Below are 246727 nucleotides of genomic sequence, written 5' to 3'. Positions count from 1 at the left end.
CTCTGCAACAGAGTCGTTGAGGTCCCTACTATGTGCCAGGTTCCAAGCTACTATGCATTGCAGTCATTGCTCAGCCTCCAAGTGACAGGTTCTCTTTGGCTCTGGTTTCTTCTCCCTATCTCCTTGTCCCAGGGATATTTTATAAAACCATAGACTTATAACCACTACTTGATGACTCCTGATGTTGTATCTCTGGGTCCAAGTCCTATATCCCTGCATCCAACTGCCCACTTTCCATTTGGATCTCATTGAGATCCCAAATTGTATGCCCCAAACAAAACTCTTGGCTCTCCCACCTGCCATTCCTCTGGTCTTCCATATTCTTGTGGCCTGCCCAGTCATTCAACCACTGTCAGGAGTCACCCATGAATCCTCTCTTCTCCCACGTTCTATATCCTGTCCATCAGTAAATCATGCTTGCTCTGTCTTCCCAAAGTCGTTTCAAGTTCCTTTCTCACAACCTCCATCTAAGGCTGCCCACCTCTGACTTACCTCTTTTTCTATTTCAGCAGCCACCTAACTGGTCTTGTTTTTATTCTTCCTCCTCAAAGTCCATTCTCTGCACAGCAGCCAGAGTAATACTGAAAGATATATATTAAGTTTCCAGTTGCAAACCTCCAGTGGTTGCCCACTGAATAGAATTAACTCCTTATGTAGCCTCCTAGACCCTATATAGTCCAGGTTTGTACCTTCTCTGGTTTCAGTCAATAGGCTCCAGTAGGGCGCCCCTCTGTCCTGGCATTAAGGACAGATTGTAGCATAGAGGAAGCTCAGTCAATAGTTTACTTTGCCTACACCAACCTTCTTTCTGTCCCACAAGTATACCAGCGCCTTTGCACCAGGACCAGTGTCTGTAATGTCTGCAAAGCCCCATTCCCCTGGATTCAGATGGTTCGCTCTTTCTTATAGTTCACCTTTTGGCCCAAATACCATCCCCTAGAAGGGTCTTCCTAGACCCCTCTCAGCACCAAGAACACCAGCATGTGCTTAAGAGGCACCTGACAGGTGAATCAGTGGAAGGAATTGCTTGTGCTCTCACTTTGGATGTTTTGAGCCATCCTATCTCCTCTCTGGTTTCATGGATTTCATGACACAGCTTCTCCTAAAAGAGTCCATGGCATTTCTTTTCTTTCTTTCTTTTTTTTTTTTTTCATTGCATTTCTTATAAGTGAAAAACGAAATCATCTTTAATTACTCTTTGGAAATTCCTCAAGTGCTTTTTACATTAGTGAATGGTCTTTAGGCCTTGCAAGTCCAGGGTGGAGGCCTATAGTGGCTGTGATCCTTCAGGGAGAAACCTGTGTCCTCGATCATTTCCAAAACTCATTCCAGAAACCAGCACAGTGTGGCTTTACATGTAAGTGATGTGATTGCTGAACAGTTATAAATAAAAATTTATTAAACTCAATCATATTGCAAACATACTGAAAAAGTTCATATTTAAAAGGAGCGCATAGCAAATTTTTATAAAGGGTAAAATTGTTAAACCTAATGATCACCCTTTAATTTACTGGTGCTATAAATATGTATTTGCATAGGTTATATTTTCTTAAAGCAGGCTACATTGATGTCATGCACCTGGAAATTAACTCCCTTTGAGAACATATCATGGCTTTCCAGAGGGTGATAAACTGCCTATAGAGAAAATTTAATTAGCTGTAAATAATTGACAGATCATTTCTTCTGACAGATGTATCTGTAAACATGGCTCCCTTTTCTGGGTAGAAGAAGCAGTGAAAAATTTTCCTCCATTCGTTCCTAAACAGTGACATGTTATAGAGAATGGGGTTCAGGGCCGAGTTGGCAAACGTGAATGCCACCACCCAGAAGAAGAGGGATGGCCAGATGACCAAGTCTTGCTTGAAGTTCTGGATCAAGATGAGGAGGATGGTGATGATGATGGGGCTCCACATAATGAAGAAGGAGATCATGAGCAGGAAGAGCGTGCGGAAGAGCCGGAAGTCCTGCTGGGACACGCGGATATGGTGGCTCTCTGAGTAAGCTAGGTTCACCGTGAGCCTTTTCCTTGACGCCTTTGTGATCTGCAGGAACACAAAACAGAGCCACAGCCATGATTTACTGCAGGATGTTGGGGGTTTTGACTTTGGAGGAGCAAAGCAGCTAGCATTGGAAGCTGTCATCCCTGCTGCCCTGAGACAATTTGGCTTTGGAAATTTGTGTGGAGAGCACCTGTCTCAGAGCCTGGCAGCTGCCTGCACTTAGGATGTTCTGGGGAAAAGGGGCATCTGGCTGACTCCAAGGAAATAAGGCAGAAAATCACCCGTATTATAAAGAGAGTTGATGCAGAGAAGTGAAAAGGCTGCGCTGGATGGTCTAGAAGAGAAATATGCGAGCAGAAACACATTGCTATGGTCCGACGCATCACCCCCGAGGTTATGGCATTAGGAGGTGATCAGGTTATGGGATCCAAGCCCTCACAAATAGTGCCCTCAGGAAAGAATCCCGGGACAGCTCCCTCAGCCCTCTACCACAGACAAGGGGGCAGGCTGCAGCCTGGGGGAGGGCACCCTCCTCTTCACCTCCCAGCCTCCATGACTCTGACAAATTCACTTCTGTTGTTTACAAGCCACCCAGTCTGTGGTATTTTGTGATGGCAGCCCGAACAGACTAAGACGCGCATTTTCCCTATTATTTCTTGAGAAGTAAGTCATTGTGTAAGAGCGGTATGTGTTCAAGCTACAAACTCAAAACATTGTGGTACTGAAGCAGATCAAGTTAAAAATACAAGGCCTGTAGCTTCCCGTACTCTCTGTTTCCACTCCCTGGCAGTTTGGTGGCAGGGGAGATGGCATGAGGGTGTGGCAAATCTGGGCAGAAAGGGAGCACTGAGCCCCTGTATTTGGTTCCTTTCCTTTACAGGAGCAATTGAGTTGGATCCTAGTCTTGCCACAGGCCCCTGAAGTGGAGGACTAGAGGCTGCTCATTTGCTGAGACAGCTGCTGCCAGGAGTCAGCCTGTGGCATGGGCCATTTGGGAATGATCCCCTGATCAGTAGGATCTGTTGGCACCACCACCAGCTACATGGAGATCAGGCACCATGACCAACAGGTGAGGACAGTCACCTCACAGTGGTGGGTGCGTAAGGGATGATTCCAACAGCAACCTCATCGCTTGTGCTGCCCACATTGCCCTGCCAAGAAGGCTAGAGTCCCTCATATATTTGAATGATTTCAATATAAATTCATATTTATTGAGCACTTACTATGTGCCAGGCTCTATACATATCACTTGGCTTATCTCTTTACATTCTCCCAACAATTCTGTGACATACGTACTTTGATGACCCCCATTTTACAGATGAGAAAACTGAGGCTCAAAGAGGTTAAGGAACTTGCCCAACAGCACCCAGCTAAGCAGTCGAAAAGCTGAACTTCAAACCTGGGGAGTCTGACTCCAGCCCATGCTCTTAATGTTAAACTAGTTCCTTCCTACCATCTACTACTTCTGCCACTGGAAATCCTTCTGCCTGGACTATCACTTCAAGCTCTAATGCCAGAAACACCAAGAAAGCCTCTTGGTTCATCTCCCACGTGGCATGCTGCAGTGCTTTGTTTTGGGGACTCACATGGCCTGTGCTACATGTGCCATGTGGTAGGTGCTGAAGCATCATTGTCACCTCTGACCACCACCAGTCTGCAGGCTCCCGGAGGGCTGGGCAGCCCTGTGGCTTCTGTGGCCCGGAGCTCTACCAAGTGGCTGACAGTGACTGTGAGCCAGCAGACAGAGAAATGGGCTGACTCATGGTCCGAGTGGATAAGTGGTTGGGTCTGTTTTTAGCACTGACTGGTGCCTCCATTTCCTCTGCCCATGATTTCCACGACTTTCAGGGAGTGAGAAGAAAATGGGCTCATTATAATCAAATGTGGCTCCCTGCTGCTCCCCACCCCATGTTAGACAATAAGACTAGTTAACGTTTTTTTTCCGGGCTTTAAAGGGCTTTAAAATGTCTCTGTCGGGGCACTGGGGTGGCTCAGTGGTTGAGCATCTGCCTTCCGCTCAGGTCATGATCCCGGGGTCCTGGGATCGAGTCCCGCATCGGGCATCCAGCATGAAGCCTGCTTCTCCCTCTGCCTGTGTCTCTGCCTCTCTCTCTCTCTGTGTCTTTCATGAATAAATAAATACAATCTTAAAAAGGTAGGGGGGCACTTCTCAGGCACATACATGGAAACTGAGTCAGAGGCAGTGCTGACAGGTAACAGGAGAGAAAGAGGTAGAGGGTGGAGGGATGTGTCTTATGGCTTCAGATGATTTGCTAGTTGTGTCTCTATGAAAAGAGTTGATTAACATTGATGGTCATTTCATTTTACCGAGTTATGCTCTTGATGGAAGAATCTCAGTTGAAAAGCTGATCCAGTGACTTTAAGTTATGAGTATCTTCAGTGGGAGAGAGACACGAGCTATGAGGGGCTGTCCAGACACTCCAACCGCCTGGAAGCTTTCCTGCTCCCAAGTTACCTGCCTGGCAAACCCACAGGTCCAAAGTGAGGACAAATGTCATAGCCCTCCCAGGAAATGGGTGATAGTAAGTTTGGCTAGTGGCTTAGAAAGTAATTTTTTAAAAGTCTTATGTTTGCATTAGTGTGATTTTCAAAATCACAAGGTTAGATCTCTTTCAAATTAAAGTCTAGCAGCCTGTTTGAAATATTATCATATCTACATTATCTTCTTAATGTGTTAAACAATCCCCTGGGGCCTATCCAGCTCCAGACAAAACCAAGGCCCACAGTAGTCAAATGATTTGTCTAAGGTCACACAGTAATAAAGTTTGGAGTAGATCTGGGTCTTAGGACTTTTTGTTCAGTGATTTCCCCACTGCCCAAAAGGAAGAGGTACTGTAGGCTCTTTCAATGTGACCCAAAGTTTGTCTTACTCATTCAGTGAGTATTTACTGAGCATCTACGATGAATAGGCTAGGCTCTGGACTCAGCATAGAGCTATAGCAGTAAACAAAACAAAGTCTCAGCCCTCCCTCATGGAGCTTGCATTCTAGTGGGCAGAACAGATGCTGCACAAATAAACGCACACAAATGGAACATGACAGAGATTGTAAGTGCACTGAAGAGAAATAAATCAGGGAAATAAAGGACAAGAGAGTGATGAGGAGGGTCTCTGGGGAAAAGCCTTTTGAACAGAGACCTTATGGAGTTGGGGGAGTGGCCCACACAGAAACTGGGGGAATAGAGATCCAGGAGAGGAAATCATCCGTGCAAAGGCCCTGAGGCAACTGTGAGTTGGCATGTGTGAGGAACAGCCCCACAGCCAATATGGATACAAGAGAGGACTAGAAGATGAGGTGAGGTGGCAGGCAGGGGCCAGATCATACGGGGTTTTAAGGTGAGGGCTTTGAGTTTTGCTCTAAGCGTGAGGGAAGTGATGGGATCTAAATTATATCTTTGAGGGGCACCTGGGTAGCTTAGTCAGTTAAGTATCTGCCTTTGGCTCAGGTCATGATCTAGGGTCCTGGGATCGAGCCCCAAGCCCCGCATCCAGCTCCCTGCTCCCCGGGGACCCTGCTCCTCCCTTTCCCTCAGCCTGCAGCTTCCCCCACTTGTGCTCACACATGCGCGCTCTCTCTGTCAAATAAATAAATAAAATATTTTTAAAAATTAATTATAACTTGGAGTCACTACCCAGAGCACTGTTTCCTATGAGTCATGATAGATACTCTGTTTTAGCCCGGAGCTGTGCTGGGGTCTGTGGTGGGAAGAACTGAAGGCTGCCCTTGGGTTTAGACCAAAGTATCCAGAAAGCAATGAACTGCAGTTCAGAGGCAGATCAGGGGCCTAGTGGGCTCTGAGAATGTTTCCACATGGGCCCTGGCCTGAGAAAAAAGATTGAAGAGGATGGGAAATCTGTCTGTGGAATAAGTCAATCTTCCCTCAGAAGGTGGCTGAGGAGTCTGAGGTGAGGTGCCAAGGGACAGACCCGAGCCTCCCGGCCTCCAGGGGACGCCCACAAAGGAGCCCTGCTCCAGCTGGCTGGCCCTGCTCTAGCCCTGGCCTCTTGCTCCTGTCATGCTCCCAATCTGGACCTGTGGTTTATTCACTCAAAAAACTCAACAGTACCTTTTCCCAGCATGCTCTGAGACAAGGGTCAGAGGGACAGTCTTGCCTAACACATAACAGCAGAAGTGGTTCACTCAGCCCCTGTGGCAGGCAGGCCATATCTCCGACAGTATCTCCCAACAATCCTACGCTGTCAGAGTCATCGCCATTTCACAGATGAGGGAGCTGAGGTTCAGACCAGTAACTTGCCAAAGGCCACACAGCAAGGACTGAAAAAGCAGATTATTAAAAGAGCCCTTTCTTGTCTCCGTGTCTGCCTTCCATGGCCCTTTGTTCTTCCCTCTCCTTCCCCTCCTTTACTTCTTACATCCATGAAACACTCAACAGTTTGCCAAAGTTTCACACTGAGCCCCGGCACCAATGCATCTGGCCTATCAGGGATTTCTACCTGGGGCAGTGGTGCTGCTGTCTGTCTCCTCTTCCCTTTCCTGGACAAAAGCTCCTTCTAGATAAAGAAGGTGGCCTGCTCACTCTTGACCTATCTCTACTCTCCAACACTTTGCATAGAGCAGTTCCTTAACAAATGTCTGAGGAATCAAAATGTTGGGACTCTGGGGCCAGATTGCCTGAGTTTAAAACCTGATACTGCTCTTGTGAGCTGTGTGATCTCTGGCAACTTACTTAGCCTCTCTGTGCATTGGTTTTCTCATCTGTTAATTCTTAATAGGATTAAATCCTTAATAGGACACATTGTAAATACTACATAAATATTTGTTAAATAACTTTTAAAGAATTCATTCTACATTTATCTTCCTTTTTCCCTTACTCCTTTTTTTTAAGGTATTAATGGCTAGTACTTACATAGCATTTACAAATGCCAGGCCCCCATTGCAAGCACTTTACAGACCTTAACTCCAGGCCTGAATCTGCCTCATGCCTTGAACAAGCCCCAGGGTGGGTGTCACTTAAGTGGGCCACAAGTCAACTGGTGGGGAAGAGTCTAGAGAAGAACATGGCTGGCCCTCTCCCAAAGGATCCAGGATTAGCAGACCCAGAGAGAAGTTGCCCTAGTTTTGGGTTCTGAGCATCTCAGAAGGTTACAGATCCTCAGCTGCCAAGAAAGGGCCATTAAAGTAGCCAGCTAGCAAGCAAGACCTACAGGGCCCCACTTCACGAAGTTTGTTTGCCAGATGACTTATAATATGTAATAAAAACCAAGATTCAACAGCTATAAACCTCTAAGAGGACTCAAGGTTTTGCATTAAACCTGAGATGAGGGATCCCTGGGTGGCGCAGCGGTTTGGCGCCTGCCTTTGGCCCAGGGCGTGATCCTGGAGACCCGGGATCGAATCCCACGTCGGGCTCCCAGTGCATGGAGCCTGCTTCTCCCTCTGCCTGTGTCTCTGCCTCTCTCTCTCTCTGTGACTATCATAAATAAATTAAAAAATTAAAAAAAAATTTAAACCTGAGATGAGCATGAACACATGCCATCTGCCTGTGCCTCTAAGAATGGGCTGCCTCAAGAGGTAGGAGAAAGGCTGGCAGGGTCCTTTCTATGGCCCTGGACACATTCTCACTTCAAGGTAGAGGTCAGGGCAGCCCCGGTGGCACAGCAGTTTAGTGCTGCCTGCAGCCCAGGGTGTGATCCTGGAGACCCTGGATCGAGTCCCACGTCAGGCTCCCTGCATGGAGCCTGCTTCTCCCTCTGCCTCTCTCTCTCTGTCTCTCATGAATAAATACATAAAATCTTAAAAAAAAAAAAAAGGTAGAGATCATTTCCTGGTTCAGTGCACTTTCGAAAAGCACCTTCTCCCTGCATGGAGCCTGCTTCTCCCTCTGCCTCTCTCTCTCTGTCTCTCATGAATAAATAAATAAAATCTTAAAAAAAAAAAAAAGGTAGAGATCATTTCCTGGTTCAGTGCACTTTCGAAAAGCACCTTCTCTGGGAGTGATGGGAAGGTCACATGAGTGGGCTTCTGGCAATGTTCTGTTTCCCATTTTTTTTCTTGGACTGCTTCTAGCAGTGTGGTCAGCTTGTGAGGTGTGCATGTATGCTGGGTATGCTTTTCTGGATGTATATTATACTTCAATAAAAAGTTTTTAGAAGTGTACATTCTCCATCACTATATTGCTGTTTGTTATGGGGTGACAATGGACCCAACCCAAAAGCCCATAAAATACATTATGTCATATCCGTATGATGGAAGACCAAGAAACCATTAAAAATAAAGAGGCAGAGATATAAAAACAAATATGGAAAGATATTACAATATAGTGTTAAGACAAAAAAGGAAATTACAAATAGTGTTATCTCAAATCTGAAACAAACAAGCATTGGGTTGAATGCATAGCGTATAGTTGATATTTGACCATTTTATATGGTGTATTTTATATACATATAACATATATACATACACACAGCTAAAAGCATGTATACAGGTAAATTTATAAAAAAAAATAACCCGAAAAATGTACTTTGAACTGTTAACAGCAGGAGTAGATGTTTAGTTTCTGTGATACATTTCTATATGTCTTTAATTTTTTTATAATGAGCTTTGTATTACTTTAGTGATCAGCTAAATAATAAAATAACAATCATAAAGACATAACTTAAAAAAAAAAAACAACTCTTTCCCCTCACTGTTGCAGAGTGGACCTAGACAGAAAGCCAGGATTGGACTGGCATGAACTCTAAGGTAACTTTTGACCTGGAAGGCTGATTCCAAGCCTAAGTGGAGTTCAGCTGTGGCACTCGAAGCACACATACCTGTAAAATTTTGGAGTAGCTGATCACAATGAGCAATCCTGGTACCAAGAAGTTCAAAGTAACAAACGACACGTCCCAGGAGATTTCTCCGGCAACACTGGGCCAAGCCAGTGTGCAAATCAGAATTTCCTAGTTACAAGAAGGAAGAGAAGAACGTCATTTAAATGGTGGCTGCTTGTTTGGCTCTGGCTCAGTCCCAGTAGGAGGGTGGTCGACACTGTTACACTGTGCTGTTACCATTACACAACTAGGATGACAAGAAATCTCAGCATCTAGGATGCGTGGGTGGCTCAGCATCTGCCTTCAGCATGATCTCCAGGTCCTGGGATCGAGCCCTGCATCAGGCTTCCTACTCTTCTGGGGAGTGGGGAGTCTGCTTCTCTCTCCCTCCCTCTTTCCTCCCTACCACTTGTTCTCTCTCTCACAGTCATAAACCAATCAATCAATCTATCTCAGCATCCCTCCCCCTGCCCACACAAACACACCTACAAACCATTTCTCTCTGACCCTCAGAATAACCAGTTATTTTTCCCATTCTCCAGGAGATGCAACGGAGTCTCAGGAGCACTGGTAATAGTTGGAGTTAGTTCCCAAGCCCAGCGCTCTGTCTGCTTCCCTGGACTTAGCTGCCTGAGAGCCCCTGAGCCTTCTTCTTTTGCAAGTTCCTCATTTTACAGGAGACAACCTGAGCCCTAAGAGGTTACATAGATTGGAAGTGCATGTTGTACTCAAGCATGTAAAAACAGGAAAAGTTTCAGTGCTCTCCCACTGGTACTGCTGAAAGCACCAGGAACCATGTCAAGGCACTAAGTGTTTGTTGGGGGGCCGTGCAAATGTCTAAAATGTGTCCAGCTGTATCAAAGAAACCCACTGGCTTATTCCAAGCTGTAATTGTGCCTAGACTTGAAAGCTCTATCCTCCTGTGTCTCTCCTCCAGAAGAGCACGCTACAACCCCACAGAATCCCGCATCGTTTGAGATATAAAACCACTGGAATGGGGTGGAAAAGCCTGGTTTGTGACCTTGCTGGTATCAGTATGTTGTGCTGGATTCCAATGTTTGACACTAATTACAAACCTCAAAACACGGTGGGGACCTTATTACATAGTTACTAGTAGCTGCTGCAACAACTTCCTCCAAGGAATAAACAGGTCAATGAAAATTTTGAGATCTGTCTGTCTCCCCTCCCAAACACAAATTTCCCCTGACTGCTTGACTGTAGGAACAAAACTGTTTAGAAACCAAGTTGCCCTGGGGCACCTGGGTGGCTCAGTAGTTGAACATCTGCCCTTGGCTCAGGTCGTGATCTTGGGGTCCTGGGATCGAGTCCTGCATCAGGTTCCCTACAGGGAGCCTGCTTCTCCCTCTGCCTATGTCTCTGCCTCTCTCTCTGTGTAAATACTCATGAGTAAATACATAAAATCTTTACAAAATAAAAAAATAAAAAATAAACCAAGTTGCCCTAAACCCTTCTGGACGCGTAGAACAGACTTTTTTATTATTATTATTATTTATTTATTTATTTTTAACATTTTTATTTATTTTATTTTATTTTATTTTTTCTTTTTATCTTTTTTTTTAATTTATTTTTTATTGGTGTTCAATTCACTAACATACAGAATAACCCCCAGTGCCCGTCACCCATTCACTCCCACCCCCCGCCCTCCTCCCCTTCCACCACCCCTAGTTCGTTTCCCAGAGTTAGCAGTCTTTACGTAGAACAGACTTTTAAGAGCACATTCTGTGTAAAACATTATTGCCTTTTGGTGGACAAGGCATCATAACCAATTGTAGTAGAATGATAGAATGATTTCTAGCATCATTCATTCATTCATTCAGCCAGTACTTGTTGAATGCTACACTAAGCCAGAGCAAATAACTTTTATCACATATATCATAATCGTGTGCTCAAACCCAAAATGCAAACAGTTACTTCTTTTCCTATTCAGTATTAACAGAAAATAGTAAATCTGATAGTCACTGAGCAATTTTTCTATTCCGGGAAGCACTTTACATACATTATCTCATTGAATGTTCCCAACAGCCATATTGAAATGCATATTATTATTTTTCCCATTACACAGAGGATAAAACTAAGGCTTAGAAACATCCTCCTAAAACAAGTCTAAGACACTAAGACTGTAGGTTTTTTTTTTAATTTAAATCCAATTATTTAACATATAATGTATTATTAGTTTCAGAGGCAGAGGTCAGTGATTCATCAGTCTTATATAACACCCAGTGCTCATCACATCACGTGCCCTCCTTTAATGTCCATCACCCAGTTACCCCATTCCCCCACTCCCTTCCACTTGAGCAAACCTCAGTTTGTTTCCTATGATTAAGAGTCTCTTATGGTTTGTCTCCTCTCAGATTTCATCTTGTTTTATTTTTCCCTATCTTCCTCTATGATCCTCTGTTTTGATTCTTAAATTCCACATGAGTGAAATAATATAACTGTGTTTCTCTGATTAATCTTTTTTCACTTAGCATAATACCCTCTAGTTCCATCCATGTCAAATGGCAAGATTTCATTTTTCTGATGGCTGAGCAGTGTTCCATTGTATATATACACCACACCTTCTTTATCCATTCATTTGCTGATGGACATCTGGGCTCTTTCCATAGTTTGGCTATTGTGGACATTGTCGCTATAAACATTGGGGTGCTGGTGCCCCTTTGGATCATGACATTTGTACCTCATAGTGCAATTGCTGGGTCATAGGGTAGCTCTATTTTCAACTTTCTGAAGAATCTCCATACTGTTGTCCAAACTGACTGAAGGTGTAGGTCTTTTTAATCATATAATATCTTCCCCACAGAGCTAAGTGGTTATAAAAGAAATACAGGGACTTGCTAAGAAAACTCAAAGGCAAATCAAGCAGGGAAGAATGCTTTAATCATATTTGTACCTTGAAAGGGGCGGTGAGAATGTTGCTTCCCTTTCCTATCTTGTTTAGATGGTTCACAAATGTACTAGTAATTCTTTTTTAAAAAACATTTTATCTATTTATTTATGAGATACACACAGAAAGAGGCAGAGATATAGGCAGAGAGAGAAGCAGGCTCTCTGAGGGGAGCCTGATGCAGGACTCAATCCCAGGACCACGGGATCACGACCTGAGCCAAAGGCAGATGCTCAACCACTGAGCCAAAGTAATTCCAAAAACTTGTTCTTCCATCCCCATCCCTACTGTCCACACCTGAGGGGGGAAAGTTCATTAGATCTTTATACATCATGGTGATTGGAAAGAAATTGGTGTCTCTCAAGGATCTTCTGAATCTTGGCAGTGAGGTAATGGACTTTAGATAATCATTGCAGCTTCACTGGTACCCAGATCTCTACCCACCATGCTCTCATTCAACAATACTGGTGGGCAACACATACCAGCAAATATGCTGAAGCAGTGATCAGAAGAGACAGACTCCATCCCTGAGTGTGCCTTGATCTCTGAGTCCTATATTTGAGATAGGAAAATGTATAGGGAGGGCAGAAAAACAGATCCCAGAACCATTTCAGAAGCCCCCCAAGGGACCCAACTCTTTCAAAAGCCTTTTACAGAATATCTGCCAAAATCTCTCCATGCTTACCACGATTTTGTAGAAGAATGTGTAATGATAGAGCCAGATATTCTCCCTACAATTGGAGCAAAAAAGTAGATCCCTAAACAATCTGCCTGCATTAGCCCCATGCTGTTGAAGAAAATGTGTAGGTGTGAACTAACAGATATACACCAGTGCACACTACCCCTCACATATGTGTAGAAAAAAGACTGGAAGGATACATTCCAGAAAACTGTCTGTTCTCGGTGGGACTCCCCTGGGACTCAAGTTATTTTTGCTCTTTTGGCTTATCTGATTTTTCTAGAATGTGCCTATATTATTTTATAAGAGCAAAAAAAAATGGCGATACAAGTTAATTTTTAAAAGAAGTGCTGATCAAACATGAAACATAGATTACTGTGATAGTTCAGCTATTTTTTTCAACAAAAGCAATGAACTCATCCAGGAAGTTCCTCCCATTCATGACTCTGGTGAAGACGTTCCTTTACCTTTTGATTTGTGGCACTCACTCCTGGCACTAGGTGTGATAAGGAAGTCAGGTGAGCACTTTGCACAGCGCCCCCAGGCCTGACAGAAGAGACCGTGGCTGGTCGGTGTGGACTGGATGACGGATTTATGTGCTCTTTCGAAAGCTTTCTGTGGTATCACAGGTTGAGTGCAGTGTTTATTTGCATTAAAAAATGTAACAACAGGCACCAGGCCCACAGGCAGAGAGCTGGTCTAGTATTATAATAGTGTTTTTGTGGGAAAATCCAACTGACTTACATTATTTTGATTCTAGCATTCTCTCCTGGGCTGTGACTCAGGGGGGGGACCGCGTGGCTGTGAGTCAGCTCTGGAAGGTGAAGACATGAGTCTTATTCTCTGTATTTTTCTGCATGTTTGAAGTGCTTCCTGGTTTTAAAAAGGAAATTTGAGGGCAGCCTGGGTGCTTCAGTGGTTTAGTGCTGCCTTCAGCCCAGGGCCTGATCCTGGAGACCCTGGATCGAGTCCCACGTCGGGCTCCCTGCATGGAGCCTGCTTCTCCCTCTGCCTGTGTCTCTACCTCTCTCTCTCTCTCTTTCTCTCTCATGAATAAATAAATAAAATCTAAAAAAATAAAAAAAAAAGGAAATTTGAAAAGCCAAAGCGCTAGGCCTGCTTTGTTACTGAGCTCCAGAAGCAGAGCTGGCCAAGTCAAAGACTGTCCTTCAATTGCTGTGTTCAACCACTCACTGACTCACACCCTGGTGGCTGCACCACCATGAGGCCACAGTGGGAAGGCGCAAGGTGAGCCTGCCCTCAAGAAGGCTCTGATGTGCTCAGGGAGAGAGAGAAGCACTAAGAAACTTCACCGCAGGGCAGTGAGCCGGTGGTGCCCAGAGCGAGAGGGGACAGGAGAGCACGTCACAGAGGAAGTAGCATCCCGGAGGGGTGGTGTTCACTATGCCTGGAGGGATGAGGCCGCTGGAGCTCGGCATCAGGACCAGCAGGCATGAAGGCAGGAGGCCACAAACAAGGCCACATACAAGGGTATGTGTGGCTAAGGGTGACTTGTATCCCCATCCCAACCACCACCTCTCCCTGGCAACCTCATCCATTTCCATGGCTTCTTTTCAAGATGCCACTGCTTTTTCCAGCCCTGTCTTCTCCTGAACCCCAGACTGGCCCCTGCACCCTGAGGACATCTCTGAAGGATGCCTCACAGGCATATCAAGCTCCAATGTCCCATCCCGGAAGGCTCTACCTCCTGCCATCACTGGCTCAGGGCATGGAGTCACCATTCCCTGTGCTGCTGGCGACCTGAGTAAGGGCCTTCTGCCTTCTTCTCCCTCCCTCCCTCCCTACTCAGAGTGGACCTTTAAGTTCTGCCCTAATAACTATCCAACACATCCACGTATCTCATTCTCACAGGCCCACCCTCCGAGGCCAAGCCATCTCTCTCCTTCCAAGTCCAGACTCCCTAAAGGGGCACACCCGGCCCTCCTCCAGCTGGCCCCACCAACCCTGCCCACACCGTGTCTTGCCAACACGTGGGCTATTTCCTCTGCCTGTAACATCCCTCCAGGTTCCCACAACCATGTCTAGCTCGCTGCCTTTCATCTTCACCCTCAGCTGAGATACCACTCATTCTCTTCTGAGAAGACTCCCCTGTGGATGGGACATCTATCTACAGGCACTGCTCAAAAGCTGACCCCTCTCCACCCTGGCTGACTTATCTGCAAATGCCACCTGATTCCAGCTGGTTCCTGTCAGCTTCTCTAATGATGTCTCTTGGAGTACCCCTGAGGATTCTTTTGGTTTTTGTTTATTTGTTTGTTTTGAGATGTACTTCGTTATTTATTGCTATTTTTGATCTTTTCCCAAGCCAGTTCTTTGTTTATTTTTTAAAAGATTTTCTTTATTTATTTGAGAGAGAGAGAGAGAGAGAGCGCACAGAGGAAGAAATAGACTCCCTGCTAAGCAGAGAGCCCCATGTGGGGCTCAATCCCAGGACCCAGAGATAAGATGCTTAACAGACCGAGCCACCCAGGGGCTCCTGAGGATCCCTTTGTAAACCATTCTCCCTCTTCCAACTCTTCAAGCAAAATGGAAGACTTCAAGATCACTTTAAGGCAGTGGGAATCCCAGTGGATATACCCTTGTCTCCCCACTTCCTAAAAGAAAAGAAAGAACACATCAGTGCAAGAGATGAACTTTCTTCTATCTTAAAGATATCCTCTAGGGATGCTCTAAGTGGCTCAGTGGTTGAGTGTCTGCCTTCAGCTCATGGCATGATCCCCAGGGCCCCGGCATCGAGTCGAGTCCCACATCTGGCTCCCCACAGGGAGCCTCCTTCTCCATCTGCCTGTGTCTCTGCCTCTCTCTCTGTGTCCCTCATGAATAAATAAATAAAATCTTTAAAAACATAAAGATATCCTCTAATAGTAGCAAAGGCAAGCAAACTTGTGTTTATCACGTCAGCCAGTTTACACTCAGCAGAGACACGACGGCATTCTGGTCTGGTATTAAACGAGGGCAGGCCGAGTGGGGAGGTCGGGGGCTCCTAAGGAAGTGTGAATTCATGGGAAACACCACGGGGAGGAGCATAGACTCGGGCTATATTCTGTTCCATCCCCTGACTGCTCTGTGACTTTAGGCACATCCCCCTTCGGAAAATGAACACACAGACACTTATTTGTAGGGTTTCTGTGAGAACCGCACTGTGCCACGGTTTCAGGCCATCTGCATTGTCGATACATGCACCTCTTTGCACAGGACGGTGTCTCGGTCGTGTGACTCGTGGTGAGGGCAGCGTGGAGGGGTGCTCAGTAAATGTTTGTGGAATGAACGGGCAGCAGCACATTCTGGCCGGGGTGGACAGTACCCCGCAACCTGCCGATGAGGGTCAGTGTCCTGCCATGGCCACAGCACACACAGGCAGGAATCCTGTTGGAACAGGCTGAATTGACCTGGCTGAGATGTCTGTGTTGCTGCCATGTGCCCACCTTCTTAAAACGACAGTCTCTTATTTTACAGCAATCAGAAGAATCACACTATTTAAGGAATATTTAAAATACTTATAACCGAAGATAAGGAAACTAATAATAGCTGGCAATTCTTGAGTGCTTAACTGTGTATGTGCCAGGTGTTGGCTCACGTACTGAGCATTAGTCCCCACGGCAATCCTATAAGGTTACAGTGTTCCCATGCCCATTCTGGAGATGAGGAAAGGAGGGCATAGAGGTGGGGACCACTTGCCTCTGTCACATGGCCCCTAAGTGGCAGAGATGGGATTCAGACTCAGAATGCTGGACCCCAAAGCCCATACTCCTAAAACCAAATTGTTTAGCATTTTCAGCACGTCAATCATTTCATCCTCCCTTCAGAGAAGTTTTAGAGAGGTGGTCACCTGGACTGCTGGGCACCCAAGTGTCCAAATGGACAAGGCTACTCATGCTCCTGGTTTGGGGACCTGGGGGTGCACCCTAATTGGTAGGAAGCTCTGAGAGGCCCTGTTTCCCTGGCCAGCGCTTCTTCAGCAGAGGCAGCCAGCGCGTGTTCAGGGTTAGTGAGCTCCCTCAGCTGGTGGTTTGGGTAGGAAAGTATCCCTCACCTAAAACCGCCGTATTCAGTGGCCAAGTGGGAAGGGGCAGGCACAGTCTACAGACAGGAAGCTGGGAACAGAGGATTAAGAAAACAAGCTTTTGCTAATTTTAAATGTGAGACTCTGTTCAGTCTAGCCTAGATCCTTCTCTGTCTCTTTTTTAAAATGGCCACACTCCTTTTTCTCCCCATTTTCTCCTTCTTTTTAACTTATTTCTTCAATCCCTAAGCCTCAGCTTGCTCACCTATAAAATGAGTTGTTTCCCGTGGGCTCCGGTCACAGCCCTTGAGGAAGAGGAGAGTTTTTCTGTTCCTTGGCTTATTGGCAGAGGCATGTGGCAGGAGTGCAGGTGGGGAAAAGACAAAGGGGTTGGAGAGTTCGAAAGGACCATCTGGCTTTTCATTACAGGCTCCCTGGCCCCACTTCTACTAATTTCAGGGAAGAGGGCTCCTGCAGCCACCTCACCTAACCCCCAATTTTCTGAAGTGTTCTCCCAATGGCTTTGTCCAATTCCTCTCCAAAGGCTCTTAGAACCAAGGAGGTGTTTTTGCTTTAGGACAAGAGGGGGTCTGCATGCCCGGCCCCAAGGGACACTGAGGAAAAGCCACAACACAAGTCTCTATGGAAGCACCTTGCAGTACAGCTCTGGTCATCCCAGAAGTGCTGTAGGGGGCTCCGACACAGACACCCTACCAGAGGTGAAATACAGAGTGACAAAACAAGAGGAGCCCCCATCTGCATGAAGGCCTTCTTGCTCAAACAGCCACCTGTGTCCAAGCAGGCGAGCAGTTTTAGTCTGGGCTTTTGGCCAGGAGGGGACAAGAGCCTCGCTTCTTTTAGTGTTATTTGTCAGTCAAGTATAAATGTACCTAAAACAACTGTAAAAGGGAGGGGCACACGTTTGGGAACATAAGATACCCTAAAGACATATTCTATTTGATCTTTAATTTCCCAAGTGTCATTTTTTTCTGTAAGAAAAAAAAATGAGGAAACGTCCCTCAAGGTCTATGAAAAAAGAAACACCGTGATTCAGTGAGATAGTAACTTAAGAGATCAAAGACTGGTAGGAGAACCTGGCCTCCGGCTGGTCCAGCGGCTCTGCGGTGAGGCCTGGTCTTTCGCTTATTTTAGAAGTATCTGGGTGACCCACCTTGATTCTCAGGTATATCTGGGCTGAGGAGGACAGGCTTGCCCACTAGGTTGGGGTCCTTGGCTGCTATGCCAGTGGCACCCCACCAACTCAGCTGAGCTCAGCTGTCCTGGCCCCGGTGCGGGGGGCATGGCCATAGGCTTACATTTTCTTTGATCAAGTGCCACATGCCGGACATAATTCCTGCTTATTAGTCATTCAAGGCCTTCAAACAAAACAAAACCATCAAACAAAAACCTCACAACGTATTCCATGCAAAAAGTAAACTATTAGGAAAGAGACTTTTAGGTCTGACTTGTGTTAAAAGGAAAAAAAAAAAAAAGATACTGCTTACACAGGATGCAGACGTCTCCCCTCACCCCTGGAAAAGACCTGTGTGGGACACTGATCTGGGGAAACCCCCAGAGAAGCCCACCTCTGCTTCCCTGCTCAAGAGGACTATCCAAGAGGGCAATCTCTGGCCAGACTTCTCTAGCAGAAAGCCTTCCCCAGGTCACATCTTATTCTCGTGCCCTTCCATCTTCTCATTCCCTTCTGGTCACTGAGCAGACCTCTCTTTGGGGCTGTGGTTTGTGACAGTGTTGCTCAGGCCAGGAAACCAGTGAGTTGTAGAGAAAGGGAAACCAGCTTAGGGCAGACGCCCCCACAGCCCCACCCTCACCCCAGAGGCTGTCCCCAAGACAGGATGTGTGCCTTCCTTTGGGGCGCACAGACGTCTGTCCTTTCTCTGTCCCTTCCCATGAGGTGCAGAAAACCTAACACACTGGGATGACAGCCAGAACCACCGGCCACCGTCCTCGACCAGGCCCACATCCAGGCTCCCGGTCCTGAACTGAATCTTGGTGTGCAAACTCTGCAAGAGCGCAGCAGGGCAGCAACAGGGACAGCCCTGGACTGCGATGCCGGACCTCAGAACTGGGAGTGGACCCGAGCCAGTGTCATGAACTGTCCACAGAACCCTTTTTTTTTTTTTAACGTCATGGATCCCCCACAAAGCTCCTAATGACAACTGAACACACTGCTCAGAATAAAGCTCATCTGCCAGCTTCTGGAATCTGCCAAACATTTCCGGCACCCAGGATACTCTGAAGCCACCCATCATCCAAGGCTCCCAAGGTAGAGAAGATCCTGTGTTCTAGTCTAATCCTTCTGTCTTGCAGTTGGAAAAACTGAGGCTCCGGGGAAGGATCCCAACACCCCTAAGTGGCAGCATTGGGCTTAGGTCCCTGGGTCTCTGATGTCTGTTCTCCCTGGCTCTGCCCGCAGGTTCTCAGAGCACCGGGACCCTCAAGAATGTGCTGAGCACGATCTCAGCTCCTCCTCGCACTGAGGGTGAGATGCCCTGAGCAAGTCATTCCCCTGCGTGCCTCAGCTTCCTCACTGGAAAAGTGGACGTGCGCCAGTAAGAGTGCTGCAGCAGCAGCAGAGAGAATCCTGCGAGAAAGCAGAATTCAGTCCGCAGCAAAGCGATTAGCCACCCCGGATCCTGGAAGTTCCACCTGGCTGGCTCCCGCCTTCCCGTTATTGCACTAACCTCAAAATAAAGAGTGCACTTTGCAGGCATTTGGAGGACTCCACGTGAAAAGGTTTTGGAGGGCCTTCAGGGGACCTGCGTCGCTGCAGTGACATTTAAGTGCCAACACTTCAAAGCACCGGGCACAGCGACACAGCGGGCAGATACAGCGAATGGCCTGTGACTGTTCTGCTGGTTTCGTTGCCCTTTATCCCGGGCCACCGTTTCCTCGGGATCTCGCCCGCCAGCCCGCCCCAGACGCCTGCCGGCGCGCACAGCCGGGCGCTCACCTGGTCGCGACCGGGCAGCCGCTGGGGGACGACGTGGAAGAAGACGCAGAGCGGCAGCGCGGCGAGCGCCGAGTAGCCCCAGACGAGCGCCAGCAGCGCGGCCCTCGCCCGCCGCCCCAGGCCCCGCGCGCCCCGCTGCAGGCGGACGATGCACACCACGCGCTCCAGGCTGACGGCCGCCAGCGTGAGGATGGTGACGCTGCCGCTCAGGCTCATCACGTAGAAGAGCAGGTGGCAGGCGACCGGGCCCAGCAGCCAGGCCTCGGTCCACCGCACGGCCAGCACCGGCGGGATGGCGCTGGTGAAGAGCAGGTCGGCGCAGAAGAGGTTGAGCACCAGGCAGGCGGTGGTGCCGCGGCGCCGTCGGCGCGCCACCAGCACCAAGGCGCACACGTTGCCCAACAGCGACACCGCGAAGATGAGCGCCAGCACGACCGTCTCCACGGCGGTCAGCACCAGCCGGTGGTCGCCCTTGACGTCGGAGAAGAAGGGGAAGCGGGTGCGGTTGGCCCGCTCCAGGCTGCGCGGGGACCCGGCGCCCGGCGCCTGCGCGCACTCAGGGGACATGCCCGGCGCCCGGCGGCCCGCAGCCGAGTGGGGCGCGCCTCGGGGAGGTGACCGAGCGCCAAGGCGGGGAAGGGGGAGGGAGGCGGTTGCGACACCTCCCCGCCCCCCGCCCCCCGGGAGCGCCGGCGCCGGGCGTTACGGGCCGAGGCCGGGCGCGCGGGAACGAGGAAGTGCCGGGCTCGGCGGCGGCCGGGGCGGGGGCTTGAGAGCCCACCCGGGGGCCCCGCACCCCTGCAGTGCGCCCCAGGTTCCACCGACCTCCGGGGGCCAAGTGTGTGCGAAGCCCTTAATCCACCGATTCAAGAAAAATGGATTTCGGAGCGTCAGAGCCGGACTTTGGAGATCCGTGTGGTTCAGGCTTTATCCAAGAAGCCCCACGCGTCCAGGCGCACACTCCAGAGCCCTCGGCGATGGGCGCGGGCCTCCTTCGGGGGAGAAGGGACCCGTTGTTTTATCTTTGCTTAGCAGCAGGTGACCTTAGCTGGATTCTTTTCTTTCTCCGTTTCCCAGGTTTTCTTTCACCTGTAGAATGCGAATAAGATATCTCCCGGGGTAATCGTGAGGCTCATATCGAGAGATTAACACTTGGCATATAGCAATTGCCCCTGAAATGTCATCAATTATTAGTCACTGTACAAAATGTATGTGAACTTTGCATTCTGAGCAACGATACAAAAATGCTTTCATGTAAAAAGAGTGGGGTCCCAAAAATCTTGAAGAAGCTTGACACCCCAGAAAGACAGACACGCCAAGATTTTCAGGTATAGCTACAGGCTGTGAATGTGTCTCTGACACCACAATTTGAAAAGCACTGGGCAATCCAGTCCCCATATAGGTAAGGAAACTGAGGCATAGCAATGAGTGGCTTATGCAAGGCGGCTCCTGGTTAATAATAATAGCCAGATCCCCTGCCCCACATCTTTCCACCAAGCTCAGTGTCTAGTTTTCTGTTACACTAACAGAGGCAGTTAGAGAATGAAAAATGTGCTTGTGGCCCTAGACCCAGTGACTACTTCCCTGGCCAGCCACCCTCCCCTGCCACCACCCCCCCTTTGCCATACTACCAGGCCTCTCCCAGTGGTGCATTCTGTCTGTGTATTTATTAAGGATTTGGCTACACCAGCCTGAGGTGCTATCTGGGGAGGAGTCTGCTTATCACTGTGTCATGTGTATCTCAGTTGAGTGTGACCTCTGACCTGAGGAGCAGATTACATGTCAGTGGGAGATGTTCAACTAGAAGCCTGAGGAAATTCAAGTTGTAGGGGCACCTGGGTGGGTCAGTGGTTGAGCATCTGCCTTTGGCTCACAGCGGATCCCGGGATCCTGGGATTGAGTCCCCCTCCCCCACAGGGAACCTGCTTCTCCCTCTGCCTATGTCTCTGCCTCTTTCTGTGTCTCTCATGAATAAATAAATAAGATCTTTAAAAAAGAAAAAGAAATTCAAGTTGTAAAACAGAACCAGTTAGCTTCCTGACACTGTTGTAAAGAGATTGGGATAAAGGGAACTCATATGGGATTTGGCAACTCCCTGGGGTCAGGGTATATTGGTTTGTTGTGCGAGGGAAAAGAGAGCTGTGTGAGTGTGAAGGAGAGAGAGGGTTGGTGAAAGTAGAAGGGTGGATTCCATTATCACAGGCTAGTGTACCGTGGGGATGGATAGGTTTCCTCAGAGTGGGCGACCAGGATGGGCTTTCAGGGCTAGAAGGCCTTCTCCATCATTACCCTCTGGGGTTCTTCCAATGGCAAAGTTTCCCACATTTTCTACTTTTACATTGCCTTCATGGCACACCCAGGCCAAAAGACATACCTAACAGTTTCATTTATTAAGCATCAGGGTCCAAATGACTTACTAAGACTATATGTCCTAAAAGCTTAGTAGCCATCTGGGGGAACGATAAACCTGAATGAAAAAATAGACATAGTGACTTCGTAATGGGATGGGTGTACCTGTTGAGCTCTAAAAAACTGGGAATCAGATTGAACAATGCTACTCTCATTTCCTACTCCACATTGATTGATTTTTCAGATGTTTGCTTTTTATCACAGTAACCCCTGAAAACTGAGTTAGTGAGCTTAAGGTTGAAACTGTGAACAACCTAGAGCTAGTAGTTTATGTGGAGTCCAGTGGATGTTGAGTAGTCCTGTGTTTCCCTGGGCACCCAAGCACACGTGAGCATATGGCTAAGAACACAGGCTTGGAAACTCCCCTGCCAAGATCAGAATCTTGACTGGGATGCCTGGGTGACTCAGACTGTTAAGCCTCTGCCTTTGGCTCAGGTCCTGATCTCAGGGTCCTGGGGTCAGGCTCCCTACTCCCTACTCAGCGGGGAGTCTGCTTCTCTCTCTCTCTCTCTCCCTCTGCCCCTCCCCCTACTCATGCACAATGCGCACGCGTGCGCTCTCTCTCTCTCTCTCATTTTCCCAAATAAATGAATAAAATCTTTTTTTTCCAAAAAAAAAAAAAAAAAGATCCTGACTATATAACTCACTAGCTTCTAGTGTCTCAGTCTTCCCATATAGAAAAGGGATATAATAGTACTGATCTCTTAAGGTCTTGTGGGGATTAAATGACGTTCCTACATGTGAAGAACTAGGTACATTAAGTCATCTAGTGCTCAACACTGTTTATGGACTTAAGGACTGACCACACATCCCTATTTGCTGAGGTAGTCTCCAGTTATAAAATTATCATTAGAACCCTCTTTCCCTCTCAAATCGCCCTGGTTTGGAGGATAAATTCTGTGGTCATCCTACTTTTATGTTTGACATTGGGTGACCATCAAGTCACCACAGGCACTGAGATTTAAATTTAAGTGGTCTGATTCCAGGGCCTCTACTCTTAACCACAAAAGCAGTGCTTCTTAACTGAGGGAGATTTGAAACACACACACACACTGTGGCCGCAGAGACATCTGGAGACATTTTTGGTTGTCACGACTTGGGGGTTGCCACTGGCATTCAATGGGTAGGGGAGAGGCCAGGGCTGCTGCTTGTAATTGTATAATGCACAGGACAGCCCCATGACAAAGAATTGTCCAGCCCTCAAATGCCAATAGTGTTGAAGTTAAAGATCCCTGTAATAGAAGCTGTTGCCTCCCCAAACTTTACCTCCTACTGTTGATATCTGTTGTAAACTCCCACCTAGTGGCAAAAGCCAGAAATGGTACTATTTTCCTGGTAGGGGTTTCACAGAAAATTCTGTTATCCCTTTAACCAAACCACAGGTGAGACTCAAATTTGTGCTCTGGTCCCAGATGTGTACAGCTATAAAATATCCTTGGTCCACGGGACAGGATATGAAGTCGTCAGGGTGAATTGACCTCACTAGTTCCTCAGAATCAAGATGGCCGGAAACTACAGGCTGAGCCCTCATTATAAGAGCTGATTTATTGCTCATGGTCATTAATTACTAATATTACTATAACTTTGTAATATAGTTTGAAATCATGATGCCTCCAGTTTTGTTCTTTTTTTTTCGAAAGATTGCTTTAACTACTTGGATCTTTTGTGGTTCCACACAAATTTTAGGATTGTTTGTTCTATTTCTCTGAAAAATGCCATTGAAATTTTGTTAGGGTTTATATTGAATCTGTAGATTCCTTTGAGGAATATGGACATTTTATCAATATTAATTCTTCTAATTCATGAACATGGACTATCTTTCCATTTATTTCTGTCTTTTTCAATTTATTTAATGTCTTATAGTTTTCAGTGTATATGGGTTTTGCACTTCCTTGGTTCAATTTATTCCTAGATATTTGATTCTTTTTCATGCAATTGTTGATGGGATGGTTTTCTTAATTTCTCTTTCTGATATTTCATCATTAGTGCATACAAACTCAAGAGATTATTATTATTATTTTTAATATTTTATTTATTTATTCATGAGAGACACAGAGAGAGAGGACAGAGACACAGGCAGAGAGAGAAGCAGGCTCCATGCGGGGAGCCCGATGTGGGACTCGATCCTGGGACTCCAGGATCATGCCCTGGGCCAAAGGCAGGCGCTCAACCGCTGAGCCACCCAGGCGTCCCTCAAGAAATTATTTTACATTGATTTTGAACCCTGTAACTTTACTTTGTTTATTAATTCTATCACTTATTTTTTGTGAAATCTTCAGGGTGTGCTATATATAAAATACTGTCATCTGCAAATAGTGACAGTTTTACTTCTACCTTTTCAACTTGGATGCCTTTTATTCTTTTTTCTGGCTAGGGCTTCCAATACCATGTTAAATAAAAGTGGCAAGAGACCATCTCTGTCTTGTTCCTGATATTACAGGAAAAGCTTTCAGCTCTTCACCATTGAGGATGATGTTAGCTGTAGGCTTGTTATATATGGCCTTTATTACTTTGAGGTACATTCCCTCTGTATCTGCTTTGTTGACAGTTTTTATTATAAATGGATGTTGAATTTTGTCAAGTGCTTTTTCTGCATCTATTGAGATGATCATATAATTTTTATCCTTCATTTTGTTAATGTGGTATATCATATTGATTGATTGATGGATATTAACCCATCTTTGCATCCCTAGAGTAAATCCCACTTGATCATGTTAAATGATCCTTTTAATTTATTGTTGAATTTGGTTTGCTAATATTTTGTTGAGGATTTTTGCATCTATGTTCATAGGAATAATGTTCTGCAATTTTCTTTTTTTGTGGTAAAAATGGAATAATTGTGGATAATCCTGGCCTCATAAAATGAATTTGGAAGCTTTCCCCTCTCTTCAACTTTTTGAGAAGTTTGAGTAGGATAGGTATCGAATCTTTGAATGTTTGGTAGAATTCACCAGTGAAGTTTTCTGCTCCTGGACTTTTGTTTGTTAGGTGGTTTTTGATTACTGATTCAATCTCCTTACTAGTAATTGGTCTGTTCAGACTTTCTATTCCTTCATGATTCAGTCTTAGACAATTGTGTATTTCTAGGAATTTTATCCATTTCTAGGAATTTTATCCATTTCTTCTAGGTTGTCCAATACCATTGACATATAATTGTTTATAGTAATCTCCTATGATCCTTTGTAATTTTTGATATCAGTTGTAACTTCTCTTTCATTTCTGATTTTATTTCTTTGAGCCCTCTCTCTTTTTTTCTTAGTGAGTCTAGCGACTATGTAATCTGGCAATTCCAATTCTGGGTATCTATCTGAAGAAAATGAAAATGCTAATTTGAAAAGACATATGCACCCCTATGTTCATTGCAGCATTATTTACAATAGCCAAGATATGAAAACAATTTAAGTGTCCATTAATGGATGGATTGATAAAGAAGATGTGAGATACACACACACACACACACACACACACACACACACACAATGAAAAACTTTTCAGCCATAAACAATGAAATCTTACCATTTGCAATAATATGGGTGGAACTTGAGGGTGTTATGCTAAGTGAATTAGTGAGAGAAAGAGAGAAATATCATGTGAGTTCACTTATAAGTGGAAGCTAATAAATGAGCAAATCAAAACAAAACTCACAGAGAATAGATTGGTGGTTGCCAGAGGGGAGGGAGTTTGGGGAGTGGGTAAAATGAGTGAAGGAAATCAAAAGGTACAAACTTCCAGTTATAAAATAAGTAAGTCATGTACATCGGATATCGTGTACAACATGGTAACTGTAGTCATCTCATCATACGAAAAAAAATTGAAACTGTATGGTTATGGATGTTAACTAGACTTATAGTGGTGATCATTTTGCCAAATACACAAATAAATCATTCTGTTGTATACCTGAAACGAAATCACATTATAAGTCAATGTTACTTTAATCAAAAAATAAAATGAGTATTAGGCTAAAAAAATACTATTATCATCATGCTCCTTTGCCTCTTCCCCTCTAGATAAAATGATAGAAATGGAGACAAGGATCCACTAAGTGTAAATATGAACAGTCTAGGTTTTGAGCTAAAGGGAAGACCGCATTGAGGGATGACTTCTGTGCCTGTTTATTTTGTATTTTTAACCAGACAGGAGGAGAGGACTTTTTCTGCATGTGGTTTTTAAAATTTTCCTTTGGAAAAATTTTATAAAGTTTGTATAAAAATGCTTACTGGCCCATCACTTCCTCTGCAAACCTCTCTGTGAGTAGTCTACCCACCATCTGTCATCTACCTATTTACCTGTCTCTATATCCAGTTTGAGACACAAGTCTTTGCAGTGATCAGGGCATATCCTGCAAAATTAGGATCTACTCTAGAGCAGAATGTGAAGGGCACTTATCCCCATGTAAAGATTATGAGTCTTCCTCCAGCCTCCATTGTTCCCATCGCACCAAGGAGGGTCTCCACCACACTCCAGACCCAATTGCCCTGAACATTCAGCAATGAGTAACCAGGAGGCTGGGAGTGAAGACCACATAGTGCTCTGAGAAAGGCTCCTCATGCTCCTTTTTCCAGGAGGCCCAAGCGTTCCCAGGTAGACAAGGCACGGAGCAAATGGGAAGGTGGTGTGAGAGATCAAACCACACCTGGGAATGGGCAGAGCCTTCTGTGCACCTCCAGCCTGTAGTCCTCTCCAGTCTGCATTGTACCTATCAGACAAAAGAAGGAAGTCCAAGGAAAGATTGGAAAACGAAAACACTAAAGTCAAGACGGACAAGTCATCATCAGCCCCTGGTGGTGAAGCCTGTCTTCACCTATCAGAGCTCAGGGCAGGGATCTTTAAATGAGATCTGGTGGCCTGGATGCAACTAGCACATGCAGTGCTTCCTATCAATTAGACAAAGTGCCTGCTCTGAGCAGACAGTGACGAAAGGGCATCTCTTCCTCAGGGCTGATGCAGCCACGGCTCCAGGCTTGGCAAGCAGGGCCTGGCTGGGTTTCAGCCCTTGCACGCACCCCTCAGGGGGGCATCCTTTGCAGGGAACCACCTGCATGTTGATTCGCAATGGCTCTGCCTCCTAGTCAGTGGGCTTGGAGCAGTGGTCCCTCTCACTGGCTCTTCCTGCTCACTTGTCAGTGGTTTCTGTCCAAGCCCTCAGAGACCACCCCTTATCCTATCACCAACTGCACAAGGCCCCCTGTGTGTGTCTCACCGAGCCAATCATTTGCCTGGGGAATTTCCACAATCTCCCTACTGCTATGCCTCCCCTGAGGAACTGAAGAGCTGAAAGCAAGAGGTTAGCCTTGTAGTAACTGTGAGGACTTCGATGTACAAAGAGACTGATGTCCCTGTGCTGACCAGCCAAGCTTGACCCCTGTTGTTGGAGTCCCCGGTGTGACTGTTCCTTGAGACAGGTAAGGAGGGTGGGGCCCATCCTAAAGCTGGCCCTGCTTCCCTGATGGGGAGTTATGAGCCAATAAGATGAGGAGGATCACCTCCACTTCTGAGGTAACTTTGAAGGGCAGTGAGGAACTGGTGGACTGGCCGGGTGGATAGGAGAGAATACTAATAATACTACTGCTACTAGCAATCAAACACCTATGTGGTAATTACCATCTTCCAGGCACTATTTAAAACACTAGCATTAGCTCATTTAATCTTTATAACAATCCTATGAAGTACTGTGGTGGCTATAAAATATGGCTACAGATTTTTTTCATACACTTCCCTTCAAAAAGTGGGGCCTAACTTTCTTCCCCCCACACACTGGCTGGACTTCCTTTCTTCTAATGAGTGACTATAGCAAAAGTGATGTGACGTGATATCACAGGTTAGGTCATACGAAGGACGGACCGTCTGTCCAGCTCTCTCTCTCCAGTACCACCTGCTCTGAGGGGAGGCACCTCCTGTGTTGTGAGGAACCTCTAGAAGTCCAGTTGGGGAGAAAGTAAAGCCTCCTGCCAACAGCTAGCCCCAACTTGCCAGCTGTGTGAGCGAACCACCTTGGAAACAGACCTTCTAGCCCCAGTTGAGCCTTCAGGTACGATAGCCCCACCCTACGTGTGACTGAACCTCATGAGAATCCATGAGAGTCACCCAGCTAAGCTGCTCCAGAATACCTGACCCACGGAAACTGAGGTAATAAATGTTTATAGTTGTTATAAGCCACTAGGTTTGGGGGTAATTTGTTTCACAGCAAAAGATAACGAATGCCAGCTGGTTCTTTTATTATCTCTATTTTACAGACGTGGAAACGGAAGCACAGAAAAGTCATGGAATTTGCCTTAGGTCCTGGTCAATGTGATCTGAGACCAGGCAGTCTGGCTCCAGGGCCTGTGCTGTGACCCCCCACAGTGAGCCTGTCTGGATTCTGAGGCCTGTATAAGAGACAGGGCTCAGGGGACCCAGCAGTAGTCCTGAAGGCATGGGTCCTGCCCATTTTATCAGTGGGCTCTAGCCTTCCTGTCCAAACTGGGAGTTACCAGAAGCCTTTCCAATGCATTTCTTGCTTAAGTTAGCCAGAATTAACTCCTGTCTCTTGTCAGTAAGAAGCTTAGTCAAGGGGAAGAGACCCATCCTCCCCAAACCCTGTCTTTAATGGCAGCCAGATTGCCTCTAAGGAGCTTAAACTCATAAAAGGAATGTTGGTGGTTACCTTGTTCCAGCCTTCCGAGGAGAGATGCAATCAAAGGCTTCAAACACAAATTTTAAGCTCAGAAAGAATAGCCCCTCTCCACCTAAGTGGCAACTTTTCTCTGTGGCCCCTGTGGCCAGCAGCCGCACTGGCCAGCCTGGTAAGGAAAGCGGTCCGTCCACTCAGCACACACAGACCCGGCACTTAACCGCATCCCAGACACCAGGCCCGGCCCAAGGAAAGCAGAGACAGGAGGTGAGCCATGCCAGCAACAAGCCCCGAAGAGCCTCCTTCACTGCAATTCCCCAGGTCCCGAGAGGGCCAGTGTCTCACACAACATGTGGCATAATTCATCTTGCACCACTTTTCCCCCTTTGGCTACTTGATTAGTTCTGCTTCTGATTACAAAACAGTAGGGTTTGGAAAATGCAAGGAATAACTCAGAGAAAGTAAACCCAGCCATCATTCTTCCGTGCAGAAGTAAGTAAATCCATGGGATTTTGGTGTATAGCCTTCTGGTGTTTTGTTTGTTTGTTTTCCTGTGCGGTTGAGGCCGCGGGTAGACACACAGGTACTTTACAAATTGGGGGTCCTGCTGCACGTGCTATTTTGTAATATGCATTAAAAACATTTCCTGGAACATTATTTTTCTATTCTACCCTTCGGTTCCCCAATGCACATGACTGCCCCATGACGTGATTCCTGAGCCTCTCGCCGCCCAGGGAAGGCTCGGCTGTGAGGTTGAAGGACACCCTCATCACCTACACTCGCTGTCCGGCAACGGCTCCCACAGGCCAGCCCTTGCTTCTGTTCCCATTGATCTAAAGTGAAATGAGAAAAATAGAGACCATGTAGGTTTTTTTTTTTTTGTGAGGCTAAATACATCCACTTTTTTTGGGAAGTTATATCCTACTTACCTTTTTGTTAAACTTTTTTATTGGAACAGAGTGTTTGTGGTAGTCATTTTTAAAAAGAAACAGCTCTATGGGGGGCACCTGGGTAGCTCAGTGGTTGAGCGTCTGCCTTTGGCTCAGGTCGTGATCCTGGGGTGCTGGGATAGAGTACCACATGTGGCTCCCTGCATGGAGCCTGCTTCTCCGTCTGCCTGTGTTTCTGCCTGTCTCTGTGTCTCTCATGAATAAATAGATAAAATCTTAAAAAAAAAGAGAGAAAGAAGAAAGAAAGAAGAAAGAAAGAAAGAAAGAAAGAAAGAAAGAGAAAGAAAGAAAGAAAGAAAGAAAGAAAGAAAGAAAGAAAGAAAGAAAGAAAGAAAGGAAGGAAGGAAGGAAAGAACTCTATGCGACTCATGGAGATTTACAACAACAACAAAAAATCCTGACCTATGCGGTCCCCAAGGCGGGAACTACTGTCTAGGCATCTGGGGGACCCAGTTGAAGCCCAGCAGCCCAGCTAGTGGTGATAATAAGGACACGCAGATTATACAAGAAAAAACCTCCTTTCACACGCATGCTCTTATCTCATCTTGAGGACAGTTCTCCGGGGCACACAGCATAGATTACATGGGGTAGCACAAACTCCCATTTTACAAATGAAGCTGCAGAAGGGCCCAGTGTAGCACCAGGAGAGGGTCCGGCTCACATGGCTTATTAGGCCTCAGTCAAGCAGACCCACATTTCTGGCTCCCATCCCAGTGACCCTGGAGGGGCTCTTCTCTGAGCCACAGCTTTGAAGTGGTCCTGGATCCCACACAGAATAATAATATATCCAATTGCAGAATTGAACTTGATGGAATATTCTGGAATTCCACTCTGGGAGCCAGAAAGCTATAATATACTTAAGTGAACAGAGAGCCAAGCCTGGGCTCCTCCCTTGGGGCTCCGTGCTTAACCACCCCACAGCTGCCTACAGAGGTGCAGCCTCCAGGAGAGTCCTGGGCATGAGCAACCACAAGCCCAACAGTGACTCCAATGAAATGCCTGACCATTTGGGTGGCAACCTCTAAGGCTTGACTCCTGGTTCTGTAGCTCACTTGGGCAAGTGATATCATTTCTCTTGAGCTCTGTTTCCTCACCTGTGAAATGGGAATAATGCTGATCTCTCTCACAGGCTTGTGTAAAGACAGTGAATGTCAGGTCTTTAGCACAGTGCCTGGCACATAAGTGCCTAAGAGCGTAATAAGTGTAACTACATGAATTACGTGAATTTCTCTTCAGCCCCTGACACATAGCAGATGCTTGAAGATATTTCTAATAATTGGATAATGAAACAGATGAACGAATGAGTGAACGGAAAGGGGGCTTGAGGTTAGCTGTGCACCTGGACATCCCCTCCGCCATCTAAGGCACCGGCTCACGGGCTCGCCCTGACAGCGCGGCAGCTGGCGGGGGCGCCGGGCTAGGGCCCCTCGAGCCTTCTCCCCAGTCCCTGCCCTCGGGCCAGGGCGCTCATACACCAAAGGAGCCCGTTTTGAGAGAAGCGAGGTGCAGGACGTGCTCCGAGCACGGAGACCTTCCTTTCTCGGGAAAGAAATACAAGCCCAGACGATGTAGGTCCAAAAGGACAGAAGAGACGAGCGGAGGAGAGAGTCTCGCGCGGGCCCGAGGCACCAAAGCTGCGGCCGCGCTGAGGGCCCTCCCGGCACGGCCCGCGCAGCTTCACCCGCGGCGTCCGGGCGTCTGGCGCACGCGCGGTTCCAGCGAGGGCTCCGCGGAGCTGCAGGGGCTGCGCGCACGGGCCCCTGTAGGGAAAGACGCGGATCCACGCCGGAGGCCCGCTGCGGAACCACGTGTCCCTGGGCACAGCCTTCGCCCTCTCTGGCCTCACCTCCTTCTCTCGCAAATGAAAATGTTGAACCGCATGAGCTCTAGAAACCTCCCCAGCTAGGGGCCGGTGGAAGCCTGGGGAGACTGGGCAAGCTGCTCCACACCGCCCCCTCGTGGCATTTGGCTCCAGCAACCATCATTCCTCCTGGATCCATCCATCCGTCCATCCGTCCGTCCGTCCGTCCGTCCATCCATCCATCCATCCATCCGTCTATCCATTTTTCCTTCTTTCTACTCAAAAACACTCTCCTGGTTGTTGGGGACCCCACAACAATTGATATGTTGCCTTTGTCCTAAAAGGAAACTCACAAAACATTGATATTAAATATAAAATCACCGAGGGGCACCTGGGTGGCTCAGTGGTTGAGGGTCTGCCTTTGGCTCAGGTCATGATCCTGGGGTTCTGGGATCGATCCCCGCATAAGGCTCTTCGCTGGGAGCCTCTTCCTCTCTCTCTCTGTGTCTCTCATGAATAAATAAATAAAATCTTTTTTAAAAAAAACCCCACTGAGTAACTTGCAGGGTTCTTAGATTGTTGTGGGCGATGGCTGGGTTAGTAGCTGGCTCTCCTGGGGGCTCAAGCAGAATTCACAGAGGAGCTAGTGGGTCATTCAGCAGACAAGCACTGAGTGACAGAAGTACCCCAGGGCAGAGCAGGGCAAGCCAAACAGAGGCAGCATATGACCATCACCAGAAGGTGGGAGCAGACCTAGGAAAGCCAAAGAAGAAGAGAATCATTCTCCACCCGTAGTTTGGCTCCCCTTGTCATGCCCGTGGGGCTTCTGACAGGCACAGTCACTGGGAAGTGTGAGGCAGGGACCACTCTGGAGCCTTGCCCTTAAGTGGCTTTCTAGGCTTTTCTAAAGGAGAAACCAATTAGAGCAGTTTCTCAACTCTGTCCCCCCAAATGGGGTCTCATTTGGAACATACTAAAACCCGGTGTTTAAAAAACATTGTTTCTGTCCTTGCATTTTAGGTTTGGTGGCTGAATTCATTTTTGAGGTCACTTTAAAAGGCCTTTTAAATTAAAAAAATTTTTTTTATTTCTTTATTCATGAGACACACAGAGAGAGAGGCAGAGACATAGGCAGAGGGAGAAGGAGGCTCCCTGCAGGAAACTGATGCAGGACTCGATCCCAGGACCCCAGAACCCCAGGATCACGACCTGAGCCAAAATCAGATGCTCAACCACTGAGCCACCCACGTGCCCTGAAAATGTCTTTATTTCTGCAGAGGGAAAGCCAGAGATGAGTCCTAAGGCGGAAGGATGTGACAAATCAGAGCCAACCGCTCTGTTGCATTAGGGGAATTACCCTCCCCAAGGGCCTGAGATGTCTCTGAAAATTGTTTCAGCTTTCCATATCAGAGGGTAAGAGTAGAAAGAGGCCTGGGTTTATGTCAGGTAGGCAATAATGACTTCAAGGAGCAGGACCACAGGAGGAAGGGTGACTAGGTGGTCCTTGGAGCTGCATGTGGAACTCAGAGGTGCTGAGTGACACCCAAGTGAGCAGACTGGGCTTCTGTGGATGGTGGTGGCTTCAATGAGTTTTTAAGGATGAGAGCACATTGGAAAGGGATGTGGAGGCACACATCATGTGCACACCCACGCACTGTAGAAATGCTGCAGGATGATGTACACTTCCTTTCGAGCCCCATCTTGTGACTGGGAAATTTCTCACATGGTGAGTCCCATCTCCCCAAGGTCAAAAGCTAATGTTGGCTTTCCTAACCCACTTGCAACAAGGCATCAACACCCAGGACAGATTTGGCTCCAGAAGAGGACACGAGGAACTTGAGGCTGCATGGATTCCATTTTGGGATAAGGGTTTAGGGCACAGTCATGGGTTCCTAGCATTCGGTGGCCATTCCCAACAGTGCGAGCCATGCAAGGTGTCTATGCCTCAGGGAAGCCCCCAACATGAGGACATCATTCTGGACTGGAAGTCTCTGAGACCTGTTCTCTGGCCCTCCCCTCAGAGACCCTGCGAGCTGTTCATAATACCTTTGCTGCTTAACCCAGCAGACTGGCTTCGTGTGGGAATGTTGCTCCTCTTGTGCTAACATTTTGCTCAGCCTCAGAGCCCTCTGGTCTGGCTTCATCAGAATCCCGACTGCTTGGAAAAACAAGAAGCCTTAACTGAGCATTTTCTGAGTGCAGGCATCATGCCCTTTCTTCCCACAACCAACTCAGGAATGAGGCTAGGAGGCCTGGCTAACTTTCTCCCAGTTTGCTTTCTCTCTCTCCAAACTGCATTGCAAAACCAGCCGTTTCTGTCTTGCCAACTACTTCATCTCCCCTTTCTCCTCCTCTCTGGCAACCCTTGCTACTTCTAGCAACTGCCAACAGAATGGGGCCCAGCATCACCTGGCATGGAAGCAGGGACCTGTGAGAGGGAGGTGGGCAGTGTGTGCGGGATGTGTGAGGGAGTGGGGTCGCTGGTTCCCACCCAAGGAGATGGGCACAGGCCCTGCTGCTGGCGCAGCCTCTGCCCGACCAGAAGTGAGGAAAGAGCAGCTCCCTGGAGGAAGTTGCCGACACAGAGTTTCTCTTTTCTCAACTTGTTTTCTGTATAGATTTATGCATGGGGCATCTTGTCTCACATTCGGGTTTGGGACAGAGGGATGAGATTTTCTGGATTCAGTTTTTCTAACTCCTGAAAAATAATAGGTAGCATTTGCTGACGCTCATTGGTACCATTAGTATCTTCATTTTACAGGTGAGAAAACTGACATAGGGGAGTACACTGGTCAGGAAGTCTTTCCGTTACAACTAAAACTTGAATTGAGGAATTCAACCCAATTTGAACCAAAAGTAGAAGAAGGATAATGGGGGTGGGGAGAGAGGGAAGAGGAGGAGGGAAAGAAAGAGAGGAAAAAGAAATGTACTGGCTCAGGTAAGCAAAAGTCCAGTAGGTAGAACTAGCCTTAGGCACCCCAGGATCCGGGTACCCAATAGACTTGTTTGGACATCTGTGTGCCTCCCGACTCTTTTTTTCTGCTTGGCTTTGTTTCAGGCAGCCTGCCAGTCTCCTAGCAGGAGCACAGAGGCCCCAGCAGCTCTTCCTACTTCCTAGCAACTCAGCAAAGTCTTTTCTTGCACGGTGGGCAGAATGCCCGAGTATGGCTGTCCTGGGCTGGGTTGGAGTGGCTTGCCCATCCCTGCGATCTGGACTGCGACTGGTGGCAGGTTCCACAGAGAAAAGTCAGAGACCTGAGACCAAAGACAGAGGAAGCGATGCTGGGGAGGCTAAAAATAGGGGTCCACAGCAGGGGACAGAGTGTGAGTGGGCATCCATTGCTCTGACATCATGAAGCCCATGAATGGCCTGGGAGAGCTGGACTCTAGTTGTGCTTCTGCCACTAACTAGCTGCGTTACCTTACGACCTCACCATTGACAGCCTCACTTTTCCCGTTTGCAAATAAAAATAGTAATACGTCAGGGCTCTTGGGTGGCTCAGTCGGTTAAGCGTCTGCCTTCAGCTCAGGTGATGATCACGGGGTTCTGGGATCAAGTCCCGCATCCGGCTCCCTGCTCAGCAGGAAATGGGCTTCTCCCTCTGCCCTTCCCCACTGCTCATGATCTCTCTCTCTCTCATTCAATTAAATAAATAAAATCTACATCTCCAACTTCCCTCACTGGATTGTTGTACATATTAAGTCAGACCTTGAATTAAAAAGCATTTCAAAGAGTTAAGCAGAAGGTATCATATTATTCCTGTGTATATCTTCCAATTGGTATGTTGGAATTAACTTACAACTCTCTATATTTTCCTAACTCCCTTTTTTATTTTCCTTTTTAAAAACATATTGCAAAAGTAACATATACTATAAGCAGTTTTAAAATATAGAGAAGAAAAAATAAGATTTTTTTATTTTTTTCATGTATTCATGATAGACAGAGAGAGAGAGAGAGAGAGAGAGAGAGGCAGAGACACAGGCAGAGGGAGAAGCAGGCTCCATGCACCGGGAGCCCGACGTGGGATTCGATCCCGAGTCTCCAGGATCGCGCCCTGGGCCAAAGGCAGGTGCCAAACAGCTGAGCCACCCAGGGATCCCCCAAGAGAAGAAAAAAAAAGGTAAAATGATTTATGATCCCACTGTCCTTAAATAACATTTTGGTATTATATATATATTTTTTCCATGTGCTTGGACACATGTATGTTTTATTAAAATAAAAGTGGCATACTACTCTTTTAAAATCTGCTTTTCACCATAAATATGTTGCACACATTTTATGTAGCATTAAATATTTTCCTACAACATCAGTTTAATGGCAAAATGGCCTTCCATTGTTTAATAAAACCCCTCTGATTAGACATTTGGATTATTTCTAATTGTTCCCTATTAGCAAAAATACTATAGGACACGTCCTAATAACAAAATACTTATCCAAATATTCATGATTATTTCCTAAGAAATTTTTCTAGATGTGGAATTTCTGGGTCAAAGATTTTGCAGCATTCTAAGGCTTTTGGTATCTATTGTATGTTCAGAAATATTGCACCAAATTATGCTCCCGTGAATAGGAGATATGTGTCCATTCCTGCATCAGCTATTATCATGTTGTCAGGTTTTAAAACTCTCATAACTTTGAGGGGTGCCTGAGTGGCTCAGTCTGTTAAGTGTCTGCCTTCAGCACAGGTCATGATCCCAGGGTCCTGGAAGGGAACCCCACGTCTGCTTCTCCCTCTCTCTTTGCCTCTCCCCTTGCTTGTGTCTTCTATCTCTCAAATAAATAAATAAAATCTTAAAAAGAAAAACCTCTTACACCTTTGATATCTTTTCTTGTTTTGGATTTAGATCCATGATTACTTCCCCTTGATTGCTTTGTGCCGATGAAACTTCAGAAGACCAAAGTTCACACCCACACTTAGAAGCTGTGTGACCTCTGGTAAGTTAATTTCACTAAGCAACAGTGTCCACGTCTATAAGATAGAGATCTAGTCCTGCCCCTGGCCTGCTTGCCTTATAGGCTATGAAAGATCAAACAAGAAATGGATGTGAAAGTCCTTTCTAAGAATTCAGCTCCTGCACAGCTGCCCAGGATGCTTCACATTTGTTCACTATGGTGGTCAGTCTGCCAGGTGGCCCCAGTGAAGGATGCTTCCTGACACTCACTCCCTAGTGTGTAGGCCTTTCCCCTTGAAGCTAGGCTGGTCCTATGCCCCATTTCTAAGTAGTAGATGCACTAGAAGTGACACTGTGTGACTTCTGAAGCTGGCCACAGGATTATCTGAAATCATAAAAGAGATTCCAAGAGAAAACCTCCCATCTGGCCCTGAATCTACAAAACCAGGAAAGGGAGTAATACATTTTTGTTTTAAGCCACTAGGTTTGGGGCTGTGTTGTCACACAATAATGGATGAGCAAAACACCTGCCAAATTTTCTTCTAGTACCTTGATTCTGGAGCGAGTCTAAAGTTTAATTGCTAAAAGGTATTGTCTTTGGAACCAGACAACCTGGTTCTCAATCTTTGTCACCAGATGATGCATCTACATCATCTCAAGGAAATTATTAAACTCTCTCAGCCTTACTATACCAATCAGCAAAACGGGCACAATAACAGTACCTGCATCATGACACTGTTGAGATGATCAGATCAGATAATGCACATAAAGTCCTTAGCCCAATAAGTCCTGACACACATTCCTCATACATTTCAACCATAGTGATGGTGATAATCCCTGCTAATGAAGCACCTGCCTTATTTAGCTTCCTTAATTAAATTTCTTAAATTGTATATATCAAACTACCTAATATTTTTAGCCCCTCCTCAACCAATATCCCTGTGACGTCTTCTCCAAGCATGCAAGGGATTTTCAACACTTCCAACCTTGGAGATGTAGTGCGGGTTCAAGTGCCCAGGCCAGACTGAAGGTATTCTAAAAGTCAGTTTCCTTAAAGAAATGTTTTATGTTCGTTGATGTCATTGATCAAATATTTACTTGATTTATAGCCACATTCTTGAAGTCGGCTATATAGTCTCTTTCGCGCCCATGTTTGTTTAAAGGGCTGAATCATACTGCTTGTTCCTCAGTGATTCTCCTGGAAATTCTAAAGCTTAGGTATTTAGGTATAAACCAAGTGCTTCTTAAAGACACTCAAATGGTTGCTATCATTGTTTCTAAAAGACCCTCATTCACTTGTTCTAAAGACATCTATTGAGTATCTACTATGTGCCAGACCTTAGTCTGGGCATGAGCAATGGGGAGGGAAGACCATCCAACCTCTGAACTTAAGAAGCTTACAGTTGGTTGGGGGTGGAATGGATGGAGGAAGAGAGTAACAGGCCAAGTAGAAGGTTATCATAATACTGAGAGAAAAAGGCAATGGAAGAGAGAAGCATAAGAATCATGGAAGCCCAGAGAATATTCCCTGTTGTGTCTTTAACCAGACCTCCCAGCTTGGGGACAGAGCATTTGGACATAAGACCTGGTGGCAGATTCCAACCCAACAGGTATTCCCAAGCCCCTCCTTCTCTGACATCTGGGATGGCCTTCAGTGGAACACAGTGCTCTGTGTTCTTCACAGTGTTTCTTTTGTCCTTCCCAGCCACCTTGCAGGAGGTGGGCCACCTCACCGAGTTCAACCAATAGAGATGTGAACAGAGTCAGTTACAGTTTTATGCAATCAGGAGCCATTACCTTCTCCTTCCTCCTTCTTTCCCTGCTGCGGTGACCTTAGAGGTCTCATGGTCCCAGGGAGATAGCTACAAGATAAAGGAGGGCCACCAGCTCACAAAAATCATGAAGAGAAAAAGAAATAAACCTATATTGTGTTAAGCCGCTGAGATTTCTGCAGGGTTATTTAAAAACACCAAAGCTTAGCCCAGCCCATTCTAATACACTATGTAATTCCATGCTAGTTAATGCAAGGTAGGAAAGTGTCCTATGCAGTTTCTGGATGGATATTTTCCTAAAACATTTCATTTTATTGGAAAAAGGGGATAGGCATATAGGAATTCTCATTCATTATCCAGGCTAGCTAGTTGTCTGCTTCTTGGTTTTTGAAAAAATGTCTCATTAGATTCATTAGACACACTAAACACACATTAGATAGTGATGTTTGGAACTGCAGCAGCCATTTTGTGAGCATGAGGATGAGAGACCAAAGGGATTACAGAGATGACAGGCTAGAGCCTTAATATCATGAAACTGGGATTGTCTGATTCTATACTTCTTTTTAACAAACCAGAAATGTCCCCATGGTGTCAGCCTTTTCTATTATAAATATCCCCCACTTTTTGAAAGTTCATGTTACAGCCTCTGTGCTTTCATAAAAGACCAACATTAGTACCTGTTTTCGATGACTGAATGAAAGCCCTTATAGCGGCAGTGCACCCCCTGAGCAGTGAGAGGTGGCACTGCCAAGCTCCTTCCTCAGAAACTACACTCAACATCTCAGCATCAGCTTGTCAAAACGTTGTGTCTGGGAACCATCTGTGCTTTGTCTCAATTTATTTAGTGTATCAATTAGCAAGAGGTGTCCTAAGGTATCAGAAAAGTCTAAGAAAGGTTACTTTTGGGGTCTAAGAACCCTCAAAAATTTTTTTTCCCACGTAAGTTAATAGTAATTGCTTCTTCACTTTACACCATTTCGGCTTAGGAAAGGTTACATAGGACCACTCTACTTTTGGACACTGGGGGGAGATTTGTGTTTGCATCTGAGAGTATCTGTACTGTTACGAGTTGCAAATGAAGATGAGGAGTTGGTTATAATGGACGAGTAAAAGGAACGGAGGTTCTGGTGGGAGGGGTGGGTAGGGAATGTCACTTTCATCTCCTGTCTTCTCTTTCTCTCTGTCCACACTACAATCATTGCTAAAAGATAAAAAATAATCCTGGATGGTCTTTCTCCATCTGTAATGTGCTTTTGTGTACATTTTCTAGCTTTAAGATGATAGAGTGGCAGCATTACGTCAAGGGTAAGAGCACAGTCTCTAGAGATAGACACACTCAGGTTTCAGTACTGGCCCTGCCACTCTTGTTGCTGTGTGGTCTTGAACAAGTGACTTAAGCTCTCTAGACCACAGCTCCCCGTCTGAAGCGATTATAGAAACTCCCATGTATATAGTGTTACTGTGAGGACAAAATGACAGGATGCATATGCAGTTTTTAGCATATTGCTTGGGAGACTAAACACACTTAGTGTACAGGATTCCCTAAAATAAATCGAACTCTGGTTTCGATGACATCCTAGGAAGATAGCCGGGGCAGGCACTGACATTCCTAATGCAGTGCTCAGGAAGCTAGTAAGGAGGAGGGAGGTTAAGGACTTGCCCCAAGTCAGAGCCAGATTTTCATCCCAGGTCTGGTGGTTCCCATGTTAGGGCTCTTTCCAGATTAATAGGCTTCCTTGAAATTGCCAAGGAAGTAAAACAAAATAGTTTACATTTTGAGATGCTTCATTTTTCATTTCCATAAAATTCACTCTTTCAAGGGAAGGGAATTTTTACTGTAGTGTATGTGCAAATGTGATTATTAAATGTATTTTGAGAATAATAGGGGCACCTGGATGGCCCAGTGGTTAAGTGTCTGCCTTCGGCTCAGGTCATGATCCCAGGGTCCTGGGATTGAGTCCCCCATCGGGGTCCCCACAGGGAACCTGCTTCTCCCTCTGCCTGTGTCTCTGCCTCTCTCTGTGTGTCTCTCATGAATAAATAAATAAACTCTTAAAAAAAAGAATATACTCTGGAAGCTATTTTTCATCCTCTAGTATCAGCTTCCCCACCACTTACCTCCACCTTATAAAAATCCAGTGAAAATGCACACCTTCATAGTCTATGCAAGGTGGCCTGGATGCTGTCTGCAGTATCTGTGAATCAACCAGCAAAGCTGACCTTTTTCTAAGCCCTTTTCTTCTCCTTCATGAAAACCTCTATTGATTACATCTCCTTCGGTCTTTTAGCATTCAAAACCGTCTGCTTTCTGTGTCTTTGCGGCTATGTGACTCTCTACAGCAGTTTAGGAGGATACGCAGAACCCCTTTCACGGTGTCAGGATCTGGATCCACACTACTGCCCTTCCTCTACCCCCTCACCCTTTGTCATCACAAAGTGACCCATATAACCCAGGCCATTTTCTTTAAGTTCTGTTTAATGATTCACTTTCAACATAAGTCCCAGAACAAACACTATTAAAACTTGGATATTATTTGCTATCTTAGACCTAGCTCAGTCAGCCCCTCCTTGAGAAAGCCTGTCCTCTCTCAGCAGTGGGGTGGTGACCTCACTGTGCTGCCCTTGATCTGCATTACTGTCCACCTCGCCTTGGCTCTGCTGGCAGTGGGCCCCGCCACACTCCTCTCTCCCTCTAGTGTCTTGTGTGCCACCTCATCCATTGCATATGGGCTAAATGTTTGCTGAGTCCAGTAAGGAGGTCAGTGCCTGGTATGTCCTCTGAAATGGGTGAGTCTGCCAGAGATTCACCTGTAAATACCTGTTAAAACATCGTGGTGGAAGATGTGCTGATCTCATTCTGGGATTAAATCAGTATACTGAGTCTGGTTGGCAAGAAGGTGAAGGTTATGATCAGATGGTAATTCCTTCCCTAGGCGGACATGCCATTCCTTCTTTCACTGTTTTTTTTTTTTGGTTTGGGAGACACATTAATTGGACGCTCTCTGAGAGCTCCTGCCTACTTCTGGACCTCAGGATGCTCCAGGGCTATCTTCTTTGATCCTTTCTTCATCTCTTCAGACTCTATGCACATTCCTGACTTTAACCCTCGTTTGGGTGCCCCCACAAAATTGTCCACTTGGGTGTCTTGTTAGTATTTCCCACTCAACTCTCCAAAGCCAACATGTCATTAGATTCAAGGCAGAGAGCACAGCACAGAGGATAAGGAGAAATAAAGACACGCAGGCCAACAAACCACTGGATTTGCCTCAGGAAGATGAAGCATTGAGGAGGACTTGAAAAGGGAAAATTACCCTTTTGGAAAATTACCCTGCTGGAATCATGGCACACAAGCCAAAGTGGTAGGGACTCTCGTGACTATTGCCTTTGAAATCCTGCGCCTCCCTCGCTTTCTTGCCAACCCATTATGTGACCTTGTATAAGTCACTCCCCTCTCTGGGACTCCGTTTCATCAGAAAGTCAAGGTTGGCCTAGATGAGCAGCTCAACCTTTAGTAAAACACCAGAATGCCCTGGAGAGCTTAATAATGTATATTCCATGCTCTTCACCCCCAAACATTCTGATTTAGGAGATCTAGGGGAAGCCAAGAAATCAACATTTTTAACACGATCCAAGGGTGAGGTGATTTCCCGGACCAAAACCACACAAGTTGATGATCTCATTGTTCCCCACCAGCCCACAGATACCCTCAGTTGTCCGAGTTAGGAAGCAGAGGGAAGCAAGAAAGTGCTGGCAGCCAGCCAGTTCTGTTTGGTAAGTGTAGCCACATAAAAAAAACAAACAAAAAAAAAACAGATGGCAGGTGGAAGGGAATGGTCAGGGAGGGCCATATTCACTGTGTCCCTCGGATAATGCCTATTTGGTTGAACTGGACTTGGGGGGAGACCTCGGTCCCAAGATGGCAGGCTGGATCAAGAGTCTGCCTTCACTTCCTGCCACCCCTGCAGGCTAAGCTCGCCACCACTGCTTTTGCCCCACCTGGATGTTCTACACAAAGGCTACAAATGGGCAGTGTGGCCCCACATAGTGTTGTTTTTAATTTTCCAATTTAAAAATTGGAGGATTTCACATTTAAGTATTCCAGATTTCTCTTGGGAAATCTGAAAGGTCAGCCACACGAGACTCATGTGCATAGGACCTACCTCGGCTGGAGCTGAGCAGGTGCAGCCCCCCTTAATTAAGGGCACCATTTTCCAGCCTCACATCACCCAGCTCCTGTTGGAGGGGGCTTTTCGGTTGGCTCCCTTGACTCATAAAATTTGCTCTGGGATAAGCAAGAGCATCAGAAAGCCACGTGTTGAGAGAGTATTGCCTGCCCTCCTGGATCATGGAATCGTCTCTGGACTGAAATTATTCACCTACATGGAAGAACATTGGTAAGAAACCAGCAGAGTGGGACCACCTGCTGTGCTCATGGCAAGGCTATGCTAAGGCCGCGGGGCCCTGTATTCTACGGTTTCCTGTGAAGGCACTCAGAAGTCTCTCTCCAGCCTCAGCACCAGGATCACTGTGGTGGTGTTCCTCCTGAAGAGCCGCTGTACATGTGAACCATGTCACTGGTGTACAGGACTGTCCCTGTGCTCAGTGCCAGGCTCACCTCTCTGAAGCGCATGACCTGCCCTGGGGCTACCTGAGGTTGGCTCTATTTTACTTCTTAGGCTACTTTACTTCTTACTCCCCCCACTTTTTAAAAATCTTAGGATAAGATTTATATCTTTCAAGAGTAAGACCTCCAGTCTTTATTAGAATAAGGCAGTTTCTGTACCCTCCATATACCTTGATTATAGCACCTCCTACGATGTGTTATACTTATCTGTTAGATATTGGCCTCCTCTGCTAGATGGTGAAGATGGGGCTGCATCTTATTATCACCGTATCACTAATACCTAGCCCAGGGACTTGCATGTAGTTGGCATTTAATAGGTGTTTGGAGAATGAGATCAGAGATGCTGGAGAACTCGCATAGCAGGGATCCACAGAACAGGTGGAGCAGAGGTTCGACAAGACACAACAACTTCTCAGACCAGAGGGATGGGAACATCAGTTGGCTCCTCTCTGACTCAAGGAACATTCCACTACTCTGGTTATATTATCACTTAAGTATATTGAGTTTGGAGAATTCACAAGGGTTTTCTGGCAGGGTAGAGAGAATGGCTTTGGAGTTGACTTGGGAGTTTGAAACCCCCAAGAATGTATATGCTTCTTTTTTAAATGATTGTGGGGATTCTGCTAAACCTTTCACAGCCTCATGTGGTTTGGGGTTCCAATGGATCCTTAACTACCTTATTGTTTTACACTATAAGTGAATCCATTGTTTTGCACACCTCTCAGGAGAGAAATCTGAGAATACTTACCTATGTACATATACACTAGGCATATTAAAACTTATTAAATAATTTTATTCTTTTCTCCTTTATATTACTAACAGTAGCCCAGTGTTCAGCATTTTAGAAAACTTGAAGAAATAAAAAAAAAATTGGGGGTTTACACACACATGTATAAAAATATATATTCGGATAAGCAAATATCTGCTCATTACACTGCCCAACTTAAAGAGTGCCAAAAATAAATAAATAAAATGCCTGCCAATCAAATGAGAGGGCTAGATGGTTTTGCTAAAATTCATTATAACACCTTTAAATGACCAACATGTGGTAACAAAATTCAAGTTAAAGTTACAGTCAGTTAGTATGAAAGAGAACATTATGTGGCCACTGAGTATTCCTTAAGCAGAATCTGCTTTGTGCTTAGAACACAGCTAGGTTTCAACAGTAAGCAGCAAAAAAGGTCAAGAAAATTTCCAACTTTTCTAATAACCGCCTTGTAATAGAAAGGAAAAAATATAGAAAGTATAACAATGGCCATGAAAATCGGAATTGTATGTTTATGAGGCTTGGGGTAACAAAAGCCAACATAGTTAAGATCCTTGGTTAGTTATCTCTGGTTTTTAAAAACCTACAAAACATAAAATATTTGCTTGTTGGTGCAACAGATTTAATCCACGAGCAATAACCTGAACTATCTTTTCTTCATCAAGTACTTTAACAGTGCAAAATGTCAGCTGTCTCAGCTCACACATTCCATCACTGAAGCCTGAAGATGAACCATCTCAGGGAGGTAAAGCTGTCAAGGAAAATGCAAAGCAGCCAAAAAAATACAATGATTCACTCCTATACCAGAGTCTCTGAAGGTAGAGAGGCAGTTTCTTATGTAAGAGGTGAAATAAGTAATTCAAAATATCCATAAGCTAACATAAGATACAGTATTGAATCTTTTGACACAAAAACAAAGAATACTTATATTGCTATTTGGAACAGTATTCAACGTGGACAAGCAGATCTCGATGTTCTGTGGCGGGGTACTGTATATTGCACTTGGGACATTCCACCAGGCTTTCATTCAGTGCAGCAGTGGGAGTTTTTGGTGAGGCAACTTTTACTCTGTTTTCAGACTCTCCTTGGAAAGTGACTAATGGCTCTGTGAAGGCAAGCTCACGAAGCTGCTTCTGAAAAATAAATATATATGAGGTGGTTATAAATTACCCAAATTACCCAAAAATTACTAGGCTTGGGGGTTTACATGGATAGGTTCTATTAAAATACTTAGAGCCAAATGTAAAGGTAGACTTGTGTGCAAGCCTGGCCAAATTTGCTAGTTTTGTAAAAAAGCAGTAAGTTCAGCAATAAAAACAATATAGAATCAATAATAGCAAAAAATGTTAATGTTGATCAAACAGGTTACACACAGAAATGATGAAAATACTGCATAAAATGTTTGTGACTTTCCTTTTTCATGTTTTTCCCCCTAAGGAACTCAGAATAGTCGATAAAGCTTAAAAATGAATATTTTATAGCACAGTCTAAAAATGACGGACAGCAGGGACACAAAGAAAAAAGCACAGGAAAATTATGGGCTCTTTTGTATACCCTCCAGCTTCCTATACTTTGCAAAATAGTAACAGAATGAGTTATAAATTTCAATTTCAAATATTATAAATCCTCAAAACCAATGACTTACTAGAGTCAAAGCATATTGTCTTTTACTCATAAAGAAGCTACAAATGATTTTAACAATTGCTTTTTTCTCTTTCAAAAACTGAGGAAGTCTATTTGTAACATTTCACCATCTGCGTTATTCTGTAGTACTACGATCATGTATAAAATACGGGCCAATGGGACATAACACGCAAACACAGATCCCAAAAGCTTATTAGTAAGATACAAATAATAAGTCAAAAATCACTTCTTCATAGAAGAAATCATTTAAAAGGCTTATGTTTTAAAAGATTATGTGTTCAAAGGTAACCCACAAAATGTGCTTAATTTAATATGCTTAAAACAGTGTATTAACAGGAACAGTCTATTATCACTAAAAATGGCATTTTTCTTTTTAAATAGAAAAACACAGTTTCCGTTGAGGATTTATAAGTGCGCTCCCTTCCCCCACGCCCCCCAGGGCAGCTCCTGTGTAGTGCCTCTAGAATCCCGTGCTGGGGCAGAGAAGATCCGGGCACCACTCAGCGGGCATGATGCTGAGGCCCATCATGTCCCTCTTCCTAGCGCTCTGGGTTGATGCTAAAAGGCAGCTGCTTCAGATGAAGCAGGGGTTCTTTTGCCTACTGATTTGAGAAACAGCCATTCTTAAGCTGTATCCTCCTGGTTTGGGAACTGGTTTGATAAATGGAAAAACAGCAGCAAGAGAAAGAAGAAAAGAAGTTTTAGTTGAACCATTCCAAACTCACCAAGGATTCCAACTGTGTTATTTGATTTCTTGCTTTTCGGAGCTCCTTAAGAATTACATGCAGTTGGTGCTGCATATTCTGACGGTCAAGTTTTTCATTTTCAAAGTCTAAAGTACATGCATGCATCTGGAACAAATGCCCAGGACAAGACAATTACGGCTTAATAGACACTGTCTGGTTCTCCGGACTAGATGTATAAATGTTTTTCATGGCACAAGAGGCAAGCATTTGTGCCTCTCAGCAAGAATTCATCTGAGTACAATGAGATGTTGATAAATGAAGCTTACGGTTGAGGCTGTGGTTTATCCAAGGAGCAAAGCAAATGCTGGAGGTATAGGTGAGTGAGGAGGAGCTCAGGAAGTTGACTGGAATTTCTCCTCCCCATCCCCCTCCCCTGTTTGTGGGGAAGGGGAAGAAGGGAAAGAGATGGCTATTCCTCAGTTTGGAATACACTAAAAATCTCTGGTCTCTGTTCTGAGAATAAATGGTACCTCTCTGGGTTCTGCTTGAAGTTATACAGTAGCCCTCATGCGGAGACCCTGCTAGGCTAGAATAGGGACTATGGAAGCCATGTGGGGAAGAATAAAATTTGCTAAGGCCAACATCACCCTGTCAAAACAATTGCCATCCCAGTTCAGAGAATCTGGTTTAGCTTAAAGACAGAAATATATAGCAAGATAAGTCAGATAGTCACTTAATTTTTTTGGTTGTTAAAGTTTATTAAAAACATTTTTCAGGGGTGCCTGGGTGGGCTCAGTCGCTTAAGCGTCTGACTCTTGACTTTGACTCAGGTCATGATCTCAGTTTGTGAGATTGAGCCCCACAATGGGCTCCATACTGGGCATGGAGTCTGCTTAGTAAGATATTCTCTCTCTCTCTCTCTCTCACTGCCCCTCCCCACCCACCCCATGCTCTCTGTCTCTAAAAAAAAAAAAATTCTTTTCATGACTTTCAAATGGTTCTTCACAGAACAAACATGAGGAAATATTCCATTTCCTAACAAGTTAAGGTGAATTTAGAAGCAACCTCAATAAGTACCTGTTGTTCCAGCAGAGCTATCCTTGTTTGTTCTTCTTGATGCTTTAACAGAGACGTGTAAAGGAACTGGACCTGTCAGATGTAAACAGAGCCAACACCGTCATAGCTGATCTTTTGTTGCGTGACCTGGGGTGCATGAGAAGCTCACCAGTCTCACATCTCTATCTGGGACAACACCTGCTTGTCGTGCTGAGTCACTGCAGCTGCTTGTTTGATGGCAAACTATAAAGCAGCTGAGCAGAACCACCCTGGCTGAGAGTTCCCTGGGGCACAGACTGCATGGCGATGAACAGCACCAAACTCTACAGCACACACACCTACTTTCTTGAAGTACTGACATCTGCTAATATTTCTGAGTTGGATAACAAAGCTGGCAATGCCTTGCCCTCCTGGTCCGCAGAGATGTGCAATAGAATTCTCAACCATTTTTGCTTAATCTTTTGTAAATATCACTGTGTGCACCTGTAGGCAGAAGCTAGGTGGTAAAGACTAAGAAGGCAAATGTTACAGACTTTTTTTTAATACCTCTCTCAACTTTTGGATGATTTTAAAAAATTACTTCGTATTCTAATAATAGCAATAACTAACTTCTACCCAGCCCTTGACTTTACAAAGACCTTTCACATTCTCTCAGCTGACCTTCACAAAAGCCTTTATGAAGCAAAAAGAGATTGTTGTGATTAATTTGACACATCAATGACCTGCAAGTCTGGGAAGGCAGCTGATTTTCCTAAGGCGGCACATCCTGAACTAGAGACCAGGTATGGATCTCAGATCATGTTTTTTCCATTACTCCATGCTGCCGAGTAAGATTTAAATGAATGGTTTCTGCCAAAGTACTATTCAATTCTAACCATCCTAACTTAGTAACTCTAATGTCACCGACACAGACATCCTGGCAGAAGGTGGGGAGTAGAACGAGAACATGGAAGATTTGTGTGAATTAACTTGAGCACAGCATCACCATGATCAAGGTGCCAGACTGGGAACCAGCATCAATTCCCCTCTTTGCTTCACACCTTCTGACTTCTGGCACACACCAGCCTCCCTCTCACCAACTGCCTTGTACACCTGAGTTCCTCCACAAGGAATTCCCCATTCCTCGCCTTACTGGTTCCTTCTTACCCAAAGACCTTTGTCTCAGTACCATCTCAGGCCTCCAGTCTCTCTGCATCATATTGCCCTGCTTTTTTTTACTTGGTTATGTAAGTACTTGTTTAGGGTCTGTTTCCACTCTAAAGAATCCCATAGTAGGGCAGGAACTTGCAGGAACTTGTTTTGTTCCTTGCTGGTTCCCTAGTAGTTAAAATAGTCCCTGACACTGGATGAGTACAATGACAATTTCGAATTCTGGATCATGGATAGTCTTACTGGTTAGGCTCACCTGAGATAAGAGCTCTTCAGATCTCTTCTTCTCCTCTTCAAGTTTTTCCCTAGCAATATCATTCTCTTCCTTGAGCCTTTGTATTTTCTCTGTTTTATGTCTATCGTCTTCCAGATGTTGTACATCTGCCTTTCTTTGTGAAGACAACAGTTGATTTAAATCTTGAACTTCTTTTTGGGTTTCTTCATATTTTCTTCGAAATTCACTAAGTTCAAAATTCAACTGAGTTATGGTCTGTCGTTCAACCTCGAGATCTTTTTTTGCATTTGCCAAGAGATGGTTGTAATATTTTTGCTTTTCTTCTTGAAGAAAATCTATGACAAACACATTGTGGCACAACACACTTTTTATATAATAGATAATATCCCTGAGAAGTTAAAACTAAACACATTTCTATAAATAAGATCTTATGAAATGAAGAGTCAAGAGATAGCGTTGATATTTGACAGAATGAGAAAAAGAAGTTCAGGTACATTTTTTGAAGTTAAACTAACAAATAGAAGAAGTGGAAACAGTAACATAGCTGTTCTATGGGAAGATAAAGTAATAATGTAAAGAAGATAAATCAACAAGTAGAGATATAAACTCATTGTTCATATATATATAATTACCAAAATTAAAAAAAAATGCTGAAAGCAATTGCTCTCATAGGAGGAAGAAAGAGCGATTGGGATGGGAAGGGAAGGGTGGGCAGACCTTTCTATACTTCTATTAAATTACTTTAACAAGAGTTCATATCACTTTGATAAAACACATACAGACAGAGAGAAAAACCTATATTGCCAAAGAAAGAAATTAGACTTAGCCCACCACTAAAATATTACTTTTATGTGTAATAAACTTATAAAAGCATTATAGTAAAGTAACTTTGCCCCCAATTCTTTTATATTTTCCTTTTTAAAAAAATTTTATTTATTTATTTGATAAGAGAGAGAATGAACGAACACAAGCAAGGGGAGCAGCTGAGGGAGAAGCAGGCTGCCCCCTGAGCAGGGGCTTGATCCCAGGACCCCGGGATCATGACCTGAGCCAAAGGCAGACACTTAACCACTGAGCCACAGAGGCTCCTATATTTTCTTTTTTAGCATTAGCTTCATTTAAAATTTTCAAACGTGAAGCTCCAAGATTATGAGCCTTGCCTGCCTTTCTTTAGCCTTTTCTTTATATAATTCAAAGCTTCAGTCCCGTTAGGGCTATCAGTTTTTAACAAGTGCTTTGCATGGGAGGTTTCTCTTCTTTTCTTAGTTTATAAGCTAGAACTGCTGGACCTATTTCCCCATCTGTAAAATGAGAATAATGACCCCTCTTGCCCCACCTCTTAGGGTTCTTGTGAAACTCAAAGCCAGGGAAGCTGCAAAGCCCTTGGAAAAAAGGTTGCATACTCCCTAGGAGCCTTCATTTCAATTCTGTGGGAGATTCAAAGGACTGAAGAATCATCTATAAGATGTATTCTTTCTTCTGGGACTGACCAATACATGAAAGGAAGCAAAGTAAAAACATGATCAGTGAGGAGGCCAACTCTGGGGGAAATGAAGTTGGAGAAGATCTGTGAAAGTGGGGAAGGACACATAGGAAGGAGAAAATTTAATGTGCCTTTAGAACTGTCAGAGATCCATCACCCTGTGCCTCTGGTCCCTTTGATCAGAAAACAATGAGAAAACAAACTTGCTAACATAGTCTTTCTTACTTCAGAGTTATAAGACTTGCTTAATTCACTTTCTAACATATTTATAAAAATCTAAATTTGACAAATCTCTCCTTTTGGAAAATGGCAGGCAAGCCTACCCCAAAAGAACATTTTTATACCAGTACCTTCTGATTCAGCCTTTTTTGTCTGCTGTGGGCGTGAATGAGCAGCTGTTTCTGGTTTCTGTTCCAACTCAAAGATCTTGGCTAAAAGTCCTTTTACATAGACCTCCCGCTGTTGATCATACACAAGCCACTGCTGATTTTTCTCCAGAGCCTCAAAAAGAAAATGAAAGCAAATCATTAATAAAATAAAAAAAAAACAAAATCTTCAAAAGGGTAAGGGACCCCCAGTGATGTAGCCTTTCCTAGTACAAAGAAATTCTTGTGGGTCAAATAGAACTCTAGACCACCACCACATGGTTTGAAACCCGGAGATCCATTCTGACATCAAGGTCCTTCAGAGCACCTAACACCATGGTGAAGTCATGTTTCCAGGGGGTCAAGTTCATTTGTTCTATACACAACTTGCTTTGTGTCTGTCCATGTAAATTAGAACACCTCCGTGGCAGAGGTAGAGGTCCTGCTCCAGAGATTTCCACCCAACACACAACTCTGCTCAGGAGCTCCCAATGTGGAGAGAGACGTGGACTTGCGGCCTGGTCGGCTGGTGCTCCCGCCCAGTCCAGCCACTTTCCTTCTCCGTTACAGATGCTGTTGCCCAATAACCTGAACTCCAAACTCCACCTTGTGGCTGCCTCTCAGAGAATCACACCTAAGGAGTCCGCTCCCTCTTTATCACCAATTTTCATCCTCTTACGACTCAAGTAAAAATCCCACGCTGGGATCACTCACTTGATTTGCAAAGGGGCTTATGAACTCAGTTGTTATATATATATGTCTACATATTTTTCAAAGTCATTTTACCAAACAAATAATAAATAAATAAAATAAAAATTATTTTGCCAAACATCTTCAGCTTTTTAATCTGTGGTTACTTTGTCTTTTAAATAGTAAGTTTCTTGAAGTGGCAGACCATGCTCTTCTGGAAGTATTCCTGGCTTTGTGTATAATATGTACTCCAGAAATCATCTGGATGATGGCATAATATTAATAAAGTAGGCAGTGTTTATCTAAGTTAGCAGATAACAGAGAAACTGATTCACTTTACTTTTACTGCTAACATTAGTTTACTGTTACTGCTAACAGTTTTTCATTTTGTTTCTTTCCTTCAAGAAACTAGACATGCTCTGATAGCCTTACTTGGTTGGCCACCTAGCCTAAGTCTAAAAACCTGATACCGGGATCCCTGGGTGGCACAGCGGTTTGGCGCCTGCCTTTGGCCCAGGGCGCGATCCTGGAGACCTGGGATCCAATCCCACATCGGGCTCCCGGTGCATGGAGCCTGCTTCTCCCTCTGCCTGTGTCTCTGCCTCTCTCTCTCTCTCTCTCTCTCTCTCTCTCTGTGACTATCATAAATAAATAAAAATTAAAAAAAAAAAACCTGATACCACCTGATCTGTGGTAAGACACTGGCAAATCCTCACATAAGAAGCTACATTAACTTTAGTGGATAAAGCAAGGTGGCATATATGGACAAAGGTGTGTAGATTTATGAGGTGGTGTATTATTATCAACCAGGACAAATTCATATATCCTCTGATTCTAACTCTCATTGTTCTTAACCAGTTGATCCCTGGAAATTCAGTGAAAGGCAAAGCCAAAGGAGTCTGCCAGGACAGCCCTGTATCCCCAGCAATTGCACACTACCCTCCCCACCTTCCCCTAGTTTTGTTACTGAAAGTGGGGCACAGATTCAAGTTAAAGCTAGCAAAATAGACAATTCATCTGCTGATTCTGGGCAGAAAAGCCTAGAAATTCTTATACTGCACCACCATGCAATGAGATTATAAGTCTTCTTTCTAACCCAGAAGTTCAATCTAAGAAGATGAGACTGTTCTTTTCTTGTTCTTTGTTTCTGAGAGGCTGGGCAAGTAAATCTCAACGGTTATTTGTGTAGAGCGTCCATATACATCTAAACCTCATGTCACATATGTAAAGTATGGATGAAACATCCCAGAAGGAGGCCTACATAGTGACATGAATACCCCTTCATGATAGCCATGCTCATCTGTACTGAGTCCTCTGCCCCTGGCACCCATGCTATGATTTGTCTTGAGCAACGATTGACCGTTGGATCTTGGTAAACCCTGCTTTTGGATTAAAAGAAAAAAGAAAAAGATGTGTCCATTTTTTGCTCAACAATGCAGACCCTCGGTTGGAAGGTGATTCCCCCATTAAGAGAGTGAGAGGAGACACAGACTATCAAACTTTAGGTTAATTAATACAATGATCATTCTACTTTGGGAGGAAAAACAACTCTTAATAAGTTCAGTTCAACCTCTCCCTTGGTTCCCCTAAGTGCTAAATCATTTAATTAGTAACAGAATTTTTGAGAGCTTCGTGACACCACTTGCTAAAACTGAAGCTATGTTCCCTTAGGCTAACATTAAAATGGCCCATAAACTGCCTCTTCCTATCTCTTCAGGTTACAGCCTAGCCATTTCTGGCCTCCACTGCCACCTTGCTGTCCACATAGCTATACACACCCTCTTGCCCAGAATGCCCTAGAACTCCTCCCTGTATCACGTGCCCACTTAAATCCCACCTTTTCATCAAGTTCCAGTGCATCCAGGGTTGTCTTTCAGGCCTCCTTGCCATAAGTGCCCTCACCAAGCTCCCTCTCCTTTGTAAGCCAACAGTGATTTTAATGTCCATTCAATTTATTTGGCATCTTATACTAATGACCTTGATTGTGTTCTGATGATAGTTCTTATCTGAACTAGATCATGGCCCCTGGACAGCTGGCCCAGGCTTGTTTAGATTTTGTATACTTCCATTTATATGTTCGATGCTTCCATGGCAAGTAGCTGCCTAATGAATGTGAACGATGGTAACAACATGGAGCAGAGAAACAATGGTTGCCAGAATCGGCAAGCACCCACACAAGCCTTTTAGCCCCAAACTGAAGTTTGGGTATTCAGGGGAGGAAACGTCATGAAAAAAATCTAGTAGTTCCTTATACATACTAGAATAATCCATTCAAAATGATTTAAAAAGAATCAAACACTCTCAAAAAGCTATTTCTCATTAACTAAGGAATATATGAAAATGAATTTCAAACCCCTTTATAATGGAACTACCATAGCTATTTCTATGATTTTAATAAGTGTATACTATGCAGCCTTTGTGTCATAATTCACTCAGACCTGTTGAAATCTATTATTAACAGTGGTTGAAGTGGCAGCCAGGACGTATAATTTTATACCCTTCAGGGGTGCCAAAAAAGATGGCACAAAGTTCTTGACAAAAAAGTTGCATGATCAAAGCAGACTGAAGTAAAACACACATACTGAAACACTTTCAAAAATGTTCAATTCTTTTTCAATCACCCTGCATTTGTTGTAAATACACTGAAAAAGGAGTAGCTCCTCTCTCCTATGACCTGGCATCTCACCCCAGGGGGTGAGATGGGAAAAGCAGTAAGGAACACACTGGATATTTTCAGTTGTATACCAAGGCGTCTTCTTTCAGAGTAAGAATTTCTATCTTTTAAAGATATAAAACAGCTGAGCTTCAAGTCTGAAAAGATCTTTCTATATAAAAACTCCTCAGTCTAGAGAGTTATTCTAACCTTTACTAGGCTCTTTCCATGAGCATCCTACAAACTCATGAGCATGTAGGCATGGGGCTTAAAGAATTTCAGTGTCTGCTCTCTGCAGAACTAAGAAATGGATTAGGATGACAGAGGCAGCTTCTGGAATCAAAGACTTAGTCCAAGGTCCTCCAGTCACTTGACCACACACTTTTCTCTTGGTACCTGTCAGGCAGTTATAACATGAGTCCTCCTCACAGAGTTTAAGAGTAGATTTGGAAAGTGGAGATAATGTACATTCACTCTGTATTAAATACTCAAATTTAGCTGCCAAAAGAGGTAGTGTTGTAGGATTCAAAAAGCATGCATATAGCCAAATCTTTATAAATCGTGTCTGATGCTAAAGATACCTAATTGTATATCAAATTTTAAATCTGTCCAACTTTAAGAAACAGTTTTTTAAAGACTTCATTTATTCATAAGAGACACAGGAGAGAGGCAGAAACATAGGCAGATGGAGAAACAGTCTCCCTGTGGGGAGCCTGATATAGGACTTGATCCCAGGACCTAGGGATCACAACCTGAGCCAAAGGCAGATACTCAACCACTGAGCCACCCAGGTGCCCCAAGAAACATTTCAATATAAATAATTCAAGTCCACGTTGGATGGTGCTGAAAATTTTCTCCTTTTTTAAGATTTATTTATTTGAGAGAGAGCACAAGAGCAAGAGGGAGAGCAGGAGCAGGGAAAAGGGGCAAAGGGAAGGGGAGTAGCAGACTCCCTGCTGAGCAGGGAGTTCAATGCAGGGCTGGATCTGATGATCCTGAGATCAAGACCAGAGCTGAAGCCAGATGCTTAATGGACTGAGCCACCCAGGTGCCCCGAAAATTTTCTTTTAAAGGAACCTGTCCATACATCACTTAAGTATGAGAAACAGAACTGTTGGTTGAAGATTTGAGGGGCAATATTCTAAAAGACCAGGTGATGGCGATGTTACATTAGTAAAGTAGTCCATGTTTCTTTCCTCCAGGCCTCACTGTCTTCTGCATTTGCTTTCTTCTCTAAATAGTATCAATAATAAATGGACTTGATGGCTATCAATAAATGTTTATATTAGTTTTGCATCTTTAGAGTCATCATTGCATTATCATCTCTTCCAGCTTTGTGCCCTCTATACATTTATAAGGCATGCATTTAACATTTCCACTCAAATTATCAATAAAAATATGGAACAGAAAAAAATATGGAACACAAGTAGGCAAAAGTGAATGCTACTAAAGCTCTTCCTCAGGCTTCACAGGGATCCATTTTATGTTTCCTGAGCAAAAACTCTAACATAGGTTAAAATGTTAGTCTATACTGGAGGAATAAAAAAAGCGAGTCAACTGACAAAGCTGGAATATGTGCCTGCTTTCGGCTCAGGTCATGATCCCAGGGTCCTGGGACTGAGCGCTGAGTAGGGCTCCTCACTCAGTGGGGAATCTGCTTCTCCCTCTGCTCCTACCCCCACCCCCACTTGTTTGCTCTCTCTCCCTCTATCAAATAATTAAATAAAATCTTAAAAAAAAATTAAATTGCTATCTGTACTGTAGACATGTAAGAAGACATCCTTGTTCTGAGGAATATATATTGAAGAAGACATCCTTGTTCTGAGGAATATATATTGAAGTATATAGGTTTAAGGGGCTGTAATACATGCGACTCACTCTTAAAAGGTTCGGAAAAAAAATTTATGTTCTGGGGGGTCTGGGTGGGGATTGAAGAGATATATAAAATGAAGCAAAATGTTAACAATGTTTGAATTTTGGTAAAGAGTATATGGGTGTTCTACTTACCATTTTTATTCTTGTAACTTTTCTGTAAATTTGAAATTTTTTTTTTTTTCCCCAAGAGTAAACTCATTTAATGCTTACAACAGACACTGGCTCCTCTGGCAAGGAAAGGAAACCTAAGCTTGCACAGAGGTCAGAGGTCGCGGACCATCCTGTCTCGGGGCTGCAGAGGGTGGGGCCGACCCGCAGCCTTCTCAGATCAGGTCCAGCAAATAATTGTTATTTACCTTCCTTAAATTGTTTAAAAATCAGATTTTTAAAATTCAGAGCAAGAAATGCCTACTTCAGCTTCCTCTTAGCTATTTGGTTTGCAAGTCAATGACACTACAATGTTTACAGTATGAACTCCATGTAATTATTTCAAATGACATCTAAAAATGTCAACCTAAATGGTCACTGAGGAATGATACAGTTAGGCATTAAGAAGGGTGAACATGGGTTTTTAGGGCTTTTTTCAGCATAACGAATACTGATTCTTAAAATAGGTGGGCAAAGTGATCCAAGAAGCTTTGTGGGAACCTGGAGGAAGGGCAAAGGACTGGAACTACTGAGCTCTCAAAGCAGAATAATGTGAGCCCTGTGCTCAGAGGAGTGACAGATTGCTTTCCCTGCTTCCTAGTCTCCCCCTGGGCTCAGAGACAACCACAGCTAAATCATCTCTTGCTCCTCAACTGTGTAAGTTAATACCGCAGAGCTGAGAGCTTATTGGAAACGTGGGATCTCGGACCCTACCCTAACCAATGAAATCAGAATTTGTGTTTTATGAAGATCCCCTAGTCTCATATGCACAGGAGAGTCTGGGAGGCCTTGCTCAGTCTAGACCATTGGATGGTGAGTTGGGTTAAATTTTACTCCACTTATCTGAAATCCTTTCTAAGGTAAACAGAGCAGAGGAGCACAATATGATCCTTAAGTAAGCCAGGAAGATAAAACAGAACAAAAAGGTTGGGTATCCATGTATAACATTTCAAAGTTATTTTCATACAAAGAATTGTCATTATCTAAAAATAACTTTAACTGATATTTGAAGCAATTGATACCAAGAAGCCTAAAAGTTACATGTATGTTTAAGACAATAGCATATATTTTCAGGTACTAATAAAATTCAAATGTTCTAGACACTGGGCATATAGCAGTGAAAAAAACATGGAAATCCTCCCCTCGTAAAACATATACCACTGTAAGACTTACATAATAAACACAATACGTGAGTGAAATATATTGTAAGTTTAACAGTAATATGCGATGAGAGGAAAAGTTACAGAAGCAGGGAAAGGTAATAGGAATTGTCTGGGAGCTATAATTTTAGAAAAGGTGGCTAGGTAACCCTCTGGCCCTGGCCCCACCCCTACCCCTCCCACCCAAGAAAGTGACAATTGAATATTATCTGATAAGGTAAGGAAGGTCATGAAGATATCTGGGGAAACGGTGTGCCAGGCAGAGCAGAGAGAAAAGGTAGTGTATTGAAGGAGTAGTTAGAAAGCCAGCATGGCTGGAGCAAGTAAAGGGGAAGTAGGAGGTGTGCACATAAATCATTCATACATCTGTACATCTGTGCAGCTGGTAGGTATTGACATACATGGAACAATAAAGGTCGTATAACATATGACACAAGGAACTTATTTTGATAGATCTTTAAAAAGTATGTTTCTTCTTTATCTTAGTTACCTGTAGGTGAGTTACTTTGATAAGGTACTATAGGACCCTGCGATCCAGACACTCAGATTTAAATTCTTTGGAAGATCAAATAGACCTCAAGGTACACTTGCTAGATGAAAGAAAACAGGAATCTTAAGAGAAACTTAGAGAAGAGTAGACTTGCCAGTAATATTTCTGGAATCAAAATACCTACCTACTGGCCTAATAATTAACTCAAGAATTTTCTACATTGTGTATCTGAGACTAAAACTTGAAAAAATACAGTGAATAATAATCCTATGTCCTCAATTAATTCAATTCACAATGAAACACACCAATCTATTTAACACATAAGTTTGAAGTAATATAGCCTTACCATATATCTAGAAAACCTCATCTCAAATTCTACAGAAAAGTACTGAGTATACAGATAATGTGTTTCCTTTGCAAACTACAAAAGCAAATCCTGATTCCAAGAGAAGAGTTTCAAATGAATAAATACATCTTGCATGGATAAATAAAAAGAAAAAATTATAAGTGAAATTACAACATAATATAATAACTGGGCAAACTAGATTTAGGTGAAGAAGGAAAATTGTTGAGGTATTTGGGTGAGTTCTAGGGCTTTCTTGCCTAAAGAGACTAGGACTAGAGGAACTGGCCCTCTTGAATGCCTAGAAAGAGACCTAAAGGTAGTAACGTAGGGAGATGATCTCAAACCATTCAGTTCTTTTCTCCTCAACAGACTATTTTCAAGTCACAGCACCAATGCTGTCAATTTCCATGAAATTTAAGAACGAATTAATTAATCCTCTCTTCCCATAACTTAATAGAAGGAAAATGAGGGGCGCCTCAATGGCTCAATCAGTTAAGCATCTGACTCTTGAGTTCAGCTCAGGTCATGATCTCAGTCATGAGATCAAGCCCCGCACTGGGCTCTGCACTGAGCATGGCGTCTTCTGGTCTCTCTCTCTCTGCTCCTCCTCGTGCTCTCTCTCTTAAATAAATAAAAGCCTTAAAAAGTAAATAAATAAAAATAAATAAAAGGAAAATGAGCTTACATCTTTCAGTTGTATTTCCATTTCATGAATATCATTCATTGATGAGTTGAAGCAGCTTGTAGCCATAGTCTGAAATAAACCAATATTAGTTAATATAAAAAATTTAACAAGTTTCCTCACCATATTTGGTTCTATAATAACAGAGAATACCTCACAAGGACATCTCAAAATCCACATCTAGTACATGCTGATGAACCATCATGCCAGGTGACAGGTACCAGAGGAGAAGGAAGATCTGGAAGCTTCCTCAGCAGAGTGGAAGCCCTGAGATTTCATACCTAATTTGATTTCTGAGGTCATCTGGATCACAGCATACCTCAGTGCCTAAGAATTGCCCAGTGGTTTTCACCACAATGAGACAAAACTAAACAAGTAGGCTGTTTAAATGAAATCTGGAAAATATTAAATTGTCAAATAAAAGTTGTTTTCTAGAATTATATTTGTATTAGTATTAATTAGTATTAGTCCATACAGATTATATGGAACTCAAGACAAAATTTCTTTCCTTTTTTTTTTTTTTTTTTAATTTTCACACAGAGGGGAAAAAAGTGGTTGGATGGTTGGATGGATAGGTATCCAGGCTAACCAACAAAACTCCTAACAAGCTATATTTCAGTCTTTTAACACCTTTAAGGAAGCAGACTTGTGTGAACACTGGCAATAAATCACAAAATATTTTTCTCCAAAGGTTCTTAGCTCATCCCAGTAGCCCTTTCTCCCCCTCAATTTAGTTGTCCTGGTAAAAACTAGGACAGAGGCAGTTCACCAAAGCCTCTTCCTTTTCCTCTGGGTACACTGTGGACTATATTTCCCAGCCTTCCCTGCAGTTAGTGAGGCCATGAGACCAAATTCTGTCTGATGGAATGGGGGCAGAAGTGACATATGCCAATGCCAGGCCTGGTCCCCAAACCCTCCCTTCATGCTCCACACGTTCCCTCTAGCTTACAGCTGTACACAGAGGATCTGGTGCAAGGCCGGGGGAGCCACTAAAAGGAAGGAACCTGGATCTGAGTGACTCTGCAGAGCAAAGCCTCTTCCACTCCCACCTGCACAAGGCCGTGACATGGGGGGAAAATGAACATCTGTTTTATGAGACCCTGAGATTCATAGGTTGTTACAGAATCAAAGCAGGCCGACTAACATAGAAATCAATAATAACCTTATAATATGATTGTTATAAGAATACATTTTTTAGAGTTATCATTTCTACCAGAATTCATATTTAAAAGTGGAGAAACTAATTCTTGAGCTTTAAGGAAAAGTTTTAGGTGATCACTTTGGATCTATAATTTTTATGAATTTTAGCTGTGTGAAAATTCTCTACAAAAACATATCCTCTTTGTTTTTGTTTTGTTTTTTTTTAAACCTTTTGTTTTAATAAATAAGACATATTCACCGCTTAGGTTTTAAATCACATTTACAGATGAGGAACACTTCTAGGCCCAAACAGGTTAGCAGTGAAGCGACTAATGCTGGGAGGTATGCATGGCCCCCATGCACTTTAAGCCTAAGAGCAAAGACTTCATGTCAGAGAACACTGTACACATCACCTCTAGGCTCAAGAACTAGAAGCAGAGGACTGGAGGAAGAGCAGAGACTTGGTGAAGCTCCTGTGACCACCATCTGATACCCTCACCTTCACACTACAGAAGCCGATGAAAGTTGTGCTACTTTTAGATAAGCTAAGAAGGAGCTTTCCTGATTATATGAAGTCAAACTTTCTATTGTTAACAATTAGGATAAGGGCATTAGCTACACAGAGTATCCACTGACAAATACAGACTATGAGAACAGAGAAGAGGAAGCCACACAGATATCTCGTTTCTTCAAATATCAGAAACTTCCACGCCACAGCAGGAGAACAGTGGATGAACTCTACCCCTCCCAAAGGTTTAGTTCAAAAACTTCCTGTTGCCATTTGCACCAAATAAGGCTCCCAGTACTTCTGGCATCATCTGCTGGGCTATAAGGTCCAGTCAGCTTTCTAGAGTATTGGAAACCTTTATTTTACAATCCCCATTATAGATCTCCACTTCACCAGCTATTTCCTCAAGCAGGTAGGATTCCTGATCAATTTGGACATCAACATCTTTTTTGGTGGCAATTTTGTACATAGGAATCACTTTTTGCACTGCAGCCTTTACCAGAGGGAAAGGCTCTGTTTCCTGCAACGAACAATCATTTGGGGCTCCAACAATTGGTACAAACCCTGGAGGACCAGTCCATCCAGCACACTTGGACTCTGGTTGTATCTTTTACCACTTTGCTGAGTCTGTTTTGCTTCATTTAGCAGGTCTGTAATAAGGTCATCTCTTGCTCTGAGGACCTTGAGCCTTGCTTGATTCATCAAATTAGACATCTGAATTTTCTTCTGCTGCTCAATCTGTTTTTCTTTCTTATCATAGTATTCCATAATCTTCAGTCTTTGGGTTTGCACAAGACGACCTTTCTCAATGTTGAACTCTTCCTCTGCCTTTGCATCTATTTCCTCTGCTTTCTCGTTGGCTTCTTGTTCAATAAAAGCCATCATATGCTTAATCTGCTTCTGCACATCGGCATCGCTGAGGGCCATGGGGAAAGCTGTGCTAGGCCGGCAGGCCACTGGCTCAAGCTTAGCCTGGAAGGTGGCGGTAGAAAGCAGGAAAAGAAAATCCGGCAGAGGTATCGGCTTCCTTTGGTTTATCAACATATCCTCTTTGAATTCACCTGTAAAAGTACTCAATTGCCCATCTATGACAGTACATGTAAATGGTATAGGCCCTATCACTCTGACTATTCTGAATAGGAGAAAAAGTGCAAAGACCCTTATTAACTTTGAGGTATATCTGAAAGCTACAGATTTTCTTCTATAGGTGGTAATAATACTATTAATATTATCTAAATGTTCAAATTTGCAAAAGAATCAAAGATCTAATCAATAAGAAATCATTTCTTGAGCACTTACTATATGCCAAGCACCATGCTAGGGGATTTACATATATCACCACATTTAATCTCCAGGATTATTTCTCTATTTTTTTATACCTCTCTACCTCCTTCACCTATTTTAATCTCCAATATTCTTATCTTGATTTTAACAGTGTGGAAACTGAGGTTTAGAAGAAGGGTCTGGTGAATTCTAGCATTGTCTCTAAAGCTAGAAAGGTTAAGGAATTTGTTCACTCAACTAGCAAGTGGTAGAACCAAAATCTGAACTCAGATCTGCCTACCTACAAAGCCTTGTTCTCACTAGTAACTTTAAAACAGAGGAGGAGGGAGCAAAAGCACTTGTAGCTCGAAAAAGCAAACCGGATATTATAATTGTGTATCTCAAATCTGAAAATAACAAAATGAAGGCTATTGTCTTTATGATAGAAACTACAGGAAAAAAAAACCCTAGAAAACCTTGGATGTTGTAGATACACAGTATATTCTGTATTCTGAATATTCCTTTGCACAAAAAAATGATCTGGGGAGTGGAGGGAGCCATATTAACTATTTTTGCTTATAGAGAGGGTACCAGGCTATAAATAAAAAATAACTTGTTAGTAAACTCTATTGTTTCATCATTTGACAAGTGTGTTTTAACAAACCCATTCTTCACAAGAATTAAAAAAAATTGTACCAGAAAGGGAAAAAATCTGAGTTTAAAGAAATGATGAAAAAAAAAAAAAGAAATGATGAGTACCTGTGATAAGCGGAGTGTACTGGCTTTGCTTTCAAGTTCAGCAAGCCTCGCAGTTGTAGCAGACAACTGTTTTTTCAATACATCTGTCTCTTCAGACAAGGATTTCAACAGCTGTTCCCTCCTTTCGCCTTCCTTTGTCTTCTCCTCCAGCTGTTCAAGCAATGTAGTATTATTATACTTGGCTTTCAGCTGCTCTCTGAGTCTTTGTATTTCTTTGTCTTTCTCTGTGAGGTGATATGCATTCTTCTCCCTCTCAGCTTCTAGGACTTGAATTTTCTAGATATAAACTAAGAAGAATCTTAGAACAAAGCCAGGTCAAACATGAAAATAAGCAACATACAACAAGCATTTATGAAGAGTTTATTATACATCAAGTCAGCATTATACTAGATACCAGGGCCAAAAAGAAAATGAAGCCGAGGTCCTATGCTCAGAGAGCTCATAGAGAGGTAAACTGATAAATTACTGCGATACACTAAGTGCCGTACTTAAGATATATATAAAATGAATGGGACACATACACAGAAAAGAGAAACCGACTCTGTCAAGAATGGTAAGAGAAAGCTAAAGAAAAGCTGGCTCTCACATCAGTATCTGATAATCATCCTTCTATAATACCAGTTCTAATCATCTTAAAGGCTAAAAGCAAGCCATACAAGAGATAGATACACGTTCATTAATGAACTTGAAGCAACAGAACTTAAAAATTACAGAATGTTACAACTGGATAAAAATGCATTCGTTAACTTGTTTTTTGTTAATAAATGATTTGGTATCAACTCTAAAAGATGATCTTCAAAGGAGTGTTCACTTTTTCAAGGATTTAAAAGATAAAGAAGGCATGCTTGTTAAACTGCTACTGACATAAGGCAGAGAGCAACTCTGGGGAGCCCAAAAACGTTAAGAGACTGACTTTACATGCTAAGACGGTAAAACCACCATAAAACTACAAACTTGCATGGAGGTGGAGGGGAGAAGCAATTGTTCAAATATAAAATGGGGAAACTGAGTTAGTTGACCCTGTGAAAATGATGTGGGGACTTTAGTTGCCTCAAGCCTAAGATAAGGCAGTAGTATGATACAGTTAAAAAAAAAAAAAAAAAAGCCCATATAATTTTAGGCTTTTGGAGGGTACAGCATCCAGATTAGCGGAAATAATAGTGCCATTTCAACTCATGTTTGCCACAGTGCACAGCACACACACCAATATTGTTCAAGGAATGTGAAAACATCACAAGCATCACAAGGTGCTCAGGAAAGTAACCAGGATTATAAGATGCTAGAAAAGCTAAAGAGTATGGGGTTGGTCTACAGAAAAGTAAAAGGAAGGAAGATTCCGTCAAATATCTGAGAAGTTTTCATATGGATAAAAAATGACTTGTTCTATGCCTGTAATACATACAATTAGAACAAATGGGGAGAAGTTACAGGAGGTTTAATTTCAATTGATTATAAAGGAACAAAGTTTTGACAACCAGTGCTTGTCAAAGATGGAAAGAACTGGAAAGAGATCTCTCAGGGAAGCTATTAGATTCCATCACCAGACTGCAAAATAATTTTTATGTCTAAGAATTAGTGATAGATCATTTCTCAATGCTTGAATAAGTATGTGTTGTTAAAAGAATAATAAATCATTTGGTTTTATGATGTGCCTATAAAATAAAATTTAAAGAAATCCAATGATACTATTTAATATAGGTCATTTATTTTCTAACTATGAATAATAAGAGAACTGTTGTAAAATAAAATTAAATTAACGATTAAAAATTTAAAATCTCGGGATCCCTGGGTGGCGCAGCGGTTTAGCGCCTGCCTTTGGCCCAGGGCGCGATCCTGGAGACCCGGGATCGAATCCCACGTCGGGCTCCCGGTGCATGGAGCCTGCTTCTCCCTCTGCCTGTGTCTCTGCCTCTCTCTCTCTCTCTCTGTGACTATCATAAAAAAAAAAAAAAAAAAAATTAAAAAAAAATTTAAAATCTCCCAGTTCTAATATGTTCCTAGCTGCTTTATTGACTATGCCATAACAAACTGTAAATTAGAGAACCTGAAATATAGTTTAACAGAATGCAAAATGCCAATACATGTAATGATTTTACCTCAAAAAATCTGAAACAAAGATTACTTGGAAAGCAGCCAATATACATGATAAAATGGATTTTTAAACACTCATGTTAAAATCTGAACTCTGTTGAACACTTTGAAATTATTAGATTTGATTTTTTACATTTAGTGAATAAACAGAAAAACTAAATTATATCATTATTGGGAAAATACTTTATCTCCAACAGCAAAGTTTATTACAATTGAAAAACATTTATAAGGCCACTCACCTCCAAAAGTCTGTGTCTGTCTTTATCAGTCAACTTTCCTTTTCCACTTGTGATTTCATCCACTGATGTTTTTAAGGCTGAAATTTCTCCCCTAAATTTTTCTAATGCAGTTTCTGATTTGGAGTTACTAGACTTTGATCCCCATTTACCTTTAATTAAACCTTTGGGACTTCTGGAAGACATTTCTGAAACTATCTGTAAAAATGAAAATACAATTATATTTTATGAGTCTAAGTTTAAAAGGACAAATCTCAGGCTTGTAACCTTTTGCTAAATAGAAGAACATTTCCATCTCAATAGAAGTGACACAGCCAAACCAGTGGGGTATGAGAAAGGGACTGGGAAAGGCTTCTGGCTTGGTGGTATCAATATTTATTTTTTAATCTGTGTGGTAGATACATGGGGAGAATTCACCTTTTAAAAACATGTCAACTTAATCTTGACATACACAGTAATGCACAGAATTAGTGAATTACCATATTGTACACCTGAAACTAATATAACACTGTATGTTAATCATACTGGTATTAAAATAAAAAAATTTAAAAATATGTCAACTTGCATGCTTATGTTTTGGGGAGGATTCTGTATGTATGTCATGCTTCAATGAGAAAGTTTCATTTAAAAAAAAAAAGGGATCAATAATTAAACCATTAAATGAAGGCTGAATGAAACAGATCACAAAGACATATCTTACCCTGGAATAAAATGCTTGTGGTAAATGATATTCTGAGAACATAGGCACTGAAATGTCATTACCTAACTTAATGATATGTCCTGTTTTAAATCTTTTTTTTTTTTTAATTATTTTATTTATTTATTTATTTATGATAGGCACACAGTGAGAGAGAGAGAGGCAGAGACACAGGCAGAGGGAGAAGCAGGCTCCATGCACCGGGAGCCCGACGTGGGACTCGATCCCGGATCTCCAGGATCGCGCCCTGGGCCAAAGGCAGGCGCCAAACCGCTGCGCCACCCAGGGATCCCTATGTCCTGTTTTAGAAGATAGGTCTAGTTCAAATCTGTGTAAACAGGCAGCTACCTGAGAGACTACAGTAAGCAGAAGCGAGAAGAATCCAAGACAGGATATTTATAGGAAAAAGAGACACAATATTCAAGAATTAAGGATAAGAGGCCAAATTAAGTAAGAGAAGCTTAGAATCTGCTAAGAATATTAGGTAACAGTTTAGAAGAAGTGTATAGTATTAACTCCAGGGGCAAAATATATAGTGAAACATACTGTGCATGTAATGAAAGTAGCTTTAATTAGAGAGATTAAAAACCATTTTCCACCTTATGGATCCCAAGATAAAATAATGGTGGTAACTGAGGAAGTTAAAGGAATATAAGACCATTCATGCACTCAAAAAATATTAGAAAATCTAATTTACGAGGTAGCATAATAGGAGCTGGTATAAACTGGCAAGAAAGAAAAAAGAAAAGAAAAGAAAAGAAAAGAAAAGAAAAGAAAAGAAAAGAAAAGAAAAGAAAAGAAAAGAGAAGAGACATGTCCCCTTAATGGGATGCTTAATCTAGTAAAGGAGGCAAGAAATAACAAGGACACAAATTCTTAAGTTGTAAAGACTCTCAAGGTGTAAAGTTAACACTAAATAGAAAATGAAAAGTAGTGCTAAGTGATTCCAGTAAAAACTGGGAAGACCTACTTTGATAAGGTGGCAGGGAAGGCCTCTCTGTAGAAGTGACTTTTAAGGTCACCCTGTATGAAATCAGAGAGCCTGAAAACACTCGAGCTGTGTAAACTGAGGTGAACGGACCATCTAGCAAAAGGTTAGTCCTGGATTTTTGCCCATTTGACAGACTAAAATAACCAGTAAATAAATTAAGGTTCATGTAAGGTTATGGTACCTTGAGAACCCGCCACCACAGGAGGTTCTTCCCTATAGAGTTCTGGTAATAACACTTGCTGACTCGGTATACTGGGTTGATAAGACAGAACGCTGCAATCCAGCCACCTGCACAAGGCATCTATTCCTCGGTTCCCAACTGCAGGCAAATCTTACAAAGACAGGCGCTCGGGGGGCACAGTCGGTTAAGCCTCTGACTCGATTTCGGCTCAGGCGGTGACCTCAGGGTCCTGAGATGGAGCTGGCGGTGTCTGTTCAAGATTCTCTCTCCTTCTCTCTCGGCCCCTCCCTCTGTGCACGGGCTCTCCCCCTCTCTCACAATCAATCAATCAATCTTAAAAAAAAAAAAAAAATCGTGCAAAACCCCTCACATAAGAGCTATGTGGGCAGGGGATCCCTGGGTGGCGCAGCGGTTTGGCGCCTGCCTTTGGCCCAGGGCGCGATCCTGGAGACCCGGTCGGGCTCCCGGTGCATGGAGCCTGCTTCTCCCTCTGCCTGTGTCTCTGCCTCTCTCTCTCTCTCTCTGTGTGACTATCATAAATAAATAAAAATTAAAAAAAAAAGACCTACGTGGGCAGAGAGGCAAAGAAAATCCGCAAAAGAAGGCACTTTCTCACTTCTAAAATGAAGATGTTTGTAGAACAGACACGATCGTGCTTGCTAATCCGCACGATGCCCTCACGAAAGTCCCTGGCCAAGTCACTTGGCCTCTCCGCGCCAAAAAAAGAAAAAGGGGGGGGGGGGAGGATGATAATACGCACCTACGCACCGCAAAGCTGAAAGGAAGGATGGACACGCCCACGGCGGTGAGGCTCCCAACTCGGTGCCAGGCAAGAAGCGAGCGCCCGGGAAGGGGGCATATACCTGGGCGGGCAGAGATGGAGTCCAAGCAGACGCTGTCGGCCCGCGGCCGCGTCCCTCGCCGTCCGGCCCTGGCCGCCCTCGTCACCCACGGCTGTCGCCTCCCTGCCGCCAGCCAGCACCTGAGGCGAAGCCGGGTCCTCGCGTCCGCGGGGTCACACCCTGCGGCACCCGCGCCGCTTCCGGGAGTTTGAATCCCGCGGCTGCGGGGCGGGGCACGTCACTGCCGGCGGGGGCGTGGCCGGCAGGAAGGGGGCGCGGCACGCGCGGCGGGCTCGCGGCCCTCCGATTGGCTGCGGCCTCCGAGGGGGCGGGGCTGGAACCTGGAGGCGAGGTGGAACGGAGGTGGGCCCGAGGGGGCGGGAGCAGAGGCGGGACTCAGGCGGGGAACTCCTGCCCTCCGGTTGGTGGTCCTCTTCTGGGGCTGTCTCTGGGCGCTTCTGAGCGCTCAGACCTCGGGCTACGTGTTTCCTTATAAGGAGCCGAGAGTTGTGTTTGTCTGCTTTGGGGATCAAGCACAGTACTATGTTCAGTGAGCTAAATCCAGTAACTGAACTGGGACTAACTCGTCCTGTGTCCCGGAGCATGATTTGCCTTTCTAGAAACCAATTTTGCCCATTATGGAATAGGAGAACTGCATTCCCTGAGGCAGGACAGCCTGTCTTCCCACTGTGCTGAATCTTTCTCTTGCCAAAAGTCAGGGGTGGAGTACTGCGGAGTGTAGCAGGTGGCAGAACTGATAGGCACGCCAGACTGAACTCGTAGATTATGAGCCCTAGAGGAGACTAGGCAGGCGTTTGCTCCAGATTGCTGCCCTCTGGCTTGATGTAAGTCAAGTCTGTGTCATGGTTAGCCACCCTAGGGGCTATATTGCTAAAACGAGGAGGCACAAGGAATGTTTGACAGAGCCTCACCTTTCTTATTTATTTATTCAGAGAGAGACGGAGACACAGGCACAGGGAGAAGCAGGCTCCATGCAGGGAGCCCAACGTGGGACTCGATCCCAGGTCTACAGGATCACACCCGGGCTGCAGGCAGCGCTAAACCGCTGCACCACCGGGGCTGCCCAAGCCTAACCTTTCTCTTTTAGACCAAGCATAATCTCACCAGAGACTTAATAAAAGGATACAGTAGCAAAACATCCTAGAAAAGCAGGGTCGCATACCAGTTAACCCCAGATTAGGGCTGCGTTTAGCTCCTGACTGCCTCTTACCGGATGTGTGATGTTAAATAAGTTCTTTAACCTCTCTGAGCCTCGGTTTCCTGACCTGTAAAATAAGGCAAATAATATTTACCCTACAGAATGGATATAAGAATTAAACTGGAGAATTTATGTTAAGTGCTTGCCATTTAGTAAATGCTCAGTTGGAGTTAGCCATTCTTACACAAAAAGCAACAAACTCCTATGTAGCTACATATAATGGATGAGAAACCCTGAAGAGAACTTTAAGGAATTTTTTTCAACATACAAAGATAACGTTTGCTCCCTGCTTCCAAGGAGCTCACATTTCTGATAGAAAAGTGAATAGAATTGGGCTCTTTCACATCTGCTGTGTTTAAAGTATCAGATGGGGTTGGGTGGGAAGAAGTCATGGCAAAACATAACGGGGTTTGTGAAAGTTATACATTGCCCACAGTTGAGAGCAAGAGCAAAATTGGTTTCCATCGAAATTTGCAAAAATCCTTAGAGTGACAGAGAAAGAAATCTCCCTGCTCAGCTTTGAGCCAAATGGGGAGTAAAGAAGAGAAGGAGTTGGGGGAATTATGTAAAGAGGGGTGACACCTGGCAGACTGGCAGCTTGAGGCCTGGTGTCTGGGCCTGCTGGGCCAGACACCTCAATTGTACACATCTGCTTCCAGGTCCCTCTCTTCTGGTGGGAGCTACCACTGTGACTGGGGACCCCTGAGGATGAAGAGCAGGCAGAGGGTCATTGGCTCCGTGGCTTGTTGAATTTTGTAATTGTCATTATTAGACTTGAAAATCAATGTTTGCTCTTTGCAGATAGGTGCTGCCAGGCGCAAAGTGTGAGGAGCTGTAGTTTGCATAAGGCCTCACAAAGGTGCTAGTACTTTGATGTTGACAGCTTATTCTGAGAATCCTAGGGCAAGGATTCAAACAGAAAAGTAACAGCCGTAACAGCCTAGCATACTGGATATTTATTTCAGCAGGTTAGCTCATTTTCCTCCCAGTAGGAAAATCTTCCTGAGAAACCAAAACAGTACCAAAGCCTGCTGAATGTGTTCAGCCTTAGTAAAACGAGATAGTGGGGCTGTTATAGATAAATATGATCAATATCTTTGAAAGATTAAATCTTCCAAAAGGATGCTGATGAATGCCCAAGGCCTCACCAGCAGGTACATCTGTGTTTTCCAATACAACTTTCTGCAGTGATGGAAAAGTTCCTTCTGCTCTATCTAATATATGGCACTAGCCACATATGGCTGGTGAGTGCTTAAAATGTGGCTACTGTGATTGAGGAACTGAATTCTTAATTTTACTTATTTTTTAATTTAAAAACTGGTAGCTAATTTGGTTATTGGAAAACTTTTAAGTATATTTGGAACAATTTGGCTATGCAAACCTATTTTTTCAACTGTAAATTTTATGAAATCTAAATACAGATGTATTTCCAGTGAAAATTTTGTTTCTGAATTGAAGTGTGTGAAACACACAGCAGATTTCAAAGACTATGAAAAAATGTGAAATACTTCACTAGTACTACTTTTTTATATTACTACATGCTGAGATGGTAATATTATAGATACGTTGGGCAAAATAAAATATATTAAAATTAATCCTGCTATTACTGTTTTTTACTTTCTTTACTGCGACTTTTAGAAAATTCAAAATGATAAATGTGGCTTATGTTACATTTCTATTGAACAGTGTCAGTAAACACACAATAAATGTTCTTTAGATGCAGGTAAAGAAGAACCAAGTAAACTCTTGCCTCCTTCCAATGCAATTTTCTTTCAGTAGAGATATTTTTGGAATAATGCAGATCTAATCATGCCACACATTCCCCAATACAAACACTGAAAACATTTTATTGACCCACCTTTGTTCTTGTCATAAAATAACAAATCCCCAATTTGTTCTCTCGGGCTTAGCAGGGCTAAACTGACCTCCCCAGCCTAGTCTCAAACCAGCCACATTTGACACCTTGCATTCCTTGACCAGGCACCATTCTTCCTGCCTCAGGGTCTTTTCACTGGAGGTTCCCCAATCAGTAATGCTCCCACTATTATCTCTTTTCCCTTTCAGACCTTTACTCAATCTTCACTGCCTCAGGGAAGACTTTCCAGCCTCCTAGAGAAGGAGATTTCCTCTCTTTACTGCCTACTCCTTCAAAGCATTCACTATAGTTACAATTGCACATTTGTTAGTAATTCTTTGACTTGTGTCCTTTACCCTCACTAGACTGCAAACTCCTTGAGGAATTTGTCTGATTTTGCTTACCACCATATCCTTCGCACCAATCATCACAGTGCTTAAACCAATTAGGAAGTTAATAAATATTTGCTCGATGAACCAATGGATAAATAAATGATCTAGGCATCCTCTGCCCTAGACTATTGTGGAGAAATAGACAAATTCTTTACTCTCCTCCTTTCTTTACTCTCCTCTCTTCCTAATGAATATTGATCAAATATTCATTAACTCGCACAAAAAGCATCATTTTAGAACCCAGCACCTTCTCAGGGTTGACCCACTGCTCTTTCCTGGGTTAGAAAAGTTCATCATGGTCAGCCAGGAAGGGCTACGTTCTAAATCGGTAAATAGGGAGACACCCTTAGCATTTAGCTGAGATCAAAGCAGCCCTATCAGTAAGTAACACGTTGGGAAGCCATTTCCGGGCCAGGTTGGGCAGATTTTCCCTGCTGACTAATCTCATTTAGGAGAGTTGGTTCTCAGTTCACAGTGCATTCTGTTTGAAGAGAGCAAGCTCCTTGGGCACTGACTGCTCTACCTGTTTTAGCTCATTTTAAACTAATTTTCAGTCTGTGGAGTTATTAAAATGTTTCATTTGTATCCAGAGTATTGGGATGTAATTCGATTATTTTGCTTCCCAGCTGAAAAATGCATCTCTAGTTAAAACCTCCACTGCCACTGAGGCATGGTGCAAGTAGGTAAGAGCATGGAGTCTAAAGGCAGACTGCCTCTGTTCACACCCTGACTCCACTTGCTGTGAGAACTTGGACACTATTTAACCAAACTAGGCCTCAGTTTCCTCATCTGTGAAGTGGGGGGTGATAAATAGTACCTACCTCATAGAATAGGGCAGCAGAAGGATTAAATGAGATTAATAAAATGCTTAGGGTAGCATCTGGCACAGAGTGAGCACTCATTAGATGTTAATTGTTCTTAACAGAGCAATAAGTCTCTCTAAGCGGCTGCCCACCCAACTGCCTATGTTCACAGTGTGATGATTTCACCTCACATGTGATGTTTCACCAACATTGAATGCCCTGAAGTTTCTAATGCCTACTATATGTATTTGTTTAATTCAATTTCAGATCATACATATGTCAATTCAACCATTAATATAGATATCCCTGACTTAACAATTTTTTGACTTTATGGTGGTGCAAAAGTGATATGCATTCAGTAAAAACCATTCTTTGAATTTTGATCTTTTCCTCAGCTGGCACCATCTGGTAGAATCCTCTTTCATGTCACTGGGCAGTGACAGGCAGCAAGCCACAACTCCCAGACAGCCGCACCATCACAAGGGCTATACAACTTACAACCATCCTGCTCCTATATAACCGTTCTATTTTTCATTTTCAGTACCGTATCCAATAAATTTCATGAGATAGCCAACACTTCGGTTAAATGGTTTTGCCCAACTATAGGCTCATGTAGGTATTCAGAGCATGGTTAATGTGAGCAAAGCTAAGCTATGATGTCTGGTAGGCTAAGTGTATTAAATGCATTTAAGATATTTAATGCATTAAATATATGTATCAATTTACGATATTTTCAACTTATGATGGATTTATTGAGATGTAACTGCATTGTAATTTGAGGAAGGTTTGCACTCAATCCAGCTGACACCTCCTCCAGGAGCCTACCCTGCTCGCCCTCACTTGCCATGTTAGACGCCTGTCTTCTCTGTCTCCCTCTATCATTGCACTCCATTAGGCTATGATTATCTGTGAGCTTTCTTGCAGAGAAGACATGTATCTTCTTTATCTTTGTAGTTAGCATGTGCTTGGCACCAAATAGACTTCCACTAGCTGTTAGCTGAATACACGCACGTGTGCATGAATGAAGACTCTTCCAGAAGGTTGATTGGGAAGCATTTGTCTATTAAATATTTGGATGAGGAATTCTTTCCATAGGTAAGCACAAGGCTTACTTGATTCCACTTTTCTCTGGTCTTTTTTTCTAGATATATTTTAGAATATGTTCATAGTGAGTTGGAGAAGTTTGGATTCATTCCTATTTTGTATTTAGCTCCTCAATTGCCTTAAATAATGACAATATAATGGTGCCAAGTGTTATAAAATACTTTGTCCCCTCCTGCCCTCCATTTAGATTTAGTCACTACCGGTGCCTTTTTAAAGAAGCAAAATTTAAATATACCGCATATTAAATTTTTAAAAAATAACATCTACTGCTATGTAAAGCCCTGTAATTAAACTACCAAAAATAGTACTTTTGTTCTAAAAATCCTTTTAGTTATCAACTGAAATAATTCTTAACAAAGTACTTCAGCAAAGAGATCTTAAACAATGGACCCTCTGTGCATGCCAGTTTGAAAACTACTGTTAGGTAATATCTAAGATTCTGCAAAAATGGAATAGGAATAAGATATTATGAATTTATCTTCTTTTCTCTTCCACTAACCCCTCTTTGCTACCCCTGTTACTTTGTTCTTCATATCTAGATTTTTTGCTAAGACTCTCCTCTCTTCTATTTCTTTTTCTCTGCCAAGAGCAGTAAATGATAGACACATGAGACCTGTCATGTGGTCCCCACTAGCTGTGGAGCCCCATCAGGTCAGACTTTGGTTTATTTTCCACTGACGCCCCAGTACAGACCCCCACTCCCACCCTCCAGAAACATAGAAACAGACTTGCTCACATCTACACATCTCATAATATGACCTACATTTGGGGAAAGGTCAAACTTTTCAATAAATGGTACTAGAGCAATTGAATATCCATATTTTTAAAAAATGAAATGTGACCTCTGACTTTACGTGACATATACTCAATTATAAGTGGAATATAAATCTAAATGTGCATGATGAGGGGCACCTGGGTGGCACAGTCATTAAGTGTATGACTCTTGGTTTTGGCTCAGGTCGTGATCTCAGGGTCATGAGATTGGGCCCTACATTGGGCCCTACAATAGACTCTGCACTCAAGGGAGAGTCTGCTTAAGGAGTCTCTCTCCCTCTCCTCTGCCCCTTCCCTCCCCCATCTGTCTCAAAATAAATAAATAAATCTTAAAAAAAAATAAATGTGCAAGATTAAACAAAATGCTTCTACCAGATAATATTGTAGAATATCTTCATGATCCCAGATAGGAAAAGTTTTTGTTTTGTTTTGTTTTAAAGATTTTATTTATTTATTCATGAGAGACAGAGAGAGAGAGAGAGAGAGAGAGAGAAGCAGAGACACAGGCAGAGGGAGAAGCAGGCTCCATGCAGGGAGCTGGACGTGGGATTCAATCCTGGGTCTCCAGGATCAGGCCCTGGGATGAAGGTGACATTAAACCGCTGAGCCACCCGGGCTGCTCAAAAGGTTTTCTTAATATGGAAAATGTACTAATCATAAAAGAAAATATTGATAAATTCAATTGTATTAAAATTACAACCCACAAAGGACTAGTATTCAGAGTACATAAAACAGCTCTTACAAAAACAGTAAGAAAAACAGAGAACTCAATAGGAAAAATGGCAAAAGATTTGAACAAGCACTTCACAAATCAAGAAAGGTAAATATGAAAAGGTATTCAACCATGTTAGTAATCTGAAAAATGCAAATTAAAACTCCAGTGAGGGGATCCCTGGGTGGCACAGCGGTTTGGCGCCTGCCTTTGGCCCAGGGCACGATCCTGGAGACCCGGGATCGAGTCCCACATCGGGCTCCCGGTGCATGGAGCCTGCTTCTCCCTCTGCCTATGTCTCTGCCTCTCTCTCTCTCTCTGTGTGACTTCATAAATAAATAAATAAATAAATAAAAAATTAAAAAAAATAAAATATATATTTAAAAAAAAAATAAAATAAAACTCCAGTGAAATACTATTACAAGGTCACCGGATGGGCAAGCATGGAAAAATCTAACATTACCACCTAGATGAGCAGGAGTTTTCACATGCTGCCCATGAAACTTTAAATAGTATGACCATTGGGGAAAACAATTTTAAATACCCACTAATTCTGTAGAAATGCATGCACCCTTTGATACAATTCCAATTGTATCAACAATTCCACTCCTAGGTTAGATCCTAAATGTGCTCATGCACATTTGTAGCAGGAAACATACACAAGCAGTAGCCCTCTTTGTAATAGCTCCAAACTGTGGATAATCCAATGTTCATCAAAAGCAGAGTGGATTAATAAAATGTGGCATATTCACACAATGAAATGGTAGATAGCAAAGAGTAAACAAAGTAGTTACATGGATGGATGTCAAAATGTAATGTTGAGAAAGAGAAGCCAAGCACAAAACAATTCATACTGATTCCATTTCTACAAAAGTCATAATATAGCAAAGAATTCATTCTGTATGAATATAGGTATATGTGTATTATATACATAGGTTTGTATATGTCTGTATACAAAAGTCATGTAATATATAAAATAATTCATGTTGTCATATGAAGGTCATAATCAAGGGGGTTAACCCTATAAAGAAAAGAACAGAACAGAAATTATTACCATAAAAATCAAGATAGTGGTTATCTCTGGGAGAAGGAGGTGGAGATACATATGGGAGGGTCTTCTGAAGTGGTGGCCATGTTCTCTATATTGACCTAGATGTTCATTTGTTAAACTGTCACATTTATGTTCTAAGAATTTTTCTGTAATATATTTCACAATGAAAAGAAGAGATGAAAACCAGCCAAACAAAATAAACATAATTTTGCTTATATCCTACCAAAATATAGACTATTTAATCTGTGTCTAAATACGTTTAATCTAATATAGTCTATTTAGTCAATGATCTATATAGTATTGTCCATTTGTTGATTACATAAGCAGTTGAGAAGCTCACAGAATTCCCGTAGATAAACAATGCCTTTTCAATGCACTTGAAGTGTTTGCTTACAAGTGCTCTTTTCCGTCGTGTGTTCAAAAGTGGAAGGAAACACTGTGCTCCTTCACCCTAAGTTTTTAGCTTTTCTTCTGAAACACAGTGAGATCCTGATTTAAAGCCAACTTGCATTACAGGAAATGCTATGAAATCACGTACCAGCATGAACTTCTGGTTGCGTACGTGTGTGCCTTAGTGTGCATGCTCTGTGCCAAGGACCCACGCTAAGACCTTTATCTTATGACACCTTTACCTTTAACTTTAGTTCATAGATTAGATAACTATAGATGGGGGGGAGTTGGTTAGAAACTTGTAAGGTGACATAGCTCAGAAGTGGTGAAGCAGGGATCCATACTCAGGTCTGGCTGGCTACTAACCCCAGGCATCCTCTTGCGAACTTACTCATCAGGCTACACTGCTTAATACACTCTCCAGGTCACAGAGATTCTTTGTTTGAGCAAACTGTAGTCAGGCTTCCCCCTGGGCCCATCTGTGCACTTCTTTGTAAAAGTCTATTAAACCAAAACCACTCCCCCACCCTCCATATCTGATCACTCTTAATACCTGATGGGTTTCTCATCCTTCCCGGTCTCCCAACTGATGTCTGGTCATCCTGATCTACCTTCAACAAGAATCCTGTTAGGTCTGTTGAACCAGAACCCCCTGACCCCTATGTTTCTTCCTAGTAATTCTGCATCCACTGGCCCCCACCCTGACTATAAATTCCCACTTACCTATGCTGCACTCGGAGATGAGCCCAATCTCTCTCCTCCACTACATTGCAGGGGTCCCTATACCTGTTGCAATGGTCCCCTTCCCTTGAATAAAGCCTTATTGTGCTTTAATAAGTGTCACTGAATTTTTTTTTTTTTCTTTAGCAAAGGAAAGGAAGACACTGCTGGGGGTTAGCTCTGAAAAAAAAAAGTGGAGAACCATTCTCCATTTCCATTGAAGACTTAGCAGCTTTTGATGGACCGGGAAAACGTAAGTTCCCAGCTGTCATTCCTTAAGGATTTTTTAAGAAATCCAACGCTGAATCCTTTCATAAAGCAAAAGATCAGCTCCCAATACACCAATTTTGCAAATACCGCCTCCGGATGGGTTTACAATAAACTCAGTTATCCCTCTGTCATGCAACAGGGGGCACCCTTTAACTGATTTTTTATTTTCTTAAAACCCTTTTCTAAGTGGTTGCTGAGTGGAGGTGTTCAACAGCATGAGAAGACACAGCAAAAGTAAAATTAAAAAAAAAAAAAAAAAACCCACAACGAAGTAAAGTTTCTAAACTCCGTGAAGCTCAGAAGAGAACGAAGGGGGTGGTGGAACGCCACATCCATTCGGCTTCTCGATCTGGGGCTGAAAGGCGGCCGCGTCGGGGTGGTCTCCGGACCTGGCCGCAGGTACTGGCGCCCATCCAGGCCGGCTGCGTTTGTCGCACATGATTGTTGCGAATTGAGGCTGGGCCCTTGACACTCCACCCTTCCCAGCTGCTGAGTGCGGGGGCCCGGGACTTCGGGCATCCGTTCACACGTCGCCTTCAGGCCGCGACCGGTCGGAGACCCACCCCTTCCCCGCCCCGCGCGGCCCTCCCGGGCAGCAGCGCAGACTCCGCGGCTCCTCGGCTCGGCTCCGCGGCTCGGCTCCTCGGCTCGGCTCCTCGGCTCGGCTCCGCGGCTCGGCTCCGCGGCTCCTCCGCCCCGCTCTGCCCCGCGCCGCCGGCTGGGACTTGCTCTCGGCGCGCAGGAAGAGCCATGCTGCGGGTGATCGTGGAGTCCGCCAGCAATATCCCGAAAACGAAATTTGGGAAACCGGATCCTATCGTTTCTGTCATTTTTAAGGGTAAGGAAACGTGTTCTTCTTTTTTCTCGGGTCCTGGCGTGGCATGCTAGGTTCTCGTGGGTCCCACTGGTTTGACAGTCGGCGCTTAGTCCACGGAGAAGGCAGAGCCTCTCTGGCTTTAGCCGGCTCGTTACCTGGGCAGGTGAGGGGAGAGACCGGTTTTCTACGGGAGGCATTTCAGCTTCCCCGGGGTTTTGAGACGCAGACGATGACCGGATGTGTGAACTCTAAAAATGTGATTTCTGTAAACCCGGGTAGGGATTTGTTGATTTGTGGATGGGACCTCAAATTAGAAGTCTCAAGGAGGCCTGCGTGGGATCAAAGTTAGTGTCGGCCGTCTGGTGTGCAATTTTACCGTCTCTGCGTTTGAAAAGTCGGTGACAGAGGGAAAAGTACCAGTTAAGTTTTTCCAAGCACCGGTTCTCCCCACAACAGCCCACTCACCGCCGCTTGGTCCCCGGGCTTCTGGAAGCTGCAGTGAAGTTATTATTTCGGATTCGTCTGTTTTCACATTGTTTTGTGCCGTTTTGTAACTGCGCTTCATCTTTCCAGACTTGGAGAGCGTGTGTTCCGTAGCTTCTAAAGTGCTCACGGAGGAAGGAGCTCTGGACGAAACTAGTCTGTAGTTTGCGCATCTACTTTGGTTTTGCTGAAAAACCTTGGGCAGATGACCTCGTTTCTCCGAATGTCAGTCCTCTTTTCTGTAAAAACTGTGAGCAGGGTTTAGACTGAATTATCTGTAAAAGGCCTACTGTAATTCCAAAAGTTTATTCTTTTACGAGGCTGAATTGCAGCGGAGGGGGCAGGAGTGGCTCGTGTGAGGGCTCGCGCGCAAGCATTGTAAGTGATTCCAGTTTGGGCCTGGGTGATGTGTCAATATCTGAGTTTAGGAGCTTTATCATTTTCTGTTTGTTCAGGGTCACTGGTAAGATTGCCAGCTCACTTCTTGGCAGGAGGGATGAGAGCCGTGGGGGAAGACAGAGAAAGTAGGAGCCTTGATGGGCACCGAGTTCCTGACCACGCCTCTGACCACACCTCAAACATTTCTCGATTCCTCAGGAACCAAGCAACTACTCCCTTCCAGTTTCTGGTTTATCTCTGCCTTTTTCCTTTCTTTTGTCTATTTTATCTATTTCTCTTCTCCAACCTTTCTTTATAAGGATGAGCAAGATGAAAGAAAGGAAACCCAAAGCTGTCAAATGATTGTTTAGTTAAAAAAAGAAAAAAAAAAAAAACAAATTTAGAAGGCAAAAGTTCAATTCTTAAAGGACACCGTGGTTTGAGAATCTGGTTAGTGAATGTCATGTAGTCATGTTATGACAATGTTCCCTTACCTGTATTAGTTGCTTTCAAGTCTTTTGTTTTTCCCTGAAGTAATTGCGTAATAGGGACATAACGTAAAAAGTTTGTACCCTCACCACTGACACATAAAGACATGTAAAAGTATATCAGATTCAACTTGGTAACGTCATTATGGGATACAAGTCATACAGATCATAGAGGAATTAGAATTTAACACTGAATTGAAATCTGACTTAAAATTTTTTGGAACGAATATGCATTGGTCAAAACTTTTATTTTTTTATTTTTAAAAGATTTATTTGTTTATTTATTCAAAGAGAGAGAGAGAGGCAGAGAGAGAGGCAGGCTCCATGCAGGGAGCCCTATGTGGGACTCGATCCCAGGTCTCCAGGATCATACCCCGGGCTGCAGGCAGTGCTAAACCGCTGCACCACCGGGGCTGCCCCTGGTCAAAACTTTTAAATGACTAAAAATATGCCTGAAGCTATCAACATAAGTTGTCAGCTGAAAGTGGAAAACCAGTTAGACTGGGCAAATGCAGTCTCTCCAAACAATTATAGTTATTAGATCATTTAAACTTTAGTCTCTTTTCTAGTCTGCTTTGGTTGTGCAAACTGGGGAGTGAGGTCAGTCATTCATTCACCTAACAAGCAACTTGACAGCAGAATCAACTCTGAGCTCAGAGTAGGAACACCCATACTCTAGCTGATATTTCCTAAATGACCTAAAGTTACCACCCAGGGCTCTAGTTTCTCAGCTGTGGAATGATGGGAACTGATCTCCTTGAGGTTCCTTCTGGCTATAAACTTCTATCATTTTATAGTTCCATGTATCACTCTCACCAAGATGTGGAAGGCAGAGCCTTAGGGACAGGAGCAGACACAGTAACAGAAGTGGCCTATTTCTTCCCCTCAATCTCTTTCCTAGTTTTAAACACTGGTGATGGCAGATCCTTTCCAGGTGTGCCTCCCGGTCTTGAGCACTGTATATAACTAAGTAACATTAAGTGTGGACAGAACTCAGCATACTTATTACAGTGAAGCTAAATGCACTTCACAGTGCAGTGTTGAGAAGTAGAGTGTGGAGAGTGAGATGTCAAAGATGAGGTGAGAAGATGAAGGAAAGCCCCTATGTTTACTGAAATGTGTAAAAGTCCAACCTTTAAGTACATAAAATGGTAAAGTTGGGCCAAAGCCAATTCTCCTCTAACTCCAAGGTGGTAAGAAGAATGTCCAAGTGATGGGCATTAGGGGTGATGGCTGTATAGACCCCAAGGTCCTTGAAACTGAAATTACTCTGTAGTAGAGGAGCTGCTGTGCTGCCAACCAACTGGTTTCAGGTTGACCTCAGTCTTTTGTGTTCCAGCCTCTCCTGAGGTTGACTACAGAACTTCATAGGACCTGGTAGGAACCAGGAGGAATTGGGAGTTGAGTCCCTGTTGAGAGAATGTCATGGATGTTTCACAGTGCAGGAGTAGATTATGATGACCATTAAGCTTATTTGATTTTTTGCATCATTGTGGTGCACTAGCTCTGACTCTTCAGGCCAGAGCACCTGCAAGCCTGAGGTGGCCATTCTTTCTTGAGTTCCATGCAGAAAGCCAGGCCATGAAGCTGAATCTGGCTGAGATTAGTTTCAAAATAATATTTAAGACATTTATTAATTAAAAAATGCAATATAATATAATAGAAGATCACGTTCCTCCTATTCTTTCTTTCTAGCCACTCTTTTTTATTTTTTTTATTTTTTTATTTTTTTATTTTTTTTTATTTTTTTTTTTTTAATATTTTATTTATTTATTCATCAGGGACACAGAGAGAGAGAGAGAGAGGCAGAGTCACAGGCAGAGGGAGAAGCAGGCTCCATGCAGGGAACCCGATGTGGGACTTGATCCCGGGACTCCAGGATCACACCCTGGGCCAAAGGCAGGCGCCAAACCGCTGAGCCACCCAGGGATCCCCAGCCACTCTTTTTTTAATTTATTTTTTATTTTTTATTTTTTTCTAGCCACTCTTATTACCTAGGAATAACTACTCAGAACAGTTTGATTTGAATCCTTCTTGACTTTTAGCTATAAATATGAAAGTTGTTGCAACAACTCCCTGTTAGTGCCCTGAAGTGCACATTCTTACAGTGTGTATCTTTTAAAAAAACTAAAGTTTATTTATTTATTTGAGTGAGAGAGAAAGAGCACAAGCAGGGGGAGCAGGCAAGGAGCCTGCTAAGCAGGGAGCCCAGTGCAGGGCTCCATCCCAGGACCCTGGATTACAGTCCCAGCCGAAGTCAGATCCTTAGCTGACTGAGCCACCCAGGCGCCCCTTATAGTGCATGTCTTTGTGAACATGTGTGTTTCTGAAGGACAGTTTCTCTTTTTTGTTGTTATTGCCTTTTTGGGTTGTGGTGATTTTTTTTCCCTTTTTTGCTTAAAGATGATTTGCTGGCAATTGCCAAGGATTTCCATTTTCCCTTTAGCTCATCTCTTGCTTTGGTGTCAAATCTCTTAGCATTAGATTGATTGAGAGGGAATTTTCTTGCAGTCCTTAATATTTCTGTGCTTTTATAATGTGGCAACATTGCATTCATATGAAACGTCCAGCTCCTAGGGTGCATAATTGTTGCAGTAATGACATTTTTCTCCTTCTATCCTTATGCTATCGCCCATTCCATCAGCCAGAATTTTCCCTTCTGGTCTTGTGTAGATCATTGCCTTGTGAAATGACTATTACTCAGATGGTCACCAAATAATTGTCATATATTATTACCTGTTTTTACAGATGCCTGTTATTTCATTTGAACATGTTTTTGGAGTGAAATCCTAGATATTTCTGGGACCTCCTTTCAAAGAGCTTATCAACTTTGTAATCTTAAGAAACCACTTGACCTCTCTAAGAATGCTTTCTTTTTCATCTTTTGAAAAATGGAGTTTTAATGGCTTATCTGAAGGGGAGTAGATCTGTAGAGATCCCTTGAGGCTGGGGTTTATGCAACAGAGAATTTTCTGACTTTTTTTAGCAAAATTTAATTTGCTCTTTGACAATTTATAGTTAAATACTTTAAAATGACCTTTTAAATAAGCAGAAAAGCTATGAAATTCTATTTAAGTAGGATGAAGCATGATGGGGGGAAGAGCCAATGGGTCTTATTCACTGTCATCTATGAAGGCACCTGGGGAGCAGCCCACGTGGTGACTTGGTTTACCCAGATGCATCATAGGACTAACAGGAAGATTCCCACAGGCTCAACTGACAATCATGCTATGATGCTGGTACTCTCATAGAACCACTGTCTTGCATTTATTAAACACTCAGGAAAGCAGAACTGTTTGATCTACTGAGTCATTTCCCTCACTTCCGGGAGTACAGAGCTTAGAGAATCACCACCTAGGGAAAGTGGCCCCACTCTATGGAATGAAGCATGGGAACTCTCAGAGGTATACTTCCCAAAGGCACATTTTACAGGCTCTCAGTCATTTACAAAACCACAAATGCCTTTTAAAAATGAATTAACATGGTTTGTTTTTCTTCCCCTCTTCTACAACATCTCTTACTTACATGCATGCCCTCCAGTCATGCCCAAAGTTGCTGGTGTTTTTCTGGTTTGGGTTTACTGGTGGGTTTCTCCATCCCAGGGGGATTCAGCTCTGCCAAAAAGGAATGAGATTTTATATCCTCTGCAACCCCTAGCATATCATTGATGTTGAATAACATTTCAGATGTTAACCATGGAGGCAAGAGCTGGCAGGAGATTTGAGACAGCTTAGTACAATAAAATAATTGATTCTTGGTCCTGAAAGGGATCACCAGAAGTCTGCCAATCTCCCTTCTTTCAGGAAGAATTAAACTGAATATTCTCTAAGGTAGTTTGTGAGTGAAGCTTGGCAAAGAAAAGGTCACTTTACACATTCCTTTTTTTTTTTTAAGTTTATTTATTTAAGTAATCTCTACACCCAACGTGGGGCTCAAACTCATTACCCTGAGGTCAGGAGTCACATGTTCTTCTGACTGAACCAGCCAGGCACCCCTGCACATTCCTGAATGCGGAGCATAGCCAGTTCCTAGCATGTGCTACCCAAATCGATGTTGTAGTACTTTTTTGCATTCTTGATACTGCAAAGAAAATGTGAAGCTTTTATGTTGAAAATTCATACATAAACTGTGCAGTGGTCTATAAGGCATAATAATGCATGTACCACGAAATGTCAATGATCGCCTATTCTTGGTGTAATTTCTATTGAACAACTGTCCTGTTGAGTAGGAGTGTGCTTTGAGCGGCTCTGAGCCACAACTGCTTGGATGGCGGGCACCTTAAGCTTTCTCAGCTAACTTAGCATTAGGTGATAGGTTGCAACGCCTATTGGGCATTCCAGTGCAAAGGCCCTGGGCTTTGGGGTCAGGGGGTCCTAAATAAGAATCCCATTTCCCATTCTTTGCTTGCTCTGTGCTCATGGGCAAATGAATTAAAATTTTTGGCTTAGTGTTCTTAATAACATTTACCTTGCAGGGTTTTTTGAGGATTAAATGAATATACATAGGAAATTGCACATGGGAACTCCTAACTTACTTCCTCCATTTGATAACATTTGCTTTTATGGAGATCTCCAAGCACCAGAGAGCACATGAGGAATAAGTCTAGAAAAATATACTAGCACAGTTTGGTCTCGTAGGCCTAGGAAATCAGCTAGTAAGAACACAAGAATGAGATATGAACCAGAAAAGATGTATAGATTTATAGTGTAAGAGCAGACGGAGGAGAAATATGCTTGGTGGGGAAGTATCAGTGCCTTGGTCTTAAAGGATGAGGAAATTTCACAGAAATGCCAGGAGGAGGATGACATGCCAGGCTTTGAAACAGCACAGGAAGGCCAGGGAGCCATGAGCTTGTGTTGTGAGGCTGACAGAGGGTAATCCAGTGTGGCTAGGGATTGCACTTTACTCACAAACTAGTGGGGAGACACTAGGCAGCATTGTGAAGGCCGGATTAGTACTAGTCAGGGTGACAAAACAGAAGGTTTACTGGTTGAGACAAAGCTTTGCAGGACAGAGGGAGTTCATCCCAGGGCTAGAATGAGAAGGAAGAAGCTAACATAAAAGATACTGAGAAAGCAACCTGGCTCATTGGGTCACCCTTCCTCACACTCCTCTATAAAAATGGGGACATCAGACTGCCTTCCTTCCAGCTGGGGGGGTGGGTGGTGGTACTCTGTAGGTGAGTTCAGGGTTGAGTTGGGGTTTTTCTCTGCAGGAGGCCAGTATGAGAACATGAGCTACCTGGATAGGAGGGTAGATGCCCACTAAGAGGGCAAAGAAAGGCAGAGAAATAGAAAGTGACCGGGAAGACAAATTCTGCTGTTTTCCCAAAGGCCAATGGGGAGCATTTCTAACCAAGCTGAGCTGTGATCTCATTCATATAAAGTCCTTCTCGCCCTACCCGGTTGTCCCACCTGGAAGGTGATGTGTCATGGCCAGCAATTGCTTAATTGCAAGGAACACATACCCACAAGCTTACTTAAATAAAGTGTGGTTTTTTTCTTTTTCTTCTTCTTCTTCTTTTTTTTTTTACCCCCAAAGCTAGAGAGAAATCTCCCAGAATCTAAATCATGGGTCCCACAGGAGTCAGAATCATGTCAAGCAGGGTGGCATTCGCTCTCTCTCCCCTAGGAACGATGGGGCCTCATGCCTCTCTTCTTCCCTGCACAGTGACTGCCTTCATGGAGTCTCTTACTCCTGCTTCCCCACAGTTGGCAGCATGCATGGGGCTTTGGGTTACTTTAGCGGTGACTTGGTCCAGATCTTATATCTCCTATAATCCCAGTGTCTCTTAGTAGGGCTCTTTGAGAGAAAAATACCAGTTGGCTCAGTTTGGGTCAGGTGTTCACCCCTGGTCCAATTAGCTGTGCCAAGAGATACAGATGCATAAGGCAGGTATCCCAGATGCCTCTACTACACAGGATAAGCTTTGAGGACCTAGACCATCAACTCTCTGGCCCACCTCCCTCCAGCTGGGGCATTTGACCTGCTTTGCCATCTTTAAGTTACTCTCTGAACAACCTTACTCTATCCCCTAAAAGAGCTGCCCTCTTTTAGTAAACAACACAATACATGTAAAGTGATGAGCTTTGGATTGGGCAGACTAAGTTTCACTCTTGAATTTGTCATTGGGAACTAAATTTTTTTTTTCTGAGTCTTTATTAGTCTATAAAATGAGGAGAATGATACATACCTCATAGGGACATTGTAAGGATCAACAATGATAAAATATCTAAAACACTATCATAGTGTCTGGCAGATAATACAGATCTTCCTTGACTTATGGTAGGGTTACATCCCAATAAACCCATCATAAGTTGAGAATATCATAAGTTGAAAATACATTTAATACACCTCACCTATGGAACATGATAGCTTAGCTGAACCTACCTTAAATATACCTAGAATACTTACATTAGCTGACATCATCTGGACAAGCCAGATGATGGCTTTGATCAAACAGCCAAAGCCTGTTTTATAATAAAGAATATATATATATATATATATATATGTAATAAAGAATAAAGGTACTTACTACAGGAATATCTTATGTAATGTATTGAATACTATACGGAAAGTGAAAAACCAAATGGCTGTACGGTGCAGAATGGTTGTAAGTGTATCAGTTGTGATTGTGTGGATGACTGGCAACTGTGGCTCACTGCCCCTGCCCAGCACCATGCATGAGTGTATCATACTGCATAGCGCTAGCCCAGGAAATCCCAATTCAAACTACAAAGTTCATTTCTATTGAATGCATGTTGCTTTTGGGCCATCATAAAGTTGAAAAATTAAATTGTATCATCCCAAATCAGAGACCATCTGTAGTTGTATGGCAAACACCCACTTCCTCTCCTCTTTGTGCCCCCACTCCTTCCCCCCACTGCTGGGGTGGGGCATCAAAATCCTGGGGGACATCTAAGGGGTGGTCCAGGCTTAGATCAGGAAATCGGATGCCTGGTAGCTGTGGTGCACAAGCAGGTCAAGGCAGAGCCAATGCCTGATTCATTTGTGACAGTGCATTGTAACTTCTCCACCAGGCACATGATAGGTTCTTTGTTGCTATTGTTTTACTTGTGGTTAAATGTGGTTAAATGTATATGGTATAAACATTACCATTGCAACCATTTTTAAGTGTACAGGTTAGTAGCATTAAGCACATTCATGGTACTATCATCACCACCTTCAGTCCCAGAACTTTTTCTCCGACTTCTCAAACTGAAACTCTGTACTCTATTCAATAATAATTCTTCATCCCCCACCTCCACTCCCAGCCCCCAGCAACAATCATTCTATTTTCTCTCTGTGAATTTGACTGTGTACCTCATATGATTGTTATCTGTTTGTGACTGGCTTATTTCACTTGGCATAATATCCTCAGGGTTCATCCACATTGTAGCAGGTGTCAGAATTTTTTCTCCTCTTACAGTGGCTGTATGTACCTGCCACATTTTGTTTATCCATTCACCCGTCAATGGGCACTTGGATTGCTTCACCTTTTGGCTGTTATGGGTAATGTAGCTTTGAACATGGGCGTTCAAATAGTCTTCTTGAGTTCTCAATTCTTTTGGGTGTAAAGCCCGAAGTGGAATTTCTGGGTCATGTGGCAATTCTATGTTTAATGTTTTGAGCCACCACCTCACTGTTTTCCATACTGACTGCATGATTTTACAAACATTCCCACCAGCCGCATACAGGATTGCAATTTCTCCACATCCTTGCCAAACACTTATTTTCTGGTGTGGTTTTGTTTTCATAATCATCATCCTGCTGGATGTGAACATAGTAGATTCCTAGTAACTCTCTGTTGATTTGGATTTTCAGCTCACACCTCAGTAACTCAGAGTGAAGCTGTCTGCGGTGTAGTCTTCAACCTCAGTGGCCGGCAGCAAGGCAGCCCTTTTGTGGTGAGAAGCCTGCCTGGCGGAGGCCCAGCAGCAGCCTGAGAGAGGCAGATGGCCAGCTAGCCAGTGGAGCCTGGCTCTCTGATGTCTGTGTGGCCAAGGTCATGCCAAGAGCTATGGCAGAGCTGAAGGCAGATGGAAAATTGGTCTTCTGCAGTGCTAGGTCTTCCGGTTGGTCTGGGCTCCCCAGGGCAGGGCTGGAACCAGAAGTCCTAACCCTCTGTATATGTCTCTTCTAACATTGTGTACTCCTTCATGGCTCCTACTGGAATACACAGTTATATATTTGCTGACTTACTTGATTTCTGTCTGCCTAACCATCAGATAGTAAGCTTCATGATGTCAGGGATTGTTGTCTCTTTCCCTAGCACCTAGCTTAGTGCTTGGCAGGTGGTAGGTGATCAATAGTTATTGAATGAATGGATCTAGCTCCTCACCTCATTCACTCAGGTCATGTTACCAGACCAAAGTGGGTCCCCTCCTTAGTGAGTTATAGACAGAGACTACACCATGTGGAGTCACCTCTCAATGTCATCCTCGATTTGTACAAATAAGGAGACCATGGAAATAATTCCAAAGATGTGGGAGGCTCCTTTCATTAGGGCTTGGGATGAATATTCAGAGAAGGATTTTGACATTATAGGGAAACTGAGGTAACTGTTGGTTACTTTCTGGTTGATTTGCTACAGATCCTCAGATGTTTCTTTTCTTGTTTTAGCAATTCATTAGTTAGCTGCCTTTTCTTTTTAAAGATTATTTCACACACAGAGAGTGCACAAGTAGGCAGAGTGGCAAGGAGAGGGAGAAGCAGGCTCCCCGATGAGCAGTGAGCCCGATGCAGAACTTGATCCCAGGACCCCAGGGTCATGACCTGAGCCAAAGACACCTAATTGACTTAGCCACCCAGGTGCCCCTCATTAGTTAGCTTCTAAAAGATGAAATTGATAGGCAGAAACTTCTAACAGTTTCCTGAGTTCAGGAGGTCAGTCCTGAGTTCAGGGGGTCAATGGTGAATTGAGGGGTCAAGCGGTCTTACCAGTAACGGTCAGGGTCTCACAGGCCTGAGGGACCAGATCCGCCTGCCCACAAACTACAAAACTGATCTTGAATACTTCAGAATTTCCACTGGCTGGTTGGGATCCTTTAAGCTGCATCCCAAAGGGAGCTGGAAGGCAGGGGAGCCCCAGTCTACCTCTGACCATGATAGTAGGGCTTTGGTGTTATTAATAGCAAGAAAGTTCTCTGAATCTCAGTCTTCCCAGCTGTAAAGTGGGCATAAGACCTACCTCTGAAGGTTATACAAGTCCAACGAGATGATGTATTTAAAGTACTTGGACTAAAAATAGATGTTTACAGGGGTATCCAGCAGGCTCAGTTGTTAAAGCGTGTTGACTCTACCGTGAATTTGAGCCCCACGTTGTATGTAGAGATTACTAAAAATAAATAAATAAATAAACTTAAAAAAATAGATATTTACTGTGACCTCACCTCTTGAAGTTTGGCTCTCTTTGCATGTAGCAAAGTGAAAAATCAATGGTCTAGGTCAAGGACTAAGGAAATAAGAAGTTTGCAAATCAAACAAGGACAGCTGATGCCAGACTTTTATGCTCTCCTTTCCCAAGGTGAAGCTATGAACTAGAAAACAGGTCTAGGTTGGGTTCATATTTTGTCAAAACAACTAGTCAGTTTGGTGAAAATAAAATACTGTTTTACTCATTTTTATTTACTTCATTCAGCAGTCATTTATTTGTGTGCTCAATTATTTAGTTCAGAACCATCCACTGAAACTTCTAGGGTGGTGGAGATGGTTGAGATCTGCCCTGTATGTTATGGTAGCCCCGAGCCACACATGGTTGCTAATCACTGAAATGTGGCCAGTGTGATTTGAGGAACTGAATTTTTAAATATTTTCTAATTTTCATTCATTTAGATGTACACAGCTACATGTAGCACAGATAGCGGGAGGACAGCCACAGTGGTGAGGAGTCCAGGACCTCCTCTCACTCACAGCTGCCCAGCTTCTCCATACCTCAGTTGTCCCATCTACAAAATGGGCAGCAGCCCAATCCCATAGCATAAGTAAAGTTTAGCATAAATAAAAGTTAAGCACATACATAGAAAATGCTTTAAGTGTTCATTGCTCCTTGGGTCTTCCTGAGGTTCTGGCATGTGGGGGTTAAGAGGGAGAGAGCTTGAGGACCAACCACTTGCTCTACCACCACCACTATTTATTAAACACTTACACTGTGCCCACACTTGTTGCATATTGTCTTATTTAATCCTCATGGCATTTGTAGGGAGTAGGTCTTACTATCATATTCATTTTACACACGGAGAAACTGAGGCAGGGACCAGTCAGGATTCAGCTGAGGACTGATTGCAGAGTCTCCATGTGCATTGCCTGAGGTCAACATGGGTAAAGAAACAACCAAGTCAATTTATGATCGCTCTCTTTGTGCTCTGAGTGGATTGAGTTGTTCAGTGTGTGGGGATCATTTGGACCCAACCTGAGAGAGGAAGAACATATACCAAGAACACAAGAACTTAAAAAAAAAGAAAAATAAAGCTTAGCCTTCCTGGAGTGAGTTTCCCCAGGGTAATGAAAGCCTTTAGGACTTGCCATGACTCAGAAGCTCAGAGCTGACATAGCTTAGCAGTGAATCATTCCTCTGATAATCGAGTCAGAGCCATTTTATTAGTGGAGACTAAAACTCTAATGTATTACATGAAAGGAATTAAAAATCTAATATTTGAGTGGCAAGGGGAGTCTCCTTCGCCTCCTCTCAGCTCTCAGGTGTATTACCTTCATCCTCTTTTACAACCCAATAGCACAACTTACACATTTATTTTTAATTTTTTTAAATTTTATTTTTTACACATAAAAAAAAAATCCTTTTCCTCATCTCTCTTCCCTTCTTAAAAAATAGAAAATTTTCTTTTTGCTTACCTGTCCCGATTGGCAGAAATCACTGCCTGAAATGTCCCTGTCTCCCTCCCTTCTCTCATTTGCTGCTGTGTCTCCCTACTGCTTCTCTCAAACACAAATTCATTAAAAAAATATTGATCAGGAGTGCACTCTGTCAGGCTCTGTGCTCAGCACTACAAATCAGGCGAGGAACTAGCCAGACTCACCCCTGCTCGCATGCAGCTCACAGCCTGGCTGTAAATGCAGCCAGAGGTCAGTGACTTCAGAGTAGTGAAGAATTGGGGGCAGTAGATTAAACTCTTGGAAAATTTAAACTTTTAAAAATTTTGTTACTTGCAGATTATATTGCTGAAGAGAGCTAGTAAGTACAACAAGTGCTTTACATATATATTCACTTAATTCTCACCAAAAAATGAAGTCTGTCTTTTTATAATTGAAGTTCCTCTTTCTATGGACGTGGGGAGGGCGGATTGCCTGGGTCAAGGTCTGGCAAGAGGTTCAAGTCAGAGCAGGGACATACAGGCCCCCCGCTGAGACTGTAACACCCTGACGTGAGTAGCCCCCCCACGTCTCGGCCCCTGTATACTTTCAGCCCACCGAGGGTAATGCACACAGACCGGCTTGGCTCCGAGCTCAGACCTGGTGGCTGACATCCAGGCTCCGTCTCCTTCTCATTGTATTTCCTTGAGCAAAATCAGCCCTGAGGGCATCTAGCCAGAGTAATGCCAGGGCCTGGGGCATTGGTGCCTGTGGACTTGACACCTTTGGTGGCCTCAGAGGTCTTGTCTGGGGCTCCAGATGCCCCTCTGGTTTGTCCCAGTGTGCTGGACATGTTAGGATGGCTTCCCTTGTGTGACACGGCTTGAAGAAGGGGCCTCCCACCAGGGTACCTACAGTGTGGAAAGCCCTGCCCTGGGATTGACCACAGCCATCCTTCACAACAAGTGTAGCAGGGGTCCAGGGCACAGATTGTGTATACTCATTTACCAGATGGGGAGATGGAGCTTCAGAGGGGTCAGGAGCAGCCAAAGCTGGTCAGCAGGACCAGGCAAGGAGAGACTAGAACCCCAGTCCTGAGACTAAGTTCCCATTACTGTATGTATGTCTGGCTTTCTCTGTGCTTGGCATCTCTCTTGGTTAAGTCTACTTCCATCTCCATCCTAGACACTGATTCCCAGCTCTTCCTCATACCTTGTGGCAGCTGACCAGCCGAGCTCGCTAAAGAGCCCAGAGGTCAAAGCCATCCCCAGTACAGGCAGGGGAATTGGGGGCAGTAGATTAAACTGCTGGTGATGGCAAAAATCCCACTTAAAGAGATTATTTAGTATGGGACACTGGGGTCTGAGGCTCAACATAATTCAACTAGAAATTTGTTGCCTAAAAGGTATGGAATTGAATTCTTAAGACTTTGACTCAGGCTTTGTGCTTATTTTCAAAATTCTTTTCTCTATTTTGTTTTCTCTTGATACTATCTCTTGGAATCAGGGAGGGCAGAGGAACTGGATCCTCTTCATATTGTCTGATGGAGGTAGTTTATGATTCTGATCCTGATCCAACACAAAACAGTGTCCCCTATGTCCTACACATTCACGTTTCCTCATCTGATCCTCAGTACAGCCATGCAAGGTGGGTGTCTTCATCCTCATTTACAGGGTACTCAGGCCTTGGAAGGCCCTTCTGGAACTCTAGGAACTCTCCATCTCCTCAAGCTGGGGTGGAAGTGAATTTGCTAAGTACCAGCCTTCATTCATTCTCTAGCGAATTGTCTCAAAAACATACCAGGCAGAGGAAGGAGAGGTTAAAAGGCTCGGAGCCAGAACACCAACATTCGAATTCTGGCTTTGTCTCCTACTAGCAGGAGACCCTACACAAGCAGCTTAGTTGCATTACGCCTCAAAATATGGATGCTAATAGTAACAGGTAACCTATACCAAGCCCTTAGAAGATTGCCTGGTGTACTATGAGTCCTGTGAATGGTAGCTCTTATTCCTGGATATTAGGTACCAATATTTATTAATGAAGAAATGTATACGGAGAGTTGGATAACTGGCTCAAAGTCACACAGATGGTAAGTGGTGCCCTTGGTAGAGGTTAAGAGTACGGGTTTGGAAATGAGGCAGACGTGGGGCTGCAGCCCAGCTCTGCCACTTACTGGCTGTGTGATCAAGTCACTTAACATCACTCTCAGTTTTCTTATCCATAAAACAGCAATACTAATACCTCCGTTTTAAGGATTAGACATGATAGTGTTTAAAGTGCCTGGCACTTGGGGCACCTGGGTGGCTCAGTTGATTAAGCCTCTAACTGTTGGTTTCTGCTCAGGTCATGATCTCATGGGTCATGGGATCAAGCCCCCATTGGGCTCTGCATTCAGCAGAGTCTGCTTGAGATTCTCTCTCTCTCTCTTCCTCCTCCCCACCTCACCACCAAATAGATGGATAAATCTTTTGAAAAAAAAAACAGAAGAAGAAAAGTAAGGTGCCTGGCACAGAATGGATGCTCACATGCAAAATAAACGAACAAGCCCAAGAGTCACACAGTTCTCCACCGAGACAGCCAATCCAGATGCCTGTCCTGCCTGGTAGCCCTTCACCTGCAGTCCTGGCAGTTGGCGGAGCTGGAACACAACCACTCTCAGGGTCAGATTTTAGGAAGTAGATTCTGTATGGGTTGTTCAGATTGACTGGGCTTCACTTCAGTTCCCTTGGAGGATTTGGTTTTAAGAGCTTGTGTGCCTGTAAGGGCAACTGCAGAGGCCAGTGGGGCATGGGGCATGGAAAGCAGAGCAGTAACCCTGTGTGCCTTTTGTTTCTGTTTATCAGGAGTATCAGTGACTATTTCAGAAATGTACAGAACAGCCTTGCTTTGTATCATAGTTGCCATTTGGCTAAAATGCCTTCCCCAGAACCCGTTTGACAACATATCCTAGAGCAGTAGGGCAGCCGGGGTTAGAAAGCAAAAAGTCAGAAATACACCTTTAGCTGGGTAGAACTGGATGGGCCATATATGTCTTTGTGCTCCCCCTAGGTCCCTCTAGGTCCTGAGGGTGGTGGAGTCTCCTGCTGGACCTTCCCTGCCGTCCAGTTACTGTGAAAATTCTCCCAGATGCTGGTGGCTGCCAGGCTGACTGCCAGGGAGGAGCAGCCACTGCCCCTATGCCAGCTGCCCCAGGCAGGCCTGCGAGGTCTGGAACAGAGCCATGTGAGAGAAGTGCTCCAGCAGGGCTGTGCCTAGCAGAATAGGGCTCTTTCTCTGGTCACTGGATCCTGCCCTCCAGGGAGACTCCACAGTCTGGGAAAGTCTGTGGGGCACACAGGGCATGCTGCCTAGGTGCCATAGTGAAAATTAATAGCTCCTATTAGTTCAGTGCTTCCTGTGTGTTAGGCCCTGTGCTGAGCACTTGCTATTCATTTCCTCACTTAATTATTAAAGTTACCCTAGTAGTAATACTTCCATGAGCTTATGAAGGTCAATTCACTCAAATCATGGAGAAATTACTATGAGTGAAATAACAATATTAATAAAATACAATTCCAGCCTTCAAGGAGTCACTGTCTGGTCTTAATCCTCCAACTCAGGCAACTGTTCTGTGTCTCTGTCTACTGGAGTCTGAATCCCAGCTCCACCACTTCCTAACTGTGTGACCTCTGACAAATTGCTTAACCTCTCCGTGTCATGGTTTCTCCTTTTGTAATTGGGGATGATCATAATAGAATTTACCTTTTAGGGTAGTTGTGAAGATTAATGAGACACTCCATGAAAAGCACTGGAAACAGTGACTAGTTCAGAGCACTTAATGACTGTTAGCTATGCATGAATGGCTTCAGGGGACCTGTGATATTCTAGGCCATATAGTGGGTGATTTTGTATTTGTCTGTGAATATTCCGTAAGACAAAGGGGCCATAACCTGGGACCCTGAGAAAATGAAGAGGTATTCCTAAATGGAAGGTCAAGTTTAGATGCATGGCTGGACCTAGAGATCTTGTTGATCTACTTTGCCTACCAAAAAGCTAAGTTCTTAGGGGAGCTTTGTAAATGGCACCCCCACTGCTCCTGGGGTCATGTCAGTAAGATATAGCAATCTAGCCAGTGAGGACTTGAGGGACTTCATAAGGCACATGATCCACAAAACCTGGAAGAAGACTTAGAGATCATCTAGTCTAAATTTCCCGGGGTATACAAGAGGGACTCTGAACTCAGTGGTTGAGCCTGTGTCTCTCTGAGATAACAGTTCAAAGAATTGGAGAGTTTACTGATTTGAAAGTCCAGTCTGAAGAACTGGGCCAACTCCTGTGTTTTTTCTTGCAGGAGTGCAAGGATCAGGGAGATGGGGTGTCTTTGGAAGCACTGAAAAAGTGTTACCATTGTAGATTACTATTACTAACTTGGTGTTGCTCCTTGTTTTAGCGTTTTCCAGAGAAATGGAACCTGTACCGGTGTGTGTATGTGTGCACGTGTGTGTTCAGAGAAGGGGATTGAGAGATTTATTTTAAGGAATTGGCTCATGTGATTATAGGGACTGGCAAATCTGAAATTTGTGGGGCAGGCCAGCAGGCTGGAGCCTCTGGCAGGATTTTCTTCCTTCCTTTCTTTCTTTCTTTCTTTCTTTCTTTCTTTCTTTCTTTCTTCTTTCTTTCTTTCTTTCAGATTTCATTTATTTATCTGAGAGACAGTGAGAGCAAGAGAGAGAAGCAGACTGGCTGCTGAGCAGAGACCCTGATACAGGGGCTCAATCCCAGGCCCCTGAGATCATGACCTCAACCGAAGGCAGACACTTAACCGACTGAGCCACCCAGGCTCCTCTCAGGTAGGATTTCTGTTCCAGTCTGGAGGCAGAATTCCATCTTCCCTAGGAAACCTTAGTTTTTGACTGTTTGGATGAGGTATATCCACATTATGGAATATAATCTCTTTTACTTAAAGATGATTACAAATGTTAATCACATCTATAAAATACCTTTATGGTAACAGCTAGAGTTTGATCAAACAAGTGGCACATAGCCTCTCGGAGTGACAGATAAAATGATCGACCACAGGAGCCCTCATAGTGGGGTCGTAGCAGTCTGATCCTAGGAGGTCTGGTGACCTTGGCAGCCTTGTCCCTTAGGGTCCAGCACACTGTGCAGCAGGAGCACAGCAAAGGAAATGGCTCTGCAATAGGGCGGGGTGGCTTGGCAAGGAATGCTTATTCACTTCTCTGAAAACCACATTCAGAGGTTGGCATGCAGGTTAATTACTGCAATGGTGACCTTCAGCGAATGGAGACAAGCAGGGAGGCTGACTTATCAAAAAACAGGAAATGTCCCAAAGAATGCCTTGAGTCATGGTCCGGAGTGCATTCTGCATTTGAGTCAGTTGTTCTGTTCTGGGTTGAAAGCATTTAATTCCTGTCCATAGGAGGAAACAGTCATCTTAATAAAATTAGAGATGAGAGCAGGGGTGGAGAAGGGGAAGAGAGGCTCCCGTGATTCATCTGATGTTTAGCACCTGCAATTTAGACCTTTTTAAAAAAAAAAAAAAAAGTGATGAAATTGAATAATTGAATAATATAAATATGTGGCTCTGTGGCTGCTGACAAGAAAGAAATTCATTTACTTTCGAGGTTTTTTCTTTTTTTTAGCTAATATATTTATGTGTGAATAGACTTTCAATAAAATGTAATGTCATGGGATCCCTGGGTGGCACAGCGGTTTGGCGCCGGCCTTTGGCCCAGGGGCGATCCTGGAGACCCGGGATCGAATCCCACGTCAGGCTCCCGGTGCATGGGGCCTGCTTCTCCCTCTGCCTGTGTCTCTGCCTCTCTCTCTCTCTCTCTCTCTCTCTCTCTGTGTGTGACTATCATAAATTAAAAAAAATAAAAAAAATGTAATGTCATATATTTGGATAAAACGAGAGCCTCCTTTTCAGAATGAATTGAGCTGGGTTTCTTCAGAAGGGTAGGAGCTAATGTTAGCGGGTGATCTTTACTTACTGAGGAGGAGAAGGAGGAACAGTGGTTGAACGCGTGGACTACAGAATCACACTAGTTCTGAGTTAGAGCGTTTCTTCCTAGCTCTGTGATCTTGGGAAAATTACCTAACCATTCTGGGCTTGTTTTGCTCCCCTGCAAATAGGAGGTAATTTACCTGGAGGGCTTGCTGGCAAAGTTAAATGAAACGACCAATGTGCAGGATTTAGCACATGCCTGGCTGGAGAGAGCGCCCCCTAGAGGGTAGCACTACTGACACCAACGCGAGCGCCGGGAGCAGCCACAGTTCCACTTGAATAGTCTCGCTTGGTCTGTGGTCACCTGCTATCTGCAGGGACTCGGCCAGTTCTCTTTGTTCTTAATACACAACAGGATCGTCTGTTCAAGGACACGTATCAGAAGAGTTGTTACGCAATTTGGTTTTTCTTGTGGGATTATGAACCTCTTGGAATTATAAAGCCCAAGGTCTTTTTTTTTTTTAAGATTTTTATTTATTTATTCATGAGAAACACAAAGAGAGGCAGAGACAGAGGCAGAGGGAGAAGCAGGCTCCATGCAGGGAGCCCGATGTGGGACTCAATCCCGGGACTGCAGGATCACGCCCTGAGCCAAAGGCAGATGCTCAACCGCTGAGCCACCCAGGCGTCCCTAAAGCCCAATGTCTAAAGCCCTCTTTACTAAGTGGTTTGTATCAGCCAGATGAAGCTTAGTTTGGCATTCATGGCTTCACAGGGTGGCCATAACCTTCCAGCACAGCCTGGTTGCCTCTACTCCCTTCCACATCCCTTTGGTTCCAGCCACTTGGGCAGTGCAGTGTCCCCAGACATGACCTGTTCTCTCTCCCCTGTGGCTGACCCACCCACCCTATTGCCTCCACCTGGAGTAACTTTTTCTTCCCAACTCCACGTTTGCAACCCATTCTTGTCTTTCAATCCCCAGCTCAACCTCTGCTTCCTCTGTGAGGTCTTACCTGCTATCTTGAAGTCACCTCCTCTTTTCATTTGTACCCCCTCTGATGGCAACTGCAGCCTACTCTCTGTACCAGTCACCTATCGTTAGTTACATCAACCTCCCTGTTGGAGCACCTGAAGCCAGAAACTGTGTCTGGGGATCTCTGTATCTCCCACAGTGTCTAGCTCAGTGCCTGGAAAGTGATATTTCAAAACTGTTTATTGGATAGAAGAATGAGAAAACTCATTAATGCTTATGGAAGAACTCACTTAGTGGATCATTTCCATGGGTTGAGCTACGAGGTCCCTTGCCTGATCATTTCCATGGGTTGAGCTACGAGGCATTGTTCCCATTATTCCTCCTCTGGCAGGAGGAAGCTCCAACATGAGGACAAAGCAGGCAGGAACATGGTGGGCTGTTTGCTGTTTGCTGAAAACATGTATCAAGATTCATTTGGCTCTTCTGTTCAAGAGCCCGTGAACTCTATTTGTTCAATGTTTGAAGACCAAGAATTATCTTATACTCTTCTGTTTCTCCAGTTCCCAGCACATAATAGGTGCTGGGTAGATGTTTGAAGATGAAAGAATGAACAAATGACCCTTCCTTTTTCACACTCCGCAATTGCTGACTCTGGAACAATCCAGCCCCTATTGGGGAAGGGGAGGGGGGTCAGTAGTAGCAGGCTCAGCTTCAAGGTCCCCATGCAGCATTTCTTCTCGTATGCTGACTCCCAGGTCAGTAACCAGCTTGAGATTCAACTCAAGTGAGCAGGTACTGGCTCTTTCCACAGTCTCTCTGGAGCTCTTGTCCCTGTCTAGAATCTTGGGGATTCAGAGGCCAAGTTTTGCTTCCGTACCATCCTTCAGTAACCTGAGTCCTACCTCAAGCTCCTGTGCCCAATTTCCATAAATTACATGTGGCTTTCTCCTTGCTTTACTTACATGATGTGATGTCTTACGATTTCCTATCTTTTCCCTTGAAGGTCTGCTGCAGTCCCAGGATCTAGATTCACTCCTTCCTGACTCAGTTCTCTAGCCACCCAGCTCTGGTTGTGGCAGCAAGAGTGGTGGTGAGCTAGAGGGATATTAATGGTACCATTTCATGCTTGTGCAAGGCAGGAATTCCTAACTTTTGTGAAGATCATGAACTCATGTGAGAATCTGATGAGATCAGTAAACTGTCTCCCCGGAAAAACTCACAGATGTCACGTTTTGTGTTGGAGCAGGTAGTCTTAGAGAGTCTCAGGGTACTCTAAAACCTGACCTTTAGACTTTCCTATGGCCATTGCCTAGGAGGCCAGGTGCATCACACATATTATATTTATGTGTTTTCTTTATCTAGTGTTTCTGACAGCTTCCAGACGGGCGCTATGGTGCGGTGGTGAACACACAGTCAGGTTTTAGAGCCAAGGAGATGTAGGTTCAGAGTCTGGCTTTCTTTTTTATTAGCTGCATGACCTTAGCCAAGTTAACCAGCTTCTCTCAATTCTTTGTCTGTAAAACAGGGATGAGAATATTAACCCTGCAAGGGTGCTGTAAGGATTTAGAGACATGGCAGTAGAATGCACATCCAGGCCCCTGTAGGTGATTATTTAGAGGGAGCTGCTACAATTATCGAAAGAAGCCCATTGTCCAGTTCCATCAGTTTAAACTTTGCTTGGCTTCTCTTTCTCTCAAGAGTACTTGCTTATTCTGTAACCAGAGAACAAAATTGAGAGGTTTCCATCAGATGACAGGAGGGGTGGGTGTGGCCAAATGGCAATGTGGGAGGGGACAGGACAGCTTCTAGGTCCTATCGGAATCAGATCCATTGAGGGGTTCCATAGGCCACATAGAAAGACCACATTTAGAACTAATCAGTACAGGTCCAGGCATGAGCCAATGAGCAAGGTCATGCTGAAGTCTAGAAAGGGAAGCCAGCTAGGCTCTGGGAGTCACTCAAGTGGAAAAGTTAATACTAAGCAGAGTGAGGGTGGTGATTCATGGCTTTATTATGCTGAGGTCTTGGAAGAATGAGGTGGTTAGTCCCACAACTCTTGGAGGAGAGGCTGCTGGAGTTTAAAACCTATCCCTGCCACTTACTAACGGGGTCACTTTGAATATGTTACTTCTCAGTTTCCTTACCTCTGAAAGGGGGATGAAAATTATTATACATATCTCCTAGGGTTTCTTCTTTTAAGATCTATTTTTATTTATTCATGAGAGAGAGAGAGAGAGAGAGAGAAAGAGACAGAAATACAGGCAGAGGAAGAAGCAGGCTCCATGCAGGGAGCCTGACATGGGACTTGATCCCAAGTCTCCAGGATCAGGCCCTGGGCTGAAGGCGGAGCTAAACCACTGAGCCTGCCGGCAGGCTACCCTCTCCTGGGGTTTTTAAAGAGATTAGATGATGTGAGAGAATAGAAAATATACATGTTGTATTGGTCTCTGCCCCCATTCCCCACCACTTCCTGGCACTGAGCTAAAACCTTTATAAATTTTTAAGTGATAGGAGTGGGAGCATCTTTAGTTCTAATGAGGTGACTCTGGGTGGGCTCCTGGATGGGGACTGGTCATTAGAAAGACAAGGCCATGATGAGAAGCTTGGAATTTTTGGCCCTGCCAACCACTTCTCAAGACTGGAGAAAGGGGCTGGAAATAGAGTTAATAATTGATCTTGCCTATGTGAGGAAGCCTCCATAAAACCCCAAAAGCATGGAGTTCTGAGAACTCCCAACCCCATGGGGACAGAAGCTCCTGTGCCCAGAACCTTCCAAACCTTACCTCATGTATCTCTTCATCTAGCTGTTCATCTGTACCCCCTATCGTATCCTTTAATAAACCAGTAAACATAAGTAACTGTTTTCCTGAGTTCTGTGAGCCACTCCACCAAATTACTTGAACCCAATGAGGGAGTTATGGGAACCTCAGATTTATAGCCTGCTAGGTCAGAAGCACACATGACAGCCTGGACTTGCTATTGTCATCTGAACCCTTAACCTGTGGGATCTGAAGCTGTCTCCACGTAAGTAAGTGTCAGCATTGAGTTAAATTGTAAAACACCTAACCAATGTCACATAAGATTGCTTGGTGGGGGACCCCCCCGCATACCTCTGGTGTCAGAAGTTTATGAATGTTCTATGTGATAGTAAAGGAGATACACAGAAGGAAAACTGCTTTGTTTTGTTTTGTTTTTTGTTTTTGTCCTGAAAACAGATGAGCTCATGCTTACAACCTTTTGTATTCAAACACTAGCTTTTATTTTGATAAGTATTTGGGGATTAGAGACCCAACAGATGCCCCTGCTCTTTGGACTTCTCCAAGGAAACTTTAAGCACTAGCTGGATTAACATTTATTCATCCAGGAAGGTGTACTGTCCAGTCTCAGATACAGAAAAGGAAAATCTGTATCTTCAGAAAAGGTGAGCCTGGAGTAACGGAGACCCTATATTCTCTGCGGGTCCCAGAAAGTATATACCCACTAATTACCGGGTGCCGAAGCCCAGGGAGGGAGTCCAGCTCATTCTTGAAGCTATGGAGAGTTACTACATGCAGAGGCAACATGGGCTTCAGAAATTGCAGGCTATATAGGACCCAGTGCCCAGTATTAGCTCACAAGAATTTCCTTGTTCCTTTGAATCTCAGTAGTCACATCTATAAAATGGCAACGCTTGTTTGTTAAAGGTTAGCTTCGTTGGCTTCTTTCTGCAATAAGCTGGAGATGTGGAGGCCCTGGGTAACCTTGGTCTATGGGAGCTGGTGAGGGAGAGGCAGGGGATCACAGCATTCCCATGATTTTGAGTCCCTCATCCCCTAACATCCTGTAGATCTGGGCACAGAAGAAACATTTTAGGCTAAAAAAATGCCATTCAGTTTGGAAAACTTTGACTCAGATAGCCCCAGCTCTAGGCAGATGAATGAGAAAATATGGGCACACTAGTCAGCCCTCAGGGGAACACTCTTTTAATGAAAGAATGAATGGTACATGTTCAAAAAATATTTCTAGGGACGCCTGGGTGGCTCAGTGGTTGAACATCTGCCTTTGGCTCAGGGTGTGATCCCGGGGTCCTGGGATCCAGTCCTACATCGGGCTCCCTACATGGAGCCTATTTCTCCTCTGCCTGTGTCTCTGCCTCTCTCTGTGTGTCTCTCATGAATAAATAAATAAAGTCTTTAAAAAATATATTTCTAATTAACTGATCTCTTTTTTTATTTGCAGATGAGAAAAAGAAAACAAAGAAAGTTGACAACGAACTCAATCCTGTCTGGAATGAGGTAACTTGTGATTTTTTTTTTTAACATTGTTTCAAGGGATAAGCTACCTCTGAATGTACCATCTTGGGTCAAAGATTAGCTTTTCCCTTTGGAAGAAGAATCTCTGCATTGTACCCCCACCCCCTCCATTTCCCTTGTGGCCACAGAGACAGCAGAACCGTTCAGGAGATATATCACGATGACATAATACAGTAGTGCAGTGAGCAAAGCCTAGACCTGGAGTGAGAGGGTTGAGTCTAACCTGAAACAGCCTGGAGGTTGCTGAGTGACCTTGTCGCATGTCTGGGGCATATATGTAGAGCAAGGGGTGGGGTTAGATCATCTTCAGAGCCCCAGAAGGAAAGATCCATATTTAAACACCTGTCTGCATGTGACTAATCAAGAGTGTATTACATGACATTTTGTGTGTCTGGGTGAGTAATGACATTTACTGTTTTTCATGTTTTGATAAAGTAATATATCCTTAATGTAGACATTTTGAAAGCTTCAGATCAACATAAAAAAATTGACCTTTGTACCCACTACCCAGAATTAACTACTGTTAACATCTGGGATATATCAATAAATGTTTATTGCATAAATATATTGAATAAAATATGAAATTGGCAAATTAGCATCATATAGCACATATGGCTTCCTATCCTATTTTTTCTTACTATTATATTCTGAGCATATACCATATCATTCCATTCATAAATATTTTAATACTATGCAATATTCTATAGAAGGGTTATAATTTCTTCACTTCTCCCACTGTGGACTTTATTTTATAAACAGTTCCATGTTGAATATATTTATAGGTATGTAAAAATTTTAATTCTTTCCACTGAGTAGATTTTCCTATGCTGACTCATTTTTTAAAAGATGATCATAAGCCCCATTGTTTTTCCCAAAAGCCAATCAAACCTTCCTGGATAAGCACAGGATAAATGTCTTTGTTATTTTCACTGAGTCATCAGGCTGTGAAGACTTCTCCACCAACTGTAAATTTGTCTCTACCCCCACAACTAGTGTCAATATCCTGTAAAATAAAGACTTTGCCTTTTCATTGAGTGAGGTGAAGACAAAATGCCTTTTTAATGCCTTTCTGAGAAGAAGAAAATTCCGAGGCAATTCTACTTCTTTGAAATTTCACTGGAACCCAGAACACAGCCAGCTGGACGGCCAGTTCTGTGAAAGCAAGAGGCTAGTCTGGTTGGTCCAATGGACACTATGGATCCTAGCACCTTGTACAGAACTTGATAAATAAAACAAATTGAAAATACTTACATGTATACAATTAGTGCTTCAAGTTTTGAGTAATTCCAACAGGTGTCTTTATATTTGGTCAATCCATATGGCTAATGGCAGACGTAAACAGACATGTCCTCTCAGGGCATCACCCATCTCGCCCCATTTTGTTTCCAACATCTATTTTTTAAATTGCAAATGTATTTATCAAGTAAACTTCTCAGTTGTAGTTTTATAACTAGAATCTAGCCCAAATGAGATGCCAACCCAGACCCATTGGAGTTAGTATTCTAACATGAGCTCTGACAAATTCTCCATCTACTCCAAACCCATTACAAGGAGAATCAAATCATCAGTAGACACTGTTTTATTTAATTCATATATTACATAATCAATCAAAGGCATCACTGGTGTTTTGATTTTTTTTAATGTTTGCCGTTAAACAGCAATTTATTATATTAAGATGAAAGTCTCATCTGACTACAGACTAATCCTGGTGGAACTTAAAATAAAGGGCTGATGCATTTTAGAAAATGTATTTTTAGATTATTTGTCTCTTTGATAATAATATGATTAGGAAGAGCAAATATTTAGCGAAGAAAGCATTCATTTTATTCTTCTAGCCAATTGTGGTGGACATGAAGTAAATTCTCTATGAGATGGGTTTGGTGACTTGTCCATAGTCACTGAGCCTAGAAAATGGGAAGCAGAAGTCACCCCAGGTCCTCTGAGGCTAAGTCTGGTTTGCCTTCCCACAGCTCTCAACAGCTTTCAGGTTTGGAATTTGGTCACTTCTATCTAACTATAGAATTAAGTAATTCAAAAGATTGTTATTGGTGAAGATAATGACCTGGTGTTTAGTATTTGTACATCTTATTATACTCCCTGATCTCTTTAACAACTTTTTTGTTTTTATAACCTTCCTGTGCACAGATTTTGGAGTTTGACTTGAGGGGTATACCACTGGACTTTTCATCTTCCCTTACAATTGTTGTGAAAGATTTTGAGACAATTGGACAAAATAAGTAAGTTGATATCAACTATTTTTTCATTTTACATATTATTTTACTATTGTCTATTTTGTTGAAGGAACATATTGTTAATGACATTTTTATATACTTCCAATATAACTGTGCTTCAATTCCATGTCCCACTGCCCCCCACAGCCTTCTGAGCCAATATCAGATGTGATTAATTGATCACAGTGCCTTTTCCCAAACTTCTGTACAATAGTTCCCCCTAATAGCACTCATGGGAAGAGGGCAAATCCCCACCTGAAGCCTCAGCTTGGCACTTATTTTGGATATTCAGTGTCCCTTTCTGTAGACTGAGTTGATGTGCAGTCCATCTGATCCTGACATTCTCTTCCTAAATTTGAACAAAGAAAATGTGGTGGGTCGTGATATAGGGTCCTTCCAAAGTTTGGGGCTCCATGCATCTTGCTGAGAGATATGTTGCACTTGGTGTTGTGGTGTCTGCTGAGCATAATGACCAAAGGAGCAGGCCATTACTGTGGCATTATTTTGATGGGAATTTTCAGGCCAGAAAAAGGTAAATTCCAGGCAAAATACGAAGCTGGTGTTCATTACTCTTTCTTTATTTCTTTTTTTTTTTTAAGATTTTATTTATTTATCCATGAGAGACACAAGAGAGGCAGAGAGATAGGCAGAGGGAGAAGTAGGCTCCCTGTGGGGACCCTAATATAGGACTTGATCCCAGGACCCCAGGATGACGACCTGAGCCAAAGGCAGATGCTCAACCACTGAGCCACCCAGGTGCCTCTGTTCATTACCCTTTCAATCCCCCCCCCCCACGCCGCTTCTGGTAGGGGGCCTCCCTCCTCCTGACCTCTCCCAGGCACCCAGTATCTGTATTTATGTTTCAAGGCTCCCACCAGGGTGCCCACTCCACCCTGCCTTCTGGGCCATATCTGCACCCTCTGCCAATTCTTTTCCCAACAGAATTTACCTGTCCTGTATCTCAGTCCTTCAGAGGCTCACTGGTTGAAAGGAGCTGTCTGGGAAGCTACCCCAGGTCATGGTGGTACGGAACTAATAGTTTATACTGTGTGAACTTCCCAAGAACAGTGATCTTGTGACTGAGGCAGCTGGTGACTTATCTGAAGAAGTGAACAAAATGGAAATTTTAGGCCCTTATGGCAGGGTCCTGGGGGAGGTCTTTTAAATTGGGAGATTAGTTCTGTGTCCTACAAATGTCACTGCATAGGTGTTCACCATCTTCCAGTGAAACGCGACCCTGAGTCTGCTTTGAAATGAACAGTGCAGGTGATAATGACCTTGTGCTGTCTGTGCGCTCACTGTGCTAAGCTGCATGCTTCTCCACCATCAGCCAGGAACTGTGAACTTTGACCTTGTGGCCACCAAGTAAACAATGCATACACCTTGGTCAAATTCAAATTTGCCCGTGAGTACATTGCAGGAAAAAAAAATTAACCCATCTGGAATATGCTCTATATTGGTCCAAACTATTTCTGTATTTTTGCCCCAGGTTTTTTTTTCTTGGCTTTTTTTTACTAAAAATTTGGCCTTCAGGGATCTGCTCACGGTTCAGTGTGGGAACTGTCTTTTACCTGAAAGTGCAAGGCTGGGGCAGAGGATTTTTCTACCAGCTTAAGGAATGTCTTGCTTGTTGACATTCCTGTTGCTGTGGAAACTAGTTGTGCAAACAGGACTCTCACTGAGCATCTGCTGCTCTGAGCCTGGAAAAAAACAGGTTTGCCTGTGCACCCATGCCCACACCCACAACAGACTGCCAGGTCCAGTCCATGCAAGCATTGCTCTGGTATGTCAGCGATGTCCCTCCTCAGGCTCTGGGAGCCTGCTGGGCTATTCGGTGCAGACTCTGCTCTTCTCCACTTCATAGTCATCCAACCAACCATCCAGGCTGAATGAAGGTGAAAAAGGAGCCAGAAGTGCCTCTTGGTCATGTGATGAAAATGAAATATTTTTAGCTGAAATGTCAGAGTAGAAGGATTTTAACAGCCACTGAAGAATGAAGAGTTCCCTCTGCAGACAGGCAATACAGCTATCACTTAGGGAATGCCAAGGGCTATGCCAAGCTCTTTAGATGCATTATCCTATTTAATCTTCACAGACACTATGAAGCAAGTGATAGTTTTCCCCAAAGACGCATAGTATTCTGCTCAAGGTCATACAGTATGTATGTGTCAGAGTCAGCATTTATGTCTAGGCCTTTGCTCTTGACTTTTACATTATACTGAAAACCTCAAACCACCTGTGGGAACCAAAATGTAGGTGGAATTATTCGTTAACTGTTGGCTAGAGTAAAAGTAATTTTTCTTTCTAATTTTGCAAAAAAAATTAAGAACAGTCATCAGAGTATTGGTAATTCCTCCTTATTTAATGGTTTTAAGCAGGCATTTTTATACTCTTGAATAACAAGTCACTTATGCTCATGCTTTACAGTGGACAAGATAAATTTGTAGAGTATATTCTCATCTCCTGTGGTCATCACAATAACCTTGAGAAGTGGAGATGAGATTTGAAACTGGGACTCTGATCTCTTGGCATCCTGGTCCTGCTGTCACTCCATTTGAGTTCCTAAAGAAGAATCAGCTTCAGGAGCCTGGAAATGTAGGAATGAAAGGTGTTTACAATGAGTTTTCATGTTAGTGTCTGTGTGTGTATGTGTGTGTGTGTGCGTGTGTGCATGCATGCCAAAGAGGAAAAAGAGTTACCAGTTAGGGTTTTTGTATTACTGTTCGCTCTGCATGGAATACTTTTTCCTTCTAACTGCAGTAGATGTGAAATGTAGTCATTTGGCTCCACACCTTGGACTACCCACCCTAGAACTGCCCCTACTTTTGCTCTCCAGCTCACTTCCCTGCCTTATTTTCTCAGAGCCCTTCTTGTTAGCGAGCTCATATGGGCATGGAAAGGGTGGAGGGAGTCCAGCTGGGTATGTGGACATTTGTGTTGGGTTTTAGATAAGTACTGAAAGATGTGGCTGGTCCACATTCCTGCTTTATCTAGCTCAGTTCACTACCATCTGACATGTTCTTATCTATTTGGTTACTCACTTGGCCTTCCCCTTCCCCTACTATAAGCTCCACATCTATCTTGTTTGCCACTATAACACCAATGCTTAGTACAGTGCCTAGCACATAATAAGCTTTCAGTAAGTGTTTTTTGAATGAATTAACAAGTAGGTTTATGATATCAGGGATGCCTGGGTGGCTCAGTGGTTGAGCATCTGCCTTTGATAGAATCCTGAGATTGAGTTCCACATAGGGCTCCCTGCAGGGAGCTTGTGTCTCCCTCTGTCTGTGTCTCTGCCTCTCTGTGTCTCTCATGAATAAATAAATAAAATATTTTTAAAAAAAGTTTATGATACAAATATATGAATGAAACCTAAAGTATCTTGCATTGGATAGTTGGCCCACTAGTAATGGGCCATTGGTGTAGACTGTCCATCCAGCCCAGCTCTCTGGACAGCCCTCTGGTTCCAACTTCAGTTAAGCTGCAAAGAAGTCAGAACATAAAGGAGTCAGAGCACAAGGGAAACGCATGCCTGTGCCAAAGCTGCTGCCTTTTTGTAGAGAGATGTGGGGCTTACCCCTGAGCTCACAGGGAGGCAGCAGATCATAATGCTTGGAAGCTGAGATTCGGGAGCCAGAGACTGCTTAGAGACTCAGCTCTCCTGGTGACTAGTGGGGACCTTAGGCAAGTGACTTAACCCCTCCAGTCCTTAAAGTGATCATAGTTTGGATATTTGCTTGCATTAAAATAATACAACAGGGACTAGATGTACTCACTCACCTGCTGCACCAAAAAACAAGATAAAACATATGTAACCATGGTTTCAGATATTGAACACCAGCAGCATAGGATAATGACAGCCGAGAAAGGGGAGGTCAATGAAATGAGCTTTTTGAGTGCCCAACTTAATGCCTAGAGAGCATTCCCAGGCTGCAGTTCAAGGAGAGGGAAGTCAGGCAGGTCCCAGTTGTCTCCCAGGGTTGGGGACTGCAGATGGGAGTCTAGAGCTACACACACGCCTGCACACAAAGTGGGACCTGGGGATACAGAATTAGAAAAGGAAAAGAGACAAGCTTGGGTTGCAAAATATACGAACTCCCTGAGTAAAGGTTTGTGGGGTTTTTTGGAGGTTTTGTTTTCGTTTTTTATTAGAGAAAACAGAGAATGTGGTTTGGAATGGAATTAATTTAGTGGAGAAGTATGGTATGGCTTATGAGAAATTTTCATTTCCTGGTATATAGAAGACCTTGTCTTCAGTCTTTTTATACTTTTATTTCTCCTAGCAATGAGGCTCACTTCTCACATCACCACATGTACACATGATAGTGAGATTTGTTTAGGTGGAGCCACCACCTTGCTTTCTTCCCCTGTAGTTGGTGAGGAGGGATGGACAACCCATGGGCTGAGGCGGGCTTTCTAACTGACGCAACTTCTCAGACTGTGTGGACATCTAAACCAGAAGCCAGAGTTACTGTGGAAAGGAGTTCTTAGTTCGGTTGTCTTTAGTTCCATATTATCTATCAATAGAGTGGCAAAACTATGAAAAGATCAAAACTGGCTTGGGCTGGCTGACTCCGGGTGCTAAGGCTGAGCCCCCGTATTTGGGGAGGCCTGCTAAGTAGCTGCCACAGTCCTGCGGGCATCCCTTAACATCTCATGAGTAAGTAAAGGGGGACCACAGCCCTGGAGAAAGACACCTAGAGAGACTTGAAAGAGAAAGGCATTTCATAATGACAAGAGCTATAATTATCCTCTAATTGCACTTGGAGGACCATCTCTTAGGAGAGGAAGCTTTACAATTTGTAAGTCATTTGCCAGGTTATTGGACTATCTTCAGTGACGTATCAATTAATGTATTCATTCGACAAATAATTACTAATGCCTATGCGTGCCAGACATTGCTCTAGGCATTGGGAGTACTCCATGCCTTTTATCAGGTTTATATCTGAGAGGAGGGAACATATCAGATGGTGATCAGTAACGATGAAGAAAAATAAAGCAGGGGAAAAAGAGGAGAAAATGATGAGAGGTGTGTGTGTGTGTGTGTGTGTATGTGTGCATATGTGCATATGTATATGTGTGTACTGGTTAGGTAGGGTTTTTGCATAAGGAATTATTTTGGAGTCTGTTTTATAGTGGAATATCTATCTTATGAAAACTCTGGCCTTAAAAACTTTATTCAGATTCCATTAATTGGATCTTATGAGAATTCAGCTATAGCTGAAGTTTACTTCTGGTCTAATTCTGAAAATAAAAACTGTTTTCCAGAGAAACTCTTGGTATGCACAGCATTGAGGTTGGGGAGGGAGCTGTTTTGTGTAGAAAGGGCTGGTTTTAAGAACTTTGCACAGTGATTGCACAGAAATGGATGTGGGTAGTTAAAAGGGTTCTCATCTGTTCATTCCTGCCTGCCTACCCATATCCCTGCATAGATATCCCACTTTCCTGTGATTTAGGCTTGAGTTCATACCAGCTTTCCCTGTAAGTACTGGGCTGGCATCACATGCTTCTTTTGGATCCCCTTTACTAGAGTAGTGTCTGAAATTAAAAAAAAAAATGACTGTTAAGCACTTACTGCACCATCCTTACAATACTGTTAGGTAGTAGCTGCTATAATCCCCACTTTACAGACGAGGAAACTGAGACTCAGAGAAGTAAACAACCTGTATACGGCCTCTAGTATGAGGAGGAGTCTGCATTAGTCAGCGCTGCATAGCTCCAAGTTCTCAATCACTGTTATTCTGTCTCCTTTACTTGTTAGGTCCAAGTACTTGATGAGTAAATAAATGAGTGAATGAATGAGTGAATACATGAAAGCTACTACCTTGATTCTAATGGCTGGGGGAATTAGACAGAGGCAGAGCCTGGGTATTCCCCTACACTGTTAAAACAGGCAAGCACAGATTCAGAGCTTTGAGGACTGAGTGAACAGGAGAATTGGTTAGGTGAAAATAACAATATAGCAGGTTACAGTCATTTATTCCAGAGCTAATTATTGAGCAAAGCCTGCATGCCAGGCATTAGGCTAGCTGACCTCCTTGCAGCCACAAAGTGACTGACTCTGGCCAAGATGCCTCACTGATCCAGAGAGCTTTTGTTGCAGAGGCTTTGGCTTCCACTCAGTTCCTTCTCTGGTTAAAGTGACGCCATTTGCCACAGGCAGCAGGGTTGGGAGGGACTGGAAAAAAGGGAGTTGTTGCCAGCCCTGAATCCTAAAAAAACCTGCCACAGCCCCAGACCAGGTCAGTGATTCCAAAACCCAGGAATGGAGTTTGTGAAAAGTACAGAACACAGCCCAGCCCCAGAGGGGGGCTGATACACAGCCAGGTTTGGGAGTCACATCTTGGACCAGTGTTTCTACATTTGATGAACAGGACAAAGGCCCCAAGGCTCTCTGACAATCCTGGTATGGAGTAAGGAGGGAAAGCCACAGGAAAAGTACAGATAACTAGGCTTGCTGAGTGGATTTTATTCAAGTTTTGCTTACTACTTTGTTCTATTAAATAATTGGATTTCTGTGCCCAATTATCAAATGTGAATGTGTGTTATCATATTGAAGGTACTTTTAAAAACCATACATGAAAAAAATAAAAAATAAAAAAAAATAAAATATAAAAATCGTACATGTCTCCCTCCCTCCAGATCTAGCTTTGCCAACTGCCTTTCCTGCCCTGACCCACCCTCCACCCATCCCTCTACTTTTCTTGCTCCCACTTAGAATCACTGGTTTTAGACCATTGTTTCTCAAACTTCCTGGGTATAAGAATGAACTAACACACAGTCTGACTCTGAGTCCTGAGAATCTGTAACTGCCCTGGTGATTCTGCTGCAGGGAGTTCTGGGGAACCACGGTGTATGAGCTAATCCAAAGGGCCAGGTGGGCTGCTTGGGAGACTCAGGAGGGTTCTTCACTGGGAGACCCAGAAGATGCCATTTGAGGGGTTTTTTGCTTATCCACAGCTTCCTGTGATAGGACTTGCTGTCATGATTGCCCCAGCTTTTCCAACCCATCTGGTTGTAAGCAAGGTATAAGCCTGCCTCTCCCATCTTTGGGCTCAGCTGGGGGTATGAGTGGGGGTGGGGTGGGGAGGAGTTTGACAGATACAGGCCCTGGGGAATAAGTGTAGGGGTAGGTGATGGGGCCCAGCCAGGGAACCCCAAGACCACTCTGGCCTGGTTGAAATGACAAAGCTCAGCTGGCTGAGAGCCCAATGCTTCAAAGGGTGGACATGACTGACCCTTTCAGGTTTTCTACAGGGGACCTGGGAGCAGCTTGGAGAAGTATCTGTCCTCAGCCCAGTTGGGGATTGTTATGCCCTCATAGAGGATGGAAAGTTGAGACACGCTGCAGTCTCTAGGGGCAGAAACAGTGCATGTGATTTGCTTTCCAGAGTCCAATGTATTTTTCCTTTCCTTCACAAAGGAATTTCCAGTAAACCCTCCTCCAGTAATCCATGTGGGCTGTGTCCCTGCTGCACAGAACAACTTGATATATGTGAGCTCTCATGAACTCAGCCAGCAAAGCCCTTACTCACCACAGTGGCATGTGGCTGTTTGGGTCTATGCTAATAGGGAGAACATTTCCCTTTTCTCTTTTTTAAACATACTAGACTTTGTTTTAACAAGTTAGAGAAGTTCTTAACCAACCCTTGCCTGACGAAGTTGACGAGTTTTCAATTCCACTGCTTAGAATTACTTTCATGTCACAGACCCAACTCAAGACTATCTAGAGATTCAAGAACTGTAAGGGATAAGAACAAGACTGGCTTTTTCTTCACTTCAGAATACATCTGCAGCTTATTAATTCTGCAAACAAAGCTAAAGGGCCCTGAGATTCTTCCACTGTAAAGTTTCCTTTTGAGACGTGGTCCATCTGTTTTAGTGTTGGCTGAAGTCCACAGGGAGACTCTTATTTTTCCATGCAAATTCAGGGCAAACTGTGCGCACTACTGTCACACTGTAATTTGTTAGCATATTTATAGTGTTAGCAATAGGAATGAAAAAGGGCTTTTGGTTTAGTGTCACCTCCTTTAAAGGAAGCTGGCTTGTGGTCCGGCTGCACTGCTCTTGTCCCCTGTGTAGGAGGTCAGGTCATCATTTCCCAGCCTCTCACAGTAATCTGTAGCGAGGCAACATCACAGAAAGCAGCCCACACCAGGCTGGCCGGCCCTCGGAGTCCTGCGGAGCTCAGACTTGCCTATAGGGGGCGCTGTCTCCAATTCACAATGAAAGTTTAGAAGTTGTTACTGTTGGCATTTTATTTCAACTCAGCCTAGCCGTTAAAAATATTTGGGGGGATTAAAATCTTCCCAGGCTTTCATGTTAACACATTGTCTTTACTTCAGAAAAGAAGAAAGTGAAGTTTTCTGTTAAGCCACCTCTCCCACATACAAACACAAAAGCATCAGAATTTTATGATGAAAACAAACAAATTGTAAGAAATGGGGCTAGAGTTTCTGAAAGAAGGAATTGAAGTGTGAGTTTATAATAGGCTGTTTTTATTTTACTCCATTCCTCGTCCACTCTCTGTCATCACTGTCTCTCAGCCTCTTAGGGGGAAGGGAAATCTACACGTAGTGGTTGAGTCAGAACAGAGGATGTAGAGCCATTCATGGCCATGAAGGGCCAGCGGGTGGGCTTTGTTCCAGTTAGCACAAGGCTACCTCTCCAGTTAGCACAAGGCTCCACTCCCTCCTGTCTTACCTGGTGTTCCATAGTTCTGTTATTGGCCTAACCTTTCCCCTGACACCGTATGAATTTAAGCTTGACCACAAGAACATAGGCCAATATGTTCTGGATTGTCCAACATGGACATATTTTAGGATATATTTTTCCTAAATCAATGAACAAGAATTTTAAGAGAAAGAAATATTTAACATGAGATAGTTTTCTACATAGATATCTGTAGAAAATATCACATGTACAAGCCTAGCCACAGACTTTAATAGCTAAGGGTCTGAGAAATTATTTACTTCACGCCACTTATTTACAGAAAACGAAGTGGGCTCAGAGAGTTGGGTGACTTGGTGGTTACGACTTGAAGGAAGTTGGGACACTGAGTTAGGGCAAGAACAGAAATTGTCTACCCCAGTGTTTTTCAACCTGAGGTGATTTTGCCCACTAGGGCACGATTGGCAGGGTCCAGAGATGCCCGGGGGTTGAGGCCAAGGATGCTGTTGAACATCTGACAAAGCACAGGGCAGCCCCCCAGAACAAAGAATTGTCAAGTTCAAAATGTCAGTAGTGCCAAGGTTGAGAAATACTGCTCCAACTGCAGGCCAGCCCTCTCAGTATTGTCCCAGTGTGCTATATTTTATTTTCTCCTAAGAATTAGTTCCTGCTGATAGAGTTTCAGGTCATCTTGGCCTCAGCAAAAGCAAATCTGTGCATGTCCAAATGTACAGTTATTATTTTAATTGTACAGGTAGATTATGAATCATGGGACTGTGAGGAATAAAATCCAGTGTGTTTCCATGTCTTTCAAGACAGGTACCTCATTTAGACATTTAATACCAGTCAGATGACTTTTAAAATTGTAGTTTTCACATTTCATCCTAAAAACTCAATTAGCCAACCTCATGGCTTTCTATGCTATTTTTAAAACTTGGGAAGAAATTCTCATCAGGCTCATATCATGTGGGGCTGACGGAGATGTGGAAGAGATTTTGCCAAGGACTCTCACTTTGTGTGGGAGGTGTACTTGTTTCATCTGGTGGCGATGGAGTTATGTGTAGACTCTTGTCCTCAATATGTCAGAGGAATTAAAATCCAAGTGAGGAGAAAATATACTCAGTTTCTAAAAATCTAGCAAACTTAGTGAACATACTCAACTGAGAAATTACTCTATTACTCTATAAACTAAGAAGTTCCATCAATTCTCAGCATCAACTGAAAGACCTAATTCCTGTATTGACCTAAAAGGGCTGAAATATTCACTCTTAACCATCTAGAGGCAGAATTTCTTTTCCATTGCCAATAGCTGACTCTACTTGCGATATTAGAAGAGATGAGAATCCATCGTGGTCGTTGAGCTTCTTATGTGGTGTTCTGTCCAAGAACATGTATTCTTCCAAGAAGCCATGTGCAATGCTTCATGCCATTGGGTGGATTGGGTGAGACAGGGTACCATAGCAATTTTCTGATCTTGTACAGTCTAATAGGCCTATTCACAGAAAGTGAAGTCCCTTATTCATACTGTCGAGCCAGTGGATGTATGTGGTTGAGTGACTGACCCCATTTCTATAATTCACTTCCATTTCTGAGGCCCGAGGGAGAGAGGAGAATATGGATATATGTCAGCTCACAAATGATGTTCACACATTGATATTACTTTTGCCCAAAAGCCCAGAGTTATGTCTTATGCTCAACCATGGTTTCTTTACCCTGTGTTTTTTGATATAAGGAATCTCTTCTATCACTTTGAGGATTTGATGCTTAGTTTTCTATTTTTATGCTAATTATATTCATGCTATCATGTCTGCCATTTATTTGCATCAGTCACTGCAAATGTAGGCAAAGTATAAGTAAATAATATTTTTAAATTCTTCCTGTTTCTTTTTTCCAGTGTCCATACTGAGAGCACACCTCTGAGCTTTCTTTGTTTTTCAACTGGATTTCACAAAGGGAACTTCTTCAATTCATCCAATCTCATTCTGTGTTGTGTGTTATAATCGCTAATTTACAAACTATATTTTGTAGGTTACATTTTTATATTCACTAACTGTCAGGGGTTGTGTGTTCCATAAATTTCTTCGATCACATTCCTCAACTACAAAAACATTTTGGGTGTTCATTCTTAGTGTATGTAGATTTATTTATTCTTTCCTTCATTCAGTAAATAACTATGAATAAAAGATCTATGTTCCAAGCACTGGGGTGAGAGTATTCAACAGAAAAGGCAACAATCCCTACCTGTAAGGGGCCTGACAGTGGTGGGTAGAGACATATGGAAGCTTCTGTACCTTTCGGTTATGTGCACTGAGAGGTGGATGGGTAAGTAGTAGAGACTGAACATAATCCCTCGGGGTCCAGGAACAGGGAGGATTACGCACATCCAACTTCTGAATTCTGCTCCAGAGTATGCAGGTTAGTAAGTTGGCCTCATCAGTAAACTAGCAACTTATTTGCAGCAGGTCTCCCTGGGGAGGACATTTTTACAGTGGGCCATGGCGGATAGGTCTTTTTACATTTACATTTCAGAGGAATGTCTGAATTTTGTCCTACTTTTCTCTCTTGGATTCTGAAGGGTGCTATTCAGTCTTTGTCACCCATTTATGGTGACTACCTCATTCATGACTTGAAATTTCATAGGCACCATAGGAAGACTCTCAAAATGACTACCTGCTATGGAAAAGTGATGTTTACTGCCCAAATTCCCCAAATTTATTTCACTATGAGTGATTTTAATGAGAGCAGACGAATAGGAGGGGAATTAGGAGGTCTGCTGAGAAAGTAGAAGCACGCCTCTCACTTAGGTTACTGTGTGCTTTCTTGTTTCACCTGCAGATTAATTGGCACGGCCACTGTAGCCCTGAAGGACCTGACTGGTGACCAGAGCAGATCACTGCCGTACAAACTCATCTCCCTGCTCAGCGAAAAGGGGCAAGATACTGGGGTGAGCACATTCTCTCTTGTTGAATGACTTTGAAGGGAGATAAGTAACCAAAATTTCATTAAGAAGAGTGTGAAATTAAAAAAAAAAAAAGAAGAGTGTGAAATTATAATCAGCTCACCATGCACAGACACATCCACACCCACACACCACTGCTGGTTTTGAGATAACAGATCTACTTGCAAATGATATGGCCTTATCCTATACTTGCAATCACAGAACTCATAGATTAGATAAACTTGATTTTCTTTGACAGAATGCTATAGAGTGAGTGGGACCCTCTCTTGGTATAGCTCTGTGAATACCACTTGGGTGTTTACATTTGTGTGGTGAGCATAGCTCTCTGTATCAGACACTCTCTGAGACATTCTGTAGAAGGTGTTTCATTAATATTACTTTGGAACATCAGATGTGAATATCATGATGTTTATCATTGCACTGGCAGCCTCTCTAAATAAGTACATACTAATATTGTCTGATATAAGCCCAGAACTCTCTTTCTCGAGTGCACTTAAAAGAAATAAATGGATTCAAAGCTCATAGTGCTCAGATTTCATTTGCTTGCTAACAGTGCTCATAAAGCTACCACACTTGCTCCATTAACCTTTAACATCTTTATTTTCCAATCAATTTACTTTCCTTGGGAGCCTGGGCAAAAGGAGAAAATTTTACACTAAAATAGGCCAACCCTATAGGCAAGAATACAGGCTAGGCTTCTCAAAGCCTTTTCAGAATGTTGATTTTGTTGGTCTATACTCTAAAACTTAAAGGTTTACTGTGAACCGACATTCTAAATCCTAAAACGTAAACTCAGTGTCGTCTGTCATCTATTTTTCCAAAATCTGGCTGAGAGAAATCATACTTAGGAAAGATGATACCAGTCAGTGGTGCTTCTGGCTGGTTTGGGTTTCGTTTTTTAAGCACAGAAGCAAGCACACATAGAACTGGAGCACTTCTAGGAATCCTGATGTTATCAGGAAATCACTGATCCTGAGGCATCCGTGTCCTTTTCTAAGTTTTGAAAGTTTGATTCTTCACTTAAGGTTAGCAGTCAAGCCCCTCAGTGCTCCTTGCATTCAACCTTCAGGTTGTGGCCTGGGTCTTCAGCATAGGTAGCCGTGGGATGCTGCTGTGGGATGCTGCTCTTATGATTCTTTATTTGTCACAAAACTGTTGTTGGGGGGGGGGGGTCTCATTTATTGTTTTGTTCAGTGTCTCCCAGCTCTGTAGTTCCTAAGTTGAACACAGAATGTGCTGACCCATGAAAGAGTATTCACTGACAAACAGACAGATGAGAAAAAATAAAGGCAATATGCTGGGTGCATGCGCACATGCGTGCACATACTAGAGTTGACCACATGTAGCAAAAATGGCAGCTGGAAGTATGGGATGCCCATTTAAATTTGAATTTCAGATAAACAATGAATAATTTTTCAGTATGACTATGTCCTAAATGTTATGTCTGTATTTTAACTGGTAACTTGGGTATGTATGTGCAGGTGTGTGGGTGTGTGTACATGCACCATCCATATTTGCAAAGGATTCTCTTTATTCTGAGGTTTGTCCTTCCTCATTTTTGCTGTTAAGATTCATTTCTTTTGTGAAATTATCATAACAGTAGCTAATAGTTATCGGCTTGGGTTAGTGTCCCTATGTTGATGCTCCCTAGCAAACTTTTTGAAATTTTATAGGTTCATGAAATACTTAAGTATAGGAAACCCTGCCCTAAATTAATCCTCCATGTGAGAAATTTATCTCAGGTTTTAAAAATGGTAAAAACTTTATTTTCTGTAAGGAACTAATATGTTTCTTCCTTTCTGAAAATGAAAGTTACATAATATTTTCTGTTCTCCTTTTTGCCTTGGTTCCTAGCTATCTTGGAGTCACATTTTACCCAAGATGCAGTTATCTTGAACCTCATGATTTGCATATTTGTTTTCTCTTTAATCAGACTTGATTCTCTTTTATTCTATTTTATGAATCACATTGTTATATAATTTTTGTTAGTCACTCAAGTTGTTTTTAGAGAGAGAAGAAAAAAATGAAAATAAATTTCAGCAATGAATAAAGAAGTCAGTGTGCACACAACTAACTCAACCATGTAAAATGAGCCTCTGTGATTGGAGGCCATCTCAAGTCTAGGATGAAGGCTAATTACAAGTTCATGCTTGCTTGGCACAACTTTGCTCCAATTTGTGAGATTGCCTGTTAGCAATGGTACACTTGCCAACCTATAACAGGTAATTCCTTTTTTCCCAGGCTTTCCTGCCAGCCTGGCTCTCCAGAGGGAAGATAGAAACAATGGAGCATGTGTGATCCTTCTCTCCTTCTCTTCTCACTTTCCCATCCGCCTGCTCACCCCTTCCAGGACTTTTTACTCCTGCTGATTTTGTTTGCATTGAATCTGCTACCCTACACTGATTCTGCCTGCAATGAATTATTTCTACCCAGGCCACCATTGACTTGGTGATTGGCTATGATCCACCTTCTGCTCCACATCCAAATGACCCCAGTGGGACCAGTGTGTCAGTCACAGAAGGTAAGCTGACCCTTTGGAAGGCCCCACCTATGCCAGGGGTAGTCTGTTAAAGACACAGAAGGAGTCTCCAAGAAAGCTTTCTTTGTCATTGTACTGTCTATAGTGCCCTGCTCACCTGGACAGGGCCCCATGGGATAGGTAGGGCTGCCCCAAACTGGGACATTACAGTTGTTTGTGAAATGCCCTTCAGGGGAGAGGAGGAGGGTGAGACAGCCCCTTACTGGCCAGCCTCACAGTGGGCCCGTCCAACTCACAAGCTCTAGTGGAAACTGCTAAGCAAGGCTTTGCTTCAGGTTTGTAGCTTCTACCCCTGGTTGGAATGCCCCTGGTTGTTAAGCTCCAAGAGTGACCTCTGCTCTTTTCATGGGTCTTTTCACTTCCTAAATGTGTGATCAGCAGGCTGTGCTCTCAGTTACCAGTCTTATGGCTGGTGCCCATGGGTTGGGCCTCTTTCTCTCCCTTGGCTTTAACTCGATCCCAGCCCCTGAATAGCCCCTTGGTCCTTTAAGGAATCGTTTCCCTCAGCATGACTCACCTCCTGCTCCCTTTTCTCTGACGCGGATTGTTGGTTCTTCAGGGCATTGGGTGCTGCTCTAGAGGCGACTGCTGGCTCTGGGGAAGGCTTTGGGCCTCAGGGGGAAGGAAGTCTACAAGACGATTAGGCCTTTTATGCAGGCAAGTTTGACCTCCTCTTAGCGGTTTTTCCAAGGTGATGTGATGTAAAAAGTGTCTCTGTCCCTTCCTCTTCCCGAAGATGCCTAGCCAAATGCTCCTGTTTCCCCAGCCCTGGCATGGGCCCCAGGAAAAAAGGAGTCCCTTTTCTTGCCATACTTACCAGCTGTCTTGAAGTTCTTCCTGGGAGAGCACTTGGGCACTTGTTCCTGCCAGCCTTGGCTCCTCGGGACCTGTCTTTTCATTTCTCTTGGTTCTTTTTTTTTTTTTTTTTTAACTTTTATTTATTCATTTGTTCATGAGAGATACACAGAGAAAGAGGGAGAGACACAGGCAGAGAGAGAAGCAGATTCCCTGTAGGGAGCCTGATGCGGCACTTGATCCCAGGACCCCAGGATCACAACCTGAGCCAAAGGTAGATGCTCAACCACTGAGCCACACAGGTGCCCATCAGTTCTCTTGGTTCTGAACTCAGCTCTCTGGCAGCCCATGGGGTTTACTCAACACCTACAGTGCCATATCCCTCCTGCCTGACCCCAACCACTGTCCCTGCTCACCCACACCCCGAGGTGGCCCGTTACTGAGGTTCTGGCTCACTTCTTGACCAGGTACTTGTACGTGTTTAACATGGGTCATCTGGTCCCTTCTCCCTTGGGGATAATTAGAACTGACATAGCCCCAGTGCATCAGCAGCACCTCTATGTACCACCATGGGCATGTTGTATGGTGCTCAGACATGCTCAGCCCTACAAAAACCCTGCAATGGCCCAAAAATGTCCATGGCTCCCTTTGCTGCCACAGCAGTAATGACAAATGAAACCCAGAGGAAACAGTCCAGTCTGGAATAGCACATTATCGGGGGAGCTGAACTGACTGGTCCTACCCTTTTCTTTCTCACCCCCTCTCCAAAGCCTGCTGTCACCAGGATTTATGTTAGCCTGAGAAGGACAGTAGGTACTTTCTGGCCTGCAAAAGGCAACCCCAACTGGCAGGATATCTGGCATTGCCTCTGAATTGGAAGGATCTGCTTACCTTTTCTCACACTGCCATTTTTCCTAGCCAGATCCTGTTTATCAGTTTTCTAGAGTTGCTGTAATAAAGCCCCATAAGCTGGCTGGCTTGAACAATAGAAATTGATTCCCTCACAGTTCTGGAGGCTAAAAATCAAGATGCTGACTGGACTGGTTCCTTCTGGAGACCCCAAGGGAAAATTTGTTCTAGGCCTCTGTCCTAGCTTCTGGTGGTTACTGGTAATCTTTGCTGTTCCTTGGCTTGCAGATTCACCACTCCAATCTCTTCCTCTGTCATCTCAGGGCATGGTCCCTGGGTATGTCCAAATTTCTTACTTTTTGTAAGGATCCCAGTGGTTGGATTAGCCTACCTTCATCCAGTGTGGTCTCATCTTTGCTTGATCCCATCCACAAAGACCCTATTTCCAAATAATGTCACGTTCTAAGGTTATAGATGGGCATGACTGCTGGGAGGATGCTCTTATCCGGGTATACTGGAAGATAAACGGCAGTTTCATTATGTTCATTCCATTTCAAGAGCCAAAATGTTAAATGAGCCCTTTTGTGTTACCAATTCAGGCAGGCCTTTAGGGAAAAGATAATACTGTGGATCATTCAAGCAAAGGAGTAAACTTACAGTTTACAGTAAACTGGTGCCACACCATTTCTTTAATATTTATGAAATAAAGAAAGTAGTTGCTGGGTTTCTCGACCTAACACTAGATACTGCAGTGCTGGGTGATAAATGCTTTAGGGTACAGCTCCTGCTCTCCAGGCATATTTAGTCTAAGTTTTAGAGAAAAAAAACTTTTTTTATTATCGTGAAAGTTTGACTTTATAAGAGCAAGGGCTTTGGGGTCAGACTGGCCAGGTTGGATTCTGTATCTGTTGTTAATCTGCCATGTAGCCTTGGATAAATCACTTAGCCTCTCTTAATCGCTTCTCTCTTAATCTCAGTTTTCTTTACCATAAAGTGGAGATAATAGTGGCACCTAGATCAGAAAGTTGTCACAAGGATTAAATGAGATAAGACATATAAAGCACTTAGCTCAGTGCCTAGTATACAGTAAGTGTTACCTAAATGGTGGCCATTGTTATTATTATTATTACTGTTTTTACAAAAACAATTCTAGTTGACGTGTAGTCATGAGCTCAGTTGGGTGGAACACTCTGTATGAACATTCAAATTGTTTCCTCTAAATATCAGAGCTGTTGGAAAAGAATGAATGATCTGATTTGGCTCAAAGTCACATTGCGATACTTAATGCTTATTTGTAAATATCTTTTTTAAAAAAGGAAAAGAAAAAAGTTGTGTCCTAGTAGACCAGAGAGACTTTGAGAATAAGCAATTCATCGAACTATTTGAGAGTGTACGGGAAAATCCCATCCTCTGAGATGGACCACGGATAGGGCATGCTCAGAGACCATATGATTTCCCTGGAGCAAAGGCTGCCTCCTTAGAAATGAGAAAAGCTCTGAACTTTAAATCCAGTGAGGAGAGAATCCTTGCCATCTAAGGTCCCTCTGCTTGAGGCTCCTGCTCCTCACCTTCTGGATTGTCTTGGTAGCACTAATGCTCCAGCAGTGTTCCTGGACTGGGAGTTTACCCATTCTCTTAGGAAACACTCCCAGCAGGCTCTGCAGTGGCAGTTGGCCAAGGTCTTTCTCAGAAGTTCTCTAGAATCCCTGATACTGCTGGGTGGAGATAGGAAAAGAACCTGAGCTCCTTTTATTTGGATTTCAAACAAAGAGTGTTAACAGGTGCTAGCCAGGAAATGAGCTGTGTCTGCAGGGAAAGTTCATTTTTAAGTGTGAGATGACAAAAATGAAATTTTGTTACTTAAAAAATGAACAGGGCAGCCCGGGTGGCTCAGCGGTTTAGCGCCACCTTCAGCCCAGGTCGTGATCCTGGAGACCCGGGATCAAGTCCCGCGTCAGGCTTCCTGCATGGAGCCTGCTTCTCCCTCTGCCTGTGTCTCTGCTTCTCTCTGTGTGTATCTCTCATGAGTAAATAAATAAAATCTTAAAAAAAAAAAAAGAAGAAGAACAGAGTTCTTTGACCTAGAAGTATTATCTTTGCTTTATTAGATGACTATTCACCAAAGCTGGGTCAAGAGTGACATTCTGAATGTCGGCTTCATAATCCAGCTGAAAGAATCTCTTCTTCGGTATTTAAAAAAATCCTTCAACATCCTGGGTTATTTGGATGTTTCAAGAGAGAAAACCTTTTTTTTTTTATTTTTTGTCTTAATAAGACAATTCAATTCAACTAAGCAAAGATTTCTTTGGGTACTTACTACAACTCCGTACTAGGGAAGATGCTAGGAAAAAAAACCCAAAAAAACCAACAATTTACAGACTTGGGGGAAGAAAAGACCAACAAATATGAGGCAGAGAAATAAGAGCAAGATAGCCACACCTCCTGCCATCGTATACTTCAATAACCTAAGCAGAACATCTGGCCCAAAATTTGTTTTCTTTTTCTTTTCTCTTTTTATTTATTATTTATTATTTATTATTTTTTTATTTATTTTCTTTTTCTTTTCAATTGGCTCTTTAAAAAACTTTACCATTCTATGTCAAAGCAATGAGTCTGCTTCCTCTAATTTATATAGGTCTTTACAAATTAAAAATTTTTTTAACTCATTGATCTTTTTGAGTCCAAAAGCAATGCTAGCTTGTAAAAATGTAGACATTACAGAAATATAAAACACAGAAAGTGCAAATCTTCCACAGTCCCTCCCTCCAGAGATAACCACTATTCATGATTACCAATACTGATTTTAAAGATTGCCATTCATATAATAAGTCCTGCATGGAAGAACTTTGAAATCTTAATGATAGAACATAAAAGTGAAGATTTTCAGGAAAATTCGTCCCTGGAAAGTGAAGAAACTAGTTTGACTATAGGTCCCAGGAGTTGGATACCTGAGGGACTTGTGTGTGCATTGTGTGTATTTAAGGACTTTGTTTTCTTTTAGAGAGGTTTTAGGTTTGCCATAATATTGAGAGGAAGATAACAGATTTCAGATACACTCCCTGCCCCTGCACATGTGTAGCCTTCTCCATCATCAGTGTCACTCATCAGAATGGTACACATTTTACAAAGGATGAACCTATGTTGACACATCGTAATTACCCAAAGTCCATAGTTTCCCTTAGAGTTCATTCTTGGTTCATTCTTGGTGGCATATATTCTAGGGTTTGGACAAATGTATCATGACATATATCTATCAGTTTAGTTTCATACAGAGTACTTTCACTGCCCTAAAATCTTCTGTGCTTTGCATATTCATCCCCCACCCAACTTTGGTGACTCCTGATCCTTTTATTGTCTCCATAGTTTTGCCTTATCCAGAATGTCCTTGAGTTGGAATCATATAGTATGCAGTCTTTTCAGACTGACTTTGAGTTAGTAATATGCATTTAAGATTTTCCCATGTCTATTCATGATTTGATAGCTTACTCTTTAAGCACTGAATAATATTCCATTGTCTGGATATACCACAGTTATTTATTCATTCACCTCCTGAAAGACATCTTGGTTTCTTTCATGTTTGGCAATTATGAATAAAGCTCCTATAAACATCCATGTATGGATTTTGTATGAATATACATTTTCAACCTCTTTGGGTAAATACCAAGGAGCGTGATTGCTGGATCACATGGAAAGAATACCTTTAATGTTGTAAGAAGCTGCTAAACAGTCTTAAAAGTGGCTATACCACTTTGCATACCTACCAGTAATGTATGAGAGTTCCTGTTGCTCCACATCCTCACCAGCATTTGATGTTATTAGTCTTCCAGATTTTGGTCATCCTAATTTGTATAGTGGTATCTCATTGTTTTAATTTGTATTTCCTGGGCAGCCCAGGTGACTCAGTGGTTTAGCACCGCCTTCAGCCTAGGGCGTGATCCTGGAGACCCAGGATCGAGTCCCACCTCAGGCTCCCTGCATGGAGCCTGCTCCTCCCTCTGCCTGTCTGCCTCTCTCTCATGAATAAATAAATAAAATCTTTAAAAAAATAATAATTTGTATTTCCTGATGACATAGGATTTGAAGCATCTTTTCATAGTCACATAAAGGGTTACTGACATTCAGAAAGGAGACAGGTCAGTGTTGGCAGCAGTCAGAAGCTTGGTAGGGTTGACTGAAGGGCATGGTAATTGCTGGAGAGGCAGGATAGCATTCATATAAAGGAATTGTGAAGAGCTTGGCATGGCCAAAGTGACATTTTAAGAGGAATAGAAAAATAGAGCAGTAACCATAGGGAGAGTCAAAGAAAGTTGTTTTGTGTTTGTTTTGTTCGTTTTTCGGTTTTTTTATTGTGGGCTATATTTTACATATTTGGGAATGATCCTCCTGAGAGGCAGAAATTGCAGAAGTAAAATCCTTGAGTGGGGAGAGGAGATGAGGTCTGCGCACGTATGGAAGGATTGCCCTCATGGGGAACACAGTTCAGTGATTGTAGCAGGAGGGAAGGCAGACAACAGAGGCAGGTAGGAAGGTTGACTTGGAGTTGGGAGGATGAAGATATTCTCTTCTGATTACCTGTTTTCTTAATGAAATAAGATGCAAGTTCATTAGCTGGCAATGAGAAGGAGAGGTTATCTGAAGCTTTCAAGGTGCACAATAGGTGGAAGTTCAGAAAAGTAAAGTGATTTGATTGTGTTGGCCAATTAGTGGCTTTCTCAGACCAGGATCCAGGATAGATGCCTTGGAAATATGGTGGGATGGCCTGTGAATCCATTTAACATGTGTGATCATGAAATTAAAGTGGGACTGGCCAAGAGGGTGAGTGTATAGCCAAGCTTAGCTCCCTAGGTGAAGGGGTGGAGTGAGTGGAGGTTGAATGAACCAGGTGAGTACAGTAAACCAGAAGAAGGAAGGAGTTGAGGGTGAAGAGGAGCAGGGCAGTGTTAGAGCATGGACTGGCACAGGTCAAGAGAAAAAAGATGTGAAGGCAGTGGCAGGGGGTGGGGAGGCAGGGAAAATGATGTGGTTGATAGAATGAGGGTGCCTGTGTGGCTGCAGACTGTAGACTGGAGTAATAGATGGAACACACTGGAAAGAATCAAAAGATGGCCTTTGTAGGGAGTTGAATAGTGTCCCCCGCCAATTCCTACACAGAATATCAAAAGGTGCCCTTATTCAGAAATGGGATCTTTGCAGATGCACTTAGCTAAGATGAAATCATACTGTTACAGTGACTGGTACCTTTACAAAAAAGAGGTGGGGGTGCCCAGATACCCAGGGGGAGGAGGCCATGTGCCAACAGAGGCAGGGATTGGAAGGATGCAGCCACAAGCCAAGGAATGCCCAGCACTGCCAGGAGCCACCAGCTAATAAGAAGCAGGAAGGAATTATCTCCAAAATTAATGTTACAAGATATCACAGGCAGAGAATGACATTCTAGGACTCTAGAGAAACGGGGTTGTTATAACATCTTCTCCACCCAAAAAAGCATAAAATATTCCAGAAAGGGGATGCCTAGGTGGTTCAGTCGGTTAAGCATCTGACCCTTGATTTCAGCTCATGTCTTGATCTCAGGGTCATGAGTTCAAGCCCCACATTAGGTTCTAGGCTGGGTGTGGGGCCTACTTAAGAAAATCCCGAAAGGACTCTCCATCAAGGAATGGAAGAGGATTAGATGAGATGATGGTCCTGAGGGAGAATAGCCCTGCCAACACTCTCCTTCTAGGGTTTGGAACTGTCAGAGAATCAATTTCTGTTGCTTTAAGCCACCTAGTTTGGGGTTCTTTGTGACAGCCAGCAAATACAAGGAAGCAAATACAATCAGCAACTTTCTATTTAGTCAGTGGTTCCATGTAATGTTGCCCTCTCTAGTCATCCTTGTAGATCACCTGAGCTGTGGTTCAGATTTATTCCTGGGTCTCAGCAGTAGGGCACGCCCACACAACTACCCACATCTGGTAATGAAACAGCTTGCAGAGAAGAGTGCGCTTGGCAGGGCCTAAAGGGCCCCCCTCATTCTTTGTGGAACACTTAGGGTGGCATTGTTTTTTTTTTTTTTTTTTTTTTTTTAGGGTGGCATTGTTTAATGCTGTGTAGCTTCCTGCAACATTATGGGGAGATTTCCTGCTCAAATATCCTTCTGCTGTGTGCAGAGATGCTGACAGTAGCCATGACTCAGGCTGGTTTCCTCTGACCCATCCCTCAGGCTCAGGTCTGAATGGCAGAAGGTATTTCCTAGAAGAAACTGGCTCTTCGTTGCCTGTGGTCCTTCAGAAGCATCCATTAAGAGATTAATGAGGGAGGATCCCTGGGTGGCTCAGCGGTTTAGCGCCTGCCTTTGACCCAGGGTGTGATCCTGGGGTCCTGGGATCGAGTCCCGTGTCAGGCTCCTGGCGTGGGGCCTGCTTCTCCCTCTGCCTGTGTCTCTGCCCGCCCCCGCTCTATCAGGAATAAATAAATAAATAAAATCTTAAAAAAAAAAAGAGTTTAATGAGGATTTATACAGGGGCCAGCATGCAGAGGGTACGGTTTACCCCTCCTTCTCCTACTTGCTGCCCTCCATAACCACTGACCCCAAATGGAACAATTCGCAGCAGGGAGGAAACCAGGATGAGCAAAGGGAGTTTGTCTTAGTTGTCAGAGGAGCCCTTGAGGCATTCAGCCCAGCCACTGCCCAGTTCAGGACAGGTTTGCAGCAGGGGGGCCAGACCTTCCTATGTTTCCCTGAGGCTGGCGCAGGGGTCGGAGGAGTGCCCTGTACTGTCCAGCTGAAAAACTCAAGAAGGCAGGCCTGTGTCTCCTTGTTGGTTCTGCATTCACTGAGCTCCTGGGTAGGGTCACGTGTGGTGCTGTTCAGAGCCAGGGTATTTCATCAGGGGCTTGAGAAAATTGGAAGTTGAGGCACTCACCTGGTGAAGAATGGGAGGAGGGACATTCTAAGACCTGGGAGCCCCAAGGTGGGTGGCAGGCAGGCAAGCCTTGCTTTTGAAGCCTCATCAAGGATGGAGTAGAAGAGTCCCAGATTATCTTGCAGAGGGCCAAGGTATTCCTTCTTGCCTTCAGCCTCTCTGGGGTTTCCTGGTATCCTGACAAAGGTGCAGAGAGCAGCTTCTTCCCCCACAGCCTGGTTTTAGACTCAGTCTGGAGCCAGTGAGGTAAGCAAAGACCCAGTCCTCATTTCAGCTCAGCTCCCAATAACCTAACAGGTCACCTCGGCTTTCCAGACCTCAGTTGTCTTGTCTGGATGCTGTGGTGAGGCGCATGTTCTGACCAGGGATCTTGGAGTCCTCTCTGGCCTCACACTCTGTGGGTCTAAAGTGTAGATGCAGAGGCCATGAGGTCAGAGGGGCAGAGGACTAAGGAACAGAGTGGGAAGTCACATGTGGGGAGCAGGACATGGAGAGGAGCCCAAGAAGAACCTGAGATGGTTTAGTCAGAGGGCCAGGAAGAAAGCTGTGTGACTCAGAAAAGTGTGTGTGGCTGCCCGGTGCCCAAGACCATGTTCAGTGGAGTGGGAAGACTCAGAAAAGGGCCCTGAAGCTTAGCAAGAAGTCATGTTGGATCTCTGCGGATAGAAGTAGCTGGAGAGGCTGAGTGTAAAAGAGGTGATGAAGGGAGGATTCATTCTGGGCTGAACTCTGAAGCAATACACGGTCATGGGTCTGGGCTCCTTGTGGTTGCACCTTCCTCATTCTGTGTCCCCTTTCCCCGTGCTGCCCACTGACTTCTCCAGCCCCTACCTCTACCTCATGACTGCTCTCTGGGAAGTGTTCTTGTGTTCTGCACTCCCACCAAAACTGATTCCTCAACAAAAGTTTTTTTTTTTTTTAAAAGACTAATATATTGAGTGTTGCTGTGTGCCAGGCACCATGTTGAAGGCTTGCATAAAAATTAATTTTATCTTTACAATAACCCTGTGGCAAATACTATTATTCCCACCTTCTTACATATGAGAAATCTGAAACAGAAATTAAGAAACTTACTCAGACTCACACAACTTAAAACTGGAATTTGAACCCAGGCCACATAACTCCAGAGCCCAAGCTTTAAGAGCGGTGCTACACGGCAGTCTGATTGAACTAATTCATACTATAATGTAAGTGACTGACAAATGTGTCTGCATGGAAATTCAATCTCTTACATGATTTTGCATTGTAAAGGAGGGGGTTTCAGAATCCAAAGGTAGAGAGTGAGAATGCTGTTATTTTTTTGGACGAAGTAAATTCCTTAAATTATATTGTACAGATTACCAGGAGGTCATCACTTTTTGGTCACTTTTTGTCTATTAAGATAAGAAAAGCTGAAGTTGGTCAGTGAGTTTAAAAGAGTTTGTGAATAAAAGAAAGGAGAGACGGAGTAGACAGCATTGAGTTTTGTTTTTTAAGGAGAGAAAGAGCTGTGCCTATGTGAAGAGGGAAGGTCCTATAGGGAAGAGTCGACTGGAGGTACCCTGGGGGACAGGTGGGACACTTGGGGGTGTTTCCAAAGAATCAGAAGGAAGTAGGCTCTCAAGTATTGGAAGGGGCTTCACTCTATCAATCAGGAAATACCTTCCCCCCCTGAATATGAAGGGAAGTTAGGAAGATAAATGAGGAGATAGATGCATGTGGAAGTGACAGAAAAGGTGGGCAAAGGGAAAGCATGAGACCACATTGGTCTGTTGGCAAGGAAACCGGAGGTGTGTTTCTCATCTGCCACGAGGGTGGAGAGGGCATTTAGGAACCTGGAGGCTCAAGTAGAAAGGAGGCAATGCAGCACCCTCATGAGTTCATCTCTAGAGAAAAGACTAGCACTGGGGATGGTGGAGTCAAAGTCTCCTCTGCCAAGCTCCAGTGTCCCCTGGGATTGTCTCCTCTCTCTCTCCTAACCACAGAAAGGCCCCTTGACCTCAGGCTGGGTCCCCAGATCAGAACCAGGTGATTTCTGGTGGGGTCCAACTGACTCTTCTCCTCTTGCTCTCCCCTTCATCTCTGGAGTTCTCTTGGTCACTTTGAATACAGCCTGAGTGAGCACCCGATGCACCCGTGAACACATTTTCCTAAAGAAACTGTATCTGAGTCGCAGCACATCCCAAGTGGAGCAGCTCCTTCACCACTCCTGAACACTGAGAATTCTGTTTTCAGGAAACCTGCATTCAGACATTTATAGGATGAGGGCCATCTCTGACCGGATCTCTTGTTGGTGTTTCAGGAGAAGAAGAGGAAGATGGAGGTGATGAAGACAGGTTGGATGGCACAGTCACGGGCCCTGGGCCCAGGGGGTCAGGTGGGATCGTGTCGGAGGCTCACCTTGCCCGGAGGCTCACGAAAGCAAAGAAGAACCGGCGGATGCTGTCCAACAAGCCTCAGGACTTCCAGGTGCGAACAGCCCTGGAAGCGGGCCCCATGTTTTTATGCTACCACAATATTGTCCAGCTTCTGGCAATTGCACTGTTGCTGGGAAGGACCTGTTGCTAAGGGCAGCTGCCCACCTAGCAAAAAGGGACGTCAGAGCATAAACCCAAGAAGAAATGCTGTCCATCTCTCTGTTGCATGCAGGAGTAGATGGAGTCAAGCCTGATGAGACTCTTCAGAGAAACAAAACTATACCCCTCCTTCCCATTGGTGGTAGGAAAGAATAGAGGCACAGTAGTGCATCTTCCTAGTTCTGGGCACTTCCTTGGCAGACAGCTGTGGAGTGATTTAGTACATCCCAGGCTCAAGCAGACCAGGTGGGAGGCTGGGGTCAGAGCAGCGGGCACCTCCCTCCCACCCCCTACTGCACCCTTTCCCTGGCCAGCCCTGGACTGTTTCAACCCCACTACTCCTCTAGGTTTCTCCAACCCAGCCCCACTTCCACCTTGGGAATGAGCAGGGGGGCTACCCCGGCTGTGCGCACCTGCCCCGGGCCTGGCGTCGGTGATCCTCACAGGCAGACAGGCTGACATGGCACCTGAGGATTCTCTCACCTGGTGCTGGGGAAGGATCAGTAACAACACCCCTTCTGTGCTTGCAGATCCGCGTCCGAGTGATTGAGGGCCGTCAGTTAAGTGGCAACAACATCAAGCCTGTGGTCAAGGTCCATGTCTGTGGCCAGACACACAGAACAAGGATCAAGAGAGGGAACAACCCATTTTATGATGAGGTAAATGGGCGTAGCACATGTTTCTGCTTAGTGAGTCTGTTCTATTTACACACATCTTCCTGCCTTCCACCTTCCCCTTCCTCGTTCCACATTGGAGGGGGACTCGTGTGCAGACATCTGGCAAAGACAATGCAAAGTTCCAGCATTCAGCATTCTAAGAGCCACTGGGTCTCAAAATCAAATGGCCTGGTCTCAGAGCTGCCCGCTTGGCACCTGTCCTGTCGGATCCTTGCACCCCTAATGAGGGACCACAGGAAGTCACTTACATCTGCCTTTGCTCTTTCTAAGCAGCAGGACGTCTCTGAGGGATGGTTAAGGAAGTTCTGTGATCGCTTTGCTACTCAAAAAAAAAAAAAAAAAAGCATCGCCACATTTTCATAATTAAGACCAGTTCATGCTGGACCCTCATGAAAGAAAACAATGCTAAGTTTCAGTCACAGCTCTAAAGCAGATTGTCACATATTTCACATGGACGACAATGGTTGACTTTTTAAAGGTGTCAACACCTATCTGGCTATAAAAATAATATATGTAAAAGGAAAGCAATTAGGAACCAAAAGGGTCTTCTTTTCCCTCCCACACCGAGAATACAGTCCTGCTGACATTTTCCATAACACTCCTCAGAAATGCTGAATACCTTGGCAGTTATCTTAGGTACCACAAAACTTGCAGAGCAGGGCTGTGAGAAACATGATGTTTGGGGAGTCCTCTGAACCCAGCCCTGCTCTGCTGAGGAGATGCATTTCTGAGATTCCTCAGGCTTGAGTCCCAGGCCCTGTTGTCTGAGCCCAGGCCTATCCTACTGTGGTTTCCTCTCATCCTCCCTCTGGGTTCCCTGCAGCTTTCCGATCCCAGGCTGGCTCCGGCTTTTGTTTTTTTCCCACCACTGTGCATACAAGGAACCTGTTTCTTCTGTCTGGGGTTCCAGTTTCTCCCCCTTTGTTCAAGGTGGCCCTACCTTCACAGAAGGCCCGTCTTCTTTTCACTTGTCACTTTTCCACCTTGGAGGAATTGGAGACAACAACACGCAGTGAAGTAGTGTCAAAGCAGACATATGATGCAGGTGTGTGCTGAGGTGGTGAAGGGGGTAGCACTTGAAGTGGACTTCTGGAGAGCCTGAGAGAGGTTCGCCAGGGAGGACTTGCAGGGAGGACAAGCTTCTGGGTGATTTGCATTTATAATGCAGGATGAACATTTACTCAGCTGCATTCTGAGGAGCTTGGCAAGAATCTCCACCTTAAAATTTTCCCATAATAATGAATTTTTTTGAGATTAGATCTCTGAATCAAATACCAGAGACTCTAAGCAGACCAATTCAGGAATTAATAAAAGAATTTACTACAAAATCCCTAGTTTACCTACATCTTCTTAACCAAGTGACTAAACTTGTTATCACCAATAATGGCACAAACTGATGTGTGTGTCCTGATGTGATATAGTGGAAGGACCAATATCACCCATGTCATTTCTTGTCAAATAGCCAATTTGAATCTAATAGTGAGGAAATATTTACGCCAGTCTGGATTGTGGAATATTCTATAAGACAACTGATCTTGATAGATAAATAAATAACAAAAATAGGCAGGATAAATAAATAACAATAATAGTTTGCTGTATAAAAGGAAACTAAAGCTGGAGTGCTTGGGTGGCTCAGTCGGTTAAGCGTCCAACTCTCGGTTTCAGCTCAGGTCATGAGCTCAGGGTCGTGAGATGGAGCCCTGCATATGAGGTCAGACTCCACACTTAGCACAGTCAGCTTGGGATTCTTTCCCTCTTCCTCTCCTTCCCCTGTACTCTCCCCCTGCTCATGCTCTCTCTCTCTCCCTCTAAAATTAAAAAGAAGAAGAAGAAGAAGAAGACGAAGAAGAAGAAGAAGAAGAAGAAGAAGAAGAAGAAGAAGAAGAAGAAGAAAACTAAAGAGATACAACAACCAAATGTAATCCTTGAGTGGATCCTAGATTAAAAAAAACTAAAACTAAAAAGAACTTTTTTTAGGACAATTGTAGGGAATTTAACTCAATTTTCCAGGTCATGCAAACCCCAAGCATCCATTTTAGTGAGACTTGCAGCATGAAGTAACCTTAGATCTACATATCAGTTAGCTATCGTATTTTTGGCCCCCAATGGACAATTCAATTTCATTACATAAACACTATAATTGTTACATATTCTTTTTTTCCAACATACAAAAGTGAGTTTGCCAAGAAGCTCATGAAGCTTAAACCTCAAGGCCTTTTCGAAGGCTCATGGTCAAACCTACTTTTGGGATTATGTTTTATATTTTTTAGGAGGGTTCTAGCATTAGATCACACTAAACCTGAGTCCACCCCTGTTAACATTCAAACATTTTTCTCTTCTGTTTTGACAGTTATTTTTCTACAATGTCCACATAACCCCTTCTGAACTGATGGATGAGATCATCAGCATTCGGGTAAGGGGGCTTTGGAATAGAAAGGTCATGTTTTCTAACTGCCAGATAAAGCCAATAAGCTTCTCATGGCTCTTCTTTCTTCCAGGTTTATAATTCCCATTCTTTGCGGGCAGATTGTCTGATGGGGGAATTTAAGGTGGGTTACAACAGTCTGTTTCGTTCAACTTAGACAGGCATTTTCATAGTGAGGAATCAGGTTCCTGGCCAGGTATCAGGCTGTCCACCTTGATGACATATTAAAGTTACGTGTAAGGGATTCACACTATGGGCCATGTTTGTCAGAGTGTTCTTGGCCTGGGTCTAGTCAACTTCTAAAGTACAGCACTTACTATGCCTTAAACCAAATGCCTGGAAGATGCCACATCAGGGCCCTCCTAGAGTTCCAATGCAGTGCTACAGAGGGAGGGGGTGCTTGACAGTGGCAGGAAGCCCGTAAACTAGCTCCACTTAACAGTGGCCCCAGGGTTCCATCTCCAAAGCCAATTATTGTAAATGTGGAATCGGAAAAGCAAACCAAAACAGGAAAGAGTATCAGGGTGCTTTTCCAAGTAACTCATTTGGAATCAAAGACAAATACTTTGTGGTGCTTCTCAGCAATTCTATGTGGAATGGGCTGCCTCTCAAAAGAAGGAGCTCCAAGCATTAGAGGTCCTAGAGAATGATCTGGGTCAGGCATACATGTGTTCATACCCTGTGGCTACCAACTAGCCACATACCAACTGATCCTTAGTTTCCTCTTTAAAATGGACTCATTGTGAATACTAAGTGGGATAGAATATATAAAACATCTAGTAGAGTGCTTGGCACATTGAAGTGCCCAATTGATGGTTATATTAATGCTAACATTAATTAATTAGCATTAGCTGGAGGAGAAGAAAGAGGAATATTGGACAGGAAATTGGACCAGGTGACTTCACATAGGGTGCCCAAAGTCCAAGTCTGTCTGGGACTGAAGGATTTTACAGAATGTGAGACTTTCTGTGCTTGGGGAAAAGTTCCAAGCAAACCGGGAAACACTGGTCATCCTACTTTCATGGTCCCGTCCAGCTCCAAGACTAGTTAGTTCTTTCATTCAAAATGATTGGTTGAGGGTCTTCTGTGTTCCACACATCAGACAAGGCATTGGGATACAAAGAGGGTAAGATGGAAGTGTTGTTCTCGAAGAAATTGACTTCTTTTTTTTTTCTATATTTTTTTATTGGAGTTCGATTTGCCAACATATAGCATAATACCCAGTGCTCATCCTGTCAAGTGCCCCCCTCAGTGCCTGTCACCCAGTCACCCCAACCACCCACCCACCTCCCCTTTCACACCCCGTGTTCGTTTCCCAGAGTTAGGGGTCTCTCATATTCTGTCACCCTCTCTGATATTTCCCACTCATTTTCTCTCCTTTCCCCTTTATTCCCTTTCACTATTTTTTATATTCACCAAATGAGTAAGACCATATAATGTTTGTCCTTCTCCGATTAACTTACTTAACTCAGCATAATACCCTCCAGTTCTATCCACGTCGAAGCAAATGGTGGGTATAGAAATTGAAGTTGTCAAGAGCCTTATATTTAAATATAATAATAATGGTTTCTTTGAAGTAACTAAACTGATTTTAAAGTCGATTTGAGCTATTTTAAATTATCTTTTCCCAGATTGATGTTGGATTCATTTATGATGAACCGGGTAAGTAATATTCTTTCTCTCTATGAACTTGAAGATTCTGGGAATCAAGAAAATCTGAGGGATCAACAAAGGAATTTAAAAAGTATCTCTTTTCTTTTTTTTTTTTTAAGACTTTATTTATTTATTCATGAGAGATGGACAGAGAGAGAGAGAGGCAGAGACACAGGCAGAGGGAGAAGCAGGCTCCATGCAGGGAGCCCGACGTGGGACTCGATCCCAGGTCTCCAGGATCACACCCTGGGCTGAAGGCGGCGCTAAACCGTTGAGCCACCCAGGCTGCCCAAAAATGTCTTTTTCTTAATTGAAGAGGGAGAAGGATACTTAGTGGGAATGAATGAATTAAGGAATAGCTTAATAAGGATATCTTTTTCAATCTGATGGCAATTATCCTAACATTCACAAGTATGTAAGTTCTCTGTTTTGTGATGGTATTTTGATCTTACCAAAATCGAATTAGAGAACTAATTAATAGACCTTAGAGATCCTTGTTTGAGTGATACCAGGGCAGGATTGGGGCTGGGGGCTGGTCAGTCCAAAGCACAGAGGACATTTTTTTTTAATTTTATTTATTTATTCATGAGAGACAGAGACAGAGAGAGAGAGAGAGAGAGAGAGAGGCAGAGGGAGAAGCAGGCTCTATGCAGGGAGCCCGCCATGGGACTCCATTCCAGGTCTCCAGGATCACACCCTAGACTGAAGGTGGCGCTAAACCACTGAGCCACCTGGGCTGCCCAGCATGGAGGACATTAATATAGAGACTCCTCTGGCAAACTTGGTGTCATTATGATACTTCAGAGGAAATGATTGTTTATCTTACAGCAGATGAAATCACAAAGGTGTCAGCTTATCTTTAGAGGGTCCCTGTCTTTTTAATCCTTCTTTATTTTAGGTCACGCTGTCATGAGAAAATGGCTTCTTCTCAATGACCCTGAAGATGCCAGCTCAGGTGCTAAAGGTTACATGAAAGTCAGCATGTTCATCCTGGGAACTGGAGATGAGCCTCCTGTAAGCCCCTATGTTCTCTACTCTTTACATTTTTTCACCAAAAATGGGGACCAAGAATTAAGCAAGTGGGTGTGTCAGTAGTTGTGAAAAGCAGCACAGCTTCCAATCAGTAACTCCAACCTTTCAACTCTTCCTATATTTTGGAAACTATTCTTTCCTTCATATAGAACTATTCTTCTAGCTCACTTGGACTCCTTCCTGGTGTCCATGTATGGGTTTTTCATTCAGTAAAAATATGTGTGTTTCCAAGGCTCTCTTGCATCATTTAGCCTACAGAGTGTGGCTCCCATGCAGAATCAGGCATTGCTACCTAAAGGGACAGTTGTCCTTCTAGGGGGCTGGACGAAGGAAGTGCCGAAGAGAAACAGGAAAAACTTCAGGAACTGTTTCTCTCCTTCTCTCCTATTTAGTGCTCATAAAATTACAAAAGGTCACATTATTTTCTTGTGTTGTTGCAATTGAAGAAACATATGAGCTTTGACTTTGCAGACCAATTTTGAGATCGAATTTGTGGCTGAACTCTTAAGCCTGAAACACAGGAAATCCTAATGGAAATAGTCCCAGTCGGTTTCATCTTACAAGCATCAGTCTGGCTTCTTACAAGCACTGTTTTTCTACTTGTCTCATTTGTAATCATGTCTCCCCAATAGGCTGAGAAGCGAGATCGTGATAATGACAGTGATGACGTGGAGAGTAATTTGTTACTCCCTGCTGGCATCGCCCTCCGGTGGGTGACCTTCTTGCTTAAAATCTACCGAGCAGAGGACATCCCCCAGAGTACGTATGGACTTAATCCTACCCTAGGGTGACCATTTATTTGCATGGTCACGTGCGTTAACACCATACTCTGAATAGTGATTGGTCATGTTTTTCTTCATGGACTTCTTTTCATTCATTCTGACCCCATTTCTGGCCCCATGAAAGCTACCTGAGCAGATTGATGGGGCAGCCAGTTGGTCACTGATCCATTTTCCTTAAGCGTTTGGCCCATCCCGCTCATCTCTCCTCTTCTCAGTATTCTACAGCTTCTCCTTACTCTAGAGGATACTGAAGAGAGGCCAGCAGGCAGCACTTCCAGCTCCTTTCATCCGAAGGAAAATATGAAATTTTTGAAACAAATAAGTGTGTTTGTTATTGAATTATTAAAAATGGCTGAGCAAAGGGTTGCTACGTGCCAATAACTAGTAATTTGTCAATATGATGTTATGGGGTACGTATAATAAGAGGTGGGTGCATTTAAGAGAATCACTTACTGTGATTTTACTCATAGAGACTAGTCCAGAACTCCTGTGTACTTGCCAAGGACCCAGCATCCTTTTGCCCTGCCTAGCCTGTGTGCTTTCTGCTGGGTCCTGGGACATGGGACCCCTCTCCAAGTCTCCAGGTGGCAGTAGTTTGTATATAGGCCATGGGTCTCTTCAGGATTTGCTACTTTCTCTGGGAACCCGCCCTCACTTGTTTAACACCCTATAGTGCTTCTCTCATCTCTCCTTAGAAATATCCTAAATGAAGTAAATAAGTTAAACCTCACATTATACTGCCTTGGCAAACCAGTGTAATGGATCCTCATTTGCTTCTGAGTTTGTTAAAACAGAGAGAGAGAGAGAGAGAGAGAGATGCTGTTTATAGTTGCTTAAATGTGTTATTTATGGTTATGTTATTTGTGATTATGCCAAAGCTCCTTGAATTTCTCTGAAAAAAATTGAACTAGGCTTATGTCATTTTGACCTAAAGCACCTTTTCCAAGTTGAAGCCAGGTTGAGTTTTTGAATGGCCTCTTATCCTATCTAGATGGACTTTATTCTACTTTTTCCCTCAACAAATGACTGATTTTCAATATAATAATTTATTGGCATATTTTTCAAGATGCTTTTGTTTTGTTTCATTTTATTTTTTACTTTTTTTGGTGTTTTGTTTCGTTTTTGACTTTTTGGGGAGAACACATTTCTTTCTCAGCTAAGACAAGATTTCTGCAGTTATAATGCTATTAGCGCATGCCACTTTTGAGAACAATTCTTGTTGAAACTGTCTTCATGGATAGGAGAAAAATTTTAATTTTGCTGAGTGATTTCTATCCTTTTAAGAAACTCAAATTTAATTTTTGCTGTGTAACGTATTGCTTTCCAGTGGATGATGCCTTCTCACAGACAGTAAAGGAAATATTTGGAGGCAATGCAGATAAAAAAAACCTAGTGGATCCTTTTGTAGAAGTTTCCTTTGCTGGAAAAAAGGTTTGTATGTGATCTAAATGCAGACACCTCTAGAAATAAATATTTAAAGCATCATGCTTTCCTTGGAGTGAATTTCTGTTTACTCTTTGTTAAAGCAGCCCCCTGATGGTCTGGGAAGTCTGCAGGAATGGAGATTATCTGAGTCAGAACATGCAGACTTCTCCACAAGTTTATTTTGGAGCAGAAAGTATGCAGATTCAAGTTAGAAAAATTCAATCTTCAGAAAGAATAGAACATGAAAACTATCACTGAATTATTTGGATTACTTCTCAAGTCCAAGCATTTTCTTAATCTAAGGCAAGCTCCCTCACTGGCACCAATGATTCCTGGTAAATGTAGAATATGGCTCCCCTAATGTCCAGCTGCCCACTCCTATCATGTTTCTCACTTTCCAGACCCCAGTGAGCTGCTGAAACTGGAGAGCAGTCAGGGGAGCTCCATCTCATTCTGCTGGGAAGAGCCAGGGGACTCTTGGTTGTAGACACATCTGTAACCACCACTTTTACCTACAAAGATGGTCAAAGATGGAAGACTGGGATTCTGTAATAGAATAACAATGCACCATGGACAGCTGTAGGCACAAAGAACTAGCATCTTTTATGTAGTTGAACCAGTTACTTATGAAAGCGAGATTTGGGAAACCATACACTTATGGACCAGGTGTTACTTCCTAGGAGAATCAGTGGTGGGGGAGGCGGTGAAAAGCCCTAGAGTGAAATTTACATTCAGACTTTAGGGACGCCTGGGTGGCTCAGCGGTTGAGTACCTGCCTGTGGCTCACGTCATGATCCCAGGATCCAGGATCGAGTCCCACATCAGGCTCCCTGCAAAGAGCCTGTTTCTCCCTCTGCCTGTGTCTCTCATGAATAAATAAATAAATCTTAAAAAAATAAAATAAAATAAATAAATTCAGACTTTAACCCACTCCAGAGGTGGGTAAGGCAATTTCCGTAACCTCTCAGTGTCAATTTTCTTAACTATAAAATAAGATAATAATAATCTCATAGGATTGTTGATAATGGTTAATTAATTAGAGAAGTAATTTTGTGAGCCTACTAAATATCAATACTGTTCCATATGCTGAGGATAGAGAAGTTTGCAAGACAGTCATGGCTTTCATGGAGCTTCCTTTGTAGTAGAAGGCATAACAATAAATAAGTTAACAAGTAGTTTAATGATCTTAGGTAGTGCCCATTACTATGAAGAAAACAGAGTGGGGTACAAGAAGTGATTTGTACAGGGGGTTGGAGAGATGGGTTTTCGTTAGGTTATCAGATGGGACACCTTTGAGGAAGTAACATTTGAGCAGAGGCCTGGATGGTGTAAGATCTGGGGACGGGGGCTTCCAGGCAAAGAGAAGAGCCCAAGGAGAAGACACATCTGCAGTGAAAGAATCCCCTTGAGGCTGTAGTGCCACAAGCCAGGGGGAGCTACAAGATGAAGTCAGAGAGATTTGGGGTGGGGGAAGATAGGTAGGCAGGGTTTTATCAGCCAGAGTAGGGTCTGGACTTCATTCTAAGCGTGCTCGGAGAGCTCACTGAGACTGCTACGCAGGGGTTATCATGAAAGTAAGGAGGCAGGAGAGGACCATGCATCAGACAGGAGCCAACAAGAGGTGTCCAGGGGGAGATCAGTCTCTGCATGAAACAGGGGTGTCAGGACTTACTCGCAGAGGCACGTGAGGGGGAGAGAGATATGGCTGATTTGATTTTTCCTGTTTTGACAGGAGCTGGTTTGGGGAGCAGGGAGAGGGGCTAGTGGGCAGGATCTAACCATCTGTGTGCACACATTAATGAAGAAGTGCTTACTAGACAGTATGTAATAAGTGCTCAATAAATATTAACACCGGCATCATTACACTAATCCAATGTTAGCAATCTGGCAGTTGAAAACTAACTTTTAGTGCATGGAAGGAGCAAAGATTAATATTAAACCCATGTTACATTTACCAAATAGAGAAATAAACTTGAACCAGGCTACTAAGTATATATCTAGTAAGTAAACTATTAAAGTCATAATCTAGGATGCATATGTTGTGAACTTATGGAAATTAGAATCTTGAATACCTATAGTTGTGTTTTGATGATTTTACAGGTTTGCACAAATATAATTGAGAAAAATGCAAATCCTGAGTGGAACCAAGTCGTTAATCTTCAGATCAAGGTTTGACTTTTTTTCTTCAATAAAAAGTAAGACTACTTAATTTAATAGTTGCTGAATAAGTTGAGAAATAACTATTTTTTTCTGTTTCCTTTTAACAGTTTCCTTCAATGTGTGAAAAAATAAAACTAACAATATATGACTGGTAAGTTAAAAAATAAACTTATTAATTCAAACTTAAAGAATTGAGTGTTTGGATTTTGGGGAACACTACTCTAGATGGTCTCTTACTTTTCAGTTTGCTCCTTTTTTCTTCTTTGGCATAGTCACAGGGGGAGGTGATAAATTGCTCCTGGAATTGGGTGTTTTCTTTTAAAAAAATTAATAATGGTATTGTTGCAGAAAACCTTCATGTATCTTGGTTCAATTGCTTGTAAACAAGGGAAGGGAAAAATAATCTGAAAAATCCCGCAAGATAAGAAATCAAGGATTTTTAAAAAAGATTTATTTATTTATTCATGAGAGACACACACAGAGAGAGGCAGAGACACAGGCAGAGGGAGAAGCAAGCTCCTCGCAGGAAGCCCGATGTGGGACTTGATCCCGGATCCCAGGATCAAGCCCTGAGCTGAAGGCAGACGCTTTTTTTTTTTTTTTAAGATTTTATTTATTTATTCATGAGAGACACACACACACACACAGAGAGGCAGAGACACAGGCGGAGGGAGAAGCAGGCTCCATGCAGGGAGCACGACATGGGACTCGATCCCAGGACCCCAGGTCACAACCTGAGCCAAAGGCAGATGCTCAACTGCTGAGCCACCCAGGCATCCCTGAAGGCAGACTCTCAACCGCTGAGCCACCCAGGTGTCCTGAAATCAAGGATTTATTTTATTTATTTATTTTTTATTTTTTGAAATCAAGGATTTAAATAGCATTTAGGCTATCCAAAATAGACTTCTGAAATGGAGTAAACAAACCATTTCTTGAGAAGAATCACCAAAATGTTCCAACAGCTATTTTCTTATGGTTAGAAAGGAAAATGGACAAAGCTACCTATCTGATTGAATGAGAAGAAAATTCATTGAAAAGTTCTGATGAAATTTTGACTAGACCATCCTCCTAGCAAGGATGGCCATCATAAGGCCATTCTTTTTTTTTTTTTTTAATTTTTATTTATGATAGTCCCACAGAGAGAGAGAGAGAGAGAGGCAGAGACACAGGCAGAGGGAGAAGCAGCCTCCATGCACCGGGAGCCCGACGTGGGATTCGATCCCGGGTCCCAGGATCGTGCCCTGGGCCAAAGGCAGGCGCCAAACCGCTACGCCACCCAGGGATCCCCATAAGGCCATTCTTTTTTTTTTTTTTTTTTTTTTAATTTTTTTTTTATTTATTTATGATAGTTACAGAGAGAGAGAGAGAGAGAGGCAGAGACATAGGCAGAGGGAGAAGCAGGCTCCATGCACCGGGAGCCCGACGTGGGATTCGATCCCGGGTCCCCAGGATCGTGCCCTGGGCCAAAGGCAGGCGCCAAACCGCTACGCCACCCAGGGATCCCCATAAGGCCATTCTTAATGTAATGTTCTAATTGGATGAAGCATTCAGTTAGCAGTCCTTAACTCCTTGAGAGTGAAAATGGCAAATACTGTCCTCATCCTCATCATTAGTGTTTATTCTGGAGTTAGCTACCATTTTTTTTTTTTTTTTTTTTTTGAGTATGAAGAAGTGCTGTGCCTTGTGCCTTAACTACAGTATCCCACTAGTCTTTAGAGTAATGCCATGGGTTAGAGATGATTATTAGTTCCTTTTACAGATGAAGACACTAAGGCTCAGAGAGGCCAGATGCATGGCTCACTGTCACTCTGATGGTTAGAGACTGAGTTGGGACCCCATCCTGTCTAGCTGACTCCAGGATTTTTCCTTTGGCAGAATGTATTTGGCTTTTGTGTTAGCACCCTCTTGGTACTATGACAACAGGGCACTTTGGGAGGAGGATAGTAAGTCTCATTTTGTTCGATGATGACATCACCATTTATTGAGGGTCATGGAGGAGTCGAGAGGACAAAAAACCCCTTCCAGTGAGTGTAAGCTTGATTGAAGTACTTGAGACCCTCAGACAACATTGTGAAAGTGTTCTGTGGGCCTCAAGAGACCTCAGGAATGTGGATATGGGCCTATATATCACAGGTGACTACTCTGGCTTACCAGCTTTGATTGTGGATTGAGCCTTCCTAGAGTTGCCTGTGACCACTACAAATGTGGTTCCTTTCTGACCTAGTGTGCCCTCTCCAAAGAATAGTGTAGACTAGGATGCACAGGGAGGCCCTGTTTAAGGAATCCTTGGGTCCAAATCTTAGGTTACATATCCTGTGGGTATTTGCATAACTGAGAAGCTAAGAATTCTTTAAATGTAGTCTAGATCCTTTTGGATGAACAGAGAAGGTTTAAGACTTGTGCATGTGCTTAATATCCTTAAATATTTTTTTCTCATGCAAACTGTTTCATTAGTCTTTCTATAGCCTAATACTATTGTACTATACAATGTATAATATTATATGTAACATGTGATATTACTATAATACAGTATAATAGTATTACACAGTAGCATAATCTTTCTCCCAAATACTTAACCTTTCTTCTTTCCCGTGGGGTCTTAGATTCAGAGCGGATATACCACTATTTTGAATAAAGAAGAGGATGCATTAAGCAGAGAGATGCTATTAATAGAAATCTTATGGGGTACCTGGATGGCTCAGTCAGTTAAGCATCTGTCTTTGGCTCAGGTCATGATCCTGGGGTCCTGGAATCGAGCCCCGAGTCAGACTCCCTGCTCAGCATGGGGCCTACTTCTCCCTCTCCCTCTGCCTTTCCCCTCAACTCGTGTTCTCTCTCTCTCGCTCTCTCTCAAACAAATAAAATCTTTAAAAAAAAATAGGAACCTTGTTTTTTACACCTACTGTTTGTCCAGCCAGAGATCACTTCATGAGTTAGGCTTGCAAACTCTCTGTGATATCCATGGAAAAATTCATTGAGTTTTAGTGGGAATACTTGTTCCTACCATGCAGGTAAGATTTAGGTTCTAGGTAAGCAATGCCCTCTGCTGCCCTGCATGTTATACAGTAGGTGCTCAATTAATATTTGAATTGAATTGGAAAGGAATTTTTCTCACTCTAGAGGAGAAAATATATATATATATATAGCCCATTGTAGTCATTAAATCAGAGTAATTAGTGTGAACATGATAAAATCAGATAGTGCACTTATCCTATGTAATGTGATTATATTTCACTCATTATATAATGTCCCTATAATTGGCTTATTCATTTTTTGGCAATGGTATTGAGTGGCTATAAGCAAATTCCTTGGCCTCTGTGTACAAACCATAGTTTCCATAGTTGAAATGAGTTGTCTGATTAATGTTTCTCAATGGGTGGTTGGAGGATCATCTGTCCAAATCAGTTAGGATAATGCAGATTGTGTAAATGCAGATTCTTGTTCTCCACTCCTGCCTTTATTAAATAAAAAGTATGAACAGGAGAGGAGAGGTGGGGTTTCCAGGTGATTTTTAAAGTACAGTAAAAACCTCGAGTCCCACTGGCAAGGATGATTTCTGAGGTCTAGGGACTTTTCCAACTCAACCTTATTATTGTTGAAGGGAAGCTATTTATTTATAGGTAGAAGCCTTAACCTGTTCTTTTACACAGGGACCGTCTTACTAAAAATGATGTTGTTGGAACAACATATCTACACCTCTCTAAAATTGCTGCCTCTGGTGGGGAAGTGGAAGGTAAGTCACTCAGCAGAGCTGAAACAAGACAGTGCAGAATTTTTGAAGCAGAATGAACTGGAGTAGCCACCTGGACTTGGTTTCTTAAAAGCCAAATGTGATGAGCCTAGTGAACTATTTTGATGATGTTTTGGTGATGACCAGAACAGTTAATTAGTAGTTAATAATTGAGGCAACTAACAGTTTGAAGACTTTATATTCTTGCTCTCATCCAAAAATTCTTCCCAGTAGCTATTTTATAAATTTTTGAGTGTCAGTACAGAGGGCTAGCACCCTATTTTTTTTTAGATTGGCATTGACAACAGTCCACTCAAATATAAAATAATACTTCCTTCTCCACTGACTTCTTTAGCAGGAACAAGGATGTCAAGTAGCAATGAGCCATATAAACTCCACTCCTGAAGATAATGTGCATTTTGTTTTCATGTTAACAAGCATCGATAACAAACACACTTTTCGTTGTTCTCCATACTGAGAACTACTGCTTGCTTATACTTGGCATTAGGATTCTGTGCATATTCCAGAAATTATAATAAGAAATGAAGAAGAAAATTGAAGATTATAAGAGGAAAAAATGTAATATTAACATATCTATGATATCAGCAGCTGATTTTTTGTTACCAAAACAAATATAACAAAAATTCTTTTAATTGCCAATATATTAAACATATTGAATAAGTTATATGAGAAAATTTGAGACCAAATATTGTCTTGAGAAACTCAAGGTTCATCTCATCCTCATTTTAAGAGGGAACTTTATAGGTTTTTAAAAAATATATTAATTCAAGCAATATAGCATGAATAAGAATCTGAAAGATTTTAGGGATATAATGAAAAAAATAGAAATTTCTTCTCTTAAGAAGAAAAAAAAGGCAACTAGAAATTCCAAGAAAAACAAAATACTGAACAGAATGGCATAATTCAGATATAAAGTCCCATGTGGCCATTATTCTAAACAAATGTTAAAAACTAAAAAAGATCCCATCTGCACATCCTCTGCTAAGTGGCAAAGGGGAACATATGACTGGATCTGTAGCAAAAGAAATGTAGTCACAACTTTTTCCTTTCCTCTGCAGAGACAGTATTTATATGGCTGCTATACTGTTAGCACTTGTAATGGATTTTTAAATTTTTTTTCTTTTACCCTAGAGCCAAAGCTCTGAACAGAATATAAATGCTATTGCCCATCGCAATGTAAAAGTACAAAACATAGAGGTTAGAAGTGGAGGAAGGAATGGAAGAGAAGAGAGAGTAGGCCTGCTGGTAGCCTCTTCTTATCAAGTGAGGAATCAAGACAGAAAGGCTAGATTAAATCATAATGGTAAAAAATAGAGTAATTAAAAAATCATACCAAAACCATGTGGGTGGGGAGGGCCAAAATGAGTTAAATTCATCTATCATTGGCAAGAAGTCATTTGATAATTACTTGGAGGTAATTATTCAAGACATATTGGTATAAGCAATTTTCTTAGTGATACAGCAGTAACATCCAGAGCACTAAAACCAGAAATTGTTATATGCAGGTTTCAACCTTGTCTCTGAGGCCTTCTCTCCCTGAAGGCCCTGTAATCAGTCTGATAAGAGTCTCAAAATAACAAAATGCAGCAGACATCCCCCCATCACCACCAAAAAAGGGAAACAAATAATGTACCATAAACTACAAGCCCTTATGTGCAAAGCCTCAGACTAAATTAACTTGGATTTTCTGGCCTTGGTCCCAATTAAGTCAGACCTAAAACAAGTGCAGATTTTATGAAAAATATGAATGTTGGTAACTTCACCAGGCCTCTTTTGGTGGTGAGAAGCTCCCTCTTCTCAGGTGCCTTGCTGCCTTAGAGCTGGAGAGATTTGAGTTATTTAATGGGTGGTGGTTTTGCCAGTTGTCCCAAAGGTTTGAGCTGTTTTGCATTTAACTGATGAGATTTGTGTAAATAACAAAAGGGTCATGTCATTTGGGTCTGAATTTGGGGTTTTTCTAGTGTTGCTAAACCACTTACCATATTGGATTTGATAACTTTTTCACTGTCTCTGTTATAATGCCCATGTTTCTCTTGTTTAACCAGTCATATTTTTACTATATAGATCTCTCATCTTCGGGATCTGGGGCTGCGTCATATACAGGTTTATGCTTTGTAATTTTCCTATCTTCTAGATTTTCCTATTTACTCTTGTCTTACTAAGAATGTCTCAATTGACTGCATTTAGAACCTTTTTTTTTTGACATTTTGCTGTCTCAAAATAGTTTTGCTAGCGTATTAATTTTTGTACTTGTGCTATATGGTTGTCCTGCATGGCTAAGCTTAAAGCAAGTGTGCTAAAAGGCTCTGCTACCATCTCACCTAGATGCATACCAACCTATTTGGTGTCACTGTAAGAATTGTGAGAGATAACCTTGTCTGCTATTATTGTTTATGTTCAGTAGGTAGAGTTTTGGGGCACCAAATCAATTATTCAAAATATATGCAGTAACTGCTCCTTACTTTGAACATGGATCTCTAGGTTGGAAGACACTGAACGATTGTACCTTGAAGGTTTTCATCTTCCAAATGGGGGGATCATAACATGTCTTTTGATTTGTACAGCACTGGCCATCCTTTGCAAGTTTGCTCAGTGGTCTCACATTTGACCATCACAATTCTATTATTATGGTTCCTCAAATAGATGAGGACTCTGAAGTTTACAAAAGTTTGTCTTCTTTCAAGTAAACATGAAAACCCCTGCCATGCTAATTTACCCAGGGCTGTGTGGTGAGGGGAAAGAGATATTGCAAGTGAGAAAGCTTTGCAAATATAAAGCATTATTGTCTGCCTTTGTGTTACTGACACAATGCCCCATTCATATTCATTTTTAAAAATAGATCTTATTATTATCTTATCATCAGATTTTATATGAATATTAAGTAGTCCTTAGGTTTATAATGAACTTAGAAGATTTGGTAACACTTCATTCTTTCATAATAATATTTATGTGGTAGCTCCCTATGTTAGAACTAGCCTTTGGTGTTTAGGGAATCAAAATATGTTTGAATCCTTCCCCACCTACCAAAGGAATTTATAATGTTGTCAGAAATTAGCAGCTATTTAAAGTTCAAAAATTAAAATATAAAATAATACCTTATAGAAATCCAAGATGCAAAGGAGCTTTGGAGAGGTGAATGAAGTTTGGAAAATACCGCTTGAAAAGCAGGTCCGAGGAAAAGGTTGATGACCCAGCTAATGAATTTTTGTTCATTGGAAGTTTGATGTAACAATTGTGCATAAAATGGGTTAGGAAAATTTGGGGGAAGGAAGAGACTTAGCTTGTGAGACTATTGGCTTTCCCGGGAGACAGTGCTGAGAAGCATAGAAGGAAGACTCAGACACATAGAAGGAAGGCTCTCCATGTTACTGCATAACCAACAGGCCTAAGTGTTTAAAATACTTGAAAAGAGATTTGCTTGGACAAAAAGAATTAAGCTATTGATATCACAATAACATACAGTAGATCATAATTGACAATGTGTGTCTCCATCCCTGGAAATGTTTAATGAAAAGCAAGTACTCATGACAAACAACTTAATAAGTCGCCCATGCGTACAGGCTGGGGATGAGGTGGGACTAGATGAGAGGGATGGGTCATGTACTGGAAGGTGCCCTTGTCTGAACTATGAAAGTATAAACTATGAAACTCAAGATCTGGGCCTAATCTGTCATCTTGAAGGAACTTTGACAAGTCATGTCACTTCTGTGGGCTTCAATTTGCCCATCCATAATGTGGCATGACTATGGTGCAAGAGTTTTAATGTCCCTTCTTTCTTGAACATTCTGTGATTCAACTTCTGGAAGTACCTTCTTTTTCTTACTATGGATCTCTGCTCTAGTTCCTTACAACATATATTCTAGCACAAGGAAAAATCTTAATGCTGCTTATTAATAATAAATTAGTCAACTTTGACATATTCCATATGGCAGAACAGATAAAACCAAAACAATTCATATGTCCAGATATAACGGTCATTTATTTCATCCTGATCATTTGATAACATGGTAGCACAATCCAGAGAAATCTCTGTTGGAAAAATTCTTGGTTCTTATTTGCATTTCACAAGAAATTTCCAAACAGGTGTGAAATATGGTCGCCTACGGTGTTACCATATCTCACTTAGGCCGTCAGTTATTACTTTCCTATATCATTATTTAAATCTTTATTTTCTCTTGCTTTCTTCACTGAGATTGCACTTCAACTAATTTCTGCCAGGGAGCATGGTTCCTACCTCATCTCAAAAGTGTCCCAGCCCATTTACACATGTAGAAGAGCCTCAAATTAAAAAAAAAAAAAAAAAAGGCAAAATGTACTTATATACAGTTTGGTCAACTGTTCATTAATGGATATTCTGCTCATTTGTCACTCCACATTTATCTTTCTTCATTTCATTTAAGCATAGAGTTGGAAAGGGCCATAGAGGTGATGTGGTTAATTTCTCATCCATAGGGGAATTGTCTTGATAATAATCCTAAAAGTCTTGGCCTCAACATTTCCTCTGTCCCCAGGGCAACATATCCCATTGTTTGACACCTCTAATTCACAAAAAGATCTTCCTTATATTGAGTGAAACAAAGAATGCCTCTTTGTAGCACCCATAAGTAATCTTTACTTTTGGAAACAAATTCATCCTTTTTCCCTATAGGAGCATTCAGGTGGTTGGAGGTAGCCCTTACATTTCCCCATCTTCACCTACAATCTCCCTTTGACCCCCTATTTTGTTACATTGCCCTCAGTTCCCCTCATTGCACTAGGAATAGTCTTGCTAAGACAAGGTAGCAGAAATATGGAGCACTATTAGATGCTCATCAGAGAGAGAATGTTATGAATGGGAACTACTTTAGACCAAGTGGCATTTTGGGTGAACAAATACAGTTAATCTGATATACATCATTTAGTATCATTTAGTGACTTCCCCAATCAGTATAATTTTTAATAACAATTACCAATGACACATTTAATACAATGCTAGTTATAAACTTGCAAAAAGGGCAGCCCAGGTGGCTCAGCGGTTTAGTGCCACCTTCAGCCCAGGGTGTGATCCTGGAGTTCCGGGATCGAGTCCCACGTCCGGCTCCCTGTATGGAGCCTGCTTCTCCCTGTGTTTGTGTCTCTGCCTCTCTCTGTCTCTCTCTCTCTGTCTCTCATGAGTAAATAAATAAAATCTTAAAAAAAATAAACTTGCAAAAATGTGAAGATCATCTTGTAAGTCTTCTTATTCTTTCATTTGAATAGCATTATCTTTCTGTAATAAGTTTAACTGAGCTATCTAGAAAATGTTTTTTACTTAGTATTTTATAGCAATAAGAGAAGGTAAATACAGCAAGTCTCACAAGTGCTTATAATTTGCACTAATACAACTAACTCACAAATTAGAGGAAAATATGCTCACTCAGCTAACTACTAACTAATATTTATTTCAATAGACCAAGTGTTAAAAGCTTAAAATGTAATAATGATGTTATCTCTCAGCAAATACAGGAGAAACAGAGGTGGGCTTTGTTCCAACATTTGGGCCTTGTTATCTGAACCTTTACGGAAGCCCTAGAGAGTACACAGGATTCCCAGACCCCTATGATGAGCTAAATACTGGAAAGGTTAGTTTCTCAATTACGGTTTGTTATTAATAAACACTGATTAATGTGATTCCTTCTTATAATGCTTATAATTAAGTCTCATATCTAAGGAACTAGTGCACACGCACACACACACACACACACACACACAAATAGACCCAACATGTGATGGATCAAGTGTTGAAGGACAGAAGTCCCATTCTCCTCAAGTCTTTGAATGCAAGGTTAGGAAAGGATCCTGGAGGCCATCTAATTCAGCAATTAGTAATGTATAGCATAAAAAAAAAATGTATAGCATGGCCATTCCCCTGGTCCTGCACTTAGGGCAAATGTCAGCAATTAGTGCTGGCTCTTTCCTAACAAGCAATGTGCTGCCTCAGAATTCTGCTCAATACTGTGTTCTAGGAATGTACCAAATGATTGGAGGTAACATGCCTGAAGAGACTGTTCACTATCACCGATCCAATCCACATCTTCATTTTATACAGATGAGGGTATGGAGGCCCAGAGATGGGAAATCCTTTTTCCAGCACGTTAGAAATAATGTCTTTGAGTCAGCTCTCAAGGACCCCAAGAAAGGGACTGTGGTAGAGATAAAACGCTGAGGGATGAGGGGTAAAGGACTGACTGTGGAGGTGGAAGCCTTCCCTTCCTCTCTAGAAAATTCTATTGCCAGCGCTACTAGGTATGGAGGGAGGAGTATCCGCTCTTCATCTTCATGCTCAGCCACACCCAGACTATCTTCCTCTTTTATTTCCTGGCTCCTCTGAGACTTCCCCTGGTGGCCAGTATGGCAGACTTCTCTTCCTGAAAAGAGGAGAGAAGGAGCCAAGTTGTCGCAGATAAACTCAGACAACTACTTTAATAGGGTGAGGGAGACTTGGAGTACCTTCCTCTTCATCCCCCACCTCCAGGAACCCCTTCAGGATCCAGACCTCAGTCATGGCCAGGACCCCTTCCAGTCCCGGCTCTCCTGGCTCTCTGGGGATCCTTCCCGAAATCACCGACTTTTCTTTCAGATACCAGAGAGCTGAATCCAACTGAGAGAGTTACTGACTGACTGATTTTGGAGGTTAGGGCCGTGGGGAGGAAGCACAAAAATGTAGCTGAATGAGCCTGCCTAGAGAGACAGAGTTCTTTTTGCTGCTGTTCACTCCTAGAGGAATAATCCTGTGTTGTTGCCTTTCAGGGGGAAGGAGTTGCCTACAGAGGCAGAATCTTGGTTGAATTAAGCACTTTTCTTGAAAAGACACCACCAGACAAAAAGCTTGAGCCTATTTCAAATGATGACCTGCTGGTTGTGGAGGTAATCGTTGAAGTGTGGATGATGCTTGGTATGGAAATGGGTATTAACGTTAGAGGATTGGTGGTGGGATGGCTAGTACTGGCCTGCCTGAACAAGTGGGGACATCCAGGAACTGAAGAGTCAGCTTTGACAGAATGGGAGAGAGACTTGAATGCTCAAGGACCTCTTGATCTATTTAACACCCTCTTGATCTATCTAAAACAGTCCGATGGGGGGTAACGAGACTTGCTTCATCTTTGTGATGTGAATACCCTAGTGAAAACTGGAGAGACTGACTAATGATACCTCCAAACTGAATGGCCCATTTGCTAATTGGAATTGTGTGGTCATGGGGAGGTTGCCACACGAGCCATTCCAAATGGCTAATCATTTCCACTTTCAGAAGTAGGCATATCTCAGGCTTCCCAGCATGTGAAGGCATGTTTATATTAATGCCCACATTATAATAGCTCTGAGCCCCATTCTTCCTTGAAAACAGGAAGTCTTCCAAATTCACCTCCCCAACCTTTTCTTTCTTCTTCTTTTTTTTAAATCCACTCTTTCCCCTCTTGGGAGACAATTTATGCATAACACCCATCATCCTGTGGTAAAGAGCTACAGATGTAGTTTTTTCCTAGTAAATTCAGATATCAGTGTTACTAACTCCAGGCAATAAATACCAAAATATTATTATCATGAAACCGTTAAATGCTCCATTTTTCTTGTCAATTATTTGGCATATACAGTACAGATTTGTTAACATGTGATGAATAGCCCAGTATTAAACTAGCCCTGTCTCTATTGTTCACTGAATCATTTCCAACACATCCTGTGCCATTACTAGGGGGTTTTATTTTTTTTTTTTTTTTATTTTTTTTTTTTTGGGGACTAGGGGGTTTTAAAAATAAATTATGCTAGTTTATTTATATTTTTATAAATGAACATACAGCCCTGTGTAAGTTTAAAGTACACAGTGTAATGATTTGGTGTATTTATATACTACAGTATGATCACCACTATAGTGTTAGCTAACACTTCCATCACATCACATAATTTTTTGTGGTGAGAACATTTCAGATCCAGTCTCTCAGCAATTTTGAAGTCTGTAACACAGTGTGGTTAACTATAGCCACTATGCCCTGCATTAGATCCCCAGAAGTTATCTAACTTCTAACCGCAAGTTTGTACACTTTGACCAACATCTTCCCAATTCCCCCAACCCCTGGTAACCACCTTTCTACTCTCTGTTTTTATGAGTTTGCCTTTTTTAGATTCCACATATGCACAACACCATATGGGATTTGTTTTTCTCTGACTTACCTTACTTAGCACAATGCCCTCAAGATCCTTCCATGTTGTCACAAGTGACAGGATTTCCTTCTTTCTTATGGCTGAATAATATTCCATTTTGTATATGTATATCACATCTTCCCCCATCTATTTCTAAGAATCTTAGGTTGAAGCTTACATGTTCCAGAAATCTGAATTTTTTGCCAGAGCAGCCAGCTCACTGATGCCCCTCTGCCCACTCTGCCCCTTGCTGGATTTTCCACACCTCCACCCAACAGGCTTCTTCAGGCTGCTTCCCTTCTCTTACCCTCCATTCCAAGCATGGGAAAGACCTTTCTCTCTTTTTTAAAATTTAAGTTCAGTTAATTAACATATAGTGTATTATTAGTTTCAGAGGTAAAGGTCAGTGATTCATCAGTCTTATATAACACCCAATGCTCATTATATCACATGCCCTCCTTAATGTCCATCACCCATTTACCCCATCCCCCTACCCCCTTCCCTCCAGCAACCCTCAGTTTGTTTCCTATGATTAAGAATCTCTTATGGTTTGTCTCCCTCTCTGATTTCATCTTGTTTTATTTTTCCCTCTCTTCCCCTGGGATCCTCTGCTTTGTTTCTTAAATTCCACATATGAGTGAGATCATATGATAATTGTCTTTCTCTGATTGACTTATTTCACTCAGCATAATACCCTCTAGTTACGCCCACGTTGTTGTAAATGGCAAGACTTCATTTTTGATGGCTGAGTAATATTCCACTGTATATATACCACATCTTCCTTATCCATTCATCTGGGATAGACCCTTCTCTTATTTCTCCATATTACATCAGAAACCAAATAGCAACTTTAGAAAAGCTTTAAGTCCAGTTTGGGACAAGAGTAGGGTTACACAGTGAAATGAGTAACTTAAAGTGGTTGCTAAAGATGGCTAATTTCAAAGCCCCTGGGCTCACACCAGCTTTCTGGATCGCTCACAGTTGGTTTCCCTGTCTGTCTCCAGCCTACTTCTTTGTTGCAGGACTCAGCTCCCCATCTGTCCTTACCCCCAGCACTACCCTGTACACATGGCCACCTCAGAGTCCATGTCTAACAACCATGAGTTCCCAACCAAACCAGGCTTTCTCCTTCCTTCTAGGAGTCTCATGTCTGCCTGTTATGAGATTTATGCCTTTCAGTATGATTGACCAGGAGAATATCCACTCCCTTTAGAGGAAACTCCCTTTCTCCCCCAGAGCACTGTGGCCTTGTTCATTGACTCCCAAGAAGACAATATTAGGAAGTCCAAAGCAGTATATTCTGGATTTTTCAGTCCTGGCATGTTTGGAACATGAGTAATCCAATTATTCATGAGACACACAGATTTCATGCCAGTGCCTTTGTCTTCCCCGAAAGAGAATATTGTGCTGCACATTCTTTCATAGATTACCTCTTTCTCCAACCCTCAGTCTAGGGAAGGAACTTAAACAACTATAAGCATCAGTCTAACCTCAGGGAATTAGATTAGGTTAGGTTAGGTTGGGAATTAGATTAGATTGGATTAGATTAGATTAGATTAGAACATAGTCCTGGCTAAAACACGTACTTCCCAGTTCATGTTACCAAATAGAACAGTTGAATTCAGGTTATTTAAATTGTGAAAGAACCCTGGTCGGTATTTGTTTTATATTATAGTTAATGGTCTATCCAGGCAATCTTCCTAAAAAAAAGCAATGATTTGCCTTGAATGTGAATTCATATCTCTACTTCTAGAATCAGGAACTGCTTAGAATTTTTAAGTCACAGTTTTCCCAATTTTTTACATTAATGTATCCAATAAAAAATTTTAGGGCAGTTTTTTGTTATTGATTTTTGTTTGGTCTTGTTGTTTTTGTTTTGTTTTGTTTTGTTTTGTTTTTTTTCCTGAATCAGCCTCTTAAGCAAATGGTTATAAAGGCCAGATTATTACAGTAACTCTTGGGAGATAAGTCTTTAAGAAATTATCAAGTCTCTCTTCATCACTCCACTCTTAACCCCCTACCTATCCCCACTGGTATACAGACACACAAATAATACCATTTGACTTATAATACCAATGGTGCCATAATGCCATTCTTAGATTTAACATTAATGATTTTATCAAGCAGAATACTGAGAAGGGGTAACAAGTAACAGCTTTTAAAAGTAGCTGTGGGACCACTAGGCATAGGACATGAAGGGTCAGTGACAAGGAGACTGTGCCAAAGTAAACTGCCCAACTTGCCACCTTGGTGGCAACTGGGACAGGTGGTAGAAGAATCTGAATGTGATTTTTCAAACAATAATTATTGAGCACTTATGTAGGCCAGACTAATGGGAGAACTCTAATTCTCTAATTCTCTAGTTGTCTAGAACTCTAATTCAAGGAGGCTCTAATTGAGCAGAAGACAGAATGCATGCTCATGAAATGCTCCCAAAGGATATTAGGTCACATGTAGAAATATTGGGAAGGAGTAGGAAGGAGGTGGTCTAGAAACAGATCCCAGATGGTGAAGACAAAACAAGGGTCCTTCAGTGGCCAGGCAGAGGTTCCAGAAGCCAGCAGGTATCTGAATAGGGCTGAGATTACAACACTTGATCTTCTTCTACCTGCCCAATCCCTTAGGGAAGTGCAGGTTGAGCCCTGTGGCTTCTCCCGAAGGGTCTCTCAACTGCAGCAACAGGCCAGGTTTGGTTCTAAGCAGCTCAGGGCTCTTTGGCAACTGAGCAGGAAAAACTCTTTCTCCCTCCTCTGTGTTCCTCCTTTACTCTCCCAGGACTACTGCACTCTCACCACTTCTGACAACTGATGAGGGGGAGGGCGGGGATTTTTCCACACCAAGCAATTCTGCGACACCAGTTAGGTGTCCTATAACTTAACTCAATTATGACACTATCTACCTAAAGACACATTAAGATCTCAGTCCCACAAAACTGTGCCTCCCTCACTTGAGATGCTAATCGAAAGTCCAGGTTCTGATCGATCAGCTATAAATTGGAAGTTCCTATGACTTCCTCCTCAGGTTCTAATTAACTTGCTAGAGCAGCTCACAAAACTCAGGAAAACAGTTTACTTAATGTTTATCAGTTTATTATAGATGATATGATAAAGGTTACAGATGGACATCCAGATGGAAGAGACAAGGTATGTGGAAGGGATTCAGAGTTTCCAGGCATAACATTCTCCCAACACCTGTATGTGTTCACAAACCCAGAAGCTCTCTGAATCCTGTATTTTTGGGATTTTTATGGAGGCTTCATCACATAAATATGATTGATCATTAACTCAATTTCTAGCCCCTCTCTTGAGAACAGAAGGTAGGACAGAAAGGTCCAAGGAACTGCCCCATCTTGAGCAGCTTGCTCACAGTGTGTGCTGATCTGTTGGGAGGTATGATGGCCAGAACCCAAATGATTATCTTAGAGCTCAACTCTGCAGTGTGAGGGTCCTGTTAGGGCTTCTGCAGGTGCCTGAAGCTCTGCTCAGGAAAATCCAGGGGGATTTCATAGAATCATGGCCATATGCAAGGCAGAAGCAGCCCAGCCAGAAATGGCATTCCCCACCCCTTCCAGAGCCTTCTCAGGCATTTCTCCTCTACAGCCCCTGAATCAGCAGATGGCTCCAGATTAAATGTTGATTGTTGTTTCTGGGCCCTGACTTTGGTCCCAAATTATATTTCATATTTTGCTCTTTCTCTTCTCTTTTTTCATCCCAGATGGTTTACAAAGAAGAAGCTATGCTGTATATATAAGTTCTGACTAATACAAATAACTCCCTACTTTCTAATTTTCACACAATTTGAACCAAACCCAGAATTCCCATAGTATTCCTGAACCATGACTAATTCAGGAGGATTAAGTTTATTACTTAGTGAGTAGTTAAGGGGACTCCTGACAAGTAACAAAAGTCTCCAACATTCTTTCTACCAAAGTGACAGTGAACTAATGTAAGGACGTTTTTTTAATGCACAGTTGTAGACAGAGTCTGTGGCATGTGGGGCCCAGCTATAAGTATATTTTAAAGCCCCTCTAGGTGACTCAATATGCAGCTAAGGTTTCAAACCAATGTTTTGGAAAGACTTTCAAAAATGATGGAGACTCAGAGGGATTTCTGATGAAATCCTATTGGAGGTTTCCATGACACCATGTCAAAAATTCCTTTTACCGAAATGGAAATTTTGTAATAGTGGAATGTCCTGCAGTTCTTCAAGACAACAAACTAAAGTTACTGTCAGATGTTCTTAAAACATTCCTCAAGAAGTTAAAAATAGAATTACCATGTGATCCAGAAATCCACTGCTGTGTATATGCCCAAAATTGAAAGCAGGGACTCAAATGAATATTTGTATACTCATGTTCATAGCAATGTTACTGACAATAACCCAAAGGTAGAAGCAGTCCATTGATAGCAGCCATCAATAGATGAATGGATAAACATGAAATATATACACACTGCTAAATTTATTAAACAAGGACGCCATCAGACAGAAGTGGCTCTAATGCCTTGGCAGCCTATATAAGCAAACGAGAATGTAAACCTATTAATGCCTGAAGGTTAGGAAATCAGGGGCACCTGGGTGGCTCAGTCAGTTAAGCGTCTGCCTTCTGCTCAGGTCATGATCTCAGGGTCCTGGGATCAAGGCTCTCATCTGGCTTCTTGCTCAGTGGGGAGTCTGTTTCTCCCTCTGCCTCTCTCCCTGCTCATGCTCGCTTGCTCTCTCTCTCTCTCTCCTATCTCCAATAAATTAATAAAATTTATTTTAAAAAATCAAAACTAAAGGGCAGTGAATAGCAAATAACCATCTAGGCTTTCTCAAATAATGCAACCACTTAAGCTATAGCCAATCAAATAATTTCCTTGTCTTCCTCCACATTTGCTCTGTAGAAGTCTTTCCCCTAGCTCTTGTAAGTAGAGCACTCAGAGCCACTTCTGCTTTGTCACTGCCCAATCCAATATGTTTGCTCAAATAAAATCTTGAAAATTTTAATATACCTGTTTATCTTTCAACAATACAGTGCAGAATTATTCAGTCTTAAAAGAGGAAGGAAATTAACATGTGTTGCAACATGGCTAAACCTTGAGGACATTACACTAAGTGAAATAAGCCAGTCACAAAAGGACAGATACTGTTTTGTATCTGTCAGTTACATGTTTTGTGTACATGAGATACCCAGAGCAGTCAAATTCATGGAAACAGAAAGTAGGTAGGAATGGGGAGTTGAGGTTTAATGGGTACAGAGTTTCAATTCTGTAAGATTGGAAGACTTCTGTGGATGGATGGTGGTAATGGTAACATGGTAGCATGAATGCCCCTAATGCCACCGAACTGTACACTTAAACATGGTTTAGATGGTAAATTTTATGTTATGTGTGTTTTACCACAATTTAAGAAAAAAAATGTTTTTGAAACTATTGTCTAAGTACTTCCGTAAACACACTCTTATACAAGGTCGAAGATCTATCTGTGATTGTGATTCATTTAATAGAATAAAGGCCATGGTATGATGAAAAGCAAAAGAAAGGAAAATCAGCTAATAAATATCCTACAGGGATCAAATAATTTTTGTTAGCTTCCTAGAGATGAAAATGTCATTACTTTGCTACTTAGATTATGGTCCTCAAATTGGTAGCAAGGTAGGAATGCAAAAAGGCAAATCCAACAACAAAAAAAGTCATCCTGTGCCAAAGTTTGATAGCAATGTGGCCTCCAAATCTCAAATTGAAGGACTATAGATCTAGAAGTTCTTTCTCTATGGGCTTTCAGGACAAACTTGCTATGGTGAGAATTTGTCAAACAATTTGAGTATTATCACTCATGGATCTCCACAAGTTCTCTAGTGAAACATGTAGCCAATGTAGCTACAGTATAATAACCACTATAGTCTCACCCCCAAGTTTTGCAAGTGTCTACAGAGCCTGGGTGCCAACAGGGATCTGGAAAGACTTTAGATGCAGACAATATTAAGTGGAAGAATGCCTAGAACATAATGAAACACAGCAGTTTAAACCAATGTATGGCTCCATATGGCTAAAGAAGGCAAAGTACCCAAAGATCAGTGGGGATATGATCCACAAAGAAGGAGACATGCCATCTGAGCAAGGATTTGGGGCAGGTGGATTCAAGAGATTTTATGTGCCCAGATGAAGGAAGGCCAGAAGGGCCCATGGTCATTTCTGCTAGGCTGAAAGATCCTCAGTGTGGTCATTGTTGACCCTATGATCAGCTCCCAACCTCACACACCCACCCACACACACACACACATACGCACATACCTACATACACACATACACAGTAAACCAGTAGTTTTTTTTAAGGTAGACCCATATATGCTAACATGGAAAAAAAGACATTTTTAGGTGAACCCTTTATCCCATTCTATGGATGTAACGTAATTTTGTTTAACCAGTGACCTATTGATAGACATTTGTATTGTTTTCATCTATTCTCTATTTCAGTAAACACTGTAGTGAACATCCTGGTACTTCTATCTTTGCCCACTTGAATGAGTACAAGAGAAACTGCTAACTTTACGAACATTTTCTACTGGTATATAATGCAACACTAATTGTTAGGTTTAGAATTACACCTGCTAGAAACTCACATATAAATAAAAGCAAAAGAAGTCTCACTGAGCCTCGTGTCTGCTCAAACTTTCTAGAAATACCAACGAAGGCGGAAGTATAGCCTGTCTGCCGTGTTCCATTCGGCCACCATGTTGCAAGATGTTGGCGAGGCCATTCAGTTTGAAGTCAGCATTGGGAACTATGGCAACAAGTTTGACACGACTTGTAAGCCTTTGGCATCAACCACTCAATACAGCCGTGCCGTATTTGATGGTAAGAGTCACTCTAACCATCTCTCCTTATGCATTTACAGTGGGTGCACCCAGCATATTCTTCCACTAGCAGCCATTATGTTCAGCATATGCTTTGTGAGAAGAAAAGGTGGAATGGGGAAGAGAGGTGGCTGGAGTCCAAGCATCTTCAAGACTGGTCAAACCCAAGAAGTCGCAGGTCCATTGCCAGGGTCTGAACCCTATACCCCTTCCCATGTCCAACTTTCACACTGGCTCTGTCTTATAAAATCAAAAGACGGCAACTTGCTGAACTCTGAGATCCCCAAATCAGCTCCTGCTCTGCCCAACTCCACTTGACCAAGCCCCTAACTGCTCTTAGACTGAGTAGTGAAAGTGCACAAGACTTTGGCTCAGGAAAGCTGGAAAATCCAGCTTCTGGTCTTCATTCTGTGACTCGCCAACACTATGACCTTAGCGATATCACTTAATTGTAACCTTCAGTTTTAGCCTCTTCTCCCAAATTGCTGTGTGGATTGAATAGCTGTATTTGAACAAAGGTGGATGATAAACAGTCCCTGCTTTTAAGGAGTTTGCATTCTAGTGTATAAAATAAGTCATAGTAGAAAGCAGAGTATGAGAATGCTCTTGTTGATGGTATCAACAAATAGTTTAAGACTATACAGAGAGGAGAAAGAAATTCTGATGGAATGTTCCAACAGTATTGCCATAGTTTTTACCTAAATTCTGTACAAGCAATGTTAAAATATAAGATGTGCTAGAAAATGTTGGCTGATAATTCTTAACCATTATAAGGCTCTCAGTAATACAAAACCCCACATATCCAAAATCCTTTTATTTTCTTGCCCCAATTCTGGCAAAAATGTTTATTTAGAGCAGCACTTTGCAGGTACAGACCCATACAATCTAGCCTCCTCTTCTCCCTGTATATTCTGCGGCCGTGTTATATGATCATTAGTGATGTTCAGACACATGATCCCGAACCACTACAAGGTCCTAAAACTGGTGTGTTCAGTTTAGGAGGGTATTTTAGAGAGATTTTCAAAACAACTATTCCTCAGTTACTTCAAATAAAAAATTTTTTTAAAGATTTTATTTATTTATTCATGAGAGACACACACACAAAGAGAGGCAGAGAGGCAGAGACACAGGCAGAGGAAGAAGCAGGCTCCACACAGGGAGCCTGACTTCGGACTCGATCCTGGGTCTCCAGGATCATGCCCTGGGCTGAAGGCAGTGCTAAACCGCTGAGCCACCAGGGCTGCCCTCAAATAAAATTTAAACACCAAATTACCCCAAACCATTCCCCGAGTATACAGATTGATCAGTAGCCCAGTTTGCACATCTCTTCATAAACATGTTTAGGTGTCCAGTGTTCACTGACTCTCAATGTCCTATACCAGGGAACTACTATTATTACTTGCCTTGGGCCCACACAAAGCCGGTTGTTACCCTGACTTCATACTGGGAGGACATCAGTCATCGCCTGGATGCAGTGAACACTCTCCTAACCATGGCAGAACGGCTGGTAAGTCCATCTTTTCTAGGTGTCCTTCCCACCAGACAGTAAATTATGTGCTAGTTGTATGCTAGACCCTCTAACCTAAGACCTCGGAATATAACGATAAGCAAGATACAAGCTATTTCTTTAGTAACAGTTGAGGTAGGTGTTCCACAGTTGGTATAGAGGTTCAGTGCTATGGGGGACCCAGACTCCTCCCCACTTGTTGCTCTCCCATCACTGAGGAGTTGTCATTGTCTGCATGGTTGAGGTGGCTCATCATTATACCTACCTTCCAGCCCGATGGAAAGAGAATGGGGAAGTAGATGACACACTTGCTTTCTACTCATTTTCCATTAGGCAGAATCCAGTCACACACCCACATCTTACTATAAAGGAATTAGGAAATGCAGTCTTAAGCTTGAGTTGACATATGGCCAGAGAAAAGCCCTGTCACTGAGGAAGTTGGGGTGGACATTGAGGCAGGGATATCCAAGACAACCACCAGTTTCTGCCACAAAAAGGTGTGATGTGGAGAATGGTTTGTTACAATAGAAACATGCAGCCCTTAGAGCTTTACTGCTAGAGGAGTAAAATCTCCACTGTGGGAACAGATGGGCTCAGAGGAACCAGAGCCTGACATTTTATACTCTTTTTGTAAACTAGAGGACTTTGTTTGGAAGTTGGGTGTCCTCTCTGGTAGAAACTGCATAGATGTGGTATCTGCAATTCTCCATCTAGTTGACATTGATGAGGAGAAGAAGGGGCACATGGTTGGGATATTTCTAAGTCAAAGATACTAAATTACTTCTATCGGGTACTGATAAAATCCATCTGTTCTTAGAGTGTTGATTTCCAAATTCCATTAGTATTAACTTTTTCTAACATCTAACCTCTGTTAGGGCAGGACCAACATGTGTGGGGGTCCTGGAATATACCTGATCTAAGAGTTCACAGCAAAATCTAAAAATACCATTTTATGTTATAAAGACAATATTGAAGGAGTATTGTAGGTTTAAGCTAACTTAAGCATAATTGTTCACGTAATAAAGTTGTAACTGATACGCACTCTAGTTTTGGTATTAACTTCCAGGCTTCTGTCTTGAGGGAATTAGTGAAAAATTGATCACCCCTCTATCCTGATTATGTTTTGGGTGCTCTTCAGCCTTATTCATCAGCCTTGATCGGGCTGTCTATATTCCATGTTCATCTGGACAGGCTGGTGATTCCCCATGATGGGGACTTTTGCTAATCATGGAGGGCACTTTCTCTGTCTCTCAGTCAGCATATGCTCAAAGTGACACAACAGGATATGCTAGGCTCTTCTTGCACTTACCTGTCCGAGCCCAAATTGCCATTTTCCCAAGGAATTCTATTTCCTTTTAGTGTAATAGGATGTGAAAACCAAGGTCTGGGTTTTAGAATGCTGATGACTATTTGGTTGCCTTTGCTTCCAGGCCTTCTCACCTTCTCAGTGGGTAGATGTAAACACACACACACACACACACTCACATGTCAATTTATTTCTAGATCGATCAATATACGGAAAGCAATGAATTTATAGGGATTACTCCAATAATACTCTAATATCCTAGGTTTATTTTAGTCTTCCCTATTTCTATATTTGTAACTCCTTTCTCCAACAGTGAGAAACCTCATTTGTTCATGTATTTGATCCTAAAATCCATAGATAAACCCCTGTGAAAAACAAACAGATTTGGAGTTTGATATGTTCGTGGTTCTTTCTTTTCTTCAAACTGAGAGTATATCATCAAAACATTGTGTTCAAAAGCTATTTGGGTTAGTTTAGTGCAATTATGTTATTCATCTATAATATAGGTCATTTGTTTCTGTTTTATATTCCATGTTGGGGTTCCTTCCCCCATCTTTGTTGGCTTTATTTATTTCTTGAACACATGGTTTCAAAATATTTACATGGTTTCAAAAGTCAAAGGTATATGAAAGATTGTCCTACTACTTGTACATGTCAGCATTGACTGCATTGTGAAGACATGTAAATAGTGCTAAGCTACCGTGAGCATTTATTTTTAAATGTAAAAAAATAAACTCTTTGGTTTTTCTGTTAAGCCTTTTATGCATTATTTTTTCTTGAGGATAAGCATTAAACCTTTACTGGGTTTAATGGCATGATGCATAACTACCAATTATTTCCTCTTTCCAAACTCTCCAGCAATTGAACTTAGAGGCTCTGAAATCAGGGATGCAAGGTAAAGTTCCTGCAAACCAGTTGGCTGAAATATGGTTGAAGCTGATCGATGAAGTTATAGAAGATACAAGGTACAGTGATCTTGTTCCTATCTCAGAATTCCCAGTCATGCTTTCCTCCCCAAAACTGAAACACTAAAAGAGCCTCTAGAATTGTCTACAGTGTTTGCCTGAAAAATGAATTTGAATTAGTCAAGATTCTCCAAAGGTCCTAGTCACTGGGAGGAGTCTCTGAATCACCACCAGGAAAAGTTCCACTTTCTGATTAAATGCCAATTCTAAAGCAGCTAGGGAGGCTGAGGTCCCTCCTGGAAACACATCCCAGGGCAGCCTCAGGCAAAAAGTGGGGAGAAGGAAGGAGGGAACAGGCCCAGGCCTGACTCCTGTCAATCCTTGTGCCCACTGCCTAGAGAAAGGTGACTCCTGGCTTCCACAGAGAATAATAGGTCCTAGGGGTGGAGCACTGATTTTGCCATTCAGAATAACATTCCTAATTCATGAACACATTTTTAGAAAAAGCCTTTTTTTTGGGGGGCAGCCTGGTGGCTCAGCGGTTTAGCACCGCCTTCAGCCCAGGGCCTGATTCTGGAGACCCAGAGTCCCACAGTTGGGCTCCCTGCATGGGGCCTGCTTCTCCCTCTGCCTGTGTCTCTGCCTCTCTCTCTGTCTCTGTGTCTCTCATGAATAAATAAATAAAATCTTAAAAAAAGAAAAGAAAAGGAAGAAAAGAAACAGCCTTTTTACTTGCCCCCCCCCCCTTTTTTTATTGAACGCCTAATAAACTGTGGCTAAGTCTCCCTTCACAAAGCCAATATATTTGACTTGAGCCATAGAGAGCCTTTTATAATGTGAATTGGGGAAACAGCTCAGATCTCTGGGCATTTGGAAATCAAAGAGGGAAGTGATTCATCCCCAACTCATTTTAAATATTGACTAATAGAGCAGTGGACAAGGAAGTTCTAAAAGAAGAGCATAATTGAAAACATATGACAAAAAAAAAAAGAAAAAAGAAAGAAAACTTCTGACAAGCCGCAAGAACTGGGGATGGGTTCCCCCCCTCTTCGGGGCAAATGCCCTCAGTCTCCCTGTCTTCTTGTGCCTTCTAGTGGTTTAGCGAGGTCATTGAAATGCAGCTGAGATCAGAGCAATGCTGGGCTCTAGTTTCAATTCAGACCCAGATTTACTGGGTTTTAAGAGGTCATCTCTCCCAGACTCCTCATTCTATGGATGAGAAAACAGAGGCCCACGGAAATGATGCATCTGATGCCCAGAGTTGGGTTTATCCATACTTTTCCTACTACATGCTTCACATAGTCAACATCTATTTATCAAAGGTCTCATGTGTGTCTTTGAGCTAGCAGCTTCCATATGCATTTTTTGCCTCAAAGAATCATTCCAAGGGCTTAACCTTTGCCCCTGCTTTGCCACAATTACTAATATAACCAAACAGAAATATTTGGCAAGAACTTCGTGTAGAAAATTCTGTGAATTTTGGGGTTTGCTGAGCGAAACACAGATATATCTATTTACACAGTTTTTGAAGAACCAAACTGATGTGAACTGTTTGTGAAGAATCAAATGGAATCTTTTTTAACTTGATGTAACAGGAAATTTGTGTTTAAAAGAAGTCATACTAGGATTTCCTTCATTTAGAAGCGAGGGGACATTCACACCAATGGAGTTTCTAGGTAGAAACAATGTGAGTGGGACTTCCTGGAATCAGTGACACCCTCACCCTGTGGCCCTATCAGCTGCCATGGTGAGAGGAAGACCCTGCAGAAGAAGGCAAATTAATTCTGGTGCCAACTTGGCTGTTCTAGACTTCTCATTTTAACGGGAGCTTTGCCTACACCAGTGGTTCTAAACCTTTTGGGAGCTAATGAGCCCCTTTGAATGCCTTTGAATGCTCATTATATATAATGAGACTATGGCAATGAGGAAGACAAAATTTGATGATGATGGCAACGTCATTCAGACTTTACTCTGCAGTAGGCATTGTTCTAAATGCTCTCCATATATTAATTCATTTATTTCTCACAACACCCCAAAAGATAGATGCTATTTTCCCCACATTTGAAGATAGGAAAATAAGAGATTAAGTAACTGCTCAAGATCACAGAACTAATAAATAGTGGAATCAGGATTTGTACCTAGATGGTTGGGTCCAAAGCATGGGGTCTTTATTCATAATGTCAACTGCCTGGCAACACAAACATAGACTTTTTAAGTAAGTTCCTGGGGTTTGCAGGCCTCCTGAGCCCCCCCACCCCCCTCCATGGACTGCCTAGGGGTGCATGGTCCTTAAAAACCTTCTGCTAAGTGCTCTGTAATCTGCCTTCCCTTCCTTCATTTTGCGGGTCTGTACGCTGGTTGCACAAAGCAAAAGAAGGGAAGGCCTGCTCCTCCCAAATGCTGCAGCCATTTCCATCTTCTCTCCTGTGACTCCATGTAGTCAAACCCAAGAAATTGCTTTGGAATTTTAATTCCCCCCCCTCCCCCCCGTCACATTCCTCGTGAGAGTTAGCAGTCTGTCTGGCAAGTCTGCTCTGCCAATTGCCACATACACTCAACTTCAGCTTAAACCTGGTCATGCTTATGGAGTCAGGAAACCGGTGTGGCTTGCAAGATGGAAATCAAACATAAATGAATCTGACAGTTCTGAAGCCCAGAAAGTGATTCTGCAGATTATCTGTTTCTTTTCTTTCCTTTCTTTTTTTAGGTACACATTGCCTGTCACGGAAGGAAAAGCTAATGTCACAATTCTTGACACTCAGATCCGAAAGTTGCGGTCCCGATCTCTCTCCCAGATTCATGAGGCAGCTGTGAGGATGAGGTCTGAGGCCACAGAGGTGAAATCCACACTGGCAGAAATTGAGGACTGGCTTGAAAAATTACTGCAACTGACTGAAGAGGTAGGACTTTAAACTACTCAAAGTCACTCGATATGGCAGAGAATGGATTCTGTGGAATGGCACCACAGAGAGAGAAGGTGGTTGGAGAATCTAGTTTATTATCTGGATAGTGAGCAGACCTGACAGATGGTGAAGCCAGGGAGTTACTGGGCTGGGATGCTAATGGGTAATGGGCTGAGCATCACTGAAGTGAGGACTGGAGAAGAATTTTGAGTTGGTGGTCCTGGAAAGTCTTCAAAGTAGACAAATCATTATCATGATACAATCAAATACCTCAGGTAGAGGGATAAAGTAGCACAGACTATTGAAGTGCAACTTTTGCTTGGGATTGGGAAGACCTGGGTATGAATCCTGGATCTACCATATGTAAACTTGGGTAGCCTCTGTAAGCCTCAATTTCCCCATAAGTAAAATGGAGATAATTGTGGTACTCCTTTCACAGCATTGTATAGTGAAGATTGAAGATGATGAATATAAAGGGCTTAGCACGGTGCAGGGCACACAGTGGTGCTGGATGAATGTTGGCTGCCGTTAACCTCCAGGGACAGGAAAACCAAGAGAGTAGGAGACCTGTCCATCCTCTTGAGCTTCAGAAATTTGGAAGAAGGGGGATCATAATATATCTGTGGATAGAAATACATTTGCAAAAACATGGGATTATAAGTAATTTTTATTTTCTGCTTTCTATGCTTTGGTACTATGGTGAACTAATATCACCTTTATAATCAGAAGAAAAGAGGTTTTAGAAAACGAAAATAATATCTCAGATTTGGCAAACATTGGATTATGAGCTGGAGATGCTTTGTCTGTGTCCTATGACAGGTATGAAACCTGTAATGCTTGACTGCTGTTGAGGGCTTTCTTCAAAGGATGGGTGAGATAAGAGGGGATATTTCCTAAAATACCTCTCAGAGCTGTGTAGGTCAGGTTTGGGGCAGGTGAAGTTCCCCCTCTGCTTCACCTTATTCCTCCTGGCCAGCTGCGGTCTGCCTCCCGGCCCTGCAGGCTTCAGCATGGTCCCAGAAGATGTGCAACTCAGGAATTCAGACAGATCTCTGAATTGCTAAGGAGAGTCCTGAGGAGCCAGCCTGCAGAGTCTCCAGTCCCTCTGAGTGTAGACTAACTCCAGCTTTTCTTCCTTTTCCATCTTCTCATATGGCCAGCCACAGAACAGTATGCCTGACATTATCATCTGGATGATCCGGGGGGAGAAAAGACTGGCCTATGCACGCATCCCTGCCCATCAGGTTCTATACTCCACCAGTGGTGAGACTGCATCTGGGAAATACTGCGGGAAAACCCAAACCATCTTGCTGAAGGTAAGGATTCATCCCTATGCAACATGAAACACTAAACGCAAAACCCGCATTCCCAAGAAAGGGGCTGCTTTATCTGCCAATCACTGAATACCTAATATGATCGTGATCAATTCCCACCCATTCTAGCACTTTCCCGTAGGCTGGTAATTCCTAGAGAGTCTGGGGTCTGCTGGCATTCAGTCAAGGACACTTCCGTAGAGATCTCTTTGACACCAATACTAATGTGACATTGGGAATGCTGTGCTTTCTGGCATGATTTTTCCTCTTATTTCTAATGTCTTGTGCTAAGCAATGCCTCCTTCCCTTCCCTTCTGATAAGTGTTCAGGAAGTAGAAAAAAAAAAAGAGAACATAATATAGATAGTCCATGGAATCCATGCCCTAACCTCAGATTGAAAACTTCGGAGAGTTTGCTGCTTTAGTGCAGTGGTTCTGAACATTTTTAGTCACGGGCTCCTTTAACAACCTGATGGAAGCTACTGGCCCTCTCTCCCAGAAGAATGCATATGTGCCACGCATCCAGTATTTAACACATGATTCAGGAGCTTCGTAGACCCCTGTAAGCCCATCCCAGGACCCTGCATCAAAAACTGCTCTGTGTATGCTTAGGGAGAACCAAAGGAGGGCCTGGGGCTGAAAACCAAGAAATCAAAATAGTCCCAGCTGTATTGGTTTGACATCTGTGTCCCTGGCCAACCCTAGCTGAAGTCTTTGGATTTGAGGAAGAGGAATAAAAATCAAGAAGAGAAAAAGCAGTCAGGGGAGAATGTTCTTTGAAAACAAGGACATATCTGCTAACTTTTAATATATGTACTCATTATTCTTTAATCAGGAGGGTGAAAATAGAACCAAAGTGATTATCTTCCTTCAAATATCTCTTGGTGGAACAAATGTTACTTAAGATAGAACCACAATTATGATTGTGCCTGTCAGCAGTTGGTGGAGGCAAACCGATTAATAAATAAAATTTCACAGTTGGTGAGAGAGGAAGGCAAAATGGTATTCTCTGTGTTAGTTTTTAGAATTTGGTGGATAAACAGCAAAATGCTTTCAAGACAATGTTATATGTATTTATTGATTTTGTCAACACTCATTATCCAGTTTAGGGAGACAATTTAATTCATTGGGATTTTTTTTGCTGGTCTTGGGACATCCCCACCCTTTACACTCAAAAATATTATTGAAGACCCCAAAGAGCTTTTGCTTAGGTGGGTGATATCTATCAATATTTACTGTAACAGAAATTAAAATGAGAAATTTAAAAATATATTAATTCACTTAAAATAACAATAATTAAACCCATTCATGTCAACATAAATTACATATTTTTAATAAATTATAACTATTCTCAAAATTAGAAAGAAGACTGATACTGTTTTACATTTTTATAAACCCCTTTACTACCTGGCTTCACAGAAATATAACTGAATTCTCATATCTGCTTCTACATTTAATCTGATGCAATAAAATTTTTTGGTTGAAGTGTATGAAGAGAATCGGGCCTCACATAGATGTGTAATTGAAAAAGGGAGAAGTATTTTAATATCCTTTTCACATAATTGTGGATACACATCTTTGTTATATAATACCAAACTCAAGTAATGGCTTCTAAAAGGTGATTTGCAGTATGGAATTTGAAACCATATCAGTGAACTTTTCATTTTCGGCTACATTAAAATCTATTGGTTTATTTTGTATTTGAACGGTTCTTTTATCCGTGCATGATTTTGTAACATTTAGCATTGATTATTGAAAAAATATCACTTTATTGGGTTATACAGGTCTTCCTAGTGTTGACACATTTCATCTTGCATTGCTGAAAAAAACACATTCATTAATATCACTCGTCAGAAAAGTCTTTATGGATCAGGATGCTATCAAGCTTACCATGACAGATAGAAGTTTTCCAAAATTCTTTATTTTTACTTGAAAGCCTGAATTTAATCATTGATAACAGAATACAGTCAGTTGTTGTCCTTGAAGAGACAGGCTTACTTTGTTTATGTTCAAGGTAATGTCTGCCCCATACCCAAGTCTGAATAACCATATTTGTCTGTAAATCGCTATTTCAAGTAAAAAAGATTTCCATTAAAAAAGAAAAGCTAATTCGGTTCACATTTCAAACAATTGCACAAGAGCTTTTTCTCAAGATATACATAAATATGCAGCAGAAGTGATTTGTGTGTACTTTCCATTTCATTATACAAAATAATAAAAAGATGTACTCACAAGGGCATCTGGCTGGCTCAGTCAATAGAGCAGGCAACATGATCTCAGAGTCGTGAATGGAGCCTATTAAAAAAATAAAAACAAAAACAAAACAAAACAACAACAAAAAAGATGTACTCAGGGATCATGATTTGGTTAAGATTAGTTAATTTTTACTGTTTTATTGAGAGAATTCATAGGTAAATTTATATTTATATAAATCAATTTATATTATTGAGGGAATTCATAGGTAAAACTAGTCAGTATTTGTTTTCTCCACTGAGAGTGATGAAGAAAACCATTCCCATGGGTTCAGTTTGGTGTTACTGCCCTGATTCCTGCTGCAGTGCCTGCACTCTTACCCACCATGCTTTTGTACCAGCAGTGCACGTATCAATATAGCAAAAAAGACAAGAAACATCTTGGTATTATTAGGAAAAGAGTTTAACTCCATGAACCTCCTGGGAAAGTCTCAAGGACACAAGGAGGGGGGTCTATGGATCACACTTTGAGAACCACCACTTTGTTGTTATTATAATCTCTGCAGGGTCATTTGGAAGTATTTTAACTAAGCAAATGTAAAATTAGACTGGGGAGAGCAATGATTAGATCTGCTTTTGGCTTGAACTTAATGTCATAGCCTATACTGCACCCAACATCACAGAGCATGTTATTGTGCACCTCACAGTATCCGCAGGAAAAAACCCACGGACCAAAGGTGCCCGCAGAGCTGCGAGTCAACATCTGGCTGGGCTTAAGTGCTGTTGAGAAGAAATTCAATAGCTTCGCAGAAGGAACATTCACCGTCTTTGCTGAAATGGTACATTCAATGACATCACTATCGTTTCCTCATTGGGGGGAATCCTGTTACTTGTCATCCTTAGAGAAAACATTCATCCATGTGCTAATATTAGACCTCAGTTCTCTGCAGAATCCCCCACCACTCCCATCCCCCACCAACTTTCTGGTGGTCTCTGAGGTACTTCACATGTGCTAACAGTCTTGCCCATCTCCGTGCCTAGATTTTACTATAGGCATGCTGGCTACCAAGTAGAAGTAGTGGGAACACTCTGCTTCTCCATTCTATGTCCTTGTCACTTAGAAACCAAAGGAGCTGTGCACACACCCCCAGGTCTCAAAGCCCCTTGTGATAATAGCTTCTTTAGCTGCTTCCTGGAGTTTATCTCCTTTCAAGGTTCAGAAACTATATCTGAGACAGGTAATGTTGTGGCTGCTTAAACCCAATTTCCCCATCAAGCCTCTACTCAAACTTCTTCCTTCCTTCTTCAGCCTCAAACCCCCCTGTCAGGTGCAAATCATCTTTTCAGTGGCTCATCAGCAGAAAAATGGAAATTTCAGCTTGCACCCAAACAGGGACACTCACTGGCAAATCTCAAGCCTTTTAGTGGTTGACATTGTGAAGAGCAAACCATTGTAGATTTATAACTTCTAACTTAGACAGAAATGCCCTATAAACAGGAGTCTGTTTTTGCCACTAAAGCTGCTTCTAGAAAGGTTTTGGTCTTCATCCCCACTACATTCGAAGGGATGAAGGCACAGAACTTTTAGGCACCATAAAGATTGGACCTTTAAAGGACCTTCATAATGTCAGACAGATTCTTTGTAGACTGCCTGCAAAAGGTACCATCAGTTATAATGTTGATTCTGTGGAGAAATGCGCCCCAAGTTTTAGGCAGTAGACTTTACAAATAAGCTCTTAAAATGAGGACTTTATGTGTATTTTAAAAATTAGGTTCGGAGAACCTTTTGGAGCCATTCAATATAATAATGGGAGCAACTAGTGTGCTATACCACTGTTTACAAAGCACTTTTGATTGCACATTTGAACAATTCTATGAGAACTGGTGGTATTATCCCCAATTAATAAATGGGAATACTGAGTCTTAAAAAGAAGAGTGAGGTACCCAAGGTTGCATAATCAGTAGCAGCCCAAGTTAGGTCCATACCTTAAGTTCTTTCACGTTCTATCATGGTTTAGCTTAAATGGGCTTAAAAATTTATGAGTGGGCTTTATTTCTTGCTCTTTGATATGTTTTCTCTAATTGTTTTTAACAGTATGAAAATCAAGCTCTTATGTTTGGAAAATGGGGCACTTCTGGATTAGTGGGTCGTCATAAATTTTCTGATGTCACAGGAAAAATAAAACTCAAGAGGGAATTCTTTTTGCCCCCGAAAGGCTGGGAATGGGAAGGAGAGTGGATAGTTGATCCTGAAAGAAGGTAAGCCCTTCCATTTTTCTGAGAAAAAAGGGTGACAATGAAACCTTTCCCTAGATATTGCTAAATAAATCTTGTCTATCATTATTCTTGGTAATACTTATGCAATACCCACTGAGCAAACTCCATAGAAATTTAAAATAGGTCATTGGTGCCCCATAATAAAACAAAGAAATAAAAAGCACCTGGTACTAACATTCATTGAGAACTTATGGGTGAATGTATCAAGCAGTGAGCTAAGCACCAGGGTGTTAATTACTTTATTGAATCTGGCCTATATCCCTATAAGGTAGCTAGTGTCAAAAATTATGAAGGATCTGAGATGTTTAGCTAACTTGGAAGCTAACAAGGTCACCTGCCATACTTCATGGATGCTGGCAAGAGACAAGAGACACAGGACTCCTGGGTCAGAGACAAGGGACTTCACTGCCAACAGCAATAGCATGCCAGTATTAACATTTGCTTTAGTTATCTGAGCTCCAATTCCCACAGGGAGACAAGAAGATGGTCAGATGACACTTAAACATGAAGTGGTTGTGTAATAGGAGAGGAACTTAAGCTTAGGGAATCCAAATCTTTTTAATGAGTAGCAAGCATCTCAATCCCTTTGCTCGAGAGAGAGAGAGAGAGAGACTATCTCTATCTTCCAAGATTATTCCTCATATAGGTATCCTTGATGCTGTGGAAACATAAGAACTCATAGAGAATTACCTCCCAACAAATAATAGCATGATCTCCACTGTACAGGTGAGGAAAGTAAGACCTACAGAGATTAAGTAACTTGTCCAAAGACACATAGGTTGTAGGTGGTACAGTCCAGACTTAACTATTAGGCTGGAATGTCTGTAAGAAACAGTGAGAGTACACTTTAAATGGGTGAATTGTGTGGTATGAACAGTGTGTCTCAAAAGCTTGTTATTAAAAAGAAAGGAACAGTAAAGGGGAGGCAAGGATGTGTCCCCTGGAGTTAGGGTTTCTGAATGTTGCCAACAGCATCAGAGTCAGAGCTCCCTCTTCTCCGCCTCTTGACAGCAAACTTGAGTTTGGAGGAAACAAGCTTGGTAAAGTTGGAATTCAAGTCTTAAACTAGAGTTTTTCCTCTCTTTCCACATTTGTTTCCTGTGATCACAGGCATTAGAGAAGGAGGGGAATGAGTGCGCTGGGTCTGGTCTGTTCTGGTCTGGTAAGACCCAACGATTGCACATGATTGCTTGTAACCCATGACAGCTTGCTTTGGATAGAGTTGGGGTTGCTGGTGGGGACAAGGGAAATGGGATTTGAATTGGACAGAAGGAAAAAAGGGTAATGAGGACAGGGAAAGGTGGAGGCATTGGAAAAGCAGAAGGTCAAACCATGTCAAGGCTCTACGGGACCCCAGAGGCAGCAGCCAGGTCTTCTGTTCTCCTTCTCTGGGACCCAGAGAATGATGGGATGAGCTTAATTTATACAAATAGTTGGGGCTACTTCTATTCTGATTTATTTTTTTTAAAGGTTTTATTTATTTATTCATAGAGACACAGAGGGAGAGAGAGGCAGAGACACAGGCAGAGGGAGAAGCAGGCACCATGCAGAGAGCCTGATGTGGGACTCTATCCAGGGTCTCCAAGATCACGCCCTGGGCTGCAGGCGGCGCTAAACCCCTGCGCCACCAGAGCTGCCCTCTATTCTGATTTCTTTCCAGTGCTTGATTCTAGGGGAGGATTGGGCAGGGAAAAGATGTAGGGACGGTAAAAGAAAAAGACACCTCACTTGAGTGGGTACCTGGCAGGAGACTTAAGTCAAAGTTGGAGCCTCTATACTTTCATTTATGGGCTGTCAAAATAGTATCAAATCCAAGAGGAAAATTGGCATGGCAGAGAGTTGTATGGGTTTCTTAAGTACCTAAATGAAGTCTGGAGTCTTAAATGACCTGGTTTGGCCGTCAACCTAGGAAACTATCCAGAAAATTTAAACTCCTCCCTTCAGTTTGTGTTACGTAGACCATGCAAGCCATGAGTAAAAATTTCCATACTTGGCCTCAAGAGACTATTTCCACGCCATTTTTTTTTTTTTTTTTAAGTAGGGGGAATAAGGGTGGACAATATCCTATTCTTTTGAACTGTTAGCCAGGAGTTTTGCTGACCGGCCCTGAACTGAAACAAAAATATGGAACATGAGGTCTGTATAAGGAGCTGCCCACAAGACTGTTTTCCCAGTCCCCACCCTGATGACTGAGAAGGAGCAGCCCTGCTAACTTGAGGAGTCCTCTGTGATTCCGGTCTCATTGTTCCCGCAGGCCCCTTCTCCAAAAGAATGTCAGAAGTTATTAGCAGGAAGAGGAGTCTGGTGGAGAACCCCAGGGCTAGAGTAAGGAGGGAGCTGGTGTAGATGTTTCCCGGCCCCTGGGCCTCTGGGGTTGCTGGCTACCATTGCTCCTTTGGTAACTCAAGCCTCACCCACAGCTTGCTGACTGAAGCAGACGCAGGGCACACGGAGTTCACGGACGAAGTGTACCAGAATGAGAGCCGCTACCCTGGGGGTGACTGGAAGCCAGCTGAGGACACCTATACCGATGCGGTGAGGGGGCTGCTCCCCACACGGAACCTCCAGCCCTAGCTCTTTGGAACCGTGGTCTGTGAATCCACCATCCACAAGGCGTGGCCTCCCCTTCTCTTCTGCTCTGTCTTGTGTTCTGAGTAGCCACACAAGTGCACCTCTAAATATTTTCTATAGAAAAGACATTGGGCCTGTTTAACTGAATGTTGGTATATGGTAAAGTTTGAGTTGTGCAATTTTTTATTGTAAATATTTATTACTTAACTAGTTTTTTTAAATCACAAGAAATAAAATGGACATGTCTCTAAAATGTCCCAAGAGCATAAAAGGAAATGAAAAGTAAGTCTTCTCCCAGATTTACATTCCACCCCTCAGTGATAACCACTGAAAGTATGTTTCTGTTCACACTCAAATGTAAAACTTCTCTCCCGTGCCAAAACACACCTAAATAGAATTATGTTGTATGCACAGTTCAATAATTTGTGTTTTTCATACAACAAAATATCTTGGGCATCCTTTTATATCAATATGTATAGATCTATGAGCTTTGTAAAAAAATGCCCACAAGTGTCTTATTATGTGCACCCTGTATAATATATTTAAATATCCTCTCCTTGTGGACATTTTTTTATTTTTTTCCAGTCTTTGGTTTTTTTCAAGCAATGCAGCAGTAACCATCCTTATATATACATTTTTATCCACTTGTGGAAGTTTATCTCTAAGAAAGATTCCCTGGATGAGTTTGGTCAGATTTCAATGCGTATGCAGTTTTGATAAATATTGCCAAACTGCTTTCAAATAGGTTCTATGAATTTTTATTTCCAGCAACAGCATATTAGAGGGCTGTTTTCCTAAACACTCATTACCTCCACTACACCAGCTTTGTCGGAGCTTGAATCAGTGGTGCCCTGAAGTCTTTTCCATTTTCCAACTCTTAATTTAAAGTGAGGCTGTGGGGCATCTGGGTGGCTCAGTCGGTAAAGCATCTGACTCTTGGTTTCAGCTCAGGTTGTGATCGTAGGTCATGATCTCAGGGTCATGAGATTGAGCCTCGAGTCAGGCTCAGTGCTGGGCATAGAGCCTGCTTAAGATTCTCTCTCTCTCTCCTTCTGCCCCTCTCCACCACCAAATAAATAAATAAATAAATAATCTTAAAAAAATAAATTTAAAAAATAAAATGAGGCTGAGCATTTTTCCATATGTTTATGGACCACCTTTTTATGTTCTTAGGAACTTTTTCTCCTGTCAGTTTTCATGCAGTCAATACTTTAGTCAATAGGGAACCTAAACCTTGCTCAAATGTTACATGATTAACATCTAGAACTTCCAGTGATATTACCTTGTACTTGAAAACATGTGTTTTTCATGCTTTATCCATCTCTGATGGTTCCCTTCCAATATAACTCCTTATAAAGAGTCACACCATTTCATAATATTAAATTGAGCTATATGAAATTGCTGATATTTGGCCATTTTTGATCTACTACAACAATTTTCCATGGTTCAACCCAACATACCCCTAACAGAAGGTATTCTAAAAAACTAATCTTGTGTAGGGATTGTGAATAAATTGAGATTAGAGATTCCTAAATTAGCATTCGAATGCTATTGTTAAGTGTGAGTCATACTCTCACCTTTGCGTTTTATCTGACACCCTGGCTCACTTCTCTTCTTTTTTTTTCTTTTTAAAGAATGGTGATAAAGCGGCATCACCTAGCGAGCTGACATGCCCTCCAGGATGGGAATGGGAAGATGACGCATGGGTATATGATATAAATCGTGCAGTGGATGAGAAAGGTAACATTTTAGATCTATTACCTGATGGGCTCTCTGTAGCAAGGCCCTGGTTAACCCCAGAGTAAAGTTTCCTTGGTTGTGGGGCGGTGGGGAGCAGTCCTACTTCTGTCAGTCTGTGACAGTCAGGTCTTGGATATTACCTGTGACTATTCAGAAGCAGAATCTGAAGGACAATGAAGTGCTTGAACAGGTGCAGGTAGGGGTGTCATGAGTGAACACTACAAGATCACAGTGGGCCATGTTGAGATGTTGGGGATCCAGGATGAGAATATGGGAGGGAACTGGCATTTGGATATTCTTCTCTATTCTAGTCGCACCCCATAGGCTCCCTGGGAACATCACACTCAGGAAGAAGGAGTGTAAAATGCCTTATTAGTCATCCTGTTCAGCAATAATACAGATTGTTTTGGGTTTTTTGGAAGTCTAGTTAGCACACAATAATGTAGATTATTAACATAGCTTCTGTTACTGGTGTTTATCCTTTTCTATGAACAGTAACCTGAAGTTAAGTGAACTATAATATTTGGAAATATCAAAAGAGAAAATGTGATTTTTTTTTTCCCTTATAAGAGAAAGAAAAAGTATGGATAGAGAAGGGTTCAAATTGATTATAAGTTCTTTGCTGATCTTGACATACACACCAAGCCTTATAATAATAGCATTGATTGAGCACAAACTATGTGCTAAGCATAGTCCTCATCATTTGCATGCATTATTTCGGTGAATTCTTTTTAAGGAGGTATACTTTACCTTTATGCTGGGGAAATCCGGCCATAGGCAGGTTTTTTACTAACCTGCAAAAAACTTACATAGTAAATAGCCAGCGTGCAGGGATGCTGGGATTTAAACCCTGCTGTGTAACTACACAGGCCACACCCTTCAACATTGTCCCCATGGCCTCTTGCACTGTGCTTTATTCTTAGATGCACATAATTACCATGAGTGACTGGAGGGATAAAAGGGGAGGAGAACCCGGCGGGGGGGGGGGGGGGGGGGAGGGGCAACAAAGGAAGCTGTTTGAAGAGGAATCCAGGAGAAGAGAGCTGTATTCAGTTTGGTTGAATTGCAGCAAACTGAAAGGAGCGACAATGGCATTTAATGCCACAGTAGAGCATGTTGGGGGAGCAGAGACAGTGACTGGATGTTTTCTGGAAGTTTATCTGGCAGTCTGGCAAATGCATCCTTTTGGGATAACCATTTGCAAACTCTGTTCCAGGCTGGGAGTATGGAATTACCATTCCTCCTGATACTAAACCCAAATCCTGGGTTGCAGCAGAGAAAATGTATCATACTCATAGACGACGAAGGCTAGTCCGAAAACGCAAGAAAGATTTAACACAAAGCACTGCAAGCACTGCAAGGGTAAGAGTTACCACGGGAGGGAGCTAGGCTGGGGGCCATATAGAATTCCTGTTATTTGGCTATTTCTACAGAAACTGTTTGCCAATCAAGGGCCTAATGCCCTCCCTGCACAGGGGTTCTCAAAATGCACTTGCTACCCCAACCAGCAACAACACATTACCTGGGAATTTGTTAGAAATGCCTCACTCCAAACCTACTGACTTAAAAATTACAGGGGTGAGGTCCAGCAATCTGTGTTTCACAGTGTCTTCTAAGTGATCTGAAGTAGGTTAAATGATAAGAAACACTCCCCAGTAGTAATGGAAATTATTTTGCATGATGAAGTAGTGGCAATAGTTCAGTACTTAGAATAAGAAACACAAGGACTCAGGGGAGCCTGAGTGGCTCAGTGGGTTAAGCATCTGCCTTAGGCTCAGATCATGATCTCAGGGTCCTGGGATCGAGCCCTGTGGCGGGCTCCCTGCTCATCGGGGAGCCTGCTTCTCCCTCTCCCTCCGCTTCTCACACCTGCTCTTGCACACTCTCTCTCTGGCAATGTCTCCTTCTGTATCAGTTGCCTAGGTATCTCTCCATATACCCACAGTCCATCGGCCCCACAGGGGCCAACAGCCGGTCTGCTTTGTTCTTTGCTGTATCACTGGCTCATAGCACAGTGCTTGGAACAGAGTAGATATTTGTTGATGGACCAAATAATCTACCTTATCAATTAAGGGATGTTATTATTGTTGTTATGATGATGATGTTAACATTCACCTTAAAAGTTTTACTTCTGTTTTAGGCCATGGAAGAATTGGAAGACCGGGAGGGCTGGGAATATGCTTCTTTAATTGGCTGGAAATTTCACTGGAAACAGCGTAGCTCAGATACCTTCCGCCGTAGACGCTGGAGAAGGAAAATGGCTCCTTCGGAAACGCACGGTGCGGCCGCCATCTTTAAACTGGAGGGCGCCCTCGTAAGTAACAGGTCCTCAAAGCTCAGATACTATTGGTTGAGGGGGGCGCCTCGGTGGCCCAGTGGTTGAGCGGCTGCCTTTGGCTCAGGTCGTGGGGCCCTGGGATGGAGTCTCACATCTGGCTCCCTGCTCTTCGGGGAGTCTGCTTCTCCCTCTCCCTCTGCACCCCACCCTGCTGGTGCGCTCTCTCTCTCTCACTTGAGCTTGGTCTTTCTCTCAAATAAATAAATAAAATATTTTAAAAATCTATATTGGTATAGGGAAAATAGATGAGTGTTGTATACACTACTGACTCCACAGAGATTCCTCTAGTGCTGCAGAACTGCAGATAATTTGAGAAAAAAACGACACATCCTGGGTGCTCAGTAAGTCTTGTTGCCTGAATACACCATGAATAGAGGAAAGTTCTAAGAAGTTCTACCGCAGACGTGCCTATTTAATGTTATTTCACCCAGCATGTCCCACATATATCTGTTATAAAACCCTCGTTGCAGGTGACATCTGTTATCATCCCAGGTGCGGGTTCCTTGGATTATACCTTGGAAACTACAACTGTTCCATAGACCAAGAAAGTTAAATATACAGATGTGAGGGGGAGAAAAACAGGAGGATGGCTCATGGAATTAGAGAATAATTCCAATGGAAGCACAATAAAGAAGGCAGGGAGGGGGAAAGCACAAAGGTGGGAGGGATGAATACGAAAATGGCACTGGTCCCTCTAAACCAACATGGTGATTGGGAGCCATTTCCTGGTTTTATATTTTTGCACACTGACCCTGCTGTGTTCTTCTGTTGCTTATTCTCATCCTCCTCCCACCCTTTCAATCCCTTTATTTATCTTTTATGCTTTCCCTTTTGAAAATTTTCAGCATCAGGGTTTGGTAAGCCCGGACTTGAGGCAGAAAGACTGGCTTCCACTTCTTACTCTGTCACTTTCCAGCTAAGTGACCTTGGGCAAGATACTTGCTGTTCTGGGCTTTACTCATTTTTAGAAATGGAGTGATTGGATGAGAAGAGTCTCTTTTAAAAGCCACCATTCCATTTCTTTGTAATTCTTGCCTCTCTGTTTTGAGGCATTGCTAATGAACTTTTCTGCCTTTTTAGGGTGCAGACATGACCGAGGATGGAGACGAGAAGAGTGTGGACAAGCAGAAGTATAGTGCCACCACTGTATTTGGGGCAAACACTCCCATTGTTTCCTGTAACTTTGACAGTAAGTTTTAAACATGGATTTGTGCATTCCCCTGCAATGACTTATCTAAGGCCAATTCTCTGAATCACCAAATATGATTAAAATGTCTTTATGCAAATGTAACTTTTATTTTCATCATTTGATGAGGATTTTTTCAGATACAGTTTTAAAAATCATATTTGGGGTGGGGAGGTCATCAAATCATTGACTCTGATATGGTCTGTCCAATATGTGCTCATTCTATATGAAGCTCCCCGAAAGATTGTTTTAATTAGAAAAAGAGGTTCAGAAAGTTAAGTAAGGGTCGGTTCTGATGATAATCTTTAGAAATTTTGGAATGAGGCAGACCTACTATGTAATAATAATAACAAATATTTATCTAGGCCTTAGCACATGCCAGGCACTATGCATATATTAACTCATGTAATCCTCATAACCACCCTAGGAGGTGGTGTTATTATTGTCCTCATCTTAGAGGTGCAGAAAGATGAAATAACTTGCTCCAGTCTTACAGTTTGTAAGCACTGTAGACAAGATTTTAAGTAGTCTGACTCTCAGAATCTGTGCATGAATCACAATGCTCTACTATCTATCTCTTAGATTACATGTATTGTTGGGATGGGAGCAGATATACATTAATATAAAGATGGGGTATAAAAATTTTGAACTATCAAAATAACTTTTAAGTTATTTAACTTTGAACTATCAAAGAAACTTTTAGCAGATAACTGTTTCCTAGATCTGGGGCTGAAATAGTATAGGAAGCCCTATTTCTATAACTCATGGAAACCAAGTTTCATTTTAAAGGTCTGTGATGACAAGCAGTGGCCTAAATCCAGGTGTTTCACAACAGGACTGATGTTCTCCTGAGTGATACACTTGCACTGAGCTTATTGTAATATTTTTAAAGTTAGTTTTATTTTATAGGAAACAGAACTACTTTGGGAGCACATGTCATCACCACCTATGTGTTCTTTACTGTGGAGTAGATTTGAATGACCCATTTATCTCAAACATGTATTATCTCCAAATATGCCAGAAAATTTGCATTTTTCAGTGTTATGTTTCTAAGTAACCTCCATCCTCTTCTTTTTAGGAGTCTACATTTACCATCTGCGCTGCTATATCTATCAAGCCAGAAACCTCATGGCTCTAGACAAGGATAGTTTTTCAGGTAAAGGGACAAAAATCTCTGTCATACATTACATAGCAGGCCAGCTTGATTCTACTTTTCATCAGGTGGGTGCTTTTAGTAATTTCTCACAACAAAAAGTTTTTCCATATTGAGATGAGTTTGATTTGTGTGAAGTAAACTGCTCAGTCATTAAGTAATCACTGGATATGTTGAACACTATTGCTGGGTGCTGGAGATACACAGAAGATACATGGGCTTTGAATACTAATAATCATTAATTGATGAGTAATAAAAAAGCACCAAGAAGAAAAGCAATTTCTGCTCTCTACTTATACACACAGCTATATATATGGTGTGTATATATATATGTATATACACACACCCTGGGCTCTCTCTCTATATGATATATATATATATATATATATATATATATATATATATATATATATATATCATATATACACACATACATCCTGGGCTCTTGGGCTGATTGCTAAGTTAAGATCCTTTATATAATTTTTTGGTAGCTCTCTCAAGTTGACAAAGGTTCAAAAATTCACCCATTTGCCTACAATCCTCAACAGGATTGAGGCAGTTTGGAGTCCATTTTGACCCTTCTGTGGCCTTCCCCATAAAGCCATGAGATCATAAAGCCCTGAGACCCAGCTTGCTTTGTGGCCTTTGGACTGGTTCTAAGGGGAAGGCTGTGGTTAGGGCTGGGGAAAAGGTCAGGGGGCCTGCAGCTGAGGATTTGTGCTGTTGCTGATAGGATCATGAATGGTTCAGGGTCCATGTTGGCTACGTGGGGAGATTTCCACTTCAGGGCTTGAAGGCCAGCAGAGCTTTGATGGAAACACTCTTAAAGCAGTTGCCTGACACTCAGGCATGCTCACATCAATTGTGAGGTATATTCCAAGCACTGATGTAACCAACATTTGTGCATGGTTTCCTTTTCTAATAAATTAGAGCAGATTCAAAGTTATCCTTCTAAAATGCATCTCCAAAAGGGGTTTGAAGACATTTTTCTGAATATTTACCACCAGGGGGCACTCAATCATTGGAAGTCAAAGTTGAATCCTAATCCAAATTCTTGACTAGAATTGCATAAAACTCAAGACATGCCTTGCAGTTTGAGATAGAGGATATATGATCGGAGCAAAAACAAAGCGTCCCATTTGCGTGATGCCTCAGTGCTAAAACTGAAACAGCCTTTTGGATGATGCAACACTTTCAGGTTAGATATTAGGCTGTTGCTCAGAAGGGTCAGCTCCCAGGCAATTGCAGAAGTTTTGGTGAAGTTATTTAGCATGGAAGAGAAACAGATTGCTTCTTTTTTCCTTATCTTTCTTCAGCTTATTGAGGTATAATTGACAAATAAGGTTTTACACTTAAAGTATAAGTAATGATTTGATATATGTTATGAAATGTTCCCAAAACTGCATTAATTAACACACCTGTCACCTCACGTAGTTAATTCCATGTGTGTGAGACAGAACATTCAAGTTCTCCTCTCCTAGCAAATTTCAGTTATACAATACACATTCTTAACTATAGTCCTCATGTTATACATCAGGTCCAGGCCTTATTCATCTTATAACCAAAATGTGTACCCCCCAACTAACCTCTCCCCATTTCAACCCATCTCCCAGCCCCTGGCAAACATCATCCTCCTTTCTGTTTCTATTAGTTTGATTTTTGAGGAGGTGTGGGGGGACACCCACATAGAAGTGATACCATGTAGTATTTGTCTTTCTCAGTCTGGTTTATTTCACTTAGCATAATGCCCTCCAGGTTCATCTGTGTTGTCACAAATGACAGGATTCCCTTCTTTTTAAATGGCTGAATTATATCTATATATGGTATATACATAATACCACATTTTCTTTATTTATTCATCCATCAATGGATACTGAAGTTTCTCCCATACCATGGCTATTGTGACTAACACTGCAATGAACATGGGAATACAGATAGCTCTTTGAGATAATTATTTCATCTGCTTTGAATAAGTACCCAGAAGTGGGACTGGTGGATTATATGGTAGCACTATTTTTTATTTCTTGGGGAACCTCCATACTGTTTTCTGCAGTGGCTGCATCAGTCTACATTCACACCAATAGGCACAAGCATCCCCTATTCTTCACATCCTCACCAACACTGGCTGTCTCCTAACTTTTTGATGATAGATATCCTAACAGGTGTGAGGGGATATCTCATTCTAGTTTTGATTTGCATTTCCCAGATGATTAGTGACATTGAGCACCTTTTCATGTACCTTGTGGCCATTTGTATGTCTTCTTGAGAGAAACATCTCTTCAGGTCCTTTGCTCATTTTTAAATTGGGTTATTTGGGCCTTTTGGTATTTTGTATGAGTTCTTTGCATATTTTAGATATTAACTCCTCATCAGATATGTAGTTTGCAAATATTTTCTCCCATCCCGTGGGTTTCCATTTTGTTGATTGTTTCCTTTGCTGTGCAGAAGCTTTTTAGTTTGATGCAGTTCCGTTTGTTTGCTTTTGCTTCTGTTGCCTTTGTTTTTGGTGTCAAATCCAAAAAAATCATTGCCAAGACTACTATCAAGAAGCTTGCCCCTTATATATTCTCCTAGGAGTCTTATGGCCTCGGGTCTTATGTTCATGTATTTAGCCTATTTCGAGTTGATTTCCTGTATGGTGTAAAACAGGGCTCCAGTTTCATTCTTCTGCATGTGGCTGTCCAGTTTACCAGCACCATTTATCAAAGAGACTATCCTTTCTTTACTGTGCATTCTTGGTGGCTTTATCAAAAATTAATTCTATCCTTTCTCCACTGTGTATTCTTGGCACCTATGTTGAAGATTAATTGATCACATATGCATGCATTTATTTATGGGTTCTCTATTCTGTTCTGTTGGACCATGTGTCTGTTTTTATGCTAAGACCATACTGTTTTGATTACTATAGTTTTGTAATATAGTTTGAAACCAGCAAGTGTGATGCCTCAAGGTTTGTTCTTTCTCAATATTGCTCTGGCAGTCTATCTCTCAGGTGGTGGTGAGAGTCTGCGATCAGTGCAACTGGAGGTAGCACATGTGATTGAAATGAGTGCTCCTGGGGAGCTGGACTTCAGCCATGGCCTCACGAGTACTGTCTTTTTCTGTTTTAGATCCATATGCACATGTCTCCTTCCTCCATCGAAGCAAAACCACTGAGATCATCCACTCGACTCTGAATCCCACATGGGACCAGACAATTATATTTGATGAAATCGAAATCTATGGGGAACCCCAGACAGTTCTACAGAACCCACCCAAAGTTATCATCGAACTTTTTGACAATGACCAAGTGGTAGATAATTTAGAATTTCTAAGATGGCTTGGGGAATGATGGAGGTTTATAGGGATATTTGTTGGGGAATTTAAGGATTGCTTGTTTCTCTAGGGCAAAGATGAATTTTTAGGACGAAGCATGTGCTCTCCTCTGGTAAAACTAAACTCAGAAACGGATGTCACACCCAAACTTCTCTGGCACCCTGTAATGAATGGAGACAAAGCCTGTGGGGATGTCCTTGTAACTGCAGAGCTGATTCTAAGGCACAAGGTACTTACTGAGTTCTCATGTATATGTTCTTTCCTGGTAGCTGTTTAAAAAACTTGCTAATAATAATTTTTAAAAACTTGCTAATAATGCGAGACACCATTTCCTAGAACTAAGGAGAAACGTTGATGCTTCCATGTTTGTTTTACAGGATGGTTCCAATCTTCCCATCCTTCCCTCACAAAGGGCACCAAATCTATACATGGTCCCACAAGGGATCAGGCCTGTGGTCCAACTCACTGCTATTGAGGTATGCAGCTCCCTAAGTTTTATTGATCAAGTCAGATGGCATAGCTACAGAACTGTACTCTCTCATAGGAAATGGATCTTGCTACATATTCGCTTGCTGTCTCCAACAAGAGAATTTGTCCAAAAATTTGAAATATTCATGGAAACAGAAGGCTTGTTGAAAAAAAAAACAGGTCAATTCCAGCATTACTGAGGAAATCTCGAGTTCTCATTTACTAGGAGCTAGGAGACTGCTGGATTTCTCATGTCAACTGGAGAGAAGGAAGAGGGAAAGCAGACAGAGCAGTGTGCACGTGTGTGTGTGTGCACGCATATGGGTGTGTGTGTGTGTGTGTGTGTGTGTGCAGAGAGCAGGGGACCCAAAAGGGGGCCAAGATGGGAAGAAGGATGGGAGCAACAGGAAATGGTGACATGGCAGACAGGCTGATAGAGCTAACTGGTAGCTTCATGGACAGCATCTGGTCCACTCTCAAGGTCTCCCCTGGTCCAGTCAAGTGGCTGTTACCTTGGGATTTCCCTTCTCAGGCTGTCTTAGTAACAGTTCACAAAGACCAAAGCAGACGGCTTAAAACAACAGCTTTCATTTTTGAATGCTTACATATCAGACACTGTGTTAAGGAGTTTACACTTGATCCTCAGAATGATCCTGTAAGTGGATAATAGTGTCGGTCCTGCTTGCAGACGAGACCTAGAGAGAGTCCTAACTTGCCAGGGTTCACAGCCAGGATTCGATTCCTGCACTCTCCACTGCTCTGCCTTTTAGCATCTCAGGCAGAAGAAAAGGGGCAAAAGTGCTTTCTCTGCATGACCTACAGGCTTTCTAGGATAATAGTCCTGGAGATTTTAGGCAAATCTGCCTATAATCTGAAAAAGTGTGCCAGTTACTAAGGAAGAAATTTTTCCTTTTCAATATTATTTGTAATATGCTGAGTTTTCCTCCTCTTTCTTTATATTGTTTTTCTTAGATTCTAGCTTGGGGCTTAAGAAATATGAAAAACTACCAGATGGCTTCTATCACCTCCCCCAGCCTCATTGTGGAGTGTGGAGGGGAAAGGGTAGAATCAGTGGTGATCAAAAACCTGAAGAAGACACCCAACTTCCCAAGTTCTGTTCTCTTCATGAAAGTGGTACAGTATCAAGACTGTAATAGTTCATGTGTGTTGAGTAGCTGAATTTTACACCAAATATGAATATATATATATATATACATCACATCCCTTGATCACCCCCCGCCACACACACACACACACACACACACACACACACACACACAGTTAATATATTTCCAAACTCTGACAGCAAATAGAAAAACCCTGCCTTGGCTTTAGCTTGCCAGTGACTTTTCTCCCTTAGATTCTCACACTATAGTAATGGTTTCTTGAAGCTTCACACATCCCTAAAAATGCAGAAATATTTATGAGAAATGCTTAGGTATTTCTTGAATAAACTCTCCATCTGTTTAGCTATCAGGTACAGACTTTTGGTCAATGCCCTGGAGGATAGAACTCTAACCCCCAGCCCTGCTCCTGAAGCTCTGCCATGGACTGGGACCTTCCAGATTGGGACTGCAAACTAGGGAAGGGGCAGCTGAGGAGGCCATTTGGGTGGTGGGGCCATGCCCTATCAGTCTGTGACTGTGCCCCACTTCCAGGTACCCTTAGAGGGCACCCACTTGGCTCCATGGAAGTCCTCCCCTGGTTGTTAAGAACAGGACAGCGTCAGATCTGGTTCACAATCCTCTGTCAGAGACCCCATAGTACTGCAGCAAGAAGAGGTCACCCAGTCCTTCCACTTTTAAAGTAGTTAAATCCTTAGCGTTTTTTTTTTTTTTTAAGTCTTCCTTTCTTACTGTACCATATAAAAAAAGATAAAATCAAGGCATTTTCTTGGCATGATGGAGTAGGGGGCCCAGGACCTTCACATTCCTTTTCCCTCCCTCATCATTTGATGTTGCTAATACACCATTCTCAAACTCTAGGATTCTGTGGTTTAACTTCTGCTTTTGCAAATGAAGAAACTGAGGCCTAGAGAGGGGACACTGTATCCAAGCCCCACAGGGAGTGTCAGGCCACGCACTTTGTGCTGCAGAGGTTACATGGAGAGGTGACAACGGGACAGTTCCGTGCCAGCTGCATTCATTCACACTCCCTGCATTTAGTCTTTGCTCTCACCTGGCAGCACAGACATCTTTCAATCATTATACAACCAGTTTGGAGGAAATCTGGAAGTAAAGTAATTTACACCAGGGACACAGCTGGCAAGTAAGGTAGCCAGAATTTGAACTTCAGTTCCTCCAACTCCAAAGCCCGTACTCTTCTCCCTACAGTGCTGCAGATAGAGTGCCACCTGGATGCTCCAAGCCAGAATCCCTGAAGTGATCGCCCCGGGCCACTCAACCCATTCTTGCCCACTCCCTGCCCCTGCCCCCAAGTTCCAGTCTGAATGTAGTCTCAGGCAGCAGGAGTGAGGAAAAGCACTCCATCAACCTGAACTTCTACTCCTGTGCAAGGCCAGAGATAAAAATTATCTGAACCACATACCAGGCACACCTTAAGACCAGCCCATGCTTCCCTAATCGGACAGTGTCACTGAGGCCACCAAATTCCACGTGGAGGAACAGGAGGAATTGAGGAAAAAGGAGCATTCCATTTGAACACTGACCTTTCAAAGCTAAGAGACCCAGCCACAGTTCCCTTGGAGATTCTGTTTTATCTCAGTTACTTCTAAATTCTAACTAATTCTAACTAAACGCTGCCTCTGCATCCTGTCACAGAGCACAGCCAGGTAATAAGGCACTATTCTAAGCGGTTCACACACATCAATTAAACAATCCTATTATTGAGGTCTACCTGGGGCATTGAAAAGTTGCCTGAGGTCACGCAGCTCCTGGTGGCAGAGCCAGGATTCAATCCCAGGCAGCCTTTAAGCTCATGCCCTTAAGCACTATGCTGCTTGCCTAGCACATAAATTCCTAAACTACTTACAGTGAGTCCCCGGGGCTACACCAAATGGGCAAAATGAGTCTGGGTTGGTCCCTTGGGTGAGTTTATTGGCGTGGTCTCGTACAGAGGAGTGATGCCTGCCCCTGTGACCCCTCAGTTCTTGCCCAAGGAGGAACTGTACATGCCTCCGCTGGTGATCAAGGTCATCGACCACAGGCAGTTCGGGCGGAAGCCCGTTGTTGGGCAGTGCACCATCGATCGTCTGGACCGCTTTCGTTGTGACCCTTATGCGGGAAAGGAGGATCTTGTGCCCCAGCTAAAAGGTAAAATGCATGTCTATAAATATCATTTTGGGCTTCTTGTGTGTGATCTGATTTAATCTTTACAAACTTCCTCAAGATAAAAATGCAGATGAGGAAACAGATTTACGGTGGGCCATGTAACTTTCTCAAGCTAGTATAGTTAGTAAGTGGCAGAGCCAAATTTGGATTCCCACCTTGTCTTGGGGAGGATCCAATGCTCAAACTGTTACTTTCTGAAGTAACCTGTCCCTGGCTGAACATAAATAATGTCTCTTCAGGAAATGTTAAGCACTTCCTAAAGTTGTCATATAGTTAAGCAGAGAGGACAAACAAGAAAATGAGTGGTTCAGTCCAGTGTGATAAGTGTTTTGGTGCAGAAATACAGGGATCCCCTCATGAGCACTGAAGCAGTGGGAGGATTTTTATTTCGTATTGCTTTCCATCTGTTGGAAACACAGATTAACACATCCCATTATTATGATGTAATTTTTTTGAAGATTTTATTTATTTATTTATTTATTCATTTATTTGAGAGAGAGAGAACAAGCACAAGCAGAGGGAGCAGCAGGCAGAGGGAGAGTGAAGCAGACTCCCCGCTGAGCAGGGAGCCTGATGCGGGGCTCGATCCTAGGACCGTGAGATCATGTGAGCTGAAGGAATACACTTAAGCGACTGAGCCACCCCAGGTGCCCCTATTGTGATGTTCTTTGAAAAATATTATTTCATTGTTGCCCATGGAGGAAAAACTGACACCTGCTGAGTTTAAATGACTTTCCTTAGGTCACATGATTAAGTAGATGATAGAGCAAGGCATAATACTTACCTTAGGGCTCCAAAGAAATAATAGTTAATGAATAGCATTTTGCTATTGCCTACTCAATAATGACTTATTTTTAGCTTATTATGTGCAGGGTCCATGTTCGGGGCTGGGAACTGGGTCACAACAGTGAAGAAGGTAAGGTCCTAGGACCCCTGGCTATCACGAGATTAGGAGAATTGGCACACACTCATCCAACTGATCGTTGGTGCCTCAAGACCAAAACAGATGTCTTCTGTTTAAGCAGCTGCACTACTCAACCAGTTCTGTTTAATCTTCTAGAAGGTTTGGTATTGATTTTACAGAGCATCTGAAATTCATCTGTTACGTGGTTCTGAGCATGCTGTATCCCTGATTCAGAGAAGAGGAAAAAATAAAATCCACAATCACACTGGGCAAAAAAAGCCTACATGAGTTTACCCAGAAATTTCCCATGCAGAGCGTTTTGTGTTGAATTGATAGTACCTAAAACAGCAACACTTTTTATAACAACAAGGATTACTGTAACTGCAGCATTGTTTTATTTGGGGTTACTAAATGGAGAGAAACTGTTATCCTAGCATTTTTCCTAGTGCTTTCATGGGACAAGGTTCTTTGATCCAAATATGTGAAATCACAAATTCTGTGACCTTTCTCTGGCCTCAAGTGTGGATCTATTGGTGTCTGTTGGTCAGGGGGGTGGGCAGGTTGGGTTTCAAGCAGAGGTCTCTGGTTAGGGACTGTAGGTAATTAATGTGAAGTGTGGTCAAGATTTCAGAGAGCTCTTCAAAGAGGAAAATCCTTAAGGAGTATGAGGCAAGGCATGGGGCGGGGGGGGGGGGGAGGAGCATAATGTTCCCAAGACCAGAATCTATTATTTTAGAGCAATCTGGTCCTTTCTTAAAACCAATAATAGATTAAGACTTGAGGAATGTGTTTGGCTGGCCTGATGTTGGAAGCATACAGAATAATGTTTTCCTCCTGTCCTTGAGGCTGTTGCTGAGAGGCTGGTAAAGCAGAGAACTGGTAAGAAGGAACTTGCATACAGTTGTATTACTGCTTGCCTGCCTGACTGGCTGTCACCTTCTGTGTCGTGGCTGTTTTGAGGGAGCCCGTCTTGGAAATGCAGAGAGTGCTGATAGATATGGGGCTTCTACTTGGATGTAAAGTAACAGCGTGGCAACTGGAGTATCATAGATGTTCAGTACTTGTCGGTCTCCCTAGCCTCCCCAGTGGCACCCTGATCTTTTCTAACATTCGTTGAGCATTTACTCTGCTCTGGCCTCTGGTATGTCAAAACACAAGCTTTAGGGTCAAACAGCCCCAGCTCACCTACTTCCACTTCCTCTGTGTTTAACCTGAGGCAACTAACTTGCATTCTCTTAGCCTCGGTTTGTTTAGCCTTTATAATGGGGATAACAGTGCATAGTCTACAGGATTATTGAGGAATTAAATGAGATAAAATACATGAAACACTTAACCCACAGCCTGGCACATAGTACCTACCTAAAAAAAAAAAAATGTGTTTTCCCTCCCCTGCTTTATGGCCTTCCTGGGTGGGTTAAACAGAAAGTTCTTTTGGCTTGGCAGTTCCTTCCAGCTTGGTGCCAGCCTCCTGTTGAATGTCTGACTACCCAGTGCTATCTGCCATAAAGAGTGACCATATCCCTTACCCACACCCCTGCCCTGGGGCTAAGGCTTTGGTGGAACCAAACTGGGTGGGCCCAGGGGCTACCCTTGAGTTCTTGCTCTAATTCCAAAGCCGAGAGCCACAAATACAGTTGATCCTTGAACAACAGCAGGGGTTAGGAGTGCTGACCTCCTGCAGTCAGAAATCCATGTCCAGCTTTGACTTCCCTAAAGCTTAACTACCAATAGCTTCCTGTTGACTGGAAGGCTTAAATAGCAATGACATAAACGGTCCATTAACACATATTTTGTATGTTGCATGTATTATATACGGTATTCTTACAATGAAGTAAACTGGAGAGAAGAAAACATTAAGAGAATCACAAAGAAGAGAAGATACATGTACAGTACTGTACAATATGGAAAAAAAATCCACATGTAAGTGGACCCACACAGTGTTCAAACCTGTGTTGTTCAAGGGTCAGCTGTATTCTGGGAATTGCTTAAAGCCAGGGTAATGCCTTTTCCCTGCGTACACATTATGGGAACTGGCGCTGAATGAGCCTTTGCAACTTCAGACCTGAAATGTGCAACTATTCACCCTGCTTTGCTTTTGTGTCTTGGGAACAGATTCTAAGAAACAGAGGAAACAGAGGCTTCTTTAGATGGAGGTTTCCTTCCCCCCCCCCCCCCACATCCTCTAAAGACAGGTATTGACACCATTTTTTTTTGAGCACTTCCTATGTACAGGCACTGGGCTAATTGTCCAAGACAAGAGAAAAAAAATGGGCCACATCATTCCTTAAAAATGTCTAACCCTACATCACGTTTTGGGGAAAGTGATGAGTCACCTTCTCCATTCAGGTGCGGTCCTCTCTTACTCAGTAAATCCCACCCACGCATAAACTCTGCCTTCCCACTGTGACTGCTGAACTTGAACTTGGACTAGAATGTTCACTACTGTATTTTTCTAAGCATCTTAGGTGAGAAATTGTTTGTCTTGCAGCCTCCCTTCTATCTACCCCACCCTGCCGGGATGTCATTATCGAAATAGAAGACACCAAACCATTACTGGCTTCGAAGGTAGGTTTCAGAACTGATCATTGGATAATGTCAGTTTTATTTTCCAGGTGCTTAGGCATTGGGTATATTAGTCAAACAACCATTCAATGCAATTAAAAACCAGTTTATCGAGAAGATAATAGAATAAAGAATCCAATTCTTACACTCATCAATAGTTAAGATGACATTGCATAGACTAGTGTCCTCTACCCTGGGTCACCCAAGATGCTTAAAATAATACCCAGACCAGGCCCTACCTACACGAGGAAGACGGGTCTAGTAGACATCAGTGTATTTTAAAAATCTCTCCATGCAATTCTAATGTGCAGGCAGGTCTGAGAACCATTGGTGTGGACAGCCTGAATGATACCATTTGCTAGAAAGAGAAATTTCAAGAGACAGTTTATAATACAGAACATTCAGAAGAGGGACACACAAAGCAGAGCAGGTTTTTTTTCTCCACATGAAGGAGAAGTGTCATGGATTTTTAATGACCCAATTTGTCCGAGTATGGGGTATCTTAGATTTTTATACTCACTGTGGTTTTGAAGTGAAGAAATTGGTGGTGATGCTCACTCAGGACCCTATTTTAGAACCATTCCAGCCAATTCTAAAAGAAGGAAAGGGAAAAAAAAATTTAAAGGTCTCAGTCCAGAAAAAAGAAAACATCAAATATCTCCCTGTTTGTGTTGGCATTTAGGATGGACTTTCACAGCATGTTTTAATGTGCATACTGGCCAAAGAATGCACATGATTGCACTTTAATATGTTATGTCCATAAACAGTGCCTTTTAAAAAATTCACTTCCTTCCCACTTCATTAAGCTCACTAACAACTGGACCATATTAAATGTGGTCTCCACAGCCAGCACTGCATAGCAGTGTATCTGATTCTGTTCCCTGGGAATCCTCCACAGTCACAAATGACAATACCAAATTTGCAAAACTACCACATTCACTTTGTAAACGACCTCACATATTCCCAACAAAACAGTAGTGGTCTAGAGAGAAATTAAGTATTGTATACTTAAGACCCTTTATGTACATTTTCACAACTGCTCTGGAAAAAGGCAGTTTAAGATCCTGTTCTATCATCTGTCTCCAGTTTCCCTACTTCATTGTCAAACAATTCTTTTTCACACCTGCTGCCTACACAGTAGCCCTACACGGAGTGGGGGATCAAGAGGAATGAGGCCAATCTATGCCGACAATCTCACTCATTTCTTAGTAATAGTTAACAGACGACTGGGTTACTGCAGCAACACATTGTAAAAGTTGAGTTTACATCCTGGTATCTGAGTTACAGCCTAACAGCTTTCTGAGGTTTCAGTGACCCACAGTCAGTGGCAGGTCAAGTGGTCGGGAAGCAGATCGTCAGAAGGTCACAGATAGTAGCCTAACACTGCGTCACAATCCTTACATCATCCGCCTCACATCATCTCACACGTAGGCATTTTGTCAGCTCACATCATCATGAGAAGGGCAAGTTCAGCACAATAAGATATTTTGAAAGAGACCCCACATCCACATAACTTACTACACTATATTGTTAAAATTGTTATATTTTATTATTAGTTATTGTTGATCGCTTACTGTGCCTAATTTATGAATTAAACTTTATGGTAAGTATGTATGTATAGGACAAAACATTGTATGTGCAGGGTTCCATACTCCCCACAGTTTTGGGCATCAGTTACAGGTCTTGAGAGGTATGCCCTGCAGATAAGAGGGGAGCACTATACGGAGAATGACTTTAATTCAGCTTGCTCTACTAACACCTCGCTGAGGTCCACGTGTTAAGAATGGCTCGTTGGAACCTCCCCTAAAAAACTGGCTCCGCCTATTCATCAGGGAAGACAGTACACATCTCTGCAAAGTCGAATGAACCAAGTTGAGCTTTGGAAGAGCCAATAACCAGCTTGCTGATGGGCATACATTACATGTACACGTGATGTATGTTTAATGGACATCTGTTACCACTAACACAATCTGGGTAAATTGAGAGAGAGAGTCAAAGCTCACTGTACTGTGGATGCATGCTGGAGGCTCGAGCTTTGGGTGACAGTCTCATGCTCACAGAAACTCACACCATTACTGTGAGAACTGTGGGAGTTCTGAAGTGGGCTCGGCACTACCACCAGAAAAGTGAGAAATAAGTACTTGGGACAACCTGGTAAGTGCTTGCCAGGTCACATGGACATTCCTACATGGCCATTTCAACCATTACCTTCCAATTCCAGTGCTTAAGCAGTTTGTCAACAGCACTCAGCAAAATGGCTTCTCCAACGACAGTGCATGTATGTATGATAAGGAAATGCATGAGGCTGCTTGGGACTGGGGCAATCTTGGTCTGAAGACTTTCATTCTCCTTTCAGATTCCTTCTAATACTAGATTTTGGAGTGAAAGGTGATCTTTAAACAAATATGATTGTTTTAAGCCTAAGGGAGACTCTTACTGTGTAGATACCATAAAGCAAGTTACTTTGGTTGCTCCTGTTAACTTTTCTGCATGAACTATTGAGCAGACAGGTGTGAATAAATTCTCCCATATTAATCCTAACTTTTAAAATCAGGCATTTGTTTTGGGTTGTGCTTTCTAAATCACAAGCTATTCTTTTCTTTGAAATGATTTCAAATTGCTGAAAATAGATGTGAATAAACCGACTTTAAAAATCTTTTTTTAAAAAAATTCATGAACCATTTGGAATGTGAATGCACTTTGGGCATCAAATTCCTCTCTCCAAAATCTCAATTTGGCTGTGATTGAACTTTTAATCCTGCTTTGGGATGGATCTAATATAAGGAATTATTACATCTGTCTCTCTGCCTCTCTTGGCAGTTCTGTGTGCTGAATAAACGTCACCCAGAGAACAGTGAGGGCACTTACAGAGGAAGCCCGTGGCCACCTCATACAACAGCTGTAGGGAGTGCCTGTAATGAGTTGTTCTCTCCTCACATGAAACATGAACTTTAAGTTAGGATTTCAGGAAGGGGGTCGAGATAGCAATCCCTCAGACCTCCCCTGAGAGTGAACTTGGGTGATGCACTGGCAGGCATGAGGCAAAAATTCAAGCCCCACATCCTAGTGCACCATTCTCTCATCTCTTGGATGTGCCTTGAGATCAGAGTTGGATTCTCCATGCAGAAGCTCAAATGGAAGCATTTGACCACGAGAAACTTGACATCTGAGAACAATTTTGATGGACAGATCTGTATCTGGGATTATAACAGAAGCATGGGGAGAAAGCAAGGAAAGGTTACTATATGATGAAATTGCAGCCATACTAGACCCGAATATCTCATGACAGGAGTGTTGGAAAGGATAAGAATTAAGCCAAGTTGAGGAATACTTTAGGAGCTAAATGAAATGAAAAGTTTAGGGTAGGCAGATGAGCAGCTGCACTACCAGGCACCCCCACCCCACCCCTCCTGTCTTGGGACCACTGTGCTGGCAGACAATGAGATTATCTAACTCTTGAAAACATGGGATGTGGTTAGCTGCCTCCAGCCTTTTCATTCTAGTTTTGTTGATAATTCATTTACACATTTTCAGAGAAGAAACCAATAAGGTGTGTTTAATTATGAGATCATCTTGACCACTTTAAGTAATTCATCAAAAATGTTGACAATATAAGGCATACATGAAAATTAATTTCTCCTTCTCTCTTTCTCTTCAAACCTAATGCTCCTGGGGTCTACATATCCATGTGACTTTATATGGTTTGCCTTCTTCCTGTACACAGCTGACAGAAAAGGTAACTATCATACATGCTTTGCTAGATTTAAGATTCATTTTAGGTTTTCTGCCTACAGTGGATATGTGAAGAAACTTTTTTTAATCCAGGTTGGGCTGGGTTACTAACTATAAAGGGGAAATAATTGTGTGTGTATGTATGTGTGTGTACATACATATGGTACACAGATAAGATATAGCTTTTCTCGAGTGTTCCTTCCCCGCGCCTTCCACCCCCACCCAGACTGAATAAGCAATGAGTGCATCTGATGAGGCTCTATTCTTGTCAAATGTGTGAGTGGAATTTTAGCAGCCTTTTATAAACTATAGGCTTCTGCAGTTACAAAATGTTTTACGAGTGATTCTGATATGTTGTCCCTTCTGTGCAACCACGCACCACCCATTTAAACCAGAGGTTCTGAACACTGGCCACATGTTGGAATCACCTGGGGAATTTATGGAAGCATATTAGATGCCCAGGACTCACCCAGGCTCATTGGATTAGAATCTCCAAGGATGGGTTAGGAGCCACTGGTCTAAAGGACCTAGAATGCCTCCCTGCTTTTGTTTCACATTTTATCATTTTTTATATATTTTTAAAAGATTTATTATTTGGAAAAGAGAGCATGAGCAGAGGGAGGTGCAGAGAAAGAGGGAGACAAGCAGACTCCCTGCTGAGTGAGGAGCCAGATGTGAAGCTTGATCCCAGGACCCCAAGACCATGACCTGAGCCAAAACGAAGAGTTGGATGCTTAACTGACTGAGCCACCCAGGATCCCACATTTTATCATTTTCAAAGCTCTTTCTCTAATGATCTTACTTGATTTCCCAAACAACTCTCTGGGGTAGATGGAGACAGGTAGTGTTATTATCCCACTCAGTAGATGAAGAAATTGAGGCTCAGAGATATCAGACAACTTGTCCAAGCTGGCATGGCTTGTAACATGAGGATGTATGTGGCTTATAATATAAAGGATGTGACTTGAATTAGAGCCAGTTTTTCCATCTCTCAGCTTAGTTTTGTTTTATAATGCATTGCTGGCTAAAAAGGTTAAAGAAATGTAATAGTAGAAAACATAAATGGGAATTTAATTTATTTGTATATACAAATACCAAAACAACAGCGTAAAAAATAAAATGAAACTAACGAATAGGTTGTGTTTATAGGATGTAAGAAATCATCTAGTATAGCTGTCAACATTAGAGCCAAACACATTTCATTGGCTGCCAACGATGATCATTTCACCTCCAGCTTCTGGGTAGAAGAATCGTGGATGCTGAGTCCATTGTGCATATAAACAAAAATGCTATAACGTTCCCTGTTTCAAGTTTAGAAGTATCTATTTCTCTTACCTATTACATATGGGTTTTCTGCATTGATTGGAAATCTACATCAACACTAAAGATGTTTCCATTTGGATGTGTCTTTCATTAGGAGGAAGAAATCGTTGACTGGTGGAGTAAATTTTATGCTTCCACAGGAGAACATGAAAAATGTGGACAATATGTTCAGAAAGGATATTCGAAACTCAAGGTACCTGAGCCTGTGCTGTTGTGGGTGAAGGATCGGCATCCATTAAAACAGACCAAAAAGTCCAAAGGAGGGTGCTGATGGGGAAGGGCCAGGAGCACCCCTGGCTTCCTGGAGTGTCCTCTTGTAATGGGCTTTGGCTTTGCCAGGATTCCATGAGCTTAAGGACAGCTGTTATATGAATCTCACTTTGGGGCAGGGGGCTGATGGAGGGTTGGGAATGGGTTGGCACCACACTAATTAGGTCAACAATTATCCAGTTTGACCCAGGGAATCCTAAAAGTCATACTCTTGCAGAATAGCATGAAATGTCAACATTTCTCATTCTGTCCTCCAAATGGGCATCATGCCTTATTCTGTTCTCCAAATGGGCATCCATTTCATTAGCTGAAATTTTGATTCTGTTACCTGAGTGTAACATTCCATCACAAATATTCCATGCAATCATGGGTGCATGTTTCCAGAGGAAGGCAAACTGTTGAGCTAGGCAGATCTGGCTATCTGTGATCTCCTGGGCTAATGTTTTGAGTTTCCAATTCCTCATTCCAATTTTTAGATTGTAATTAATGCACTTAAGTAGAAGTAAATGTTAAAGTTTTCAGAACATTGCATGGGGAAAAAATCTTTAAAATGAGAAATATGTAGCCATTAAAATGATTTTCCCCATCAAAGTAGAAAACCCCCACATATTTTCATGTTATCATCATAACATCTCAGTGCAGCTTAAGAAACACCAGCATGTAAGAACCACCAATTTAGAAAAATGATCAAACCGGTCAAGTAGGTCAGTCCCAAATCTACCCTCCTTCCCTCTTTCTCATTCTTGTTCTTCCTCTTCTTCTGTTTTTTTTTTTTTTTACAGAGGTATAATTTACATATAATATTCTATTCAATGGGTTGTGATAATTATATACATCTATGTAAACCACCCCCTAAAACAGGGCAGAGAACATTTCCATTACCAGAGTGAACTCCTGTGCACCCTTTTCCAGCCAATAATCCATACTCCCCCATCTCTCCTGGAGTCAGCTGATCTGGTTTCATCACCATGGATTGCTTTTGCCTGTTTTTATACTCCATATAAATGAACTCATACTATATGTATTTTATGTGTGTTTGGCTTTTTTAGCCCAATACTGTCATTCTGAGATCCATCCTGCTGTCCTGTGTATCAGTAGTTTGTTACTTCTTACTACTGAGTTCATTGTATGGATAGACTGCAGCGTGGGTATCCATTCTCCTAATGGTGAAGCTGCTTCAGACCTTCTCGTACCATGTGGACATGTTTCCATTTTTCTTGGATAAAAACTTAGGAATTCAGTCTCTGCATCATAGAATAGCTGGATATTTAACTTGATAAGAAACTGCCAGATGTTTTCCCCAAGTGGTTGTACCATTCTACACTTGGGCCAGCAATGTGAGGGTTCCAGTTGCTCTGTCCACATCCCCATGCCCACTTGGTATTGTCAGTCTTTTTGATTTTAGACTCTACCTGTATTTTAATGAGAAATTAAGAATCTGTTGATGGTTTTCAGATATATGATTGTGAACTAGAGGATGTAACAGAATTTGAAGGCCTGACAGACTTCTCAGATACTTTTAAGCTGTATCGAGGCAAATCAGATGAAAATGAAGATCCCTCAGTGGTAGGAGAGTTTAAGGTGAGTAAAATGTGGGATTTTGTGCTGTTTCAAATCCACCTTTAATTCTTTATAGACTTAGGATAAAGGACAACCAGCCTCTGGGGCAGGGACCTGTCCTCTGACATCTGGAGGACACTAGAAGCTAATGACAAGAAAAGGGCCCCTGGGGTTGGGGGTGGAAGCTTCCAAGCCAGTCTGTTCCTGTCTCTCGCCCTGCCCCTGCCATCCAAGCCTGAGTCCTGCAGCTTGAGCTTCTCCAAGCCCTCCTCTCTCTTCCCTATATCCTGCCTCTTCCCAGGCTTTCCACAGGTGACCTGCAGCAGCCTCCAGATCTCTCGTCCTCACCACCTTTCTGTCCACTCTAGTTTATTCCCCCATGCAGCCAAATCTAATCCTGTTTCTTAACTACTGAAAGATGTTGGGTTTCCAGGGCTCAAGTCTCCACTCCTTCCTGAGGCGGAGCTGGACTTTCACAAGCCACTCAGCTCCCAGGCCCCCACGCCCTGCCGCTCAGGACCTCTCCCAAGCCCCAGACACACCTTGTCCTCTCACAACTCAGAGCCTTGGGACAGGCTCTTCTGCCTTCCTCTTTGTGGTTGGACAAACTCCTACTCATCCCTTTCAAGGCCAGCTCAAGTGTCACATTCTTTGTGAAGTGTTCCCTGATTGCTTCTGGCGGATTGACTCACTCCTGCTCCAGGCTCCCACAGGTCTGGTTCCAGCCACCATTAAAGCACCTTTCACATTGCACGTATGGGCTTTCGTTATGGCCCCACCCTCTGATTGCAGGTGGCAAATCCAGGCAGCGGTGGTGCTACTTCCTAATCCTTTCCAATAGCAGATGTCACTAACCTATCAGGGCATTCTACCCTAGCCATACTCTCAACATCCTGTAGCTTCCCAGCAAGCAATCCAAGAAGGCCTGAGAGTCCAGCCTATTTCACATCCCTGTGCCAGACTGGGTTCCTTGAGCTTCTTTTGGGATTCCCAATACCTGGCACATAGTACAATCAGTGCTTACTTCACACTGCTTTGCTGAATGAGTGTAGCTGGAACTAAGACCTACATGGTTTGAATCCAACTTGAGTGCTGGTTTCAGGATAAAGTATATGGCATGTCAAGCTGGCCTGATGGCTCCCTCATTCAAAAAAACACTTATTGTACCCCGGCGACATGCCTAGCCATGTGTTAGGTCTTGGAGACAGAGTGATGAGCAAGACATAATTCCCACCCTCAGGAAGCTCCCAGTCTCATGAAGAATGCAGACAATAAATAGACAAGTAGAGGCAGAGGTCAGTGCTGCAACAGGGGTGAGGGCAGGTTAGAAGAGCAAGTTAGGAGACGTATCCAACCCAATCAGGGAGCTTTCCTGGAAGAGGTGACACTTTTTAGTTGAGACCTGAGGGATGAACAGGAGCTTTCCTGGGGGCTGGGAGGCTTACTGGGGTGACGCCAGAAAAGGTAATCATCCTTTGTACTTTACTGGGTTTAAAAGATAATCACGTTTATTCCTACCTTCAGAACATGTGCAGTTTCACTCCTCACCACCTCTTTTGCCACCGTACCGATCCAACACTTGCCCAGATCTGTGCCTGGTCTCCCTGCTTCGCCCTGCCCTTTCTCTCCTCTATGATCAGTTCAATAATTACTTTATCATCATTTCACACTCCCCACTGGAATTAGGCAAAGTGTAATAGACATTGTTTCTTTCCCAAAAGGCAGCCCTCGTGACCCAACCCCATGGCCCCTGTGGCTGCCCTGAAGTGTACACGGTCGGGAAGGCAGGAACTTTCTGCCCAGACTACCATGGTCCTTGGGAGGACATCTGTGTGTCTTTCTCTTAGGGCTCCTTTAGAATCTACTCTCTGCCGGATGACCCCAGCGTGCCGGCCCCTCCCAGGCAGTTTCGGGAATTACCTGACAGCGTCCCACAGGAATGCACGGTTAGGATTTACATTGTTCGAGGCTTAGAGCTCCAGCCCCAGGACAACAATGGCCTGGTAAGAGTTTGGGTGTGGGGCCTTCTTCTGTAGCAAGATAATTACAGTCATCAGCCACAATAATTGTCATGTTCTTTCTTTTGGGGCGTCTGTTATCTCACTAGAGGAAAGATACTCTATCCAAACAATGTATTCGGGGGGATTGTCCCAAAGGGGATTTATCTGAGAGCTTGAAGGGGCTTTGAATCCTCTGGTTCATGCTTCTCATTTTACAGATGTGACCTCAAGATTTGCTGGGTCCCTCCTCCCTGCCTCTACCTTTTCACCCCATGCCACTTCTCTGAAGGCAGCTGGCTGTGTGCCGCCCACAGGGGCACGTTGCTCAGACCTCGGCCGAGGTGCGAGTGCCACAGCCACCAGCTTTTCATCACTGTGGGTGTGGAGGCTCACCTGAGTCCCAGAAACCGCCTTGAACTTGCACCCCATGGTGACATAGCATGCCATCTGTTTTGTCTCCGCAGTGTGACCCTTATATAAAAATAACACTGGGCAAAAAAGTAATAGAAGATCGAGACCACTATATCCCCAACACCCTCAACCCAGTTTTCGGCAGGTAACGAACATTTCTAAACGTTTTCTGTCATTCATTTCTCATGGCTTAGCTGGTAAGGATGTGACGTGTGCCAAGCACTGTTCTAGGCTCTGAAACTGTGACCATGACTTAGACAGATATTCTAAGCAGCAGAGCAGGTAGTAAGTACCATGAGGAAAATAAAGCCAAGTCACGAGATGGGCTTCTCTGAGAGAAATTTGCTCTGAGTCAGGGAGGTCGAGGGAGCAGGGGGGCTGGGGGAGGGATGGCACGAACCCCAGAAGTCCAGGAAGTTTGCGAGCTCTAGGCGAGGAGGACAAGCAGAGTGCTTCCCTGTAGCAACGTGTTCATTCTCTCTCCCTGAATCCAGTCTGGGCCCTGTCCTCGGGGACATTCTGATTCCACCTTTTCCATGTATTAATGACCTTGTTGGCAAAGCTGAGGAGGGGGTAAGATGCCTTCTGTTCCTCAAGACTCTTGAAAAAGCTGTCGTTTCTTCATTGTTGCCACTTTAGACTTGTTTCTGGGCTGTCACACTGATCTCATCAAGGGAAAGAGATCCTCCTCTAGGGAAAGGCAAATCCAGGTCACCTCTAAATGGGACCCATATTGTTTAGTTACAAACTGCATCCACATTTAATGATAGCTAATATTTGCTGAACTTTTAACTGAGTGCACGCACTCTGCTGAGCCGTTTATGTGAAACATCTCAAAAATGTCACAACTTTGAGATGCAATTGTTCATCCCCATTTGATAACAGAAGAAACTGAGGCATATGGTGAACCAGTACCTCATGTGCTTGGCTGGTAAAAGGCAGACTCGGGATGCGCACCCAGGCCACCCGACCTCAGGGGCTGTGTGGTATCCACACTAGGCTCTCAGTGGCTGCCACCATGTCATTTTCATGTCCATGTCCAGCCTATCAGCAGGGCAGGGCCAAGGTCAGCAGCCCCACATTACGAATGAGGGAAACACAGTGCCAGAAATCTGTCGACAGAGCTAGTCCATGCTAGGGCCAAGATTTAGGTAGTAATTCCTGACCAAGCCCCAGGCCTTTCCAACACCCTTCATAATGCTTCATGGCAAAGCCATCATGTGTAGAAGAAATGTTCTTTCTGCTGTTATTTCCCAGAACCTTGCCAAACGGGAGAATACTTTGTTCTTATTTGATGTGTAGCCTATAGTTTAGTTACTGGCTTTATTATCTTACCCATCCTCTCCTTTTCTACTCATGTTTGTTGGTTTGTGTCCTTATGCATTCTCTCCTGTGTGCATGCAAGTGTGCACGCACGCGCACACACACACACACACACACACCTCTGCTGCACACCCCAAAGCTGCGTGCTGGGGCCAGGGAATGGAAGTAATCCTCTGGCACGGCAATATGATCATTTTCCTTTTCTTCCGCTGATCCAGCCCTGAGGTCTAGACAGGAAAAGGCACGCAGGGCAGGAAGGAGGGCTCCATGTGAGGGAGACAGGGAAGCAGGGGAAAGCCAGCTTTTATGGGAGAAAGACGGCCCTGTCTGTATTGCATGTCTCAGAGGAGCCAAGCACAGGCTTAAGTGGCAGGAAAAGTCTTGCTCAGAGACACCCTGGGAGGAAGTGATGCTGTCAGGCTCTGCCAAGCCAATCCATGCCTGGTGTATATGCAGATTCTCTCCTCCCCAAGGAGATGTTGGCTTTGCAGCCTCTTGGATGGCTGTTGGTCCCTGGCTCGGTCTTAGGGGGGTGACTTTCTTCTCAGCAGAGACCCTGAGGGGTTCTACGATAGGAATTCAGAAAGAAGCAACCTTTCCTATGTGCTCAGCCATCATTCAGCATATTCTTGTCACATCATAGCAACATCCAGATCAGAATTCAACAGAATGTATGTCTTCTATAGAATGTTAATTGGTATTCTAAGAAAAAAGTATTCCTTCATCAAACCAAGACACTCAGGTTGGAGATGACTGCAGGACTTCTCAGAGCCTTTAGTTTGACCAGAGGGACTCCAAAAGCAGTGGTTCTCAACCATATTTGACCAAAGAATTATTTTTCTCAAAGGACACATCATATATTCTAGTTTAGAATCCAGTTCTAAAAATGTGATATTATGGGGCATGTGTAGATACAGGGCTTCATGTATGGTCATGATTCATTCGCCTTTTCTCATGTGGCTACCTGCCTCTCCCTGCCCCTTCCTGGCCACAGCCATCTAGAGAAGCCCCTGAGAAGTTTGCTTCCAGGGCCCCAGTGGTTCACACCCTTCTGCTCAGATGGATTAACATTCCTGGCTTTGGGGGCAGGAACTAGTCCACACACCAGAGTGCAAGGAGAAGGGAGGAGGCCTGGGGAGAGGAGGGATGGGAGAGGCCTCTCACACTTTGCCTTCACCAAATTTATGGAGCACCTACTATGGGACCCATACCTCTGTGGATGGTGCAAAGACCAAACCTCACCCATCCAGAGCTTATGCCATTCCGTTTATCATCCTTTCAGAAACTGCTCACCTGCCACAAGAATCTGAGATGTGTTTGCAGTTCAATATGAACTCTATAGAAAAGCCTTTAAGAAGTAACGGCAGACCAGAAGGCCTAGGTGGAGGGATTGAGCCTTCTCGGCACCTTGCACATCACATGTGTTGGGGCACACCACTCACCACGCCCCTCCCTGGTGCTCTTATGGGGCAGTCAAGGATGTTCCGTGGGCAGTGGTCTCTGTTGAGGCAGGGGGCACGTAGTAGGGGCACAGAGAGAAGGCTGTAAATCAGGGTGCTGCGTCTTTAAACTCCCAACTGGGCAGAGATGCCTGGGTGCCCCAGTTAATATGCATGTGATAATAATGTTAATAATATTATAATTAATCACTAGTATTATCATAGCTCCTGGGTTTTCAGCCATGCAGTCATGCCGAATGCTTTCTAAACACTGCTCCGCCTGACCCTTACAACCCCAGGAGATGGTAGGTATTACTGTCACTATTTTACAGATGAGAAAACTGAACACAGAAAGGGTAAATAAGTGGCCTAGGGTCCCACAGCTAGTAAGCTAGGATCAATACCTCAGGGTTCACACATAGGTATTGAAAGCCGTGCTCTTCCCCTGAGCAAGCATATAACCTTGCATTGTTCTTATTACTAACATGTGCTGCTGCCAAGTGCCCCCACCCACTGCCACCCACCTGGCTGGCCCAGGCACCATGTTCTCCAGCAGCCATAACCTCCACCCAGGGATTCTCTGCACAAAGCCCTGATTTTTTTTTTTTTTTTTTGAGGGACCTGGATAGAATCATGGAGATTCTAACTTTGCGTTTGTTGATTTAGAATGTATGAACTGAGCTGCTACTTACCTCAAGAAAAAGATCTGAAAATTTCTGTCTATGACTACGACACCTTTACCCGTGATGAAAAGGTGGGAGAAACAATTATTGATCTGGAAAACCGATTCCTTTCCCGGTTTGGGTCTCACTGCGGCATACCTGAGCAGTACTGTGTGTAAGTTGCTTTGGCCATAAATGTAGACAATTTTCTCCATCCAACATTAATATATGGGCACGCCTTGGTTCTCTACTTCAGTGCCTGCCTTCTGTGAGCCACTCCTCATTTGAGTCAGATACATACTGTTTTTAATAATAGGATTATCTTTGGGAGAATAGGGCCAGAGCATTACTCAACTCCAGGGCAATGCCCCCGCCTCCCCCCACTCCTGATCAATTTTGTGATGTCCCTCTTTCCCTAAGTGCTATTTGGCATATTCCCATAGTGTCTAATGAGATACAGCCTGCAATTTCTACTTTATGAACTTGCCTATTGTGATTACAGTATGTAGACAAACCTGTCATTTTTGTGGAGGTGGAAATTCAGGGGTGGGCGGGCAGGGAAAGGATGAGTTGGCTGAGGCCAACCTAACTGTGGATTTTAGGTCTGAAATAGATTTCTAGGCAAAAGCCAAAGGGTAGAGCACATTCCCTGTTCCCTCATTACATGGACACACCTGTAAGTGTATATGTGTGTCAATCTAAGAAGAACCTCTGTGCCCTGGAGTAACTCTGAGTGTGGAATGTTATTTACAGTTCTGGAGTTAACACCTGGCGAGATCAACTGAGACCAACTCAGTTGCTTCAAAATGTAGCCAGGTTCAAAGGCTTCCCACCACCCATCCTTTCTGAAGATGGAAATAGAATCAGATATGGAGGGCGAGACTACAGTTTGGATGAATTTGGTAAGTGCATAACCATAGACTGCAAGCTGGTTACAAAGTGTAGCAACCTATCTATATTGCGGGGCCCCGCTCTGGAGGGGGGGATGGACAGAGTAGTGCCCTAATTATACCACAGGAGACTCCACACACAGGACTATCTAACAAAAGCCCCATTATACCAGGTTTTGCTGTCTTGTCAAGTGTCAAAGTGCACACATTTTCTTGTCTGTCTTATGTTTTACTTGCCCTTTTGGTCGTAGCCATTTGAGCTTTGAACACAAAGTTCTAGTAATTTCTATGTAATGCATGTTTAGCTCATAATTAAGCTCAAAAGTGCTCAGGTGGTAATGCAAGAATTTCTCATCCAGTCTTCTTCCATCATTCTTCCAGCCCTTCTCTGAGAAGGCTCAGGGATGCAGGGGGTTGGTTTGAAGAATCTTCTGAGTTCACATCTGGCTCATGTCTGAGCTTGGGGTCTTGCTCTTTCTCCAGCAGTAATTTATAATACACTCTGTCCTGACACATAGCCATCTAGCTGCGCTATGACAAAGCCTGAAATAAGCTTAATAGAGCCTAAGAGCTGTGATGTAATTCAGTGTTTTGTAGGGAGAGAGGGCTTCCGCGAGTGGGTGGCAGTGGAGCTTGCCTTGGAGGGTGGACAGGATATCCAGAGAAGGCCAAATACAGACACATGGGAGTAAAGGTGCTTCCCTGATCCTCAACTGTTTATTCTTGACATTGCAAGAAACTGTATTTTGTCCTTCCATTTGAAGAGGACTTAGTCAATATCAGGAATGATTAGATGCTTAGGAAATGTTGATGCTGCTGTCAACATAAGAACTTGCGAAAGGGATTGGGAATCAACTGGCAAGTAACATGGCGTCATGGTTAAGAATACCCCTCAAATAAACAACTCCCCCCAAACTGTCTCAGTCATAAGGCTCATTCCAGTTACTCTTGTTACCTAACAAATCACCCCAAAACTTAGCGGCTGAAAAACATCTATTTTGTTTTGCCCACAGTTTTGCGGGTAGGAATTCAGGAAGGGCTCACTGGGCAGTTCTCACCTGACTAGCTCATGTGGTTGGTTGCTGTCAGATGTTGGGGCGGGGGAGAGCTATAGCTATGCAAAGGTTTGACCGAGCTGGGTGTCCAGGATGCCTCGCACACATGGCCGGCAGTTGATGCTGGCTCTTGCCTGGGGCTAATAATGATCAGAACACCTCCTCAGTCCTTTCCAAAAGGGCGATCACCAGAGACTCATGCTCCCTACATGGTGGATGGCTTCCCTCAGAGCAAGCATCCCAAGAGGACCAACCAGAAGCTATGTGGCATGAGAAGTCACACAGCATTCTTTCTCTGCACTTCAGTGATCAGATATGTCTCCAGATTCAAAGGAAGAGGACAGAGAACTCCACCTCTCTGTCAGAGAAATTGAGGGCTGATTTGAAAATGCCACAGTGATGCTAGCTACTGTAACAATTAAACTTCCACATGTCAGTGGCTTAAAACAATAGAAGTTTATTTCTCAGAAGCTCACAGTAGGTATTCCAATGGGCAGCAATGCTTCATGGACTCAGGCCCTTCCATCTTGCAGCTCTGTTCTTGAACTCAGGCACCTAACATTGCTGTTTCTTCTGCGCCCAAAAGGGAACAGCACATAGAATCTCTCTCATGAGAGGGCTTTCTGTGCCAGGTCTAGATGTGACACACATGTCACTTCTACCTATGTAATTCAACTTCTACCTAATGTAATTCAAGCCCAACTAGGTTGTGTGGCCACACCTAACTGCAAGGGAAGCTGGGAAATAGAATCTGGCTGTGAGCTCCTGCCACAAAAGTAAATACAGGCTGCTCTCACTCACTGTGTTCTGGTCCCTTTGCTATTGGCAGCCCCCAAGTCAGGTGTGAGCCTGGTTGGGGCAGGGCCCATGGCCAAGAGTGACTTTTCTCAATGACTCATTCACAAACCCAAGTTTGCACACTGGCACTGCCCTTCTGGGATGAAGGGCTACATGCTCCTAAGGGCAATCTGGCTGAACTGTTTGCAGATGCCCCTCCCTGTTTCAATGCCACTCTCCATTCCAGAAGCCAACAAAATCCTGCACCAGCACCTCGGGGCCCCCGATGAGCGTCTGGCCCTTCACATCCTCAGGACTCAGGGGCTGGTCCCCGAGCATGTGGAAACGAGGACTTTGCACAGCACCTTCCAGCCCAACATTTCCCAGGTAAAATAGCTGTCCCTCTGAAGACCCATCATCCACATCCCAAACACAAACACAGTGGCAAGAGCTGACCCAGATTTGCCTCTTTTGTCTCTTTTGGACACTTTTAGATACACAAGAAATAGAAAGGCAGCTTAGATTAGCTTTATCCCAAAGGGGAATTTATTCTAAGAATTTCTGGGTAACTCACTAAATCCAGACAAGAGGGTGACCATGACTCTGAACAAGCTCTCTCCCTGTCTCTTGTCTGTTTCTCTCTCTCAATCTCCGTTAGTCTGGGCTCTCTTCCTTTGATCACCTTTCTACGTGAAAGTCAGAATACTGTGGGCCGTTTCTAAGGTTTTTATGTTATAATGTAGCCCCAGCTACTTCCAAACATGGAAAGGACTGGTTGCCCCAACTTGCCCACCCAGCCACCCTGCTGGACTGCTGAGCAGCAGCCAGGCAGACAGTGCCTGGGGAGCACTGGGCTTGGCCCCACCTGGGTGAGCTGCTGCTGCCTGAGACCACAGGACACGAGATGGCTCATCACAGGGACCACGTGGATAGTGATAGGGGAGGCTCAGTTCCCAGGAGCTGGGAAGCAGTTTCCAGAGAAGCGAGGAGAGACGTGGCAAAGGCCAGAATGACCCGCGAGGAAGCTTGTTCCAAGGAAGACTCCTGGCCGCACCTGCAGTCGTTCAGATCCAGTAGGTCCAAGGTGGGGTGGGGGTGGGGGCAGAATCTGAGTTTTAACAAGTAGCCGGAGGTGTTCTACTACAGGTGCTAGAAAATCACACTTAAAGTAGTATTAATTGAATAAGTGCAAATATTGGCAACAATGACCACACAACTGTGGATGAGCTTCTCTCTAAAATGTTTAGAGAGTGGCAAGTGGCCTGGGCTTACTAGTTTATTTTGTCCCTCATTTCTTGCTTTTATTCTGTTCCACATTTTCATTTTCTTATTTATTCCTTCTCTCAAAGAGCCCATTCCTCCTCCGCTCTCCCCTTCCACCCCTCAATTGGATAAAGTCTTAAGAAATTACAAAGTGAGGAAGATTTCTCCCTCCAAATCCACCCCTCCCTTCTACTTCCCACCCCCCATCAATTCTACCTACTGAACTGGACAGACTGTGACTGGGCCTTAGGAGATACCCAGATGCCTCACGTTCTGCATGGTGCCTGATATATTATAGAACCTGGAGCCCTAGAGATTAGTTAGAGGAGAGTCAGGACCAGAGAAAGATATGTCCTTTTTCAAGAGTTCCAGTTAACTCATTTGGATCACTGTGTGCTAGGAAGCCAATCTGGTTTCCTTGGTAACCTTAAAGACCAGCCTGAAGGCAGAGTCTACATAACATCCAAGAACAGTTTGGGGAATTTAAGTTGGTTCATACGGTTGATATGGTTTGTTAATGGCATTCCTGGCATGTCTGGAAGAACATTCTAGTCAGATAGATGGCCCTGGTCATGGCAATGGAAGACCTGAGCGGGACCTCACCAAGATGACACCACAAGTGTCATTTAGACTTTCACTTCTCCCCTTCCTGCGAGCCTCCTCCCAGGTGGTGGACACTAGCCAGCCATGGCAGGGATTCCTCAACTTTGGGGAACAGTAATGTTCTTGTAGTTTTCTGGATCTCTCCTTGGAAGTACCATGTTGTAAGCCTCTCTTTTACAAATTAAATACCATTTTACATTATTTTTATTTTCTATCTGGAGGTAAGTGGAGAAAACCCTGTGTGTCACAAAATCAGGACTGATAACAAGCAGGCAATATGATAAATAGAGTTCTGAGTGAAGGACGCAACTTTCAAGTCATTGTAAGAGGGTACAGGAGCATGTGTGTGTGTGTGTGTGTGTGTGCGTGCATGCGTGTTCTGGGGTTGTGTCCGCGATGGGAAGCCCTCTTTTTATTAGCTGGGGGACATTCAGACTATAATAGAGATGGGCACACACAGCCATCGGAGACTCCTGGTGAGAGTGGGAAGTGCATGGCCTAAATGACATTGAAGATAGATGATTTATCTTGGTTTGCTCTTCTACTCTACTTTTTCACTTTCCATATGCATTAATACATTAGCAGGCCTGAATAAACAGTTTCACCTAGAAAATGTGAAAAAAAGTTACAGACTCTACCACTCATAATACAACTTAATATTTTTTTTCATTTTTGAATGATGTAGGGGAAACTTCAGATGTGGGTGGATGTTTTCCCTAAGAGTTTGGGGCCACCAGGCCCTCCTTTCAACATCACCCCCAGGAAAGCTAAAAAGTAAGTAATCTTAAGACCCTGCTATATTAGACTAGGGTCTTGGTGCCGGACCAGAGAAAAAAACACCTTCAAAATGTGCTCCTTTCAGATACTACCTGCGTGTGATCATCTGGAATACCAAGGACGTTCTCTTGGATGAGAAGAGCATCACAGGAGAGGAAATGAGTGACATCTATGTCAAAGGGTAAGGTTAGCATCCCAGGCTAGTTTGCCTTTGACAAAGAAGGAATGAAACAGACTCTCTCCTTCGTGAGTCACCATCATTCAACGTATCCTCTCTAGGATTCTTGGTCAGGTGAAGCTATTTCATTCCATTAATGTAGTGTGCTCAGGAAGCTCCAGCAAGATGAAGGGAAAAAGAGAAATCTGTATGGATCTTGTTTATAAGCAGAGGTATCTAATGGCTATTAGAGCCAATAAAAATTTTACATTTTTCTTTTAAAGTTGGTTCAGTTTATTAGCAGACTTGTTATTTCTTTTTAGTCCTGCAGTTCATTTTTATTCCTTTTTGATATCTTGAGTAACTAGAAACACAAGTAAGGCTTTTAAAATTTCAGTTTGTATATATTTTATTATCAGCAGCTAATGTCCATGGAAAAGAGGAAACATTAGCATATGTCCAAAAAAATCTTTGATTCCACCAACATTTACAGAATGCCTACATCCAACATGTAAAGTTCTGTTATTCTGTTATTTGTATCATTCAATTCCAAATAATCCATGTTGATGTTAGTTTCTTGTTATGCCCCGATCAAAGATGTCAAGTACAGAATGGCATAGTGATGCAAATGCCAGATTCTGGAGCCAAACTACCTGGACTGAAATCCTGATACTTTCCCTACTAGCTGGGCAAGTAGTAAACTCACTGTTATCCATCTGTAAAATGCAGATAAAGATAGTACTTGCTAAAAAAAAAAAAAAAGATAGTACTCGCTGCTCTGATATTCAGAATATTGAGTTACTGAAAGCATTTAGGACAGTGCCTGGGAGATAGTAAATACTATGTGTATTAGGGTTCCCCAGAGAGTCAGAACAAGTTGTGTGTGTGTGTGTGTGTGTAGAGGGAGGGGAAGAATCAGAAAGATAGAGAGGGAAATTTATTATAAGGACTTAGCACACATGATTATGGAGGCTGAGAAGTCCCATGATTCCAACAGGTGCAAGTTGGAGACTCAGGAAAGCCAGTGGGGTAGTTTAGACTGACTCCTCCTTCTGCCTCTTATCCTATTCAGGCCTTCAACAGATTAGATAAGGCCCACCCACACTGGGGAGGGACTCTACTTCACTGAGTCCACCAATTCAGATTCTAATCTTATCCAGAATCACCCTCACAAGACACACCCAGAATAATCTGTAACCTGGGCACTCCATGGCCAGTCACACTGACACAGAAAAGAACTATCACGCTGTGTAAGTGTTAGCTAGTATTATTACTATTCCACATGGACCAGGTTTGGTTCTTTGATATGTAAAAGATAAGATTTGTTGAAATTTAATATATTCATAAAGTGATAACAAAGTTTCACTTATGATCCCAAGTGGCCTTCAATCAAAACTTTGTTGAAGACATAATTACTATCATTTGGGTTCACTGTAAACAGGGAATGTTTCATCAAGTTCTTCATTATTCTTTCTCATTTCAGGATCTTATTACCATTCCCCAAGGAAAACTAATCCTGGCTAATTATATATATGCAAATTTATTTGACTGTCATAAGCATTATTTTTTTTTTTTTCAAATCAGAGAAACAAACTCAAGAAATACTGGACTGAGAGAAAACTCTAATCAAAGAATAAAAGCAGCTTTGCGCAGTGGCAGTATCGTAGCCAATGAGGTTTATCCGAGGCGCGATTATTGCTAATTGAAAGAATAAAAGCACCACCTAAAGTACCACATCCTATTTGGAATTAAAATCTAAATACTATATGTGAAAAATGAATTATGCACCACCGCATGCTAATACAGATAGTGTATTACTAACCCTAATACACATAATATTTACTGTCTACCACAGAATAATGAACAGCTATGACCCTTCACATATTGGATACATACAAAATTATACATATGTGTACATAAATTCATAGGGTAGTTGTTTAATTTGTTTTGAAATAAAAATGTGAAAAGGTTCATATTTAGAATTAAATATGAAAAGACTCAGGAAAAAAAGAGAGGGAAGAGCTTCAAGGGGTGAGCGGTCTAGGCAAGGAGGATGGTGGCACTTTGGGGCATTGATGTTGTCAGGAAATGAAGTCACTGAGGGCCTAGCCAAAGAGTGTGATCTCTCTTCAGCAAGCTTAAAAGTGGATAAAGATGAATCTTTCAATGAATCTAGCTAGTCAGTAGTCAACTAGCAAAAAGTGCAACTGTTGTGTGGTTGATTGATATTAATACCACCACTAATAATAGGATCTAATGTTAGCATGCGACTTTCTAGTCTCCATGGTCCCATAAAGCAGAATAATAGGCCTGGACTTTGGAGTCAGCCCATCCAGGGCTTCATAATTCTTAATACTTAATTCTGTCTGTTACTGGCTATGTGACCTTGTGGAACTTAGCTATTTCTGTCTGGACCTCAGTTTCCTCATCTGTAAAATGGACCAGTTATATAATTGTTGGGAAGAATAAAATAAGGCATGCTGAGTACCTGATTCATGACAGATGATCAGTAACACAGTTAAGGATTTCCCCCTTCCCATTCTGGCCCTTCTAAGCCATGAGCGCCCGTTCTGGCTTCATATTGACTAAGGGAAGGGAGCACATATTGTTAATCTTATTTACAGATGGGAGAGGAAGCCCAGAATGGTAAGTGGCAGAGTGAGTTCATAGCCACGCCTGCCTCCTACTAAGAATCTCTACTGGGGGCAAGGTCATCCAAGCATCAGTATTTTTTTTTTTTAACTCCACAGTTGATTGCAGTGTGAAGTGTGATTCTCACAGGCCATCAGTGGGGAGGACTATGCACTCTGCCACCTTATCAGTCTAAAATCCAGCACTCCCCTGGTTCCTCAACGGGCCCCTTCCCAATAGCAGGCAGATGTGACAACTTCTTCCCCTGCACGTTCATTCATTCCTTCAACAGACCTATTACATGCCAGGCACAAGCCACAGAAAACTTTCCAAATGTCAAAAGTTAAGATGTTAAATTGTTTATGGAAATGAGTTTTCATAAATATGCACATGGAAATAACAGCTTACATCTCTCTTGCTAGTCTCATTAATGTGATCATAGTGAATTTAAGAATAATAAAAAAAAGGAAGCTGTAAGATTACTTGAGTCGTGCCTGTTTTGTTTGCTTAAGTAAAATGTAGAAGAGGAAATGCTAAAATTTTGAACTAACTCATATTCATTAAGCCTATCAGCAGTGATGACAGACACTGATGAGTTATAGTTAGGAAGACTAGCATCATAGCCAGCAAGCTTCAGCATTCCCAAAATAGAAGCTAAGTTGTTGATATTTTCCAGAAAATGTCACCTTATCCCCATTAACTGAAGTCTAAAGGGTTTCCTGCTTTGGTTTTAGAGAAATTATGTTTTATTTGGCTACAACCGGTGTTGGATGCAACAGAGCGCCTCCCCTTCATAAATCACCCCCAGCTCCGTAGATAACTGGAACCTGCCCAAGAAAAGTGCATTAATTCTCTTGCCCTTCACTCCCCTAATCACTGCACAATTTTGCGGCTAGATTACTTGTCAATCACATGAGGCTAAGTCTGTTTGCTTCTGCTTTTCAGCTGGATTCCTGGCAATGAAGAAAACAAACAGAAAACAGATGTCCATTACAGGTCCTTGGACGGGGAAGGGAATTTTAACTGGAGATTTGTTTTCCCATTTGACTACCTCCCAGCTGAACAACTCTGTATCGTTGCTAAAAAAGTGAGCTCTGCTTTATGCCCATGGGAAGTGGGTGTCATGGGTCTGCTTTAACAGATACGGGGGCTATAGGAGCTGTTCCGTGCTTCTAAGGTTATGAGTCCAGCTCCCTCTTGATGCAGATGGGGAATCTGAGACCCACAGAGGTACACATACTTACCCAGGGTCACAAAACTAAGACAGCTATTTGTGCAATTAGGAAGTATCAAGAACACAGTTGTCCTTCCCTAACATGTTGGCAGCTGGGTGAAAGATCTAGTAAAGGGTAGACCTGAGGGTCTTGTGTTAATATATGCAGTAAGCCCAGTGGGTTTTTATGTCACAGAGAGACTGATTTCTTCCCATGATAAGCAGAACTGTTTGACTCATTAGCCAAAAAGAGGCAAAATATTAAAGTAGGTGAAATTTCCCTTTTACCTTCTTTATTAAACCTCAGCATCTGCTTTACCTCCTCCAGAAGCACTTCCATGAAGGTTCATGGCCCTCATGGTCTTAATTAGTTAAGACTCTAGTTACAGAACTCAACTCAAATTGGCTTATACTAAAAAAGTGATTTATTGGTTCACATTACTAAAAAGTCCAGGGCTGGCTAGCTTAGGAACGTTGGATCCCAGGTTGAACTGATGTCTTTAGGAATTCCTCTCACTTTCTCCACCCCCGTCTTGCCTTCTCCCGTGGACCGCATTCCCTGGTGAAGCAAGATGGCCACCAGCAGCCCCAGCCCACCTCCTGCCCTCCTAGCAACCTCAGCAGAAAGAGAAGAACTAAGTCCTGGTGGTGCCAACCAGAGCTGTGGCGTCGGGCCTCAGAGTCTCTGTCTGTGTAGGGTCACGTTCCCAACCCTGAGCCAACCAGTGTGGACCTGGGGAGGCAGTGCTCTAATGGGCCCAGCTCTAGAATCAGGAAGAGTGTCACTTCTTCCCAAACTGCATGGACTGGAAGAGAGTCCCCAAGGAAAATCTGGATGCTTTCTTCCCCAAAAGGGGGCGGAAATCTGAGCAGGCAATCATAACAGATGTCTTTTATAGATCCCCTCCCCACCCCTGATCAAAATGCACCTGCTTCATGTCCCACCTCACCAGACTCTACCCTCCGCTGGTGTAGGGAGCACTTTTCTGTGCCAAGCAAGATAAATGCCTTCAAAGGGCCCTTTCTAGAGACACAGAGGCTCAAGCTGATGTCGAATCATGCACACTTCCAGATGGTGAGGCAGACTGGTGAGGAAGAGAGGGATTTAGGGTCAGGTAGGCCTTTCCTACTTACCCGCATCCAGTGTTGGACCTCTCCATGCCCTGAGTGCCACCTGAGCATGACCCCACACAGGATGGTCAGTGGGGCCAGGCAATAGCCAAATGGGCTTCCTAGCCCCTAAGAGCCAGGGCCCCTGAGTCCTGCAAAGGGCAACATTCCTGAAACATCATTTGAAAAACATGAAACAGGGGCATCTCGGTGGCTCAGTCAGTTAAGCTTTTGACTCTTGATTTTGGCTCAGGGTTGTGAGATCGAGTCCCAAGTTGGGCTTGCTCTGGGGAAAGAGGCTGCTTAAGATTCTCTCTCTCTCTCTCTCAAAAAAAAAAAAAAAAAAAGATTCTCTCTCTCTCTTTCTCCCTCTGACTCTCACCCACCTGAAAGAAAGAAAAAAAAAAAAAAAAGGAAAGAAAAACTAGAAACAACCCAACAATATTTCTTCGAATGCATGAAACCCTGGGGGAATCTCATTCTGCTGAGGCCTGAGGAATGTAGGTGTAATTAGGCTGTGGAGAGGTTATTATGTTTGGCGAATGTTGTTCAGGCAGAGGCAGAGACCAGAGGGGAGAACCTGGAGGATCCTCACTCAATCCTCCCTCCACCTAACTTTAGAATGAGGAATCTGGGGATCTTGGTTGATTATAGCATGTAAAACACAGCAATATTTTCAAAAGCCAAAAATATCAGGACATTTTAAATCTGTGCTGATAGAAGAATGAAAGCTGAACCCCAGTCTCCTCACCCCTATGTGAAATGACTGTGCTCAGATGTCCATGTTGGGTGGGTGGAAGGTCACTGAGCAAATGTGACACCCCAGCAGGTGATATTGTAGGCTGGCCTAAAACAGCCTGGCTTTGGGAGGCTAGTCTGAGCTGGCCATAGTGGTCTGGGCCGGGGGCAGGGTGGGGGACGGCACAGATACAATCACACCCCAAACCCCAGGAGTAGCAGCAGGGAGTCACAGTGATAGGAACACAACAGACAGGAAACCTTCTGTTTGGGAATTGCCTGGGACAACTTTTTTGTCACCCAGCTGGTGGCCTTGAGATTTCCTGAGGAGCCTGGCTCCATACCATGGGCTCCATACCATGGGCTGGAGGGTTGAGGGCAAGGGGAGGGGGTGTTGAAGGTGGGGTGCCAAGGAGAACAAAGTCCCCATGCCCTGATGCTGGGGTTTCAAGGGGACCCAAGGGGAAAGTTTCAGAGTCCAGTACTCAGTGTCATTTGGTTTTTTTGTTTCTCTTGTCATTTTAGGAGCATTTCTGGAGTATTGACCAAACTGAATTTCGGGTCCCACCCAGACTGATCATTCAGATATGGGATAATGACAAGTTTTCTCTGGATGACTATTTGGGTAGGGCTTACATTTGGATACTTTTCTCTATGAAACTCTACTTGGAATTAGTGAAATCAATTAAAATTTGGAATCAATGATTTTAATCTCCAATACCATGGGTAATTAAGGGTTGGGGCACACCCTCTGCTGGAAGCCCCCTGGACAGTGCGGCCTTGCCTGTTTACTCTCAAGTCCTCTGAGAATTTGGCGTGGCGAACGTCCCCCTTTTCTGTGGCCCTCACCCACCTTAAAGGCCAGCTCCTGTCCTACAGTGAACACTAGAATTCTGTTTTCACAAGGGAATGCTGCAGCCCTGCCTCCAGTTCAGACTGCCCACTCTGCCTCCTCAGCACATCAGATTTGGCTTCCTCAACCCCCTCCTCTGACTGCTTTCAATCCCCTAATGTCACCAGCCATTGTTCTTCCCTTCTCCCCGAGTCCATCCTCCTCTGTGGTTAAAGGCACTAGTTAAACACCCCCCACCTTGGACTCTTCCCTTTCTTGGTACGCATGCCCCACCACCATCACCACAATAACATAATGCTCTTCCGAATTCTCCTCTCCCAGGCCCTGGGTCTGTCTCACTGGCCTGCTCTGTTTTTCCCTCACATTCTTTAAATGCAGGCCTTTGCCTTCATTCCCTGGGGTTCTTTGGCTCTTCCCCAAACCCCCTCATCAGCTTACCACCTCCTCAGTTGAAAGTAAAACTTCAATGTTCATCCTCAGTGAGATATGACTCCTAAACCACACAAGTAGCCTGAGTGCTCAAAGTGCCTCTGTTCGGGGTAGCCTGAGACCATTAGGAACACAGTCCAAATCTGCATTCAGCGGGCATCTAGTCTGTAGAAGTTTAATTCTTTTGAGCTTGTAGAAGAGCCCTGTTCATGCTGGTATCTTTGAGAAATAAACCATGTTATCCTCTGTGAGACACAGAGCAGGGGACAGATATTTCTTCTACCACTTTCCATCCTATCTGGAAGGAATTTTAAATGTCTACCAGGATCTCTTCCTCTAACTCACCCATCACCTGCTCAGAATCACTGTCTGCCTCTCCTCTGACAAGAACATTCTGTTCACTTGTGAACAACCACTGATCCATTGAAACTTATTCAGGTCTAATTATTTCCTTGGCTAGGTTTCCTGGAACTTGATTTGCATCACACCATCATTCCAGCAAAATCATCAGAGAAATGCAGTTTGGATATGATTCCAGACCTCAAAGCCATGAACCCCCTTAAAGCAAAAACTGCCTCACTGTTTGAGCAGAAGTCCATGAAAGGCTGGTGGCCGTGCTACGCAGATAAAGATGGCTCCCGCGTGATGGCTGTATGAGTATTCCCCAGTCCTGGGTCATTCATTCCTTTTGTCAATTAGGCTCTACCCTCTCTCAATGGATCTATGACAGATAAGATAAGGAAGTGTTACATTGGTAAGACCTTAAGTTACAAGAATGGTTTGTAACTGGGATTACAAGAGAAGGTGGCAGATGCCATGACCATGTTTGGAGCTGTGTGTAAGGTGGAGGGATTGGAATGGTGGAAAAGCTGGTAGTCCGAGTGACTACACTCTGCTTCTTGAGGACCCTCTTTCACCAGGAAGGCTAATTTATCCTGAGCTTTCAGTACAATTCAGTACAGGAAAAGGAACTTCAAACTCAAACTCTTCTTGTTTAAAAAAATAAATTTAAAAAGGTGGAGGAAGCAGGGAGTCTTGACACCCACTGGACAAGAAGGCTGAAACTTACAAGCAAGTTTGGAGAATTCCCAGATAAATCATGATAGAAAAGCAGAAGTCTGGGTCACCATGCCATGTCACAGAAGACTACCTCATTCATCATGTATTATTGCTATTAATAACAGCTAACATTCTAGATCATTGATTAGGAGCTGGGGAACATGCTAAGTGCCTCATGTTCATAATCTTGTTTTTGAAAACGACTTTGAGGTATAAACTGCACCCATTTATAGTGCACAATTCCATGAGTTTTGACTGATATAAACACCCCTAAAACCACCACCAGCATCAAGATCCAGAACATTCCCATTGCTCTAGAAATTTCCTTGTGCCCTTTGCACTCTACTATTAGCCTCTACTCCTAGCCCAGGAAACCACTTCTCTGTTTTCTACCACTATAGAGTAGTTTACACATAATCTTGTTTAGTTCTACTGACAATTCCAGACTAGACATTAGCTCCATTTTGTAGATTCAAGAAACAGGCTGGGATATAACATTTTATGTCAACTCTACTTCAGTTTTTTAAAAAAATGTTTTTTAGTTTTTTTATTTAAAAAATAAATAAAACTACTACTGAACTAAGTAGAACAAAAACAAACCCCAAAAACAGGCTTGGAGAGATGTAGCAACTTGTCAGTCAGATACCATGTTTTGTCTGACTTGTCAGCATAGGAGTCATATGGCTCCATCATAAAATCGATTCTCTGAGTTGGGGTTCTCAGAATGTTGGTGACCTAGTGGGGATTCCAGAGTCCTAGAAAGTCCATTTTCAAGCCTGGCCATAAAAGTGGGCAACTTTCTAGACCTCTTTTGGCTTCAGCGTCCTCAAGCACATATAAGGGTCATAGCAATACCTGCTTTATAGGGTTGCTGTGAGCATCACATGAGATTACCCACATAGAAAGCTTAAAAGGTGTCCACTTAGGACACCTGTATGAACATGGAGGCAGCATTCATTCATTCACTCATTCATTCGTGTATTCAGGTAGTATACATCGAGTACCCATGACGTGCCCTCCCTTCTCCATACAGCGGGGCAACCATGGGTAAGCAGGAAGCCATGGAGAGTCTCTCAGAGCCTACAGTTAATGCTCAATCAGTGTTACATTCTGTTCTTAGCAGGATTTAGGCTAACCTGGCCCAAATAAAGTTACAAAGGACAGTGTGTGAGAAGGCAAGGAGATGGATATGAGAAAGTTAGAGGATGGGGTACAGGGAATGAAAAGCAGGGAGCAAGGGGAGGGAAAGCAATTTGTCCTCTCAGTTTCCCACAAGGGGTTGGTTCAGAAACACATGGAAAAGGAAATGCGATGAAATCTCTTGAGGAAAATTTAAGGCAATCTAAAGATTGTTTTACAAGAATAAAAATCATTGCTCAGGGAATACTCCTTGGGTTGAAGTGAAAATATTTGTGAAACGTGATGTCATGTGTTTAACCTGTTCTGCTTTACTGAAGGGGAAAGTGGAGATGACGTTGGAAATCCTCAATGAGAAGGAGGCAGACGAGAGGCCAGCCGGGAAGGGACGGGATGAACCCAACATGAACCCCAAGCTGGACCCACCAAAGTGAGAGGCCCTCTTTGTTCTCCACAATGTCTGATCCCCAAACACCTGCAGTCTGAAAGCCCCCCTTCCAATGAGCTTAATGGAATGGATTCAGTGGTGTCTTAATCTTGCACTTGAGGGGAGTGGGGGATGGTGAGCTTGGTGATCCGGCTTCATTTTAACCTTTCTCTTTCCCCACATAACTGAAGTCCAGAGTATTTTTAACATCTTTAGAGGCCATAACATGTTATAGAATCTTTCTCAGCCAATGATGAGGAATAATACCTTTTCCTGACTTTTTCAATGTTATTAATTATTCTTTAAACTGTATCAGGGTCTGAAGTAAAATATCTGTCCCACCCGACTTGGGTAGGTAAAACCATTTCTTTGCAATGCAGCCGACCAGAAACCTCCTTCCTCTGGTTCACCAACCCATGTAAGACCATGAAGTTCATTGTGTGGCGCCGATTTAAGTGGGTGATCATTGGCCTGCTGATCCTACTGATCCTGCTGCTCTTTGTGGCCGTGCTCCTGTACTCCTTACCGGTATGAGTGCTTGGCCTCATGTCTTGGCTTTTTGTGTGTGAATTATGGTCAGTCATCCAATGTGGTTCTTGCCTTGGTTGCCTGCCACTCAATAGATGGACCTACTTAGCAGTTGTGGTATTGCAGCCCTCAGCCTGTGGAAAATTGAAAGTAATGTGTGTTGTGGTGAGAATGACATTCTTAGGGTTGTATGAATTATGGGCAGAACTTCTTGGTTTGAAAAACATGTTGGTATCAGGAATTCTAGGAGAAATCCCTCAGACCTTTAGCAATGTATGTCAGGACAACAGCCAACATTTCTGACTGATCTTCCTGCCTTCACACGTTCTTGTCCCAAACCATCCTGCAAGCTAACTCCTTAACCCTAGCATTCACAGATCCCTGCATCTGGGCCCAGTATAGATCTACATTAACCCTGAACTTTACCCCAACTAGCTAGTCCCTTCCCAACCCCCTGCAGGTATCCTTACCTTCCAGGATGCCTGTGCCAATGCTGTTCCCTTACCAGAGTCTATCAAAACCTTATTTGTTCTTTAAGGCCTGCATCACATAACTTCTCCCCCAATTTTCCTCAGTCACCTCAGTCATAGATGGGAGTCTAGACAGGAGGTTTGCTGGTGTGCCTAGAAGTCCTACTTTCATTCAAGGGATTTATTGAGCATCTGCTACAGGCTAGGAATTGGGATGTTGAGATCACCAAGGTATGATTTCTGCCCACCAGCAGTTCAGGGCCTAGGGAAAAGCAGGCATATGGATAGGTAAATTGCTAGGAAAGGCAAACTTTTATGGAGAGATGAACAGATGAGCATAGGATCCCATTGCTGAGGATGGTTTCACCAAGGAGGTGAAGTCCATTTTGCCAAGTGGAGAAGGGACAGCCTAGGCATTTAAAGACTTACTTTGATTTGTATTGGTAATAATACAGATGTTTTGGTGTAGGGTAACATAGTCACAACTATAACAGCAGAGATGTAGGGTTTCTATTTATCTCCAGTATAATACTTTGGTTGTCGATGCACAAACACGCCAGCTTCGACTTGTCAAGAGTCCAATCTGTCTTGATCACTTAAAAAAAAACTCACAGTAATTCCTTTTTACTGATTTAGATTCTATTGATCTAAACCAGTGATTCTCAACTGGGGGCAGTTTTGCTTTCGTGAGGGTGGTTGGCAGTTCCTGGAGACATTTTAATTGTCACACCTGAGGGGTGCAGGCCAGGAATGCTGCATACCCTGAGGTTCATGGAACAGTCCCCAGCAATAAAAATGTAGTTCTAAAAAAAAAAATTAAAAAGAAAATGTAGTTCTAAATGTCAGTAGTGTTGATGCTAGAAAAACTGAACTTCAATATTATTTTTTTTAACATTCTTTCTGTTTTCTCTTCAGAATTATTTGTCAATGAAGATTGTGAGGCCAAATGCATAGTGAAAGCAAAAGCTTCGTTGCAAGACATCCAGCAATGAGGGATTCTGTCTCTGTTTATGGATGGGACCAAGAGTGATTTTGTTCGTGTCTGACACTACATCCCGGTGGCTTGTTATGTTACTTCATTGAGGCCAGCAGCTACTGGAGGGTCTAGGTCCTGGAAAGTCAGGCCAATGAGCAACATTTGTGTTTTGTTATCTGTTGAAATATTACGAAGTTTTAACCATGTTTTTCAGGATATTTTTCAAGGTGGCTGGTTCCATTTAAAAAGCATCTTTTTATGGGTCCTTAATTTTTTAATTCAATTTTTAGAAACTGCTGAAATCAAATTAGAAAATTTCTGTATCTTCATATACTTCTTATTTGTAATCAACAAAAATGACTGTGCATTATAAAATAGAATAAGTTAGAGTAAAAAAAAAAAGAATAAGTTAGAGTAATTCTTATTTATGCCTACAACTATTTTTACGGTATTTTATATGGATGAATGTCATGAGACTCTATTCAATCTTTGTGATGAACCCAAATAAAAACATTTCAACTTTGACATGTAGCTGTTTATTGTAGCTATGGGCTGAGTTGGGAAGGAGGCAGTTTCTAGTCCTCTGGGTTTCTGTGGATGGAAAGCCACCGCATACCACTTGGCCATAAACCTTTTATATGTGTGCTACCAAATCTTAGCCAGGGGGCCAAACTGAGGCTAATATAATAATAATAATAAAAGCTCATGCTTATTAAACGTACTTATTCTGTACACCACATTGTTACAAATGCTTTATGTGTATTAACTCATTTAATCCTCAAGATAATCCTATAAAGGTACATAACAGCAACCCCATTTTACAGTTGAAGAATTTGAGGCACAAAGGTAACTTGCATAAGGCCACACAATCAATAAATGGTAGAGCTGGAATTAGAACCCAGGCAGTCTGGGTTCTTTCCTTCATAACTTCTTTTTTTTTAAATTTTTATTTATTTATGATAGTCACAGAGAGAGAGAGAGAGAGAGAGAGAGGCAGAGACACAGGCAGAGGGAGAAGCAGGCTCCATGCACCGGGAGCCCGACGTGGGATTCGATCCCGGGTCTCCAGGATCACACCCTGGGCCAAAGGCAGGCGCCAAACCGCTGCGCCACCCAGGGATCCCCCTTCATAACTTCTTAACCACAACACTATACCACCGATGGGAACACTGTCAAGAGGGGCATGGAACTGAATGGTCAAGTAAATGTATGACAGGAGCAACCAGTGTGGCTTCATGCCGACATCAGACACAGAGCACCTTCTAGAACACTGTCCTGATGCTATAGGATTCCATGGTGAAATCAACAAACAGTTCATTTCTAAGAACCCCGGGGGAGCAAGATATGGTACAATAATGGTGTTGCTTTTGGACATTTAGACATTATATCACAATGGTGACTGTCTTATTAGCATTATTGCCAAGTTGTTTCACATTTTGAACATTTTATGTCCTTCCCCAAATGTTAATATTCTAAGTGTGTTGAGACAAACAGCACTAACTAAATCAGAATGCTCCTACGGGGTATTTACCTCAAAGATACTGATGTAGTGAAACGCCAGGACACCTGCACCACAATGTTTAGAGCAGCAATGTCCACAATAGCCAAACTGTGGGAGGAGCCGAGATGTCCATCGACAGATGAATGGATAAAGAAGATGTGGTCTATGTATACAATGGAAGATTACTCAGCCATCAGAAGAGATGAAAACCTACCATTTGCTTCAACATGGATGGAACTGGATGGTATTATGCTGAATGAAGTAAGTCAATCAGAGAAAAAGACCACCATCATATTGTTTCACTCATATGTGGAATGTAAGAAATAGTGAAAGGGATTATAAGGGAAAGGGGGGAAACTGAGTGGGAAAAATTAGAGAGGGAGACAAACCATGAGAGGCTCATAACTCTGGGAAACAAACAAAGGGTTGCAGAAGGGGAGGTGGGTGAGGGGATGGGGTAACTGGGTGACGGGCACTAAGGAGGGCACTTGAAGGGATGAGCACTGGGTGTTTATTATATGTTGGCAAATTTAATTTTTAAAAAAATCAAATGGCTTGCCATTTCCCCGAGGCACCTTGTACTCTCCTCCCTGAGCCTGGGCAGGTCTTCTCCCAGCCGAATGCCTCCGCCAACCTGCACTGGTAGAAGCTCTGCCTACCCTTGAAGTTCTGGCCAATACCTCTTAGGCCCCAAAGTGATCTTTCAGTATCAGATGCAAATGTACTAGTACAACCTTCCTGGAGAGAAATGTTAAAAGCCTTAAAAATGTTTGTGCCCTTTGACCCAGTACTTTTACTCCTGAGTATTAACTCCAAGGAAATGATCAGAAAGGCAGCCAAAGGTTCATGTACAAAAATGTATGTGACGATATGTCTTATAATGGTACAAATCAGAAACAATCTAAATGCCCAAATATAAGGAAATGGTTGAATATATGGTAAAATCCCTATATCAGTGCAAGGATGAAAATATATCAATTTTTAAAATTGTGTTACTGACATCGGAAAATGCTGATATGTGAGACACAACCAAAAAAATCATAATACAAATGTATATAAAATAAGTCCCAGAATACATGTGTGCCCATAAAGAGATGCACTAAAATATTAGCAGTGTAAGGAGTTTATGCAAGACTTATATTTGTGCATATTTCAGTAATTTATAAAAATAAATCAACATTGGAGGCTCATGACAATTTTTCTTTCCCTAAAACGAAGAGATCAAGTTTGACAAATGTTGCCATGCTTTGTTATAGCTTCACCTTGTAGCTATAGAGGTGTGGCTTGTTTTTGCGACTGGCTGTAAGCTCCTTTAGGACAGAGGTAACAGCTGTAAGATCACCCCAGGGTGCCCCAGGGCAGCCGGCCTGGATCTGTATCTTGGTCATGTCTCAGACTCATCTGCAACCTGGGAACAATAAAGCTTCCGTCACTGAGTTAAGGTGAGGACGGAATGGAATCGTTTATGTAAAGCACCTCGACATATCTGAGGCCTGGCGGGTATTCAACACTTAGAAGCTTTCGGTATTACATCAGACTGGTAAAAATCTGATGTCCTAGTTCCAAAAGCAGATAAAAGGAGATTCTTTCCCAAGACTCACTAAATAGGAGAAAAGCAAACTAGAAGACTGCCTTCTACTTCCTCAAGACCGAGAAAGAAGAAAGTGAAGGAGGAAGGAAAACAGGTCAGTTCTTCCCTTTCAGGCAGTAGTGTAGAAGCCAGTATGTGTGTGTGGTGGCAGGGACATCTGCATTCTTCCAGTGCTTTCAGACTGCTCCAGGTTGGGGACCACTGGGCCCTCCTCATTATAGGGTTGACAGGTGTCTTCCTAGCTCTCATTCCGAGCAGACAGCTATTCATGAGCTAGACTCCTAACCCTCTGGAGTCCCATCGTACCTACACCCAAATTGCTACTTTCTTAGGACATCACATTATCTCCCTTATAATTAACAGAAGATCTATAGCTTTCAGCTAATTTAGGGGACACTTGTGATGTAAGGGAGACAATTTCACTTAAAGTGAAATTTTCTTGGAGAAAAAATAGTAAGTTCCACAGAAGAGCATTATTCCAGACAAGATTGTTATTTTGAATATTTAACAATCAGTATTGCACTAACACCAGCCAATCAGAACAGATGCTTCACCCCATCAAAATGGAGAATGGCTATTAAAACCTAGACCTGCCATACAGTGTGTGCAGGTTGATTATCAGCCTTCCTTCCAGGGAACCCCAGCAATACACTCTTGCCCAGTGCCTCACTCGAGGAACACAGGCATACCTTGGAGATAGTGTAGGCTTGATGAATACAGCAATAAAGTGAGTCAAATGAATTGTTTTGGTTTCCCAGTGCATCCAAAAGTTAAGTTTACACCATATTGTAACCTATTAAGTATGCAATAGCATTATGTCTAAAACACTAATGTACACATCTTAATTTAAAAATACTTTTGCTTGGGACATCTGGGTAGTTCAGTCGGTTAGGCATCTGACTCTTGATTTCAGCCCTGGTCTTGATCTCAGCTTCATGAGTTCAAGCCCTACACGGGGCTCCATGCTGGGTGTGGACCCTACTTTTAAAAAAAGTAAAAATAAAAATACCTTTGCTAAAAAAAATGCTAACCATCATCTGACCTTTCAGAGTCATAATCTTTTTGGTGGTGGAGCAAAGGGTCTCGCCTTGATGTTCATTGCTGCTGAATGATCAGGGTGGTAGCTGCTGAAGGTTGGGGTGGCTGTGGCAGTTTCTTAAAATACGACAATAATGAAGTTTGCTGCACTGTCTTCCTCTCATGAACGATTTCTCTGTAGCATGCAATGCTATTTGACAGCATTTTACCCAAGGTAGAACTTCTTTCAAAATTGGAGTCAATCCTCTCAAACTCTGCCTCTGCTTTATCAGTTAAGTTTGTGTAATATTCTAAATCTTTTGTTGACATTTAAACAATCTTCATGGCATCTTCACCAGGAATAGATTCCACCTCAAGAAATTGCTTTCTTTGCTCATCCATGAGAAGCAACTTCTCATCCCTGACAGTGTTATCACACGATTGCTGCAATTTGGTCACATCTTCAGGCTCTACTTTCAATTCTAGTTCTCTTGCTCTTTCTACTACATCTGCAGTTACTTCCTCCACAGAAGATTTGAACTCCTCAAAGTCATCCCTGAGTGTTGGAATCAACTTCTTCCAAACTCCTATAAACGTTGCTATCTTGACCTCTTTCCATGAACTATGACTTAATGGCATGTAAAATGGTGAATCCTTTCTGGAAAGTTTTCAATTTATTTTGCCCAGATCCAGCAGAGAAATCATTATGTATGGCAGCCGTAGCTTTACAAAGTGTATTTCTTAAATAATAAGAATTGAAAGTCGAAATGACTTCTTGATTTATGGGCTACAGAATGGATATGGTGTTACCAGGCATGAAAACAGCATTAATCTCATGCATCTCCATCACAGCTCTTAGGTGATCGGCTCTACTGTCAAAGGGCAGTGATGTTTTTGAAGGAATCATTTTCCTGAGCAGTAGGTCTCAACAGTAGGCTTAAAACATTCAGTAAACCCTTATGTAAACAGATGTGCATGTCATCCAGGTTTTGTTGTTCCATTTATAGAGCACAGGCAGAGTAGGTTTAGCATAATTCTTAAAAGCTTTAGGATTTGTGGCATAGTAAATTGGCATTGACTTCAACTTAAGTCACCAGCCGCGTTAGCCCCTACCAAGCGAGTCAGCTTCTCCTTTGAGGCCAGGCATTGACTTCACTCTAGTTATGAAAGTCCTAGATGTCAACTTCTTCCAATGTAAGACTATTCCCTCCACATGGAAAAATCTGAAATCTGCTGTTGAGTGTAGCTACCTTCGTTATCTTAGCTAGATCTTCTGGATAATTCACTGCACTTCTACATCAACACTTGCTACTTTGCTTTTATGTTATGGAGTTCGCTTCTTTCCTTAAACCTCACGATCCAACCTCTGCTAGCTTCAGACTTTTCTTTTGCAGGTTCTTCACCTCTCCCAGCCTTCACAGAGTTGAAGAAAATTAGGACCTTGCTCTGGATTAGGCTTTAGCTTAAGGAAATGTTATGACTGGTTGGCTCCTCTATCCAGACCACTAGAACTTTCTCCATACCAGCAATAAGGCTGTTCTATTTTTTTTTTTTAAGATTTCATTTATTTATTCACGAGAGACAGAGAAAGAGAGAGAGAGAGAGAGAGAGAGAGAAAGAGAGAGGCAGAGACACAGGCAGAGGGAGAAGCAGGCTCCATGCAGGGAGCCCGATGTAGGACTCGATCTCAGGACTCCAGGATCACACCCTGGGCTGAAGGCAGCACTAAACCGCTGAGCCACCCGGGCTGCCCTGCTCTGCTTTCTTATCATGCATTTACTGGAGTAGCACTTTTAATTTCCTTCAAGAGCTTTTCTTTTGCATTGACAACATGGCTAACTGGCTCGAGAGGCCTAGCCTTCAGCCTCTCTCAGCTTTCAACATGTTCTCTGCACTATTCTTAATCGTTTTCTAGCTGTTGATTTGGAATGAGAGATGTTTGACTCTTCCTTCCACCTGGAAGCCAGTGTAAGGTTATTAACTGGCCTGATTTCACAGGGGGCAGGGAGGCCTGAGGAGAGGGAGAGAGATGGGGCAACAGCCAGTCGGTGGAGCAATCGGAACACATGCATTTATTAAGTTTGCTGTCTTATATGGGCACAGTTCATGGCACCCCAAAACGGTTATAGTAGTAACATCAAAGAGAGCTGATCACAAATCACCATAAGAAATATAATAATAAAAATGAAAAAGTTTTAAATTACCAAAATGCGATTACACAAAGTGAGCAAATGCAGTTGGAAAAATGGTGCCAATAGACTTGCTCGACTCAAGGTTGCCACAAACCTGCAGTTCGTAAAAAACGCAATACCCACGAAGTGCAATAAAGTGAAACGCAGTAAGATGAAGTTTGCCTATAGTTGCTGAGTAGATAAATGAATGGCTGTAAGGAAAGTCTTTTCCTCCTTTGCCTTCAGCAGACCTAACTGGAACGCGCTAGCGTGGTTCCTTTGAGTAAGTGGTTGTGGAGCTCTATTAGGAATGAAATAATTCCCAGAGAGAGTATTAAGCTGGCTTTCTGGGTAGCACCCCTCCCCCTCCTCCCATCCCCCCAGAAAATGCTTCATCTTGTCAAAAGATAATGGTCCCTCATTTGAGGTTGTTAGCCGCCTGGTGACCTATAAATGATAGCTAAAAGCTGGAACTAATCACAGTCCAGTCAGATTGTCGCTTCGCTGTGAATTAAATACCACTTAGTCCTAACTGATTCTAGCAAGTGCCACCATTACCGTCAGAGGCTTCATTAGGAAAATAAATCTCCATCAATGTCTTGGGGGTGACAGGGAACTGCAAATACGGACAGGCTAACATTTGATTTTGTTTTGTTCTTCCTTCTCATTTTAGGGCTAGAAAAAAAAAAAATATATATATATATATATATGTCACAATTAGACCTGCGTGTTGCCTCAAAGAGCTATTTAGAAGGTGGATCAGGTTCTGAAGGCCATTTTGGAAAGGGAGCGGAGGGTGAGCTGAGCAGTCTGGTTCCCCAGCTGCGGGCCAAGTGGCGGCTCTTTGCCCCTCGGAGTTCACCCCGGCTCAGAGGATTGTTTGTCCAAAGACTGGAGCTGACTCGTTTCACCACTGTTGAGCAGATGTTCTTACAAATACGAGTAGAAGGCAAGGGTGCTTTCCAGAAACTGCTGTTCAGTTCAGAGAAAGTACAACCCGACAGCCATATGGGGAACCAACAGTGACAGTGATTTCAAAGTTTGAAAACCTTCTGCAGTTTAAATATTTCAGGCTAAATAGGTTTCTTTGTGAGGCCCAGACCATATGCACGTAGCCTCCCAGAGCGGATGAGAATTCCATTCCAAAGAATGCTTTTCGGAGTCCACTCGATGTGGAATTAGTTCCTAATAGGGTGGATGTTGTAAATAGATTAAGCACCGCCATCTTCGCAGCCGCTTCTGTGTTTGTTCAGCGTTGAATGGCAACTCCCTAATCTTTCTTAGGTTAAACATAATGGTGTCCCAAGGAAGATCAAAGGAACACTGCTTTTCCCTTGGATATACATCCCCGAAATGAAATGCCAGAGTTCATGAAGTTCAAGAAAAACACACGAGAAACGTGTAACACGGACTAACTGCAAGACCTAACGAGTCAGGGAACGTGATGAAAAACACAGGCCCGCCCCGCGTATAGGCAAGCTCGGGACTTCAGGGGCGCAACTTCGCAGGGAACACACACTCCAGATTTTTACTACCTAAATAAACTTAACGGGAAAGAAAAATTATAATTTTTTGAGTCACTCCAGTAAATTGAATGCTTCTCCGGGCAACCTGATTTTGCCAAAGTTTATCTCAGCTTCTTAAAAAGGCCCATTCAGCCCTTGACTAATATTAATGTGCTACTTCCATGTGTTTTCACAAAATCCTACAGCCAAACCCGTAATCCTCTCCCCGTCATATTTCAGCTAGTCCTGCCCCAGTAATTATCAGGAAGAGGACCAGGAATATCCAGCTGGATCCCGACGCGGCACGGCAGCCTCTCAGAAGGGGTTTCGCTTGGGTCAACGGGATAAACGAAATGAATGGATGGAATCCTGTCTTCGAGGCGGCGAGGGCGTGGGGCTGGGGGTTCCAGACGTCTGGAAGCCTGTGAGCTCAGCCGGGTCGGTCACAGCGTAAGGCTGTGTCTCTGGGTCTCCCGTCTTCAGCCTCTTTCCCTTCCTTTGTGAAAGTAAATGCTGAGTTAGATGAGCCTGTCTGTCCCAGCATTGTTTATGGTTCCACTTCTCTGTGGCTTGGTTTCCTCACCTGTAAAGCCGGGACAATAATCCTCGCGCAATGATTACGAACATGACATTATTTAAAATATGCTGAAGTGCTGGCGACAAAGCGAGCGTGCAATGTGTTTGAGTTAGTGTCTTAATCATCGCCATCATCACCACAGGACAAGAACAGCCCAACAGATAATGGGCCCAAGGGTTTCGTCCATGTTCTGCTTTTGAAAAATGTAGCCTGAGAAAGGATGTGATCACTGCTACCCCAAATGATGATTTCCCAAGTTCTTTTTTTTGTTTTAAGATTTTATTTATTTATTTGACAGAGAGAGGGAGAGAGAGCATGCACAAGCAGAGGGAAGAGCAGGCAAAGGGAGGGGGAGAAGCAGGCTCCCCGCTGAGCACGGAGCCCAACGCAGGACTTGGTCCCAGGACCCTGGGATCACGACCTGAGCCGAAGGCAGACGCTTAACCAACTGAGCCACCCGGTCGCCCCTGCCCCCAGGTTCTAACTGCAAGTTCCTAAGTAGAGAAAGCAGGCAAAAATGCTAAAAGAATAAGCCAGCCCCCACCCCCCAACATATTCAACAGACTTACCCTATGGCCCAGCAACTCCACTTCTGTGTATATACCCCCAAAGAACTGAGAGCAGAGACTCAAACCGATTTGTACAGCCGAGTGCGTAGGGGCAGTGTGCCCAACAGCCCGTGCCCATCGGAAGGTGAATGGGTAGAGCACGCGTGGCACAGGCACAGCGAAATATCATCCAGCCTTCACGAGGAAAGAACTCGTGACACGTGCGGCAGCTTGGGTGATGGACACATGATGCTTGAGACACGTAATGGAAACGTGGTGCCAGGTGAAATACTCCAGACACAGAGCAGATACCGCCTGATGCCACCTTCACTGGGCACCCAGAGCATCAGACTCCTAAGACAGAAGGAGACTGGTGGCTGCCAGCGGCGGGGGTTGTGTGTGGGGGGGTGTTCTTGTTTAATGCAGACGGCTTCAGCTTTGCAAGATGAAAAGGCTCCGTGAGAACGGTGATCACGCCGTAGCAAGGCCAACGTGCTTGGTGCCACCGAGACACGTAACCGAGGCGCGCTAAGCTTATGTTATGCGTATCTCACCGCGAAACAATGGGCAGAGAATGCGAGGTCCTTCAGACAGACCCTGCCCTGATCTCAGCGGACCTGACTCTTCTCCTACTTCCGGTGGACCCAAGAGGCAGGAATACTTGCTGACTGACCACGGGGTGAATCCCGTCTCATGACCAAAATAGGATCACAGAAGGGTCTTCTGAGAGCTAAATCCAGCACCTGCAGATAGGACTTGTTTGGCTCGAACTGCCTTTTTGGAATTAGGTGTCCATTTTACAAATTAGAAAAATTTATATTAAAAAATAATGGTTTGAGCTTTTCTTAACAAATTATAAGTTCTGTTAATGCTTCACAGTGGGGGGAAAAACAAAAACCTCAACTGGAAGCCCCCAGGCTGGGTAGCTCTCTTGCCCGGTCTCCCCCAACACAGCCACGCCCCTGCCCTGCTCCACCCTGGACTTCAGCTCCTCCCTCCCTCCTGCATCCTCCTCACCCTCCCCAGCTGCCCCAAGTCAGCCACAACCCGCCTGAGGTTCCAGGGAAGTACAATTAGTAGCTTTCAAACAGACCTGTCAGAAAAGAACATGTGAACAGCCAACATGGAAAGAAACTCACTCTCATTAATAAGGAGGAAAATACAAAGTAAACCGTAATGAGGTATCCTATCCTACCCCCACCCCCAATGGGTAAAAAATTTAAAGTCTGGTACCACAGACTTATGAGGGTTTGAACAACATACATTTTTACGCAGCTGGTGGGAGTCTAAATTGGTTGAAACCACTGTGGAAAACCATGTGGCATTATCTGCTAACGGTGGCATTCCCTGCTCTGTGAGGCAGTGACTCCGCTCCTCAGTTTGTGCCCTAAGAGAAACATCAACACTTGGGCACCTGAAGATGATACAAGAATGTGTGAAATTGCAGAACCCGGGAGAGACCTCCAGGTCCATTAACAGCAATTGCATAACACGGAGAGGTGTAGTTCTGTAACAGCACACTGTAAAGCCCTGAATGAATGAATTGGGAATGAATCATAGCCACACGCCGACATGCTCAGTAACAATGTTGAGTGGGAGAACAAGTCAGGGAAGAATACCTACAGCATTCTTTCTTTTATATACAATTTAAAAACGTGACACCAAACATATTGTTAAGTGGGCAGAGACACAGTAGATCTACAAAAACAAGCCAAGGGTTGACAGCCTTGGGAGATGGAGATCTTTGGGAAGGGAAGGAGGAGATGGGACAGGGAGGGGTTCCCCGAGGGGTTCAAAAATAATGGTAAATGTTTCTTTCAACTGGGTGGTGGATACAGGAATGCCCATTCATTGAATCATTAATTATATTGAGTATGTCCTATAAAGATACTCTTTTGGAGCCAATATGTAATTTTTCAAAAAATTTCAAAGTTTCTTCTCCCAAAATGATCGGGTCATTGTGCAGTCTGCTGAGGTTAAACATGAAGAACAGCTCTTTGAGGCACTCAATTCATGGCGAAGCAGATCTGTGAACAAACATGCAGTAAGTCTTGTAAAAGTTGTTCATCATGGTCATTCAAAACCTCAGGCAGAGTGAAAGTCAGAAAAGTGTCAGAGTCTGAGGCGCCTGGTTGGCTTAGTAGGTGGAGCGTGTGAGTCTTGATCTTGGGGTTGTGGGTTTGAGCCCCATGCTGGGTGTAGAGATTACTTAAAAATTGTTTTTTAAATCTTAAAAAAAAATCTTAAAAAAAAAAAGTGTCAGAATCTAGTCAGGAAATGGAGTCTACATCAGGGATTTCAGTAGAGGTACCACCCCTAGGAAGACAGGAACAGAGGAGGCAGGACACTGCCCCAGAGCAACAGGGGCCTCAGAGGAAATGCAGTCACTGCCAACATCACTGCCCAAAGCAGAGCAAGAGAGGGCGGAGTGCCCTGTCTCTTGATTCCCCCTGCCCTCAGCCTCCCAGAAAGGCCTTCCCAGGGCCAGATGTAACCTGAGAAACAAGAGTTGACATAGTTTGGCCCCTTGCACACAGCAAGGGTGGGGAATGGAGCTTAGGGTAGCCAGGGAGGACAGGGAGAGCCACAGAGAAGCCACAGCCGCCAGCTACTCTGCATGGATTCTCTTATTTAATCTTTGCAATGATTCAGTGGGTAAGTTACATGTTGCTCCTCTTCTACATAAGAGTAAGGTTCAGAGAGGTTAAGTAATTGGCCCCAGATCATCAAGCAGTTTAGTGGTGGAGTCGGGATTGAGACTTGGACAATCTGAGTCCAGAGCCACTCCTGCTGATTCTACTTCTTCATATACTCCTTTCGTTAATGAAATCAAACTAGGAAATCAAAAACTTGAGGGTTAAATTCAACTATTTAATGACTGACTTTATGCCCACGCGGCCACATTTTTACTGTAATTTTCATTCAGTTCTGTTTATCAATCCTGTACCACATTTGTCTCAGGCAATGAGAGGAGGGCTTCCAGAGTAAAACCAGTGGACCTTCCTAATTAGCCTCACTAATTCCATGTGTGCCTCAGTGAGCCTCCACTCCTGGCTCCCACCGGCTCCCAGTGAGTGTAGTGAAGACCCTGGGCAGGCACTCACATCAGCGCTGGAGGGAGATCCTGGAGGGAAGGCTGCAGATGGGAAATCCCAGGGACGCTTTCCCCTTCCGCCTATACCCTGTAGCCGAGAAGGCCCGAGTACGCCCCCTAGGAATTTCCTCCTTTTTTCTCATTGCTTTTAGGATTTTAAAGTTGACACATATTCATTATAGAAGCATTAGAAAATGCAAAAAAAAAAAAAGAAAAAAAGAAAAAAAGAAAAATGAAAAATTTAAATATCTATAATGTCATGATTATGAGAGAACTACTGTTAATATTTTGTAATACTTCCTTCTAGTCTTTTTTTAAATATAAAATTAGGATCCCAGCCCCAGAACTTCCCTGCCCTTGCCTTTACAAGTCTCTAATTTTAGAGTTTGCTCTTCTTCCCTCTTTTAAAATTATGTTTCTTAAACACCTTTCCACATTGTGGAAAAAACCTAATTTATAACAGCCATTTAAAATTCCACCATACACATCAACTATAATTGAACTAACACCCTATCATTGGACATGTGTTGTTTCCAATTCTTTGCTATTTTAAGTAATGCTGCTTTAAACATCCATGCACCGGGTTCTTTGCCTGCATTCTGGGGCTGCCCAGTCTATTAAGCTGTTAACATGAGAAAGGCAAGATAATGTTTGTCCTGTTCACCCAACCTAGTATATGACATGGAGCTGCCATCGCTGAATGAGTACATGAATGGTTGGATGAATGAATGAATGAGTTTCTCATTAGTTCTTTAAGTAAATCCCTAGAAGAAGATAGAGTCTTCTTGAGGTTAAAACAAGGGTAAGAGAAGAAAAAAAAAAAAAAAAACCATACGTCAATTCTAAGAGTCAATGTGGTTGCTCTTACTTAGCTATAAAAAAGTGACTTGGAATCTCCAGGAAGCTAAGGTGAAGGGAAAAATATCATATGGCTCTTTTTGGCTGGTTGGTAAAAACATACCAGATCTTCAGAAAAAGCAAAGTTATTTCTTAAACCAAAAGGTGATAAAAAACATCTCAGCAGGATCTTCATACAGCTCCTAACATTTGCTAGGTCCACTATAAATGTTAGCTGGTACTGTTGTTGTTATTTGTAAAGTACAAAAATACCTTTTGTAACAGCTTTTAATAAAAGCCAGCGCGGGAGAGGAAAGCACATTCCTTTGAAGGACTAAGTTTTTACGGTTGTCACATGTAACGATAGAGAAGAGTGCAGCTTTTACATTCTTTTCCAAGTATTTTTCCTATGTACCAGTTGTTTGATCACCGGCTGGATGGTGATGCTCTCTGGGGATCCTGGGCACGCAGACTGGGCACGCACCGTCCCTGTGAGTCCTGTACACAGACGAAGGCACCCAGGAGTCCCTTCTGCTAGTTGGGAGCCACATCTTCTCAGCACAGGAATGGGTCCAGGCCAACGCCATGGTCATGTGCTCTGTTGGTCTCTCACAGTCTTACCTGTTTCAGACATTTTCTCTCACAAAGGATGCCACCGTCAGCACCCTCTTTATCACTCCAGACTTGGCTGCACGCCCGGCCCCTGCGGCCTGCGAAGGCTGGCATACTCAGAGCCCAGGATGGCATACAAATAATAACAATGGTGATAATACTTCCTTCCCATAGTCTTGACCTCAGAGTAGAGAGATGCCAGTGCTGGGGACACAAGGAAACTATAGGATATCTCTGCAGCATCTGCAGGAGGATGGGTGCCACTAGGCATGTGAGAAGGCCCCAAAGAGGGCACTTGCTTGCCTACACCACGTCCAAGCCCCCAGGATGGACATTTCAGGGGGGTCTCCAAGGCCTCTGGGGGCCATCGCCACCTGGTTTAGGGTGTCTCTCTTCTCCCTTTTCCCTTTCTAGCTCTTTCCAACATTCTCCTTCCCTCTCTGCATCTCTCGTCTCTCCATGTAGGTCTTTCACCGCTGCGCTCAGAGCTAAGAGCTGTCAGCCAACAGGACCAAGCCCCTGTCTTCCTGTCTCTGCCTGTGCCTGGCCCACAGGAAACGCTCCTTACCAAGTCCTTGAATCAACTGGAAAGGACAGCTGTGCTGAGTTCAGTCACCCCATGCGACACTGCCTCTGTATGGAGGAATGATACATGGGCATGTGGCAGACTCTTACCCCAAGGACCTTAGTACAGGGAAATAGACTGAAAGCCTGGGGTTACCTGCAAGTTTGAAGCTTGGTGGAAATCTTGTTTTAATTTACACATTTATTCTAATTTGTGTATTCCATTTCACAATCTTTTAATTTTAATCAGATTTTGGGGCTTTGTCTAGTACAACATCAGATGCAAATTGCCTATAAATTTTCATCAAACAAGGAAAACTTATCTGGGGTAGTCCAACTCAAGATATAGGCCATGTGGAGTACGTGATACTCTCTGCAGGTCCCTTCCATCCCCTGGAACCTCCAAGAGAGAGGTTACCAATCTCGCCTCTCAAACCCCCAGCTGCCAATGAGCTGCTTCTCACATGCGTTCTGGGTCAAGTGTTCCAGGATAAGGAGCAAAGAAACATATGGATGAATGGATTTAATAATGATTGTGGTTTATACCTCAGCAGTGCTGGGAGGCCAGTCCATATAAAATAAAATGATAAATAACTAGTTAAATTGTTAATCCACACACACATACACTCATCACCTTTGTCTATCTTTATTACAATTATCTTTATTATCTTTAGTCCGTGTCTTTCCTGTGGCTTTGCAACCTCGCTGCACGCATACCGAGGAATACTTTCCCCTAGTCGAACAGATCTTTACATTCTCCTAGTCTAGCAGAGTCCTGGTGCATAGTTGGTGCACAGAGATACATAAAATCCCCACACTCAATAGCTCTGACCAACTCTCTCGGTGCTCAGTGTCTTGTCGGGGAAGCAAAACACATAAACAAACCATTAAAGCACGATGTGACTGGATGTCCAGAGCCAGACTGGCTGGGGTCAAGTCCTGGTTCTCTCTTCCCCTTTACTAGCTAAGTACAAGTCATGCAGCCATTCTGAGTCTCAATTTCCTCTCTCTGCTGTATAGATGGTAATAATAGCCCAGGCATTAAGAAGTTTTTTTGATAATACAGCACTTAGCACAGTGCCTAGAATTCAATAAATGTGAGCTATTATAATTATGATGACGATGCTTTCAACAGAGGAATATAAACAGATTAAGCATGCATCCGGAAATGTAGCCTAGTGCTTTGCAAAGGAGAATATTCCATCAGAGAATCAGCCAAGATTTCTTTGAGAGAAATGGAAGAAGGGTGCAAAGGCCGCGTAGGTCACTTCTCCTGTGTTTCGAACACTGTCCACAAGATGGCAGCAGCAGCCTCACGTTCTCCCTTGGCCCAGGAGGCATTCCGTTCAGCCTACATTCCACGGAACCCCGCCCCAGACAGGCATCTCTGGGACATATTTTCAGTGGAAGGTGACCAGCACCGCAACTAAAGGATGCCCTTCCTTCTGGAATGCTATAGAAGTCTGACTAGACAGACAACGATGCTCTGTCCTTGGGAAAAATCTGGAAACCACCCATCCATCCATTTACTCGTTCATTCCTTCAACAAATATGTAGAGACCCCACAACATCCTAGCCATTGTGCAAAGGAAGACAGCAGAGAAGGCCTCACTCTCATGACCTTCTGGTCACGTCACACACAAATCAGACAGGGGTAGATCATAGGAAGACAGACAGGGGTAGACCATAGGAAGATGTCTCCCATCAAACCTAAAACGACAAGCCAGCGGAGTGTGGTAATACACCAGTGAAAGTCAAGCAAAGAAAAACACGCGATAGGAAGTCCATGTTGACTCTGCTTTGTATGCTGACAAGAGGAAGAGGGAATTTGAAGTCACAGAAGTTGGTAGAATTAAATCATGATTGGGGGTTTTGCTCCCTGTGAAATTACTTATGTTCTTTTTCTACCCCCTCCTTGAAACTAGAAATCTGGGCCGGGCTAATGGAAGCTGTCACCTGGAATGTCTGGGGCAGTTGTACAAGGTTACATTCCAGGCTCCAAGCAAAAAAATGCCAGCAATTTGCCTTTTGTCAACTGCAAATTAAAGTAATTTCCATGCAGAGGGTTTCTCCTGCTGGCGGTGAGCACCCCAAAACACCAGGCTGTTTGCAGCAAGCCTTTACCTGGCCACCCTGCCAGGACACTCCCAGCTGAGGGTGAAGACGCCTGGGGTTGTAATCAGGGGATGGTGTGCTTGGCTCTTCTTTTCACTGCAGCACCAAACCCAGTGAGCATTATTAGGCAGGGCCTGGAAGTGGGAGATAGGGTCAGGTATGTCTTTAGTTCTTTATTGTACTTTCTAGAATGTGGGACAAGAGAGGCTCTCAGCTTCAAAAAAAAAAAAAAAAATTAAGAAAAGGTAAATGTGTGTGTGCTTCCATACCCAGTGCTATGATGATAATAAAACACAGCCATTGTTACTGAGAGTGCCATGCAGCCACGATGCTAAGAACATTCTAGCCATACATCCCTGAATTGTCAAAGAAGGTAAAATAAATATTATCATCCTTATTTATAGATGAGGAACTTGAGCCTCTGAGAAGTGAAGCAGTTTGGAGAAGGTCACCAATATTAAGTGATAAAGGTGGGATTTAAGCCTGCCTTTGTCAAACTCCTGAACCTAGATACTTCAGCCATGCACAGCCAACCAACTGGAGAGGTGAGTAGAGAAAAGTGCTGCCACCAAAAACAAAGAAGAGCTTATGTATTCATTGATTCAGTAAGTATTTACAGTGCACGCACTTGTACCAGACACTAGGCATGGAAAAGTAGGTACTGTCAACTCCAGATTAATCTCCATGCAGAGAAACTGCTGCCACGATGGGCCCAAGGTCGGAGACCAGAGGCGAACAGACCAAAGAGGGAGGCCAGTGCCTGGGGTTTAGATCAAGAGCAAACAGACATGGCACCTCCAGTTACAGATGCCATAGGGTGTCACACACACCGAGGTGAGCGGAAGTGGGCACAGTCGGGGCAGTGGTGGTGGCGTGATGACTCAGAGGACAAAGTAAACCTTCACCTCTTCTTTTTAGAAGAAATATTAGGATTTTGGGGGTTGGACTAATCTGGTTGCTAATCCTGGTACTCAGCTTACTAGTTGTATGACCTTGGAAAATTCATTTATGTCCTGGTAAGCACTTGTCACCCTGGAAAGAGCCATCACCTGCCCCCAATCCCAACACACACCCTCATGCCCCCATCTGTATTCAGACCAGCGCCTGGCCAGGGGACCTTTACGGTTCCAGAATCTTTCCCATCCTGCACCCACTCCCTTACGTGCCTTTGTCATGAACTGTGTGACCTCATGGGAACTCCATCATCTTCCCTAATCTTTTTGGGTCTCCTTTTCCTCACTTGTTAGATGGACTGACTATCTGAGCTCTCTTCCAGTTCCAACATTTCTGAGGTGGCCATTTACTGAGCACCGACTATGCCCCAGGTACTGCTGCTCCAGATTTTTACAATCATTAATTACTTGTCACACACATCCTATGAGTGAGTGTGGCACCCCCATTTTGTAGATGAGCTTTAAAATTCAGAGATATACCAGATGGTTTTTCCAAGGTCATACAACTAGTAAGTTGAGTACCAGGATTAGAAGCCAGGTTGGCCCAACCCCAAGAGCCCCAATATTTCTTACCACCTCTAAAAAGAAGAGGTGAAGGTTTTACTTTGTCCTCTCTGTCATTATGCCACCACCACTGCCCGGACTGTTCCCACGTACACAGCTCTCCCCTTGTTCTTGCCGTCATCCTTTTCCAGCCTCCTTGGCCTTATTTCTGGGAGACATCGGTAGGTGATGTGCTCTTGCCCTGCCATCATTCATTCGGGACTCATGAAGAGGGCCCCTAACCTTTGGCCTTCTAAGATCCTGTGCCTCCCACACTAGGCACCCCCAGCCCCAGCCCAGACACTGTGTACAGCTGTGGAAATACTCTGCCTCCTAGATCTTGACTTCCTCCACAGACAGAACCTGAGTCAGTCACTTCCCCGGCACCAAAGTCCTCTCCACCCTCCTCCCCGCCCCCCCTCAAAGCACCTCTGAATGGCCTCCCTCCTTTCTAACTTCAAACACCACAACTTAACATGGTCTCTCCAGTTTTTCCTCTCCCTGTCCCCCCACCCCAGCAAGGCTACCTCCTCCCTAAGCTGTATGTCACTCTCTGGGCCACCTCCTCCAGGAAGGACCTTTCTCAAATATTTCCTTCCCTTCAGGCATCTTCAAACTCTCCCTCTCTTTGAGCATCTCTCCCACCCCCAGCTCAGGAAGCATCCCCCACTGAACGGATGGTGATGTTTCTTCCCTTGGCTATTTTTGGAAGACTCACTCTTCATAACCTTTTCTTGGACATCTGAGCACCCATTTCACTCCCCCGAAGCACCGCCCTCCAGACTCGGCCAACTGCAGCCTCCAAATCTAAGGATCTTTTCTCAGTGCTTATTCCTGGATTAGTAGAATCTGCTGTCAACCCCAAGCCTTATGACTCCATTGCTCTCAACTTGTCCTTTGCATCACCTTTTGGCTCTGTTTCCTGACTTCCCTGAGCCTGTTTCCCATCCACTAAAAGAGGAAGATGAACACCAACATCAGAAGATTGTCTGGGGCACCGAATGAGATACCCTGTGCCTGACACACTGAAGGGACCCTACCTGGTTATTGCTGCCAGGGTTGCTTTTCTCTTACATTGGGAGAATCTCGATTTACCAGTCTACGCCACCACACGTAGCAAACACTGCAAGCCTCTGCAGGGTAGAGATCCTCTGGCCCTAAGGAAACTCAAGAATCTGCCTTGCACACAGTAGGTGCGCAGTCAGTTCCCTGTTGATGGTGATGACGGCCTTATAACCTCGAGCTACTTCCCCAGCCTTTCAATGTCAGTAAACCACAAATGCTTTTTCCACCACAGACTTGGCTGTTTAACAGTTTCAATCCTTTGAAAAGGAAAATGACTCCCTTATTTTTCACTTACTTTCTGGTGTTAGAGCCCTTTGATGTTCCAAAGGCCTTTCAAGAAAACCTCTTTAGTAATAGGACCTTGGTTTTTGCCACAGGGAAGTGAACTTGAACCCCAAAGGTTGAGCTGGGACTCTGGAGTCCCAGGCAGGCGTTTTTTTCTCGCAGGCTCCAGGCCTGACCCCAGCCCAGAGCTTGGAGAAAATGCTATTTGCAAGCTCTTCATCCTTCTCAAAGCTGTCATTTTCGTCAGCCTCACTGGGCATTTTGACAAATGCCTTTGCTAATTACTTAATTATTTTGGCCTGCACAAGTGTGGGGGCTATTTCCTTAAAGAAAAGAGGGCTTAGCCAGTCCATTCTCATCCATGCAAGGCTTGAGAGTAGCCTCCTTCAATCCTATTAAAGTGTTTGGCTAACTAAGCACCCCTACCCGTCAAATTAACTCCAATACATTATGATGCAAGAACACAGGCACAAAGCCCTCCTTCCCCAAAGCCAGGCTAAAGCTAGCATCTGTTTTCTTATGCCTCTGGCTTGTTTCTCCTAGCTCCAGCCTCTTTTGCATGGGAAAGAAACCTGTGCTTCTCTTGCTGACTTTCAATTAAAGAAACAATTAGGATAAATGGGTCAACGTGTCCCTCCTGGAATTAGCCGGGAGTGTGAGCCTGTCACCCAGTCCTCGGCACAGCGGGGTGCACCACAGCGGGACCGTGTGGAAGACACCCTGCCGGGGTGGGAGGCTTTCCCCAGGCTGGCCAGTGGGGACATTCTTGTCCCCCTAAGAAGTGCCCTGTCTGAGCATCCTCTCTCCGCACAAGCCTCACATCTCCGCCCCCCGCCCTGGCTGTGTCTTCTGTGGCACCTTGGAGAAAAAAGACCCTTGACCAGTTCATTTGTTCAGGGAACATGGGAGGCCCAAACAAACTCAGAATTGAGCCCCAAACGCAAATTGCGCTGGGAGGTGTGAATTCTGCACAGTGGTTGTCCACGCCGACCAGATAAACAGCCAGCGCCAGGCCAGAGGCTAGCACGGTGCCTGGCACCTGGTGGGTCCCCGGCAAAGGGCGGCTGGGCGTGGAATACTCCCCAGCCTGCAGCAAGAGAGGAGTCGGGCACAGTTGAGACTCGGTGGATCACTGGAGGGGGCAGGGGACTCACAGGGGCTCCAATTAGGGCTGACCCAGGTATTTGTTTGCACAGCTGGGACCAGAGAAACTGAGCTGACCTGGGTCTTTCTCATGAAAATGCAATGAGGGCAGAGCTGCCCCTGAACATACCAGCATCTTGCGTAGAGTGGAGGACCGGCTCACACTGTCGGCTAGCCTCACACTAAGGGATCTGGGAGGCACACCCCCATCTCTGCACACAAGGAAACTGAGGCCCGGCAACAGTGAGTGGTTTGCCTAAAGTCACACAGCCAGTGAGAAAGTCTGAAACGCACATAGTTCATTTGCCATGGTGGTTGAAAAGATAAAATTCATAGGACAGATTTAACCAAGAGTCTGTAAGATCTATAGGAAGAAAATTTTAAAGATCTAGTGAGATTCATAAAAGAAAACTGGAGTCAATGAGAAGACACACCCATCTTTTGAAATGTCATTCTCCCTCAACTAATGTATCTGCTCAGTGCTTTTCCAGTTAGAATAGAAAGAGGACTGGAAGGGAGGGAGAGGTGATAAAATGGCATTAAAATTTATCCGGAAAAAAAAATAAAATTTATCCGGAAAAATGAACATAGGGAAATATGTGGGGAAAGGCCAAAGAAGAATAATGAAGCAGCACTACTCTTACTAGTTATTAAAATACATCATGAAATGACAATAATTAAAACAGTTCACAGCAGAGGAAAAAAATAGTAGAGCAAAAGAGGAGGAGACCATAAATAGACTGAAGTGCCCATGGAAATTCAGTTTATGATAAATATGGCACTTCGACTTAATGAGCAAAGAGAGATCATTCGATGATTGGAGGTCATTGCTTATCAGCTGGACGGAATCATGAAGTCAGACTCTACACCCAAATAAACTTTAGTTGGATGCAAGATTTAAACTGTAGAAAGGAAACCATATAATATCTCAGAGAAAACATGTACGTCTATATAATCTAAAAGTGGAGTACTTTCTAAGCAGATTATGTGACCCAGAAACCAAAAGGATCAATGGATACATTTGACCACATGAAAATGTGACAATTTCTATAGGGCAAAAATAAGTGCCATGAACAAAGATAAATAAAACTGGGGAAAAGTGTTTGTAGTCTATGAGTCTAAAGGGTTAGTTTCTAGTTTCCTATTTTATGAAGAGTGCACCGGAATCATCAAGATCTGCAAGGTACAACTCAACAGAGGAACAGGCAAAGTAGGTGAGTACGTACGTAGTTCAATGGAACAAAAGATCCAGGATAATAATGTGGTGAAACTCACAATGGTACCACGGCCACTCCTGAAACAATCTTCCCTATGGCTTATTTTCATCAGAAAGTCCACTGGTGGATTTTCAGTTGTGTATTTACTTAAGACTGTCGTGGCCGGTTTGTTCTCCGTGGGCCCACTCCTCAGTGGGAAGAGCCAGGACAACCACAGGGGCCACCACCCCCACCTGCCTGCCAGTCCCCAAAACCACCACCAACCCTCCCTCAGGCCGGGTCCTGGGCAGGTGCCATGCTACCCTCCAGCACTCCAGGAAAGGAACAAAACCCACAGCATTTTAATGTCATCAAATATTCACGCCACCTCCTGCTAAGGCCGCCCTCACTGCTCCTGGCTCCCATAACAGCCGGAAACCCACCATGGGTTTAGGTTTCCTGCAACTCCAGCTACCTACGATGCAAAGAACCCAGAATAGAAGTAAAAAAGAAAATGCCTCTGAACAGTGGTCACTCTTTCCTCAGAGGATGGACTGTGTCCCTTGACAATTCTGGCTGTATGCACTGTCCCATCAAGGCTGGCCATCTGCTGATTTCTCGGAGAGCAGCAGTGAATTAAACACGGTTACTGGGGTCTGCCGCCAGAAACCGAGCCACGGCAGAAAGGTTGGTCAAAGGCACAGAAAGAGGAGGGCAGCACAGAGGTGATGCCTCAGAGGCAGATTACAAAACCAAATGAAGTTAGCCATGCCATGTTTAAGGCAAGGCAGTGTGTCATCCATTTGAGAAATCAAATGACGTTTTACCCCAGAAAGAATCAGCCTCAAAATCATTGTGGAGTATCAATAAATAGGGTATTGATTAGGCTCGAGGTCCGTAACTCCCCTACTTACTTGTTGTCTAAGCACAGACTGTGCGGGGGAGCAAGGCGAGAACCCACGAGCCACACACACAGAACAGCATAGAATCAAAGGAAACCTAGAACCTCGATCTGCACACGAACAGATGGTGCACGTTCCACAGAAACTCCAGGGAGGGACACTTGCTTTTCACCTCCGAACCTTTTTTATTTTTTGGTGAATGCTCTTCGCATTCAAAAAGTTAACTGTAACGTTCTCCCAATGCACGCTGCTCACTCCTCTCTGGAGTCCTCTGCCCCTTTTAACAGGTTCAGACCTATCTCCAGGCCCCCAGCCCCACCTCACACAGGCCCGTGTCAGGGGCAGGAGTGCCAGGCCGGCCTGCTTCGGGGAGGAGACAGCTGGGCCCCAAGCCACAGACAGGCTGCAGAGCTCATTTCCAGAAACCAACTGTTAAGGGTGACATTCCCCTCAACTCAGGTTATTTTTCTCTGCACCAGGCTTGAAGGGAGATGCTTGGGGGGCCCTGCACAAACAGAACCTCCTCCTCCCCTCCCCAGATTTCCATCGTCAGCCCTTCCTTTCAGGAAAGACAAAGGCTTGCATTCCACAATTAGCGACAGAAGGTTTAAAATGCAAATTAATGGTGGAGCTCACAAACCCTTGTGAAAGAGTTTCCACTTAGGTGTTAATTATTTCCACCTCCTTCCTGGGCTGGGCTGAGGAAGAGGAGGGAGCAGAGAGAGTGGGAGAGGGGAAGAGGGAAGAAAGCCTGTGTGGACCCCGAGGTGAGGGGGAGGAGGTGCCAAGGGTGAAGGTTGGAGGACTTCCCTAGTCACCCCTCCCTGCACGGGACAGAACTAGCCAGAGGGGCCCCCACCCCCGTCACCGTCTCTGTCAGAGGCCTTCCTCTAGACTAGGAAAGCTGGGCAGAGCCACAGAGGAAGCGGAGAAAAACCACCTGTGAGTCTCCTGCTCCACGAGGCCAGAGCATACCTGGAGGGAGTGATGACCCTCGTGACGAAAGGGCAGGTCCAAGGAGCCCAAGATTAGTGCCACCTGAAGGGTCTTCTGTCTGGGTGGGATGGGCACAGATCTGAGCGGCCTGAAGGGCCGCGTTCCCTGTTGCCCAGAGAGTGGGACAGCTGGACAGCCGGACAGCCGGACAGAAGGCAGGGGGAGAGTGCGCTAGCAGGCCACCCGCCACCCGGAGTGGATGAACCCAACGAAGGGCACCTAGTGCCTCTGTATATTTTGCTTAAAAATGGCCAGAGTGACACATATTTATGCAAACATGACAGGAGAGTATAAAAGTAAAGTTTCCCCTCTCCCCACTAGAAGTTAATGTAGGTTTTTCCAGAACTTTTTATGTATATACAATCAACTACACAAGTAGAGTTTTATGACAATAAGATCACGTTCTGTTTTGTCCTGTGGCAGGCTCTTTTTCTGCAGTCAGTAATGTATCGTGGACGTCTTTCCATACCAGTGCACTTATACCTGTGGTTAATAGTAATAGTTGAAATAAATACTTTTAGGAAGTTGTTTTCATGATTTTTTTCTGATGCTTAAAGTGGAGCATATTTAAGAGAGAAAACTTGGGAAGCACACACGAATGTAAAGAAGCAGAGGCTCCCACAGTGCCAGCACCCTGCAATGCCCGCTGCTCCTACTTTGCCCGCGACCCGAAGGCTGGAGTCCCGAGGTGCTGTGGGTTCCCGCCGGGGGTACTGACGGCGACCAGCAAGGCCGCTGGGCCGGGCACCCGAGGCTGCGGACCCCGCGCCTTCTCTTCTGCAGCCCCGAGCACAGAGGAGCTTCAGGCCGCCCCGGAAGCCAGTGCAGGGCCTCAGGGCCCATGGGTCCCCATCCCGCAGTGATGGCACTGCCCCCTGCCTGCAGGAGAGGTCGCTGCCCTTACTAGTCTACCAACCCCTCTGCTGGTTTCTTCTTTCTCCTCAGGAAATGTATCACAGTCTTCAACATTCCCCAGCTGGACGTAAGCCCCACGAACCAGAGACCATCTTCCGTTTATCTGCTGTGCCCAACATATAACCGGCTCCCAGTAAGTGTCTGTTGAATAAATGAATCGGCTAAGCATGCACCCCACCGCCTGGTCTTTGCTTGAAACATCACCCCTGCCTGTGGCACCCTTTCCTTCTGTACATGGTGTCAGTGCTTAGGGCCTCCCTCAAAGCTTATCTCCTCCAAGCCTTTCCTGACTTGCTCATTTCTCTTTACTCAGACCAGCCCTCATTTCACTATATTCTGATTTTTGCCAATTATTCACCAGATGGGCCAGCATTCACAACTCCATCTACTATATATAGTAGTAGATGGAGTTCTTTCTTTCTTTCTTTCTTTCTTTCTTTCTTTCTTTCTTTCTTTCTTTCTTTCTTTCTTTCTTTCTTTCTTTCTTTCTTCTTCTTCTTTTTTTTTCTTCTTTTAGAAAGCTAAGCCAAGGGAAACTGTTTTTGTGGGTGGGTTGTATTGCTTAGTCTCAAAGCGGAGGCTAGGAGACTGCCCATGTGATCCATCTCTCTGTCTGCCATACTTTCTTTTTCTCAGTCTGGTTTCCTCTTTTATATAAATGAAGGGATTGCCCTACAATCATTCTGTAGTTTCTCCTGAGTGCCAAGTTTAATGATTCCAGACTTGGATCTATGTTTCCATTCATTTCATAAGACCTTTCATTTTGATTAGAAGTCTTACCTCCTGAAAAGATTTCATGAATCTCGATTCCTGGCTTCAATTTTAAGACTCTGCAACAGAAAATCACAAATGGCCTTCATTTAGTTAGAGCTGATTTTCTTTTTTTTTTTTTACATTAAAACACTCATAATTGGAGTATTTTTATTTTACGTACAATGAGTCGGCATCAAAGTAGGTTCTTGGACATCTGCAGTTAAGGTAGGTATCTTGGATGACCCATTCAAGGAAGTTCACTTAATCCAACTTAATGAAGCCTATATCCTTGGCGTACTGACGGAAACACTGGTGGCATATGTTGAGGCCATATTTCCGGATCAGACCGTGCCAGTTTGAACAGATGCGGCAAGAACGAGAGCCCTGGCCAAACTTCCTCGGGTGGCTCCAGTAGAGCTGCTGGTGACCCATCTTGCTCTTTCTGATGCAATGAGGCAAAAAAAAAAAAAAAAAAAAAAAAAAAGTAGAGCTGATTTTCAAGAGTAATTCTTGAGTTTACTAATTACCCTTTCTTGTTCTGCATCATGGTTGTAATTTATGACATATGGACAGTGCCCTATTTCTGAATGACTTACTAAGACCTGGTGATGCCTCCTTGTGCTATCACTTTTCCATTTTTCCCAGAGAAGTTCTGGCTGCTGCCACCTGAGAACCTGGCCCCTCTGCTAATGCTACCATTGTTATCAAAGAAGTCAACACCTTTGAGATCCCTGAAGCTCCGAGAAGTCCAGTTTATATTTCCCTTCCTTCACACCACCTCCAATTCCACCAAGCCTAGTGTCTCTTTCCATGACAGGCATTGCCTCTCACCTTCGCCCAACTTGACTAGTCCCCAGACTTGTCTGTGAACCTATGGTGTGTTTAACTTCAGTGTTCTTTTTTTTTTTTTTTTAATTTATTCATGATAGGCACACAGTGAGAGAGAGAGAGAGAGAGGCAGAGACATAGGCAGAGGGAGAAGCAGGCTCCATGCACCCGGAGCCCAACGTGGGATTCAATCCCGGGTCTCCAGGATCGCGCCCTGGGCCAAAGGCAGGCGCCAAACCGCTGCGCCACCCAGGGATCCCTAACTTCAGTGTTCTATTCCTGGAAGTTCTATTTGGTTCTTTTTCATATCTGCTAGATTTTTTTTTTACTGTTTATTATTCCCTACAAATATGTTCAAGTTTATAATTTATTTGATAAATACATTTGTTTTATAATAGTCTCTGATCATTTCACTACCAAAGGTAGGTGCAGGTTTGTTTCTGCTGTCTGTTGTTTCTCTTGATTTTCACTCTTGTTGCATTTCTTGTGCAAGCCATAATCTTCAGGAATAAAAAAAATGCTTCAAATGACACACAGAAACAAAATCTCTCAGTCATTCTTAAACCCAGTAATTCACAATCATCCTGATGCAGGAAAAAGGGATGTGTGTTGGAAATATATGTGTAAGCCCAGGATCACCTGTCAAGGTCTGTTGGAGTTGAGTCTATTGAATTTTTGAACTCATCTCTTTGTAGAGCTGACTCCTGTGACCTTTCTTCCTCTTCCTTGGCTACAACTCACCCACTGCCCTCAGGCTTACCTTAATAATTGTTATGTGATGTTCACAAAGCTTGTCAAATCCATTACTACTGTGATTTTCCCTGCAGTCCTTTGAGATGGGCAGAACTGGGTGTTTTTATCCTAATTTTCCAGACAATAAAACAGTTCCAGTGAGCTTAAAAGTCTTGCCCAAAATAATGAGGGTAAAGAATGGGGAGAGAGTGAGATGAGACCTTGATGCTGTCCTCCCCCCATGTAGCATCTCTTCATTGGTGGATTACAGGCAGCTGATTTCCCAAACCAAACCACTGCATTTCTTGCCAAGAGACATTTCTTTCCAGCAATGAGGTTGAGAGACATGACTGGTCACTCAAACTGGCTATAAGGTGATGGTTCCTCTAGTATGGCCCTCAACTCTCTTTCAGTGAGGCCTGGGTTCCCACACCTAGCCAATGCAGAAGCTCTTGTGATTTTTCTTATGTCTTGAGTGAGAGGATGAGCAATCACCTAGAAGAGATGGAAAGAAAGAGGAGGGACAGACCTCATTAACAGGAGCTGAGGAACTGGGCCTGTTGGATCAGACTTGTTGGAGCTGAAAGCCCTTAGAGAAATGTTGCACCTACTTGCAGAAACCTTTACAGCAGGAAGAAGGAGAGACAGACCACTGAGTCATGGAAAATGATGTTTTGGAAAATGCCTGCAGTAGTTTGAAAGTGGACATCTCTGAATGGCTGGAACGCTCCCCTGGGGTGTGAGAGGTAGAGAACAGTAAACACCAGTTTCAAAGAATGCCGGGCCTCTCTGTCAAGCTGATGACTGCTGGAATGTGAGGACCAAGAGGTGGAATGGGCCAGACACTTTTCTCAGTAAGCAATCTAATAGAGATACAAAAGAAAGGAACTCCTTTTAGAGCTGTGAGGACCCTTGAAACCCATGAAAGGGTGTGTGACACCAAATTCAGACAGAGCTGGTTTACATGCAAGCTCTCCAGTGACTGGCTGGTGACCTTGGGCAAATCGTTTAATTTTTTTAAACTTCAGTGTCTTCATCAACAAAATAAGGAGCAACAACAATATTGCCTATGTTATAGGATGGTTTAGAGAGAATGAAATGACCTGAAGCATATTAAGTGCATGGTAACAGCTAGCTAGTACTGCTACCCTTCTTATGAGGTTCAGAGAACCCTCTGAGGTTCAGACAGGCAACATGCCTCAGGTCATCCAGGACAGACTCCCTGATGGGTGGTCATTATAGCAAAGCACTTATTTGGATTTTTTTAAAAAATTTTTCTCAAGGACTCAGTTTCCTCATCTGTAAAATGGTTATAATATATATTCTCAATATTTTATTCAAAACCTTGGAGCCAGATGTGTTCAAAGCTTAGAAAGTTCAATGTGAGGGGTGCCTGGGTGGCTCATCCAGTTAATTGTTGGACCCTTGATTTTGGCTCAGGTCATGATCTCAGGGTCATTGGATCAAACCCCACATCATGCTTTGTGCTCAGCACAGAGTCCACTTGTCCCTCTCCCTCTGCTCCTCCTCCTGCTCACTCTCACTCTCCCCTCCACCCAGATATATAAAATCTTTTTTTAAAAAATTTCATTGTGAATGCCGATCTCCAGAGGGGCATGGGGCAGAATCCAGTAATCAAACACATCAGTATTTTTGCAGCAAAATGTGAGAGTGTTTAAGTGAGAGAAATAAAGACTGCATATAGTTTCATGTTGGTTCAGGTCAGACTTTGCTAACCTGCCAATCTGCAATTTTAATAAGAAGTATTTTGGTTTTTAGGCTCTGAAAATTCAGATTGTGGACCTGTGATGCCTATTTCAGATGATTTGGAGGACTCTACAAGATGGCCCACAGCAAGTGGCTGGCATAGGTGGGAGCTCTATATTAAAGTAACTATTATCATCAGCTAGTCCAGTGCTCAAACGCAGGGCTGCAAGGTGTTAAGTCATGGAGACTGTCCAGGCAGGATATGACAATCTCAGAGACCCTCAGGAAGATGTCTTACCCTAGCACTCAGCCTAAGCATACCATGCCCTTCCTGCAGGGCTAAATAGATGAGAAAGGGGCAAATGCCCCATGAACACCTCTTATACAATCAG

The 246727-nt window shown here is 43.2% G+C and overlaps 4 protein-coding genes, 2 long non-coding RNA genes, 1 other non-coding gene and 1 pseudogene across 18 annotated transcripts; 2 read left to right on the top strand and 6 right to left on the bottom strand.

Moving 5' to 3' along the window:
- Positions 1 to 1376: 1376 nt before the first annotated feature.
- On the bottom strand, positions 1377 to 19987 carry FFAR4 (free fatty acid receptor 4). Its single transcript, XM_025466554.3, has 3 exons — positions 19376 to 19987; positions 8794 to 8922; positions 1377 to 2042 (listed from the first exon to the last, which is right to left on the bottom strand). The coding sequence occupies exons 1-3, from the start codon at positions 19940 to 19942 to the stop codon at positions 1653 to 1655; spliced, it is 1086 nt and encodes a 361-aa protein (XP_025322339.1). The 5' UTR covers positions 19943 to 19987; the 3' UTR covers positions 1377 to 1652.
- A 23219-nt stretch (positions 19988 to 43206) lies between these two features.
- On the bottom strand, positions 43207 to 66777 carry CEP55 (centrosomal protein 55). Of its 7 annotated transcripts, none has more exons than XM_025466551.3 (9): positions 66488 to 66777; positions 63862 to 64056; positions 61532 to 61807; positions 57865 to 57933; positions 49804 to 49954; positions 47992 to 48305; positions 46608 to 46679; positions 45570 to 45695; positions 43207 to 44333 (listed from the first exon to the last, which is right to left on the bottom strand). In XM_025466551.3, exons 2-9 carry the CDS (start codon positions 64042 to 64044, stop codon positions 44133 to 44135), a joined length of 1392 nt encoding a protein of 463 aa, XP_025322336.1. In that variant the 5' UTR covers positions 64045 to 64056; positions 66488 to 66777; the 3' UTR covers positions 43207 to 44132. The 7 variants fall into 7 exon arrangements, with proteins under 7 accessions (XP_025322336.1, XP_025322337.1, XP_025322338.1 ...); XM_025466552.3 differs by having other exon boundaries at positions 66496 to 66777; XM_025466553.3 differs by having other exon boundaries at positions 66591 to 66777.
- Positions 57864 to 60733, bottom strand: LOC125753917 (V-type proton ATPase subunit E 1-like; annotated as a pseudogene).
- Positions 66778 to 76145: 9368 nt separating the features above from the next.
- Positions 76146 to 218710, top strand: MYOF (myoferlin). Of its 6 annotated transcripts, XM_049103614.1 has the most exons (55): positions 76150 to 76697; positions 99973 to 100028; positions 102192 to 102283; positions 113783 to 113891; positions 116340 to 116427; positions 127276 to 127442; positions 128080 to 128208; positions 130577 to 130639; positions 130725 to 130775; positions 132283 to 132313; positions 133203 to 133318; positions 133969 to 134095; positions 135446 to 135549; positions 137644 to 137712; positions 137811 to 137854; positions 141354 to 141436; positions 143519 to 143557; positions 146930 to 147054; positions 148223 to 148339; positions 156267 to 156444; positions 157826 to 157950; positions 160115 to 160221; positions 162869 to 163061; positions 164225 to 164380; positions 167276 to 167407; positions 168664 to 168827; positions 171266 to 171380; positions 173051 to 173156; positions 174373 to 174518; positions 175297 to 175470; positions 176575 to 176683; positions 177759 to 177836; positions 180944 to 181125; positions 181219 to 181377; positions 181526 to 181624; positions 182589 to 182750; positions 184723 to 184888; positions 188299 to 188375; positions 190594 to 190650; positions 192097 to 192108; positions 193522 to 193620; positions 195153 to 195278; positions 197105 to 197260; positions 197722 to 197813; positions 201097 to 201267; positions 201846 to 201994; positions 204062 to 204201; positions 206366 to 206454; positions 206543 to 206638; positions 210191 to 210332; positions 212832 to 212931; positions 214049 to 214239; positions 216105 to 216214; positions 216592 to 216739; positions 218125 to 218710. In XM_049103614.1, exons 1-55 carry the CDS (start codon positions 76610 to 76612, stop codon positions 218161 to 218163), a joined length of 6243 nt encoding a protein of 2080 aa, XP_048959571.1. In that variant the 5' UTR covers positions 76150 to 76609; the 3' UTR covers positions 218164 to 218710. The 6 variants fall into 6 exon arrangements, 5 of the variants coding, with proteins under 5 accessions (XP_048959571.1, XP_048959572.1, XP_025322329.1 ...); XM_049103615.1 differs by lacking the exon at positions 143519 to 143557; XM_025466544.3 differs by lacking the exon at positions 190594 to 190650.
- On the bottom strand, positions 163055 to 189020 carry LOC125753948 (uncharacterized). Its single transcript, XR_007406924.1, has 3 exons — positions 188893 to 189020; positions 166609 to 166671; positions 163055 to 163684 (listed from the first exon to the last, which is right to left on the bottom strand). It is a non-coding gene; the product is annotated as an uncharacterized LOC125753948 (long non-coding RNA).
- On the top strand, positions 208256 to 208398 carry LOC112672654 (U4 spliceosomal RNA). The gene has a single exon (XR_003144397.1). It is a non-coding gene; the product is annotated as a U4 spliceosomal RNA (small nuclear RNA).
- LOC125753947 (uncharacterized) lies at positions 211897 to 227697 on the bottom strand. Its single transcript, XR_007406923.1, has 2 exons — positions 227117 to 227697; positions 211897 to 214309 (listed from the first exon to the last, which is right to left on the bottom strand). It is a non-coding gene; the product is annotated as an uncharacterized LOC125753947 (long non-coding RNA).
- A 15513-nt stretch (positions 227698 to 243210) lies between these two features.
- On the bottom strand, positions 243211 to 243533 carry LOC112672078 (40S ribosomal protein S29-like). The gene has a single exon (XM_035708082.2). It carries the CDS (start codon positions 243498 to 243500, stop codon positions 243330 to 243332), a length of 171 nt encoding a protein of 56 aa, XP_035563975.1. The 5' UTR covers positions 243501 to 243533; the 3' UTR covers positions 243211 to 243329.
- Between the last annotated feature and the right edge of the window lie 3194 nt (positions 243534 to 246727).

The sequence above is a fragment of the Canis lupus genome, chromosome 28, assembly GCF_003254725.2.
Source record: "Canis lupus dingo isolate Sandy chromosome 28, ASM325472v2, whole genome shotgun sequence".
NCBI lineage: Eukaryota > Metazoa > Chordata > Mammalia > Carnivora > Canidae > Canis > Canis lupus.
Note: the sequence above shows the minus strand (reverse complement) of the source record. Positions and strands in the feature narration are given on the sequence as shown.

Coding starts and splice junctions, on each gene's coding strand:
- FFAR4 (XM_025466554.3), bottom strand. CDS start 19,942: ATGTCCCCTGAGTGCGCGCAGGCGCCGGGCGCCGGGTCCCCGCGCAGC. Junction 8,923..19,375: donor GGCTGCCCGGTCGCGACCAG/GTGAGCGCCCGG, acceptor TCTTGTAACTAG/GAAATTCTGATTTGCACACT. Junction 2,043..8,793: donor GCTACTCCAAAATTTTACAG/GTATGTGTGCTT, acceptor GTGTTCCTGCAG/ATCACAAAGGCGTCAAGGAA.
- CEP55 (XM_049103272.1), bottom strand. CDS start 65,847: ATGCCTTGTGCAGGTGGCTGGATTGCAGCGTTCTGTCTTATCAACCCA. Junction 45,696..46,607: donor TAGCTCTGCTGGAACAACAG/GTACTTATTGAG, acceptor CATTTGTTCCAG/ATGCATGCATGTACTTTAGA. Junction 44,334..45,569: donor TAACACAGTTGGAATCCTTG/GTGAGTTTGGAA, acceptor TTTATTTTTCAG/AAGCAGCTTCGTGAGCTTGC.
- MYOF (XM_049103614.1), top strand. CDS start 76,610: ATGCTGCGGGTGATCGTGGAGTCCGCCAGCAATATCCCGAAAACGAAA. Junction 130,776..132,282: donor GTCTGATGGGGGAATTTAAG/GTGGGTTACAAC, acceptor ATCTTTTCCCAG/ATTGATGTTGGATTCATTTA. Junction 133,319..133,968: donor GAACTGGAGATGAGCCTCCT/GTAAGCCCCTAT, acceptor TCTCCCCAATAG/GCTGAGAAGCGAGATCGTGA.
- LOC112672078 (XM_035708082.2), bottom strand. CDS start 243,500: ATGGGTCACCAGCAGCTCTACTGGAGCCACCCGAGGAAGTTTGGCCAG.